The following is a 230,526-nucleotide window of genomic DNA, read 5'->3' as shown; positions in this document are numbered from 1 at the left end:
AAAGATAGATAGGAAGAGACTGCAGGACAGAGACAGGGACAGAGACAGAAAGACACTCGGAAAGACTCAGACACACACGCCGAGGGACACAGAGAGTCACAACACAGAGAAAGGCAGAGTCAGAGATGGAGAGACAAGCAGAATGAGAGGGAGAGAGACAGAGAGAGCTCAGAGCAGCACCTTCGTTCCATCTACTTCCTAGGAGCAGACAGAGGGGCAGGTGCAGGTCAAGGCTTGGGCGGAGAGGACAAAGCTAGAGACGGAAACAGGGGGAATGAGTGTCAACATCACAGAGAACAAACCTCTGCCGCCCTTGCGGTGTGCTTGGCACCCTGCTGGAGCCTGCAGGAACGAGCAGGTGTGAGTGCAGGTCCCATCCTAGCTGGGAGACCCACCCCACACCTGGGAGGCAGGAGCAGCAGGCAGGAGTGCCCTTTCCAAGGCCAAATGGGAGGAGAGGCTTCCAAGAGCTGAGGTCACCAGGGGCAGCTTGCTTGAAAGGCCTCATCCGAGTTGCATCTTGCAGAGCAGGTGGGAGGAAGGGACATGGGTTCTCCAGGGGAAGAGGCATCTGCAAACGTGTGGAGGTGAGAAGACACATCTGGGTACTGTCAGGAGGGCCTTGAATGTCACAATAAGGAGGGTGAGGGGGCCCGGCCACACTTGAGCAGAGGAGTGATGTAGTGGGACCTGTGCTTTAGGGAGACCTGGGCTGGCCAGTGGCCAGACCTGAAGGGCAGCAGAATAAAGTGGAGGAAAGGGTCACAGGCACTCACTGAGCCCTCACTCCGTCTCCCAACACCCCCCATCTGACACTACAGTCAAGCAACCCCAAACTGCCAACCCACACCTGGCTGCTTCTCACCTCCGTGCCCCTGACCAGGCAGTACCCTCCGTCTAGAAGGCCTCCCCTTCCCCAACCCGGGCAAACACTGAAACAGTTTCAATGCTTTTCAAGAGACTTCTCTTGCAGGATGGCTTCAGGCAGAGTAAGGCGCCCCTCCTGGCTCCTCCCAGCACAAAAACCGATGTGAAAGCTCCCTGGGCTCAGCGGAGCTAAGTCATGTTCTTAACCAAGAACCGGAAAATGTAACTGGCTCCATCAGTGCCATGGCCTTAACCACACCCAGAATTTGCCTGTCCCCCACAGGCAGCCCCACCAACTGTCCAGCATCAGTATCCAAACCCTGAAGAAAGGAAGGAATCGGCTGGGGAGGGATGGGGGGACAGGGTGGGGCCCATTTGCCTAGAGGTGCTGTGGGCTGGCTGGTTACAGAGCAGTGACTCATCTCCCAGAGAGGAGGGGAGCAGTGGGGGACAGTTGGGCCGGGCAGGGGAGCCTGTAGAGAGAACCTGCCTCTGCCTCACACCCTTGGCCGGACGCCGTCTCCTCCTGGTCCCCTCAGGCCCTTGGAAGAGAAGGAAGAACCTCTTGCAGCCCCTGGCTTGCCCCCAGTGTGGCATTGACCAGAAAAGCAGCTGAAGCCTCCCTGCCCCCCACCCCGGCCGCGGCCATGGATAAATTCCGCACACTCTTCCAGCACTTCCAGTCCAGCTCCGAGTCGGTGATGAACGGCATTTGCCTGCTGCTGGCCATGGTCACCGTCAAGCTGTACTCCTCGTTCGACTTCAACTGCCCCTGCCTGGCACGCTACAATGCCCTCTACGGACTGGGCCTACTGTTCACACCCCCGATCGCCCTATTCCTCTGCGGCCTCCTGGCCAACCGGCAGTCCGTGGTGATGGTGGAGGAGTGGCGCCGGCCCGCCGGGCACCGGAGGAAGGACCCGGGCATCGTCAGGTGCGGTCCCACCCCCCTCCAGCTCCCCGTGGGCATTGTCAGGGGCTCCCCCAACTGCATAAGCACTGCCAGGGGCTCCTCAAACCCCAGTGACCCCATGGGTATGGTCAGGGCTCCCCCAGGAACCCCCAAAGGCACCCTACTTTCAGATGTGCCCCCTGCTCTCCCCCAGAAAATGATACCAAGGCACCATCAGTTCACAGAGACAGATTTGCCAGTCTCCACTCTGGAAACAGATATTTCTGATCCCGTTGTCTGTCACCTTTCCACGCCCAATGATAAAGACACGTGAATGACACAGGACTCCTAAGAATTATCCAGGTCACGTCTGTCCTGCTGGCCATGGATTATAACTCCCCACATGCATGAAGGACCATCCCATGATGTGCATACCGTATTGCACATATGAGAGGCATGGTTGGCTTGAAGGCTGCATCCCGTCTCCTGCAAGCTCCCCGAGGGCAAAGACCTCATCTGCTATCACTGTGTCCTCAGACCCTGGTCGGTGCCTTGTATCAAGAAAAGCTGATGGGGAATTCCCTGGCCGTCCTGTGGTTAGGGCTTGGCACTTTCACTCTTTCACTGTTGTGGCCTGTGTTCAATCCCTGCTCAGGGAACTCAGATCCTGCAAGTCATGTGACACAGCCAAAAAAAAGAGAGAGAGAGAAAAGAAAAGCTGACAGACTTTAGCAATTCATAATACTCCCTGGCCAACAGTGAGCCAAGCTCTGTGCCAAGTACTGTGTGTGCACAGCCTCTGAATTCTTACCTCGGCCCTGGGTCTCTTCCTGTCTTGGATCCATTTTTAAGGATGGGGGAACCTGAGGCACAGAGAGGTTAAGTCACTTGGCTGAGCTCCCACAGCAAGGAAGAAGCTCAGATTCAAATCAAACCCAGAACCGCTGCCCTGAGTGTTTTAGACAAAATACCTAAGTGCTCTAGATCCACGGGCAGTGGTAGGAGGGACTTGGTGGGTTTTAGTTCACTCGTGATCTTCTCCTCTCCCCTATTGATGTAGACAACCGGGGTGTTCTCAAGGGCATATTATGTAACTTCGTAGCAAGTCTTTGTTTCCACCTTGCCCCCATAGAAAATGCTGGAGCCACCCCTGCCTACAACATATTTATAATTCACCACCAGGTAGGCCATGTACACATACACACACACACACATAGCCGGCGCACACCATCCTATGTTTCGTATACAACCTGCCTGCCAATGCAGGAGACATAAGAGACCCAGGCTCGATTCCTGGGTGGGGAAGATCCCCTGGAGGAGGGCATGGCAACCCACTCCAGGATTCTTGCCTGGAGAATCCCATGGACAGAGGAGACTGGTGGGCTACAGTCCTGGGGTCACAAAGAGTCAGACACAACTGAGCGCCTGAGCGCAAGTTAAAAACACCTGCATTCTGTGCACAAGCAGCCTCTCTTTAATGTTGCCAGGGGCTCCTGGCTCCCTGTGATTCAGCCACGCAGGGAGGCTTTTCCTCTGGGGTCTTGTGGTTTCAGCTCCACTGAGCTCCTGTCCTGTGACCAACACCCAATTCAGGCCACCAGACATAGTAGGTCAAAAGAGGCACCTGGGGACAATCAGAGGCTCCCTGGACACTGCAGGGAGGTGTGCAAGTGCCGTCTCTGGGCAGGTTATTCCACAGGACCCTCTTAGTTTAGGGTCCCCCCAAAAGCAGGCTCTGGAAAGAAGTGATAATAAGGAGGCAACTGGGGCTCAGTCCTTCTAGGGGCCTAAGGGAGTGGGTAGAACCCACCTCAGAGTCATCCCACTGAGGGTCCCGGATGCTGGGGCATTAAACTACCAGGCCCTGCCCTCTGGGATTGAGGTCGATTTGGGAACATGAACCCTCCAGGCCACCCCGCACTGGGAGCAGGGACTCCTCTGAAGCCTCAGAGCCATGCAGGGGGTTGAGGTCAGAGGTCTTCAGGCTCTCCACGTGAATAGAAACTACCCACCAAAGCTCTAGATGCTTCTGGCCTGAGCAGAGCACTAACAGAGTCTGCTACAAAGGCTCAGGCAGGAAGAATACCAGCTCCCCAGTGTTCCAGTCCCAGGGCTCCCAGGACCCCAGCTTTGCTTCTCCTCTACCCTCTGCTGCTCAGGCCTCTGCAGTGGGAGCTGCAATCCTCCCTTTGGGGTAACCACGCACCATCCTGGGAAGTTCATCCTCACATCCCCCCTGTAGCCTTCCTGCTGCAGCTGAATTCCAGCTGCCCTGTGTTCCCACTCCCTTCCTCTGTTCCCAGGTACATGTGCTCCTCTGTACTGCAGAGAGCGCTGGCCGCCCCCCTCATCTGGATCCTGCTGGCCCTCCTCGATGGGAAGTGCTTCGTGTGTGCCTTCAGCAGCTCCGTGGACCCTGAGAAGTTTCTAGACTTTGCCAACATGACCCCCAGTCAGGTGCAGCTCTTTCTGGCCAAGGTGCCCTGCAAGGAGGATGAGCTGGTCAGGAACAGCCCTGCTCGGAAGGCGGTGTCTCGCTACCTGCGGTGCCTGTCACAGGTAATTCGGGGGGTTGGGGGGGTTTCTTCTCCCTGCCCTGGGAAATGCCCTGCACTGGTTCCGAGGGGCACGGGGTGAGGAGGTATACATGGTTTCCTGAGGCCCCCCTCCCAATGCTAGAGACACAACCACGGAGCATGTGGTCCCGGGGGGGGGGGGGGCGGGGTGGTAGTCCGAAACATGACCCGCACGCAGGACAGCGTCAGGCCTTAGGAAGTGGGCACTTTGCCATCAACACTGACTCACCTGAGGGTGGAGACCAGGTGTCCATACCCTTCTGGAGTCAGCTAGGCTCATCTCCAGGTTGGATGGCAGGAAAATGCTGCAGATATACTGCACTACCCTGCCCCCACCCGACACACGCATTCTGCCCACTCCTCAGAAATAACACTAATTACCACTTATGAGGCACTTATGTGTCAGGCACTGTGTTAAGCATGTCACATGCATTACTTCATTTAATTCTCAAAACTGCCCTATGAGATAGATGCAATCACGATTGTCCCACTTTGCAGATGAGGAAACTGAGGCTCTGAGAGTTTAGTTCACAAGGCCAAAGGCACACAGTTTGTAAGAGGCTGGGCAGGAATCTAAAATGCCATTCCTCCAAACCCTCCCCTGCTATGCAGGTCCTCTCCAGACGCTTGGCTCCCCACAGAGCACAGAATCCGTTATCCTAGGGACAAACCCCAGCCCAAGCTCCAGATCCCACCCTCACCACTGCCAGAGCCCTGCTTGGGCTGTGTCTCCCCAAAAGTGTTTACACGGTCCCACCACGTGCAGAGCATCACTGGAGATACACCCTAGCTCTCTGGGGTGTCGGGACAGGCTCATGGTGAATGCAGGCCCGTGGAGTGGCAAAGAGAAGACCATGCTTGGGACACACTTGATTCTGCTTCAGACTGTGACCGCAGCCATGAGCCCCTTCCCCTCTGGGCCTCGGGTTCTCCTGCAAAATAAATGGAGGTTCGGTCTACTCACCTTGATGTCCCTGTGGATGTAAACACTGTAGACTAGTTCACTATCCCTGGAAAGAGTGTAGAATCCTCAGACCAGGGGTTGAGTCCTGACTCAGCTGTAAACGATCAGTCATATTAAATGCTCCTCCAAGTAAAATACTCACCCAAGCATTTTAAACTTAGAGTGGGGGGAAGGGAGGGCCTCGTGAGAGGCCAGGCAGAGAGCTTTGTCAATCACATCTACAAATGATAAGGATTCAAATAAGTCTTGTGGTTTAGAGGATGATTTCTCTGTTCCAGGTCTATAAAGTTGCTCCAGTCCTAGGCGATGTCTCAATACCTCTGGCTGGGCAGAGGGGAGGGAGGGCCAGGAGCAGCCAGACTGGGGCTCCAGCCTCAGAATTACTTCAGCTTCTCTTTGCTCTTGGCCTGGAACACTGTTTCCTGTTCACATCTTGTAAACTATCATCAGCCTTTAGGTCTCAGCCTCAACTTCACTGTTCTCTGAGGCCTCAAATTCAGGTCAGGTGTCCCCTCTCAGAATTTCCATGACCCAAGATACATCCCTCAACATGGCACTTAGCCAGTCACCACCTATGTCACTGTCACTCCCACTAAAGTGTCAGCCTGTGAGAGCAAAGACTGAGTCCTCGGTGTCTCCCCAAAAATACAGGATGGATGGATGCATAGATGGGATGGATGCACATATATAAGCATGGATGAAGAACCAGATAAAAAGATGAAAGGATGATGGGTGGATGCACAGATGAATGGATGGGAGTGCAAGAAGGCGAAACTTTACCTCCACCCACCTTGGGTTTTCAGCTGAGACTCTAACAAAAAGAATGATTAACAGGAGGAAAATAAACAGTTTATCATTGTGTGAAGTGCTCATCAGGCAGGGGGAACCTAAAACAGAGTCACTCTAAGCGGTGGCTTAGAACTGCGGCTTATATAGCATCTTCAGTTGTGAACAATACCTTTGTATAGAAATGTCAGGACAAAGGAAAGCAGCTTTATGCTTCCAAGGGTGGAAACTGTGGGAAGATAAATAAATACATGGGAGGAAACTAAAGGAGTAAGGTGTGTTTGTTCAGGAGGAAGGCAGGGGGGATAAATAACAAGTGGATAGATGATTAGATAGAGATAAATGGAAACAAAGATGAGAGTATGGGAACATGAATGGATGGGAGGATAGATGGTTGGATAGGGGGATATGGACAGATAGGAGCATGGTTGAGAGTGTGGCTTGATAGGAAGACAATAGATATATAGTCAGATAAGAGGATGGATGACGAGATGGGTGAGAGATAGTTGGATAGAAAATGGATGGAAGGAGGAATGAATGAATGGGAGAGAGGATGGATGGAGGTAGTTGGTAAAACGGATGACTGAATTGGAAGGCGGGTAGATCTGAAAATGGATGGAAGGGATAAGTAAATGGGGACACCCTTGCCACACTGTACAATATCTGTGTGTCTGAACGCTTACATTAGCGCTCCCCACCCTCTAGGCCATTGGCTGGAGTCTCACCCTGCTGCTGATCGTCCTGGCCTTCCTGGCCCGCTGCTTGAGGCCCTGCTTCGACCAGACAGTCTTCCTGCAGCGCAGATACTGGAGCAACTACGTGGACCTGGAGCAGAAGCTCTTCGACGAGACGTGCTGTGAGCACGCGCGGGACTTTGCGCACCGCTGCGTGCTACACTTCTTCACCAGCATGCAGAGCGAGATGCGGGCACGGGGGCTGCGCCGGGATTCTGCGGGTAGGGGTCCGGAGACCCCTGAGAGGCCCGAGCCCCCAGACGGCCTGGACAGTGGAAGCGGGAAGGCCCACCTGCGCGCAGTCTCCAGTCAGGAGCAGGTGGACAGCCTCCTGAGCGCCTGGTACTCCAGCAAACCACCACTTGACCTCACAGCATCCTCTGGGCTCTGGGGGTGTGGCCTCACCCATCGCGCCCCCACAGTGGTCCCGGGCACCAGGGAGTCCCCACACACTGATGTGTAAGGACCCAGACCACATCATCACGTAAAATGCCCACACTGACAAGGATGTGGGGGCTTTCCATGCAGTGGGGACCCCATGGCAGGGCAGCTTAACCCTTGTCAGCCTCCCTCCCCAAAACAGCCCAGTGCCTGGCCGAGTTTCTGGGCGTGGCCTCTTGTGTGCTCTAAAGCTGTGCTTCACAAACTTCGTTGTGCTCACCTTTTCACCTGGACTCTTGTCAAATGCAGATTCTGATTCAGTCCATCTAGGACCAGGGCCAAGACTGCATTGCTAACGAGCTCCTGATGCTTCTGGTCAGTGGACCAAACTCCAAGTAGAGTAAGAGTCTAAATAGATCTGTTCTGGGTGCTGGGTCCTAGATGTCCATATTCTAAATCTAAAGTAATAATAATGGCAACAGCACCTGCTTGTATGATGCTTACTGTACCAGGCACTGCTCTAACTTCTTTCTATATATAACTCATTTAATCTTAATTATAATCTGATGAAGTAGGATGATGACTAGCCCCATTTTTTTTAGAGAAGAAAAGTGAGGCATTAAAGGTTAAGGTGGCTGAGGTCACCCATATAAGAGCTGGAATTTGATCTCAGGACATCAGCTCTAGAGTCTGCTCTGAGGCACTACGTTAGTCCTCTAGGCTGTGTGTGTGTGTGTGTGTGTGTGCGCGTGTGTATGCACGCATGCATGTTCTAGACTGTGTGTGTGTGTTTTCAGGGCCGTGGCTGGGTTTCCTGCAGCCTCCAACAAGGTTCTCTGAGTGAACTCAGCAAACTCTGCTTGAGAATTCTTCTCAAAAGTACAAATTAGTGTCTCTTGCTGACTACTGCAGATGAATAGCTTTATATCTTTTCAGGGGGATTTTTCTGTTTCTGAATGTCAAGGGAGAGCTGACCCTTCCAGCTCCCATCTTCTCCAGTTCCACCAGTTCTGTTCTAACCAACCAAGGCCAAGCAGCCTTCAGGTGCAGCTCATTTGTCAGCCCAGCCTTCTGCTCACCTCCAGCCAGCAAGCACTTCCTCCGTCACCTCTCCACTCACCACCCTCCTCACCACCTGCAGCCTGACCCCTGAGCTTGACCTTGCTTTCTAAGGCTGCCTCCTTTGCCAGGCATCCCAGGGGCATCTACCCATTGCCCTCAGCAAGAAGCTGACACCATGGTAAGAATTTCCCTAGGGATACGAGGAATGGACCAGAGCTACAAGTCAGGGTGCAAATCAGGTGTCCAGGCAGCCCTAGACATCTCCATTGAACAAACACTCCAGGTGATTCTGCAAAATCCAGTGTTTAAAAACCTCTGGACCAAGCGTGGGTGTGGGGTCTGACTCAGGGATGAAGACCCTCGAAATACCAGGGTTAAATCTTCCTGGAAGAACTGCCTCTGAGTCTCTGGCAGCCCAAACAGCAAGGGTTGAGGAAGATCTATTCTGTGATCTCCTCTGGGTCTCGGCCCTTCCCTGATGACTCACTCACCCCCACCCCCCCCACACATCCTGTTATTGCCTCTGTCAGCACAACAGTGCTTGGTGACCACAGACATGCAGTAGGTTCACTCTATGCTTTACTGGTAGTGAGGGCATGGGGGCAGTACAGGGGTCCTGGAGCCCAGCTCCCTCCATATTAGGCAATCTCTGCTCTCCTGGGTGGTTGCCAAAGGGCCTAGGAGGACCAGACTATCCATACAGCCCAGTCTTTCCCCTGCTACCTTGCTGTGGTCAAGCCATGCAAATGTCTAAAATGGTACTGGGCAGGCCAAGATTTAGGCAAAGTGTTAGCAGGGATTGGTGGGGGAGGGAGGAGGCAGACCTTGGACATGATCCATTCAGCAGGGCCGAGTGCCCAGCCCAGGGAAAGGGGGCTCAGAGACCCCACCCTGGGCTTTAAAGAAGCCGTATCTGGACCAGTAAATGGCCACTGACTGCAATCAATACCCTTGCCTTCTTGTATTGAGCCTACTGCATAGAAAGCGCTGTGCCAGGGAGGAGGGAAGGAAGAATACACAGAGATGCATATTGCCCCGCCCCCAAGGAACTCACTCTCTACTAGAGGGACCGAGATGGGTACAGAAATCATTACAACCCAAAGCAAAATGTGTAAAGTGATATGATAGCGCCAAGCTGTGTGCCACAGAGATTCAGCATGAAGAGTAGTGGCTCCAAGCTGAGAGAATCAGAAGGATCTCATTACAATGGGCCTTAAAGGATGGGGGCGGGGGGTTGACAAGTAGAGAGGGATGGGGGTGGGGAAGCAGAGCATCTACAAGGAGGAAACAGAACAAAAGCAAAGAATTGGGGTTCTCTGATTCACTCAGCAAACATTGATGGAATGCCTAGAGCACCAAAGAGCAGGAAAGGCATCGTCCTATCTTAGTGGAGATTCCAGTCTGAAGGGGAGATAAGACATGAGCCAGTGAACAAACAACCGAGTGCAGGGTGTGCAGTCCGGCCTGGGCAAAGTGAAGGACCGTGGCTAGAGGACCGAGGAGTCTATTCCAATGAATCCCACCAAGAGATGCTTTCTGAGCCCCACATCCAGTGACCCCTTCTTGGATCCTCAGCCTTTGATAGCCCTCAAATGCCTCCTTACCCTATTCAGTCCCCAGATGACATGGTTTCAAAACCCAAACCTCTTTGCCATCATCCTTTCACACCACCATTTACTCATATCCTGGGAGAGAGGCCGTGTGTAGTGCATGCCACTCCACCTGGGGGTGAGGGACCCAGGTGGCAGGCTGCCACCTGCTCCCCTCCCAGGAGAGCAGCCCTCGTGGGTGCTCATGCTCATTGCCCAAGTCTCCTTCAACTCTGGGAGACAGTCCTTCTGAACACACCCTGTACACAAGGCCTCTCCTCTGGGATACACAGTGACCAGCTGGGCAAGGCAGAAATGTACTGTAAGAGTGACTTTGGCTCTGTTAGTCCCCTGTCTCATATGGTCTGGGCAGCTGCAGTTCTGCACGAGAAGTGGAAGATGGTGGCATCCTTAAGGGCTTTGCTCAGGTCTTTGAGTTTATCCTACAGGCAAGTGCTTCCGGGCAGAGTCAGAAGGCAGAATGATACTCCACCTGGCAGTGATCCCTGAAGCTGAAGGAATGGATACACCAGCGAGAGAGAGAGACTGAGTGAGAAGAGGAAAGACTGAGACCTTTAGAGCTTTAGGGGAGAAAGACGGGGCAGCAAGTGAGAATAAGGAAGCACAGGGGCAGAAGTTCTGTAAGAATGCCAGGGGGCAACCTGGTGCTCTGTGACAACGTAGAAGGGTGGGATGGAGTGGTGGGTGGGAGGGAGGTTCAAGAGTGTTAGGACATCCATATACTTATGGCTGATTCACGTGGTTGCATGGCAGAAACCAACACAACATTGGAAAGCAATTATCCACCAATGAAAAAAAATTTTTAATTACGTTTTGAAAGCCAAAACTGATCAAGTTTTGACTATTTCATTCAATTCATGCCTTGATGAAATAAGATTTTACTAGATGAACTCTAAGACCCTTCCCAGCACTGGTATTCTATGGTTGTAAGAGTCCAATCTTGGTAATATCTAAATAATTATTAGAGTCATAGAGATTTGTACTTTCTGGGGAACAGAATCAATCAATAAACAAGCAGCTTTTTTAAGGAAAAAAAAAAAGAATGCCAAGAAGGAGTGAATTTCAAGATGAGGGAATGAATGAATGAAAGTTGCTCAGTAGTGTCCAACTCTTTGTGACCACATGGACTATACAGTCCATGCAATTCTCCAGGCTAGAATACTGGAGTGGGTAGCCTTTCCCTTCTCCAGGGGATCTTCCCAACCCAGGGATCAAACTCAGGTCTCCTGCATTGCAGGTGGATTTTTAACCAGCTGAACCACAAGGGAAGCCCAAGAATACTGGAGTGGGTAGCCTATTCCTTCTCCAGGGGATCTTCCCAACCCCAGAATCAAACTGGGATCTCCTGCATTGCAGGTGGATTCTTTACCAACTGAGCTGTCAGGGAAGCCCTAAAGATGAGGGAAGGATGAGCAATGGATCCAGAGCTTCAGGGAAACCAACAGTGGAGGCACAGGGGATTCAGCGAAAATCACAGGTTCTTGGTAACCTTCCAGGGCAGGGGAATGCGTCCCCAGGGAGGTGGTCCTGGCAAAGCAGATGGATGGGTTTCTGTAGGAATCACCTAAGTCCCTGGGCACCTGCCCCACCCAGCCTCATAAAGGAAGAGAGGGAGGTCTGGAGCCTGCTCCCATTTAGAATATTGATATGGAGGAGGGCACCAGGACCCAAAGACTATGATGGGAGTCAAGGAATCCATACCTCTCTGCTGAGAGCCCACCTCTGCCCAACTCTTTGAGGTCAAATGAAATGAGTTCTCCTTGAAGCTTGATCAGCTCTCACATCGGGGAGGGCCGGAGGGCTATGGGAAGAGGAGAGTGGTCCTGAGGCTCTAGAGAAGAGCAGTAGGAGATGGCTGGGGTGGCCAATGGTAGCAGAATAGAGGTGACATTGGTCTGCCAGTGGCTATCGCCGTGGTGGTGAGCTTTGAATGTACACCAGCCCTTCCTGCCCACCCAGCTGGCACATAAAGGGGGACCTGCTCTTCAGCCCTTCCTACTCTGCTCACAGAAGCTAACAGAGCCAGAGTGGGGAGGACTGTCATATCCTATTTGTGTCCAGATTCCTACCTCCTCACAAATTCATCTTGGTCCAAGGCTCACTTCTCTCCTTTATTCACTTATTCGAGTATTCATTCCAATATTCAGCACTTGTTAACTGAGCATCTCTTACACGAGGCACACTGTTCTGAGCCCCAGGAACATAGCAGGAAAACAAAACAGATGTGGGCCTTTATGGTCCGATGGGAGCTCTGGATGTTAAGCAAACACACCCTCCAAAACACATTACTAACTGAGATCAGTGCTGTGAAGAGGAAGTACATGGGCCGGGCGGAGGGCATGAAAGCCTTTGTCAGCAGGACTCAACTAAGCTAAGGGTTCAGGATCTTCTCTCAAGAAAGGCAACCTACTGAATAGAAGATATTTACAAATGATATCCCAGTAAGGAGTTAGTATCCAAATGATACAAAGAACTTACACAACCCAACGTCAAAAAAACAAACAACCTGATTTAAAAAATGGGCAGAGGAGCTGAATAGACATTTTTCCAAAGAAAAGATATCTATGGCCAACAGGCACATGAAAAGATGCTCAAAATTATGAATAATCAGGAAAAGGCACATCAAACCCACAATGAGATGTCACCTCACACGTCAGAATGACTATTATCAAAAAGACAACAAATAACAAGTGTTGGTGAGGGTGTAAGTGTTCGTGCAGCCACTAGGGAAATAGTAGGGAGATTTCTCAAAAAGTTAAAAATAGAACTACTATATGATCCAACAATTCCACTCTTGAGTATTTATCTGGGAAAAAAAAAAAAACACTCTCATATTTTAGAGTGACAAGAACCAGAACTCAGTTACATGCATTTCTTATCTTTGAGACTTATTTCCATGAGCCAACATCCCTATGTTCATTGCAACATTATTTACAAGAGTTAAGATATGGAAGCAACCTAAGTTCCCATCAACAGATGAATGGATAAAGAAGATGTGAAATGTGTGTATATAACAGAATATTACTTAGTCATAAAAAAGAATGAAATCTTGCCATTTGCAATGACATGGATGGGCCTAGAGAGTTTTATGCTAAATGAAATGAGTCAGATAGAGGAAAGACAAACACAGTATGATTTCACTTATGTGTAGAATCTGTAAAACAAATGAACACATGTCACAAACAGAAAGAAAGTCATTGATATAGGAAACAGATAGTTCCTAAGGGGAGAGGACTTAGGGGAGGGGAGAAATAGGGAAGGGAGATTAAGAGGTGCAAACTTTTAACTGCAAAATAAATGAATATTCATTCAAATATTCAGCACTTGTTAACTGAGCATCTCTTACACCAGGCACACTGTTCTGAGCCCCAGGAACGTAGCAGGGAAACAAAACAGACGTGGGCCTTTATGGTCTGATGGGGAGCTCTGGATATTAAACCAACACACTCTCCAAAACACATTACTAACTGAGATCAATGTTGTGAAGAAGAAGTACACGGGTATGAAATGTACAGTATGGGAAATATAGTCAATAATTGTGTAATATCTTTGTATGGTGACAGATGGGGACAACTTACCATGGTGATTGTTTTGAAATGTATAGAAACATCAAATCACTATGCTGGGTACCAGGAACTAACCTAGTGTTGCTGGTCAACTATACTTCAAAAACAAACAAACAAAAGAATGGGTGGAGCTCAGAGGCACCTGTTGCACTGATGTCTAGGGTCAGAGAGAGAAAGATGAAAAAGAGCAGAGACAATAGTAAGAGGTGGGGGCTTCTATGCCAGAACTCAATCACATGACCCTAAGCCACATGAAACGGGCAGGAATTGTAAGGAAGCCCATGAAATGTTTGCTGGGCACTGCCATTTTTTGTCACAATGTACAACCTCCAGTACAGTTTGACTGATGCAGAAGAGAATAGCACTCTGTCCTTATCAGTTAAAGCCCTCATACCTCTGATGAAACAGCCTGACAGTCCTTGAGCCACCCTGGCAGCCCCATCTGACTCATGGCTTGGTGCTCCCCCAGTTGCTGGATGAGCGCTGTGCGCTACACACACACTCATGCTGTCCTATGCAAATGAGGCATTTTCCTAAAGTACAGCATCCACTCTCCAGAGGCCCCCTTTGCATGCTGCTTTCCATGACACTTAACTCTTTCAAGGTGGAGGGGACTCATCGGCACTGGGATGGGTGCCCAGACGGCACTTCAGAGGGCAGGAGGAGAAGGGGCTGGTGCACACCCCAGCGGCGGCCGTGGTTGGGTTTGCTGTTAATGCATTGAAACGTTTGAGTGGGGCTATGATATCCTGCTCTCCATGTACACCCAGTCATGCTCAAGGAGTTCAGGGGAGAAGTGGTGAAGACACAAAACATTGCTAAGTCACTACCAAATATCCTGCCACAGTCGGCAGGGTAATGGGCTCCCAAAGTCCACCAAGGCTCCCCTATCTCCAGAATGTGTTACCTGCAATAGGGACTTGGCAGATATGATTCTGCTGAAAAGCTTGAGATGGGGAGATGATCCTAGATTAGCCAGGTGGGAGGTTCCTAACCTTCCTCAAATCCCAGTGCATCATGACATTGGTCACCTTGGTACATGACACTGGGGCAAACCAAGGGAATTTGGAGATATCTTTTGAGAGCCTGTTGGGAAAAAGGCAATTATATTACTATCTTCTTGATCTAATATAATTATGAGAATAATAAGGAAGATGTAAAACAAAGCATTAGGAAAGATATTAAATATTGAATTGATACAAAACATTAAAATGGAATCTCCCAGGCTTCTTAAAATGAGAAATTTGAGCTTTCTTCAGTGAGCACAGCTTTTTAACATTGGACTTTTTGCATGAAATGACCACAGGCAATTCTCATTCAAGGGTCTTTTACAAAAGTTTTTAATTTTATTTTGTAAGGGTCTTTCTTAAAATTAACAGATAACATTATATTAGTTTCAGGTGCAAAACATAATAATTAGTTATTTGTTCATTGTTAAATGTTCCCCACAATAAGTCTAGTTAGCATTCATCACCGTGCATGGTTAAAAAAATTCTTTTTATGATGAGAACTTTTGAGATCTACTCTCATAGCAGCTTTCAAACATACAATACAGTATTATTAACCAAAGTCACCATGGCTCCTGGTCCCGTTACTTCATGGCAAATACATGGGGAAACAGTATAAACAGTGACAGATTTTATTTTGGGGGCTCCAAAATCACTGCTGATGGTGACTACAGACATGAAATTAAAAGATACTTGCTCCTTGGAATAAAAGCTATGACCAACTTAGACAGCATATTAAAAAGGAGAGACATTACTTTGCCCACAAAGATCTGTCTAGTCAAAGCTGTGATTTTTTCATAGTCATGTATGGATGTCAGAATTGGACTATAAAGAAGGTTGAAGGCCAAAGAATTGATGCTTTTGAACTGTGGTGTTGGAGAAGACTCTTTAGAGTCCCTTGAACTGCAAGAAGATCAAGCCAGTCAAACCTAAACGAAATCAGTCCTGAATATTCATTGGAAGGACTGATGCTGAAGCTGAAGCTCCAATACTTTGGCCACCTAATGCGAAGAGCTGACACATTGGAAAAGACCCTGATGCTGGGAAAGATTGAAGGCAAGTGGAGAAGGGGATGACAGAAGATGAGATGGTTGGATGGCATCACCAGCTCAATGGACATGAGTTTGAGCAAGCTCCGGGAGTTGGCGATGGACAGGGAAGCCTGGTGTGCTGCAGTCCTTGAGGTCGCACAGAGTTGGACACGACTGAGTGACTAAACAACAACAAAGGGGATGATAAACTTAAAACCAATTTTTACAGTCATATAAACATCTACAATGGCTTGAATGGTATGTAAAGACTCTAACATTCATTGACTTTCAATAACTGTAATTACAATTCTAGTGATCATAAGAATAATGGATTTAGAATCCAATCAAGCTGTTTTAATCCAAGTATTTTAAAATCACACTGAAGTTAGGATTTGCAGAGAGTGTATATGTGTTTAGAGCGGCACCTGAAGTCAACTTGGGCACCATGAAGAGGGTACATCAGCTACAAATAGAGACCCATGTCCACCACAGATGGAAGGCAGAGATTCCAGGCAGCCTCTTGGAGCCACACTCCTGCTGGGCTCCCAGCCTCCTGGGTCACCTCACCCCACATTCCACACGGGGGGCTGTGTGCCAGGCTCTGCCTGCCGCCCAGACCTTTTGTCAGCTGTCTGCATTGATGCACAGTAGATGCACAAGGGTGGACACCCCCTTTGCTGGGTCTCTCTCACCTGCTGTCCACCAGTGCCCCTCCTCAGCATCCTCTAACAGGGTCCTCCAGTGGCCACCAGCCTGAGTGCTCCAGTTATCCAAGGCCCAGCTTGAGGGCTGATGGGAGCAATATCCTTCCCCACCTGTATCCTACTTGTGACATGCTAGCATTGAGAAGAAAGCCAAAAAAATAAAAAATGCTTCCCTGCCCCCTCCCTCACCTCCCTACTCCCACCTGGCCTGGGTTCAAATCCCCCTTTTCCACCCACAAGTTGTGTAGCCTTTAGCTGGTGTCGGGGAGAAAGAAACCTGTCCTCTACACTTCTGGTTCTTCTGACTGGTTTAAGAATTAAATTGAAACAAGACAAATTAACAGGAGAAAATCAAATTTAATTTCATATGTATGGGAATCTCACATATATGAGAGATTCAGAGACAGAAAGATAAAATGAGGTACTTAACAACCATCCTGAGCTAAGGAATGGGGTAGGAGCCTGGAGGCTTCCTAGGACAGGATAGTCATGCACAGGACAATAAGTGTTACAAAACCAGGTCTGTTTGCCCAACACACAGCAAACCAAACACTGAGATGACAAGATCTGTAGCAGAGGAAGAGTTTTTCCCACAGGGAAGACAATTGAGGTGGGAGAACAAGCCTCAGATCTCTGTCCCCCAAGGCAAGGGGGTTGGGATATTTATGGAATAAGCCGGTGGTCTTGGCATGGGGAAAGGTGATTGGAGGCAAGGGAAACGTGAGGTAACTGGTGTCCTACAGAGGGGTACCTGGTTACATGCTTCTGAATACTCAAAACTGTAGGCACTTAGCAGGACCTGAGGGTAGTTTTCCAGTCTCTGATGGAGAAGGCAATGGCAACCCACTTCAGTACTCTTGCCTGGAAAATCCCATGAAAGGAGGAGCCTGGTAGGCTACAGTCCATGGGGTCATGAAGAGTCGGACACGACTGAGCGACTTCACTTTCACTTTTCACTTTCACGCATTGGAGAAGGAAATGGCAACCCACTCCAGTGTTCTTGCCTGGAGAATCCCAGGGACGGGGGAGCCTGGTGGGCTGCCGTATATGGGGTCGCACAGAGTCGGACATGACTGAAGCGACTTAGCAGCAGCAGCAGCAGATGTCAAAAATCCTTCATTAAACACCTGTGTGCAGGCCCAGTTTTCGGGTTGGTGGTCCCAGCCAGCCTTAGCTGGCTTGCCTTGGAAAGAGCTGACTCCAAGTTTCCATAAGTCAGTTGGGTTACATGACACTAAGATATGCAATTAAAGAGGAAAAAAGGGGGTGCTTCCCTAGTGGCTCAGTGGTGAAGAATCCGCTTGCCGCTGTAGGAGACAAGGGTTCAATCCTTGATCCGGCAAGATCCCACATGCCAAGGATCAGCTAAGCCTGTGATCCAGAGCTGGAGAGCCACACTTACTGAGCCCACGTGCCACAGCTACTGAGGCCCACATCCCTAGAGCCCGTGCTCCACAACAAGAGACGCTATGGCAATGGGAAGCCTGAGCATTGCAACTAGAGAATAGCCCCTGTTAGTGACAACTAGAGAAAGCCTGTGCAGCAACGAAGACCCAGCACAGCCAAAAATAAATAAATAAATAATAGTTTTTTTTAAAGAGGGAAAAAAGTAACTAAGGAAGCTTAATAAGCGAAGGCAGTTTATAAGCAGAGGGGTTTTTACAGGCTCTTCCCCTGTCTGTTGCTCTGAAAGACAAGCTCAAGAATTCCTGTTCACCACCAGAATCCACCTGCAATACTGGAGACCCCAGTTCAATTCCTGGGTCAGGAAGACCCCTGGAGAAGGGACAGGCAACCCACTCTAGTATTCTTGGGCCTCCCTGGTGGCTCAGACAGTAAAGAATCCTCCTGCAATGAGGGAGACCTGGGTGCGATCCCTGGGTTGGGAAGATCCACTGGAGAAGGGCATGGCAGCCCACTCCAGTATTCTAGCCTGGAGAATCCCCTTGGACAGAGGAGCCTGGCAGGCTCCATGGAGTCTCAAAGAGTCAGACTGAGTGACTAATCACAGCATTAGCTTCTGTAAAGTCTGTGGGGTTATGATTTCATAAGAAGATGTGCAGATGTTCGGTGACCAGAGATTTGCCCTGACATATCAGGAAAAAAATTTCTCTGGGAAAAGTTCTCAGTTTAAGTTCTGCAAGTTAGTTAAGGGAGGGGCAGTAGTTTCTCTGGATCCCACAGGGTCTCCACTGCCATTAGTTCAAAATAACCTGTATGCCAAAGTAGTGTAACCAGGAAATGGTTAATTTTGAATTCATGCTGGATCTGCTTCTGTGACTTTAACCCTCATCTTGCCACTTTTGTTGTTCAGTTCAGTTCAGTCGCTTAGTCGTCTCTGACTCTTTGCGACCCCATAGACTGCAGTGCGCCAGGCCTCCCTGTCCAAAACACCAATTCCTGGAGCTTACTCAAACTCACGTCTGTTGAGTCAGTGATGCCATCCAATCATCTCATCCTCTGTCATCCCCTTCTCCTGCCTTCAATCTTTCCCAGCATCAGGGTCTTTTCCAATGAGTCAGTTCTTCACACCAGGTGGCCAAAGTACTGGAATTTCAGCTTCAGCATCAGTCCTTCCAATGAATATTTAGGACTGATTTCCTTTAGGATGGCCTGGTAGGATCTCCTTGCAATCCAAGGGACTCTCAAGGCTTTTGTTATTGGAGGCATACATAGTGGCCTGCTTCGGGGAAATACCCTGAGCCAGCCTACCTGTAAAGGACTGTAAGGAAGTGAAACTAACACATCCTCCTACTTGAGGCATGCTGTTCTAGTGGACAACTGCAAGGATCTAATAGTCTTTTTACTTTGTTTCCTCCCCTCCCCTCCATCTTTGATCCATAAAAGAACCCGGCATCCAGGCTCCGACAAGGTGATTATTTTGAGGTGCTAGCCTGCAGTCTACTCCATCAGCTGGCTATCAGGTAAAGTCCTTCCCTTGTCTTAACACTTAAGCCCTTGTGGCACAGTGGTAAAGAATCTGCCTGCAATGCAGGAGACCTGGGTTAGATCCCTGGGTTGGGAAGATCCCCTGGAGAAGGAAATGGCAACCCAGTCCAGTATTCTTGCCTGGAGGATCCCATGGACAAAGAAGCCTGGAAGGAAATGGTAACCCACCCCAGTATTCTTGCCTGGAGGATCCCATGGACAAAGAAGCCTGGAAGGAAATGGCAACCCAGTCCAGTATTCTTGCCTGGAGAAGCCCATGGACAGAAAAGCCTGGCAGGCTACAGTCCATGGGGTGGCGAAGAGTTGGACACAACTGAGCTACTAACATTTACTCACATGTCTTGACATCTCATCTGGGATTTATTGGCCTATTGTGCAGCAGCGAGCAGAGTGGGCTTGGACTCGGTAACAGTAGCACATCTTGAGGAGGTCTGTCCTGAACCTACAGTCATGACTTGACCTCCCTGAGTCTGAGTGCCGCCCTCTGTGACATGGGGGCGATAGCAGCTCCCCTGGGACGTTGTATGAGGATCCCATGAGGTGACGTGTGTGGAGTGCTGGCATAGGGCCTACCCAGCGGAAGTGCCGGTCAGTGCCAGTCCTCGTGGGTCACATGGAGATACACAGACACAAGAGGAAGAGGCTGGTACCAAGTTTGACTGCTCCCTGCTTGAAGGCCAATACTTGAGGGACAAGGATTGGTGGAAAAGGAAAAGTTGGCCTCCTGCTTTATTCAGGAGGCCAGCAATCTTGGAAGGTGGTGGACTAATATCCTAAGACCATCTCCAAGTTGCGGGTCAGAGGACAAAGTTTTAGGCTGTGTGAGGTCGGGGCTGCCTGGTGTGTGATTAGCTTGGGCACGGTTCTCAGATCAGTTGGCCTCAATGTGAAGTTTCAAGCATCACTAATCTTCTGGTTTCAGCTGGTCTGTGGTCTGAGTGCCTGTGGTCAACAGTTTTTTTCTGGTGGGGGTCTGCTTCCTCTTAAAGCAACTTAGGAATGTGGGTCAGACCTTTATCTACATTTTTCAGGGAACTGGGAGTTCAGTGACTGCTTAGTGGCAGGTCTGTTCTCTAAATTGTTACCAGCTATTCTTTGTTTCTACATCTCCATTTGGTTTTAGAAAAGGCAGAGGAACCAGAGACCAAATTGCCAGCATCTGCTGGATCATGGAAAAAGCAAGAGAGTTCCAGAAAAACATCTATTTCTGCTTTATTGACTATGCCAAAGCCTTTGACTGTGTGGATCACAATAAACTGTGGAATATTCTGAAAGAGATGGGGATACCAGACCACCTGACCTGCCTCTTGAGAAATCTGTATGCAGGTCCGGAAGCAACAGTTAGAACCTGATATAGAACAACAGACTGGTTCCAAATAGGAAAAGGAGTATGTCAAGGCTGTATATTGTCACCCTGCTTATTTAACTTATATGGAGAGTACATCATGAGAAATGCTGGGCTGGATGAAGGACAAGCTGGAATCAAGATTGCCAGGAAAAATATCAATAACCTCAGATATGCAGACGACACCATCCTTATGGCAGAAAGTGAAGAACTAAAGAGCCTCTTGATGAAAGTCAAAGAGGAGAGTGAAAAAGTTGGCTTAAAGCTCAACATTCAGAAAACTAAGATCATGGCATCCAGTCCCATCACTTCATAGGAAATAGATGGGGAAACAGTGGCAGACTTTATTTTGGGGGGCTCCAAAAATCACTACAGATGGTGACTGTAGCCATGAAATTAAAAGATGCTTACTCCTTGGCAGGAAAGTTATGACCAAGCTAGACAGCATATTAAAAAGCAGAGACATTACTTTTGCCAACAAAAGTCTGTCTAGTCAAAGGTATGGTTTTTCCAGTAGTCATGTATGGATGTGAGAGTTGGACTATAAAGAAAGTGCCAAAGAATTGATGCTTTTGAACTGTGGTGTTGGAGAAGACTCTTCAGAGTCCCTTGGACTGCAAGGAGATCCAACCAGTCAATCCTAAAGGAGATCAGTCCTGAGTGTTTATTGGACGGACTGATTTTGAAGCTGAAATTCCAATACTTTGGCTACATGATGTGAAGAGCTGACTCGTTTGAAAAGACCCTGATGCTGGGAAAGATTGAAGGCAGGAGGAGAAGGGGATGACAGAGGATGAAATGGTTGGATGGCATCACTGACTCAACCGACATGAGTTTGGGTAAATTCTGGGAGTTGGTGATGGACAGGGAGGCCTGGTGTGCTGCAGTCCATAGGGTCGCAGAGTCAGACACAACTGAGCAACTGAACTGAACTGAACTCTCCATTTATAATAACAATGAACTCCTGAGTCAGCCATCTGAGACTCAGGGGAGGCCTGGGAGACTAAACCTTTGCTACAAATGAGAGGTAGGTGGACATGGTGGAGTTGGGGTGGGAGGTGGTGCTGTCTCAGAAAGACCCATAGAATTTTGCATGGTCATAGTTACATACACACTGTAGACACACAGACATTGAGGCCCATATCCACAGAAATTTCACACATGGACACATGACACACAGGGACACACAGATCTGAGGGTCCCAGGGAGCTGCCCTGTCCAGTCTCTTGCTTTACTTCAGTCCCAGCCCTCCTCCAGTCCTGCCCCCACAGCCCCCCATCTCGCTCCAGACAGGAGCCATCTAGTTGGAGCTGGATCTAACCCACTCTTCTGGGAGAGCTGGTGGCATCAAAGGGAGCCCTCTAAGCCCCTTCCACTTTGCTGTGCTGATGGTGGAGCCTTGGCTTGGTTCCCATGGACACTCTGGGTTCCTCAGCCCCAGGCATGAAACCCCATCACCCATTCCGTTATCTTTTGACCTGGTGAAGTAGAGGTAGGAGGGAGAGCCAGGAAAGGATTTTTCATCCATAATCCACAAACACACAGACACAACCACCGAGACACAAGGAGACAGGACATAAAAACACCTGCATTATGCTTACCGGCCACAGCTCTTTCTGCCTTGCAGAAAGGGCCCTAGCAACCTCTCAGATCCAAATCCTCTGATTCCAAATTCAGGGCTCCCTATTTTATTCCTTTAGCACTATCTCCACCACCATCACCATCCGTCCCCACCATGACCACTGTCACCACCATGAGCACAATATTACCACCATCACAACCAGCAACAACAGCATAGCCATCAGGACCACCACCATCATGACTGGCATCCCACCACCATCAGCACCATCACCATCATGATGGGCACACCACCACCATCAGCACCATCACCATCATGACTGGCATCCCACCACCATCAGCACCATCACCATCATGACTGGCATCACCTCCACCATCAGCACCATCACGAGCATGACTGGCATCACCTCCACCATCAGCACCATCACCATCATGACTGGCATCACCTCCACCATCAGCACCATCACCATCATAACGGGCATCCCACCACCATCAGCACCATCACCATCATGACTGGCATCACCTCCACCATCAGCACCATCACCATCATGACTGGCATCACCTCCACCATCAGCACCATCACCATCATGACGGGCACACCTCCACCATCAGCACCATCACCATCATGACTGGCATCCCACCACCATCAGCACCATCACCATCATGACGGGCATCACCTCCACCATCAGCACCATCACCATCATGACGGGCATCACCTCCACCATCAGCACCATCACCATCATGACGGGCATCACCTCCACCATCAGCACCATCACCATCATGACTGGCATCCCACCACCATCAGCACCATCACCATCATGACTGGCACACCTCCACCATCAGCACCATCACCATCATGACTGGCACACCTCCACCATCAGCACCATCACCATCATGACTGGCATCCCCTCCACCATCAGCACCATCACCATCATGACGGGCACACCTCCACCATCAGCACCATCACCATCATAACGGGCATCCCACCACCATCAGCACCATCACCATCATGACTGGCATCACCTCCACCATCAGCACCATCACCATCATGACGGGCACACCTCCACCATCAGCACCATCACCATCATGACTGGCATCCCACCACCATCAGCACCATCACCATCATGACGGGCATCACCTCCACCATCAGCACCATCACCATCATGACTGGCATCACCTCCACCATCAGCACCATCACCATCATGACTGGCACACCTCCACCATCAGCACCATCACCATCATGACGGGCACACCACCACCATCAGCACCATCACCATCATGACTGGCATCCCCTCCACCATCAGCACCATCACCATCATGACGGGCACACCTCCACCATCAGCACCATCACCATCATAACGGGCATCCCACCACCATCAGCACCATCACCATCATGACTGGCATCACCTCCACCATCAGCACCATCACCATCATGACTGGCATCACCTCCACCATCAGCACCATCACCATCATGACGGGCACACCTCCACCATCAGCACCATCACCATCATGACTGGCATCCCACCACCATCAGCACCATCACCATCATGACGGGCATCACCTCCACCATCAGCACCATCACCATCATGACGGGCATCACCTCCACCATCAGCACCATCACCATCATGACTGGCACACCTCCACCATCAGCACCATCACCATCATGACTGGCATCACCACCACCATCAGCACCATCACCATCATGACTGGCACACCTCCACCATCAGCACCATCACCATCATGACGGGCACACCTCCACCATTATCACACCTATTACAGGGCCACCACCACTGCCCTCACTACAGCATCATACCATTGTCTGCACTAGTGGACGAGTTGGATCCTGACACAACATGGATGAAAGACCCAATGGGAAGGGCAGAAGGAGGGTGACACGCTTCCTAGGAGCCCAGGGGTCAAGGCCCGGGAGCTCAGGCCTCTGCAGCAGTCCTGGGTTCTCGCAAACTTCAACCCTGCCCAAGGCCCTGTCTTCCCAGCTGAGTTGGAGCCTCCATCCCCACCCTTCTCCAGCAGCCAGAGAACTGGTCCCAGTCAGGTGTGGTCCTCGTGGTTTCCCAGTGGCGGAGCCAGTTGTGGAGAGAGAGAGAAACCCAGGAGGGGTGGAGCAGGGGAGGGCAGACTGCTGCACCCACGGGATTGGTCAAGCTGCACCCTCCCGGCCAGCACCTGACTTAGAAGGTTCAAAGAGACAGCGGCCCCAGCCTCCGCCTGGAGCTCTGCCTGTCTCAGCCCTGAGGTGGGCACCCGCTGGGCAGAGTGGGCCTCAGGGGCCATCCTGAGGCTGCGGTGAGGCGGGAGGAGGCCAGCAGGCCCCGTGGGGGCACCATGGACAAGTTCCGGATGATCTTCCAGTTCCTGCAGTCCAACCAGGAGTCCTTCATGAATGGCATCTGTGGTATCATGGCCCTGGCCAGCGCCCAGATGTACTCCGCCTTCGACTTCAACTGCCCCTGCCTGCCGGGCTACAACGCTGCCTACAGTGCCGGCATCCTGCTGGCGCCGCCCCTGGTGCTCTTCCTGCTCGGCCTGGTCATGAACAACAACGTGTCCATGCTGGCCGAAGAGTGGAAGCGGCCGCCAGGCCGCCGGGCCAAGGACCCCGCCGTGCTGCGCTACATGTTCTGCTCCATGGCCCAGCGCGCCCTCATCGCGCCCGTCGTCTGGGTGGCCGTCACGCTGCTCGACGGCAAATGCTTCCTCTGCGCATTCTGCACGGCGGTGCCCGTGAGCCTGCTGGGCAATGGCAGCCTGGTGCCCGGCCTGCCCCCACCCGAGCTTGCCCGCCTGCTGGCCCGGGTGCCCTGCCCTGAGATCTACGAGGGCGACTGGCTGCTGGCCCGCGAGGTGGCCGTGCGTTACCTGCGCTGCATCTCGCAGGTGAGGGGCCGGATGGCCTTGGGCTGGGGCTCCCCTCACAGGTCGGGTCCTCGGAAAGTATTCCTTCCCCGCTCTTGAAGTGGAGCTTCCCCAGGGCGTGCTTATGTTTCCCCAATAGATGGGGGACCCCCCAGCCAGGGCTGGGTCTGACCACTCAGACGCAGCTCCTTGGTGGCGGGGCATATTTTCCCTAAGTGGGCCAGGGCTTCTAAAGGCAGAGGCAGGTGTCCTTCCTCAGGTCAGTGCCACCCGGGGAAAGAGGCCTGTGCCCTGTCCCGAGTTTCCCCTGAGTGGACCCAACCGCTCAGTCAGCCCCTTGTCTTCCTTCCTGAGCTCCAGTTTGGAAACCTGGGGGAATTTGCATCCTTTTCCTCTTCCAGGCCCGGGCAGTGGTGAGGCCGGTGTGTGGCTGGGCCATTTGGGTACATTTCCCTGGCAAATGGCCCCAGCTGGTACTCCCTGCTCAGGGGAAGGAGGCTTGAGTGAGGGTATGGACTGTTGGGATGTGCCCCAAAGGCAGGGCTGGAGGGCCCACTGACAGGAGATTCTGGAGCCCTGCTTCCACGCTCTCTGCCCCTCTGGCCCGCCACTCATCTGAGCCCCTCAGGACTCCTCACCAGTTGTTGTGCATGGGCAGGAAGACTTGGGCAGAGGCCTGCCAGGGAGGGGACAAGGCTACAGAAGCATGCACACTCTGCTGCGATGAGTCCAGACGCCCCGGCTTCCCCTCCAGCCTGAACTCTCCTCTCTGGGGCTTGCGCTGTCACGGGGTGCCCCTGTGACCCTCACACTCCGAGTGCTTTCCTTCTCGCCTGCGCCTCCTCTCGTTTGAGCACTTGTCCATCATCCACTTTACCCTCCATCTGACCTTTAAACAATTACCTCATAGACTAAAAGGGGCCCAGAGGACAGGCTGCCTGGCCTATAGTATGTCATTTGGACTTCAGGGGCTGAATTCAAAGTTTAATTTTAGAATTAGTTGACATCATCTAAAACCTGAAAACTATCACATAAAAATGAGATTTCTAGGTTTACCTGAAACTTTTGGAGATTCAGCCCAGCAGGGCCCACATTTCCTCATCCAGCACACGCTCTGCAGTTTCCCCGCCCCAGGGTGCTCTGCCATAACCACTGACCCCCGCTACTGACAGTGGTCGCCCTGCCTCGCTCACCCTGATTTGGCTGAATGCTTCTCTGTGCAACTGGGGTTGACCCTGAAGTTGAAACTGGGGGAGCAGCCTTCACCACAGTGAGTTACTGGAAAAATAGAACCAGCACCTGAGTGTCCAGTGCTCTTCAGCACAAGTTTGAGCAACTGTCCAATTTGTCTCTGTGACCCCTGAGGGCTCAGCTCGGAGCCCACATGGGAGGCACTGACTGAGAGCTGCGACTGAAAGGCAGACAGCAGCAGGAGCCAGAGGCGAGGTACAGGACTCAGAGGAGGAAGCCTCACTGTGGGAGGTAAAGGAGGGCTTCCTAAAGGAAGAGGCACAGTTAGTGAGGGCTGGTTGGCCAGTAATAGTGACTAACAGTTACTGAGCACTAACTAGGTACCAGGCATTATGCTGTTTATTGCCACTTTTAGTCCTCAGAACAACCCAGTGGGATGGTTATGATCAACAGCCCCATTTTGTAGGTGGGTAAACTGAGGCACAGAGAAGGCAGTCAACTGTTAAGGACAGGCAGACCATGTTTTATTGCACATCACTCTATCAGGCTTCACAGATACTGCGTGTTTCACAAGTTGAAGGTTCCTGGCCACCCTGCATCGAGAAAGTCTGTTGGTGCCGTTTCTCTAACACCTTTTGCTCACGTCTTGTCTCTGGATCACATTTTGCCAACTCTCATAGTATTTTAAACTTTTTCATTATTATATTTGCTATGGTGATCTGTGATCACTGATCTTTGATTTACTACTACTGCTCACTGAAAGCTCAAATAGTGGCTAGCATTTTGCAGCAATAAAGCATTTTTTAATTAAGTTATATACATTATTTTTTATACGTAATGCTATTGCACATGTTATATTAGTGTAAACACAACTTTTATGTGCACTGGGCTCCCAAAAACATGGTGTGACTCACTTTATTGCCGTGTTTGCTTTAATGTAACAGCCTGGAGCAGATCCCACAAATCTCTGGAATATGCCTGTGGTGCAGATGGGCAAACCCAGGCATTCTAGTTCCAAGGTCTGCCCAGCCAAGTCCTGTGTATTGAGAGCCAGGCCTACATACTGGGCATTTTACTCACGCGGTCTCATTTCCATGAGATGGTATATCTGTGCCCATTGTACAGAAGAGAAGTGGAGGCCATGAGGTGCCGGCATTTGCTCTTTGTAGTCAGTGCTCTTTTCCCTAAAGGCCCTGGCACAGACTGTGGTTTGGGGGCTTGGACAGGCTCGGGAGGCCGGAGGGCAGTGCCCACTGACTCTGTCTTCTCTCGTCTCAGGCCCTGGGCTGGTCCTTCGTGCTGCTGACCACGCTGCTGGCATTTGTCGTGCGCTCTGTGCGGCCCTGCTTCACACAGGCCGCCTTCCTTAAAAGCAAGTACTGGTCCCACTACATCGACATCGAGCGCAAGCTCTTTGATGAGACGTGCACGGAGCACGCCAAGGCCTTCGCCAAGGTCTGTATCCAGCAGTTCTTCGAGGCCATGAACCACGACCTGGAGCTGGGTCACGCCCACGGGGCGCTGGCCGCCGGCCCCACTGGCTCGGCTGCCCCTGCTGCCACAGAAGGGGTGGATGAGGAGAGGGAGAAGCTGCATGGCATCACCGATCAGGGCACCATGAACAGGTTGCTCACGAGCTGGCATGAGTGCAAGCCGCCCCTGCGGCTGGGCCAGGAGGAGCCACTGGTGGGCAATGGCTGGGCTGGGGGTGGGCCCCGGCCTTCACGCAAGGAGGTGGCCACCTACTTCAGCAAAGTGTGAGCCGCGGCCAGGTGAAGAGGTGGAAATGAGATGTGAGCCCACAGCTCCTCAGACCCCCAAACTGGATGAAGAGATGAAGGCTGCAGGTGCTGGTTGTAGGCTGCAGAGCAGACCTGCGTGCCCAGGCACTCACCTGCCCATTTGAGGTGGGAAATTTGGAGTTGGAAGGGGACCTTAGTCCCCCAGCTATGGGACTATCCTGGAAGGTCCTGGAGTTACAGGGCCATGAGCAGTATTAGTCAGAGGGATTCAGAACTGCCTTTGGGGGAGACAAGCTCCCATCTGCCCAGCCCCTCCCAGGCCACGTCACCCCTGGTTCACTATCTCCTCTCAGGCTCTGTGAGCACCTTGCTCCAGCGTTCACTCATCTGTGATTCTTTTTTAAGATCTTAGTTCCCTTATGCTCAAGGCTCAGGGAAGTCCAGCCACCTCATGAAGCAGGAATCCTCTGATTTTGGCTGGTCTCCTGAGTGAGGCTGAACAGACCAAAGTGGGTCATAAGGACCTGACACAGCCCCATCTGATGGAACACGCCTATGGTCACAGGGGATAAGATATCAGAAGCTAGGTCCAGTCGGGAGAAGCCAGGATGTGGCTCCCCACAGAGGTCACTCAACATCATCAAGGCGGACTGCACACTTCCTTAGCACTGGCACGGAAGGCCCCTGTCTTAGTCTGTTTGAATTGTTCTAACAAATACAGCAGACTGGGTAGCTTCTAAATGACAGAGGCCTCTCCCACCATTCTGGAGACTGGAAGTCCAAGATCATGGCACTGCCGTGGTCATGTTCTGATAGAGGCCCTCTTCCTGGTTGGCAGAGCGTGCCAGCTCAGTGTGTCCTGTGGTGGGTGAGACTGGGGGTCTCTGGAGCCTCTTTTTAAATTTTTTATTTATGTATTTATTTGGCTGCACTGGGTCTTAGTTGTGGCATGTGGGATCGAGTCTCCTGACCAGGGATCGAACTCAGGCCCCCTGCATTGGGAACATGAAATCTTAACCACTGCACCACACAGGGAAGTCCCTGGAGCCTCTTTTATAAGGCATGAATCCCATGCCTTGAGCACCTCCCAAAGGTCCCACTCATTAGTCCCATCGCCTTTGGGGGTAAGATTCAACATATGAATTTGAGCAGGGGACATATTCAGACCATAGCACATGCCATGGAGAGGCCTTGGAGATGGCCCTGACACATCCCTCACATCCAGGTCTCAGGTGGAAATCAGACCATCCCCAGAGCATTTAGAAAGGGAAGCTGATGTCTTCCCATGTTCCCAGAGACCACGTCCCCTGGGGAGGGGGTTCTACAATGCTGAAGGTCTCTGTCCTGAGTTGGGGGTGGGGGTGGAGGAGTGGGAGGGGAGCTACCTAGTGTGGAAATGGCCCAGACTCAAGAGTGAGACAGAACTGGGTCAAATGCTGGCTCTACCACTTACAAACTGTGTCCGTTGGGTCAGTTGCTTCACTTTGCCTCAGTTTCCTCATCTGCACAAGGGAGATAAGGCTCCTACCTCATGGGATTGTGTGAGCATTAAATGGGTGAGGTACGTAAAGTGCATGGCACGTGGTAGGCACTCAGTGCTTGGTGGATAATGTGGGTATTGATTTCCAAATCTGAGGGCTTCTCCTCCTCCTGGACTGAAGGCGGGGACGTAAGGAACTAAAGCTTCCTTTGTCCAGGGGGAAGCAGAGGGCCAAGAAGATGAGCTTCTTGCCCCAAGACATCTTGGAGACCTAAGTCCCATTTATCTAAGAATTCATTTTGATCTTGAGCCTTACAATACTGGGTTAATAATTTTCATTCTTCCTCAGGCATCCTTCCCTCTATTCCCACTTCTGAGACCCAGTCTCTCTCCTTTTAATTATTTGGGAAGAGGGAGAAACCTGGAAGCCTAGGTAGGCTGGAGGCCTCCTCCAAGAGGTGGAACTTACTCTAGGGGGTGATTCAGATGAGTGAAGACCAGGGGTGTGTTAACAGCTAGGAGTGGGCGGTGGAGGTGGGAGGGTTGTTGTCCAGAGGAAAAAAGCCAGCCCAGAGTTATTGGGAAGTACAAATGTGAAGGAGGGTGATCCAGAGATCCAGTGGTTAAGAATCTGCCTTGCAATGCAAGGGACACCAGTTGGATCCCTGGTGCAGGAAGATCCCACGTGCCGCAGGGCAATGTGGGCCACAACTGCTTGAGCCTGCGCTCTAGAGCCCATGAACCACAACTACTGAGCCCATGCGCTGCAACTAGGGAAGCCCACATGCCTAGAGCCTGTGCTCTGCATCAAGAGAAGCCACTGCAATGAAGAAGCCTGAGCACCACAACCAAGAGCAGCCTCCACTTGCTGCAACTAGAGAAAGCCTGTGCACAGCAGCAAAGACCCACCACAGCCAAAATATAAATAAAAATAAATTTTAAAGAAATGTGAAGGAAAGAGTAAAATTTTAGGTCAGGCAAACCTGCATTCAAATACTGGGACTGCAGGACCTGTGGCAAGTTCTTTGACCCACAATCCTCTGACCCACAGAGGATTCAATCCCAGTGGGTCAATCCCTCTGACCCACAGTTGTCTATAAAACGGATGTTAAAGAAGACCTGCTTTTCAGGATTATAGTGAGGTTAAAGGATAACTTCTGAGGAAGCATCTGGAACCGTATTTGGGACATGGTAAGATGTGAAAAAATGAACACTGGTCCTTTTCCCTTCATTCCTGCACGTGAACAAGCCCAGCTGAAGGAGGCCAGCAGGTCACTCAGCAGTTCTAAGGTCACAGAACCCCAAGACTGCAGAGTGGACAGGGGTCTGGGGGTCTCTCCCTTGATCCGGGAGGGTGGGTTATTGACACTGTCTTTGGGCCCTCCCCTTCAGCATTCCCAATCCATGACTTTTCAGCCTCAGCTTGTATACTTCCACAGACAGGGATCTCATGACCACTTTCTGGAACAGGCTGGATAGCTCTAATTGTTACAAAGGGCTTCATCTGCCTCCTCATAATTTCCACCCACCAGTCAGAGCTCTCCCCACAGGGCCTCAGAAAATCCCTAGAGTCCAGAATTTTCTCATCAGCGCTCCTGAGATTCGAAGCAGCATCTGGGGAGTGAGTGGAAGGGAGGACAGAAGAGCCAGCAGGGGGAGAGCTTGCTCAGAGAGGACCAGGACTGGGGAGGGAGGCCTTTGGCTTTGCATACCCCACTAGGAGTCAGCATCAGTCTGGTGGCTCCTCTCCCCTAATCCTGCTTGGGGCTCGGTTCTGGCTGCTTTTGCCAATGGGGATCAAGTAGCGGGGGTGCTCCTGAAACCAGACTGGGGGACAGGCCCAGACCAGAAATGCCGGGGGCCCCCTGCCTGGCTCCCAAACTGGTCCCACTGGTGCAGAGCCTCTGAAGGCAGGCGGGCCGCAGCAAAACTGACTCCTCCACTTCCTCTCCTCTCCCCGCGCCGCCCGCCCTCCGCCCGCCCCCACTGCCTGGCGCCCGCCTGCCTGGAGACTGTTTTTCCACTGGCTGGCGCACACCATCCATCCCGCAGGGTTCAGCCTCTTTTCTGGAGTTAAACTTTTTTTCCGGAAGACCCTAACAGCCCCAGGCCCTGCCAGTCTCTCCTGGGCAGAAGAAGCAAAGTGGGAGGAAGAGAGCATGGGCTGGTCCCCACCCAGGGTCTCTGATGTTCTTGCGCCACTTGGAGAGCCCTGCCCCTCGGAGGCCAAAGCTACCGATACCCGCAGCAGATCCCAGGTAAGGAAGGGGAGCACACAGGGCCACTCGGGGTTTACCCAGAGGGACTTCCCCAGGAGCCAGGCCCCTCCCTGAGCCTCCTCCTCCCACTCCCCAGGCACCTGTTTCCTGTCCTGACTGCTGCTGTTGGAGGTCCCATCAGGCCTAGATATGACACTCCCAGGCCTGGGGCCCAAGGGCAGTATTCTCAGGGGCAGTGATCTCTCCTCTGCGCACCACCCACCAGTGTTGTGATTTTTGAACCCAGGGGAGCATATTAGAGGCTGTTAAGTCAAGAGGAGGAGTGGGCTGCCTTTAACCGGCTCATCCCCAGCAATATCGCAAACTTTTGTTTCCCAGGGAGTTAGACTGGAGCTCCAGGACTGCCGGAGACAGTGAGTTAGGGAAGACAGATCTCTTCTTCTCCACCTGGCAACCCACGTGGCACCCAGCTCTGCCCCAGCCCATCAGGCAGTCTTGGCAGTAACCGGGAGGGACAGTAGTATAGAGAGGAGGCACAGAAGGAAATACTGGCAGGACCCCCCACCTCTGTTTGCTGCCGGCCCCCCACCTCCCATTGCTCCACTCCCCAGCTGCCTCTGGCCTGAGGACTTTTGTTTTCCATCCCTGGATAGAAAGAACAGGGGCCACACCCTTGCCTCTGTGGGCGGAACCTGGGAAGGGAGTTGGGGCAGAACAGGGCTGAAGCTGGAGGCCTTGGCTACTTCCTGGCAGGCTGCCAGCCCTGCTGCTACCCAGACCAAGAGCAGGCTCGAGACTTCATCAAGGCCTCCTGTTGCTGGCTGGCTGGGCGGCCCCAGGCCTGGGGACCTGGGTGGAACATGGCTGCTGGACAGAGAAAGGGGAACGGGTGGGGAAGGGGAAGCTTGCCAGGGCTCTTGTGGATGGGCACAGAGCGGGGGCAGAGGAAACCAGAAAAACAGAGGGCTTGCTTAGCTTGACCCACCGTTGTCCACTTTCAAGGCCTCCTCAGGTCACGCTCAAAAGTCCCGTCCAGGCATGTCCATATTTGAATAGCTTAAGCAAAGCGCTTATCCTCTGGAGGCCTTAGTTTCCTGATCTTTGCCCCACGAAGAATTACCACCCCCACCCCTTGCCATCCATCTCACCTCTGGGAGGAGCCTTCAGGACCGGACAGGGTGAGATGGAGGGTGTCATACATGGGACAGTTATCAGGCACGGTTTATTCCCTTTCTTTCCCTCCAGCATTCCTAAGAGGAGGGCAAGGGCCAAATGATTTATCCTCTTTTCACAGATGAGGACACTGAAGTCCAGAGAAAAGTCATGAAGTATGTTGAGAGCCAGGATCTCCTAAACCAGTCCAGAGCCTGCGGTCTCCAAAATGAAAAGGCTCTTATGAACTCCAGGGAGGCTGCCCCAGGCTCACCACTGACTGGAGACCCCTTCCTTTACACCAGCCCATAGCACAGGGTCAAGCCCAAGTCCCTCATCCACCGGACACCCACTCCAGCTTTTATACCCATGGGCTAGACACCCGAGGACACACCCTCCAAACTGTCATAGGTCCCCCAGTGCATTAGCAAGTACCTGGAATCCCAAAGGGAAAGCCAGTCAATATCACACATTCCCCAAAGCCACAGGGCCATTCCTAGTCCCCACCTCAAGGGAAGCTTATGGGGATGACAAGAACCAAAGTGTGTGAGGCAGACAGACCTGAGCTTGAATCTTAGCTCTGCACTCGTGTGAGCCGGGCAGGGTCACCCTGGGGAAACCTCCACCTTCTCAACCGTGCACTGCGCTATCACAGCTCAGTGCAGGACTGTGATGATGGGCAATGAGGGGTGCAAAACGCCTGACATATAGTAGGAGCTCAGTGAACAGTGGCTACTCTCCATCTACCCAGGCCCTGGGGCTCCCCGAGTCTCCTTCGTTTCTCACCAGCCTGACTTCACAAGAGGCCCCTGGTCCCTATTTTCAGAGGCAAATACTGATTTGTCATCTACTGTCCCACAGAAAGCACCCAACTGGCCACTACAGGGGATGAAATGGCAAGACTGTGCCCTGCCCTCTGGTGCCCACTAGCCTGAAAGCTCTCGTAGTCCCACCTGGAGCCATCATCCAGATCTCCTCCTGCCTCCACCCTTGCCGTCGGTCCCCCAGCTAACCCATCACCATGGCAGCCCTGATCGCAGAGAACTTCCGCTTCCTGTCACTCTTCTTCAAGAGCAAGGATGTGATGATTTTCAACGGGCTGGTGGCACTGGGCACGGTGGGCAGCCAGGAGCTGTTCACCGTGGTGGCTTTCCACTGCCCTTGCTCACCAGCCCGGAACTACCTGTATGGGCTGGCAGCCATTGGGGTGCCCGCCCTGGCACTCTTCCTCATTGGCGTCATCCTCAACAACCACACCTGGAACCTGGTTGCTGAGTGCCAGTACCGGAGAACCAAGAACTGCTCAGCTGCCCCCAACTTCCTCCTCCTAAGCTCCATCGTGGGCCGCGCGGCCGTGGCCCCCGTCACCTGGTCTGTCATCTCCCTGCTGCGTGGTGAGGCCTACGTCTGTGCTCTCAGTGAGTTCGTGAACCCCTATTCGCTCATGGTTGAAGAAAGGAGCTTCCCACTAGCCCATGCCACAGAAATCCTGGCCAGGTTCCCATGCGGGGAGGGCCCTGCCAACCTGTCAGTCTTCCGGGAGGAGGTCAGCCGCAGACTCAAGTACGAGTCCCAGGTAAGACCGTACCAAGACAAGCTCCTCTTTTCTCCCCTACCTGATGGCGAGTGGGCAGGTAACGGCTCAGGGTTAACCCTGGAGTTAGTCCTCCAGGGCTGAGCTCTCCAGAAAATCACTGGATTATCAGCCTCAGGCATGAGAGCTGGGTATCCATGGGTTAGCGATTGGTGGGACAAGGGTCAACACCATCCCAAATAAGAGAGTTTTAAACATTAGGAATTTTCTTCTTGCTCAGTCCGAGCCTGATACCTGTCACAGATTAAGCCCTTCGCTCCAGCTGGATTGAGCACAAACCCCTGCCACCTTATGAACTTTTGCTGTTGGCCGTGAGCTGGTAGTGGAGGATGGCTGGCTCAGGGGATGAGCGTGTTCCTATCCCAGGAAAAGCACTGCCCAGCAGAGTCAGCCGCAGGCACTGCCGCCAGAAAAGGAGCCCTTGAGACGGGAGAGGTGTCCAGCCAGGAAGCAGCAGCTGCCACCGCGATCCTAGCCTCAGCCTCAGCTTAGTTCTGAAGGAGTGGGATTGTCAGGGAGAGGAGGCAAGGGCAGAGAGCTGGGCAGGAGCAGAAAAACAGCTTGTGTTAACTTAAAAGGAGCAGGGTGTGAGAGACAGGCAGAAAAGAGCAGTTTTCTTTTTGGGGGGGGTCACACTGCACGGCATGTGGGATTTTAGTTTTCTGACCAGGGATTGAACCCGTGCAATGGAAATGCGGAGTCTTAACCACTGGACCGCCAGGGAAGACCTGAGCACAGATTTTCTAAAGGTACATAAGTAACACAAGTAGAAAAGCAGGGCTAGAGACAGCACCAAAAGAGATGGAAGATGGTAGGCAGAGATAAAATGTATTTGATGCTCAAATGCCCACAGATCTCTGTCCACGCTTAAATGGGGAAACAAAGATGACCTTGACTGTCCTAGTCCTCAATAGGCTCACGGCCACACGAGACAAGCACATGAGTGATTTCAAAGAGGCTAAGTCTAAACACAGAGAAGGTGTGAGCTCCAGGGAGTGAAGGCAAAGTGGAGGAATCAGTCAGAAGGGCCTGCTGCCCTTAGAGGAACAGGATCTGAGGCCAGAGAAGTGACAGAGCCAGCTCTCAGGGGGTTATGTCTGGTTCCACCCAGCCCACACCCTCTGACCAGCTCCCGCCACTTCTTCCCGGGGCAGGTGGGGGTCCAGGCAGCTCCCTGCCTGCCCTCAACCCTGCCCCTTCTCTGGCCAGCTCTTTGGGTGGCTGCTTATCGGCGTGGTGGCCATCCTGGTGTTCCTGACCAAATGCCTCAAGCACTACTGCTCACCACTCAGCTACCGCCAGGAGGCCTACTGGGCGCAGTACCGCGCCAACGAGGACCAGCTGTTCCAGCGCACGGCTGAGGTGCACTCGCGGGTGCTGGCTGCCAACAACGTGCGCCACTTCTTCGGCTTTGTGGCGCTCAACAAGGACGACGAGGAGCTGGTCGCGAAGTTCCCGGTGGAAGGCACACAGCCGCGGCCGCAGTGGAACGCCATCACCGGCGTCTACCTGTACCGTGAGAACCAAGGCCTCCCACTCTACAGCCGCCTGCACAAGTGGGCCCAGGGTGTGGTGGGCAACGGCATGGCCCCGGACCATGTAGAGATGTCCCTGCTTCCCTCCTGAGGGTCCCGTTCCCACACTCTTGGCCAATGACGGTATTTGGTCCCAAACTGAACCCCACTGCCTGCTCACATCAGCATCAGAGGGGACTTCTCTTTTTTGGCTGCGCATGGCTTGTGGGATCTTAGTTCTCTGACCCAGGGCTGAACCCTTGTCCTCTGCAATGAAGGTGCAGGGTCCCAACCACTGAATTCCCCAGAGATTTTTTTTTTTAACCCTAGCTTTTGGGAGAAACAGGCCAGGAGAGAAACGAACACAAAGTAAAACTGGGATATGGATGTGAGAGCTGGTAGACGAGGTGGGCTCTGGCAGGAAGGCCCTCAGACCTGAAGAAGTCCCCTTTCCTGCTGCCACCAGCCACTTGGTCAACAGCTATGGAGGAAAAACCCTTTCCCAGAACTGGTCCTTCATGAACTATGATGTGGAGGATGACCTCTGACTAGAGGGACCCAGTCCCACCTGGGTGGGAAGCCCTGGCCAGCAGTCAGGTGACGATGGAACTCACCAGCAGGCTCTGCGTACAGAAGGCTATGCAGTTCATTTGTGGAACTGCACATGGACATCTGGCTCGGTGTGCACAGCTGGGAAGCAGCCCTCTGGCGTATGCCTCCAGCTTTATTTTATACACACTTTTGATAAAGCTTTTCTTAGTATAAAGGACCAGCTTGGAGTCTGTGTGACTGGATGGGTCGTGCACAGCACGCTGGAGGTCATGATGCTGTGTGCCAAGTTGCTTCAGTCGTGTCCGACTTTTTGCAACACCATGGACTGCAGCCCGCCAGGCTCCTCTGTCCATGGGGATTCTCCAAGCGAGAATACTGGAGTGGGTTAGCCTATCCCTTATCCAGGGGATCTTCTCGACCCAGGAATCAAACTGGGGTCTCCTGCATTGTAGGCGGATTCTTTACCAGCTGAGCTACCGGGGGGACAGGCCTAAATCCCAGACCTGGGGAGGGAAGAGGACAGAGACCCTGGGCAAGACTGAAATGGGTAGAAGGGAGGGCTGGGGGTCAGGGGAGGCAGAGGCAGGTGTTCCCACTTGCGGGAAGGCCCTGGGGCTGATGATCTCTTAACTGGGTTCAGTCATCTGATTTGATCTGGGAAACAGATGGAGCCTGGCCTTTCTCAGAGGGAAGCTCGGCTTAGACATCAGGAGTCAGCAGACCCGGCCCCTTTGCTCAGCTGGGCAGTCCAGCTCTCGTAACCCAGAGCTAACAAACGAGAACCAGGCCAGCGCTGCATGGCCTCCCTCCCACTCCTGCCCTGCCTGCACCTCCGCCACTTCTCAGACCTCTGATGCACTCTCCCTTGTCCCTATCCCGCTCTCTGGCGTGGGACTCGGTCATCTCCCACAGAAAAGCTCCCCAGCTCTCAGGACATTTAAAGCTCTGCCCAAGGAAGCTTTTAATTCCCTTAAGACCAAGCCAAAAATGAACTGGCTTCAACTAGCTGGGTCCGGGCTGGCCTCTTAATTCAGGAAAACAGGATCCTTAGATAGTCTTTCTGGGAAATTTACAGGGAGGTGGGGGTATAGCAGGCCCATCACATCCCTTCTCCCTCAGGTCCCAAGGAACAAGTCAGTCAATGCCCTCTGCCCAGCAAGCTCTCCTCAGGGGAGCAGCAGGGAGAGAGAGAATCTGTAGCCTCCCAAGGTCACACAGCACGTCAATCAAGGTCCTCACTGAGCCCGCACGTGCCAGGCCCTGTGGCAGCACATACCATCCATGCTCTCACTCAGCCCATAAAATCCTTCAAGCAGGACTTTTTAACCCCATTTCATAAACGAGGCACCCAGTTCAGAGAGGCTGGGTAATCTGGCCCCACTGGCCCCAGGAGGAGACATCACCAGGTGGTTTGAGCTGATACCTGTCACCTTTCTCTCAGGCACTCAGGTCCCTGAATTTCCCTTCTGGGCTCTGCCTCTCCTCCTGTCCAAGCCTCACAGCCTCCACCAAGGGGCACAAGGTACCACGGAGCTGAGGCAGAGGCAAGGTCCAGAGATCTCATAATCTAGAAGGGTGCGGCCTGCTCCCAGGACCCTGCTGATCACCCCACCCACACCCCCAGTTGGACCAAGAGCCCGCCAGGGCCACAGTGGGATCCTGAGTCCAGGGTCGTGGGGAGTCGGCCCTCCGTTCTGCTCCAGGGACCTCCCACGAAGGAGACTCTCAGGTTCCCTGGGGACCCAGAAGCCTGCTGCCTGCAAGCACTGAGCAGCCCCAGAAAAGGAAAAAGATGAAACAAATTGGTTCTTAAGACAAGCAAAAAGGAATTATAAGAAATCTCAAATTCCTTTTTATCTTGACGGGATTACCCCAAGGACGCTGCAGAAAAAGCAGCACTTAAATAGAGCCCTCGAGCAACAGTTTCTCAACTGCCCAGGTGCCTGAGGGTCGGCCCGGCTGTTGCAGTGTCCTGGAACCAGCCAGCCCCTAGTCGTCCATCATGGAGCTCTTAGCCTCCACGTATTCCAGGGCCTTTGCCTTGACTGCCTGCACATCCTTCTCCGAGCCGTGTTGCTTCTCATAGTCCAGGTAGCGCTTGAAGAAGAATTTCATTCGCTTGGGGGCCAGGCTCAGGTGAATGACCCGCTCGAAGATGTCCCTGGGAGGGAGAGCAGATGGCGTTTGCCTCTTGGTCCCTGGCCACGTGATTCCTGGCTGACCTTCACTCACTGCTCTCAGGCTCTGGAGCACTCCCACTTCTACCTTTATTTTTATTCCTATTATAAACTGTCACGTCCGTGGACAGAGAGAACACCACCCCTGCTTTCCAGAGGAGCAGACTGAGATGCTACAGGGCCGAGTGCCCTGAAGGCACACGGGGAATCAGGACAGAGCTAATGGGACGGGACAGCCAGTGAGGTGTGGATCTGTGAGGACAGGTCTGCTTAAAACTCACTGAGAGGCGTGGGCGGGCACCAACTCTTTCTGGACCACAGTCCAGCCATCTCTAATCCTGTCTTGGGGAGATGCTGGTGGTGGTAGGTGAGACCATGCCTGTGAACACTCTCTACAATGAGAGCCAGGCTCAGCATTAATTATAAGGAAAACCCAGTCTCCTGACTCCCAGGCCTGGGGCCAGCCTACCTCCCAGCCAAGGTTCCAGCCAGACCGGTGGCTGGCCCCCAAGGTAGAAAAAGAAATTGGAAATGTGAATGCCACAGAACCTGCTGTGTCATGTCAAAGCCGTTTTCCAGACAGAGTTAAGAGAACTGGGGTGCTGGGAACTGGTGCAGGGCTAAAACTCCTGAGTGGTCAATGCCCACTCCCTACCCCGCCACAGAGAATGAGGCCTCAGCCCATCCTCCCCTCTCACCGGGCTTCCTTCTGGCTGCCATGCTTGATGATCATGTCGATGTAAACCGACCAGACATCTGTGCGCTTCGGGTAGATGCTCAGTGTGCTCTCAAAAATGGCTCTGGCGCGTTCCGCATCCCCTAGCTGGAACTCAAGCTGTGCAAACTTGGCGATGACATCCACGTCTGCAGGGAGAGGACGGCTCAGGCACAGCAAGCAGAGAGGCATCCTCATCACAACACGTGACTCTACGGGCACAGAGTCTGACGCCTGATTCCCTGCCGTGGGTCCTGAGACCCAGGTGATGACAAGAGGGATGCAGGGGTGGGTTGAGGGCTAAATACACAGATGGGCACTGCTCTGTGACTCCCAAACAGCAGACATTCTACTCTCTGGGCCCAGAAGGTGGATGGGGGATGGGAGGCAGGTGTGGGGCAGGCAGGCACAGGCAAAGAATTGATGCTAATCCTTTTTTGTTCCTCAACCTCTGGAGTTTAACATTTAAAATGCAACACAAGCACATGTTCAAGAGTATATAATCAACAGAGAGGAAGCTACATACCTTCCAGAAGACTTCCCTAAACCAGCCCTTGGATGAGAAGACCCCCATGCCCCTGCCCAGATTCTACTGTGCTCAGGATCTGTGTGGGTGGAAGGAACGAGCACTCACGCTCTTTCTTAGGCAGGCACTCGAGGGCTCGCTGCATCACACGGTGACTGGCCTCTGCCTTTCCCCTCCGCAGAAGGAAGGCGCCGTATTTGACCCAGACAGCTTTCTCCTGCCTGAAACGCTTCAGCATCCGGTTGTAGAGTTCGCCAGCTTCCTGTGGGAAGAATGATGTAAGCTGAGAGAGCGGATGAGAGCAGAGGGGGCAACGACAGAGACAGATGGCTACACTCGTGGGAAGCTAGCCCTGGGCTCAGGGGCTCCCTCAGTGTCCGGGCCCTGATCCACTATGTGAGGGGAAAGGGCAGGCGCCAGGGATGAGGAGAGCGTGTGCTGGGGAGTCTCCCTCCTAATCCCATGCTGCGAGGAGGTCGAGACTAGAAGAGAGCGCGTGAGCACGATGAGGGCGAGGAGAGACGAAAGGGGCGACTGGGCTACATCGCCTCCTGTCTGTGAGACCTCCATTGGTGGCTCAAGGGTGGGGGAAACGACTTCTCCCACCTGAGGATGAGCAAGCCTGGGGCAGGCCTGGGCCCAGAGGCAGGGGCTCCCCCCTCCCCGAGACGTCCCCGCTGCCTCAGGGACTTCCAGGAGCTTGTCTCTGAGCGGCTGAGGCCCCTCTGGAAGCCGGCTGCCTGGCCCAGACCCCTACCTGGAATTTCTCTGACTTGGTGTAAATGTCAGCCAGATGGAGAAAGACCTTCAGAGGCTCATTGTACTGCACGGCCCGCTCGAAGACCTTGGTCAGCGACTCCTGGGAGCCATACATGTTTTCTAGGTTCAGCAGGGCCACCCACACGTTCAGCTTCTCCTGCTCCTCTCTGGAGGGAGAACAGTCAGCACATGAGTCCATCCTCTCAGCCCCATAAGCCCCCACTCCCAACTGGGGGGCTAGAACTACGTCCCCTCCCCAGGCTCCTCCCAGGTCCTCAGTCCCCAACCCCACAAGCCGGCACTGAGAGCCCCCATCCCCACTGCAGCTCATGTGGAAGCAGGAACCCCGATCCATGGCTGCGGGGTCTGAGGCTCCCCTGGTTTCTGCCTCCACTCCTGGGAAGGAAATCTACCAAATCTCAAACTGGCCTGAGGTCTGGGCTGGACGGGGCAGAACCTGTGGTCTGAATCTCCCCTCAAACTAAGATAATGATGCAAAGGAGCACCATCCCTTTTCACTAGCTTTTGGGGAACCTGCTAGAACCTCGGCCTGGAAGATGGTCACACCAGGATTTTCACCCAGGTATGTGGAGAGGCAAGTTTTTCCTCTTCTACTTTTCTCCAAGTGGGGCACCTGCAATGTAGGGACTCATGGAAATGTGACCCTAGCTCTCTCAGTGAAGAGGACCATGAAATATAAATGAGCAGATCTATGTCACGACCGGCCTCTGAGAGAAAGCCTGTGAAGCCACGGGCCCTGGTGGCAGCTGCCCCAACTGCCGCCGGCCTGTGGAGGAAACACGGCCCTCCCTGAGGAAAGACGGGGCCCAAAGCCGGACGGCGGGGCCGGGACCTGAAGGAGATGGTCTTGAGCGCCCTCTCGGCCACGGCCCGGGCCTTCTCGATCTCCGTGGCCTGCAGGTGGAAAGCCATGTACTGCAGCCACAGGAGGGAGCTGCTGGGCGAGCTCAGCACCAGTCGGTCGAAGTCCTCAGCCGACTCCGGCTGTCGCCCAGGATCCATCAGTGCCTCCTCGATGCGGGACAGCTCCTTCTCCGCCTTCTGCTTCTCCAGATCCCTCTCCTTCTTGCTTTTCTTCTTCTGCTGTGGAAAGCAGAGCAGCAGGTGAGTCGTCTGCTCCTCAGACCCGGAGAGGTCTGCAGTGGAAGCCAGGAGCCGGCAGGGCAGTCCACGGCTCGGCAATCACTCCCCGCCCGGGACGGCCCCACCCGCCGGAAGAGACACCGAGGCTAGGGCAGAGCATGGGAGCCCAAGGGTCCCTGCAAAAGACGTGATGCCCTGGAAGATACGGCACCGTGGCTTGCTCTGGCTTCTCGTCCTCCTCGCTGTCCGAGCTCTCTCCGGGAGGTGGCAAGGCTGGGGTCAGGGTGTCCAGACCCACATCCCAAACGAAGCCGGAAGACAGCTGCAGCCGGGGTGCTTCTGCTGGCCTGGTCAGCTTCTCCTGAGCATCAAAGGCGCGCGTGAGGCCAGCACTGGGCCCAGCGGCCCCTGCTCCCCCACCCCTCCCCACTGGAGGAGGAAGGGCTCCCACCGTGCCCAGAAACCTAGAGGTCTAGACCAGGCTACACCCTGGTCCACTGGGGAAACTTACAGGAGTGATGAAAAGCTTTCTTTGTAAATAAGTAAATTTAAGTAATAATTTTTTAAGAGCTACATATGCATACACATTAATGCTAGGACAGAGGTGTGCAGAACGCGCTGAGGGAGGCAGAGAAGCCCTTCCGCACCAGTCCTCAGCGGTGTCCTCATTTCTCACTAGGAGACAGTCTCAGACAGGCTGAAAGCCTTTCTTTGCCGGCTCTCCCACCTCCTGACTAATTTAATTTAGCTCCACTTAGTAAATGTGGATCAGAATCGACTCTTAAGCCCACTCAACAGTTAAGCAGGCGCCCTGATGACCAACCGAGGAAACTAGCCTCGCCACCTTTTCCTATTTTACAGCAAATGAGGACAAGAAAGGGGTGCTGATGACAGCCCAGTCCTCAGGCGGGAGACCAGGGACCCTCCTCCCGGAGCAGCCCTCGTCCCCAACCCCGCTGCCCCTCACCTTGGGCAACACGCTCATCTCTTCTGCCTCTTCTCCTTCTCGGTAATACACTTCCACACCACTGTCGTCCTCCTCGGACAGGGCAGCTTTCTTCTGCTTCTTGTTGCCGATTTCCTGGGATGACAGGCAGGGACGATGCTGAGCCTCGCTTCTCTCCACGGCCCAGGGGGTGCTTGATCCCTGCCCTCCCAGCAGCACCCAGTGCCCCACCCAAACTCAGCTGCTCTCAGTCCAAGAGGATGCGGCGAGGCAGCTGCTGGTGGCTTCTAGAAGGCTCGCCTTCCACGTGAGGGGAGGCCATCTTCCCGAGGGCCCTACCTGCTCACTGCTGGACTCGGGGTGCGGCCGCTTGCCCAGCTTCTTTGCCTGGGGCTTCTGGGGCTCTTTCTTATCCTTGCTGGGTGGCTGCGCCCCCTCCTGCCCCTTCCCAGTTCTCTTCTCTTTCTGTTTCTGCTTCTTCTTCTCCTTTGCTTTTCCCTCGTGGTTTCTCTCCGCGGCCTCCGTTTCCCTGCCCTCTTGCTTTGGAGGTGGCTGTCCCAGGGGGGCAGAAAGCACGTCCTGCTTTCCAGTGGCGTCGGGGAGGAGTGACAGCTCTACCAGGCTCTCCTGATGGTTCAGGCTACGACAGCACGGCAGGGACAGCGGATGACGAGGACCACACAGTACAGCGGCTGCTGCCCCCACCTGCCCTGGAATCATTCCGTCAGCTTGGGAACGACCCACACATCGTGCAACACTTGGTAGAAAAATACAGAGCGTGGCTGTGCTGCCCCCTCCTCCGGCCCCAGCTACAGGTGCTGTGCAAGGAAAAGTACACACCTGCTTTCAGGAGCTGAGGCAGAAGGCGCCAAACAAAGGGAGTTCATGGACCACATTTACCACTACCTAGGCCATGATGTTTAAAGTTTACCTCTCAATCTCCTCCCAGAGTTCCCAGAGAAAGGGGTAAGAGAGAGAGAAGGCACCCACCGTAGGACCTTGGCTGTGAGCAGCTTCCCCTCAGGGAGGTGTCTGTCGTAAGGAGCGTTCCTGGACTGGTTGTGCCGGGAGACATGCGGGTGTTGGGCCAAACCCGTAACCGAGGGGCCAAGGCTGACAGGAGAGAGACAAGCGTCCTGTGGTCGTAAACATGGCAACGGAGTCCCAGCCAAGCTAGTGCCCACACCCTCCCAGAGACCCAAGTGGGACAAGGATTTACAACAGACACAAGGTTCTTGGCATTCAACTAAATAAAGAGGGCTTTGTAGACTGGAAAAATCATTCAGCATAATGAAGATATAATTGAAAGGTATTTTCACCCCATATCATCACAACACACAACTCAAAAGCTGCTAGAAAGACAGAAGACAATAAGAAAACATAGTAACAGCAGGGGAGGCTGCAGCGTCTGGCGCCAGCAGCTCACCGAACACTTACAAATCGTGACATGCCATATTCTTTGTCCAAAACATCAAACAGAAGAATAATTTAAAACTTTTTTTAGAAGTATGAAAAGACTTGGAATTTAAAACACCGTGGGAACTCAGAGTCTCCTTCCTTCACGTTCCTTCAGAGATGGTGACTGAGGGAGCAGCGGGGGCCAACCAGGACAGGCTCCTGGAGGACACGGGGCTGGTCCACGTCCCCAGGCTCCACCTCACTCACCCTACGAGCACGCCGGAGGGCTGGACGGACTTCACGAAGCCCCTCAAGAGCTGCCCTTCCTCAAGGTCCTCGATGGAGTTAATCTCTGGATCTGTTATTTTGCTTTTCGTCTCTGGGTTTGTCCTAAAGGAATAAAAAGGCTTACACACATACCTCTAACCCCTTTGCCCACCCTCACCCCTAACTCTCCTGTGATAATGTGCTCAGTCACTCAGTCATGTCAGACTCTGCCAGCCCATGGACTGTAGCCCGCCAGGCTCCTCTGTCCATGGAATCTCCCAGACAACAATATTGGAGCCCCTTGCCATTTCCTGCTCCAGGGGATCTTCCCCACCCAGGGATCAGGCCCACATCTGCTGCATCTCCCTCACTGGCGGGAGGATTCTTCACCACCGCACTACCTGGGAAGACCTCCTGTGGTAACAACTCTTTGTAAGAATGTGACTCTGGACCTGTCAGTAGGACATCGCCTGCAGAGCCCAGCCCCACCTTCTCCTGAAGTCCTGTCAGCTCTGGACAGTGCTAATAGTAACAGGGAGAGGATGGTCAAGACAGAGGGAGGTCAAGCCTCATAAATGTCCATTTCAAACCATGACTTCAGGCCAATCCACTTGACGGGACTCGCCCCTGCTATGTAACCCTGGGGGCTACAACACCTTCCTTCACCAGGACCACCAACAGGCAAGCCCAAGCCCCACTCTGGATGTCTGCACCTTTCCCTGGGAAACAAGAGCCTGAGCAGACAGGTTCTTCTACAGTTAGAATGTCCTCAGCTTTTCTGGATAAAAACAGGGCCGGGCATAAAGGAGGTGAGCAGTGAGGCAAGCTGGGAGGCCCAAAGCTCTGTCAGATCCATGCGGCCTCTCCTCAGTCCTCTGGGAGGTTCTTCCCCAATTCTTGTCCCGATGACACAGACACTCACCTGGACGATCTCAGCGACAAAGTCAATACAGGGGTCGCAGCGGACAGGACGTAACACCTAGAACGGGAGCAAAGGAGAAGGCAATGCAGACCCCAGCAGCTTGGGAGACGGGAGAGGGCCTTGGCTTCCTCTCACAAGGCTGAGCAACAGGCGAGAGTGAGGGCTCTGCTCTTCATCCTGCTGACCACCTGCTGAGGGACTCGGGACAAGGCCCTCCTCTGGGCCTCAGTCCATCAGGTAAAAGCAGCGCTACTTGCTCTTCTCACCCAAGAACGGTGCTGGCAGGAGGAGACCAGAGGACATGCAAGCCCTCTGGAAGGCATGCAGAGCCACGTGGGGAACACACAGGAGATGAGACCTGCCCTGTGTCATGAGTTTGGAGGGTTTGATCTCGTGGAGAGACTCACCCAGGGAACCGTGGCAGGGACGGCCCAGGACCACTGCAGATTCACAGTTCAGAGGCGGCCCCCTGAGTGAGACCTAAGCGGGGAAGGCTTCTGGGGGGAAAGTAGGGTTTACTCTTGCTAGGGGGCTTCCACACTCACATCACAGAAAATGGCAAGTAACAGCCCAAAGTCACAGGGTAGAGAATCTTACCAGGAGGAAGGGTCTCAGCAAGAATACAGCCCAAATCCTCCCATGATGGCATCTGTGCTTCCCACCAGGGCATCACGGCCCTTAACGCAGGGAAGGAGCTGAAGGGACTGTTGCCTTTAGGGAGTTAACTTATCATTCACATTTGAGAGTCAAGGAACTACAACTGAACACTACTCATATGCTTAACTAAAAGGTTATTTAAAAAAATACTTTGCTGAAAATAAAAAAATCACATCTGTATTTTGTAAGCCTAAAGAAAAGACATGATTCTGGATTTCTCTGTGACATTCTTCTTCTCCTAGGCCCTGGGCATTTTTGTGCTGTTGAGCTCTGGCAAGTGGCTGAGAATGAAGGCAGGTTCTGGTGGCTGGGACACTCGAGATGGGAAAGAGCAATTACTGCTTTCCAGTCTCAGCCTCCGGAAGGTGCCTGCTCCATTGCTGGATAATTGTGTGTGACTGTCAGAAAAGTACGTATTGTACCAAGCTGAAATATGCCTCTCCAATGCTAGTTTATTCAGGCTATGAAACGGTTTCAAAACTCTGTGCATCCAAAATAGTTAATAAAGCAACCTGACCAAGCAAAGCATAGAACAAATGTAAACAGCCAATAACCATGAAAAATGACCAGAAGAGAAATTCAAATTAAATTAAGAGATCACTCTGGGCCTATTCAGTGGCAAAGATTAAAAATTAAGAATATCAAAAAAAAAAAAAAAGAAAGAAAGAATATCCAGTGTTAGATAAAATTAAGTCCCAGTGTCAAGACTTCCCTGGTGATTCAGTGGTTAAAACTCTGCACTCCCAATGCAGGGAACATGGTTTTGATCCCTAGTTGGGGAAATAAGATCCCACATGCCACACAGAAAAAATACCCAGTGTTGACAGAGGTGTGAAATATGAACAGACACATTAACTGTTAATAGAGATAAAATTTAGCACAGTCCTTTTGGAAGATACTTTGGCAAGATGTTTAACATTATTTAACCCATCAATTTTACTTCTGGAAATTTATTTCACACACACACTTGCACTAGTATCCAAACATATGTGCAAACATACCCACTTCAACATTACTGTCCATCAACAGAATTATTTACATAAACTGAGTTTAAAAAAACACAAAATGCAACTCAAAAAAAAATGATAAAAGTAAGGTAAAATAACAAGGAAGGTTTCAAAATACTAGCATAGGAAAGAAAAAGTGCATGAGTCACTGCTATTAAGAAAAAGCAAGTTGCAGAACAGTATAGAAAATTAAATTCTACTATTACATAAGGGAAAATTATAACTACATATATTAGAGTCTTGAAAGAAGTCAAAGCAAAAGTGATGGAGAAACAGAGGAGCAACAGCAATGTTCAGTTTCCATCTTATATGCTATTTTTTTTCTGGTACAAAACCACACACCTATAATTAAAAAAAATCAAAACCCCAAAAATCCCCACCAATCCCACAGATAGTGGGGAAAAGGAAAAGAATCCAGCCTACCTGACAATCTGCTGTGGGATGAAGTCTTCCAGGTGCGTCTCTGAGTAGGAGTCACTTACATGAAACATACTGACTCTTCCAACCCTCCCGAAGGGGAAGGAGATGGTCAGCCCCTCCTTGGGCGTCACCTTCACCACACGGCCCATGGCCACTTCCCCCTTCTTAAGTTTGTGAGGACCTGGCAGGACAATGAACCAGATTCAGGGAAAAAGAAGTGAGCCAAGAAAGAAGCTGAGACAGTAGCCAACCAGAGGCTGGCGGGAGGTGAAGATGTCTGGGCTCAGGGTGTCTAGGATGAGTGGACCGGAATGATCACACAGACCCAGACCACTGTACCACGTTGTCAAGGATGCCAGGGCCGAGTGTTGGACAACCCTTTCTGAGAGACCTAAGAAAAACAACTGTAGGTAAAGGTGTCTCAGACACAGGCCACAGAGCAAAGCCCCAAGAGAAAAGCTGTTCCAAGGACACAGCTTCTGCACTAGACTTTCTGAGGATGCCAACATCCACGGCATCCTTCAACCTGGGCGATGACAAAGACCTTCTCCCAACCCTTTCCACCCCCTCCCTTCCTTGACCAGGTCCCATTTCATCACCACACCTATGAGTGAAAGACACAAGAAGGCCTTGGAGGAATCTGCTGGGCCAACCACGGTGGCCTTCAGGGCCTGGCCAATCTGGAACTTCTTATCTGGATGTTTCAGAACCTAGAAGGACAAAAAATTTCCTTTGATGTTTGAAGAAAGGCTGTCATTTATCTAAAACCACAGTACAGTAAATATCCCCTATGGGACCGTTCCCTGTCCCCACTGTGAGCACACACCAAGGATTAAGTCAAGCTCAGGGAGCCAGGGTTTCCTCTCCAAGCATCTCAGGCACACTGACCTTGAAGCTAAGAGAAGTGAGCAACAAGGGAATTCTCCCTCGGATGTCTGGAGCAATCTCCACCTCGAGCCATTTCTTAACCATGTTGTACTAGGAGGGAAAAAAAACAAGAGGAGAAATGGAATGGGGCAGATACAAGCATCTCTTCTTTTCCTTTCACTAAAACAGACACTTCTAAAATCACACTGAAAGGGCCCTAATTCTACATTTTCCCAAGTAACAGGAACTCACCCCCACGGCTCAATGCCCCTGCCCACCCTCCACTTCTCACAGGCTCTACTCAGTCTAGCTCAGAGCCTCCACCAGCCCAGCAGAACACACATCCCTCCTGGTGCCTCAGCTGATCAGGAGGCAGAAAAGGCCTCAGAGATAACATCCTCAAGCAGCAGAAGCAATCCCACTGACCTCGTAGCCTCCTCCAAGCTCAGTTGTGCACAGTGAGTTAGCAGCCTTCAGGGGCTAACATCTCATTTCTAAATCAGTTTAGGTTTTTTGACTGACACAGTGCTCTACCCTAAATATACACCCCAATTTTCAAGTCAACCCAGTAAAACATTTATCAAGCAGCCACTACACATAGCATGATAGTGATAACAGCCGGGCCCTGCCTTCAAAGAGATCACAGTCTGCAAAAAGTAACTTGAATGAGTATACAAATAACTAGAGCAGAAAGCAACACACAGGAGTATAATATGCTACAACCTCTATAGGAGAACTAGTAAGAAGGGAAGGTTATCTGTGCTAGACCTTGAATTATAGGCAATGGGAAGAGACAGTACCCCAGTGTAGAAATAAAGAAGGGAAAAAAGGAGGTTTTCAGCATGACCAGTACTCCAGATTCACGAGGTCAGATCATAAAGAGTCCTTTTTTTTGGCCACTTATGGATCTTAGCCCCCAACCAGGAATCAAACCCATACCCCTGGCAGTGGAAGTGAAAAGTCCTAAGCACTGGACCACCAGGGAATTCCCTCTGAAGAACCTTAAATATTACTCTAAGGCATCTTGAGTTTATGAATATCTACAGACAAAAAGTAACTAAAGGTATCAAGCATCATGGACATAATTAGACAGATGCTCATGCAGGAAGACTCTGGCAACACTGAAGAGGAGTTATCCCTCAAGGTCAAGCCCAGACAGACCTTGACCTTCTCTCTGATATATTCTAACCAGTACAGTTCTCACTGATCTCTTCCCTTTACTCAACTACGATTCCACTTAGGGTTTGAACACATAATCTGACAACCAATTTACATATTGTTTTACACTGTTCCTGAGCTTTATGAAAGGCAAAAATCTAAAATCCAATACTTTATTTTAAATAAAATTTTTTATTTCTTGTATGTTCTGATAAAACTTTATTTGTGGACACGGAAATGTGAATTTTACATTATTTAAAATAAAGTACTGGATTAAAATTCTTGCTCTATGATGTATTTTTCTGTCTATTTTGTACAAGAAATCTACAAATACATAGAACTGTGAGTTGCCTGCTGTTTGGAAGCCATAAATTTAGCTCCTTGAACAGACCACATGTTTTCCAGGAGCAGAGGGCTTTACTGTCTCGCACACATCAGCAAGGCAGCAAGCACAGAATCAAAGCCTAGTACAAATGGTCACTGCCAGTTCCTTCCCCCTTTCTTCTATAAGAAAGACAGCACTGCATTGCAGGGCATGCACTTCTCACCTTCTTCAAGAAGCAAGTCACAGTCTGACCAGGCTGATACTGTTTAATCTTCTCCAAGGGGCTTACAGAGTGAGTGTTGAGAGTAGTATGGCCATCCTCCTTCAGCTCACTGTTTGCAGAAAGGCAATGGAAAGAGTAAACCAATCTCTATAAGCTTCTAGCTTGAGACCATCTCCCCTAACTGGCCCTGGATTAATTTTACTGGACTCCCCTAACACATACACACCAACCATGCACACCCCCATTTCCGTCCATAAACGGGAATGAATGTTCACAATACCTGCATGACAGTTAATCCTTTCCAACTCACTCACCTAAGTATGAACAAACTACAAAGTAGGTAGCCAATAATAACCTTCATAAGTGTAGAAAATGAAATGACTTTCCTTATTTCAATGCTTGAGCTACCGCTTTACTGTTTACAGAACTGCTTTCACAGATGAATGTGACGACACTCTCATGTATGACTCAAACAGGAAAGATACTGCTGCTGCTGCTAAGTCGCTTCAGTCGTGTCCGACTCTGTGTGACCCCATAGACGGCGGCCCACCAGGCTCCCCCGTCCCTGGGATTCTCCAGGCAAGAACACTGGAGTGGGTTGCCATTTCCTTCTCCAATGCATGAAAGTGAAAAGTGAAAGTAAAGTCGCTCAGTCATGTCCAACTCTTAGCGACCCCATGGACTGCAGCCCACCAGGCTCCTCTGTCCACGGGATTTTCAGGCAAGAGTACTGGAGTGGGGTGCCATTGCCTTCTCCAAGGAAAGATACTATTAAACTCATTTTATGGTACAGACCCAGGAACTCAAGTCAGAGCTTCTGACTCAAAAATGTCCTGTGCTACTCTGGCATTACCACTTTCTTGATTCTCTTTGTCTATGCAGAAAAGCAACAAGGAGATGTGGTCTGAAAATTATCAGTCTACAAATCACTTCAAAGGAAGCAAAGAACTCCCACCGTTCCAACCTAGCCCAGCTTACCCATCCAAATTTCTAAAACAAAATAGAACTCGTCAATAACATGGTACAAGTAACACCGGTAAAACTGTAGCATATAATAGCCAAGTACTGGTGAATATAAAAACCACAGGAAATTCATATACAAGTAAAGCTGAAATACAGATATCCTATGAACTTTGAGAACATGGTACTAAGTGAAATAAACCAGTCACAGGATTATGCATGACTCCACTTACGTGAGGCATCCAAAGACATCAAACTCAAACTCAAAGAGACAGAAAGTAGAATGATGGTTGCAAGAGGCTGGGAGGTGAGCAGGAAATGAATGGGTATAGAGTTTTAGTTAATGCAAGATGAAAAAGTTTAGAGATCTGTTTACAACACGTGCATATAGCTGACAATATGCTAAGAGGGTAAATTTACGTTGTGTTTTCACCACAATAAAAAAAATTTGAAAAAAGATTAGAACACAGATAAATACAAAGAAAAGCCCATATGAAGACACTGGGAGGAGAGAGCCATCCGCAAGCTGAGACAGGCCTCAGAAGCACAAACCCTACTGATACCTTTGTCTCAGACCAAAAGTCTCCAAAATCATGAGAAAATAGATGTCTGCTGTTTAAGCTAAAAGAAAAAATTTAAAAATAAAACACAAACACACATTACAAGTATATGTTTTCTTTTTCCCAAATTATTTTAATTTACCTTTCTCTCTCAAAAAAAAAAAAAAAGCAGCCATAACTACATTAATGCCAAGAGAAAACTCAGCAACTAGCAGGAATTCCCAAGACACACATAAAGACTCCTGAACCATCTGCTCTCCTAACTGCAGCCCCTCCAAAGGAGTAATTAATTGATCAGGAAACATCTCATCTAGTTTGAGAGACCCTTACCCACCCTGAACTCTGCTCCAAGATATAGGACATTCTCTTTGTGCAGGAGATCTCCATATCTAAGTGGGAATGAAAATATTGCATTTTGAAAATAAGCATTTTGTCAAGTTAGTCAACACCATCGATTAAACAAATGTTTTCCCTCCTGACTTCAAAATACATAATTTAAACAAAAGCATTTGAGAAACACAACAGTTATACCATTATGTTTATACTATGCTTCTCAGAGGCGTTGATTAAATAATTAACAATACAACACAGGTGCACGGAGGAGGTGCAAGATGTGCTGGAGTTTTGCCCGTCCATCTGTCTGTCTGTTATCCATCCCCCATGTCCTCAATGGAATGCACTCATTTCCTGGCTCGACCCACACTGCCACAGCACTATCAGCATCTGGTGCTCAGGGTTCCAGAAGTATCTCCCTATCTCAGACACAAGCCCTCCCAGCACTATTCCACTTCTCTTCTGATCCCTTTGGGATGCTGATCAAGCCTTAACCTCAGAAAGCTGTTTAAGCTGTCCAGTCCCTGCATGACATCCTAGGCACATAAGACTTACAGCCTGGATGGATGGGGGCCTGACTGCAGAGGCACTGGCAGTGCTGTGGGTCTAGCTGCACTCACGGATGGCCTATGCGGTCCCGAGAGGCTGGGGTTTGTTTTTTTTTTTTTTGAATGTGGGAAGCAGAAGCAGACAGGCCCACATATCAACATGCTTAAGATTCTCTAAAAGCATGACCCCAGACAAACTGGATCCACCACTACACGGAACTACCAGTTCTACCAGTCTACTACCAGTCCTACTAGTGCGCTCAGCATCCCTTGTGGAACATCCCTTTGCATAATCCACTAGAGTATGACCTAAAATTTTCAGTCACCAAGCAGTAGTCCACACTCAAAGAACAAGTATTCTTGGCTACACGGTGTATGTTTAGGGAATTAGTGAGTTCTAGAATACAAGGTTCAAAGAGATTCCAGGGATTAGATCTGATAAACAGAGTGCCTGAAGAACTATGGATGGAGGTTCGTGACATTATACAGGAGGCAGTGATCAAGACCATCCCCAAGAAAAAGAAATGCAAAAAGGCAAATAGGTTGTCTGAGGAGGCCTTACAAAAAGCAGTGAAAAAAGAAGTGAAAGGCAAAGGAGAAAAGGAAAGATATAAGCATCTGAATGCAGAGTTCCAAAGAATAGCAAGGAGAGATAAGAAAGCCTTCCTCAGTGATGAATGCAAAGAAATAGAGGAAAGCAATAGAATGGGAAAGAAAAGAGATCTCTTCAAGAAAATTAGAGATATCAAGGGAATATTTCATGCAAAGATGAGTACATTAGTATGGACCTAACAGCAGCAGAAGATATTAAGAAGAGGTGGCAAGAATACACAGAAGCACTATAAAATATCTTCATGACCCAGATAACCATGATGGTATATGATCACTCACCTAGAGCCAGCCAGACATACTGGAATGCAAAGTCAAGTGGGCCTTAGGAAGCATCACTACGAACAAAGCTAGTGGAGGTGATGCAATTCCAGTTGAGCTATTTCAAATCCTAAAAGATGATGCTGTGAAAGTGCTACACTCAATATGCCAGCAAATTTGGAAAACTCAGCAGGGGCCACAGGACTGGAAAAGGTCAGTGTTCATTCCAATCCCAAAGAAAGGCAACACCAAAGAATGCTCAAACTACCACACAATTGTACTCATCTCACACACTAGCAAAGTAATGCTCAAAATTCTCCACGCCAGGCTTCAACAGTATGTGAACCATGAAATTCCAGATGTTCAAGCTGGTTATAGAAAAGGCAGAGGAACCAGAGATCTAATTGCCAACATCTGCTGGATCACTGAAAAAGCAAGAGAGTTCCAGAAAAACATTTATTTCTGCTTTATTGACTATGCCAAAGCCTTTGACTGTGTGGATCATAACAAACTGTGGAAAATTCTTAAAAGAGATGAGAATACCAGACCACTTTATCTGCCTCCTGACAAATCTGTATGAAGGTCAAGAAGCAACAGTTAGAACTGGACATGGAACAACTGACTGGTTCCAAATCAGGAAAGGAATACGTCAAGGCTGTATACTGTCACCCTGCATATTTAACTTATACGTAGAGTACATCATGAGAAATGCTGGACTGGATGAAGCATAAGCTGGAATCAAGATCGCCAGAAGAAATATCAATAATCTCAGATATGCAGATGACACCACCCTTATGGCAGAAAGCGAAGAAGAACTAAAGAGCCTCTTGAAAGTGAGAGTGAAAAAGTTGGCTTAAAACTCAAAATTCTAAAAAAAAACAAAAAACCTCAACATTCAGAAAACTAAGATCATGGCATCAGGTCCCATCATTCCATGGCAAATAGATGAGGAAAGAGTGACAGACTTTTTTTGGGCCCCCAAATCACTGCAGATGGTGATTGCAGCCATGAAATTAAAAGATGCTTGCTCCTTGGAAGAAAAGCTATGACCAACCTAGACAGCATATTAAAAAGCAGAGACATTACTTTGCCAACAAAGGTCCATCTAGTCAAGGCTATGGTTTTTCCAGTAGTCATGTATGGATGTGAGAGTTGGACTATAAAGAAAGCTGAGTGCCGAAGAATTGATGCTTTTGAACTATGGTGTTGGAGAAGATTCTTGAGAGTCCCTTGGACTGCAAGCAGATCAAACCAGTCCATCCTAAAGGAAATCAGTTCTGAATACTCATTGGAAGGACTGATGATAAAGCTGAAATTCCAATACTTTGGCCACCTGATGTGAAGAACTGCCTCATCTGAAAAGACTCTGATGCTGGGAATGATTGAAGGCTGGAGGAGAAGGGGACAACAGAGGATGAGGTGGTTGGATAGCATCACCAACTCAATGGACATGAGTTTTTTAGTAAGCTCCGAGAGTTGGTAATGGACAATGAAGCCTGGCGTTCTGCAGTCCATGGGGTCGCAAAGAGTTGCACATGACTGAATGACTGAACTGAACTGAGAATACTAGGTTGAGAGCAAAAATGTTTCTTTTTGTCAAACGTCAACAGACAGACTTGGAATCAGCCTTTAAATTGATACTTAAACTCTGAATACAGCTTTCACATTGATTTTCATATAATCTCTCTAATTTAGCTATACTGAGAAACCAGACAAATATCTCTCCTGAAGAAAAAAAAGACAACCTGGACAGAGAGAGGCAAAATAAGTCACAACACTGGCTGAATTAAGACTAAGAATTCCGGTTCCTGACTCCAAAGCCCATGCTCTTTCTACGGAACCACTGGAGCTCCCCTCACCTTGGCCGAACACTCAACTCTGGGATGGTTCGAATAAATCTGGGATGACTTATTGGGAGAAACCTGGAAAAGAAATAAAGTCAGATCAGTTCTCTTATTCTCTGTCACACTATAATCTGGAGATCAGAATTTCTAACTTCCCACCCAACCGAGCTTAAAAAAACTACCCATTCCACCAGCACACCGCCCCCTGGTAACATCAGGCTTGAGGGTTTCCATTCTCAATGTCTGAGTCAACGTTCAGAAATTAGCTCATCTGATCTTTTGGGATTATCATATTAAAGCCTGAAATGAATTTTCCTTACAGATAATATACTCCAACTCTTTCATTCTAAAAAGAAGGAAATTGAGGTCTAGAGAGAATAAATGATTTACTGAAGTTCCCACAGGTACTGAAATTAATATGCAAATTATTGGCTAGACTTAGAATTCTTCTTTTGGTTTTCTTATAGCAAGGACTTCTGCAGCAATAACAATTGTGACTCAATTTAAAGTAAATGAATACAATTAAGGTATGTACTGGGGAGTGGATTACAGTAACTGCTGATATATACCGAACAATAACTATGTGTCAGACAACCCAGCAGGCACACTCCGCGCCAGGTGCCCTCTTCCCGTGGTTGCGATGGCCCTACAAGGTAGTCACTACCATCACTCCCACTTTACAAATCAGGAAAATAAAACGGAGAGAGCCAAGGAACTGTTTAACTTGTGGTCATGTAATTTTAAGTGGCAAATCTAGAACTCAACCCAGATCTGACTTTAAATGAATGCTCTTAACCACTACCTTATACACAAGTATAAGAGAGAGACAAAGGGACTCTTTGGTGAATACTTTGGTGAACTAAAAGAAAAGCTGACATATGCACGATTTTTGGAACCTTCCCCAGTTCCCATCCCTTCTCCTACAATTACAACAAGCTCTCCTCAAAGCCAGACCCTCTGCATAAATAAAAACAAAGCTGAACAAAAAAAAAGCCAGCCCTTGGCCCTAAGCTTCCATACTTGAAGGTCTTCATGTCTCTCCCGCCAATCACTCGGGCAGTGACTTTCTTCCCAACTTTCAGCTTGGCAGTAGGAGATGTGCCCACTGGAACATCATCTAGAATGTGGGAGGCATGGATGCAGCCAATGATGCCGTCTTCTAGGGTCACAACCACATGGGTAGGCTTAATGGACTTGACAGTCCCCGTGACCATGTCCCCAATGGACAGGGTGTGCTTCTTTACAGTCCCTATGACCAGGGCCGGATCCACTTCCTCGTCCTCGTCGACTGTCTCTGAGTCCTTCCGGGTCTGTCTCATGGTCCTCTTGGCAGCTGGCCCCTCAATGGCTAAAAGGAGACCGGTCACTCCTGGTTCTGTGGTCTGGAGGGTTAGGGAGACGCCTTGCCCCACTTGCAATTTCTCTGAGTCAAAGCGGAAGGTGTCGTTCAGGTGAGAGGTCAGGGAGAAAGCGGCGAGGTGGCCAGTTTCTACCAAGGAGGCAACGGCAAAGGACTCTTCCAAGTGCTGCACAATGGCCTGGAGGTCACTGCCTTTCTTCAGCTGGAAAACAGAAAACCACCATCCCTGCTTCTTACAGAGCACAAGGACTCATTCCTCACCCACTGGGCAGGGTGTGACTGAGGAAGCCCTCTGAGTCCCGGGGACCCAAGGCTCACGTGAGCTGGAGCAAACTAGCCTCCACTCCCTGGACCCAGTTTCCCCTCCTGTATTCTGAGGCTGTCGACATGATCACACTCAAGGAACTATGTCAGGATCGCCTGGAGTTAGCTTCTGTTTTGAATTCAGATTCCTAGTCCTATCCTACAACTGACGAAAGCACAACTTTACAGGTGACTCTGATGTACAGCCAGGTGACCACTAACGGTGCTCCAGCTTTAACACAACACTGTGGTTCCTGCTCTCCTAGTCCTGCAGCTCTCCATCCAATGTTTTCACTCAGCCAACAAGAGAGTCACTACCGACAGCTTCCTGTGTACGAGGATGTAGCCTATCCTTCCCCATCATCCAACCTGTGCTCACGCCTTTACATGAGAGCCAGCTTCATTCAGATGATAAAATGGAAATGGGGCCTACTAGAAAGCTTGTATGCATGCATACTAAGTTGCTTCAGTCGTGTCCGACTCTCTGCGACCCTATGACAGTAGCCCACCAGGCTCCTCTGTCCATGGAGATGCTCCAGGCAAGAATGCAGAAGAGGGTTGCCGTGCCCTCCTCCAGGGGATCTTCCCGACCCAGGGATCGAACCCGCATCTCTTATGTCTCCTGCATTGGCAGGGAGGGTCTTTACCATTAGTGCCACCTGGGAAGCCCTGCTAGAAAGCTTAGTGAGGGGTTAATACTGTTTGCTACTTCTCTTTGTGTCTCAAAGTCTCAAAATTAGAAGCAACTAGAGGTTAAGGATTATATCTATTATAATCCTCTGTAACATACCCTATGCAATGAGAAGCTTAATAAGTACTTCAGAAACTGATGAAATATATGTGTCATCTGGAGAGAAAATGAGAAAGCTCTCAATTTGAGAGCTTTCTTGAAGCTATTCTTTGCCCACACAAAGTGGACAGAGTGGGTGCAGATGAACAGCCTGGAGTCAGACTACCCACAGACATGCTCTGTTTGGTTCACATGATGTTTAAAAAAGAGTTTCTAACATTTCCCACACATATTTCAAGAAAAAAAAAATTAAATTCTGGCTTCTCTTAAAATTCAATGCCTTAGCAACATTAGCCCAGATGCTCTCACGTGGCACCAAGCAGACAGTGGCCTCCCCTCCTCTGCATGGACTCCTCAGTCTGTCAGTCCTACAGTTGCCACCTCGCCTGCTGCTCTCCTCTAGACACCAGCTTGGCCCTAATCAGGGTGACCGTGTGATTCATCCGCCTGAACTAGAGTGGACGTCACTGCTACTGACGAGCACACCAGGGCAATTCCCGGGCTCTCCCATGGTTGTGACCTGTGATGTCACTGCCAGGGCCTGGGTTCAATCCCCGGTCAGGGAACCAAGATCTGGCAAGCCACACAGCTTAGTCAAAAAAACAAAAACAAAAAAACCAAGCACACCAGACGACAGGTACACCTGGGAATGACCCAAACAAATCCAGGCACATAGTTACCCTGCGTACAAGCATATGCAGAGCATGTGGGATTGAAGGGGTGGGTGTGTAGTGCCTCTGAAATCATGGCAATGAAGTCCACAATCAACAAGCTTACCTTTTTAGCTTTTCTATTCACCAAATCGTGGCAGAGGGAAACATGTACTTCCAACTTCAACATATCAACGTTTAAGATCACAGCCTTCTTTTTCTGCCCAGGTTTCAGCTCCTGCCCTGCAGTGCAGAACCACACACAATGTGATCACCCTCCTGGAACCGGGGAACGGGGAAGAAGACAGCATCTCCCCAACCGCCCTGCAGCCCTTAAGCACAAAACAGAAGAGGACCTATGTCCTGGGTCTATACGGGTTAGGGAAGCCTAGGGTTGAGTTCCCATAATTCAAGTGTGTCAATTTACACAACCTGATAAATAAAAAATCTAGATTCACCCAAATACAACAATAAAAGGATTCATACCTACACCTCCATTAGTATTGCGGCTGTCTTCGTTTGCATTTACACAAGATAAGCATGCCAAAAACTTGCAGTGAATCAGCTCATTTAGCCTATGTATTTGGAAATTCTGTACCCAGAAGAGGAAGCAATGGGCAAAGGGTTCCCCTACCGACCAAGACAGGTGAGAGAAATGCACTCACCTGCCCGATGATACTTGCTGGCTCTCAGGACCAGGCCAGGCACAGGGCCCTCACTGAACAGCACAGAACCATCTTCCAACACCTCCTGCACCTCCAGGTCAAGGGCCATCCCCGGGATCATCTCAGCCAAAGTCTGGATCAACACAGAGTCTGACAAGAAATCCAAAGGGAACAGGGATTAACAAGATGAAACAACACTCACCATTCTTTTCCCTTTGGAAATATGCTGCCATACGGAGGACATTTCCAACACTCTGCATTGGAAACACTGTGAAGGTAAAACCACTCTTGGTAAAAATGTCTGATGTCCATGAACACAACCATCACAGGCAGAGACCTATGCCCCCCTGCGAATCCCTCCTGGCCATAATCCATGGAAATAGCCAATCAATGTCAGGAACACATGCTTTGTCTTGGCTTTGGAATTTTCATCCTTTCTGTTTGGAAGCTACCCTTTCAAGCTTCTTATTCCCAAATCCCATCAGGGTTCCAACAATTCTACACAACTTTCAACACTTAAGAGGATCAGACTAATAACCCCTACGAAGTCCTCCAGCAAGTCCCTGGCTCCATTTTATCACTCACCACACGTGATGAATAAAGGAACAGAAAGTGACGGGGTGAATGGATTCACACAAATGCAAACCTGAGGCCACAGAACTCAGGGGAATCTGGATTCTGGACTGGGAGGGAGCACAGCAACTCCTGGGCTAACAGCGATAATCTTTCATTGGAATCTGGGTGGCAGTTAAACAGGGGCGTTCACTTTACTGAGCAGTACCCTAACAGATTTGTGCACTCTTCAGAGGTCCTACTCCCATTTTTAAAAGTTTAGCCTTGTTTTTTTAAATATCGGGGGAGCCAAACAACTCATTGGAACAGACAGGCCTAATGGAGGCTGCACACGCTCCACCCTGGCCCTCACTGTCTACCCTATTGCCCCCACCTCGGTTGCTCATGAGGCTGCGGACGCCCTGCCGCTCCTCCAGGCACTGGCTCAGGAGGAGGAGGCTGGTTGTGGCCAGGTCCCCCAGGGTGCAGTCCGACAGCCGCAGCGACAGCAGCATCCGCTGCTTCTCCTCGTCCACGTTGGTCACCTTTGCAACCACCGTCTGCCCCTCGACAAAGTGGTCACTTGTGGAGGTCACAAACTTGTCACTCAAGATCTAAAGGGAAGAACCAAGCACAAAATGAAGAAAGGAAAGGAAGCCTCTATTAGAACCACCCCCTTGAAGCACCCAGAAAGAAGCGTGTGAGGCAGTAGGTGTACCCCAGCAAAGTTCTCCAATTCTGAGTACAGCTGTATTCCCCTTCCATAAGTACACAGCAGGCGCCCTGGCTGCTAACCCAGCCTTCTAAGGCCACCAGCTAGGAAGGCCCCGAGCAACTCTCTGCCCCTCACTATGCGTGCTTCTGGGGCCCTCCCCTCTGCTCCCAACTTTAAAATCGTTTTGGCAGGAGAGGCAAATGAGACCTGCCCAGGCAAGACATGAGGGAAACACACGGAGGGAAGGGAGAGAGATTTATGAACTGTCTGTGGCAGCAATGAGCGATGAGCCCTTTGCTCTCCACCATCTTACACAGGCTTTGATAAGACTCCCTCGCCCTCCTGATCTCAGTGTATGCAGTAGCCTAAGTGATCCTGTGGGATCTCTAGGATCCTCTCCAGTTGCAAAAGATGGCCATCCAATGACCTTCCCAATGCCATGGCATGAAGTGCAAAGTTACCCCTTCCTCTAGGACACAGCCCTGAGCCAGGACACAGAAAGGGCAAGAGGAATGCAGATGGAATCTCAGCTCCACTCCTCCTCACCCAGCACCTTTATGGGATGCCCCTGAGAGTGTTTCAAGAGAATATAGAGTATCCTGCTCTTCCCCACCAGCCCTCCGGGTCTGTGACCCAACAGGGTCTCCCCTCAAAGGCCCTTGTGCAGGAATCTGAACTTACAGCTTTGGGGGCCAGTCCACTAAGACCTGAGGGGAACTGGACGAACACACCGTAGTCCTTGATGTTCTTCACAAAACCAATGAGCAGCATTCCGGGATGGATTTCTGAGAAGCTCTTGGGATTCTGGCCACCCTCTACTGCGGAGACCAAGGCTGGCTTCCTGCAAAGGAGCTAGTGGACTTCATCAAGGAATGTTCCAAAAAGGGCTGATGTGCTGTCCACCTCTCCCGTCTCCTTTCTCCACTCTCTCTACCACAGTGATTCTCTGAGTGTGCAGATGAACAGCCACCACATCACCTGGAACCTGAGGCAAACCCTTACACACCACTGAAGACCTGCTGAATCAGACGGGGTGGGGGCGGGCGGGACAGCAGGCTCTGCTGGATCAAAACCCTCCAGGTGACTCTGACACACACTGCAGTCTGGGAATCACTATTTCATTCCTTTTTTTTATCAACTTATCTCTGGATTACCAGAGCGGACCGAAAGGGAATGGCTCATCCCCGGTGGCTTGGCAGCTGGATCAGCCACGACACCACCCTCTTGCCTCCATCTTTTACCAACCAACCCTATTTCACCTCCTCTGTCCATCTTCATTCTGAGGAGATTTCATTTTACATTCTGTGAGAAAGAAAGCAGGGTCTTCCTTCTAAGCTGCCACACTAAGACCAATATTCTGAGACCCGTATCTCAGCAGGGCACAGAGGGAGGGAAGAAAAGACACAGCAGGTCCTTACCAACTGTTCCAACTCGGGGACAAGCACTAAGCACCCTGAGAAGGCTGGATGTGCCACTGAGGGTGTCCCGGCATGCAACGTGGCCCCCTCCCCAACACCCTGGACTCCCACTCTGCATTGACCACTAGTATCTGCAAGCAACACCTCGGTCTTGCTCTAATTACCACCAGGAAAACAGAGGCAAAGTGCAGGCTTGCCCCCTGGTGTGGTTGGATGGATGTGTGTACCTGTGAAGGCAGAACCCACTTCTTTCGCATGATTTTCCAACTAAGAGCAGAACCTGACCCGGAGGTCCCCTGTGCACCTCCCCAGAGGCGCAACACTCCCCCACCTCCACTTCCGTGGCCCCCACAGCCGGTAAAGGATACAACCCGCTCCTCACTCGCGCTCAGACACAGGACCCGGTGCAGGGTGTCACCTGTCTGGAGCCAGTGATACAACAGTGGGCCGTTGGTGACGTGGTCCGACAGATGAGCCGTGGGGAGGAAGCCGGGGATGTTGTGGGGCAGGACAGCCACCTTCAGCCCGTCTTTGGTCTTCTCTAAAACCTTCACATCCACCAACTACCCAGGGAGGAGAAAGACAAAAATACAGTACTTGTCTTGACAAGAGAGCAGCCGGTATGGGGCAGGTGGAGATCAGAGGCATCAAATTCCAGCACCAGGGATGACTGAGAAGTCGAGATCAGAGAAGCAGCTTTCTCCCATTCCTACCCCATACTCCCAAAGACCCGGCAGGCACACACACCACACACACAGCAGGACCCATCTGCTGCTCACGTCGCTCCTCTCCCAAGTCCCTCCAATGGGTCCCAAGGGAAAGACAGCCTTGCACGCTGGCCCTAGAGCCCGCAGAGGAGAAGGGCAGCAGCACACCGAGGACAAGCCACACGGCAGCAGCATTCTCCTTTCCTGACAGCTTCCCTGTGCTCCGACACATGCCCAGCACTGTAGGTAGCTCCTTTGAGCTTCCCCTCCAGGGGTTCCAGGACCCCAGTGTCAGTGGCACCCTGTTCTCTGCTTCTGTAACTAAACCAATTTGTCTGGAGAAGTCAGGTACCTGCCCAGCACTAACGGCTTTCTTTTTCTTCTGACTCTGTCCTTCACACTCTTGCTTCGGATCACTCAACAGCCTGAAGGACAAGAGCATCCTCTCCTTGGACGGCTCACAGTTCAGCACCACGACCTTCACCACCTGGTGAGAAACGACACCTGCTCGGCCCTGGAAAGAGGTACCCCCGCCCCAGTGCCACACAGGCCTTGGGAGAGCCCCCAAGACTCTGGATCAGACCAGAAGGCAGTGAAAACAAACGTACTGAGAGTTACACAGAATCCCCCTGAATCAGCCTTCTGGGTGAAAAACAGACATAGATGAATTTGGGGGTATAACTCCAAGTTTAAAAAACTTTTTGAGTCTGCTGTAGACTCACTAGATTTAGGACAGTGCCCCCTTGTGGTGACAGTGGCCTCAGACCAACTGCTGATGTGAGGGACTCGTGTAGTGTGGTGAAGACTAACACCTCCAGGTTGAGGGCCTACGGTCCATTAGCTTTACCAGCTTCCAGTGAGCCCTCTGTTCCATTCCATCTCCACTTAGCTGGCTCAGGCCCATTACCCACATGCTCTCTTCCAGATCCCTTAAAAGGCAGCTCTCCTACTCCTTCAAATCTGTGTTCCCAGGGTCATCGAGGAGAGGAGCCTGTCCAGGGGAAGGGTTACCTGGCCCGTGTAAAAGACACTCTCTGGGTCAGGGACGTACTCGGCACTGAGCTCGTGCCTGGGCACCAGTCCCTGAACGTCATTGTAGAACTTCACGATGCAGCCGTAGTCCTTGACCCGGAGGATAAAGCCGTGTGTCTGCAGACCAGGCTTGGCATCATCATAGCAGGTAATGGCAGGAAGTTTGGACTCAATCAGGGTTTTCTTCAGGGTCATCATGAGCTTCTTGGCTTTAGGGTCACAAAGCAAAACCTAGGGACAGGATACTGGCTGTCACCAAGTCATCCATTACTGAGGGAGCCACTACAAGAGGGAGTGTCTGCCACCCCCTGAGCCCGAGGGCCATGTGCTGTTCTGTGCTTAGTCGCTCAGTCATGTCTGACTCTTTGCGACCTTATGGACTGTAGCCCACCAGGCTCCTCCGTCCATGGGGATTCTCCAGGCAAGAATACAGGAATGGATTGCCATGCCCTTCTCCAGGGGATCTTCTCAACCCAAGGATGAAACCCAGGTCTCCTGCATTGCAGGAAGATTCTTATTCTTTACCATTTGAGCCACCAGGGAAGCCCAAGAATACTGCCATCTCTAGGGGAACTTCCTGACTCAGGAATTGAACTGGGGTCTCCTGTTTTGCAGGCAGATTGTTTACCAGCCAAGCTATCCAGGAAGCCCTGGCCGGGCCATGGTCAGTCCCTAAAAACCCGCTATCTCTTTCTCTCTGAGAAAAATCTCAACTGTAGATCCTCCCTGCTTCTTGCTGGATGATAACCCAGGGAGCATGCATCTCTATTTCAAATGTATCTCCTCCTGTAAGGGACCCCTGGGCCTAGAGCAACACTCATCATGCCATCACACCTCAAAGGAGGCCTGTGTCGGTTACTCCTACTTGGCCTCCACTCCCTTTCTCTCCTGGACCACTGCATCTTGTCTAACAGAATGAATGACTGAATCTGTTCACCCCCTCAGTCCTCAGTATTGCTGCGTGTTCACCCCCTCAATACAGCTGTGTACTAGCTATAAACTATGATTGAGAGACCCAACCACCTCTCATTCCTCAGACGGTCATCTCCTTGAGGGCAGAGAAATTCCTTTAACTTCCTGACCCCACTACTGTAAAATTTTGTACCAATGGCTAACCAATATCTTTGTCGACCCAATAACGAAATTACATGAAAATAAGAAAACCTAACACTTGAGTTTGCACACACCAGGCCCTGAGCACTGTGTATTATCATATTTACTCTTTACAACTCTGTGCAGCTTCTCTCAGGACCCACGTCTATGTTGTAAAACACTCAAGTTTGGACAGCTTTGTTTGGGCTATTTCTGTACCTGACACACCCCCTGATCTTCCTAAACCTTCCAAATCCTACTGATCCTTTCCAGTTCAAGCCCCACCTCTGCCAGAGATCTAGAGAGAAGACATTACTATCATATAGAGTTCAACTTGAAAAGTGGTTCTGCCATGTATTAGCTGTATGACTCTGGGCAAGACACTTGGCATTCCTAGCCTTTCATCTCGCCACCTGCAAAGAGGAGGAAAACAGCACTTGCTTCTTATGGCCATTTTAAGGATGAAATGAAATGTTATGATGTGCCGAGCTCAGCAACTGGCACAGAATACATGTTACATGGTAGCTGCTATTGATCATCACTGATTCTCAATGATGCTTGCTGCCCAAGCCTACCCTCATCTCCCTGTTCTGAGATGTGACCTCAGCATACAGCCTGCACCAAGCCACGTGGCCTGCACTCTTCAGGAATGGATATTTTAACTCTCAATTATACCATACAATTATCAAAGGCAGGGACCCATTTTTCTTTTCCCAGTGCCAGGCACAACACTGCAGACATTATGTGGTCACTTTGTGGAAAAAGGCAGAAACTTCACCTGAGAAGCACTGCTCTCTTCCTATCTGGCCAACCCCACCAGCAACCCTTCAGGAGGCTCACCCGGCACTTGACCTCATCCCCAACGTGGTATTTCTTCTCCGGATTCTTTATAAGGATGTCGGCCAGGTGCATGGTAGGTACCAGGCCCCTGATCTGCTTGCCCATCTTCACCACCATTCCGTGTGGCTTTATAGTCAGCACTTTGCCCTAAGAATCCAAGGAAAAGATGCCATGATGCCTCAAGAATGTCTTTCCTACACTTCTTAACAACAAAGCATCTCACACCTCTCCTGTTATTCCAGATCTCATAGGGGCCAAGCACATGCCCCACACTGGGCTGGATGCAGTAGAGTTTATTTATGAAACTTTCACACCTTTTTGGGTGAGCATCTTTCTGTCTGTCTTACCAGTTCCATCTCCAATGGAGAGGACTATGTCTGCTAAGGAATGAACTCTACATATAAAGTGGAGCTGCTCCACTGGGGCTAAGTGGCTAGACAAGAAAGGCAACTGGAACTGACTCCTTACTAATATCCCAGGTGGCTAAATTACCAAAGAACTAACTTTTGACCTGGTCTAACAAACACCATCAATTCCCAAGACTGATGATCTACTGCCTCTGTGTAGTGGCATGGTGCTAGCAAGACTTTACCGTGAAATTATTTTCAAGTCACCCAAGAGAAGGAAAAGAAATCCCAGTTAGCAGGCAGAGGGAAGGAGCATGCCTTTAAATGTGTTCATCTAAGGACTAATGAGCTGCCAGTTAACCTGTGAACTAAAGACTGTCTGAAGGTGGGAGAGCGTCTAATTATATGCTTGAGGTCTTACCTTAACCAAAGCCCCAGGTTTGATGTCATGATACCAAAGGAACTGAGCTTCAATAATAGACCTAGAACAAAAGGCAAATACAAGATTAAATACATTAGGGCAGAGGCTGCCTAAAACTCAGGGCTACCAAAATCACACTGGCAGGAAAAGAAACCCTCACCAAGGACAGGAAACGCCATGAGCATGCACCACAGACGCACACCTCTACACCCCACAAGTGAGCGACAGACTTACGTCCGCAGAGAGAGCAAGGCCAGTTCATCCATTTGGCTGTAGTCGATGATTCTACACTTGTGAGTGTTCCCTGGCTTGAAGGCCTCAGGTTTGAAAGTTTTCTTAGAATTGGAGAGATGGTTGCGCTACAGAGTACCAAGTGATTAAGGACAAGTCAGAGGCAACAGATCTGAGACAACCAGACATTAAATCAGATGTGCAAATGACTCAGAACATTTATCACCTACCATAAAAACAGCACTCTAATTACCTGTTAAAATAATCGCTCTAACTAAAAAACTGTTTTTTACTACCACAGAATCTCAATAAAGTTAGAGAAGAGTCTAAACCATGGGTCAATAAATCACAGCTCACAATGAAATGCCTATTTTTGTGAGTAAAAGTTTCCCTGGAACATAGCCATGCCCTTTCATTCACATACTGTTCTTGTTGCTTTCAGGCTACAACAAATATGAGTAGTTAGGACAGAGTCCATGTGGTACATGAGTTTAAAATATTTACTATCTGGCCCTTTAAAACACCTTCGCCAAGCCCTGGTGTAGATCCTAACTCATATTTGTTCCTATCATCAATCTGGTATCAATTAAGGCAAGCCAATTTCAAGGTACTCTAATATAACAAACAGACCTTGTTCAAGACCTTATTAACTGTTTATTAATAAAACAACAAAAACAACAAAAACAACAAAAAAATTAACTGAAATTCAAAAATAGGAAACTAATACTCAGGGATGAAGGAAGCAAAAAGAACCCATGTCCCCGAAGTCCTTCTGGTGATGAGAACCTGATGAAACAAAGAGACTCCTTACCCGAGCATAGGCCAGAGCACCATCCTTCAGCTTAAAGGTGGCCCCGGCACTGCCAAAAAAGCCCTGGACGGGCACGTCATCCAGCACAGCTCCTAGCTGCTGGCACAAGAGCCGGGTGAGTGGGCGCCCGGGCTGCAGGAAGACAGGGCGCAGGCTCAGCCGCACAGCCCTGGTCCGAGGATGCACACAGAGGACACAGGCCCGTACCTAGACAAGGGACACATTGAGGATAAGGCACACTGGAGACAAGACACCCGGAGCCGACTTCCAGGGGTTCAGACGCTCCCTGTGCTGACCAAGTTATAGGTGGAAGTACTAAAATCAGCTTGTACAATCAAACAGCATGTGGAAAATTCACACAGAACACCCCAGAGGAACTACGTCTGACTGAATCAACGCTTATGCAAGGGCAGGAACATGGGTATCATGGGTACCAGGGTCCCCTCAACACCATGAGCCTAATAATGCATACGCAACAGGAGCCATGCACTGGCGTCACTGTATCCAGAAGCTCATCTGAAACAGGAGAAACAGCCTGCTCTGATCACAAGGTCCTAGTATGTAAAATGTCTCAACTCTGTACACAAGCATGACTTAAGGAGAAAAAAAGTCACTAGAAAGAGATTCACCAAAAAATCAGTAATATTATCACCAGGTGCTAGGGAAATCTACTTTAAAAAATAAAACAACAGAAACAAAAAACCAACAAGGTCTCTATAGCTTCCATTAGCATGAGTTACTGGTAAAAAATAAATAAATCATTTTGGAATTTTTAATAAAAAACGGGTAGAATATATTGGAATTTTCTTCCCAAATATCCACAATCATTGAATATTTAGATCAGGGAAGAAAATCTCTTAGACTTAACCACTAACACTTGACTGCATAACCAGATAGCATTTTAACCAGGTGTACCATAGCACTTTCATATTCATATGCATTTCATATAGCACTTTCATATTCAGATGCATTTCATATAGCACTTTCATATTTTGAATACAAATGTATATATTAAACATACATTTTGTTCTCCTATGTTAACACTTTCTTAGAAGACTTTAAATTATAAAGGAAAAAGTTTCACAACCAAGAAAGAAAAAGAATCAGAGTCTATGAAACAAAAATTACAAGGTGCTTTCTTCTTCACAGGCTCCTATTCTAATCTCAATCCCCAGAAATAATCACTGACCATTTCCTACAGTCCTTCTAAGACACCTTTCATCTCCTCGCCACCCCTAACACGCTCACACCCGAGTCCCAGGACCTGCCGTAGCAGCCGTGACGCTGGCTGCTACACAAGTGAAACCAAGAAAAGGTAAGTGCAACATTTCTTACCTGCTGATTTGAGAAATATGTTCCGGCTCTCTTAGGATCCAGGTGCATGAAGTCAACCAGGCCACTGAAGAACGAGAGGAATTTAAGCGTAAGGCCAAGTGGAGTCACCTAGAAATAAACAGAAAATTGTGAAAAAACATCTCTCGGAAAGAATCAGGGATGAGAGAGACTGTTCATACTAAACATTCAAGGCCATATAACTCCCCCCCTCCCCCCACAACCCTCATCATCTTTCTTCCCATAAAATCATGCGGCAGCACAAGCCCCGGCACTGGCTCTTCCTATACTCAGTAAGCTCACCCACCACCACTACATCCCCCAGCCTGAGAGGATTCTCCCCTCTCAGGATTTCCCAAAGGGACGGAAGGCACTTTACACAAAGATCCTTGAGGAACCGCCAGCCTGACAACTTGGACTAGTTGTTGCTAACTTGGTGATGTGCTCAGGTTAACATGGGAAACCCACATGCGTGCGAGAGGGAGATACTGACCACGAGCAACTCGCCCACCAGAGGCTCGCAAACGAAGTAGGGTGACAAGGCCCTCAAAAGAGAGCACTGAGGCAGGGAAACTAAGTCAGACCCCCAGGTCCTATAGGGTTCACCCTTCTCCCATCTCCGTAGAAAGTGGGAGAGTTATTCTCTTGGAAACTGTATCAGATTCAAAACACAGGAATAGTGCACAAACCATGAAAATGTGAACTAAGAAAAATCCTGAATATCGTATAGATACAGATATGAAGACATCCAGCCCCTTTCTGCCATCCAGCTCTTAGGCAGCCAGGCTTATATCCTTAGATCCTTTCTAGAGAAATCCAACATGCCAGAGAAGATTTCTAACAGTGACACCTGGAGGTTTCTTAAAGACGGTCCACTACCTCCTGCCCCTGACAGGGAAGTTGGCCAGTCAGCAAGTCCACCCAGGCTCACAGACTTCCCAGCAGTTTTCTAGTGCCTCTCTCATAAGATGGCAGTCAAAACAAAAACTCAACAGAGGATGGGAGGATTCAGTTGAGAGACTCTCCCTAAAGTAGGATGCAAATGCATGCATGTACCAAAACAGAGAGTAAAAAGTAAGAAAATTAGAACTGATCCATTAAGTCCAACATCATACTAATAGTTCAGAAAAAGAAAACACTTTAAAATATCTGATAAGGGGTGTGTATCTAGAATATACAAGGAATTGTTTTTACCATATCAATAAAAAACAATGAATAAAGGATTTCTGATTCAATATTTCTCCAAAAAATGTATAAATGGCCAATTCGCAACATGAAAAGATGCTCAACATCACTAATCATTACAGAAATGCATATCAAAATAACAAAATACCACTTCACACCCACCCCTTCTAGGAGAGCCATAATAAAAAGAAGAATAAGTGTTAATGAGAATATGAAGAGAAACTAGAACACTTAAATTGCTGGTGAGGATGTAGAACATTGCAGCCACTTTGGCTGTTCCTCAAAAAGTTAAATACAGAGTTACCATATGACCCAGCAAGTCCATTCCTAGAAATGAAAACATGTGTTCCCACAAACACCTGTACACATATTTCACAGCAGCATTATTCCTAAGAGCCAAAAGTGGAAACAACTCAAATGTCCACCAACTTCATATGATGGAGTATTATTCAGTCATAAAAATAAAAACCCTCAATGAGCTTTGCTGGTAGACAGCATTCATGTGCGTGCATGTGTGCTAAGTCGCTTTGGTCGTGTCTGACTCTTTGCGGCCCCATGGACTGTAGCCCACCAAGCTCCTCTGTCCATGGGACTTCCCAGGCAAGCATACTGGAGTGGGTTGCCATGCCCCCACCCCTCTCCAAGAGATCTTCCTGACCCAGGGACCAAACCCACATCTTTTCAATCTCCTGCACTGGCAGGCAGGTTCTTTACCACTAGCACCGCCTGAGAGGCCCTCACAACATTCACATGTGTTGTCATAACCTGTTGCTAGAGGAATTAAATACACCCCTGTGACTCCACTAGAAGAGGATTCTCAGAGGCTTATGGCTGGTTTCTTTCAGACTTCACTCCATGGGCCTTTTCTCTTTGCTATTTTGCTTTGCCTCCTTTCACTATAGTGGATCACAGCCGTGAGGACCACTACATGGTGAGTCCATGAGTCTCCCTGGGGAATCATCAAACCTGGCAGCGGTCTTGAGAATTTCAAGACACATTAAGTCAAGATTAACCTCCAAAGTGCTTTTAGGGGACTTTCCTGGTGGCTCAGATGGTGAAGAATCCACCTGCAATGCAGGAGACCTGGGCTCAATCTCTGGGTCAGGAAGGTCCCCGGGAAAAGAGAATCGCTACCCACTCCAGTATTCTTGCCTGGAGAATTCCATGGACAGAGGAGCCTGGTGGGCTACAGTCCATGAGGTTGCAAAGAGTCGGACACAACTGAGCAACTTAGCATGAATGCTTGTGCTTTTTTGAGGATGTTTCTGGAGAATGTGACACATTAAAACAAGTGAGTAAACCAAAAAAGAGAAATATATGGAATCAAAGAAGGTTCTATCTAATACAGAAGAGTGGGGAAGGATCCAGAACGATAAAGACCGGAAGCCTCTGGACATCAGCTATGGAGCAGCTTTACAAACCAACCAGACTGGAGCCAGATGACAGTAGAAGGACTCCAGATGGGAAGAAAAATAACAAAGATTATTTTAAAGGGTTTGAAAATATAGAAAATAATGAGGGAAAACTAACTACAGGATGTTATGAAGAAACAATGATAGGAAGAGAATTCAGCAAATGAGAGAAACAAAACTGATCATCAACTCCAGGGTTGGGGGAAGAAATGGTTCAAGAAACAAATTATATTACCTAGTTCAGCAAGTAAACAATATTTATGTGGTCATAATAATTTAAATACTGAATAATGATTTAATCAAAAGTTGGGAAAAGGGAGGAATAAGAGAGCTGAAATTTCATCTACCTTGATAAAGGGTTAAAACTCAGTGCCTCAAAGTGATAAACCATGAGACTTAGCAGAAGAGTATTACTTAGAAATACAGAGGTAAACTTCACAAGATAAGCTAAAAGAATTAAAGATGGAGGTTCAATGGGGTGAGAGTTCTTCATTAGAAGCCTTTTAATATTAATACCATTTAGTCTTTAGATCAGCACTGTCCACACCACATATGTAACTGAAGTCACATATGTAATTTTCAGTTTCCTAGCAGTCACACTGTAAAAACTACAAAGAAAGAGGTGAGATTTGTTTTAGTAGTTTATTTAACCCAATACAAAATATTATCATTTCAACATGTGATACTGGCTATATTTCAAGTACTAATGGCCACATGGGACCAGGGGCTACCCCACTGGACAGCACAATTTTAGACTGTGTGCACATTCTACTTTAATACAAATCACTTTTATTTTAGAAAACAGTAGTAACAATGAATGCTTACCTTCTGTACCTGCGCTTTGACCACCAGTCCTGGTAGCAAACTATTGAGGGTCCAACTCTGCTCCTCAGTAGCAATGGCAGCAGAAACTTCTGAGTGACCAATAGACAGAGTGACAACTCCCCCACTGCCCTTCACCTCCTCAATGAGGCAGTTCAGGTACTGACCCACCTTCAGTTCAGCACCTGCAAGTCCAGCCCCCAAAAGGAAAAAACGTCTATTAGGAGAAGAATTTTAACTTGGGCTCAAGTGACACCTTAGAGATCCATGGCCTACTTGTCCAGTTACCATGCAGTACTCCCCTATTCCCAATTTTCAAGAAACCATCTACAAAAATGGGAGTGAAATGACTCTAACTGATCTAGAATCAACTACCACACAAAAAAATACAAAAACCTCAACAAGGCAAGAGAGTGCTGGTTCAGAGGCTCTGTTTCAGTGGAAACTTCTAGGTGGGAAAAAGTGAAACTGGCCCATCAGATTTTAGTGAGCCTGGCACTCCACTCTTACTGAGATGGCGGCATTTAAATATAATCCCCACACATACCACCTCACAACCGTGTACTTGTCCTTCTTCCCCTCACCTTTGTTTTTCTGCCGAATGTACTCCTGGGCTTTCTGCAGTGGCAGAAAAGCTCTGGCCCCACTAACACCAATGTCCACTAGGTAGCCATGGTCTTCCAGGCTGGACACAGTGCCCGTGAGCAGCTGGAGGAAGAGAAAGCATTTTCAAAAGTTCGAAAGTCAAAGGTCATAGGACACATAACCACATTCACTACCAAACACGCCAAACATGACTGTTCCCACCATTGGTCTCAACAAATCATCCCAGAATCCCAAGCATCCTCCCACTTTTAAATATAAACCTCAATTGCTACAACACAGGGAATACAGCCAATATTTGATTATAACTCTAAATGGAGTATAACCTTCAAAAGTTGTGAATCACTAATATACAATTATAACTTGTATAATACTATATATCAACTATACTGAAAAAAATTTTTTTAAGAAAAGGAAAATAACCTCAATCTCATCAAAGGATAGAAGAGGGAAAGACATCAATTAACTTTAATTCTCCTGGGGTTTGAAGATCTTATGGTTTCCAGACAGTGATGAGCTGACTAATGGAATGACAAAGAGGGGTCTTTTTCCGTAGGATTTTCAAAAAGATAGGCAAGCCTTTCATGTCATACACATGAAAGGGGTGCGGTGCTGGCACTCCCAGTGCCAAGACAACTGAGAATCCAGAGCCACCCTTCTAGCTGTCATCATGTCTTTTCTAAGCACCTCCAACACCCCCCTCACTTCACCAAAAAGTCTTGCCAACCTCCTTTATATTTCACTGCAAGCACCGTGGCTTTCAAATCTGGCTCTAATAATCACTAGCTATTTGGTCTTTGGTCACTTAAGTCAGGTAAACCGTTTTCAGTCTATTTTCTGAAACGTACAAGAGTGATACCTACTGGCCTCACAAGGTAGCTATGAAAATGTCTTCAGAGAAAGTGTCTAAAACAGCAACTGTCTAACAGCCGCCTCTCAGTACTTGTCAATTTCCTACAACTTACTTATGGTCTGTTCCCCATTCTACTCAACGTTCAGGGCTTGGCCCAAACTTCACTGCTTCTAACCAAATGTTCCAAGACCATATTGATCTTCCTCTTAAGTGAGTACAGTTTATATAAGTGTGTTTTACACCTACTCAACTTGGAGGTGCTGAGCAGAGATTCACATCTCCTGAACTGCCACTGGACTGGGAGATTCAATAGTGGAGTATCCACTAATATGGCTGACAGACTAATTGCTCTGTCTACCCTGTCTCTTGCTCTCAGACAGCAACCCCCAAGCTTTCCCCACAAATTTCAGTGGCTTTTGAAAATGACGTCATCTGTGAAGAAGTCTCGGTAAAGAAGGCACTTAAAGAACTTTCTCACCCTTGCTAAGGTTCCTTGGAGGCATCTTTTTTTTTCCCTACCAGCAAATGTGGGGCTAGCTTTCCCTTTCTCATCCAGAATGATGTGATTAGGTTCAAGTCTTCGACTTCCATTAAGTACACAAAGCACCCTGGAGATCTTCCCCCAGGAAAATACATACCCCCATGTGTAACAGTTAAGCTGAAAGTGAAGGGTAGTCTAGACACCTCCAGAAGGCAGGACACGGAGAAGGCATGTTGCCTGCTCCTCCTCCCTCGCCCCAGATACGTACCATGCCAGGTTTCAGGGTCTCAGCACTCAGCACTCTGTTGACATGTTTGGGGTTCAGAGATAGCATGACATTCTTTTTGCCCCCCTTTGTGGTATCCAGACTGCTCACCACACATCTCACCAGCATTCCAGGTGAGAAGAGCTCAGGCAAGCTGACCAGGTCCTGCATAATACAAGTGAGAAAAATCTGATACGTACCTTTCCCCTAAACTGAGAATTCACTGCCCGACCCTGATTCTGTGGTTTCTCATCCTGATTCCCAGAGCCCAAAAGGTGGATAACGAGAGTAACTGCTCACCCACAAAGGCATTGGTTTGTGGCCATGTCAGTCTTAGATTACAGGTAAGGTCTCCAAACATCTCCACACAACAAGCAGATGTAAAATGACTTGTCAAAATAATCTTCTACAATTACTGGACTTCCTCATTTACTTCCTCATCTTCCACTTACTCCTCAACTTTCTGCAATCTGCATTCCACGCCCTCACTCCATACTTGATCTCCCAACAAAATCTCCAATGACCTCCACGTGGCTAGATCCAACAGCCCACTTTGCAGTCCTTCTCTCACATGGCCTTAACGAGGCATTTTTACTCTGGTGCTGCTTCCTTCCTGAAACATTTCCTCCTTCTGGCTTCTGACCTTTCCTTCATTGGTTTTTTCCCTCTACCTCTCTGGTCCCACCTTCTTCTAACAGCAACTCTCCTTTTCTTCAGCAACTAAAATACAGTGCTGACTCCTGGTTCAGTCTTTCAGTCTCTTCTCCCTCTGTGTGCTCCCTATAAGCAACTTCTTCCTCCTCCACAGCTTCAACCACCACCTACCTACACAGAGAAATCTCCCTGAGCTCCAGAATCACCTATTTACTGGTCGTCTCAATTGTACCTCAAACTCAACACAACCAAAAATCAAATCATGATCATCTCTCCCAATCCCGGTACCCTTTCAGGGCTTCTTATCTCAAGATGGCCTGGCCAACGGTTAACCATGCTCAACAGAAACCTAGGACTCATTTCTGACATGTCTCTTGGCCTTGCCACCCATATAGAATCCATCACTAGGCACTGACTTTACCTCCTCAGCCCTCAGTAAATCCATCAGTCTCAAAGCCTGGACTATAACAGCAGCCTCTGAACTAGTCCCTAAGCAACTACTCATGCTGCTTTGATTCATTCTGTCTTCTGTCTACATATCACCCACCTCAATAAGAGCATTTCAAGGGCTTCCAATTGATTCCAGAAAAACCAATCCTTAACATGGTCTGGTCTCCACCCAGCCCTCTAGCCCTATCTCACACTACTCTCCCTGCTCTCTGTTCTAGTCACACCAGCCGTCTTCTGCTACAAACCGGGCTCCTTCTGCCTGAACTCCCTTCCTTCCTTCTCCAGCCTACCGTCATCCTTCACATTCAGCTCAGGTATCCCTTCCTCAGGCAAGTCTTCTAGGTTCCCTGGCCTAAGTGAAAGTCCCCTTATTTAAAAAATTAAAGAAACTTAAAAATAAATTCTCTAGATAAACTCTCCTGGTATCTTGTACCTTCCTTCTTAGCACTTAGCAAAGCTGTCATCTTACATCTTACTCCAGTTACAGATTTCATCCAGGTTTCCCTTACCTGCAGGGGTTCTTCTTGCGCCACCTGCTCATTCAGCTTTTCAGTGTAAGCATCACAGATTTCAGTCACTTGCACACACCCTTGGAGGCCGTTGGGGAGACTAATCACCAGTTCCAGTTCATTTACCTCTTTCACACAACCCAAAATCCGCATCCCCTCACACAAGGACTAGAAGAGAAAGAGTGAATTATGTACAACAGGGAAGAGAACAATGAATAGGGAGGTAGGGAGGTGGGGAGGTGGGGTGGGGGTGGGGGAATCTGGCTTCTAGTCCTAACTCTAACATTAAAAAAAGCTACAAGAGAGACATACGTGTATATATTATATACTCGTCATATTTCTGACTGAGCACCATGAAAGGCTGAAATGATACCACTGTGTTTACAGCATGAGGGTGTTGGAGGGCACTCTCACCTTTTCCTTTATTCCAAGCAACCCAAACTCAAATGCCTGGGAGGTAACACAATGCAGAACACAGGCCAGGGGAGACTATGGCAGTCCGGCATGTGTGTGCCAGGTCTAAAGGGCACAAACACTATTCAGCAATGTATGGCTACAAATACGAGGGAGTGCATACTTGTATTATCAGCACTCTCAAGGTTCTCTAAGAAGCCAGAAATCACATTCTTAATGTAAAATATTTAAGTTTTCTAATGTTGGCACGAACTTTTTTTTAAGTAGCACACAGGACGAACAAAATACTTCTGCAGGCTGGAAGTATCCTTCCCTTCACTATCTACATCCGTGTGTATCTTTCCCTTCACTATCATTTGGCTTTTTCTTTTTTATAACTAAAGTATCAGAGTTACCTAAAAATTTAAGGGACATAAAAAGACTGCTTCACCTCTCTGAGATAAGTTTCCACATCTGTGAAATGAAAGGGTAGAATAAGAATGACTGTTAAGGGTATTGCCAATCCTAACCTATGAATTTACTAAAACACAAGTTCCATGAGAGCATCAGCAGGATGAGGGACTTGGCCGCTAAAAAGAAAAACAACACATGATCCATGATCACAGGCACTGACAAAACTGGAACAGAGACATAAGATATATATACATGTATATATACGAAAAGAAAGAAGGGAAAAAGGGAAGAGGAAAGGAAGAACACATCAAGTTTGTTCAAAACCAAACGCTGACAAACCTCCACATTAAGGATTTCAAACTTCTCTCTGACAAATTTGCTGCTTTGTCTGGTTTCAACTTTCAACTTTTTTGTTTTTGCTGGCCCTTTCTGGATCTTTTTCCTTTTGGTAGATTCCTCTTCAGTAGAAATCTAAAGCGGGGGAGGGAGGAGGAGAAGATTCAAAAAAATAAAAAGCAGTTTATCCAGGCCTTTCCCTTCAATATCAGTTCATCTGTCACCCTGTCTTGTCACCCTTCTACTCCACCCCACTCCCAACTGTTCTTTAATTCCTGCCTCGTGGCCAGTCTCCCATTCTGACACCAATTCTCCCTGTGACGAAAATCTGAGCTCTATTCTAAAAGACTCTTCCCTTCTGTGTTCTTCCTCCCTTGACAGGGATGGACACGGGGGTTCCCCATTGGGAGAAGCAATTTGGAACAGTGTGCATGAAAATAAAAAAGGTGGAGTCACAAAGATCTCCACCATAACAAGCTGTGTGGTTTCAGCTAAATTACATAATCTTTCTGGGCTTCAGTTTCCCACCATGGAATGGTGATCTCTGCTTCACAATACAGTTGGAAAGATTACATAAAATAGACCTAATCACACAATTGAATGTTAGTTCTGCTCCCTCCAGCATTTGGAGTACAACCTACATTAGGTGAAGATTTCAAATTCTAATGCAAATCATGATCATTTTACATAGCCTCATTCAAACCTTATTCAAACTGTTTTCTCTCCATCCTTAATCAACATGGTAAGTTCCTGAGAATGAGAAACAGGGAATTCCCTGGCAGTCCAGTGGTTAGGACTCTGCACTTTCACTACCAATGGTGCAGATTCGATTCCTGGTCAGGAAACTAAAATCCCACAGGCCTCCCGGTGTGGCCAAAAACAGAAAGAAGGAACGGCACTGAAAACTTATACAATAAATGCCACTCATGCGTCAAAAGATATAGCCTTGTGGTGGGATGGACTCTCTAACAAGTTAAATGTGTAAAAGTAGACTTCAACAAGAATCCAATCTGGAAAACCACGCATTCTCAGACAAGGCTCATTCTCCATAAGGACACTAGAGAGAAAGTGTTCTGTGAGTCTTCCCAAAAAAGCACCCCACTTACATCAAATAAGTTGTCTTGTTCAACTGATTGCTGGAAAGCTTTCTCTGATTTGTGGGTCTTTCTTGTACCCCCACGGGGGAAGCTTTCTTCCATGGCTGCCATGTTTGAGTGTCCTAAAAACAATGCAAAAAGTTGGTAATATGTACTTCAGTGTCAAGGTTGTGATTGATGGGCAAGAGACAGATCCTTCTAGCACCAGTGTGCTAGACAGCATTCAGGCCTAAGAAATGGATGGTTTGATGCCAGGCAACAGATAATCCGTAATTCATCTTTCCAAAGGTCTTTGCTTCAAAACCACACGTCCACATATTTTTCTCCAGTAAGTTATACTTTCAATGGAGCATCATTAAACAGCTTCAGTTAAGTCACGGATACTCAATTGACTACATAACCCCTTATCCTCAAAGAATGCGCACACTTCTAAGATAAAACAATTCTGCAAATAATCTAAAATACAGATCAGGTTATAAACTATCAACAAGAAGGTAGAAAATAATGAGGCTTCAGCAAAGGAGGAAGGCTTCCTTAAAAAGATGTCTTTGAGCTGCATGTTAAAAGATGAACAGGATTTTGACAGGTGGAACGGGAAAAGCAGAATAAACCTGAGAAAAAGCATGGAGACAGGAAAAGCCAATTATTTTGAGCAGCAATATGTCTGTCAAACTGCTCACAAAGACTTCCCTGGTGGTCTAGTGGTTAAGGATCCTCCTGGCAATGCAGGGGACATCATTTTGATCCCTGGGTCCAGGAAGATTCCACATGCCATGAACAACTAAGCCTATGCATTACAGCTACTGAAGCCACAGCACCCCAGAGCCTGTTCTCCACATCAAGAGGAGCCTTCACAATGAGAAGCCTGTGTACTGCAACCAGAGAAGCCCCTGCTTGCCACAACTAGAGAAAGCCTGCAGAAACAAAGACTCAGTGCAGCCAAATAAATAAATAATACATAATTTTAAAAATATTTAAAACTGCTCACAAGCTACTCATCTTTCTTTGAAGAACTGTTCAACTAGATTACAAGGTGAATAAAGCCTAATAATTGGAATTAAATTTTAAAAGACAGGTTGAGCCCTCTGTGTCAGATCTTTCATTGGGTGTAAGTAAATTAACTTTTACTTGGGCAAGTTAGACCCTTAAGAAAAGGAAAAGACAGAACAGTAACCAAAACAAATATATATTGCAGGCTATAGACTGGACAAGGAGACAGGACTGAAGCTTCGAAGGTAAACCGAGTGCGTGCTAAGCCGCTTTGGTTCTGTCCGACTCTTCACGACCCTACAGACTGTAGCCCGCTATGCTCCTCGGCTCATGGGATTCTCCAGGCAAGAATACTGGAATGGGTTACCATTTCTTCCTTCAGGGGATTCTTCCCAATCCAGGGATCGAACCTGCCTCTCTTATGTTTCCTGCATTGGCAGGCGGGTTCTTTACCGTTAGCGCCACAAGGAGATAGAACTGAAGGAAGGTACACAACGGGTAGGATTCAACTGCAGTACAATAGAGAAATAACGAGAACCAGAACTAGGTTTAAGTGAGAACAGGAGGAGGGGTTGGTTCCGAGAGACACTTGGAAATAGGAATCTAAAAAGGCTTGAGACTGTGGAAGAGGTGAGGACCTAGAGGGAGCCTAGGAAGGAGTTAGAATAAGGAATGAATGTATTTCGTAAAAGAAAAAAAAAAAAAAAAGGACAAAGCAATGCGGTCAAGTTTACTAGGAATTTGATCTTAATCTTACTTCGCAAAAGGGGAAACTGAAACTTCAAAGAGTAAAGCGACCCTGCGATAAAGGGATCTGAGCTACGTCCTAGGAACATAACCTGACATTACAGAGACCACGCCAGCAGAGCCGGCTTCAGAGGTGGAATGCGGTGGCCTAACCACTCACCCGGCACTGCGGGTTCATGGCAGGGATCCAAAGCAGCTAGTCCTGGGACAGACCTGGAAGCCACGAAGTTTCCACCCCTGTCGCTTTTGCCCCCACTCACCAGCCCCAGGACACCAGCACTTCTACTTCAGAGGCCGCGCCACTGTAATCACACACGCGGAGACTGGTACACCCGCAGCCTAACTCTGCTCTTCCGGAAGCGTGGGCGGGCTCAATGCCCTATTTCCGTTACTATACTGGATCCAGTTCAACAGGGAGGGGGAGGAGATGTAGAGACAGGAAACGGAAGGGCGGGGCTTAGATAGGTAGCCAATCGACGCAGAGGGCCGAACCCTTCAGGCCCGTTGAACGCGTGAGGGGGAGGTGGTGTCTTCCGGCGGGATCGAGGGGCAGCAGCGTACGGTGAAGGACACAGGCCGTGGAGTTTGAACCCCTTGAAAGGTGAGTGTGGAGGGGAACATGGATTTAGGTCACGCGCCTCCGCTTTGTGGGGCCGGCCTGGAATCAGACTGTCTCCTGGTCCGGGCACACCGCGAGGCCTTCGCTTTGGTGGGGGCTGGCGGAGAGTGGTGGTGAATAGAAAAGGAGTTAGAGAAAATGAAGGCCGGGCGTGAGGGCTCGGACAGTGACTGGGAAGCCTCGGCGCGAGGCTCCTAAAGGCCCTTAGAATGTATTTTCCAGTAGAGAAAAGGAGGCCCGCAGGGAAGGGAGCCCGCCCCCCCAAGGTCACTCAGTGACGTAATTTTGGATCAGAACTCGGACTTATGACCCCCCCGTCTCGTCGCAGTAACCTCTCTTGCACTGTATGCCCAAAGCAGTTTGTTTCCACCGAGCTATGCTTAGAAAGCTGTCCAGCCAGGTCTCCTTTAGCTGCGCTGCAGCCTTTGTCCGGAGATAGTGAGTGTGGCCTGGCCCCGGGTAAGCGGGTTAGATATCTGTCTGTGTTCGGTCGGCGGGAAGCCCTTTCACTAATAGTAGCTAGAGCAGAGAGCTATAAACTCCTTGTACCAGAGGCAGCTCCTGGCACCTGAGCCGCTGTCTCTTGTGTTTGCCTCTTTTCCCGCGAGATCTCACCATTTCAGGTAGGTGTCCGGTCAGACCGACTAGTAGTACCGAGAAACAGAAAGCAGCGAGGCTGGTGGGAAGTAGTTCGCCGCGCAATTAGAAACAGAAGCGAAGACCCCATGGCTTAGACTTTGCCATAGGCTACAGTTTAACAATTAGTACGGTTTTGTTTAATCTTAGGTATTTTTCATTCATGTCTTTCTAAACCGATGTGTAACTCAAAAGGAAAGCAAGTTTCGGTTTAGTTATTCCACTAAGGACACTTAAGGATTCCTGATCTTTGCCCGAAAGTAACCTGGAGTTTGCTGAGGATACTAAGCGAAGTGCTTACAGGCTTTGCTGCAGTTGTTCAGCGGCAACATCTCCCTTACCCTTCCATCTCAGCGCTTTTCCGATCTGGACTAAATTGCCGATGGTAAACTGTGCCACCCCGTAGTCAGAATTAGGCCTCTGTGGAATATTGCAGACATCAGCCTTCCTTCTGTATTGTATAGAGGGAGATTTAAGGCACCTTAAGATTGTTTCAGTTGAATACCACATTCTTCTGAAAATGTTTGTTAGACACAAGTTAGTGGGAATTAAGCCCTTGTTTTCTGTAGAGTTTTTCCTAGAAACCTGCTTGACACTTAAGAATCCAGAGATCAATTCTCTTTTAATGGAGATTTTCCTACTTGGACTGGACTGGCCAAGGCCTCTAAGGTGACCCAAGGAAGTTTGGAATCCTTCATTGCTGCAAGAACCTTCTTGAAACAGTGTTCACAATTAAGGTCATTTGTCGAAATTTTCATTGCCAATTCTATGCTTGTGAATGCCCCTGAAGGCCTTTGAATGGCAAACTGTAGAGTGCCGGTTTCCATAGCAGCAACTTCCTCACAGGTTTCCCCTGATTCTATTTCATCAAGAGTCGACTGCGTCACTGCCACTGCCTACCAATCTCGACCGGACCTCGACCGGCTCGTCTATATTGCCAATCGACTCGGCGTGGCGTCGGTCGTGGTAGATAGGCGGTCATACAGACGAGTTTTCCAGTGTTGCTCTGGTGACCTTTGATGTCCCTTTATAAAAGAAATACATGCCTTTGTGAAATACATAGGCTCTATAGATGTAATCCCTTTTTCAAGTCTGTTGTATATTCAAGGGTTTTTTTTTTCCCCCTATATAATTACTAATCAGAGTTTGGTTTTCTGTTACTGCAGTGTTTTTCAAACTTTAACATACATCGGAATCACCTAAACGGCACATTAAAACAGATTGCTGGGCCCCTGAGTTTGATTCAAAAGGCCTGAGAATTTGCATTTCCAATGAGTTTCAATGGATGCTGACAGTGTAGGGACCAAACTTTGAGAACCTTTGATGTTCTCTATAATGCCCAGAAATAGGAACTTTTACTATTGCAAGGGGATATCTTTTCATGTCTATATTTAAAGATCTCCATGCATTGTTTCCTCCCATGGGAACCATCATTTATCAGTTGCCTATAAATGCACTTGTAGTTATTTCCATAAACTGTATTTCAGTTGCCATAAATTCCTGAACAAATTGAACCAACTAGATAAAAGGGTCAACTATACTCTGTCATGATTCAGTAGATATTACAGAATTGCATTTTAGGAAGGTTGTATGTACTCCCTCCAGTTTACACTCCCTCCAGGCAGCAGAGAGACTGCTTAATTTCCCACATTCCCATTACTGCTGCTTATTATGATAAATTTATCTTTGCAGTCTGATGGTTAAATATTTGTCTCATTTCATATTTCCTTCACTGATCATGAGGTTGATTATCTGTGTTTCTTCGGCCACCTTTGTATTTTCCCTTCCCTAAGATGATTAAAATGTTTGCCCATGTTTTCTTCAGATATTTTGTTTTCACTTTTTACATTTACATGTTTTCATCTGTTTTTGGTGTAAGGAGTAAGGATTTCGCTTCCCCTCCACCACCAATAGTTAGTATGTATTAATTCCATTTGGTGATAAATAATCCTGTCTCCTCCTTCCCATGGAGGTCCTAAATTATTTATAGGAAAAACTGTAAAAAGTGGTGTTGCAAGGTGAGCCGTTCAGTTAGTTGTTTTGGTTATTACCCCTCTGAATGACTTTGAAAAGTATCACAAGCTCCAGCTTTCAACTAGTCTTAAAACTGATGGAATTCCATGTACAGTGTGCTATGATATATAAATAGAGCCAGGAATGAAAACATCAACCAATTTTGGGTCAGAAGATGGAGTTAGAGACTACTGTGTTCTTTGTGTTATTTGATGTATATTCTGGAATGTTGTGTGATAGCAACCAAAAGTCCTCCTTCCAAATTCTTAGCAATGTTTTTTCCACCATTTTGCTACTGCTTTCTTGGGTGAGACATACATAAAATTTACAATATTTATATGCAATATGTATATGCAATATACCATACTTATGTGACTTTAATTTAAATTTTTTTTTTCAATTTTAAATAGCATCCAAACCAATTTGTTGCCTTCTTTCTTTTTTTAAAAGATTGAAATCATGGCAGGTCCAGAAGCTGACGCCCAGTTCCATTTCACTGGTATCAAAAAATATTTCAACTCTTACACTCTCACAGGGAGAATGAATGTAAGTATTAATGATACCTTTAAGTAGTTATGTTTTAGAATAATATAGATGTGACAACAACTCATTTGCTTTTTCCTTTCTTTTTCAGTGTGTGCTGGCCACATACGGAAGTATTGCTTTGATAGTCTTATACTTCAAGTTAAGGTCTAAAAAAACTCCAGCTGTGAAAGCAACATAAACAGTAAGGAGATAACATTTAAAACTTTATAACTTTGCCATTTTGATTTTAGGGTTCCCCTGCCCCACACTATAAAAGTAATGTCATTGTTCAAAATTTTATTACATTCAGAAAAAGAAAAATATTGCCCATGTCTCCATCACCCTGACAGTTTTTGTTAATATCCCAGTTTAGCTCTTTTATATTCTATTTGTTTGGTTTCCAATGGCTATGATCCATATCTGTAATTTTGCTTTATAACATGTTCTCTATAAATTTGAATGCATGGGTGCTCATGGATATATGATTTATTTTATACAGATCTGTTTCCTACTAGAATTTTTTAAAATATAAATAGTATTACAATGAATGCTTTTGAGCAAGAAGTATTTATTCTCTTAAGTGCCTTCTGAAAGGGCTGTGGGACACCTAGCTTTCTCTCTCCCTCCCCACCCCCCCCATGTTAAATAATGTCAGTTTCTGATGTTTGTTAGTTTGATGAGTAAAAATATTTTTTTTTATGAAGTTGTATATTTTTTCCATTTGAGTACCATTTGTATTTTTAACATTCTCTGTGTATTTATTTAACATTTGGGACTTTCTTTTTGTAAAGATCCTTTCTTTCTTGTATAAGCTCTTTTTGTAATTTTTTTTTGGTAGTAATTATTAACCAGCCTTTTAAATCAGTTGCGAATGCATCTTGCTTTTGAATTTTTATGTAAGCAATTCTGTCATTTCCTTAAATCCCACCTAGACTTCATTTTCTTCTTAGTGCGACCCAACGCCCATTTGCCCTTGCTTGTGTAAGTATTTTGTTGGCAGTAGACGATGTGCAGAAAACCCAAAACCTAGATTTTATCTAATGTAGCTTTCCATGACAGAAAATTTTTTCCTCTGCTCTTAAGACCTTTTCCAGTCCCAAAACTATTGACCGTAGTGGACTGACTGCATAGCCCAAAATGCAGTGATCCATGGTTTTTTCCTGACAGGTAATTTTTTTGCCCAATTTTTCATACTGTGTGCGTGCTTAGTCACTCAGTCGTGTCCGACTCTTTGCAACCCCATAGACCATAGCCCACCAGGCTCCTCTGTTCCTGGGCTTCTCCAGGCAAGGATACTGGAGTGGATTCTTTCCATCTGAGCCACAAGGGAAACCCAGTTTTTCATATTAGGTACCTCCTTACTCTGTTTTTATAATGGGGATACTACCATCCTTCCTCCTTTCTACTATTTAAACTATTACTTTATGGGCGGGGGTGGGGGGGTTGGGCGGGGAATGTTACTGGGTTGGCAAAAAAGTCCATTCAGGTTTTCCCATAAGCCAGAAAACCCTGAACAAACTTTTTGGTCAATTCAGTATCTTATGTACTAGGCTTTTACAACAATGTATATTTTGGATCATACTGAATTATTGACAGCTCTTTTGTTAAAGGTGGGAGTTTTAGATTAAATTGTTGAAAGCTGAGAGACAACTAAATTTGGGGGAGTTAATGACTCCTTTGAGAATCTAATGAATTTGCATTCAATTTCAGGGAGGTTCGTGGATAGTCTTTTACTAATAATTACTAAATGTCTTAAAAGCAGAGTTGAACACATTTGTGTCTAAACTATTTTTGCTTTGTTTATAGGATTCTGAACTGTACATTATCTGTTAAGTTCCCATGCCTGAAGAAGCTAATGTCAACTCATCATGTGATACTCAATTTGTAGAATAAATTATGAACCTGGAAAAGCTGGTTGTCTTTATTTACAAGATATCAAAAATATAAAAACTGTACAAAATGCAACAAAGGCAAAAAACTGGCAGTAACTTGGTCTAAATCTTTTAGTTTTCCAAAGCAAGGCTCAGTACTGGAGGTAAGCAACTGAAATGTCTGACTTCAAGTGTACTAGGTTGTATGCAGCCATTTTAGCTGAAGTAGAACATGGAAGTTAATTTCACCTGGTTTATAGAGTGTTTGGATGCACTCAGTCCAACAGGTATAAATTCAGATGTCAGTGGATGGTTGTACTTCATCTATTTCTCAGAAAGGAATTGTAGTTCATCTTAGCCAGTTAACGTACATTCCACTAATCATGAGCCAAGCAAAAATGTTAGTGGATCATATAACATAGTACTTGAGTGCCATACAGTAACTACATTTTTACAGCAGAAACGTACATGCTCATGGAATTCTTCAGCTAAAATTCAATATGGTATTATATTACTCAATTTGAATCTTGAAGCAGGACGAATTATTGAAATCAATTGATTTTTTTAACATAATAAATTAAAATAGCATTTGAACAGAAAATGCATAGTTTCCACACAATCCAAAGCACCATGAATGTCCCCTCCACAAACATAATACCTCTTATTCAACTAACGGAAATTAGTTAAATGTGGTTGCTATAGAAACATGGAACTGTCCTGTACAGATTTTCTAAGCAGCATACTTCCAGATCCATACAAAACATTCTTTGTAGCTTAAATAGTAATCACTGAGGTATTTGCTTTTAGTCTCCCTTTTTCAAACAGTAGTTTCCAAAGGTCTTTTAATACCAATGGTTTATTGAGGACTGTAAGCTCCTGCAGCTAAAACCAAGTTTCTTCGAGTAAAATGGAGGTGTACAACTGGTGTTGATTTGGTCATATATGTTCCCAACAATAACTCCTGTGAATTCTCGGGTAAATTTATATGCCCCGTGGCTGTAGTAAAGTCATCAGTCTCTACATCTTCAAATGCTTTGACAGCATCCCATAACCGTACTGTATTATCCATTGAACCTAAGCGGAAATCAAAAGGAAACTATTTAGTAGAATCTGCCATATTTAAATTTCTGACATGTCAAGTATGCTTTATGTATTTATATTTCTGGTAAAAGAAATCTGAACTTCACAACTCTATTCCCTCAAGAATTTGGGGGAATAAGTAGCTTAACCTGAGAAGTCAATATACATGTAGGTAACAATCCTGAATCATGCTAAAAGAAGCAAAATCCAAAATCGGACTTAATTTTGCAATTGTCAACATTCACTGCTTCCTTTAAATATACAATTGACTCTTGACCACAAAGCCAGTTCTAGTCATTTACCTGATGCCAAAATTTCACCATCTCTACTAAATCTAAGTGAACAGACTGTATCAGTGTGTCCTTTTAATTCTCCAACCATCAAACCATGTCCAATATCCCAAAGCAGTACTCTGCCATCTGTTGCTCCTGTAGCCAGGAATCTCCCATTGGGAGAAAATGTCAAGGAATGAATTGGTCCCTAAAAAAAAGTACATGGCAAGAATCAAAAGTAAGGTTAAAAATACCTAAGAAAATGAGACAAAAGAACTATAGCAAAGTTGAGGGGTATGGACAGTATCTTTAAAATGTATGTCACTAGTTAATTTTTAAGCTTTTTAATCTCAAAGAACCTTGTGTGCTGGAATAATGAAAGTTAAAATACCTTGTGTCCAGTGAATATCCTTACACAGTTCCCATTCAGGACATCCCAGAGCCGCACAGTTCTGTCTGCAGAGCCCGTAGCAACATAATTAGAATTTGGATGGAATCTGGTACAATTCACATCAGCAAGATGGCCAGCAAATATCCGTAAAGGCTGATAGTGATCTGTAGCCCAGAGCCTTTTTAAAAAATTATTGAGCACACAAGGTAATTAGTAGTTAACTCTGAAATGCCAAGTTCTATCCAAAATACAGAAACCACCATGTGAAATAGCTGTAAGTGGGTCCCCCTCACTAGTTTACCTGAGGGAAAGGAGGATGGAAGGACTTAAGAGACCAAACTTTTTTTTTTTTTTTAAAGCTATGCCATCCAGCTTGCAGGATCTTCATTCCCCAACCAGGGATTTAACTGGTGCCCTAGGCAGTGAAAGCACCAAGTCCTAACCACTGGACTACCAGGAAATTCCCTAAACATTCTTAAAACTAAGTTAACATGGTCCAAAAAATTTTTAATTCTATAATCCTTTAGTTCTCTGAATGTACACTCTCCAACTCCTAATCTAACTCCTAGAGTATTTTTCCCTAGTTTTGGCTACCACGTGGTGGTTTACTTAGCAAGTTGTGTCTGACTCTGCAGCCCCATAGACTGAAGCCACCAGGCTATTCTGCATGGGATTTCCCAAGCAAGAATACTGGAGTGGGTTGCCACTTCCTTCTCCAAGGGATCTTCCCAACCCAGGGATCAAACCTGGGTCTCTGGCATTACAGGCAGATTCTTTACTGATTGAGCCACCAGGGAAGCCCCCAGTGGGGGGGCGACCACAAATAATTTCAAACCCAAGCTACCTCATCCTTAACTTGTAAAGATATGACAGAAAGACAAGAGCTCACAGTGGCTGCAAAAGACAAGGTTTAGCATCCACTTGGGGAAGGGGAGGGCATGGACTCTTGGTGTAGACATGATTGCAGACAGAAATACTTCTGTCCCAAATTAGTTTTCAGATGACCTACAAATGCTGACATTCTCAAAAAGCTGATAATAACAGAAGTGAAAATAAGTTTGGCTGGAGTTTGTAATTCCCAACAAGAAACCATTCTGTTTGTTGAATAGGCCCAGTCCTAAGCTCATAATGTTCTTACCGAGCTACTCTGTCATGGCCCCCTGATACAAAATAATATCCGTATGGAGAAAACTGTGTGTCCCACACTGGATAGTTGTGTCCTTTATATCCCACCAAGCAAGTAAATGTTTGAAGACTCCACAATCTAACAGTTCCATCCTCTGAAGAGGACAGCAGGTAGTTCCTGAGAAAAGAGAAGGTAATATATTTGATTCCTAGAATAACTTAGGTACCTGTCCAGTTTCTCTGTACATTTGTATATGTTAAATATAGGTAACTGACTACTACATCTCAGTTTTAATTTATGCCTGAAATTCAGAGTAGATAACAAGAGTTGAAAGTACTAACGTTAGCCATGACACTACATCTACTGAGCACCTACTGAATAAGCTTAGGTTTTTTAAAACAGTATCTATTAAGAAAAGCACAGTTCTTTGGAAAGCGAAACAAAAAACCAAGAGGTAATGACAAAAAGTATGGTCAAATGAGGTCATGTGAAAAAGGCTTCCAAGAAATATGTCACTTAAAATCAGTAATTTTTTATTTTAAAATGGAGTTGCTATTTTCATACCCTATACAAAGCTGGGTAAAAAGCCTTCAAAAGTAAACTACTCAGAAAGTACTATGGTTTTCAGTGAAATGAGAAGTTTCCCTCAAGTATAAATGTACCATCTGACTAAACCCTATAAAAACCAAAAATCTAAATTCTCAAAGTTTCATAAAGATGAAAATCTTTATGAAAGATTTTGGACTGAAAGCAATAAGATATAGATGGTATTACAAAAAAACAAAAAAATACCCTCCCCACATTGCTGTAGAATGTTAAGAGATCATGAAAATTAGACAAACATTCTTGTGGGTTTCTAATTCCCTTATCAGTATTAGTTCTTTTGATTATACAAAGATAAATCTTCAGTCAATAGGCAATATGCCTTTAATAGCAGGAATCTGTTGTGAATTTGGAGATGACAGAAGACAGCTGCTGCTGCTGCTAAGTCGCTTCAGTCGTGTCCGACTCTGTGCGACCCCATAGACGGCGGCCCACCAGGCTCCCCCGTCCCTGGGATTCTCCAGGCAAGAACACTGGAGTGGGTTGCCATTTCCTTCTCCAATGGATGAAAGTGAAAAGTGAGAGTGAAGTCGCTCAGTCATGTCCGACTCTTAGTGACCCCATGGACTGCAGCCTACCAGGCTTCTCTGTCCATGGGATTTTTCCAGGCAAGAGTAATGGCGTGGGGTGCCATTGCCTTCTCTGCAGAAGACAGCAGTAGCCACCAAACACGTAGCAGGAACCCAAAGAACCAATTCAACCCCTACTGGAGTTACATAAAACTAAAGCTAATTTTTATAACCAGCAAACCCTGAAGTTATGCATCCTAATTTTGTAAATTTAGCTACTATACACCAATACCCCAAGATGAATTAGCAGAGGGCAAAATCCTAAAAGATAATGAATGATAGGCAACCATGGGATTTTTCTAAAAGTATTTTCCCCAACATTTGCATATTATTTCCAGTAGTTAACTTTCACATAACATATATATATATATATATATTTCATATGCCTTTCATTTAATCTCAATGTAATACAGCAGTATTTAATTCTTATAGTTTGCATTTTACCTATCTGGACTGAAGCTGGCTCCATAGACGGGACCACTGTGACCATACAAGATCTTCAACTCACTTGCTGTTTTCTCATCCATTATTCTTTCTAAGACATCATCAGATTCTTTATCTATCAGGCTAAGATCTAAAATGATCCAGAAATATTACTTTTTAAAAATATATTTATTAAAACAATTTAAGGCAATTATTTAATATATCAGAGTTTAGAAGAACTAACATTTGAACTGTTCTTCCTACTTACCAATCACTATGCTAATGCCTTTAAATTAGGTGCCATCATTTCAGGGTATAAGAGAAGAAAGTGAGGTTCAGAACAGTTATTAACATGCCAAAGTGCACACAGCTACTTAGTCTTGGAACTAGGACTGAAACTCAATTTATCCACTATATCACAATGTTTCACAAAATAAAACTATAGAAATATTAAAATAAATTATTGAGAATGTGTTATCTTGTTTAAACAATACAACCAGCAAAAAACTTTAAAATGTAACCCTGATCTTAGTTCATTTTAGCCATTTTTATGGCTAAAACAGAAAAGTACTCTCCCAGTATTTGAAGACTTTTTTTTTAATCTACAATCAACCAATCATAAAATGTTAGATTTTTAACTTCAGGGAGTCTTCTAGCCTAATGCCCTCATTCTACAGATGAGAAAACTGAGGACCAAGGAAATTAAATCAGGCTAGCACCCCAGTCTCCTGTTTGCCACTCCAATACACTTTTCACTACTGGGAATGTTGTTAACAATTTGACTTAAAAGTAAAATCAAGTGAAATTCTGCTAAGATCACAATGTCCTGGTATGTTCCATAGAATAAAGATTGGTGTAAACTAATGATGAGTTTGTATCCTGACAGGTCATCTCAGTTACCTGCTGCTTGTTTGACACTACGAAGCTTTTTGGGTGTCACAGACCACACTCTGACAGTTGAATCTGCAAAACCTCCAGCGATCAAACTAGAATCATCAGTGACATCCACTGCAGTGAGGCCCTGCCAATTAAAAAATACATACTAAACAATACTATTTTAGGGGAAAAAAATTATAATCACATCTGAGAGAACACATAATGACAGCTGCTATTTTTCTTCATATAAAAGATCATTTGAGATTTCATTCTCTTTTGAAATTCACTGTTCAAATACACTTATATTGAGAACATGTCATAATTTACTTTTTGCCCTCCAAATTTGGAATGCATATATAGATCAAGTGCTTTTTTTTATTTTATTTTTTAATTGGAGGAAAATTACAATGTTGTGTTAGTTTCTGCCGTACAATGTAAATCAGCCATAATTATAGTACAAAGTATATGTAATTATTTTTGTACTTTACTAAATATATCCTCAGCAGTCTATTATAAAAAGTCTATAAGGATATACAGAATTCTTAATAAAAAATTTAAGTAAATACTTAAGTTCAGAGAGATGACCCACATAGCTTCCTCCTTTTCCAAAGGTTAGCAGAATTCTGATCAGTGAAACAAAGGATATATACAAACAAGATTCTGGTACCAACAAGTTGCTAAAGGTCTTTTAAACATTTTCTTCTATCTATTCTGAGCAATGCCCAATTCTCCTTTTCTAACTGCTATCTTGAAGCCATATTTATATCAAGAGTGTAAATAAGAAAACTCCATTTTAGTTAAGACATCTAAGCTACTTTTAATGGTTAATCACCATTTTCCACGACTCTCCCAATTTTCCCCCAGAAACTACCCAATTATTTTACCAACCTGGTAAGCATTGAGGAATGTATAGAAACAAATGGAAGGTAAACAATCTGGCCCCAAGCGTACTCGTTTTGTGGTTTCTTTCATATTCATTATCTTATCCAATTTATCTGAATCTTTCAACTCAGGAAGAGGGATTCTGTGAAAGAAAAACAAACTGGAAATTACTCTGAATATTAAAAAACTGGAACCATCTATAACATTGTCTTACACTTCCACACATGTTCCTGAAGTTTTTTCCCTCACCTGTTTTGAGGTGGAGCATTGGGATCTTGTTTTTTACTTTTGGATCCAATACTATCTTTTTTAGGCTTCTTTTTTTTAGGTTTTCCTTCTTCATTTTCTCCTTCTTCATCCTCATCATCCAAAGGCACCTCAATTTCTGGCTCTTTTAATAAGCCAAAAAATACCTACAAGTCAAGAGAGTCAATTTTTTAAAATTACTTTTTTGTTTATTGATACATCTTTTTAATATCTTGATAGGAATCACAATTATAATAGGGTCGCTTATATCCTGAAACCGATTCTGTACTTGTCTACCCAATAGACAGTCTCTCCTTCTCCCTTACTGACAGAACCCTGATTTTGTTGGAGCAGCAGCATGCTCAGTTAAAATCATTTGTTCCCAGGCTCCCTTGCAGCTGAGAATGGCCATATCATATCATTCTTGCCAATAAACCTATACACAAACATACTGGGTGGTGTTTTAGAAATACTGTTTTCCTCATAAGAAGGGAGACTCAGCAGGTATACCCTCCCCCTTCCGCCTTCCTGGAATACAGCTGCAAAGTCGGAGCTGCAATAGCCACCTATGAACACAATGAAGAAAGCCACATTCTGAAGGTGGCACAGCAAAAAGTAAAAGGAGCCAGAGTCCTTGATGGCATTGTGGAGTTCTCACACCAGCCTAGGAGGGCCTTCCTCTTTAATTCATTTTATGTGAAGGAAAAAAGCCTTTCGTGTTTCAGCCAGTGTAATCAGGGTTCTGTTAAATGCAACCATTCTCAAATCCTCACTAATATACATATCATCCTTAGAACATGAAACTTAGTATAAAAAGTAAAATTATCCCCAAACTAGCTGTAAGAAAAAGGTGTAAATTATGTAGATGGAAATGCAACAAGTTTTCATAATCTGCATTACATAGTTCTTATTCCCATACCTTTGATTTGTTTGCCTCTCGTTTAGCCTCTCCTGCCAAACTTCCCACCATCGCATCTATCTGTTGCTTACTACGCGGCATCCCATCAAAGATGTCAATGTAGAGGTGCTCCTGAACTATGTTCCATATCTGATTGTTCTGTTTCTCCTGAAGATGCCTCTTCAAGAGTTGGTACGAGTCTCGGGAAATACGCAGAACAAATTTACTTGTTCGAAAATCCAACATGGTCTCATTCCCTTTCATGTGTTCCTTTTTGGTAAGACTAGATAATACTCGTAGGTCATCCTGGTAATAACATTCCTGATCTCCATGGAACCTGTTTCAGTGATTTTAAAAAGGCATTTTTCAATGTAATCATTAAGGGATCTGCCTCTCCCCCATATATTTATAAACATCCCAGAATACTTTCAACGTAGTAGTTTGAATAATCCTGGATTAAGTTGTAGAATCAGAAGTAACACAATTCAAAATGATTACAATTCAGCTCTGAATTCATGCTAAAAATGACCAAGTTAATTCTCTAGTGAAATGCATCATAAACATTTTAAGGGAATTTGAAATAAACACCATAGATGAATGAAAGATAAGATACCCACCACTGGTAGACAGTCACGTTTGAATGCCACCATCGGCAGAGGTTTGAAGATGTTAGAATCTTATGTTCTCTCAAAACCCACTTTTTAAAACTTTTTATTATGGGAAATTTCAAACACATACTAAAGTAGAAACTAATATAATAAACTCAACATACCTATCACTCAGCCTCTCAACAACAATCAATGCATGACATTCTCACAAAACTCATCATTTTTAGTGATTTCTTATATTCTTAATATCAGATATATATATTAAACATCAGTACTTTAATAACATGACTAAAGAACAAGAATATGTTGATATCAAAGAGTAAGCACTCCCATTTACTCACCATTACCAAAGGCAATTATATAAAGCTTTCAGCTTTGGTGCCAATTGCTAAATTTAAATGTACTTTTGTTTCTACAAATCTTAATTATTCTAATAATATAAAATGTAAAAATCATATAGTAACATTCACAAAGAGCAGCAAACAATGCAAAAACATTTAGAAAACAAATGATTAAAGATATTAGGACTTTAGCTCTGACACATAGCCAATAGATCCCTAATCTGTTACCTGTGTTAGCCTAGCATGACTCAAGATATGAATCAAGAGTTTCTAGGATGTGAATGAGTCGGACACAACTGAGCGACTGAACTGAACTGAAGATGTGAATGAAATTAGAAATCTCAGCCTCTTAATTTTTGTATCAGTCTCTGCCGATAACCTCATCTGAGCATGGGGTCCTGGCACAGGCTGAGATTGTTCATGACAAGGACACACAGAGTCAGTCCCTATGATATCCCAGCTTCCTAGGTGAGGAGACGGCTACACCATGAGACTGGAAGAGGAAGAGGCTTTTTGAGGACAGTTCATGCATGCCTGCCAAGTCGCTTCAGTCATGTCCAACTCTCTGCAACGCTACCCGCCAGGCTCCTCTGTTCACGGGACTCTCCAGGCAAGAATACTGGAGTGGGTTGCCATGCCTTCCTCCAGGGGATCTTCCCTACCCAGGGATTGAACCAGCATCTCATATCTGCTGCACTGGCAAGATGGGTTCTTTAACAGTAGCGCCACCTGGGAAGCCCTTTTGATGACAGCACTGTAAGAAAAATCAGCTTAGAAATTCTGTCATCATCAGCCTTAATATTTTCTTTCAAAAACACGGAGCTACACAATGTCATGTGACAGCCTGGATGGGAGGGGAGTTTGGATACATGTATACATATGACTGAGTCCCTTCACTGCTCACCTGAAACTATCACAACATTGTTTGCTAATTACACCCCAATACAAAATAAAAAGTTAAAAAAACAAAACACTGAGCTATCAAACATTTGCTCTATATACCTTCTATTAGGCAGTGTAGAATAATGAATGGACATACTGGCACAGAAGCCAGGAATCCTGGGTTCTATCATCCCTCTATTACCACTACCTGTGTTACCTGACAAGCCCTAGCAGCAGGGTCTCTACTGCTTGAAATAAAGAGCTCTCATTCAAACTGTTAAGCATACCTCCATCTTAAACACTCCTTTTCTCTGGCTTCCATAACTCAGCTCTCTCCTGGTTTTCTTTCTGCTTCTCTGGCCTCTCATCTCTCCTCTACCTGGTAGTCTCTTCTACTCTTTTTATTAATTTTCTCCTCCAAATGTTGGAGTTCCCTGAGGTGCAGGTCTAGCCCTCCCATTGACTTATTTCTATTTCATACTCCTTCCTAGACAATCTTGGATTCCATGGTGGCACAGACAGTAAAGAATCTACAATGTGGGAGACCCAGGTTTGATCCCTGGGTCAGAAAGATCCCCTGGAAAAGGAAATGGCAACCCACTCCAGTACTCTTGCCTGGGAAATCCCATAGACAGAGGAGCCTGGCAGGCTACAGCCCATGGGGTTGCAAAGAGTTGGACATGACTGTGCAACTAACACTTTCAAATAATCTCATCCCTATCCATCAATATTGCACACGACTCCAATTTATGGCTCTAGCCCCTACCTCTCTTCTAAGCCCAGACACTTATATATCCTCCATCTATCAACCTGACATCCCTTAAATGAGTCAAAGCCATAAACAAATCTGAACTCGATTATTCTACAATCTGACAAACCCTGCCCTCTTCCAGGGTTTTCTAAGTGAAGAGCATCCCTATCCAGCTAAGGGAGACAGATACCCAGGGATTATCAATTACACTTTTATCTCCCTTACACCTGTATCTAATCCTTCACCAAGTGTTTCACAAATATGTCTACTGCCCTTCACCAACACTATCACCCCCAGTCCAGTGTTTCTCAACATGGGTGCTACTAGTATTTGGGGCAGAACAATTCTTTGCTAAGTGTGACTACCTGCACATATTGGAACTTTTGGTATCCCTAAGACACCTGATCTCCAGTCAAGTCGATACAACAACCAAAAATACCTCCAGTTTCAAACAGCCAGGAAGGAGGAATAATATTACACTCAGTTGAGAATCACACAATAACTTCCAAAATGATCAGTCTAATCACTTCATCCTCCCAATCATCTGTTTCCCCCCGCATAAAGGTCCTTTCAAAACATAAAATCTAATAAAGCACGGTCCTTCCACAACTTCTGTAGCAGAGATGTCTGTCCCCAGATATTCATTTTTTTCTTTCTCCCTTCACAATAAAACACCGGAATACTAGCTGAGCACACTGACATCTAGGTAAAGACCATATTTCCTACCTTCCTTGGCCAATGACTAATGACATAAAAAAGGGAGAAATACTTGCAACTTCCAGGAAGGGTGTGTGCCTTCCCTGCTGACTTGAACACTGATCTGATTTCTTAGAGCTGGAGAGTCACCTTGTACCACAGTGGAAACTGCATGACAAGGATGTTAGTGCTACATGATCAAGAGATAATCAAGGACTCCATACCAGTCCTAGAATGCCTTCCATCATGAGAGAGAGAAATAGACTTTTACTATACTCAAGCCTCTACTGTTTGGGGTTCTAGTCACTCTCCATGTAATCTAGTCTTAACACAGCTTCACACTGCTCTTAGTAGTAGCAGCAGTGCGTGCATGCTCAGCCATGTCCAACGCTTTGCACTCCCATGGACTGTAGCACAGCAGGACCTCTGTCCATATGATTTTCCAGGCAAGAATACTGGAGTGGGTTGCCATTTCCTCCTCCAGGAGATCCTCCCGACCCAGGGATTAAACCCATGTCTCCTGTGTCTCCTGCACTGCAGGTAAATTCTTTACTGATCTTAAAATAAAAGCAAAAATAAATTTTTATTTAGGCAGCTATTGTTTTTCAGTGAATCTCAGCCAAATCTAATCCTACCCAATATGACTAACTATTGATCTTAGAGTAAACAAAGACCTTCAACATGGCCTAAGAACCTGCCTGTTCCAGTTACTAACTAACCATCAAGCTTCATGTAGTACCAAACCCTACTCCCCATACTCTGCTCCAGCCACACTAGCCTTCTTTCATCTGGGGGCCTACCATGATCCTTCCTGCCACAGGGCTGTCACACAAGTTTTTCCCTTATCTCTTCCTCTGATTAACTCTTCTCCAATCTTCAGATCCTATCTCAAACATCACCTCTAGGAGCCTTTCCTGACTTCAACAAGATCAAACCCTCTATTTTAAGTTTAGGAGAGGCACCAGGTACCTCTCCTTCATAAAGTATTTTTCGAGTTGCAATCTGACATTTGTGTAGTTACAGATGTGTATATACATTCTGCGTGTGTGTGTGTGTGTGTGTGTGTATATATATAGCTATATATACATATTTTTTATAAATTCACATACTTCTCAAAGAATGATTTTGCTTCATTCTCATGTTGATTGTAGACTAGTTCCAAATACATGTGTACAAATAGGGGATAAAAGAGTTGGGATAGTTCTGCCCGATGGCAGTCCAAGGAACATTCAATGAAGTGTTTCAGTCCGCTATAGTATTCTTCATACATCGTGGGGTCTCCCTGTTGGCTGTAGGCTGACAGCACGGCACTGACATCTGGCTGGTCTTCCACAGATACACTTCCAACTGTTTAAAAAATGAAAAATAACTTCAAGAAAATGACCTGACAAGCACCAAGAGACTAAGACTGTTTTGTTAAGGTCCAGAGGTGAACTGTTTCACAGATGTTTGTCCCTCTCCTCTCAAACACTCTTCCCTGACACAATCACAAAATCTTTTAATGGGATTCAGTTTGGTTCAGTTACCCATCCAACACTGCTTTGGTTTGTCCACATCTTAAAATAAAAATTTTCAAATCAACAGCAAAAAGATTCAGCATTTTTCCTAGAGCTACCCTATTTTAAAACCAAATTTTATAAAATATGGTATGTGCAAATCAAACAATGGTATTACTCTTTTCTCAAGGCTCAATGCAAATGGCACTCACCACCCCCAAGCCATGCCCTGGAGTAACATTCCCAGCTCTCTGAGCTACTTGAGTATTTTATAACTTTTCAGCAACACATCCTATCCCGTGTTAACTTCACGTATGTACATCTATCACTCCCTAAAAATACAACCATGTTACTGGTGGGAAGAACTTGCCTTTTATATTTCCAAAAGATAAATCTATTTTATATGCTTAAAACAACCACCATTTCAAGGCAAAAAGCATGAGTATTTATTTGTAATATTTCAATACCAAACAACGATACATCTGTCAATCAAATGAGGGTTTGTGGGAACATTTTTTAAGTTGTGATTACAGACTGTTATGCTCTTTACTGCACAAATTTTCAGTTTTTTTGGTTACTATGATGGCCACTTTTCCTTTCTACCGGTTTCTGAGTTACAATCTGAAGGTCAAGTTTCTAAAGAGATGAGAGATTATAGCAAAATAATCAACAACATAATTCATCCATCTTATAGTTCATCCCCAAATTCAGATTTTAAAAAGATTCCTCTCAATCACATTTGTACACATTTCTACTTATGGGTTACAGTGCTTCCTATTCATACTTCACTCCTGGCAATGCTGCCAAGATTAGGTCTCATAAACACAGGTTAATTTGGCAAGAGGCTCTACAATGGGTAATTTAATTCAATAAACATTTTTTACTGGCTCAGGATCACCTTTGAAACTTTATGTTGTGTATGGCTTTTACTGCATGGACTTTGTCACAACAGTTGCTGAAGAAATGGGGGAAGGGGGAGCCTCAGGTGTCAGGGATAGGTACTTGGCATAAACTTGTCAGTGCCAGACATTTGACATATGAATCTCACAATAACCCATTTAATAGAAGGAAAAAAACTCTCAAGCTTAGGAAGAGTAAGTCAGCATTACACAAGTAAAAGCAACAGAGACAGCAACTTAAGTCCAATACCTGTTCCTAAATGAATGGTTCTCAAACCTTGCCATAGATCAACATCTCTTGGAAGCATTTTTTTTTAAATCCTTAGAATATTTATTTTTGGCTGCGTTGGATCTTACTAGCGGCTCCGAGGATTTTTCCTTGCCGCACGCGGGCTCAGTAGCTGCAGAGCGCGGGCCTAGTCGCCCTACACTTGAAGGATCTTCGTTTCCTACCACGTTCCCACGTCCCCTGCGTTGGAGGGCAGATTCTTAACTACTGGACCACCAGGGAAGTCCCTGAAGCATTTATTTGAAAATGCAGATTCCCAGACTCCACCTGCACAGGATCTGATTCACTAAGTCTGAAGTGATGCCCAGGAATCTGCATTTCTCTAAAAGATTTAACACCAATGGTATTTAGCCTATATTTTGAGAAAGACTGGCTACACTATGTGCCATCACTCTGTGGCTGTGTGGTCCAAAGCAAATACCTTGGCCTTTCTCGGTCTGGTTTCTCATCTCTAAAATAGAAGTACTGTCTACCTCACAGTGGAACTCTGAAAATTAAGTTAAACAACATAAAATATTTATAGTAAAAGTACGCTAGTACAAATAATGTTGCTGCATCCCTGCCCAAAGCTCAAGAGCCCAAACAAGAAGAACCAAAAGCCTGAAAGTTCCCGCCTCTCCGCGCCCACCGTCCCCATACATCCTTCGGCTCAATAGCTCTCCACAGCCTCTCGCTGGAACTGACAGCTCGGAAGAGGGTTTGACTGCGCAGCCGGCGCACTAGGGAAAGGGGCGGGCATGTGGCCCTAGAGGCGGGCCCAGGAAATTCAAAACAAGCCCGCAGAGGTGCAGGCCTGCCAGCCTCTGCCTTCCCGGCTCATTCCCCGCCGTGCCGGTCCTGCCTACCAGGGACCCAGAGGCTCACCTTTACCCGGAGCCACAGATCCTGTCGCTAAGCCCGAGACGGCGGCGGACCCCGAAGCGCCGCTGACCGGAGGATCCGGGGCCGAAGGGCCGGGCGCCGAGGCGGTGACCCGGCTAAGAAGCGCGCTAGCCGTCTCAGCGCCGGCGCTGTCTGCCTCTCCCGGGGCTCCGGAGCCCGCCACTGCCTCCTCCAGCAGCCGGGCCTCACGGCGCAGCGCTTCTTCGGCCTCGCGGAGGTTGCTCTGACGTAAAAACTGCAGCACGGCGAGCAGAGTCTGTCGGTCGTGGGGAGCGCTGGCCTCCGGAGCAGCGGCGGGGACCGGGGCCGCCCCCGCCGGTGCAACGGCGGAGACAGCCACCGAGGGTTTGGGGGTCCCACCATCCCCGCCGGCCGACGACGCCGCCGCAACGTTCCCGCCGCCGCCGTTGGGGCCGCTGTTGGTTGTGCCGCCGCCACCCTCGCCAGCGCCGTCTCCCGCCTGCGGAGGTAGCAGCGTCGGCGGTCCCTCAGGCTCTAACTTCACCGCCACCTCCGTCTGCTCCTCTGCCAGCGCCGCCATCTTGCGGCTGAGCCACCTCTCGCCGTCAAGCGTGATTGCGTTTTCGCCACATGGAGGGCGGGGAAGAGCATTTTACGACATCTCTGGGGGCAATTTACGGCAGTAGGAGGGGCGATAAAGAAAGAAAAAGGAATCGCAGCAAGAGCAACTTTCAAAAGTGAGTGGCAAAAAGGCAGGAAGTGGGACGTGGGGACAGCCTCTTGCATTTGCATTGGATAATAGTTACGTTTATTGCAGACCAGCTATTTTTCATGACGTTCATGGTGATCTCAACACTGAAATATAAAACTAATGGAATTTGACATAATGTAAGATTATGAAACATGGGTAGGGAGGGGCAAGGGCAGAGAGTGGGGAGGAGATGAGCGAGAACTGGGTAGCATCTGATGCATTTAATCTGTTTCATCTAGTTTAAGTTGTTCAGTTTCTTGCTTTACTAGCAGTTGCACCTCCCTCTGCATCCCATTACTTTTCTCTATGAATTTGTATTTCCCGGAAGGTATCAGCTACCTTGTATACCCAGAGGGAGAAGCTAAAGCCCAGCATTGGTAAAAGGTGAAGGATGCACCCAAAACAAGAAAACCTGTGATGTGTTGGCCCCATTGGCCCCATCAGTCCCTATTTATCAACACACGTGCACACACACACATCCTCAGAGTTTTCAGTTTTTACTGATCTATCAATTTCAGTGCCATCTCGAGGGTTGAGTGTGATGGGAGAGGTAGCCACTAGTGTGAGTTTACAGTCTTGTTCAGTTCCTAAGTTTAAATTCACACGGCTAAGAGGGAATTTAGAGTTTGCCTCCTAAGGTAGGTAATTGCAAAACTGACCTGCACTACTACAGGAGCGACCTGTAGGGTGGCTATTGACTACTGCCACTGAATGTACCTAGTCTGAGCTAAGGTGTTCTCTAAGTGTGAGATATGCGCTGGATTTTAAAGACAAAAAGAATATAAAATGGCTCAATAATTTTTTTATTGGTAACATGTTGAAAGGTATTTTTATATGAGTTAAATATTAAAATTAATTTCCTATTACTTTTTTTTGTGGCTTCTGGAAATTTTTATTTACGTATGTGGCTCAACTTATATTTCTGTTGGACAGTACTGATCTAGACCAGGAGCTTTCAATTTTTTTGGCCATGATTCACAATAAAAATATGTTTAACACCAGAACCCAAGACTCACATATATATGTGGATATTTATAAGTGTGACAACTTTTAACAATGATATGTATAATTATCACATGAAATACACTCTGATATTTGATATTGTGTTCTTTAAATAAAATGTTCAGTATGACTGATTAAATTTATTTTAAAATTTCATTTTTAAAAATAGACTCAGTTCATTTCAGTTCATTCACTCAGTTGTATGCAACTCTTTGTGACCCCATGGACTGCAGCACGCCAGGCTTCCCTGTCCATCACCAACTCCCAGAGCTTACTCAAACTCATGTCCATAGAGTCAATGATGGCATCCAATGATGCCACCCAGAGGATACCATGTCATCCTATCTCGTCCCCTTCTCTTCCTGCCTTCAGTCTTTCCCAGCATCAGGGTCTTTTCCAGTGAGTCAGTTCTTCGCATCAGATGGCCAAAGTATTGGAGTTTCAGCTTCAGCATCAGTCCTTCCAATGACTATTTAGCATTGATTTCCTTTAGGATGGACTGCTTTGATCTCCTTGCAGTCCAAGGGACTCTCAAGAATCTTCTCCAACATCACAGTTCAAAAGCATCAATTCTTCAGTGCTCAGCTTTCTTTATAGTCCAACTCTCACATCCATACATGACTACTGGAAAAACCATAGCTTTGACTAGATGAACCTTTGTCAGCAATGTCTCTGCTTTTTAATATGCTGTCCAGGTTGGTCATAGCTTTTCTTCCAAGGAGCAAGTGTCTTTTAATTTCAGGGTTGCAGTCACCATCTGCAGTGATTTTGGAGCCCAAGAAAATTAAGTCTGTCACTGTTTCCATTGTTTCTCCATCTATTTTCTATGGAGTGATGGGACTGGATGCCATGATCTTAGTTTTTCGAATGTTGAGTATTAAGCCAGCTTTTTCACTCTCCTCTTTCACTTTCATCAAGAGGCTCTTTAGTTCCTCTTCCTTTCTGCCTTAAGGGTGGTGTCATCTGTAACCTGTGTTCTGAGGTTATTGATATTTCTCTCAGCAATCTTGATTCCAGCTTGTGCTTCATCCAGCCTGGCATTTTGCATGGCGTACTCTGCATATAAGTTAAATAAACAGGGTGACAATATGCAGCCTTGACATACTCCTTTCCCAATTTGTAACCAGTCTATTGTTCCCTGTCCGGTTCTAACTATTGCTTCTTCATACAGATTTCTCAGGAGGCAGGTAAAGTGGTCTGGTATTCCCATCTCTTTAAGAATTTTCCACATTTTGTTGTGATCTACACAGTCAAAGGCTTTGGCATAATCAATAAAGCTGAAGTAGATGTTTTTCTGGAATTCTCTTGCTTTTTCCATGATCCAACGGATGTTGGCGATTTGATCTCTGGTTCCTCTGCCTTTTCTAAATCCAGTGTGAACATCTGGAAGTGCATGGTTCACATACTGTTGAAGCCCAGCTTGGAGAATGTTGAGCATTACTTTGCCAGCATGTGAGATGAGTGCAATTGTGCAGTAGTTTGAACGTTCTTTGGCATTGCCCTTCTTTGGGATCGGAATGAAAACTGACATTGTCCAGTCCTGTGGCCTTGGCTGAGTTTTCCAAATTCGCTGGCATATTGAGTGCAGCACTTTCACAACATCATCTTTTAGGATTTGAAATAGTTCAGCTGGAATTCCATCACCTCCACTAGCTTTGTGGTGAGTGATCACACCATAATGGTTATCTGGGTCATGAACATCTTTTTTGTATAGTTCTTCTATGGACTGAAATGTGTGAATTCCATTCAGATGGACTGAAATAGGCGAATTTAATTCAGATGACCATTATATCTACTACTACTACCATATCTACTATTGTGGGCAAGAATCCCTTAGAAGAAATGGAGTAGCCCTCATAGTCAACAAAAGAGTACAAAATGCAGTTCTTGGGTGCAGTCTCAAAAATGACAGCATGATCTCTGTTCGTTTCCAAGGCAAACCATTCAATATCACAGTAATCCAAGTCTATGCCCCAATCAGTAATGCTGAAGAAGCTGAACTTAAACGGTTCTATGAAGACCTATAAGACATAGAACTAACACCCAAAAAAGATGTCCTTTTCATTATAGGGGACTGGAATGCAAAAGTAGGAAGTCAAGAGATACCTGGAGTAACAGGCAAATTTGGCCTTGGAGTACAAAATGAAGCAGGGCAAAGGCTAACAGAGTTTGCCAAGAGAACGCACTGGTCATAGCAAACACCCTCTTCCAGACAGACTGCTGCTTCTGCTGCTGCTAAGTCGCTTCAGTCGTGTCTGACTCTGTGCAACCGCAGAGACGGCAGCTCACCAGGCTCCCCCATCCCTGGGATTCTCCAGGCAAGAACACTGGAGTGGATTGCCATTTCCTTCTCCATACAGACTAGTTATTATTAAAAGTAAAAATATTGGAGGAGATGTGAAAAAATTCATAAAATATAGAGATTTTGTAGACACAGGACTTCATAGTTGGATTTGGGAGATGAGGGCAAAGAAATCCATGGCAGACATCCTGGCATTTAACTTGGGTGTCTAAAAGGATGGAGATATAAAATTCCCTGAGAACTGACCTGATTGGGGAGGAAGATTATGAACTCAATATTTAACTTGCTGAATTTGAGATCACTGGAGGTGTACATGGAAACTAGCCAGTAGACAGAAGCACATATGATTTAGAGGTAAGGAAGAAAAAAAGCCTGGACAAGAGACAGATTTAGAAATCAGCAAATAGGTGGTAATTGAAGTCATATGAGTGAATAAAATTACCTCAAATAGTGTATAGAGCAAGAAATGAAGAAGATCCAGAAAGGAATTCTGAGGAACACCCATGTGTGCTTAGTCGCTCACTTGTGTCTGATTGCGACCCCATGGACTGTAGCCCGCCAGGCTCCTCTGTCCATGGGGATTCTCCAGGCAAGAATACTGGAGTAGGTTGCCATGGCCCCCTCCAGGGGATCTTCCCAACCCAGGGATCGAACCCAGGTCTCCCACATTTCAGGCAGAATCTTTGCAGTCTGAGTCACCAGGGAAGTCCAAGAACACTGGAGTGGGTAGCCTATCTATTCTCCAGGGGATCTTCCCGAGCCAGGAATCAAATGGGGGTCTCCTGCATTGCAGGTGTATTTACCAACTGAGCTACCAGGGAAGCCCCAAGGGAAGAAGAGGGAGGGGGACCTAATTTTCAGGAATTGCACTCCGTTCCCTCTTCAACATCTAACTCCTGACAGGAGGATGAGAGAGGAACACTCATACTTAAAGACAAATCCCGGGACCACTCAGTCACATGTTCTTTTTAATTTTTAATTGGATGATAATTGCTTTAAAATGTTTGTTGGTTTCTGCTGTACAACAGTGTAAATCACATATATGCTGCTGCTGCTGCTAAGTCACTCCAGTCGTGTCCGACTCTGTGCGACCCCAGAGATGGCAGCCCACCAGGCTCCCCCGTCCCTGGGATTCTATAAGTATACATATATCCCCTCCTTCTTGAACCTCCCTCCTACCCACCCCCAACTCACATGTTCTTGAAACTGTTTTCTGTGTTTAGAAACCCAAAGCTTTCTATGTTTTCCTCCTTCTTCTGACCACTCCTTGACTTTTTCCTTGTCATTCACTGCCTCCTCTTCTACTTCACTTTACTTTTTTTTCCAGATTTATTTTTTAAGCTTTTAAAACAAGTAATTTCAGATTTACAGAAAAGTTCAAAAGTAGTACAAAGAATTCCCAATTATCCTCCACCCACATTCCCCAAATATTAACATTTCCTACAAATACTTTGTCTTTCAATAGGTGGGTAGGTAGATAGATAGGTCTCTCTATAAAGAAATAAAGAGTGGTTCAGTTCAATGTACTCTTTTATGATTCTCTCTCTCTATATATATATATAATATATACACAAAAAGAGCTGTAGACATGTTCTTTTGCCCTTTAAATATGTCAACATATATTTCCTCAAAACGAGGCATTCTCTTACATAACCACAGGACAATTTCCAAAATTAATAAATAAACATTCCTACAATACTACTCAATAATTGTCTGTACACCTTATTTCGATTTTTCCCGTTTTCCAAATAACATCCTTTCTAGCAAAAGAAAATCCAAGATTATTTATTGCATGCAGTTGTCTTATCTCTATAGCCTCATTTAATTTGAATCTTTGGTTATATTTCATAACTTTGACATTTATGAAGACTATGGGCCAGTTAATTTGTAGAGTGATTTTCAGTTAAGAGTTTTTCTTATATGTTCTTATGGATACCATGGATATAGCACTATATTCATTGCTAGTGTATAAGAATAATAGTGATTTTGACATGTTGACCTGGTATCCTGTGACCTTACTTAAATCATTTAATTGTTGTAGAAGTTTTGTGTGTATTCGGTAGTGACAATTGTATCCTCTGTGAATAGAGAAAATAAAAGGGAAAGCATACTTTCACTCACCTGTTTCATTCGTCTCTAATCTCAACACTTGTGGCACCAGGTGTGTGGGTTGCTTCCCATGCTGCTACTGCTGCTGCTGAGTCACTTCAGTCGTGTCCAACTCTGTGTGACCCCAGAGATTGCAGCCCACCAGGCTCCCCCATCCCTGGGATTCTCCAGGCAAGAACACTGAAGTGCGTTGCCATTTCCTTCTCCAATGCATGAAAGTGAAAAGTGAAAGTGAAGTCACTCAGTCGTATCCGACTCTTAGCGACCCCATGGACTGCGGCCCACCAGGCTCCTCCATCCATGGGATTTTCCAGGCAAGAGTACTGGAGTGGGGTGCCATCACCTTCTCCGGTTGCTTCCCATACTTCCCAGTTATCTGACACTAGCTTAGGTGTTCTACATAGTTCTGATACTATATCAGATAGTATCAATATCAGATAGTTCTGATACTATCAATCTGTAGTTAGTATATGCCCCCACCCCCACCCCCCATCAAATGCCAGTCATAAGTATGGCCCTTCTGTATTTCTAACCAACCTGCCATAAATTGAGGTCCTTATAACCCTCTCCTCCTGTTTGATAATTTGCTGGAACAGTTCACAGGACTCAAATAGTTTACTTACTAGATCACTAGTTTATTATTAAAGAATTCAACTCAGGAACATTCAGATGGAAAAGGTACACAGGGCGAGGTTTGGGTAAAGGAGAATTGAGCTTCCATGCCCTAACCAGGTGCAACACCATCCCAGCACCTCCATGTGTTCAGCAACCCAGAAGCTCTCTGAACCCTATCATTTAGCACTTTTAGTGGAGGTTTCATTATGTAGGGGGCTTCTCTGGTGGTTCAGATGATAAAGAATCTGCCTGCAATCCTGAATTATGTAGACATGATTTTTTAAACCTTTGGCTGTTAGTGATGACTCAGCTTCCAGCCCATCTACCCTTCCCAGAAGTCAGGAGGGTGGGGCTGAAATTTCCAACCTTCTAATCACATGGTTGGCATTTTTGGCAACTAGACCTCATCCTGAAGCTATCCAGGAGTCCTCAGTCCTTAGTCATCTTATTGGCATACAAAAAGACACTTATTACTTCAGGGATTCCAAAGTGTTTAGGAGTTATATGCCAGGAAATGAGGAGGGGTAAGTAGAAATCAAATATATATTTCTTATTATGTCACAGTTTTTATTATATCCTTTCCAATCTATTTGCCTCTTATTATTTCTTTTTCTTGTTTTATTGCACTGGCTAGAATTTACAATATTGTGTTGAATATGAGTGGTGACTGGAAGTGGACACACTTAGTTGTTTACTATTAAATATGATGTTTACTGTAGGGTTATTGTAAATGCCCTTAATCAAATTAAGGAAATACCTGGATAGTGCTATACCTTGTATATTAGTTCTCAAAACCTGTGAAACATTGATTAGATTCAGATTCATGTGTATGATGCCCAAAACTCTGCCTCTGTGCACCAGTGCCAAATTGAATCTCAGAGACAGTTTAGAGTGAAGTAGAAAAGAATAGCTCTATTGCTTTGCTGGGCAAAGGGGGACATGGGAGGGTCATGCCCTCAAAAACTGTGTGTCCCAACCTAGGGGGCATTTGGTGAGCAGTCTTTCAAGGGCAGGGGTTGCTGATAGGGATCAGGGTGTGTGCAGGGCCTGCATTCCTTTAATCTGGCCTCAGGTGGTCTTCTGATGAGCTCCTGTGATTCCTGAGGGTATCAAACTGTGACCTTCTCTCTGGAATAAAGAATGCTTCATCAGTTGTTAACATCTTCCATTTGCTAAAAAATACTGTTATGTATATCCCTTGAGGTAGAACCAGGACCCTGCCCAAGCCTGCAGTATTGTTTCTTGTCTGCCCCTCCCTTGTTTCTGCATCCCTTCCCTTCCCTGATAACAACTGTTAGAACCTTTCCTGTGAAGCTCAGAGGAAGTCATGGAAGCTGAAGCCTGTTTCCTGCAAACAAGAAACAGGGACACAGAAAGGCTTCAATTCCCAGGAGTGATGCTGAAAGCTCGGCCTCTGGGCACCAGTGCTGAATCGAATTTCAGAGGCGGAATTTTGGTTGAAGTAGAAAAGAATCGCTCTATTTCTTTGCCAGGCAAAGGGGGACACAGAAACTGCTACCCTCAAAAGCTGTGTGTCCCAACCCAGGAGGATATGGTGAGGAGTTTTATAACAATAGTTCAGGAGTGGGGTTGCTTATAAGAATAAGGTCTGTGCAGGGCCTGATGTACGCTCATCTTGTCCTGCGAGAACTCCAAAATTACAACTTGCTGCTGAAAAACCGTTGACAGGAGAATGTTGGATTCCACCAAAAAAAGATAACCCACATCCAAGGGCAAAAGAGAAGCCCCAGAAAGATGGTAGGAGGGGTGAAATCACGTTTAGAATCAAGCCCCATACCCGCCAGAGATGCTCGGAGGGCACAAACAAAACCTTTGTGAGCACCAGGAGACCCCACAGAGATTGAGACAGACCTGCCATTGACTGTTTGAGTGTCTCCTGCAGGGGTATGGGTCAGCAGTGGCCTGCTGCAGGGGCAGGGGCTCTGGGTGCAGCAAACCTGGGTATGGCATAAGCCCTTAGAGAGGAGATTGCCATTAACTCTGCCATAGAATGGCCAGAACTTACAAAGGACTGGGGAAACAGACTCTTGGAGGGCACATACAAAACCTTGTGTGCACCAGGACCCAGGAGAAAGAAGCAGTGACCCCACAAGAGACTGACCCAGACTTCCCTGTGAGTGTCCAGGAGTATTCGATAGAGATGTGGGTCAGCGGTGGCTTGCTGCAAGGTCAGGAGGCACTGAGTTCAGCAGTGCCTGCAGGGGACCTTTTGAAGGAAGTCATTATCTTCATTACCTCCACCATAGTTTGGCGTCAGGTCAAATAACAGAGAGGGGACACAGCCCTACCCATCAATAGAAAATTGGATTAAAGATTTACTGAGCATGACCCCGCCCATCAGAACAAGACCCAGTTTCCCCCTTAGTCAGTCTCTCCCATCAGGAAGCTTCCATATGCCTCTTATCCTTCTCCATAAGAGGGCAGACAGACTGAAAACCACAATCACAGAAAACTAACCAATCTGATCACATGGACCACAGCTTTGTCTAACTCAATGAAACTATGAGCCATATCATGTAGGGCCAGCCAAGATGGACACATCATGGTCGAGAGTTCTGACAAAACATGGTCCACTGGAGAAGGGAATGACAAACCACTTCAGTATTCTTGCCTTGAGAACCCCATGAACAGTATGAAAAGGCAAAAATATAGAATACTGAAAGATGAACTCCTCAGGTCAGTACGTGCCCAATATGCAACTGGAGAACAGTGGAGAAATAACTCCAGAAAAAATGAAGCGACGGAGCCAAAGAAAAAACAGCACTCAGCTGTGGATGTGACTGGTGATGGAAGTCAAGTCTGACGCTGTAAAGAACAATATTGTATAGGAACCTGGAATGTTTGGTACATGAATCAAGGTAAATTGGAAGTGGTCAAACAGGAGATGGCAAGAGTAAACATCAATATTTTGCGAATCAGTGAACTAAAATGGACTGGAATGGGTGAATTTAACTCAGATGACCATTATATCTACTACTGTAGGCAAGAATCCCTTAGAAGAAATGGAGTAGCACTCATAGTCAACAAAAGAGTCCAAAATGCCGTACTTGGATGCAATCTCAAAAATGACAGAATGATCTCTGTTCATTTCCAAGGCAAACCATTCAATTTTACAGTAATCCAAGTCTATGCCCCAACTAGTAACGCTGAAGAAGCTGAAGTTAAACAGTTCTATGAAGACTTACAAGACCTTCCAGAACCAACACCCAAAAAAGATGTCCTTTTCATCATAGGGGACTGGAATGCAAAAGTAGGAAGTCAAGAAACACCTGGAGTAACAGGCAAATTTGGCCTTGGAGTACAAAATGAAGCAGAGCAAAGGCTAACAGAGTTTGCCAAGAGAACGCACTGGTCATAGCAAACACCCTCTTCCAACAACACAAGAGAAGACTCTGCACATGGACATCACTAGATGGTCAATATCAAAATCAGATTGATTATATTCTTTGCAGCCAAAGATGGAGAAGCTCTATACAGTCAGCAAAAACAGGACCAAGAGCTGACTATGGCTCAGATCATGAACTCCTTATTGCCAAATTCAGACTTAAATTGAAGAAAGTAGGGAAAACCACTAGACCATTCAGGTATGACCTAAATTAAATCCCTTATGATTATACAGTGAAAGTGACAAATGGGTTCAAGGGATTTGATCTGATAGACAGAATGCCTGAAGAACTATGAATGATGGTTTGTGACATTGTACAGGAGGCAGTGATCAAGACCATCCCCAAGAAAAAGAAATGCCAAAGGCTAAATGGTTGTCTGAGGAGGCCTTACAAATAACTGAGAAAATAAGAGAAGCTAAAGGCAAAGGAGAAAATGAAAGATATACCCATCTGAATGCAGAGTTCCAAAGAATAGCAAGGAGAGATAAGAAAGCCTTCTTAAGTGTGCAATGTGAAGAAATAGAGGAAAACAATAGAATGGGAAAGACTAGAGATCTCAAGAAAATTAGAGATACCAAGGGAACATTTCATGCAAAGATGGACACAATAAGGGACAGAAATGGTATTTACCTAACAGAAGCAGAAGATATTAAGAAGAGATGGCAAGAATACACAGAAGAACTATACAAAAAATATCTTCATGACCCAGATAACCATGATGGTATGATCACTTATCTAGAGCCAGATATCCTGGAATGTGAAGTCAAGTGGGCCTTAGGAAGCATCACTACGAACAAAGCTAGTGGAGGTGATGGAATTCCAGTTGAGCTATTTCAAATCCTAAAAGATGCTGCTGTCAAAGTGCTGCACTCAATATGCCAGCAATTTGGAAAACTCAGCAATGGACACAGGACCAGAAAAGGTCAGTTTTTGTTCCAATCCCAAAGAAGGCAACACCGAAGAGTGTTCAAACTACCACACAATTTCACTCACCTCACACTTTAGCAAAAAGTGTGCTCAAAATTCTCCAAGCCAGGTTTCAACAGTACGTGAACCGAGAACTTCCAGGTATTCAAGCTGGATTTAGGAAAGGCAGAGGAAGCAGATCAAATTGCTAACATCTGTTGGCTCATCAAAAAAGCAAGAGAGTTCCAGAAGAACATCTACTTCTGCTTAGTTGACTATACCAAAGAATTTGACTGTGTGGATCACAACAAAATGTCGAAAATTCTTAAAGAGATGGGAATACCAAACCACTTTACCTGCCTCCTGAGAAATCTGTATGCAGGTCAAGAAGCAACAGTTAGAACTGGACATGGAACAACAGACTGATTCTAAATTGTGAGGATTATATCAAGGCTGTATATTGTCACCCTGCTTATTTAACTTATATGCAGAGTACATCATGCAAATTGCCAGGCTGGATGAAGCGCAAGCTGGAATCAAGTTTGCTGGAAGAAGTATTGATAGCCTCAGATATGCAGATGACATCACCCTTATGGCAGAAAGTGAAGAAGAACTAAAGAGCCTCTTGATGAAAGTGAAAGAGGAGAGTGAAAAAGCTGGCTTAATACTCAACATTCAAGAAATAAGATGATGGCCTCTGGTCCCACCACTTCATTGCAAATAGATGGGGAAGAAATGGAAACAGTGACAGACTTTTTAGGCTCCAGAATCACTGCAGATGGTGACTGCAGCCATGAAATTAAAAGATGTTTGTTCCTTAGAAGAAAACTATGACCAACCTAGACAATGTATTAAAAAGCAGAGACATTACTTTGCCAACAAAGTAATCTCGTCAAAGCTATTGTTTTTCCAGTAGTCATGTATGGATGTGAAAAGTTGGACCATAAAGAAAGCTGAACACTGAAGAATTGATGCTTTTGAGCTGTGGTGTTGGAGAAGATTCTTGAGAGTCCCTTGGACTGCAAGGGGATTAAACCAGTCCATTCTAAAGGAAATCAGTTCTGAATTTTCAATGGAATGGCTGATGCTGAAGGTGAATCTCCAATACTTTGGCCACTTGATGCATTGAAGTGACTCATTGGAAAAGACCCTGATGCTACAAAACATTGAAGGCAGGAGGAGAAGGGGACGACAGAGGATGAGATGATTGGGTGGCATCTCTGAGTCAATAGGCACCAGTTGGAGCAAACTCGGAGTTGCTGATGGACAGGGAAGCCTGTCATGCTGCAGTCCATGGGGTCACAAAGATTCGGACACTGAGTGACTGGACTGAACTGAACTGAGGCAAAACAGGACCCTGCCTCAAGGCTGCACTGTTTTTCTTAGCTGTTCCTCCCTTGTCTCTGCATCCCACTCCCTCCCTGATTAGCAACTGTTTGAATCTTTTCTTTTGAACTCAGAGAAGTTCACAGGGCCTTGAGTCTGTTTCCTATAAATAAGGAACGGGGACACAGAAAGGCTTCTGTGCCCAGGTGTTGCAGGGAGAAGAAAATTTTGACTTCATATGGGAAACTTTCTTTGGCTTACTTTATATTGCTTTTCTTATTACAATCATACAAAATGGCCTGCCCCCAGAGGACCCTGCCCTCTCTGCCTAACTGTTAAAGAGGCTTTGTTCAGCTCATATAGAGATAATCTGTGAATCAGTTGGTTCAATCACTCAGTTGTGTCTGACTCTGTGACCCCATGGACTGCAGCATGCCAGGCTTACCTATCCATTACCAATTCCTGGAGTTTGCTCAAACTCATGTCCATTGAGTCAGTGATGCCATCCAACCATCTCATCCTCTGTCATCCCCTTCTCCCCCTGCTTTCAATCGTTCCCAGCATCAGGGTCTTTTCCAATGAGTCAGTTCTTCGCATCAGGTGGCCAAAGTATTGGCGTTTCAGCTTCAGCATCTGTCCTTCCAGTGAATATTCAGCACTGATTTCCTTTACGATTGACTGGTTTGATCTGCTTGCTGTCCAAGGAACTCTCAAGAGTCTTCTCCAACACCAGAGGTCAAAAGCATCAATTCTTTGGTGCTCAGCTTTCTTTATAGTCCAGTTCTCACATCCATACATGACTACTAGAAAAACCATAGCTTTGACTAAATGGACCTTTGTCAGCAAAGTAATGTCTCTGCTTTTTAATAAGCTATCTAGGTTTGTCATAGCTTTTCTTCCAAGAAACAAGCATCTTTTAATTTCATGGCTGCAGTCACCATCTGCAGTGATCATGGAGCCCAAACAAATTAATTCTGTCAGTGTTTCCATTGTTTCCACATCTATTTGCCCTTGAGTGATGGGACTGGATGCCATGATCTTAGTCTTTTGAATGTTGAGTATTAAGCCAGCTTTTTCACTCTTCTCTTTCACTTTCATCAAGAAGCTCTTCAGTTCTTCGCTTTCTGCCTTAAAGGTGGTGTCATCTGTGTATCTGAGGTTATTGCTATTTCTCCTGGCAGTCTTGATTCCAGCTTGTGCTTCATCCAGCCTGGCATTTCACATGACGTCCTCTGCATACAAGTTAAATAAGCAGGGTGACAATATACAGCCTTGACTTACTTCTTTCCCAATTTGGAACCAGTCCATTGTTCCATGTCCGGTTCTAACTGTTGCTTCTTGACCTGCATACAGATTTCCCAGGAGGTAGGTAAGGTGGTCTGGTATTCCCATCTCTTAAGAATTTTCGACATTTTGTTGTGATCCACAAAGTCAAAGGCTTTTGCATTGTCAATGAAGCAGAAGTAGATGTTTTTCTGGAACTCTTTTGCTTTTTCTAAGATCCAACAGATGTTGGCAATTTGACCTCTGGTTCCTCTTCCTTTTCTAAAACCAACTTGAACATCTGGAAGTTCTCAGTTCATGTACTGTTGAAGCCTCACTTGGATAATTTTAGAATTACTTTACTAGTGTGTGAGTTGACTGCAATTGTGCGGTAGTTGGAACATTCTTTGGCATTGCCTTTATTTGCAATTGGAATTAATACTGACCTTTTCCACAGAATATGTAAATAGCTACAACAAAAAGAAGAGTTTAACACACCACTTCCAAAGGCTGGCCCTTCAGGAGATGTTTTGCAAGACCAAAGACCCTTTTTACTTTATTTCCTCACTGCATCTCCCTCTCTTTCCTGCCTTTTGACTTTAGTTCCTCATTGATTCTCTCTCTGACTCTACAAAAGAACCTGGCATGCAGACCCTGATAAGATGGTTATTTTGGGACATTAGTCTGCCATCTTCTTGGTCGGCTGGCTTTCTCAATAAAGTCATATTCCTTAATTCTACTCCTTGTCTCTTGGATTCACTGGCCTGTCATGGGGCAAGCAGAGCTAGCTCGGACTCAGTAACAGCCCCACAGGGTCTAGCTCGGTTTTAGGAACCCCACAGTGTCCTGCTTGTTTTCACATATGCAGCTTGAAGGTGAGCCCAGAAGAACATACACAACTCTATGAGAACATTTTATTGACTGCCTTAATCTCCCTGGTCCTTTAGCTTCCTTGCTGTCTGTGCTCTCCTTGCAACTGAAACTGCATTGGGTCCCAGCAAGAGAATAAATAGTGAGAAGAGCACTAGGAGTGCTTCCTTGCTCTTGGGGTCAGAGTTGTCTCAGAGTTTAAGGTGCTGGCTTGGCCTCCTCTGTGAACTGCTCCATTGCCACTATGGATTTGCCTAAGGACTGGTGTGGGACAGAATGGGAAAGCAAAAACAAAGGACATTTTTGATTCCCCTCACTCTCTGTGACCTATGGAGGCCCCTTTTCCTGACACTCAGACTGTACTAGAGAATTTCTCTTAGAGTTCCTGCTGTTTGTTCCTGGTGCACAGTTCTGAGTTTTAGCTTGTGTTTGAGTTCAGGCCAGGAGATAACAGAGGAAAAACAAAATGGAAAATGCAGTGATGGTTCAGTGGTACTTTGAGTTCTTGTTTCCTTCCCTAACCTGTTTGTTGACATTTGAGATAGCTGTTCCATGTATTCTGTCTAGAGGTTTTACCTGTATTTAATGTGGAAATACAATGTAAATAAAGTTCTTATTGTCCTGACCAGAACCCAATAATCTCAGTACCATTTTAATTTATGTTTTCTCTTCTCTCTTTAGAGAATTTGAACATATTTCTATGTTTGGGGAGCTGTTTTTACATTACTTTGGGGAATGAAGTTTTCTTTTTTTCTCTAATTAACAAATAATTTTTTTTAATCTGTTAGGTTTATTAGATCTTTATCCAAGAAGGATTGCAAATATTTTCTCCCAGTTTGTCCATTGTCTTCTGATACTATTTATATTTTGGGGGCCATGCATAAGTTTTGTTTTTAATAAAGTCATAATTACAATATTTTATTGCATCTGGATTTTAAATCAAGATAGAAATCCTTTTCTTTCATCTAAGTTAAAGAAGAACTCACCTATGTTTTTCTCTAGAGCCTGTATAGTTTCCAAGTAGTTCTCTAATCAGTTTGAAACTGAATCTTATATATGGTGTGAGATATAGAGCTAACTTTATCATTTTCAAAAGTGTTTCATGGGACTTTCCTAATGGCCCAGTGGCTAAGACTCCATGCTCCCAATTCCTGGTCAGGGAACTAGATCCTACATGCCACAACTAGAGATCCCACATGCCACAAGGAAAATCAAGGGTGCCACAACTAAGACCCATCACAGCTGAATAAAATAATTTTAATAGTGTTTCAGAAGTCCTGCAACCTCCTCAAGTTTGGCAACTCATAAATCATAGTCACAAGATTCATTTGCAATTTCTAGTTAAGGCTAAGGTTTATGACAGTAAAGTATGCAGGGCAAACGCAAGCAGGAAAAAGATGTACGTTGGCAGAGGCCAAAGGACAAATGCTGGCTTCTGCATCTATTCCTTCCACAGCTACACAGGACATGCTCTTTCTCACACCCACATACATCAAACTACAGACATATGTGGTATATCTCTGCCCAGGGAATCTTGTTTGAGTTTTAGTCTGAGTCTTTTGTGGAGGGGAGCTGGTCATATAGTAGGCATATCCTGCTACACAACCAGCCATGGCAACAGGCTGGACCCCAGCAATGAAATCAGGTGCATGTAAATCATCAATCTTGATGTTTATGCAAAGCAATCTGACAAGCTGGGACAGCATGGTCCATTGCTCCAGGTGTACACAGCAAGACCATCAATTACTGACACAAACACTTTGAAGGCCATATTCCAAGAGGTTAATCAAAGGTCAATTGTGGTTCTAGGTTCCCTTGAAGACAGGTAGGCATAGGCAACCAGATCTGCTATTTTTTAACTCTTTCCTTGCAAAATGGCTAACCCTAGTGTTTTGAGATGCCACTTTTATCATATAATGAAGTTCTATATGTACTGACATCTATTTCTGGATTTTCTATTCTGTTTCTGTCTTGTCTGTTTACTCACACAACAGTACACATAATGTGTTATTCATTTGTTTGGTTTTGGCCCCACCTCATAGGTTGCAGTCCATGGGGTCTCGAAGAGTCAGACACGACTGAGTGACTTCACTTTCACTTTTCACTTTCATGCACTGGAGAAGGAAATGGCAACCCACTCCAGTGTTCTTGCCTGGAGAATCCCAGGGACGGGGGAGCCTGGTGGGCTGCCGTCTATGGGGTCACACAGAGTCGGACACAACTGAAGTGACTTAGCAGCAGCAAGGTGGATGAGGTAAGTGCAACAAGAGAAGACTGTGAAGATGGAGCCTGGGGAAAGTTTATCGATACTGTGTACCTTCTATTGTAAGCAGCTTTGCCAACTCTGAGGGAACCCCTAGTCTGTTGGTGTCTTTCCTGGTACTTCTGACCACTTCTCCTGAGCAGGGCGTTCTTCTAGGAGTTGAAATTTCTGAAGGGGAAAAGTCATGGCTATTCCAATGGAGGCTGAAACTCAAAAATGACAAACCAGTTTAAAACAATCAGTAATAAAACTCAAACACTTTTGTCTGTAAGGTAACTTGCACTGCTGCTGCTAAGTCGCTTTAGTCGTGTCCGACTCTGTGCAACCCCATAGACGGCAGGCAGCCCACTAGGCTCCCCGTCCCCAGGATTCTCCAGGCAAGAACACTGGAGTGGGTTGCCATTTCCTTCTCCAATGCATGAAAGTGAAAAGTGAACGTGAAGTAGTTCAGTAGTGTCCGACTCGGGATTTTAGTTCCCAGATCAGGAATTGAACTCACGTCCTAGGCAATGAAAGTGCAGAGTCCTAACCACTGGACCACCATGGGATTCCCCACAGTGTTTTCATTGCTACTGCTACTGCTAAGTCACTTCAGTCGTGTCCAACTCTGTGTGACCCCGTAGATGGCAGCCCACCAGGCTCCCCCGTCCCTGGGATTCTCCAGGCAAGAACACTGGAGTGGGTTGCCATTTCCTTCTCCAATGCATGAAAGTGAAAAGTGAAAAGTGAAAGTGAAGTCACTCAGTTGTGTCCAACTCTTAGCGACCCCGTGGACTGCAGCCTACCAGGCTCCTCCATCCATGGGATTTTGCAGGCAAGAGAACTGGAGTGGGGTGCTGTTGCCTTCTCCAATGTTTTCATTAGAAAGGCTTTATAGCGTGTTTAATGTTTATAGAAATTGTCCATTCCTAGTGTTTTCCTGGTTGTTCTTGTGTGTTTGTTTTTCCATATGAAGTATAGCATCAGCATATCTATTTCCATGAAGAAACTTGTTTCTACCTGGCTTCTTTTCTTTTGTTCATTTTTATCTATTTTCCAATCTTTATTTTATTTTTTAAAATTTTATATTTATTTATTGGTTGTGCCAGGTTTTAGTTGTGGCATGCAAACTCTTACTTGCAGCATGTGGGATCTCATTCCCTGACCAGGAATCAAACCCATGTCCCCCTGCATTTGGAGCTGGAGTCTTAGCCACTGGACTACCAGGGAAGTCCCTATTTTCCAATCTTTAAACAAATATTTTTTCTGCAAAAATAAGCCACATTACAGCAAAAATGACAAAGGAAAACCACATTAATCCCAAACATAACATTGATATCACTTTGTTATTATTTCTTTTTACACAATTTTAATCATGTTGTTAGAATCTTATAACCATCATTTTTAATGACTGTAGTATTTAAACAAGGAGATAGTCATAATTTTTTTCATAACCTATCTGATTATTCGCTTATTAAAAAGTATTCATTCTGCCCAAATTTTGGCTATTATAAACAATGCTAAATATTATATATCCATTTATTTATTTCTTTGAGGTATAGACTCCTAGAGTGGAATTGCTGTAAGGTAAAAGGTGTGTGCATCTTTAAGTTTCCTGACAAATGTTAATAAATTGCCTTCTTTATGGTTGTACTAATTAAACTACTACTACCTACTTTCACTGCATTCTTACCTTTCATTGTAAACCCTGCCTTAAAATATAATAAAAACGTATCCATTTCAATGTTTGGCCAAAACGCAATGGTTTAGACCTTGTGACCCACCAATTCCACCTCTAGAATTATGGAAATAGCCATCTGATATGCAGGTGCAAGGATGTCAGTGTGATACCAGGTATCTTACAAACACAAGTGTGTTAAAGTCCATGTAGAGGGTGATCATGGGGAAAGACTTCCGTATTTTGCTTTATAAACTTTCATGTTGTTTTAATTCTTCACAATGAGAATGTATTACTTTTAAAAAATTTGCAATAATATACCTAACATGAAATCTCCCATTTTAACTATTTTTAAGTGCACAGTACAGTGGCATTTAGTTCATTCACACTGTTGTGCAACCATCGCCATGACTTTTTTCATCTTCCCAAAATGAAGCTCTGTACCAATTAAATGGTAGTTGCCCATTATTCCCTCCTCCTCAGTCCCTTGAAACACCCTTCTACTTTCTGTATCTAGCAATGTGCCCACTCTAGATACCTCACATTAGTAGAATCCTTTAATATTTGTCCTTTTGTGTCTAGCTATTTCCACTTAGTATAATGTTCTCAGGGTTCATTTTGTTGTGGCATGGAGCACATTGAAGAAATGTTTAAAAAATATTCTTTACTTTTTGAGGCTAAATAATGCTCCATTGTATGTATATACTACATTTTCTTCATCCATCATCTATCAAAGGACACTTGGGTTGCTTCCATCTTTTGGATTTGTGAATAATGCTGCTAAGAATAGGGACCTACAAATGTCACTTCAAGATCCTACTTTCAATTGCACTGTTTTCATTAGTCACGTTTTTACAAATAGGTAGACTCATTCATCAGAGAAGGCGATGGCACCCTAGTCCAGTACTCTTGCCTGGAAAATCCCACGGACGGAGGAGGCTGGTAGGCTACAGTCCATGGGGTTGTGAAGAGTCGGACACGACTGAGCGACTTCCTTTTTTTTTTTTTTTTTAACCCACACGTGGAATTGCTGGGTTTATCTGGCTCTTACACTTTGATGTTCTTCAGGGCTAGATTTGAGATGCTCTCCTCTCTCTGTGTTTTCCCCTTACATTATCTCACTGATTTGCATGAAATATAAATACCCAGGACTATCTAGTTTTTATCTCTAGCCCATACCTCTCTCCTGTATCTCTAATACTTTGTTCTATATATCTTCTTGATGACTATCCAGCATTTTAAACACAATATATTCAAAACTGAGCTGCACACCTGCTCCCTCCCTATGTCAGTAATTGGCATGGCCATCATCCAGGTTTCTCAGGCTTGTACTCATTAACCCATATCAATCTTCTCCAAGTCCTAGTTTGAAATAGATCTCTATTCTGACAATGTATTTCCATCTTCACTGTCATCATCCTAGATAAGATCAGATCAGATCAGTCACTCAGTCGTGTCCGACTCTTTGCGACCCCATGAATCGCAGCATGCCAGGCCTCCCTGTCCATCACCAACTCCCGGAGTTCACTGAGACTCACGTCCATCGAGTCAGTGATGCCATCCAGCCATCTCATCCTCTGTCGTCCCCTTCTCCTCTTGCCCCCAATCCCTCCCAGCATCAGAGTCTTTTCCAATGAGTCAACTCTTCGCATGAGGCGGCCAAAGTACTGGAGTTTCAGCTTTAGCATCATTCCTTCCAAAGAAATCCCAGGGCTGATCTCCTTCAGAATGGACTGGTTGGATCTCCTTGCAGTCCAAGGGACTCTCAAGAGTCTTCTCCAACACCACAGTTCAAAAGCATCAATTCTTCGGCGCTCAGCCTTCTTCACAGTCCAACTCTCACATCCATACATGACCACAGGAAAAACCATAGCCTTGACTAGATGAACCTTTGTTGGCAAAGTAATGTCTCTGCTTTTGAATATGCTAGACCAGGCCATTAATTGGCAGCTGTCATGTGGATTACTCCAGGAGGCTCCTAAAGGATCTCTTTACTTTTCTTACCCTCTGTAATAGTTTTCCATAACAAATTATCACAGGGGAATTCCCTGGCAGTCCAGTGGTTAGGACTCAGAGCTATCACTGCTGGGGTCCCAGGTTGATCCCTTGTCAGGAAGCTAAGATCCCACAAGCCACACAGAATGATGAGAGAAACCCAAATTATCACAAACTTGGTAGTTTTAAACAACAGAAATTTATTCTCTCATGGCTCTGGATGCCAGAAGTCTGAAATCAAGGTGTGGTCAGGGCCCCGTTCCCTTTAGAGGCTCTGTGGAATGTATTCAATCCCGAATTCTTCTAACTCCTGGTGTTTACCGGCTTTCCTTGATGTTCCTTGAGTTGTGACCATGCTATTCCAACGTCTATCTCTGTTTTCACATCACTTTCTCTCTGTCCGTCTCTTTTCACCTTCTGTTTCTCAAATCTCTTTCTACCTTTCCCTTATAAGAACACGTCATCAGATTTAGTGCCCACCTGGATAATCCAGGGTTAGATCCTCATCTCAAGATTTTAATTGCATCTGCAAAGATCCTTTTTGCAAATAAGATAACAGTCACAGGTTAACGGGATTCAATGTGGATATCTTCTTGTGGGCCTTTTTTCAGCTTACCACATCCCTCTTTTTCACCTAGTAACTAGAGTGATTTTTTGAAATGTAATTTTATTTAAAATTTTACATGTCTATAACCCTTCAATGTCTTCCCACCCCAGTTCTAATAATATACAAATTCTTTCCCCTGATCCCCAGGCTCCTTCCTGTCTGATCTAAAGCCTATCTCTCCAAACTCATCTTCCATTCATCTGCTCCCCATGTCACCTAGGCAGCTCTCCCCTTCACTATGCCCATTTTCATACAGTTAAATTTTATTATATCTTCTCTATCCACAGGTTAGCCTATCAACTGGTGTGGGAGTCCACACCTAATTCTAGGATATTAGTTGTTCTACAGTGCTTAATGCGCTCAGTCATATCCGACTCTTTGTGACCCCTTGAACTGTAGCCCACCAGGCTCCTCTGTCTGTGGGATTTTTCAGGCAAGAATACTAGAGTGGGTTGACATTTCCTCCTCTAGGGGATATTCCCAACACGGATTGAACCCATATCTCCTACACTGGCAGGTGGATTCTTTACCACTGAGTCTCCTGTTACAGAGACTATCTGGTACAGTAGGGGTCAGAAAATATACCTCTTTCTTTTTTTTCTTAGCTGTACCACATAGCTTGCAGGACCTTAGGTCCCTGATCAGGGCTTGAACCTGTGCTGTTGTGGTGGGGTGAGGGGGTGTGGAAAGGTGTGGAGTCCTAGCTTAACCACTGGACAGCCTGGGAATTCTCAAACCTGTCTTTCTTTTTAAATAAAGTTTTATAGGCATATGTAATTCTTTGTTTACATATTATTTATGGCTGCTTCTGAGCTACAGCAGCAGAGTTGAGTGGCTGCCACAGGGACTATGTGGCCCACAAAGCCAAACATATTTATCATATGGACCTTTAGAGAAAAAATTTTCCCAGTCTCTGTTCTAGGATATTGGTTTCCTATTTAGTGCTCTCAGGTCCATTATTTGGTTTCCTCTTTTCTCCAAATATTTAACTACCTTCTAGGTGCTTTTTCTGCCTCCTCTAGTAAATTCTCTGAATTTTTCAATAACTTGTTTTATTGTAGATTGTGTTGCTTGGTCTATTAACAGGACATGGTGTGACTTGTTGAACAGGCAGGTGACATCAGGCAACCACTGATCTTTGTCCATGCCAACTGAGCCCTTGCTAGTGAAGAGAAGGAGTGATCTTGCCCAATTTAAATTTAATTTAAAAATTAAAATTTAAATTACTAGCACACTTTTATTTTATAAAGGAGTGGCCATTTCCGCACTTCTCCAGCTCCTGTGCCTGGGTATGTAACAGGCTCTGGCTTACAAATGGGAATGTGCTTATTCACTATGCCTAGCAGGTGCATGGGCTTCCCCCGTAGCTCAGTGGTGAAGAATCCGCCTGCAATGCAGCAGACCCAGGTTTGCTCCCTGGGTTGGGAAGATTGCCTGGGAAATTCCATGGACATATAGAAGCCTGGTGGGCTACAGTCCATAGGGTCACAGAGAGTCAGACATTACTGAAGCGACTGAGCATGCATGCATGCAGCAGGTGCCTATGTCTTATTACATCAAACTATTTCTATCTCTGTTCAAATACACTGTTCTTCATGGAGCAAGATGAGCATGACCCAGTTCTCCTATAACACTGGAGTCCTGACCTGGCTCTACTGTGGGAGTCCATTCTTACTGGAGTGTGTGACTGACTGATGCTTTGTCCACTCCTGCCTGAATATCCTGCAGGGCATGAACCACTATCCTCCAAATTGCAAGCTCTTCTGTCACTTACAAACATTCATAGGATTTGGCTAAAGTCCTGTCTGAAAGGAGGCTATCAGCTTTTCCAGTCTTTTCTGACTACTGCCAAGTGGAGGTTTTGCCTTAGAATTCCAATATTTCTAGTGGAAGAGCATCATATCTACTTACAAGGGGAAAATAAAGAAAAAACAAACTCCCAAACCCAAGAAATTGCTGCTGGATGATTTATACAGCATATGCAAAAGTATTCACTTTCAATTGCTTAGTTAAAGCATTCTCTACCTATCTGGACCTAAAGTGATCTGAAGGAGACTGTTGCTTTGTTTAAATATCTTCCAGTGGTTTGCCACAGACTGATTCCTTTTCTTTCCTCAATGGGCCCTTCTGATTGTAGTCTCAACCAAGAAGCCATGTGAGAAGTGAAAATGAAAGTTGCTCAGTTGTATCCGACTCTTTGCAACCCCATCGACTATACAGTCCATGGGTTTCTCCAGGCCCGAACACTGGAGTGGGTAGCTGTTCCCTTCTCCAGGGGATCTTCCCAACCCAGGGATTGAACTCAGGTTTCCCACATTGCAGGTGGCTTCTTGACCATCTGAGCCACCAGGGAAGCCCAAGAATACTAGAGTGGGTAGCTTATCCCTTCTCCAGTGGATCTTCCCAATCCAGGAATCAAACCTGGGTCTCCTGCATTGCAGGCGGATTCTTTACCAGCTGAGCTACCAGGGAAGCCCAAAAAGCCATGGGTTGCCTTATCTTGCAGAATATCCGGTCTGAATTAAGCTAAACCTACATCGAGTATTTACCAATGTAGCCATACCCCCACCCCAAATGACAAAACTCTGCCTTATACACTTTAAAATATTTTGATCTCAAAACTATCAGTTGGAGACATTTCATTAGCTTGCTCTGACGTGCACACACACACACACACACAAACCCCTTGTAAACTATTTATTTTTTAAGGACAGGAAGGAGCTATCTAACATTCCTTAACACATGATGATGTGTACCTGACATATATCTGTGGGTTCATGAAAGCATGTTAGAAAAACTGTTTAATCTTATTTAGTCTGCTTCTTTGGTCCAGTTTCATCTTATTTTTGATGGACAATTTTTGGGGGGGGGGCAAAATTTTTGATGAACACAAGTTTGAGGACTTTTTTTTAAAATTCAAGAATTATTTCTGTTACACGATTTTTATGACCTCTTTTTTGTCTTCAAAGTCTTTGAACATAATTTTGAAGAGAAAGTTTAATGTAATCATAATATACCATTTTAATATTTGCCATTTTACTTTTAGCTATCTTTATTGAGAATCATTCACATATCATACAATTCACCCATTTATAGTGTACAGTCTAGTGGGTTTTTGCAATCATCACCACATTAAATTTTCATGCCTTTCATCACTCCCAGAAGAAACTCTGTACCTGTTAAACGTACATACCCCATTCACCCCAGACTCGTCAGTCAAACTATTCTATTTCCTGTCTCTATGGATTTGCTTCTTCTGAACATTTCATATAAATAAAGCCATACCATATGTGATCCTTTATGATTGGCTTCTTTCACTTAGAAAAATGTTTTCAAAGTTCACTCATGTTGTAGCATGTTTCAGTACTTCATTTCACTTTGTGGTTAAATAATATCCCACGGAATAGACAGGCAACACTTTGTTTATCCATTATCTTGATGACTATTGGAATTCTTTCTTGCTACTATGAATTATGCTGCTATGAACATTCGTGTAAGAGCTGTTGAGTGGACATCTATTTTCATTTCTCTTGAATTTATACCTAGGAGTGGAATTGCTGGGTTATATAGTAACTTTATTTTTTGGCCATGCAGGCATGAGGGATTTTAGTTGCCTGACCAGAGATCGAACCTATGCTCCCTGAAATGGAAGTGTGGAGTCCTAACTACTGGACTGCCAGGGAATTCCCTGTATGGTAACTCTTAGTTTAGCCTTTTGAGAACAGTCAGGCTGATTAAAGTCTTTGGTGAATTATTTATTTACAAACAAAAGAAATCACTCCAAGTTCCAAGGAGCATTTATGGATTTCTTGACCCCCGCAAGCAGTCCTACCATGTTGGTCATGGATCTGCTTTAAAATTTTGGTGCTCAGAAGGAGTGGACCTGAAGGCATCTGGCAGCAAGAGCAGCAGCTCCAAAAGAGTGTTCCAAAAGCTGTACCAGAAAGATTAGAATGGACATTTCCCAGATGGGCCTTAGCCCATGGAGATATTTCCCAATCCATCCTTCTTATCCCAATAAAAACAAATTCACAAGAAAAAAAATTGGTTCCCAGAGACCCACTATTCTTTACAGTCCACCAGATTCTGCTATCTCATAAAGGACATAGTGAATTAGCGCATGAACTAATACTGATTTTTATTTTTTGGCCATGCCAAGTGGTTTGCAGGATCTTAGTTTCTCATCCAGGGATTGAATCCTGGCCTTCAGCAGTAAAAGCCGGGAATCCTAACCCCTGGGCCACTAGGGAATTCCCAATGATTTTTAGATATGTCTTTGCTTTTATTTATTTGTTTTTGGCTGTGCCGGGTCTCTGTTGCTGCGCGGGCTTTTCTCTAGTTGTGGAGAGCAAGGGCTCCTTTCTAGTTGTGATGTGAGGGCCTCTCCTTGCAGTGGCTTCTCTTACTGTGGAGCACAGGCTCTGGAGTGCCCGGGCTTCAGTAGTTGCGGCATATGGACTCAGTAACTGTGGCTCCCAGGCTCTAGGGTACAGGCTCAACAGTTGTGATGCATGGGTTTAGTTGCTCTATGGCATGTGGGATCTTCCCGAATTAGGGACTGAACCCATGTCTCCTGCATTGGCAGGTGGATTCTTAACCACTGAGCCACCGGGGAAGCCCCTAGATATGTCTGTTTGAAATATCAAAGCAAACCTCTCTCCCCTGACAAAACAAACAAACAAAAAACCTTCTAATATTGATATTTTACATTTTCTACAACTAGTCATGATATATGGACTAGAATTACCAGTTGTGCTAGATCCATTTTTGCTGTTTACATTTATACCATTCTAACAAGATAGCATCCAGGGTGCGAGTGAAGTTCTGGTTCAGTCTAGGGCATGACTCAGTTGTGGTGCTTTATCAAAATGTAAAGATCCCAGATAAGTGCTCCAGATATAACTTGGGTGTGGTAACACACATGATCACAATGGAGTACAAGAAATTCTCATTTGACACAAGAGATACATTGTGGAAGGCCTGCATATTACAAATATCACATAATTAAGCCATTTGCCATATGTATAAGTCAGGGTTCTACCAAAGAGACATAATCAGTAGGGGATAAATATGTGTATATATATATATATATATAAGATTTATTATTACAAGGAATTCCCTTATGTGATTGTGAGTGCTTGCTAAGCAGGGTCTGAAATTTGTGGGGCAGGCCAACAGAATGGAAACTCCTGTGCATGGGCTGATGATGCAGTCTATAGAAAGAATTTCTTCCTCAGAGAAATCTTGGTTTTGATTCTAAGGTTTTTTAACTTATTGGATACGGTCCATTCAAATTATAAAGGATAGTATCTTTTACTTAGTTACTGATTGTAATGTTAATCACATGTACAAAATACTTTCACAGTAACACCTACATAAGCTTTTGAATAAGTATATTATAGCCTAGCCAAGTTGACACATAAAACGAGCCATCATGGGACTTCCATGATGGTCCAGTGGTTAAGACTCTGCCACTCCACTGCAAGGGACACTGCTTCAACCCCTGGTTCGGGAATAAGATCCCACATGCCACATGGTGTGGCCAACAAATAAATAAGTGATTTAAATTAAAAAAACTAGCTATCATACCAAAGGACTGACAAAGGCTGCAGATATTTTAGTTTACCAACTATACTGACATGCCCCTGTGGCAGTAATGCAAGCTCATAATTTACTCAGCTTATCAGCTTTGAAAATATTGCAATTCTTGATTGTATTTTAAAAAATTTTAGGGTTTTAAATATTTCATATTCTTTACACAAAGTAAAACTTTATTAACATTGTTATTAATATTTTATATAATACTAATTTAAAATTATATTATTGAAATGCACAGTACAAGTAATTCTTTTGTCAGATAGCTTTTACAATGTCAATCAGGGTTAAAAACTATGGCTTTTAACATAATTATGTGGAGGCTTTTGCAGTTTTAGGCCTTTTAAGGAGAGCACCTTGGGTATCTGGGCCTGTCTCTTTCAGTTTCTTCAACCATCCTCTTTCAGTGTTATAGTCCAGTTTCCATCCTCCTCCCTCGAGACTCTACACTCCTTATAGGAGGAGACATTTTCTTCCTTCCTTCCATGTATTCTTGGATCTTGCAAACCTCCATATCTCAGGCTTGATCAGACTTTGGGGACTTCAAAGGGGACCATGGATGCGGACTGAAACAGGATGGAAGGGGGCAAGGCACAACCTCTAAAGAAATGACACAGCCCTTGAAGATATAACCAGAAGTGGTTAGAACCAACTAGGTCCAAGAGAGTAGAAGATTAGACTTCCAGTAGGCCTTGGGCCCCATCACACACTCATTGCAATACATTAGCATGCTAAATGACACACCCACATACACCATGTCTGTTTCCAGGTTGACTGTAACTGGGTGGTGGCCCAATTCCTGGAAATCTCTACCCCTTCTCCAAAATATTGATAGTTGGAATAATCCTCCTATTTATTAGCCTATGAAATTATTCAGTCCATAAAAACAACCACCCCATATTTTGCTGTCTGAGATGGCCCACAGTCTGGTTATAGAGTGTGTTTCTCTCTAAATAAACTCAGCTCTTACCTATCACTTTGTCTTTCACTTAATTCTTTCTGCATTGAGACATAAAGAACCTGAGCTTCAGGGCTTCCTTTGTGGCTCAGTGGTAAAGAATTCACCTGCCAATGCAGGAGACACAGGTTCAATCCCTGGTCCAGGAAGATCCCACACACCATGGAGCAACCAAGCCTGTGCACCACAATTACTGAGCCCATGTGCCACAACTATTGAAACCCTCACCCTATAGCCCATGCTCTGCAACAAGAACAGCTACTGCAATGAGAAGCCTGCACCCCCTAACTAAAGAGTAGACCTGCTCGCCACACCTAGAGAAAAGTCAGTGTATCAACAAAAACCCAGCACAGCCAAAAATAAATAAATACATTTTTTTAAAAAAGAAGAAACTGAGCTTCACTAAGTCCTGAGACCAGATGTGTGATCTCAGTTAAAACACCATGGATTCAAGTCTCAGTCTGACTTTTGGCAGCATTTAAAGTTCTAACCTAGGGGTTTGAGTCCCAATGTAAGTTTTTTGGTTTCAGCACCAAATCCAGCTCAGTTTTACCCAAATGAGCATAGGAATTTGATATCTTCACCAGTTGCCTGAGAAGTATGTACACCACTCCCAAGTCAGCATTAATTTTACTCAGTGACAACACATTCTGTCACAGATGTCATTTCCCACAGCATTATTTCGTTAAGGGACATTTGAGTCCTCTCTGAATATGGCTTCTAAACTTCACGACATTAGTCGCCAATATCTTTCCAAGAATAAAGTATACCAGCTCCAAATCTCTCTTCTAATAAGATTGGGGGATTGGGACGCATTGGTAGGTCTCAGTTCCTTCTTCAGCAGGCCCTCAATAAATATTTGCTGAATTAAATAGAATGAACTTCCCTTTATGTGATGGGGAATCACAAATGGCCTTTGAATTATGATTAAATTTCCACCGTGTGGCAATACAAGCATTAATTCCTCCAAATAAACTTACATATTTCAAAGTAGAAACTTCATACTTCCTAATGGAAATATTCTTGCACAGAACAACATCACTGGTACTCAAGTTGAAATCATTATTATTCATAATGCAACATCGTTATACCAACTATTTCAGGGCTCCGCGCATCTGATGCAAACAGAATATTGTTGTCTGCTGCTGCTGCTGCTAGTCGCTTCAGTCGTGTCTGACTCTGTGCGACCGCATAGACGGCAGCCCACCAGTCTCCCCCGTCCCTGGGATTCCCCAGCCAAGAACACTGGAGTAGGTTGCCATTTCCTTCTCCAATGCATGAAAGTGAAAAGTGAAACTGAGTCGCTCAGTCGTGTCCGACTCTGTGCGACCCCATGGACTGCAGCCCACCAGGCTCCTCCATCCATGGGATTTTCCAGGCAAGAGTACTGGAGTGGGGTGCCTTTGCCTTCTCCAAGGAACCAATTCCGTCGTTTTTAGAAGCAGTGTAGAGCGCATCAGTCTTTCGAAGTAGAAAATGGGTGAGATTATTCTAAGTTGTGGCCTGCAAGCCCCGCCCCATATACCTGAGTGGCTCCGCCTACTGCCCGGCTTAGGTGAGGGGCGGTGAACCACATTTCCCAGCGGGCCCTGCAGGCCTTTAGCGCCTGCGCGTTGGCAGCTCAGGCAGGCGGACGGAACTCCCGCGCTATCCAGCCACCTGGTCTCGCCTCATCTGTTCTCTACCTACGGCATGGAGGGGGTCCCGGCTGTAACCGCAGGCAACGCGGGCGCTGCCAAGGCCGAGGGAGCCGCAACCATGCCGCCGCCGCCTCCCGTCTCCCCGCCTGCCCTCACTCCGGCACCCGCAGCGGGTGAGGAGGGCCCGCCGCCCCTACCCGAGGCGGGGGATCCCGGCTGCTCGGGCTCCCGGCCCCCTGAGCTGGAGCCGGAGCGCAGCCTGGGCCGCTTGAGGGGCCGCTTCGAGGACGAGGACGAGGAGTTGGAAGAAGATGAGGACCTGGAGGAAGAAGAAGAGGAGGAAGAGGAGGAAGAGATGAGCCACTTCTCGCTGAGGCTGGAGGGGGGCCGGCCGGACTCCGAGGACGAAGAGGAGGTATTGATAGCCCCTGTTTGACCACGCCGGCCCTCCGCCGTTAGGGCCGGGCCGGATGTCCCCGCTCGCCGCGGCATCCTTTGGCATTGGAGTCCACCCTCACCTCTCCTTGCGCTGCCTGCTTGTGGCGCGGACTGGCCTTCTGTCCCTGCCAGCTCATTTTGTAAGATTCCGGCAGTCACTTAAGTTCTCTGGGTCCGACTCACTCATTATTGAAGCTACTGCGTGCCGGGGAGGTAGGCGCCAAGGGTACTGTTCTCCTGCCTTCTAGAAGCTTACAGTGGCTGGGAGTACAGTCCAGTTCTACAGGATGTTGAGAGTGTGGGGGAAACCCTTCCCCACCTTGTCAATCTCTAATTGGGAAGATTTTTTTTTTTAATTGGGGCAGCGCGTACTTCATTAATTCAGACAGTATACCCAGCCAGTCAGAATTTGTGTATTAAACACCAGTATCTGGAAAGTTTGTCCATTTTGTGATAATTCATAAAGTAAGATGCCCTTCATCTGGCAATATATAGTAGCTCCAAAAAGAATGAGATCTTTTTGAAACATTGGTTCATATTGTATTGTAACTTCGAGAGTATTTGAAGGGTCTGAGGTATTAGAACATGTTTCCATGTTGCAAAGTAAACTACACATTTTTGACAAAAAAAATTTAGGACGTATGACTTGGCAAGGATTTGTAACCTATTTCCATTGCATTTGCAGCGCCTGATCAATCTCTCTGAGCTGACTCCGTACATCTTGTGTTCCATTTGCAAAGGTTATTTAATAGATGCAACTACCATTACAGAATGTCTTCATACATGTAAGCGTATAGTTCATTACATTTCCAAATAATATATTAAGTTTTTGAAATGTCTTGAAAACATTCTAATTCCAATATTTTTTTCCCAACAGTTTGTAAAAGCTGCATTGTCAGACACTTTTACTATAGCAACAGATGTCCAAAATGCAACATTGTAGTACATCAGACACAACCTCTTTACAACATAAGGTAAGAAAAATAAGTAACATTTATATAATAGGTATACTTTTTCTGAAAGATTGAAATTGTGTAGTTGGTAGTAAATTCTTGACCTATCTCAAAATGACGAGAAAGGGAAATGCATATTCTTTAAAGAAATACATATAGAGCACTTACTGTATACCAGGCACTGTGACATCTGCTGTAAACCTTAAAAGAAAAAAAAAAAGGTACAGACCTCTTTTCTTGAGGATTTAAATTCCATCACTGAAGTTGATGCTAGTTTAGACTTGTCATTTTCTGTGTATCTAGAATTTTGTTTTTAAAATAACTGAAATAACTGGCCACTTTAGAAAAACCTGTCATAAGTCATTGTGGCTTATTAATCAAATTTTCAGTTCATGCTCAGTTTGCTAAGGAAAGAAAAACACTAAAAGTGGACTGCTTTCATTTGTTTAGCAAATACTATTATGTTTTTATTACTTCATAGAAGAGTATTTTGCAGATGATACACAGAATTTTTAAGTACTGTCTCTGCCCTCAAACTCGCATTCTTATTTAGGAAATAAGACCAGTTCACATGGAACAATTTAGCAAACTGTTCAAGAGTCTATAATTACTTGTAATTATGACGATGTGTAATTACTTGAGTTTCTCTTAGAAGAGAACCATTAGTGCCACCTAAAAGTAACTCACCTCTGAGAAAGGAGATATTCACTCCTAACAGAAAACAGTTCCTTACAAAGAGCATCATTCACTTTACCAAATGCATTTTTCTGAATTCTGAGGTATTCTCCATCCTTTCCTTTTATTAGGTTGGACCGACAGTTACAAGACATAGTGTACAAATTAGTGATCAATCTAGAGGAAAGTAAGTTTATTTTATTACGTAGTTGTAAATCCCCGAATCTCTTCTGACTCTACTAGTTATATTTTAAGTGTAATTTAGTCTGTGTTTTATCATTTTTTAGGAGAAAAAAAGCAAATGCATGATTTCTATAAAGAAAGAGGTCTAGAAGTACCTAAACCTGGTAAGTTTGGGTGTATATCATAATGTATTTATAGATTAAAAAATACTAACTTAATAAAATTCACTCCCTTTGAGGTTCTTTTGTGGTGATAGCTGGTTATTTTTTGATCAAAGAGAGAGAAGGATTTTGAAGGCAATGACTTACTGTAACCCAATTTGTAAGGCTTAACGAGTAGAGGCTCTGGAGCTGGATTGTGATTCTGGCTCTGCCACCTTATTAGGTGTATAACTTGGGCAGATGACTTCAGTGTTTCAGTTTCTTCTTCTATAAAGCAGGGATAATTGTAGCACTTTATAAAGTTGTTGTAAGGACTCACTGACTAATGCAAAGCACTTAAAACAGTGCCTGGAACATAGTAACTGCTCAAATACTAGTTTTTATGGTGATGGTAATGTCACAGTATGGAAGTTAGATTTGAATTTAAATCCTCATTCTTCCACTTACTATGTGGGTGACTTTAGGCAAATTGCCTAATCTCATTAAGTTGAATCTCATTTTCTTTACAGTTAAAGTACGTAAAGTACTTCAATTAAAAAAAAAAAGCAGTAGTACCTATGCCATGGAATCATAATCAGGGTTAAATACAGTAGTGCATATAAAAAGTGCTGAGCATGAGCCCTGGCACATAGTAGTGCTTATTAAGGATTACCCACAGCTATTGTTGCTTTTATGCTGAGCTTTCTTTGTGGCCCTGATAAACCAGCCACATATGTCTGCCTTCCACTGTGGAGCGCTCCCCAGGCTTGTCACGAATTTCACTGGCTTTGACAGATTAGCTAATGTTATTTGAAAAAGGGAGAGTGAGTGCTTTATGATCTTTTAAATAGTCAACATAGTTAAATCTGTGTAATTATTTTTCAGAAATCTCAATTTATGAAGTTTTTATTCTAACTCAACTTTTTTGTTTGGCTATCAAATAGCTGTTCCACAGCCAGTCCCTTCAAGCAAAGGAAGAACTAAGAAAGTCTTAGAATCAGTGTTTCGTATTCCACCTGAACTTGACATGTCTTTATTACTAGAGTTTATTGGGTGAGTACCCTAAACCTCTACCTCTAAACTTTAAAATAAAGAAATTTTAAAGTCCCAACAGTTACAAAATTATCCTGAGCTAAGGTACTAGAGAGTAGCACAATAACTATTTATCTCTCTATCATCTGGCTTTCAAAATCAAGCTTGCTATTATGGCAGAAGGCACTTGGCTACCTCTCCCTATTCATTCCCTGCTTCCCTTAGAGGTTAATAACTACTCTCCTAAAAGTAATGATTATCATTCCCATGCATTTTTTTATGTGTTTACCACATGTGTATGTATTCCTAAACAATATGTAGAATTGTTTTTGTCCATTTAAAAACCTTAAATGGTGTCATACTGTTTTCCAACTTTTTTCACTTAGCACTGTGATTCATCCATATTAAAATGTATAACTAGTTCACTCATTTTCACTGGGTGTTCCCTTAAAATATACCATAATTTATCTTTGCTTGTACTTAGGAGCACTTAGGTTGTTTCTAATTTTTTTTTGCTATTGTACACAGTGTTGCTTTAAACATTTTTTACAGATCTCCTTGTGTCTTTGTGAGATAGTTCTCTAAGAGTGTAGATTTGTTGAGTCTTAGGATATGTTCCGGAGAAGGCAATGGCACCCCACTCCAGTACTTTGCCTGGAAAATCCCATGGATGGAGGAGCCTGGTAGGCTGCAGTCCATGGGGTCGCTAAGAGTCGGACACGACTGAGTGACTTCACTTTCACTTTTCACTTTCATGCATTGGAGAAGGAAATGGCAACCCACTCCAGTGTTCTTTCCTGGAGAATCCCAGGGACAGGGGAGCCTTGGTGGCTGCCGTCTGTGGGGTCACACAGAGTCGGATATGACTGAAGTGACTTAGCAGCAGCAGCAGGATACGTTCAACTTCAACTTTACTTGGTTTTGCCAAATTATTTTCCAAAAATTGAATATCTCCCTAATTCATATAAATTGCTTCTTTCCAACACTGTAACATATAGTGTACTCCATTATATTGCAGCAGTGTTAGACCAACTGTCATCATAGAGTTGGCCTGTATCAAACTGCAGTTTTTGAAATAATTACATGGTTTGCAGGATAAACTAAAATGCCTTTCTTGGAAAATCTGCATCTTCTATTTTATGTCCCTGATGACTATTTTGACTTCTCAGTCACTTCCTCCTTATAACTCTAGGTTGCCTGTATTATTTATTTAGTGTCTAGCTTGTACCATGTTGTATTTATCTCTTTATGTACTCATTCTGTGTTCTCAAATATTATGGATCCCTGAGAGGTGAGAAACCTTTCTTATGCCTCCACTGAGCCCACATAGTAGTGTTTTATGATAAATGAAATAAAGATCTCTTTAGAAGAATAAGAAATCATATAATACCAAACTTTAAAACAGCACTTTCTGTAAAGAATGTGTTCCAGCCTAAATGTCCAAAAAGGAACTAGTAAATTAATGGTATGTGGAACATGAACATGTGCTAGTAACATATGTGCTAGTATGGAACAATTGCCAAAATTCACTTTCTTATGTGAAAAAAATAAGATGTAGATGAGAATATATAGCATGTGCTCATTTATGTCTTTTAAGAAAGGGGGTGGTGGACATATGCGTGTGTATATGTATATATTTCCCCCCACAACAAGGATAGACCATTTCTGAAAGGACATTTAAGAAAATGTTGATAGCAGTTACTTCTATAAAAGGGCACTGGAGTTTATGAATCTAGGATCAGAAAAAGTCTTACTTTTCATTGTGTTTGACTTTTTACCATGTAACTTGATTTTTAATAAGTCTAGTTAATTAAAATTGAAAATTGAAAGGAATTTGTATTTCTGAAACATTATTTTGAAGAAATGTAACCTTTTCCACTAATGCACAATAGGAACTATTTTTAAACCTTTTTTCAAAAGTGGCAGTAATGTAAAGATGGCAAATATGTGCCAAGTGTGCTACATTATCTCTGCCTCTGCCAGCAGCACAAATCAGTACTTAATCATGACATGCTTGACCACAGTATTCAAAGTAGTCATTACCATTTACCAGGGCTGTTCCATTTTTAACACATTCCCTGCTGTAGAAAAAAAGAAGCCCTCACTTGGAATAAGATCTCTATTTAAGTCCTAACTCCTTTGTTATATAGCTTTGTAAAATTGAACTAACCACTTTCTGTTAATGCATTAGCTGCTTATTAAGGTGCTGCTGTGTACCAGCACAGCAATCTGCTAACTGTTGGGAATGTAATTTGAATAAGTCAGCCATGGCCCTTGCCCTCCTGTAACTTGTAGTTTTTAGCTTCTTCAGCTTCCCTGTCTGTAAAATGAGAGAACTGACCCTTGTATGTCGTTGATTATGATGGGTAATCTGTCTGCATCAGAAAATTGTCTTTTATCTGTTTTCAAATGGTTATGGGGAAGAAAGCTTCCAATGTGGCAAGAAGTCCTTTTGAAGTCATCAGTCCTCAGAGTCAAACCCCCACATGTTTATTACATTGAAAAGCGTGGTGTTACCCCTGAAGTCAGGCTACTGAGGGTAACCCATAGGAAGGTCTTTCATGGTAGGACAAATTGCAGGTGAGATTTTTAACCTGATGCAAGTATAAGGGTAAATTTGATCCAGCTAATGACCCTGCTTGAATTGGAGGAGCAAAAATACTGAGCTGGGTTCAGCCTGTGGACAGTGGTTTTTCAACCGCTGGAATGAGCATGAAGTGAGATTCCCCACTCCACCTCCAAATTTGGTGTGCATCTTTTGTGGTCTTAGGATAGTCTTGTACAGTACTTCTTTTTGTTTTCCAGTTTCTATGTGTAAGGTAGGAAATTATAAAAAGAAATAATCTTAGGCAGTATAGTGTATACAGAAAAAGCATAACTCAAGGTATGTAACCCTTAGGATGTAGCTTAACTCCTCTGGTCATCGGTTTCCATATTTCTAAGTTAGATATTATAATACCAACTCACAGGATTGTCATAAGAATCTACATGTGGTATTCCTCACATGTCTAAACTACTATAATATATGCATATTGAAATAATGCAGGCTTATTCAGAAATAAAGGTTAGTCTGGTGCTATAATATGTACAGCATCTGCCTGGTAAAGAAAATGGACTCACATGAGAGTGTATGATAGAAGATACGGCAAAAATTTAATGTAATCTTAAGCTCAGTGGTGTTTAGTAAACCAGAGAGTTACTATTCCACTGTATGCTATGCTAGCGAACTGGGGTCTTATGTTCAGCTCCGGGCACTACCTTTTAAGAGAGTGCTTGGTAAATGGAGGTGTAATCAGAATAGTAAAAGGTGTGAAAACCATGTCATGTGTGGTGGCAGAAAAACTGAATCTAATTGGCAAGAACACCAAAAGGCGAAACTAGGGCCAGTAGGTATGTTACGGGGAGAAACTTTTGATTCAGTGCAAGCAAGTGGTTTCTAAAGTTGCCCACAAATGGAATGAACTGACTTGTCACTAAGAAGCTGTCTCTTTAGACATTTAACGAGAAGCCAGATGCCCATGCATCATGGATTCTATAGAGATAATTCTTATGATGAAGAAGAGGCTGTTTTACTTTATTTGATGTTATTTTTTGGCTGTACGGCTTGCTGGATCTTAGTTCTTCGACCAGGGATTGAACCCACAGCCTTGGCAGTGAAAGCACAGAGTCCTAACCACTGGACCACCAGGGAATTCCTGAGAATATTTTATAACTCTTAAGATTATGTTATAATCTTAGGTTTAAAGTCCATATATAATATGTATACATAAATGATGTTTTATATTTATGTCAATATAACATACTTTATAAATAGTTAAAACTTGTATATTTTAATGTCTTTATATTTGTATTATAAGAATACTCCAGATGATGCTATTGTGACCTTGCCTATTCTTCACATGATGGGAAAGGAAGAATGTGGGCTTTAAGAATTCCCTGGTGGTCCAGTGGTTAGGACTCTGCAACTCTCACTGTCACGGCCCATGGCCCAGGTTTAATCTCTGTTCAGGGAGCTGTGATCCTGAGCAGAGCGGCAAAAAAAAAAGGAATGTGGGCCTTGATACGTACACCTGTGTTTGAAACCCAGCTTTATTACTTCCTGGCTCTGTAACCCTAAGTAAGTTATTCATCATCTCTGAGCTTAATTTTCCTTATCTATATCTTGGAGATTCTAGTTCCTGATTTACAGGGCTACTGTGAGGACTGAATGAAAAACATTCATAATATATGAAGACCTAATATAACTTCTGGTGTGTAGTACATGCTCAAAAAAGTTTGTTCCTTGTCTCTTCATGATATGAGTAATTGATTTAATCAAAAGTCTTTGTCCTTGTAGGGGAAAGACAAATTGAGTAAATCATGCCCAGGTGATTATGCTACAAGTAAAACAAGAGGAAAAGTAGCAGCTTTCTTGTAAGGACTCTATCTTGTAAATGTTACTGTCGAGAAAAAAGCGCATTAATTATGATAAAGAAAAAGACGTTTTACTTTAAACTGGAAAATGTTAGAATGCTACATGTGGGGGAAATCTAAATATTAAGACTATGCTTTTGATTCCTGGAAGAAAATATATAAAGCAAAATAAACTAGGGTATAAAACTGCCTTTACCTTACCACTAGGTGGCAGATATGACAATTAACTGTATCTGTTCATTTCATAAAGGGTTAGGTGACTGTGTTTTAAGATTAAATTGATGTTTCTCAAATATTTATGTTATTTTTCTGTGTTATATGATTAAATATGTAGTTTAAAATTGATTAATTCTGCTTTCATTTTTCAGTGCTAATGAAGGCACAGGACATTTTAAGGTATTTTACTTTTATTTTTCATTTGCTTTACAAGAGGGCCCTATAAGACACAAATTTAAGATTAACAATCATGTGGAGACTGTCTTTGGTAACAATAAAAAGTATTTTAGAAATAAAACTTGTTGAAATTTGGAGTATATTCAGTAATGCTCTCTTATAATAGATTTTTGAGAAAAGAGTTATTAAGTAGGGATTTATTACTATTTCACAACAATGGTCTAAGGAAAAATAAGTGAGCAATTTTTAAAAGTGAAGCCAAATGCTGTGCTGATTTGGTGATTAAAAAATTTTTCAAAGCATTTTTTGCATAGTTGGCATTTAGAGTTAAATATGAACTTATAATTTCATTTTCATGTAACATCTTTGGTTCAGATTAACTTGCCTCAACTTTTCGCTTCAATCATTTAGTGAAGCTTTAGCAGTAAGAATGAATTCTTAAGTTCAGAGTTGTCTTAAAGGCTTCGGTTTCACAGGTGCCATTGCACACTGTGCAGCTCCTGTAGTATGAGTCACTCAGGAAAAGGAGACTTTTTTAAAGGGGGTAAATCAGGCCTTATAGTTACTTGGGATTATAAAAATATAAAGAAATAACTGACTTTGATCTGCTTAGATTTTCAGTGACTTTATCAAAGTCTACACGGAAATATGGGTGAATTATACCTGGTTGGGCATAGTGTTTTGTTTTGTGACTCTAGTGGCTTAAGGGACGTGAGTTGACGCATAGGAATAGATGAGTACTTTTTTGGACAAAGTATACTATAGGTTTTTCCCAGAGATCATTGTGATGGAGGGGATGCAGTGTTAGGTTTGGTAACTTTTAACCTCTTCTAAGTTGTAAAATACCAAACTTAACGGCGATAAACTTTAGGAAGTCCTTTCATAGTGTGGTGGGTGGGAAAGTAGCATAAAAGTTTCTATATGGGACAAGTACAGTCATAGGCTCCTAGAGTTCACTGAAGACATCTGTGTAGTGACCTGTAATAGCCAGGTGAGCCAAGAGAGGATAAAAATCTCATGAAGAAAGAACTAAAAATTAAGTTGGAATATTAGCGTATTACTTCCACAAAAGCACATGGGCACTGAGAATATGTATGTAATTCGGAGCCTCACACATCAAAGAAATATGACATTGCCTGCCACCTATGAAGTGTTCTTGCCAAAACAAATGTGAAGCTGATCATACCCCTGGATTACTAATTTACAGGAAATCCAGGGGACACAGGAACTTATTTAATTACTCTGTAGGAATATAATAAGCCAAATCTAGATACTGGAAAACTGCAGGACAAGGACAAACAGTTCTGTTTCTTCCAGCAAATAAAAGGGAAAGACATAAAGAGGGAACATGTAGATAGAATATATTGATTAGAAGAGACTCAAGGGACATCAGTGTATGGTGTTTATTTGGATAGGATTTGAAAACTAAAAACTTTATGAGACACTAGCCCCCAGTTGTAAGTAACATAAATATCCATCAACTGATGAATGGATAAACCAAGTATGATATATCCATGTAATGAAACAGTATTTGGCTATACAAAGGAATGAAGTATCCATACATGCTAGAGCATGGATGAACCTTGAAGACATTTAAGTGAAAGAAGCCAGGCCCAAAAGACCATGTGTTATTTGATTCCACTTACATGAAATGTACAGTATAGGCAGAAGCATAGAGATACGGAGTAGATTAGTGGTTGCCAGACACTTGGGGGTGAGAGGAAGTTGGGAGTGACTGCTAATTGGCATGCGTTTCTTTTTGGGTGATGAAAATGTTCTAAAGTTAGGTAATGGTGATAGATGCACAACTATATAAATACACTAAAAACCATTGAATTGTATACTTTAAAATGTGGTGAATTTAATGAAAAGTGAATTATATCTCAGTAAAGCTGTTAAAAAACAAGCCAAGGCCAAGAAAACTTCAAATAGAAGCATTGTTTGTAATAAATTTAGTGCATGCATTTTGAGAAAACAAAAATATATCTGATAAAAATAATATATACATAAATTAAAATTTTTATTCTCTTTGTAATGACAACCCTAAAAATAAAATCATTTTCTACTAGGTAAAAAAATTTAGACAGTTGGTGAAATTTGTACACTTACTGTCTATTTTCTGATATTAACAAATTTTAAAGTATGGTGGCAATATTATTTTTTTAAAAGAGTTCTTATTTTTTAGAGATGCATGCTGAAGTATTTACAAAGGAAATGATCATATAAGGGATTTGTTTCAAAACAGGCCTGGGGAATGGGGGCCAGGAAGCAGTTGGGATAGGAAAAGGGTGGGATTTATTTAAAACAAGATTGACTTTGAGTTGATAAAGCTAAGTTTATAGGAGTTTATTTATACTATTGTTAAAGTTTTGAAGCATTACGTTTTCAGTATTAACTAAACATTCCCATGTTAATTTGCAGGCTTATGTCTGTATGAGGTAATGAATATATTGTTTTAGAAACAAATGATACTATTTTTGCATTTTTTGACTATTTTTACTTCGCTAAAACAGTGTTTTTAAAAAATACTTTCTTAGCTAACACTTTGGCAATCATCATTTTTCTTTTAATTCTGCATTTATAGCGGAGTTCTAGTTACAGTTTTTTATATTATAGCTCAGTATAATCTACTGCTTAAAAAGCTGCTTTTATTTTTTATCTTGGAGTTCAAATAAATATGTCTGGCTAGGATCAGATCAGTCACTCAGTCGTGTCCGACTCTTTGCGACCCCATGAATCGCAGCACACCAGGCCTCCCTGTCCATCACCAACTCCTGGAGTTCACTGAGACTCACGTCCATTGAGTCAGTGATGCCATCCAGCCATCTCATCCTCTGTCGTCCCCTTCTCCTCTTGCCCCCAGTCCCTCCCAGCATCAGTCTTTTCCAGTGAGTCAACTCTTTGCATGAGGTGGCCAAAGTACTGGAGTTTCAGCTTTAGCATCATTCCCTCCAAAGAAATCCCAGGGCTGATCTCCTTCAGAATGAACTGGTTGGATCTCCTTGCAGTCCAAAGGACTCTCAAGAGTCTTCTCCAACACCACAGTTCAAAAGCATCAATTCTTCGGCGCTCAGCCTTCTTCACAGTCCAACTCTCACATCCATACATGACCACAGGAAAAATGACCACCATAGCCTTGACTAGATGGACCTTTGTTGGCAAAGTAATGTCTCTGCTTTTGAATATGCTATCTAGGTTGGTCATAACTTTCCTTCCTAGGAGTAAGCATCTTTTAATTTCATGGCTGCAGTCACCATCTGCAGTGATTTTGGAGCCCAGAAAAATAAAGTCTGACACTGTTTCCACTGTTTCCACATCTATTTGCCATGAAGTGATGGGACCAGATGCCATGCTCTTCGTTTTCTGCATGTTGAGCTTTAAGCCAACTTTTTCACTCTCCACTTTCACTTTCATCAAGAGGCTTTTGAGTTCCTCTTCACTTTCTGCCATAAGGGTGGTGTCATCTGCATATCTAAGGTTATTGATATTTCTCCCGGCAATCTTGATTCCAGCTTGTGTTTCTTCCAGTCCAGCGTTTCTCATGATGTACTCTGCATAGAAGTTAAATAAGCAGGGTGACAATATAGAGCCTTGACGTACTCCTTTTCCTATTTGAATAGTGCCTAGTTAAACTTTTCACCACGTAACTTATGGCATGACAATCATAAAGTCTGTTTGCTGCATTCAATTTAAAAATATTTCACCTAGCAGTAATACATGTCAGAAAAATTTTCCTAGGAATCTTATTTTCTTTAACTTTTATTTATGAAAATGTTTGAACATACTGAAAAGTAGACAGAATAGAACCTCCATGCAGCCATCACACAGTTTTACCAGTTAACTAATGACAATTGAATTTCTTTTATAATTCCATCCACTTCCCTTCTTTTTGGGGGGACTTTGCCACAGGGCTTGTGGGATCTCAGTTTCCCAAGCAGAGATTGAACCCGTGCCATGGCAATGAAAGCTCTGAATCCTAACCACTAGGCCACCAGGGACTCCCACACTTCCCTTCTTTCTAATGTTTTTCTGAAACAAATCCCTGGCATTTTGCCACTTCCTCTGTAAAGTATTTCAGTAATCTTAAAAGATGAGTTCCTTTTTTTAGTGAACATGTATCATACCAAAAAAACAAGTTACAAAAATTTCAGTGCAGTGAAAGATAAAAATAAAGTGACAGACCTATTTTAGATTAAAGGAAATTAGAGAAGCATGACAACAAAATGCAGTGTGCATTCTTTCATTAGATTCTGGATTGAAATAAGAACAACATACAAAGGACATTATTAGGACATTGGAAAAATTTGAATTTGGACCCATTTAGATAATTGCATTGTATTGTTATAAATTTCCTGAATGTGTGTTATAAATTTCCTGAATATTTCCTCATAATTATATTGTAGTTATGAGGGAGAGTCCCTTTATTCTGAGAAGATAACTACAGGTATATTTAGGGGTAAAATATCTCAATGTCTGCAAGTAACTTAAGAAATGGGCTTCCCTAGTGGCTCAGACAGGAAAAGAATCCATCTGCGATGCAGGAGGCCTGGGTTCTATCCCTGGGTTGGGAAGATCCCCTCGAGGAGGGCATGGCAATCCACTCCAGTATTCTTGCCTGGAGAATCCCCATGGACAGAGGAGCCTGGTGGGCTATAGTCCATGTGGTTGCAAAGATTCAGACAGACTGAGTGACTAAGCAGCAGCAACTTAAGAAATAATAAGTGTCTATGTATGCACACACATACACATATACGTTGGAAGAGATAAAGCAAATATAGCAATATGTTAATATTCTAGTTCATAAAGTAGATGAAGTCTATCTGGATCTTAATTTTACTAGTCTTATAACCTCTTTGTAAGTTTGTGATTTTTCAGAAGATTGGAAGTGGGGAACAAAAAAAGATGTTTCTTACCAGGTATCTAGTCAGTGTACAAATTTTTATCTTAGTCCCAGTGAGTGTTTTATTTTAAATCACGGTCCAAATAATGTTCATACATTGTGATTGGTTGATAGATCTTTAAATCTGTAAGTTTTCTGTTTCTTTTTTCTTGCAGTTCATTTCTGTTTATTTTTTCTTGCAGTTCATTGTTGACAAAATTGAGTCATTTGTGCTATATGGTTTCCTACAGATTGGGTTTTGATGTTGCATCTCTGTGATTTAACAAGTTCTGTCTTGCTCATAAACTGGTAGTTACGTCTGAGTATTGGTCATACAGGTTTGACTTGAGGGAACTAAGAATACTTTATAGGTAGTGGTGGTTTTGTCCATCTGGAGGCACATAATGTCTGGTTGTTTGTGTCTTTTTGTTTTTGTGTGTGTGTGTTTTTGTCTCTGTTTTTGTGTGTGTCTTTGTAATGCTAACAAGTATTGGTACTCAATGTCACGTCCATTAACTTAATAGGGTTTGGAAAATGATGTTGTTATTCCTCCTCTGTTTATTGAAATACTTCTGTAAGAGAAACTTCTGTTTGGTTAGCCAGCAATACCATTCATATAGGAAAGAAAGGATAAATGCTGATTCCTTCTCTTTACTTACCAGGTTCAAAATAATGAGTTGATTCTTTAGCATGCTCCAGTCATAATCAGTGTTTTTGTTTTACTTTGCATTTAAATATATTTGTGGTTTAAATCCACTTTAATGATCTATTTTAATGTTCAAATTGTCATATCTTAAGATAATCATGGCTGTAATAACAAGATATTTCATACTCCAACTCTTAAATCTCTTGCCCCAGACACAGAATCGGTCATTTCTCCAAGGTATCCTTGGGTGGTATTTCAGAATTAAAATCTGGTTGCTAGGGATTTACCTTGCTACTGGATTGGTAACTATTTTCAGTTGACAGAGGCAGGAATTTTTTCAAGGTAAAATGAGTTGATCTTTTTAAAAGATATTTTTAGTAGTATGTATTTTCTATAGCCAGAAAATAGCTGAATGTCTCTTAAATCTCCCTATAGATTCTATCGTATTATTCCAGCTTTCTTATCAAATTGACCTTCTGTGTTAACAGGTGGTAGGGAAGATTTTTGTGCTTCTCAAGGCACTTGATAGGATTCAGGCTGTTGAGGCAGTGGTGCCTGCAGCGCAGTGCCTTCATCAGGACTGCACTTGGAGCACTGCTGCTTTGCTCCTTAGTGAGAAAGACTGCCATAGATTTTCCAGATGATTTTTATACCAGTGTTAAAAAAACACGAACCTTTGCCATTTTTGTCTGCATTATATCAGTATCCATGATGACAACTAGGTCCTCTAATTACATTCCTTCACATAAAGGAGCACAATAAATCAATGCACTAGTAATAACTAAGTACGTACTGTGTGCCAGGAATTATTTATAGTTATTACATATATTAGGGCTTCTCTGGTGGCTGAGATGGTAAAGAATCCACCTGCAATGCAGGAGACCTAGGTTCAATCCCTGGATCAGGAAGATCCTCTGGAGGAGGAATTGGCAACCCACTTCAGTATCCTTGCCTAGGGAATTGCATGCACTGGGGAGCCTGGCGGGCTGCAGTCCACGGGCTCACAAAGAGTCGGACACAACTAAGCAACTAACACACGCACACATACACATATTTTTTAACACCCTTTCCTTGTGATAATTCTGAGGTAGGTGCTGCTAGTATCTCTGCTTTACAAATGGGGAAATGGAAACACAGAAAGCTTTGGCAAGTTGTCCAAAGACTTGCAGCTAGAAAATTACAAAACCAGGGTTTAAACCCAGGCAGTCTGTCTCTGGCGGAGAAGGCAATGGCACCCCACTCCAGTACTCTTGCCTGGAAAATCCCATGGATGGAGGAGCCTGGTAGGCTGTAGTCCATGGGGTCGCTAACAGTTGGACACGACTGAGCGACTTCCCTTTCACTTTTCACTTTCATGCATTGGAGAAGGAAATGGCAACCCACTCCAGTGTTCTTGCCTGGAGAATCCCAGGGACGGGGGAGCCTGGTGGGCTTCCGTCTGTGGGGTTGCTCAGAGTCGGACACAACTGAAGCGACTTAGCAGCAGCAGCAGTCTGTCTCTGGAATATTTGCACTTAATATGCTATCTGTTGCACTATGGTATTTAGGGATAAGGCTATTGTTAGGAAAGTTCTTAAGAAACCAAATTACAAAGAAGAGAGCTGAGTGCTGTTACATGGGACAAATACATGCTTAACCTGCCTGCGTCATTTTGGTAACAATTCTAGGATTCCTTTCTGCTAGTTCTAGAAAAATACTTAATGTTTTCCTAAAAGGTACTTTTTAATTCTTATTACCCTAGCTTTTCATTTTTGTTAATAGTAATAGCCTTTTAATTGCCTCAGAGATAGAATAGCAGGGAAAGCATTTAGTTTGAGTCTACTTTAAAACCCTATGGTCTCTCTACCCATCACCTTAGACCATTGGATCAGATTCCAGGCATTTATGTTTATATGTTAATCTTTTTATTTTCCACTATTGCAAGAAATTTCAAACTCATACAAAAGTAGACAATAGTAAAATGAATGCCTATGTACATGTATTACTTAATGTCAATAATTATAAAATCATGGCCAATCTCAGTTCATCTTTACCTTTATCACTTCTCCTATATAATCTTCAAGCAAATCCAAGACTATAGTTTTATCAGTAAATAATTCAGTTTGCTCTGAAAGATGAGGACTTTTTATAAAAATATAATAATGATGCTATAGTTTTAAAAATTAACAGTAATTCCTTAGTCAAATATCCACATGCTATTTCAGTTTCCTATGAAAGTTGTTTTATAGATTTTTTAAAATCAGGATCCAAATAAGATCCATATATTGTAATTGATTGATATCTCTTATTTGTAGGCCTTATATCTTTTTTAGTCTATGGATTCCTCCTACTCTTTGATTGGTTGTGTGTTTTTTTTTTTTTTTCCTTGCAGTTTTTTTGTTGAGGAAGCTAGGTTCTTTTAGACATTGAATCTTGGGTATTTACTGTCAATAAATTTTGCTCTAAGTTTTAAAGCCTTTCTATTAAAAAAAAATTGTTGACATTTTTTAGAGAGGAGAAGCTAAGCAAAAATTCTTTTTTTGTATGGGATAGATAAATTAACTCAAATTTCATGATATTTTTTCTTTTGTAAATCTTTTGAATCATCTTTGCTATAAAATGTGTTTTAAGGTTTATGCATTTTATATATTTTTTACCTGAAATTGGTTTGTTTGTTTACTCTTATAGCCATTGGAAAAGAAGTTTGTCCGAGTTTCAGGAGAAGCAACTATTGGACATGTAGAAAAATTCCTCAGAAGAAAAATGGGTCTTGATCCAGCTTGTCAGGTAGAGTATATGTATGTAAAAAGTCAGGGGAAGGGACGGACTTCCCTGGTAGTCCAGTGGCTGGGACTTCACACCCCCAATGCAGAAGGCCTGGGTTCAGTCCTTGGTCTGGGAACTAGATCCCACATGCTGCAACTAAGACCTGGCACAGCCAAATAAAAATAAATATTAAAAAATGGGAAGTTGTGAGATTACCTTTAGCATACTGAAGAACTATCTCTAGGATTTCATGCAGTGCCTTTTGTTTTATGACATTGTAGATATTATAAATAGTTACTGAATATTGGTACACAGTGATCCCTACCCCCAAATTTTAATCATATTTGACTTACTGGCTGTTTCTTGGTGCCGTTGATTACCATCTCTGGGTGTCAGAGAAAAGCTGAGGATATGAGAATGATTAAAGAGCTTCTAGAGCCTCAGCTCCAGCTCTTTTCTTTTTGATAGTAGAGCAAAAGTATACTTTTCTATCCATTCAGTCTCTTCAGAGGCCATCCTTGTATCAGTATCTAGCTCAGGACACCTAGAAAAGTGAAATATCTATCTAGTATAGACTCTGTTATTTTTCTAAGGATTGAAAAAGGTCTTCCATTCTAGTTGTATAATACTTGTGTAAGATGAAAATCTCAAACGCCATGTATTATTAAATATAAAATGTAAATATACTCATAGTTTAGTAATGTGGGCCAATGAAAATGCACATTTATATAGTTTTGCTGTTTCATTACTCAAATTTAAAAGGGATTTTTTGTTATTTTTCATCATGTGTAAAATTTTACAGAATAATTTTTTTCTAAAATATCTATTTACTATAGATTAAGTTAGTAAATATTTTAAAACTAAATGAAATTTTGCTATGCTTTTAGTATCAATATCTGTTGGTACTAAATATATATTGTTCAGTCATGTCCAACTCTTTGCAACCCCATGGACTGTAGCGTGCCAGGCTCCTCAGTCCATAGGAATTCTCCAGGCAAAAATACTGGAGTGGGTTGCTGTGCCCTCCTCCAAATATATATATTAAATGCAGTTAGATGTGACTTCCCTTACTGACTTTGACATCATACTAGCTATATCTCATGGCAACTGAAAACTGGAAATGACTTATTTATTACCTTTATTCTGTCTTTTGGTGAGAAATAGATAGCTGTTTACAGATTCCTGAACAAAGAATTGTGAGTGACCCCATAATAGTCTATTATTTCTAAGAGCAGAAATCAGAAGAGTTGCACCTGATAATATAGAATAAGAAGTGGCACCCAAGAGGCTTTCTTTAGGGTATAGATTACTTTCTCTGTGGCTAGACATTGATCAGAGCCATTGATAAATTTCACATTTGGTGTTTTAAGAAATTTGGTTACCAAAACTCTAAATTGACTCTATTGTATAAAAATGTGGGTTTATTTTTTTCCTCATTTCATAGAATTCATTTCATTTTGAAATTTGTTTCAGTCTTTAATTTTCTTTCTCAGCTCTTGGTTCTCTAGGTAAATACTTTTTTCTAATTCAGGTACTTTATAGCTGGTAACATTCATAAATTACTATTTCACCAAAATGTTAAAATAATAGAACAGTAATTATCACTTATGCAGACCCATTTGTGACTAAATTGTTGAAGCTTTCTAAATCCAAGGGAAAATAAGCAAGAGTTACTTCTAATATGAATGAAACATTGAGCTAGTTAACCAGTTCAGTTCAGTCATTCAGTCATGTCTGATTCTTTGCAACCCCATGGCCTGAGCACGCCAATGGTTAATAGTTAACCATTAAACAAAATAGTTAGCCATTAAACAATTCTTGATCAACCCAGTCACTTGAGTCTTCTGTGCTGACCTTCTTTAAAACCATTTAGTTCCAAACGGAAAATGTATGCTTTGTTTACAGATATGTGACCTTCATGAATGGTTATTTAGTAGCAGGAATGCATGATACTAGTTCAGTTTCAGTTCAGTTCAGTCGCTCAGTGGTGTCTGACTCTTTGCGACCCCATGAATTGCAGCACACCAGGCCTCCCTGTCCATCACCAACTCCCGGAGTTCACTCAGACTCATGTCCATCGAGTCAGTGATGCCATCCAGCCACTCATCCTGTCGTCCCCTTCTCCTCCTGCCCCCAATCCCTCCCAGCATCAGAGTCTTTTCCAATGAGTCAACTCTTCGCATGAGGTGGCCAAAGTACTGGAGTTTCAGCTTTAGCATCATTCCTTCCAAAGAACACCCAGGGCTGATCTCCTTGCAGTCCAAGGGACTCTCGAGAGTCTTCTCCAACACCACAGTTCAAAAGCATCAATTCTTCGGCACTCAGCCTTCTTCACAGTCCAACTCTCACATCCATACACGACCACAGGAAAAACCATAGCCTTGATTAGACGAACCTTTGTTGGCAAAGTAATGTCTCTGCTTTTGAATATGCTATCTAGGTTGGTCATAACTTTTGCTTCCAAGGAGTAAGCGTCTTTTAATTTCATGGCTGCAGTCACTATCTGCAGTGATTTTGGAGCCCAGAAAAATAAAGTCTGACACTGTTTCCACTGTTTCCGCATCTATTTGCCATGAAGTGATGGGACCGGATGCCATGATCTTCGTTTTCTGAATGTTGAGCTTTAAACCAACTTTTTCACTCTCCACTTTCACTTTCATCAAGAGGCTTTTTAGTTCCTCTTCACTTTCTGCCATCAGGGTGGTGTCATCTGCATATCTGAGGTTATTGATATTTCTCCCGGCAATCTTGATTCCAGCTTGTGTTTCTTCCAGTCCAGCGTTTCTCATGATGTACTCTGTATAGAAGTTAAATAAGCAGGGTGACAATATACAGCCTTGACGTACTCCTTTTCCTATTTGGAGCCAGTCTGTTGTTCCATGTCCAGTTCTAACTGTTGCTTCCTGGCCTGCATACAGATTTCTCAAGAGGCAGATCAGGTGGTCTGGTATTCCCATCTCTTTCAGAATTTTCCACAGTTTATTGTGATCCACACAGTCAAAGGCTTTGGCATAGTCAATAAAGCAGAAATAGATGTTTTTCTGGAACTCTTCTGCTTTTTCATGATCCAGTGGATGTTGGCAATTTGATCTCTGGTTACTCTGCCTTTTCTAAAACCAGCTTGAACATCAGGAAGTTCACCAATCACATATTGCCGAAGCCTGGCTTGGAGAATTTTGAGCATTACTTTACTAGCGTGTGAGATGAGTGCAATTGTGTGATAGTTTGAGCATTCTTTGGCATTGTCTTTCTTTGGGATTGGAATGAAAACTGACCTTTTCCAGTCCTGTGGCCACTGCTGAGTTTTCCAAATTTGCTGGCATATTGAGTGCAGCACTTGCACAGCATCATCTTTCAGGATTTGGAATAGCTCAACTGGAATTCTATCACCTCCACTAGCTTTGTTCATAGTGATGCTTTCTAAGGCCCACTTGATTTCACATTCCAGGATGTCTGGCTCTAGGTCAGTGATCACACCATTGTGATTATCTGGGTTGTGAAGATGTTTTTTGTAAAGGTCTTCTGTGTATTCTTGCCATCTCTTCTTAATATCTTCTGCTTCTTTTAGGTCCATACCATTTCTGTCCTTTATCAAGCCCATCTTTGCATGAAATGTTCCTTTGGTATCTCTGATTTTCTTGAAGAGATCTCGAGTCTTTCCCATTCTGTTGTTTTCCTCTATTTCTTTGCATTGATCGCTGAGGAAGGCTTTCTTATCTCTTCTTGCTATTGTTTGGAACTCTACATTCAGATGCTTATATCTTTCCTTTTCTCCTTTGCTTTTCACTTCTCTTCTTTTCACAGCTATTTGTAAGGCCTCCCCAGACAGCCATTTTTCTTTTTTGCATTTCTTTTCCATGGGGATGGTCTTGATCCCTGTCTCCTGTACAATGTCACCAACCTCATTCCATAGCTCATCAGGCACTCTATCTATCAGATCTAGTCCCTTAAATCTATTTCTCACTTCCACTGTATAATCATAAGGGATTTGATTTAGGTCATACCTGAATGGTCTAGTGGTTTTCCCTACTTTCTTCAATTTCAGTCTGAATTTGGCAATAAGGAGTTCATGGTCTGAGCCACAGTCAGCTCCTGGTCTTGTTTTTGCTGACTGTATAGAGCTTCTCCATCTTTGACTGCAAAGAATATAATCAATCTGATTTCGGTGTTGACCATCTGGTGATGTCCATGTATAGAGTCTTCTCTTGTGTTGTTGGAAGAGGGTGTTTATTATGACCAGTGCATTTTCTTGGCAAAACTCTATCAGTCTTTGCCCTGCTTCATTCCGTATTCCAAGGCCAAATTTGCCTGTTACTCCAGGTGTTTCTTAACTTCCTACTTTTGCAATTCCAGTCCCCTGTAATGAGAAGGACATCTTTTTTGGGTGTTAGTTCTAAAAGGTCTTGTAGGTCTTCATAGAACCGTTCAACTTCAGCTTCTTCAGCGTTACTGGTTGGGGTATAGACTTGGATTACTGTGATATTGAATGGTTTGCCTTGGAAACGAACAGAGATCATTCTGTCGTTTTTGAGATTGCATCCAAGTACTGCATTTCGGACTGTTTTGTTGACCATGATGGCTACTCCATTTCTTCTGAGGGATTCCTGCCCGCAGTAGTAGATATAATGGTCATCTGAGTTAAATTCACCCATTCCAGTCCATTTCAGTTTGCTTATTCCTAGAATGTCAACATTCACTCTTGCCATCTCTTGTTTGACTACTTCCAATTTGCCTTGATTCATGGACCTGACATTCCAGGTTCCTATGCAATATTGCTCTTTACAGCATCGGACCTTGCTTCTATCACCAGTCACATGCACAGCTGGGTATTCTTTTTTCTTTGGCTCCATTCCTTCATTCTTTCTGGAGTTATTTCTCCACTGATGTCCAGTAGCATATTGGGCACCTACTGACCTGGGGAGTTTCTCTTTCACTGGAGAAGGGAATGGCAAACCACTTCAGTATTCTTGCCTTGAGAACTCCATGAACAGTATGAAAAGGCAAAATGATAGGATACTGAAAGAGAAACTCCCCAGGTCAGTAGGTGCCCAATATGCTACTGCATATCTGAGGTTATTGATATTTCTCCCGGCAATCTTGATTCCAGCTTGTGCTTCTTCCAGCCCAGCGTTTCTCATGATGTACTCTGCATATAAGTTAAATAAGCATATGATTATACAGTGGAAGTGAGAAATAGATTTAAGGGACTAGATCTGATAGATAGAGTGCCTGATAAACTATGGAATGAGGTTCATGACATTGTACAGGAGACAGGGATCAAGACCATCCCCATGGAAAAGAAATGCAAAAAAGAAAAATGGCTGTCTGGGGAGGCCTTACAAATAGCTGTGAAAAGAAGAGAAGTGAAAAGCAAAGGAGAAAAGGAAAGATATAAGCATCTGAATGTAGAGTTCCAAACAATAGCAAGAAGAGATAAGAAAGCCTTCCTCAGCGATCAATGCAAAGAAATAGAGGAAAACAACAGAATGGGAAAGACTCGAGATCTCTTCAAGAAAATCAGAGATACCAAAGGAACATTTCATGCAAAGATGGGCTTGATAAAGGACAGAAATGGTATGGACCTAACAGAAGCAGAAGATGTTAAGAAGAGGTGGCAAGAATACACAGAAGAACTGTACAAAAAACATCTTCACAACCCAGATAATTACGATGATGTGATCACTGACCTAGAGCCAGACATCCTGGAATGTGAAATCAAGTGGGCCTTAGAAAGCATCACTACGAACAAAGCTAGTGGAGGTGATAGAATTCCAGTTGAGCTATTCCAAATCCTGAAAGATGATGCTGTGCAAGTGCTGCACTCAATATGCCAGCAAATTTGGAAAACTCAGCAGTGGCCACAGGACTGGAAAAGGTCAGTTTTCATTCCAATCCCAAAGAAAGACAATGCCAAAGAATGCTCAAACTATCACACAATTGCACTCATCTCACATGCTAGTAAAGTAATGCTCAAAATTCTCCAAGCCAGGCTTCGGCAATATGTGATTGGTGAACTTCCTGATGTTCAAGCTGGTTTTAGAAAAGGCAGAGGAACCAGAGATCAAATTGCCAACATCTGCTGGATCATGGAAAAAGCAGAAGAGTTCCAGAAAAACATCTATTTCTGCTTTATTGACTATGCCAAAGCCTTTGACTGTGTGGATCACAATAAACTGTGGAAAATTCTGAAAGAGATGGGAATACCAGACCACCTGATCTGCCTCTTGAGAAATCTGTATGCAGGCCAGGAAGCAACAGTTAGAACTGGACATGGCACAACAGACTGGTTGAGGATGTAACAAACATGACCCCCATATTTGATAATTAGCTAGAAGGACTCAGCATATTCACAGCTATGATTTACTACAGCAACACAGCAAGTTGGAAACAACTGGTTTCCAAATAGGAAAAGGAGTACGTCAGGGCTGTATATTGTCACCCTGCTTATTTAACTTCTATACAGAGTACATCATGAGAAACGCTGGGCTGAAAGAAGCATGATTACTAAGGGATTGTTAAATGATAAAATACCTTTAAGATGTTATTTATTTGTAGCCGATAAAAATAAAAAAAGATAGTTTTGAAGGATAAAAAATATATAGATCACGTGTTCTTAAGAGATTTAAGTCAATTCAAATCAGAAATCAATTATCTGAGTGGATTTTTTTCATATAGAGATCCCAGTGTCTTTGAATTATCATGGTTGATTTAGTGGTGTTTTGAATTTATTGATGTCTTACTGTATCTTCTTTTTTTTTTTTTGTTAACCAACTTTTGTAGTATTTTCCTTTGTACATCATTTAATCTTATTTTTGGTTTTATAAAATGCTTATCACATTTATCACCAAATATCTTCTATATAAAAGATGTAGTAATAAATTTTGAGTTCCATCTTATAAGACAGGTTTTTTTCCTTAAGATTTATTTATTTATTTTACTTTTTGTCTGTGCTAGGTCTTTGTTGCTGTGCACAAACTTTCTCTAGCTGCCCTGAGCAGGGGCTACTCTTCCTTGAGGTGCTCGGGCTTCTCATTGTGGTGGCTTCTCTTGTTGCAGAGCATGGGCTCTAGGCACATGGACTCAGTAATTGTGACAGACGGGCTCAGTAATTGAGGCTGTACACAGGCTTAGTTGCCTCAGGTATGTGGGATCTTCCTGGACCAGGGATAGAACCTGTGTCCCCGGCATTGGCAGGAGGATTCTTAGTCACTGGACCAGTAGGGAAGTCCCGATAAGTTCCTTTTTATTATTATATATTTAATATATTACCTTAGCCCTTAACCATACCACTGAATTGTTTCCAAATCATTTACGGAGATTCTAATGTGTCATATGGTATATCCCTAGCATTCATTTACTATTTATTAATATTAAATTGAGCAATCTGTGTGCTTGGCATCCACTACAAACATGAGACAGAAAATTCATGCTGTCAGGCAACTCAGAACTGTGTGGGAAAGATATAAAATGACAGTAGGCTATGATGAGTGCAACAGGAGCACAGAGTGAATGATTTAGCTCTGAATTTGTCAAAGGATTTCCAGAATGGATTTTTTTTTTTTTTGGCCAGATAAGGAAGAAAATAACTTTCTGTCAAAGAAAAGAGTATGTATGAACAAAGAGGGATGAGTGTGGCACTGTCTCATTCAGTGAAAAATTCTGTCTTGGAAGCTTTAGTGTGATCTTGCTTTTAAAAAGTTAAGGGGTTTTCTTGCTTTAAGACTATCTTCATATTCTGATTTCTGCTCTGAGATTCAGATATATTGTAGTTATCCTTCCTGTCTAAGACTTAATACTCAGGAGGTTAGAAAGATTATGCAGAAAAGAGTTAACAAAGCAGACCCGAGGCTGCTATCTTTAGAAGGACTGGCTTACAAGGTTGGCCCTTGCCTAGCATCTAGGGAGCTGGCTTGTAAAAAGTTCCCTGCACTAATATGAAGACTGCACTATTGTATGTATGTTTCCCTGTGCATGGACTGAAAAACTGAATACGTGCTTTGCTTCTGGGAGTCTGGAATTTGCTAGCTACTAGGCAGAGAATGCCGACAGGACCAGGCTTCAGTACAAACCCTAAACTCTGAGCCTCAAGTAGGCTTCCCTGGCAGAGACTGCACAAATTGGCTGCATTTCTCCTGCTAGAGAAAAGAGTATTGTGGGAGTATTGCTTCCTGGACTGGGAGGGAGAAGCAAAGGAAGCCTGTGAATGGATTTCTCCAGACTCTCCCTACATCTTTTTACCTTACTGATGATCTGACTGTATCCTTGCTGTGTTGCTGTAGTAAATCATAGCTGTGAATATGCTGAGTCCTTCTAGCTAATTATCAAATATGGGGGTCATGTTTGTTACATCTCTGTTCGAATGAACTAAGTTAATCAGCAGGTAAAGTGAGAAGCAGTTAAATGTTTCTGAGGAAAATGGATATATAATTTATGATATATTTCATAAAATGGAACACTATGCAGCTATTAAGACAGAGTTAACTATGCATTCCAAAAGATGTCCGTGTGTATTAAGGTTTTGGTGTTTGTGTGTGTGTATATGTTTTAAGAATATGTAGAACAAAATATGTGACAGGATCCCATTTCTATAAAAATAAAATCCCTACATGCACACACAGCAACTAGGACCATATGCATCAAACTATTAGTAACTGGCTAACCTCTTGGGATTAAGTTGAAAATTTGTAGTAACCAAGTCATAAATGTATACCACATGGTCCAGCCCACTAACAGTGGTGGTCTCTGACTTGCTGGATACTTAATAAAAACATAGTGTTAGTTTCCAAGGTCTATAATTTTTCTTGGATCTAAGTTCTGTGCGCAAGATCAGCTGTTAGTGCCTTCAAGTCCTTTTGCAAACAGATATTGCTCTACCAACTTTAAAACTGGTAAGCATTAAACAAGAGTTGTTACTGCTGCTGCTGCTAAGTCACTTCAGTTGTGTCCGACTCTGTGTGACCCCATAGACGGCAGCCTACCAGGCCCCACCGGTCCCTGGGATTCTCCAGGCAAGAACACTGGAATGGGTTGCCATTTCCTTCTCCAATGCATGAAAGTGAAAAGTGAAATTGGAGGTTATTCATTGTGAGAGAGCACAGGGCTTGACAAACTGACCCACAGGCCAAATCTAGCCTGCCATCTTTTCATAAATTGTGTTTTATTTTAACAGCCGTCCTGTGGCTGCTTTTATACTACAGTGACAGAATTGAGCACATGTAACAGTGATCTTGTGGCCTACAAGCCTAAAATATTTATTATCTAGCCCTTTATAGAAAGTTTGCCAATCCGTGACATGCACTGATTTTTTGGAGAAAGATAGACCTGGAAATAGACCTGGCTTCAGATCTGAACTTTGCTGCTTACCGGCTTTGTGATTTTAGGAAAATTTAATGTCTTTACTTCTTAGCATCCCTATCTTCAAAGTGGGAATTATAATACCTAACTCACAGGAATGTGAAAATGATATGAGATAACATATGTAAAACATATAAGTGTAACGTATGCTGTGCATAGTGGCTGCTCAGTTAAATGCAGGTACTTTTTATTCTTACCCAAGCATGCTAAAGGTTTTAGGGGGATTAACATGTTGGCATTGTGTAGGATTTTTAGAGTAAATAAAATTTGAAGTTAGGAATCTGGTTAGAAGATGATTTCAGTGGTTTAAACCTGAAGGCAGCACTTGAAAGAATGATATGAACTTAAAAGGTATTATGAAGAAAGAAGCAACAGGTGTAGCTGATTGCATGTGAGAAGAAAGGAAAAGGAGAAACAGGAGTTAAGAGGTGATACTCTGGTTTGGAGCAAGGAAGAATTTCATGCCATAAGCTAATTAGGAGTCTTAGGAGATGGAGTCTATGAAGTGATATGTGTTAATAAGATGTTGAGGACCTGTTCCCATTTTAAAGCAGTGGAAAAGGAGTACTCAGTGAAAGAGTATGTAAGGACTTCATTTCTGTTTCTAGCAAGTGAATATACTGGAATCATATACAATATAGTATATAACTATACAACCATATTGTTCTGTCTAGTGCATTCGGTATAGAAGTAGATTTATATTAGAGCTTTGACATTACTAAAAGGGCTGAAAAGACCTTGTTAAGATTGTTCTACCTGTAAAACACAATGCCTTATTATGTACTTTATATCAGTGTTAGACTTTTCATTGTTGGAAAATGAGATATTCTTTAATAAGAAAATCAAACAACCAAAGATTGCCTTTTGAAGCATTATAAGCCCTTAATCATTGTGTCATGAACTGTTTAAAAATATAATTTTCTGTGCCATCTTATGCTGAACATATCAAGTGTGATTTAACTTGTTCTGAGAGATTCAAGGAAACCATTTGGAATATCTGCTGTAGTGTTCTGTGTTGTGCCGTGTCCTCTAGTGCTCATTCCATTTTATTTGTAAATAGTTTCTAAACTGTTTCATAAGAATGTTTAATCAGTCTAAAATAGTTCAGTCAGAACCTCCCTGGCTGTCCAGTGGTTAAAACTCTGCGCTTCCAATGCGAGGGATATGGGTTCAATCCCTGGTTGGTGAACTAAGATCCCACATGCCATGGCCAAAATAAATAAATAAAAAACAAAATAGCAAAGTCTAGTCTAAAAATAATTATGTTGATCTTCCTCTTTTTTAATGTGGTTTTTTGAAGCAGGACAGCAGACTTATACTCTTATTTGCCTGTAGGTGGACATCATCTGTGGTGATCACTTGTTAGAACGGTATCAAACTCTAAGGGAAATTCGACGTGCAATAGGCGATGCAGCAATGCAGGTAGGTCTACCATATTTATGTCTAATGGGTAAGTTAATTAATGAAAGAAGAGTGTTCTGTGTTATTAGGGTTTTAATAAACATTCTATAATTAAAATTATCTGGACTATAAATAATAAAGCTAATGTTTACTGGATGCTTACTGTGTGTCAGGTACTTTTCTAAATGATTTGTAATGATGAGCTCTCTTACTCATCATAGTTTTATGAGGTAGGTATTCTTTTATCTCCAGTTTTAAAGATAAGGAAAGGTACAGGTAAGGTGGATTTCCCTGGAGCTCAGATGGTGAAGAATCTGCCTGCAATGCAGGAGACCTGGGTTTGATCCCTGGGTGGGGAAGATCCCCTGGAGGAGGGCATGGCAACCCACTCTAGTATTCTTGCCTGGAGAATCCCATGGACAGAGGAGCCTGGTGGGCTGCAGTCCATAGGGTAGCACAGAGTCGGACGTGACTGAAGTAACTGAGCACGCACGCACAGGTAAGGTACAGAAAGGACATGTAACTTAACCACAGTTAATAAGTGTGTGTGGAGAAGGAAATGGCACCCCACTCCAGTACTCTTGCCTGGAAAATCCCATGGACGGAGGAGCCTGGTAGGCTACGGTCCATGGGGTCGCAAAGACTAGGACACGAATGAGCGACTTCACTTTCACTTTTCACTTTCATGCATTGGAGAAGGAAATGGCAACCCACTCCATTGTTCTTGCCTGGAGAATCCCAGGGATGGGGGAGCCTGGTGGGCTGCCATTTATGGGGTCACACAGAGTTGGACACGACTGATGTGACTTAGCAGCAGCAGCAGTAAGTGTGTGAGCCAGGGCTCAAACTCCAGGCAGTTTGATTCTAGAGGCCTTTTTTCTTCTCTGTCTCATACTGCAGTAGAGCTTTGAAGACTGCTGGGCAAATGTATCTGCAAGAACGTGTCTTTAAGAAAAATTTGCGGATACTCATTAGTCTGTAGAGATTTCACATACCACTCCTAGCTCAGTTGGTAAGAAGCCATGGTAACTGTTAGACGATATTTTAAGTAGCCTATAATGTGAGTGGGAAGTATAGTGTGAAATCTAATAAGGATAAATGAAAGCAAGATAAGACCTACAATTTTAATGAAGAGAAAAATCCAATTTCTTTTGGAATTTTGCCCTCTAATTCTGAAATCCATTGGGGAATCTGATAGATGACAAAACTGGTGTATGAAGATTAAGTACCTTGCCCAAGATCAGTTGGTTAGTTAGCGGTGGAATCAAGATTCAACTGTTGAAAAAGTTGAACTTAAAGCTTAGGATCTTAGCGAAAGGATAGCTGAATACTTTTTTGGGTAATTATTTGATTATTCTTACATGTTTTTAGAAATATACTGTACTAATTGTTTATATTTTAGAAACAAATAATTCAAAAGATCTTCATAAAATACAAAAGTAAAATTGTTTCTTAGCTAAGTAAAGCATACTTAGAGGTATAAACAAGACATTTCCTAAGATTTTTATAAAATCAGACTTCAGAAATCTTAGAAAATATTGTCTTTTTTAAAGTTAAGCTTGATTAGAAATGTAAAAAGCTAGGCGTAAAATCCCAAAGTCAATGGAGTAGGTAGAAAGTATGATTTCAATTTAAAGAATATTTATAATTAAAGTCCTCATTGATAACTATGTAAGTGTCATGTAATCTCAGGACCTGTTAGCTAAATGAATAATACATCTCTGCAGTGGGAAAGCTAGGATGTAGCAAGTGAGGGAGAGAGTGGGAGGAGCTCAGATCTGACGGAATAAAACCATGCAGGACTTTATAGGCTGTAGTATGAACTTTGGATTTTAACTGAGTGAGGTGGGAAACTATTGATTGGAGAGATTTGAGCCAAGGACAGAAGAGACATAATCTGACTTGTCTTTTAGAGGATTTACTCTGGTTAGATTGTTTAAGAAGACCATGAATGGAAACATCTAAATATAAAATATAAATAATATTTATATATTCCTTTATATTTATCAGAATATAAACAAAATAAACATAGATATAAATTTGAAATGTAAAGATTATCTCATTTCATAAAGTGTAATTTTATACATGTATTGAAGTTGTTTTGAGATTTTAAACAGCTTGTAATTCTGAAACATAACTATATGCAAAAAATTGACATTCTGTAAAATGTAATTTGTATTCATGTAAATATGTTAATAGGATCCTTCTGTGTGTTAGAATACAAATTCATTTACTTTGATTAGACTAATTAGTCTAGAAGAGATCTGATGATCTGTAGGCCAAACATGGTGTGGGATTGATTGTGCTTTATTTGGCTTATTCTGTGTTTTAAATATTTTTTGAGTTTAAATTCCTTTAGCTAAGCATCTGCTATATGGTTTATCACTGGTCTCAACATACCCTATTTGACTACTTAACTGACTCACATATTCATTTATGGTACTTCTCTGGCTTTTATGGGTATTTGAATTTGTGAACCCCTTTCTAGAATTCTGATGAGTTTTCACTGGAGTTGCCAGTAACAGAAGCCAGATTGCAGTGAGTTGAATAGTGAATGAGCAATGAGGAAGTGGAGCCATGAAAAAGCTTAATAAAGAAGAAAGAAAGGGTGATAGCTAGACCAGAGTTGGAAATGCAAGGCGTGTATGCCACCACTCCCTCTAAATGTTGCTTAAAGTAGGCCCATTGCCCATGGCATACTTTCTCAATGAGTCTTCTTTTTAAGCTAGTTTCTCAGTTCATAGTAAATTACAAATAGCATCTTAAAAAGGTAGGTTGCTTGCTGGGTGCAGCCTTGGTGAGAGCACAAAGAATTAAGACCTCATACCAAGAAAGGAGACATAAAGAGACTCATAAACATGATATCTGGAGTCATTTAGTGTTAAGTTTCCTGACAGCCCCAGAGGACATCACTGTGTTATACAGCACAGTACAGTTACAGTTCATAGTGATGACTCTGGGTAGCAAAGAAAGGGTGAATTGTACTGAACAGTCTTCAAGGAGGAAGTAAAATGTATCATGTATTAAATGGGTAAGAGTTCTGAAGTTTTCTCACTTATTTTAGTTGTAAGCTGCATTTGTATGCGAAATAAATGTTTTATTTCCTAGCAGATCCATGATACTCGATGATAATTGAGTCTTTCTTAGAGAAGCCCAGAGTTGGGTGATATATTAAATAATCTGCAAAATGAGAAGTTTTAGTTCTTTTTGGAGAACTGTTTAGCCATAAACAACCTTGACAAACTGTGGATACTGGTAGTTTCAGGATTTTCTTCTAAGAGTCATTAAAAAGGCACACTAACAGGGAGTGTCTGGTTATGAGGTGAGTAGATGAGCAGGTTTCTTTATCTTGGACTTCCATTCTCTTTAAATCAAGGAATTTCACATTAGTGTTGGGTTATGAAAAATAAACTATCTTTGACTTGATCATATATGTAAGTCGTTTTCAAGTAACTGTAAAACACTTTTATTTTTTTCAGGATGGTCTGCTGGTCCTTCATTATGGACTTGTGGTATCTCCTTTGAAAATTACTTGAAGATTGTAAGACTGTTATGAGTTGAGTGAACAAAATAAGGCGGCTTCTGCAGGATTGCATTCTCACCAAAGATTTCCATGAAACATGTAATTGCTATCATTTTGTGCTGTTTGAGACACAACTTATCTATTTTCAGCACGAAGAATCATAGGAGTCTTATAAATCATAGGATTTTTAAGTATAACTTGTAATGATAGAATGCATCTGTTTAGTCAAAGATCTGTTTAGTAAAAAGTCTCTCTAGTAAGTGACTATATAAAAAGCGTCCATAGCTCAGGGGGAAAATTTTTAAAAGCATTTACTTTTTATGATTTCAGATACTTTGATATAGATTTTGTTTCCTAATCTTTGAGGTAAATCAGTCACTCTTTTTGTCTTCGTTGAGCCATACCCCTTTCAAGTTGGTGATTGGGATTCTGCTCTTTGGAATGGCATCAGTTGGGCAGTCATCCAGTTGGAAAAGAAGTATGCTTTTGAACTGAAAATTTAAAACCAGACTTTGTTAAATTACAGAATGTACTTCTCAGACAAAGACCAAAACTATGGGCCACTTTTGTATGTTGCCGCATTATTTTGAACTTATGTCTTTTTTTTTTAAACCAGCAACACTACTAAAGAGATATTATCCACTTCTAAAAGGGATGAATTATATTTTTGTGTGTGAGAGGATACTGTCCCCTGTAGGGTTTAGGTCTTCAGTATATTAAAGGCACCTTTAACATATCTTACAACAAGGGGTGCCTCTTTGCAACATTTTTTTGAATATTAGTTGGATTAACATTAATTTTGAGTACACAGTGTGATTGTCAGTACCTTGTAATGATATTGCTTTTGAAAGTAATTTAAAAATTTGAATTTAAGGTTTACAGAATACTTGTTCATTGTTTCCTCAGTAAGTCAGTTTAATGTTCATTTTCCCATTTTGTTGCAGGGATAAAGAATACGGGTGTTTGAGGGCTCACTCACTTGCATGCAAAAATTTCCATTTTAAAGATTATTTTGCTTAAAATTAGCATTGTAATACTTTAAAAGAAATATTTTGTAAACCTTATTTCACTGCAAAATTTCCAAGTCTGCATAAAAACAATTATAATTGGAGAAAGATTGGTAATTGTTTTATAAAGAATTTATGAATTCTGTATAAATTTCTTCTAACATTTAATACAATTTTTTAATAAAAATTTATTTTAACCTATTTTGAAATGCTTGTGTTTATTGAGGATTTTTAAAAATAACTAAAACTCTTTAAGGAACAGGACATCCAAAGCAAAGTTAAACTGTGCCATCAAATAAATATTTTATAAACATCTTTACCTTCCCTGGTTATACCAGATGCCTTTATTTGACAGCGGACAAAGTAACAGCTATGGAGTTCACTGCCTCGTAAATGTCTCTTGCACAAATTACTTACTATTTTTGTTCTTGTCCCATGTTAACATCTGTGTTGGGGATCTCCAAGACCTCTCTCAAGTTTAATAGTTCACAAGAAGGACTCATGGGACCCAAAAAGTTATTATGCTCTTGGTTATAGTTTATTACTATGAAAGGATACAGATTAAAATGAGCAACAGGAAAAGATGTATAGGGTAGAGTCCAGGAGAAACTAGGCACAAGCTTCCATTTGTCCTCTTCCATTGGCAATGCAAGGAGAGTGTTTAATTTTCCCAACATGATATGTGAAGTGTTGCCAACCAGGGAAGCTCACCTGAGCCCTAGAGTCCAGAGTTTTTACTGGAATTCAGTCACATAGGCATGCAGCCTTGATACCCCAGCACCTTCCCAGTAGACAACCTGATATAGCATGTCCCAGGTATATAAAAATAGGCATTCACCATAAATCACATTGTCAGCATAAACTATCTGGTGTGACCAAGTTCTCAGGCATACTAAGGTTATTCCAAGGGCTCAGAAATTACGATTTATAGTAACATGGGAAGACACTTATTTTTTTAAAGCAGAGTATTATATGTAATTAATTAAAGTCCGTCTTGTCAAAGCTATGTTTTTTCCAGTAGTCACGTATGAATGTGAGAGTTGGACCGTAAAGAAGTCTAAACGCCGAAGAATTGATACTTTCGAACTGTGGTGTTGGAGAAGATTCCCGAGAGTCTCTTGGACTACAAGGAGATCAAACCAGTCAATCCTAAAGGAGATCAACCCTGAATATTCATTGGAAGGACTGATGCTGAAGCTGAAGCCCCAATTCTTTGGCCACCTGTTGCAAAGAGCCAACTCATTGGAAAAGACTTTGATGCTGGAAAAAACTGAAGGCAGAAGGAGAAGGGGACAACAGAGGACAAAATGGTTGGATGGCATCACCAACTCCATGAACGTGAGTTTGAGCAAGCTCCGGGAGGTGAAGGACAGAAGCCTGACGTGCTACAGTTCATGGGGTTGCACTGAGTCGGACACGACAGAGCGACTGAACAACAACATTAAATGTAATTATTTGATAAATATTTCTGCAGTAAGTCAAAAGAATATCACTTGTGTGGACAACAAAATTAAAGTTAGAGGAAAGTGGTCTGCCTTTAAGGAACTTGCAGCCTATGGATTACTCACATCTCAATCTTAACAAAGGCAGATACTAGTAAATACTATGAGAGTCACAAAGAGTTCCACCCTTTCTTTTTTCCCTCCCTCTTGAACTTGACCTCCAGGCATCCCAAAGAATGAATTTTATCTGGTTATTTTTATTTGACTTGTTGTTACTACCAGACAGTAAACTAAGTAAGAACACTGATTTAAAAATCAGTTAAAAAAAAACTGGTTTAAAAATTAGTACTTCCAAAGGCAATGTGACTTTGGGCTATATCAGTAGAAACAGTTTTAGATCAAGGGAGTTAATACTTCTAATCTCCAATGTGTCTTTTATCCAGTTCTGTGTAGCATACCTTAGAAATGTTGACAGATGGGAAGGCAGTGGGATAGGAAACACTCAGAAGGAGAGACTCAGAAAACAAGAGCAAGCATTGACCAATTGCTTCTATCTTGGAGAAGCCAAAAACTTAGCGGTGAGAGGCCATATATGGGAGCTGTCTTCAAATAAGGTCAAGGGGGGTCAAAGACAGATGAGGAAAAAGCTCGAGCAAAAACAAGACAAATGCCCTATCTTGTTGCCTTGGGTTAGCCTTACTGTTTCAAGAGGGATATTTGCTAGGAACAAAAGCAGAAACAAAACTAAATCCTCAAATCTGCACAAATGAGATTATATGAAGTACAGATTCCAGAGTCTAGATTCAATGGCTAGAGAAAGATTTGTTTGGCAAAGCTGTTAGGTTCTCTGTTTTCGCTGAAGCCCTTTCTAAGCAAAGATATCCAGGGGGCTAATTTGTGATAATAGTAGTCTGACAGAATGTGAGCTTGGCAGGTTTCTCAGTTCCTCCCTAAATGCCATCCCAGTCTTTTCTCTCTGGTATCATCATTTCCTCTGACCTTGGGCTTCACTGAGCTTCCCTCTGCTTCCAGTGCATTGCCCTTCCTTCTTGTTTGAGTCAGATACATTCTTATCTAGTTCCTGACAGTCTCTCTGGATTCAAACTTCTTGCACACACTCACACAGTGACTCTTCTACAGCAACTGTGGCTTTGAATTGTTGAAAGTGATGCCACTGACCAGTTTGCTTTTCCTGTTCAGCCTACACAAAGTATAATCTCAGTGATTCAATCCTAGACGAATATTCTTCTAAGATGACCAGATCATAATTTCTTATTAGATGTATATATGACTAATTAAAAAAATTTTATTTTTTCCTTTTCAAGTTCTAATAGTTGGCAGCCTCTCTGGTGTATTATGTTATCTTGGAGGGCTCAGTTAAAAGACAAGGATCAAGCTGACTCTGAATGTTCATTTTTGCTGTCTTCAGTATATCATGGTCAAAGGGTAGGTCCTCACTTTTAACCTTTTTCAATAATGTTGTGTACGTGAGTTTGATTATTGGCCTCTCTTCAAAACTGGACAGATGATATCTAAATTTTTATTATCTATTGAGATTAATAGTCCATGCATAAATGAAATACCATATTGATCTTCTGAAAGCTTGACAAGTATTTATTTACATAGAATGGATATTATGGTTTGATCTTTAATGCATATTTGTTTCATTTTGATGGTATCCGTGGTTTTACAGGGCTTCCCTGGTGGCTCAGATGGTAAAAGAATCCACAGGCAATGTGGGAGACCTGGGTTTGATCCCTAGGTTGGTAAGCTCTCATGAAGGAGGGCGTAGCAACCCACTCTAGTATTCTTGCATGGAGTATCCCCATGGACAGACGAGCCTGGCAGGCTATAGTCCATGGGGTTGCAAAGAGTCAGACACGACTGAGTGGTTTTACACAGGTTATTATAGTGATACTATTTTTTCTTTTAAGTGAGAAAAGTTTTTTTCTTCTAATGTTTCTAAGAAAATGCTTTTCCAAAAGAAAAGCTGGTTGAACAACATTTTAAATCAGAAGATGAAGAGGTTTGCCAGGAATAGATTTTTTCCCCCCCAGTAGGCCTAGAGGCAGTATTTCACATTGGTTTAAGGACATCAATTTTGAAGCCCAGACTCACAGATTTGACCTCCAGCTTTGGTATTTGCAAGCTGTGATCTTGAACTTCTATATAATTTCTCTGAGCTTTAGTTTTCCATATCAGTAAATTGGGACAGTGTTGCCTAATGCAAAGACTTGTTACAATAATTAATCAATGTGTTAAGCACTCAGAATAGTGGTTGGCATATAGTCTGTTTTCAAATTCAGTTATGGTCCCTTGGTAGTCACTTCTTAGATTACTTTGCTGGATTAGTTTCCAATGAATAAGTAGGCATGTTAATATTAAAAGATCAAAGTTAAACCATATTCCCCCTCCCCATTTTCTGTCCTGTATATTTTCTATATTCACTTCCTTCTATTAATAACTGGACCAAGTGTGGGGATACAGGCCCTGGAGTTGGACCTGAATTCTGCTTTCACCTTAGTTCTAATCTTAAGTCTGTTGTTTCTACTTTACAGACTAGGTTAGGCCATGGACAGACAGTTTCAGTTGCCAGAGACGGGTTCCTTTTGCTGAGCTTATGTCTGATTTAAGACAAAGATAAAAAATTGTTTAGTCCTAAAGGACATCAGGAATTCTATATGTCATGTATAAATCCTTATGCCTGGAAATCATGAGGGATGGAATTTACCCCTCTCATTTATTCACAGATACGGCATAGCAGACAAACCTGAGTTAAGTTTGTTTTAATAAGCACTTCTAAGGAAAGAGCTGCTTTTTTGCCCTGTGTAATAATCAGCAATTAACCAGACTGCTACTGATTATATTCTAAAATTCCAGCCCTTATACTAATGATTTTGGTTACAGTCTGCTGAGCATTCTCTAACCCCTAGAAGAATGTGATAAAACTGGAATGAAAAGTCTCAGAACAGAGACCACTTGTCTCATCAGGGAACAGGGTAGCCATGTGGCGATCTACAGTAATTAATCAATGAGGAAGCAAGCCTGGAGACCCTTCCAGGATCAGTCTTCATTTTCTTTGTAGCCTGAGCTCTCTCTATTTTGTTTTATTCAGAATCACTAAAGCACTATAGAAACATAATTCTTTAAATATCTGTGGTATGACTCACTCTGTTTTATTACAATCTTGGGTGGGTGGGGGTGTGTGTGTGTGTGTGTGTGTGTGTGTGTTTCAAGGGATTTTAAGAAAGAATTGATAAATTTTAGCTAGTTCCCACCCCCATTTAGTAAGCTTGTGAAATAGCATAAAACATGAAGGCAATCCAATCAACTTTTAAGAGATCGATAGAGGAGGAGAGCAGCATTTTGATCCACATAGTAACCATTCTTTTCTCCCTTTAAGTGTATGCAGCAAGGGTTGGTAATGTAATAAAAACAGCCCTTTGTTTGACTGGATTCAGGAGCACTCTCCCCATTTGCAAATGGTATAGCCATGTGAGACACTTGAAAATAGCAAAAGGCATGATGACAGCAACTAACCTGTACATTTAAATCTGAACATGCAGCAAAGCCAGAAATGTACTGTCTAGAAAAAAAATAAAATTTCACATAGAACTATGTTTACAAAGCTCCCCTCAGTTATTTCCATTTTAAATTAGCACTGTGCTTTCAGGTATATAAATTTATTTGGTTCTAAAAAACAAAATGTGTTCTTACAATTTGGATATATTTAAGGAACTTACAGATTTCTGATGATATAATAATAAAAATAAAATTAGCTGGAAATCAGTGATAACTACTCATAAGCAAGCAATGTTTCTAGCTATTCTTTCTTTCATTTACATCCAGGGAGATTTCTGGCTTTTTCTCCAGGCTCTGTTTTGAAATCAATACTACTCTTATTAGATCTGGCTTAATGTTGTCCAAATGGAATTCCTTCTACTGGGTTGACCCAGGTGGCTGTACATAATGGTCTCAGTTGGAGCAGAAGGTATGGTAGACGTCATAATTATTTTTCTGATAGTCTCATAAATTCTCTATCAGTGGGTTCGTAAAATTGAGGTGAATTTAGATGACATAAAATGAATCATTTTAAAGTGATTAGTTCAGTGGCATTTAGTACATTTGCAGTGTTGTGCAATCACCATCCGTATCTGGTTCCAAAACGTTTCCATCATTCCACAATAAAGCCCCACTTCTATACCCCTCTTTTCCAGACCTAGCAACTGCCAGTGTGCTTTCTGTTCTAATGGATTTTAAATACATTTAAAAAACTATCTCATGTTTGCCTTTAGATCCATGAGTGGTGATCTGGTCTCCCTGCTTATGTTCACAGGTAAGTTCTTAAAGGTTATCCCCACGACTGCATAACTTGCATTATTTCCGGAGATAAAATTTGGACTCTAGTTTCCAGACTATTGTTCAAATTTGTCCCCCTCTTTAGCCAGTCCAGTAAAATGAATTACAAATATCTTGGATTTATTACCTCTTGAGGAAAGGGCCCCTCTGTAACATTCCTTTAATTCCAGCTCTTTGATACTGAACTATAGAATTCCTTTACAAAAATATTTTTAAAGCTCCTTTTTAAAAAATAGGTTAGTAGCATCCACTCCTCTATAATGTTTAGCAGGAGCATGCAGAGGCTCATGGTTGGATGGGCCCAGGCCCAGGTTTGGGCTGCCACCACCTCACTGCAGTGCAGGAAGGCAGTAGGCTCAGGAAATCTGCAATGTGTACCAGTTTCCCTTTGGGACTCAATGTTGCCAAGGGTTTCTGGAGCAGAGAAACCTTAAGTTAAACCCTGGGAGGAAGGAGTGAAAAGAAAGATGCTTATTCCCTCAAGTGGTGGGGCGGGGGGTGGGGGGGTGCTTTCTTTTACGTAGAAAGGCAACATAGAAAGAAAAGCAGGCACCGAAGAGTCAGCAGACCAGCTCTGTTACTCACAATGGGGTATCAGACAGGGTTTAACTTTGTCATTCCGAGACTCTGTTCCTTCATTTGTCGAATGGGTATACAAATACTATGCCTAGCGAGGGTTGTGAGGCGTAACTGCGATCATTCTATGTCTACTGCCTAGTACAGTGACTGGCATATAGGAAGCACTACTGAATAAACAAGAGCTGTTACTAGTGCACTTCAGGATGTGGAGGATCTCATTGCCTAGTGACTGAAGGTCTATCACTACTACGCTTCATGGACAGGCTTCCCCACAGTCTCACAGACTCACTCTGTGGTCCTAACCGTCGATACTGCTGCTCCTGGAGATGCAGAATGCCGTTTCCCCGTTACTATAATTGTTCTGGTTTAATAATTTGTCAACTTCATAATATGCTTTTAGTGTGTTTGTTTTATAAACGAGCTCATGGCAACTAGTGGTGACTCACTGAAAATAGGAGATACAGACTAGTAAGAGCCAGCAAGTCTATAAATTAAGGAAAGCACTCTGCCCCTTGCACAGAGAAGGATCTAGTAACCACATACTACTGTCCTTAGAAGTGGCAACAAATGTGTACATTGCAAGCCCATGTTCTGATGAGTCTACTGTTCTTTATTGGGCCCTAAAAGATGTGTGTGTGTGTGTTTTACTTTCTGGTTGTGCCACTCAGTATGTGGGATTATAGTTCCCTGACCAGGGATTGGACCTGCATCCTTTGCATTGGAAGTGAGGAGACTTAACCACTGGACCACCATGGAAGTTCCTAAAAGATGTCTTATTACAAAACTCTCATTGTTAGTGTGCAACTAACATCTTTCACCAGCAATACCACTAATGTATCTTCAAGTGGCCTGGAAGTGCCTTTAGACAGATGGACTGAGAATGACAATATTGTTCAGGATTCAGCAAGCTCCAGCTTCAACCATCAGCTGTGAGTTGCATCCAAATATCCCCTCATTGGCAGTCTCCATCCTGGAACCTGGCCTGGCATTAGGAGATCTCAACTTGGCATTCATGGCCTTCTGTACACCAGGAGTAGGTAGTTCTTTTTAGTGTGTGTGTGTGTGTAATAAAGTTTTATTAAAGTGTAAAGGAGATAGAGAAAGCTTCTGACATAGGCATCAGAAGGGGGCAAAAAGAGTACCCCAGGAGTAGGTAGTTCTAAGGAGTCACAGGTCCCTCGACCTGTATAGTTTTGTGCATGTATTTTCTTGCGGGAAAGGACCCATAGCTTTCTCCAAGGGGGAGAAGCCTTTTTAATCCCAAAAAAGGTTAAGAATCACTACACTAGAGGAAGATGCTATTACTGCTGCCCATGTTCTACCTAGGCATGTGGGTTCTGCAGAAGCAGAACCTCATTTTCAAAGAAGGAAAAGATTCTTACTGTTTTGAAGAACTTTTTAATCATGTGCCTTCTGCCTGTTCATTCTCAGAAATCTTCAGCAAGCTAAGCTAGTTAAATCATTATCCAGGCATGGAATACATTGTCTTTCATCATTTGATTGATCTGATTTCCCCATTTCCTGCCATGAACTGCCCACTTAGTGCATTATGTTTCAGACCAGACAGTCTGCAGACTATAACCCTGAGGCTTCGACAGGGGAAAAAAAAAAAATGAAACACTAAACAAGGATGCACAGAACAGAGAACATGATTTCTGAATTATCAGGGGGTGCAACTGTTCACTGAACCAAAACAGCGCTTCTCTCAGTTAAAGCAGCAGAAACCACAAAACACAAGTTATGTCGATGGGATTCGTGTGACTTTTAATTCTTATTTTACTAATGTTTTACAGTAAGTGTAAGGAGTAAAGACAGGAATGGAGTGAGGGAAAGGAAGAAGAGAAAAGTATTCTTTCAAGTTCCTTGAACGGCTGAAGCACGTGCTAGGATCAGAAAGTTGAGTAAAAGCATCATGTCCTTTTCACCATGGAAATGGAGATGTGTGACACAGATATGGCAACTCTTCAGATCCGTGGAAGTGACTCCGACAGAGAATTAATTCTGCATCAAACTTGGCACATGTGGAAGACTGGGCAATGCAGGTGCTACACAGCTGGGCAAATGAAAACTGGACTTCCCAGAACCTATTTCCTAGCGTGCGAGCAGGACATCTGTGCCCCTTCTCTGGTCTGAGTGTCTCTTCCTCTCCAGCAGGGAAGCAAGACCCCACCAACTATGCAGCAACGGGAAATCTGTTAGGCAAGACTGTTAGAAGATCAAGATTTCTTTTTTATATTTATTTGCTGGTGTTGTTGATTGACCAGAAGGGACTCTTTACTTTTGGGCAGGAGCATTGTGTCCTGGTGATAAGATAATCTGCATTTAGCATTCTTAAAAGGCATAGGTGTGAAGACAAGGCCTTTTTAGGACCTAGACTAGTGGGGAGGGAAATACAAGGATTTTAAGGTTAAAGGCATGAACAGCTAATTCTCTATCACCACAAATGAACTGCCACGGATAAATGAGACCTTGTCTTTTCCCCTTCATACAAATACCCACCTCTTCTAGCTTACATTTCTAAATCTAAGGTCAGCTTAATCACAGTTTGGGATTAACTATGACTGTTCTTCTAAAGTTAAGGTGAAAAGCTACATTCTTAATAAACTATTCCTTTTTCCTAATTAAATGGATTTGAATAAGCTAAGGGGTAACCCACAAAACTTATCACTGCCATTTTTTTTAAAGTATATAATTAAAAGGACATGAAATGGACAGGGAGAAGTCATTACACGAATCATAGAAATGGTCAACATGCATCTAATTCTACTTACTGAGCAGAGAGAGCTAAAGGGGTTAAGTTCTTTTGAGAAGAACCTAAATGTGTTTTAAAAGGACAAATACTACACTATCCTTTTTTTTTTTTTCCTGAATGGAAGAAAGGATATATGGAATTGCAGGGGGGTGAGAGGGAAGATACCCATTAAACAAACACCTATCATTTGTGAAACAATTCTATCGAGTGGTGTCGGGTGTGGACTGTGGGTTTATCTCTGGCAGTGATCTTATGTTTTAGATATCTAGATTGAGATTACATAGCTGTGTAACGGCTGGGTATGGTGAGTGAATATAGGTTTTAATTTCAGTTCACAGCAAGATGGTGATGATCACAGATTTAGCACCTTCGTTTGTACTTCCTCTGTACCTGAATCATCTATAGCTGTGAAGCCTGAGCTTTAGGTGAGAAAGCTGCATTCTTAGATAACTCCTCTGTGATTGCTCTAGGACTGCGGTTTGCTCCAATCTAAGGTGTGGATTTCTTATTAGAGAAAGTAAGTATTCGATGCTAAATATGAGACTGAAGCCTTGAAGACAATGTAGAGTGGCGACAGGTGTTTTGGATCAGGAATAGGCTGTTTAACAAGTCAAGTGTATATTATCCCCTCCTAAGCATTAACTTTTTTTAAGCAAGAGAATTATATTTTTTGGCTTGAAATGGTGGTTTCTTCTATATTTGATTTCTCGGTTTTCTTAGTAGATATCACTGTCTCCTCCAATATTTCTTCAAAACTTTCCCCTATCTGGGAGGTTTTCTTTGAAGCTACCTTAGAAGCCTCCTCTTCCTCCTCCTCTTTCTTAAGAGACAGCCCAGTGGCTGACACTTTGGAGGTGGTAGAACTGAGGATTCTAGGTGGGAGCAGATAGCTTGGGTTGGGAAGTGGATTCAGCCCTGAAATGCTTAATCCACTGGTGCTGAAACGTGTCTCTTCGCCTTCCAGCAGCTTCCTGTAAATCCAACAGAAAAACTCTTAGGAAGTCAACTTGCAACTTTTGAAAGAATTTAACCCTCCATCCCCTATTCATTTCAGAAAGACTTCAGATTCCAGATTTCACAGTTTCTTCATGACATTGAGACCAATAAATATTGAATTTCAAGGCCAAAGACTTGGACTTTATCCAGCACACACACACACCTTTTCATCCAGCACGTGCACACACACACACACACACACACTCGCCTTTAGCACCAGCTATGTTTAAAGCACTGTCAAGGGGAAACCTATCTTATTTGCAAATACATTAAAAAAAAAACCCTTCAACTCCCCTTGGTTTCATCACACCCAGTTTTGGCACTTAGAGTCTACAAAGATCTAAGGAGAAGTAATTTACTAATTAATACCTTAAGTGCAACAGGGATAAGAAGGTAAGAAGTCCACAAAGAAACTGCCTAATTCAGCTTGAACTTGAGATCTGTATTTTTTCAGCATGTCAGGGTACAAAGGAAATGGAATCAGCAATAACAGAAACCAAGGAAGTAACCTATTTCAGATACCAAGCTTTTTCCCAGCCTGGCCTAAACAGCATCATAATAGAATGGCCCCAGTATCTTTCTTTTCCTCTCATAATTCTGGTAACTTTTATCATTAAAAAAAAAAAAAACAAAACAGAAACTCAAAACACTACCAAATCCTCTGGGAGCTTTAAAGTAGTATACAAAGTGTCAGAATAAAAGAAAAAATTCTCAGACAGATCTGAGGTTGAATCTGAACTCTTTCATTTACCAACACTGTGACTTTCAGCAAGTTACACAGTCAGTCTACCGTTCAAGTTTCCTCATCTGCAAAATGATAATATAACCTGATACCTAGATAATTTATATGCAGAATCTAATATAGTGCCTGGCTCACAGCAGTCATCCAAAAAGTAGTAGCTGCTGTCATTTTTTTTTTTTAAGGTAAATGTTTACTTACACAGGTATCCAGGGGCCTACTTCATCTGTGAGAACTTTCTATGTGATATGAACCCTGTTTTTAAAGTGAGAGTCTGGTGGGTTTTACTTCAACCTCTGTGCACTCACATTATTGCCTTAAATCTCTGCAGAGGCAGGTAGACTGCTCCAGGCCTCCAGGCACTAGTGGGGTGGAGCTGGGACCTAACCAAGTTGAGGGACGTAAGGGTCAGCTTACCTGAAAGGAGGCCGTGATGCCTTTCCTCATCCCCTGCTTCACCCATAAGAAACTGGAGCCTAAAACCACTCATCTGGGTAGCGATGCCCCAGGTGATAGGATCTGCCTAGGTGAGCATGCCCTGTGACGTACCTGTAAGCTGCTATCTCAATGTCAAGAGCCATTTTGACATTGAGCAAGTCCTGGTATTCCCGAAGGTGGCGAGCCATCTCACTCTTGGTGTTCCTCAGATCATTCTCCAGCTGCCCAATGTTATCCTGAAAAGCAGCAACACAAATCCATTATGTAGGCCAAACTGGCTGACATTCATCGAGATTGAGAAAGCAAGGATTCTCAACTCTGCCTACACATTAAAAATCCATACCTGTCCCTCAGCCCAGATTCTGATTCAACTATTCCAGGATAGGGTCCCAGCATCTTAATTTTCCCATAAAGGTCCCAGGAGATCTGGATACATTTCTATCAGGGGGCACACAGGGTTCTCAACTAAACACTGGGAAGATATTTATGTTTTACTCACTTACTGTCCCTCCCTTGCTATTGTATTACTGCTGAATCACTCAGTTGTTGAATGTCCTTTTCGAAACCAAAGGCTCAGGTCAGAAGCTTAGATTCAGAAAATGCCAACTGTGGAGAGCACAGAGAGGATGGCAAGTCTCTGCCTCCGTTCGTTGCGATGGTTTCATGAAGTCTGCTACTCAATCACTTCACTGACCGAACTTTACATGACAGATAGGAAGCATAGAGACTTCAAGGAATTTTTTTTTAATCCAAATGGCAGATTGAAACTACAATTTTTTAAAAAAAGAAACTTAAGTTCATATAATACTTGTGCTTTAAGTTCCTGCAGGTACAAAACCAGGCACAGAAGAAAAAAGGTTTAAATCTGTGATTCTTGAGAAACGAGAGCATCTTTTAAAAACACAGCAGATCCTATTCCTCATCTACTTAACACCCTCCAACAGCTTTGGAAGTAAGTGCAAACTTCTCAGCACAACCTATACTTTTCACCTTGCTCAGTATGTTTTAGTTACCGTGGCCTTCTCTTTTGCTCCTTAAACTTACCAAGTTCACTGCTATCGCAGGCCCATTAGACTAGCTCTTTCCTCTGTTTGGAATGTTCTGTGGTGGGTCTTCACATGGCTGACTTCATGTCATACAAGATTCAGTTCAAATGCCCTTTACTCAGGTCTTCAGCATCCAATTTAAGAACCCTCTCCACACTGATCTAGCATGTACTTTTACCTTAAGCCGGGGCAACTGCTAGCCCATGAAGGAAATTCGTGAAAACTTAAAAAAAAGTATCTTCAGAAAAAAGCCCCCACCTGAAAGTGGCCACTCTGCTTTTTAGCTCTTATATGGATAATTCTTTGCTGAGGGGGGCTGTTGCGGTGAATATAGGATTTTTAGCAGCATTCCTGACCTCTATCGACTAGATGCCAGCAGCACCTTCTCTCCCAGCTGTGATAACCAGCAATGTCTCCAGACATTGCTAAATGGCCCTGGGAGGGTAAATCCACTGTTAGAAAACTATTGTACTGGGATGTAATTTACATGGAAGCCTCTGTCTAGTTCACCCCTGGAAGCCCATAGCCTAGCACAATGAACACTGGAGATGCTCAATGAATGACTGTTGAATGAATTTCTTTTCTTATTCTGAGCAAATAACTCATATAATTCAGTTGCAATTCTCAACATGGTGAGTACAGTGGCTGAGAGTTATTTTTATGAAACAGTCATGCAGATAAATATATCAGAAACCTCAAGAAAGTGCTGAGGAACCCTTTGAACTTCCCTTGAAGGGATGATAGATAGATCAGGGGGTGCAAACTTCCAAATCAAAAGAATCTGCAGAAAGAATTAAAATTCATACCACCTACCTGTTCTATAAATATTGACAGGAATACTGCAAAGAAAAAACCCAATTAACTGATGGGTTCAGAGCAAGGAATGATGCGTTCAGAGCAAGGAATGATAAGCAGTGAGGAAAATATATAATACACTGAACAATGGTGGAAATATTCCAAAGTGTGTTAAGAGATCATAAGAGTTTAAAGGGATTTTTGTCAAGAAATTTTACTTGATGGTTGCTACATTCGAGGTTAAATAGTGTTAGTTGCTCAGTTGTGTCTCTTTGCAACCCCATGGACCGTAGCCCACCAGTCTCCTCCGTTCATGGGATTTTCCAGACAAGAATATTGGAGTGGGTTGCCATTTCCTTCTCCAGGGGATCTTCCTGACCCAGGGATCGAACCCGGTTGTCCCGCATTGCAGGCAGACTCTACCATCTGAGCTACAAGCAAATCTAGTGACGCCCTAGGAGTAAGAGAATCAATATACTGTGGTAAGGGGAAAAGAGTCTAAGCTGAAGGAAAAAGGAGAAAGGAGAGCAAGTATTCTCATTATGCAGAGGGGCAGGAGAAATGTTACAGGAGGAAAAAAAGAGGATTGCATCAAGATCTTTGGATTGCATTTCTTGCCCTGACACCAACATCTAACATACCTCAGTTTTCTATACTTAACTTTCTTTGAAACTTCCATTTCTGCATATGGGAAATTATAATGTTTATTCTTTTCTGAGGTACTCTGAGATCCTCAAGTGAGGATTTCAATTTAATGCACCTCACATTATTATGTGATGAGTCCATTATCTGTTCAATTAGATAATAGTCATTAGAACAACGTTTGGTACCTAGGAACTGCTTAATAAATGTTAGTAATTTTTATTATTGTTAATATCATACCATGTGACTCTACCCTTTTATTGATATGGACAAATTGATCACGAGCCCTCCCTACAACCCCTTAGATCAGCGGTCCCAACCCTTTGTGGCACTGGGGACCAGTTTCGTGGAAAACAATTTTTCCACGGATTGAGGGGAGGAGATGGTTTTGGAAAGATTCAATCACACTGCATTTGTTGTGCACTTTATTTCTATTATTACATCGGCTCCACCTTGGATCATCAGGGATTAGATCCCAGAAATAGGCAACCCCTGGCTTAGATAACTAAAGAAAGCAACGTGTAATAAAACTTTAACATTGGAGAGTTGGAGGCAAATCCCATAAAGTGCTGGATTATTTTTTGTTTTTCACGAAGATGTACATCTCCATAACAGTTGGATTTTTTTTTTTCATTTAAAGGATATTATTTTCTTTCTCCAGATAGGAAGGTACAAAGTTAAAACCTTAAATTCCAGAATTTAATATAATACTTCATTCTTCAAAACAGCCACAGGCTTTCCAGCTCTGGACACCCAGGTTTCCATAACAGTTTTTAATAACAAATCTAAATAAAAACTTTTCTAAAGTGCTTTGTACTACTCTTTCCTAGGATACTAAACAAAATGCAACCTTTCTCAGCAACTAAGGATTAAGATAATGATCAATTATTTCTCTAGAATTCTGTGATGTGTTTTATCTTTTAGGTCAACTAAGGTATATATAAGGCTGTATATTTTCCCTAAATGGCCCCTAAAGGCAGTATTTGAACTAGTGTTTGCTACTAGTGGTTTTCTTTGTCCTGAAAGTTGAACTAATCTGCTGCTACTCACTCCTGAGAATGCCTGACTCCGGTGGTTCCTCTTCTCTATCTTGCCGCAGGCTTGAAATCCAAATAGCAAAGTGCTTTAGAATCACAAAGTAAAGTAACAAATAAGCTGGGGGGCAACAGAGGGGCCAACTTCCTAACAGGTGATTTAGAGATAGATGTGTCACATCAGCAGGTTAATTAGTTCCTTTTAAAAAAATTATTTTTGTTTCACAGCTGTTTTCTGAATAAGAGGTTGCTGGGGACCTGAGTTCTAGATAGATGAGATTTCCTTGAACTTTTCTGCCACACATTTCACAGGTCTATTTTATGGATCAGTGTAGACATAAAGCATGACTTTGCTCTTTTTAGAAGGAACTATGCTGACTGCTGACCCCTGCTCTTCAACATCTAGGCTCTTTGTCTGTGCTTTCTTCCCCACCCTAGGCTGTCTTGCATTGCCCTTCAAAAGCCCTGCCAAAGATGGCCTCCAGCTGGAAATCTGAGCAAAGCGCTGCAGTCTGCCCCCTCCCCCAACCACGCAGCAGCTGCTGGCTTAGACTGAGGGAACAGGAAAGAGGCACTCCCATTCCAGGGGTCTCTCCTGGAATGGCTAACCGGAGTGCTGAGCATCCTCCTCAGGGCTCGAAGGATGTGGACTGGGAGTAAGAGAGAGAACAGGCCACCAGAGCATCTGCAGTGGCGCACAGGTCAACAGACAGAGCCGTGGGTTCATCACTTTTAGGGGCCCTCACCCAGGGGAACAGCAGTGAGTGCGGCACCATCTGATTGAAGAAGGCTGTTCAGAATTACTGCTCTGCCTGATAACGAAGGTGGGGAGAGAGGATTTCTATATGTGGTACACTCACAGGTCACTCTGCTGCCTTTTCTCACTCCTATCTTTGTTTCATCCCATGATTTTTTCTACAATACTTTAAAAGTGTTGCACTACCAGTATTTCTATAGGCTGGTTTACACTGGGAAAGGTGGTTTAAGTCAGTGCACCCCCAAATCAGTCTAAGGAATTGATAGGCTGCAGTGCTTTTATTGAAACTGCATATTCTTGGGCCCCACCTGCAAACTACTGAATCCATATCTTTGGGAGTAAGCCTGAGACTCTTTCTGTTAAGCCCCCAAGTAACCTTGGCAGGTCAATGGGTTTAGGAACCACTAGTTTTTCTGTAAAGGCTCTATCAGGGTGGGCCAGGTGGCAATAATACAGTGAGGTGGTATGTTTGGTGTTTAGTTGCTAAGTCATGTCTCTTTGTGATCCCATGGACTTTAGCCCACCAGGCTCCTTTGTCCATGGGATTTCCCAGGCAAGAATACTAGAGAGGGTTACCATTTCCTCCTCCAGGGGAATCTTCCTGATCCCCAGGGATCAAACCTGCATCTCCTGCATTGGCAGGCAGATTCTTTACCACTGAGCCACCAGGGAAGCCCTAATATACTGAGGTAGAGGGGACAAAAACAGAACAAAAGAAAGCAAAAAACATATGGAAGAGTTGAAAAAAAAGAGAAGGGGACCAAATGAAGACCTTTTTCTTGAATTCTAATTTCAGAATTGGATCTATCAGGTTATAGATTTATATGCAGCCACTGCCACCCCCAATCTCCAAGGGGCCAGCCCCTTCCTGCTGTTTAATTAGGCTACATTTCAATCTCATACTGGAGAGAAGAGGGCAGACTTGGCTCATCTCCCTGGAGAGCATTAACTGATGGTGTGATCCTGATTGTTCCGCAAGGTCTTTCAAGGAAAGCTTCAGCTTTCCAAGATTGACCATCGTACAGGGCCAGGGCCCCCAGTACCGTCCAAAAATGTCCTTAGGCATCTTTGGCAGTACAGGGACTCTAATGGTGGTGAAGCAGGAACCAGAATCACCCTGTGTCAGAAATGGAAAGCCTTTAGTTAAAGAGGATGGCTCTGTTTGGCTTCTGAGGACAATAGTCCTAGCACCTCTTAATTTTTCGTGTCGCCTGATTCAACCCTTGCATACACCATGGTATACTCACTATTAATATGTCACCTTGAATCATTCTTCACCCTTTCAAAAGTGTGATAAGCTTTCTTTCCTCAAATAGGCTGTCAGCTCTCTGGGGTAGGGAAAACGTGACTTTAATGGGGCCTTCCTCTGCCTCTAAGACGGTGGCAAACCTGCAAAGGAAAATGGGCCTACCACTAATCTCTGAAGCAGAAGAAAGAGAACAGCCTCCCATCACTGCAGTGAAAGGGGAGGGGGAGGGGTTAGAGGGCAAGAAAACAATGGCTGAATCTCACTGTGGAGAAGGAGGCTTTTCATCTCCATCAGCGCTGCTAAGATTGTCAGAATAGCCTGATGACACCCTTGTGGCTTCAGGACCCGCAGGTGAAGATGCGCACCCCTCCTCAGCTTGTATATATATATATATCTGTTGTCTGATCTCCTCTTGCATTCACAGCAGGTCCACTGAGGCTATGGCTGATGGGGGCAGCACTGCAGAGCTGCAGATGCCGCAGTTTCTGTTGTTTTTTGTTTTCTGCAGGCTAGTCTGGATGACCCTACTATTGTCTAACATTGAAAGCCTTTTAAAGCAAACAAAACAAACCAGACAATACTGTCACTATTTCTTAGAATGTAGGGGCTACACCAAGCAACCAGAGGACACGGCAAAACCCAATTCAGATGGTGATTATGGGTAAGTTATCCTTTTTAGAGAAATACTGGGCTAGCCCAGCAGAAGACCACGTAGCCCATCCTTTGAAGCTTCTAGAAGAAAATACGAAGTCTCAATTAACTAAATGTAATTAGTTCAGGCTATTGAGAGCTAGACCACATAGTGAAAAGTTCAAGTTAAACATTTTGAAGTGGAATAAAAGTATTTACTTAAATATTACTGCAATTATAAATACCAAAATAAATAGCCCAAGCAAGCTTTCTTCCTTTATCAAAGGGAGCTATTTATAATGAACAGCAAATACTGCACATCCATAATAATTCTCTGGCTCCAGACAAAAATAGCACTTTGAGGATTCACTGCTTTCTTGATTGTATTTTCTTAATGTTCCTAAACATAATTAATTTTATCAAATGGAAATTTTGAGCTTGGTAGAATGAATTATTGCAAGTTTCTGAACTATTAGCATTCTATCCAATGGAACTTTTTATTGCACCTTGAAACTATTTAGATTCTTTTCCACACTTTCCACCTGCCTCTGTGTCCTTTGTGGTCATAAGCCCAGAATGTTCCATGTAGTAAAACTGAAGATGCAGTGGCCTTTGTTTGGACAGAAAAGGAGGAAAGAGCCAATCGATACCTTCACAGGAGCTTAGAGGACAGGCAAAGACGGGAAAAAAATAAGTGACCTATAACAAAGATGCACTCATCTCTGTGATTTATCACATGCACTTAGGATGGAAAAATGTTAAGGAAATGGGAATTTTCGAGTGGGACTTCACTGCTGCGGGGCAGACTAAGTGGTTTTTGTTAAATGCTAAGCCATCCATGAACGTGAAAATTGATGCTGTCCACGAGGTGACCCTTGATTGCAGGTAGCCGAGACTGATGTGTTTGTGTTGAGAAGTAAAAAAAAAATCGAAGCAGTTAATTGTCTAGAGAGTCATAACTGGGACATGAGACAGGAGGGAAATTCTGAGATGGGAAGAACTCTAGATCAGCACCGAGGACAGCGCCCGACCATCCTTTCCTAACGTCTGTAATGCTTTCTTTAGGAAGAAATACCGTCAGTCAGTGGCCGAGGGAACTGAATGTATGCTGGGGGAGAACAGAGCAGGGCGGTTATTACTAGCCCAATCACTCATCTCCTTGACTGCCAGTCTCTACTCCTTTGAGGGCAAAAGTCAAGACAATGGGATAGAACTCTTGCCAGTATAGTCTCGCATTCTTCCCCCACCCAAGTGCAGAAATATTCCCAGGATGCACAGAAAGCATTTCAAAGTCAATCAAACAAGCCAGACAGCGGAAACAGCACCGCCAACCACGGAGAGGCTGCGACCCACCCCTATTGCGCTCACTCCCTCTTTGGGACGGGTTGTTCTTCAGGTCGCCAGCATGTTTATGCCCACCTGCTGAAGCTTGACGGCTTCTTTGTTAGAAGGGCTCAGACAGGGACGCAAGTGAGGGGCAGGGAAAGAGGGCGTCCAGGCCCCTAAAATTAGCGAGAGAGGCTCCAGGGCTTTTTGTTTGCCAGTGCCTCTGGGCGGGGCACTTTCCGTCCCCTCCTTTATCCTCCCCTTGATTTCGAGGGCCCCAACCGTGCGAGAAATACGCGCTGGAGAGCAGAGGGCTCCCTTCTCTACGCAGCGCTCCAACCTTTACCTGGTAGCTGGCCACCTCGGCACTGTGTCGCTCCTCCAGCTCCAGGATCTGCCTCTCCAGGGACTCATTGGCCCCGCGCAGGCCCTCGATCTCGATGGTGCGTGCCTGCAGCTGGCGCCGGTACTCGTGAATTTCCTCGCGGCTGGCCCGGATGGCCTCGGTGCTGCGCGCCGCCTGCTCGTTCAGGTTGGCAAACTTGGACTTGTACCACTCCTCGGCCGACTGCAAGTTCTTGGCGGCCAGCGACTCATACTGGGCGCGGATCTCCCTCAGCGCCGAACTCAGATCTGGTTTAGCCACAGCCACGTCCACTTCGGCCGCGGCCTGCGAAGACGCCTGCAGCGTGGCCAGCAGCTCGGCCACCTCCTCGTCGTGCACCTGGCGCACGAAGGCCAGCTCGTCCAGCAGTGACTCTACCTTCTTCTCCAGATCCAGGCGGGCAAGCGTGGCGCCGTCCACGTCGCGCTGCTGCGCCTTCAGGGCGCGCTCGGCCCCTTCGCGCCCCCGGCTCTCCTCCTCGCAGCGCGCCCGCAGCCGCTGCACCTCCTCGGCCAGCCCGTCGCGCTCCAGCAGGGCCTGCGCGCGCGCCGAACTCGCCTCCTCCAGCTGCGCGCGCAGATCGCGCAGCTCGCGCTGGAAGAGCTCGCCGACGCGCGACGGCTCGGCGTGGCGCTGCCGCAGCGCGGCCAGCTCGGCCTCGAGCGCTCGGTTCTGCGTCTCCAGCTGGTGCACCTTCTCGATGAACACGGCGAAGCGGTCGTTGAGACCCTGCAGCTGCTCCTTTTCGTTAGTGCGGATGATCTTGTACTCATTGGTGCGCGCCGCCGCCTGACTCAGGTCCAGCCCGTCGGACGCCGGGGACCGGCGGTAGGCCAGGCCCAGGCCGAGCGACGAGGCCGAGGAGCAGGCGGCCGAGGAGGCCACATTGCTGCGGGACAGCGACTGCGAGCGGAAGCTCCCCGAGCCGCCAGCCCCGGAGAGGCGCGAGGACAGGCGCGAGCCGTCCCCGAACACCTTGCGGTAAGAGGAGGAGGCGCACAGGTAGTGCTCCGAGCCGAAGCTCATGGTGCCGAGACCAGGGCCGGGAGAGCGGCTGCGGCTGGCGCTGGCGAGGAGAGGAGAGGTGCGCCGGGCGGGGCGCGGTGGGGCGGCGTGCACCGGGTTTTAAGGCGTGGGGGGTGGGGGGACGACTGGGGCGGTGCGTTGGGGGCGGAGCTCCTGCTCGGGCCGGGCGGAGAGGGGAGAGGGGAGAGGGGGGCCTCCAGGAGCGGGGGCGGGGAAGCGCAGTGACTCCTGCAGCTGCGCGCGCCCCGGACCGAGGGCGAGGGGACAGAGCCATTTGTGTAGGAGCCACCGCCTGTCTGATGAGCCCCTCGCCGAGAATCGTCTGGTTTGGAAGTGACTTGTGTGGAGGGGTTCCTGAGCGATGGGGGTTTCCCATCTGCAAACTGCGCTGTTCTATCGCGTTCCTTGACCCTGCCCTCGCCCGCTTTAATCCACTGGGAGGTTAGTGTTTTCTGCGAGGTGTGCTGTACTCTCACACCTACCCCGGAGCTCCCGGGCGTGAGGCCCTGTTTTTCCAGTTAGAGTGTAGACCCTCAGGGCGCGGCTTTGTCCCGTCCTTCAGCCCGCTCGGGATTCCCAGGGGAAAAGTGGGTCTCCGTCAGAGAGCACCGCATCAGCTGCTCCTCTGCGGCTCTCGGGGGCGCCCGGCTTGGGTGGCTGCACCGAAAGCCTGCAACGCCCCGGGGAACAGAGGGGAGGGAGGTGCGGCTCGAGAGCCTGAGTTGCAGGGAGTGGAGAGAAGCCAAGGGAAAAGCTAGGATAGCCATGATGGGCGGAGCTGAGGTGCCCCTGCCACTTATGTGTTAAGTGTGCGTTCCTGTACACCACAGTCCCCCACCACTCTCCACTGATTAATGTCCGCCTTCTTAATTCATCTACTTTACCTGTCTGGCCCTGTAGGCGTTTGACATTTCAGTCTGTAAATATTTTTATCTGGTTTAGAAGATCTGTCTTTGGACAAAAGAGGTCCCTGCGAACATTAAGTTCCGAAAATGCAGAAGAGTGCTGTTGACTGAGCTGGCCTCCCTATCTGCACAGGGGTGGATTTCCAAGAATGGGATCTGTAAAGATGAAGGCTGGGAGGAAGCAGCGTGGGGTCTTCAAACTTGTAATGTCTCAGGATGTGGCTATGACTTTGAAGAGGGAAGGGGAGGAACTTTTTAGTAGATTCCAGAATTCCAAACTGAAGGCCTTTTTTGATCTTGGAATCTCAAGGATGTAATTCTGTGATAAATTTACTTTCATGGAAGAAATATTACCTTTTTAGAGGCCCTAAAAAGGGGGCGGGGAATAGAGTCCTGTGGGACTTTGGAGCATATTCTTGTCTTTGTGCTTTATGTCATGTAAGATAACTGGGCCCTACCACAGCCTGGTCCTTGGTTCCTCGTCAGAAACCAAGACCTGAGCGGCAGGGACTCAATTCTGAATTCAGTGGACTCAGAAATACCTGGTAATGTGAAGGATGGAAGAGTGCTGACATCACTGAATGAATATTCTCTGCCAGCCATGGTGGCAAGAATCTTGCATAGGTTTACTTCCTTCTGGCTACTCCTCAAGGTGACCTTTATCCCCATCTTACTGATAAGAAGCAGGCTTAGCTGCAGCACCCTGCATAATATTACTAGCAAGCAAACATACTTTCTTTCCTCACTGCATAATTCTACTTAGAGCAATGAGACTCTCAAAGTCTTATTAATTTCCATGTAGCCAGAATAAAGCTAAGTGGGCTTCAGAAAGGTTTTGGCCAATAACAAAATAGCAGGCTGGTTTGTAATTCAAAGAATCAGAGGTGATGGGTTTGAATTGTATCTCCTGCCAATTACTAAGCATGAGGAGATAGCAACACTTAAACCAAGGTCATAAAAGACTGAGTTGGTGCATGTGAAGGTGCTTTGTACAGATGTAAGGGGTTAATGTCATCATTGGCCTCTTTCAAATAGGAATTGCTTTGCATCTACGATCAACAGCAAATGAGTCAGGTTTTGTGATGAGACTGCCCACAGTATCCTTGCACAGGCCTCTAGGCTGCCCCTTGGGAGTGAGAGTATAGCCCTCTTGACTGTTTGTGCTACCAGGGGTTAACATGAGTGTGGCTAAGTGGAAACAAGCACATATAATTAGAAGCTTTTCTGGGCTTTGGCTCCAATCTCACTTTAACTGTACTACCAAAAGCAAAATCACCTTTCTTTTTAAAATTTTTATTTATTTATTTTTGGCTTTGCTGGGTTTTCATTGTAGTGCATGAGCTTCTCATTGCAGTGGCTTCTTTTGTTACAAAGCATAGACTCCAGAGAATGTGGGCTTCATTCCTCCATGGTATGTGGAAGATCCCAGGAGCAGGGATCAAACCCATATCCCCTGCATTGGCAGGCAATTTTAACCTGATTTTTAACCACTGGACCACCAGGGAGGTCCTTGCCTTTCTTTTGCAGTCTCCAATAGAAGCAGTAATCCAAAGGCAAACACACATAGAACAGAAGCTGCTAAGTCACTTCAGTCGTGTCTGACTTTGTGCGACCCCATAGACGGCAGCCCACCAGGCTCCCCCGTCCCTGGGATTCTCCAGGCAAGAACACTGGAGTGGGTTGCCATTTCCATCTCCAACGCAGGAAAGTGAAAAGCGAAAGTGAAGTCACTCAGTCGTGTCTGACTCTTCAAGACCCCATGGACTGCATGCAGCCCACCAGGCTCCTCTGTCCATGGGATTTTCCAGGCAGAAGTACTGGAGTGGGGTGCCACTGCCTTCTCCAATCGAGCAGAAGAGGGTGAGGCAAAAACCTGAATCACCCATCAAAGGGGTAGTGGCCCTGGAAAATCTAAAGTGAGCTGCATTTTGCAATTGCTGACTAGCTTAGCATTTCAGAGATTCCATACTTAAATGCCCTCATGAGACTTGTGCCTCCCTGCCTCCTCTTTTTTGGCATACCACTCCATAGGCCCAAATATTTGGCTTTAATTATTTTAGCACAGAGTTGTACTACCAAAGAGTAATCTTGGCTGAGTCACAAGCTACATCTCCTTCCAGCTGGCCAGGTCTCCTAAGTGAGTGCGTTGCCCTATGCAAGGGGGTGTGTATTCATTTTACTATAATGGCAGACTCAAGCACTGTGGACACATCGTTCAATTATCCCCAGATTCTCCCTCCTGCCACATCCTCCGTGGCCTCTCTGTGGCATTTGGCAGTGCTCACTACTCTCTCGGATTTCAAGGACTCAGTCTTTGGCCTTCTGCTGTTCCCTCATAAACTCATTTTTAGGTATGATGTCTCCCAGAGGCAGGGAGGCTTGTGGTAAAGAGCTCTAGTTTTGCATCAGGGTTCTTCCTAGTCATGGGACTTTGAACAAGTCACTGTGGTGCTGGAGGGGACTCTTGAGAGTCCCTTAGACTGCAAGGAGATCAAACCAGTCAATCCTAAAGGAAATCACTCCTGAATATTCATTGGAAGGACTGGTGCTGAAGCGCCAATACTTTGGCCACCTGATGAGAAGAGCGTACTCATTGGAAAAGACCCTGATGCCGGGAATGATTGAGAGCAAGAGAAGGGGGTGACAGAGGATAAGATGATTGGATGTCATCACTGACTCAATGGACATGAGTTTGAGCAAACTCTGGAAGATAGGGAAGGACAGGGAAGCCTGGCGTGCTGCAGTTCATGGGGTCACAGAGAGTGAGACACAACAGCAAAATTTTGTTGAACAACAAAATTTGCTAAACCTTAGTCTCTTCATTTATAAAATTTCAACAAAACCATCGGCCTGAGGAGTCTCCAGACCTGACTACTCTTTAGAAGTACCTGGGAACTTAAATTCAGATTCCTAGGCATTGCCTCCAATCCATTGAATTTAGGTTTGAGAATCCTTGACCTCCTTTTCATGAGATTACTGTGAGGCTTTAATGAGGTTGTGTGTACTAAGTGTGTATCACATTGCCTCCATGTGCATGCTCAATAAATGATGGCTAGTAGAAGCAGCATCTTCTTTCGTTCCTTCATTCAGCAATATTTACTGAGTACAAGGCACTGGACTAGGTGCTGGGACTCTGCTTCCATAGGACTGGAATTTTAGCAAGAGACATAGAGATTAAGCAACTAATTACACAGTTAATTGTTAATTATAACTGTGACTGGTACTCTAAACTGTGACTGGTGATCTAGAGAAGAATATAAGATGCTGTGGGGCGTGTATTAATAAAAGACCTGACCTATGTTGTTGATTCTCAAATCCCTATTTCCAGTTTCCAACTCCAAACTCACATATCCCAACTGCCTTTTGGGCATCTCTTCATGAATGCTTGTTACCCTTTAAGTGCTGTTATTTGCAAGAACACTGGAGTGGGTTGCCATTTCCTTCTCCAATTTAAAAGTCAACTTTTTCTTTCCCTCTAGCCTCTCCCCCGCAGACCACTTCTTGATCTTAACTTTTCTGTCCCATCTATTCCTCTGCTTGTGCAATTCTTGCCCTGACTTCCACTGTTGAAATCCTTAAGATTAAGTGCTGTTATTTAGAAGTGAACTTTTTCTTTCCCTCTAGCTTCTTCCCCTCAGATGACTTTTTGATCTTAATTTTTCTGTCCCATCTGTTCCACTGCTTGTGCAGTTCTTGCCCTGACTTCAACTGTTGAAATCCTTAGGGCTCAAATACTGCCTCCTCCATGAAGCCTTTCCTGATATTTCCAATGTAAAATGATCCTTCCTTCTCATGAACTCTCCTCCAGCTACTCAGTCTGCAATACTCACATGATTCACAGTCACCTCCCATCTTCTGCTGTAATTATTTGTGTTTGTCTAAACTAAACTAGAAGCTTCTTGAGCACAACTCTTCTATATCTATGTATCTCTCAGCATCTCTCACAGTATTAAACACATGTGAGGAGGAAACAATTGTTGATTTTTTTTTTCTCCTGTACAACCACTTGGGAAAACTCTGGCATAATACCAAGGGTGCAATTCATAAAAGAAATAAACTTGGCTTCATAAAAATAAAAAAAAAATCATTTGTTCTGCAAAAGACCCATTTAAGAAGATAAAAAGACAGACCACAAATTGGAAGAAAGTATTTGCAAATCATATATCCAATAAAGAATTTGTATCCATAGTATATAAGGAACTCTAAATATAGCAGTAAGAAAATGAACATTCCATTTGGAAAATGGACAAAAGACTTGAGCAGACGTTTTACCAAAGGAAGTATTCAGATGGCAAATAAGCACATGAAAAATGAGTTCAGCATCACTAGCCTTTGGGGAAATGCAAATTGAAACCACAATGATACATACTTACTAAAGTGGCTGAGACCAAATACTGACAATATCAAGGGCCTGCAAAGATCAGAGCATCTGGCTCTCTTCTTCACTGCTGATGGGGCTGTTAAATGGTACAGCCATTCTGGAAAACACTTTGGCACTTTCTTATGAAGTTAAAAATACATTGACTGTATGACTCAGCAATCTCACTCCTGAGTATTTAGCCTAGAAAAATGAAAACCTGTTTTCACAGAAAAATTTGTATATGAATGTTCACAGCAGGTCTCTTTATAATATACAAAACCAGAACACAACCCAAATGTCCTTCAACAGGTGAATAGATAAACTATGATACATCTATCCAGTGGAATGCTATTCAGTATTAAAAAGAATCAACTCTTGATAAATAATTCTCAGCAACTTGGATGAATCACAGGAGCATTATGCTGAGTAAAAAAGTGCTGTGTATTACCTGACTCATTTCTATAACATTCTTGAAATGACAAACTTGTAATGGTGGAGAACAAATCAATGGTTGATGGATTAGGGTTGTGGGGAGGATGCGGCTGTTAAAGGGGTAACATGAAGGTTGTTTTGTGGTGGGGGAACAGTTTTGTCACTCAAGATTATATGCATGATAAAAATTCATAGAATGAAAGAGGAGAGAGAGAGAAACCCTGTGAAATCCAAATAAAGTCTGTGGTTGAAATAATTTGTTGCGTCAGTTTCACTTTCCTGGATTTTAATAATGTACTAAGGTTATGTAAGATGTTATCTTGAAGAGTCTTGAAGAGTGAGCTGGCTGGATGCATGGTACCTGGGAACTTTCCGAACTGTCTTTGCAACTTCTTGTGGGTCTTAAGCTACTTCAAAATAAGAAATAGTTCTTTGAAGATAATTAATATATAAAAAATAGGCAAATGTTCTTTGGAGATATATGATGAAGTATTTAGGTTTGCATTGTCATGATTTATATAACTTACTCTTTTTTTTTTTTTTTTTTATAACTTACTCTTAGATGGTTTGGCAAAAATAGTACACACATACACAGATGCAGGGGAAGTAAAGCAAATATGGCAAGAAGTTAGCAATTGGTGAAAGCAGATGTTTATCGTATTAGTTGTGCAATTTTTCTGTAGGTTTGGAAATTTTCAAAATAAAAAGTTGTGAATATTTATTAATATATAGATATGTAGAAAGATAAAGTAAGCAAAAAAGAATGTATTATCCAAATCTGAGATTGAACTAATGACCTTCACTCTAATGCTCTACCAACTTCATTTAATTACTGAGTGCTCTTCCCTGCCCCCTGCCCTCCTGCTCAACAATAGGAAAATCCTGCTTATTCTGAAGTAACAACAATGACACAAAAAAATGTCAGAATTTACATTCTGTTGGGAGTATTTTAAGTGTTATACTGAATCCTTGGTGTTACCATGTGTGTGCTTAGTCACTAAGTCCTGTTCGACTCTTTTGTGACACCATGGACTGTAGCCCTCCAGGCTCCTCTGTCCATGAAATTTCCAGGCAGGAATACAGGAGTAGGTTGCCATGTCCTTCTCCAGGGGATCTTCCGGACCAGGGATCAAACCTGGGTCTCTCTCATTGCAGGCAGATTCTTTACCATCTGAGCCACCAGGGAAGCCTGGTGTTACCATAGACAATTAAATATTTACTGAACCCTGGCTGTGTGCCAGCTGCTGGAATTAGAGCAAAGAATATAACTACAAGTGATAAAAAAGTATCCTTTTCTCAGATTAATTTTTAAAGTAAATATAGAATCGTATGCATTTTATATATATCTTTAATTTTTTATTTCATAAATTGTAGCCATTTACCCACATCGATTATATAGATCTGTTTACTTCTTTTTACAATTCAGTGTGGCGTTCGGTTATATAGATGTGCCATAAGTTGTTTCATCAGTCTCTTGTTGGACTTTTACATTGTTTTTAGTTTTTACCAGGTTAAAAATACACTATTTTTTTTACACTAATTTTTTAAAAAAGAAAATACATTACCTGAAAGAGAAAAAAATATATTACCTGAGTGAAATCCAGTCTCCACCTCTACTTTCCTTAAACAGTCAGCCATCCAATATTTATTGAACACTTGTTGTGTGTCCAGCTACATGTTTGTGCTGTTTGTGTAGGAGAAGACATGAGATGTGGTCATTACCTCTAAGGAGCTTGCAATTAGTTGAGGAGTTATGGCTAATTCGAGGGCATAACGTACAGACATAAATACATAAGGCAGTATGTACTTGACTGCAGGCTCAGACCGTCTCCTTTCTGTATCTGACTTTATACAGTCATATTTGTTCAGCTGAGTTTCTTTAGCCTCCGTGAAAAGATGATTGCATGAGCATATCACTAAGACAGGTAGGGAGGATTATGCCTCAAACTTTCTGGAGAGGCGTGATTATTATTTTTTTTTTTTAATAACAAAGACATGTGAAAGAACATGACATCAAGCTAAGTCATATGCCTATTTGTCCTCTATCTATAAAAATTAAACTGTTTCTATCTACAGGAAAAGATAAAAAACAGCTGTGAGTCCTTTGGTATGGCTCAGTGGACGCTGACACATCAATCTGTGTGGATGCAGTTTTGCTCACAAATTGGTATTCACACAGATTTGCATTGCATTGTTTGATGCACAGTTTTTTTGTCCCCTTGCATTTCTTCTATATTTTTGATAAGGGGTTTCTTGGTGACCTTTCTTATTTAAAAAATAAAACCAAAGTTTCTATGTTTTGGCCTTAGCCGTCTCCTGGTGGCTAAGCTGATTCAGAAGACTGTGTGTTTGTGTGCTTTTCTCTCTCATCCTTTCCCCCTTCCCAGAATTAGCTCTTCGTTTACCTCTTCTAAATCCAAGTATAGGCTGAACCAGAGTTGCCAGGGCCCCAAGGATAGGAGAAGGGCTTCCCAGGTGGTGCTAGTGGTAAGGAACCCACCTGCCATGCAGGAGATGTAAGAGACACAGGTTTGATCTCTGGGTCGTCAAGATTCCCCTGCAGGAGGAAATGACAACCCACTCCAGTATTCTTGCCTAAAAAATCCAATGGACAGAAGATCCTGGCAGGCTACTGACTATAGGGTGGCAAAGAATCGGACACAACTGAAGAGACTTTAGCATGCAAGTATGCAAGGAAAGGAGAAACAGGGAGGCTTGCTTGCTCAGTTACACTTCAGGACCCGGGACAGCTCCTCGGCGATCTTGGTGTGCACGCCTACTTTCTAGACCTCATAGAATGTCAGAATGGAATCAAATTTGAAAAGCCATTTGGTTCACCTCCTGCCTTTTGATGATGCCTAGATAAAGAATCCCACTTAGCAAGTATTTCAGAATTATTAACCACCTGGCTGTGGGAGATGCAAAGGGCTTGGAGAGCTTCCCCTCCCACAGCATTTCTTGTATCTACATGTCTGCTGATGCCAAAAGAGAAGCCTTCAGTTCAACTCAGCAAGTTTATATGGATCAAATTTTTTCCTCCCTGGAAAGAGATATGACCTAAATACAGGTATGCTGTGTGAAGGAGAATAAAGGGACTCCAATTTGAATGAGGAAAATAATTCCTCCCGAGGGCTTGTCTTGAAGAGGACTAGAGGAAGAGAGCATGATGCATTGAGAAAGCAGGAAATGGCAAAAGAAGTAAAGGGGCATTCAGAGAAGTCTGGGTCTCTGAAGGCAAATGTGATGAGCTTCACACTGTTGACACCAGTGTACCCGGAACACACAGTCAAGAAGTCTTCCGCTTTTTTGGAAAGAATAGAGGTCTGTTGTCTCCTCTTCTCAATACATATAGCAAGAGTCACTAGATTCATTTTCAAAAGATGTATATGTAATGATTTAATGTCTTTTGTCTTCATTGTTCCTCACAATAAACTTGGAAAGGTCAGGTTTGGGGGGGATTTATTTTCTTTTTTGTCCACGTTGCCTGACATGCAAGATCCTAATTTCCCAACTAGGGATGAAACCTGTGCCCCCTGCAGTGGAAGCAGTCTTAACCACTGGACCACCAGAGAAATCCCAGAAAGAGTTTTATTATTTTCATTTTTCAAATGAATAAACTGAGACACTGAGAGGTTGCCCAAAGTGACACAGCTGGAAAATGACAGAGCTGGGTCTTGAACTCAGTTTCTGTGACTCTAAGCTGATGTTCTTTCTATCACGGAACCCCTAATAGAGTCTTGTGAGCGTGTGGTAAAATACATATATCATGAATTTTACTGCTTTCACCATTTTAAAGTGTACAATTCAGAGGCATTAATTATGTTCTAAAACTTTTTAATCACTTGAAATAGAAATTCTATAACCATTAAATAGTAACTCCTCCCATCCCCCCAGACTCTGACCTCTGGTAACTTCTATTCTATGTTCTGTCTCTTTGATTTTGCCTCTTCTAGGTACTTGATATGATTGGAATGGTAGAATATTTGTTCTTTTGTGCCTGGCTTATTTTATTTAGTGTAATGTTTTTGAAGACCATCAGTGTTGTAGCAGGCACCAGAGCTCCATTTCTTCTTAGAGCCTAATAGGGTCTTATGGGTGCAAAGGACAGATTCACCAGCAGTAATGAGGGGTTACTGTAAGCAACCTTATAGAATTAAGGAAGACAGAAATCTCAGCTACAAGGCTAGAAGTTCAGGAATAGCCATATGGTTGGGCTTACTGGGGACTTAAATACAGTTTAGAATCTGATCAGCACAGCTCTAGGGACCAAAATATTTCATTGCCCCTGTAGTGGCAGGAATTTGCTGTTTTCTGATACTTGGCCATTTTGCCTTGTTAGTAATCTGCTTCCTTATCTCCTGTATGGTCTGGCACTACTTCTTAGTTCATACTCTCTGAAAACCACCTACTTCTTACTCTCTGAAAAGCAATGCTCAGGCTTTTGCTGATTCCAGATTTCTACCATTTCGGTGATATGCTGTCTTTTATCCCTCCATGTGCTTCATCTCCTGTGCCCACTGTCAACTGACAAGTCTTCCTCCAAAAATCTGATTCTCTTTTCTTTTTTCCCCCACTAGAACAGAAATTCTGGAGAAGGCAATGGCACTCCACTCCAGTACTTTTGCCTGGAGAATCCCATGGACGGAGGAGCCTGGTAGGCTGCAGTCCATGGGGTCGCTAGAGTCGGACACGACTGAGCGACTTCACTTTCACTTTTCATTTTCATGCACTGGAGGAGGAAATGGCAACCCACTCCAGTATTCTTGCCTGGAGAATCCCAGGGACGGGGGAGCCTGGTGGGCTGCCGTCTGTGGGGTCGCACAGAGTCGGACACGACTGAAGCGACTTAGCAGCAGCAGCAGCAGAACAGAAATAAAATTTAATTCATTGAAAAGTGTGGCAGTGAACAGGGTCCTTCGAAGGGCACTTTCTGAGTTAGATGACACAGAGCCAGGGCAGAACGTCCAGGAACAGATGATGCAAACACAGGAATTCCACAAATTCAGTTTCTGATTGGCCTAGTTAGTCTCCAGTCATCTCATACCATACCACCTCACAGAAATTAGCTGCCCTTGAGTCAAGCATCTTCCCCTGCTCTGATCATTTGTGGCCAGGGTAATAAGTTACATGCTATTAAATATGGCTCTTGATGGTAAAGGCCTGCTTCTCTCAAGAGGAGGTTGAGAGCATGGCAGGCAGGCACCTAGAGGGTCATTGACTTCATTCTTCTACATCAGCTTTAAGTCTCTGCCATGGCACTATCTATATAGTATTTTAACCCTTTCACCTGTATCTACTTCTGTGACTCCTCAAGTCATGGAGCAGAGTTGTAAATGTCTGGGTTAATGTGTCCTATGCAGCTGTTTCTACACATATTTTAGACTATTAGGTGTATCTTGGAGATATTGGGGTTTTGGTTCCAGGACACTGCAATAAAGTGATTATCTAAGACTAACATCACAATAAAGCAAGTCCCACAAAGTTTTTGGTTTCCCTGTGCACAGAGAGCCCCCACTTGCTGCAACTAGAGAAAAGCCTGTGCAGCACTGAAGACCCAGCACACCCAAAAATAAATAAATAAAATAAAAAATCTATACTGTGAGAAGCTTGGCAAGACAAATGACTGAGCACCCACAAACAAAAACATGCACAGATATATTATGTTATATAGCCCATGCACTGCAGCAAAGAATAGCCCTCTCTTGCCACAACTAGAGAAAGTGTGCACGCTGCAGAGAAAACCCAAAGCAACCTAAATAAATAAGAAAGAATGTATTTTTAAAAATACTTTAAAAAATGTACATACCTTAATTTACAATATTGCTCAAAATGCTAATCATCATCTGAGCCTTCAGCCAACCACAATATTTTTGCTGATGAGAGATTTTAAATATTATGAGAATTACCAAATTGTGACAGAGATGCGAAGTGAGCAAATGCTGTTGGAAAAAATGGCCCAAATAGGCTTCCTTGATGCAGGGGTGCCACAATTTGTAAAAGATAAATAAATGGATTAAAAAACCACAAACAAAAAAACAGTATCTACAAAGCACAATAAAATGAGGTCTGCCTGCACAAATAATTGCTATATGGTAATATGTAGTTTGGAGTTGCTTGTAATATCCCCACTGTGTGTCCCAGCTACCTACTTACAGTTTCTGAATGGATTGCTTTAAGACTGAAAATCTGTTTTCAGTTCTCTTGCCAAGTTGTGGTAACAGGAAGATATTCAGAACAGGGTACACTGAGGTGTTAGCAAATCCCTAAGGTGGATTCCACTGCATGCATAATGCAGGAAAAAAGCCTGGACTTTGGGAACCAAGCCATTCCTTGTTAGGTGGCTGTGACAGAGAATGCAGTGCTCACATAAATATCACATCAATACCCCTCCCGTACCCTCGCAGTTAGGCTGGGGCATGTGACTAATTCTGGCCAAGGGACCGTGAGAGGAGGTGATGCATGTTCTCCACACTTTCTCTTCCTAGAAGGTACAAGTTGAGGTGGCAGAACCCACAATAGCAAGACTGGATCCCTGAGTTATCATCTGGAACGGTGTTTCCCTGGGGAGGTCTCCTAGCCTGCAGAGGACCTTTTGTGAGTAAGAAATAAACCTCTATGGGTTAGGCCCTGGAGACTGGAGTATGATTGTTACTGCAACATAGTCTAGGGTCTTCCTTACTGGTACAGTCACTGACCAACAATGTGAGCTTGTAACAGGATCTTCAGTCCTCATCTTCCTCTTCGGAAACATGAGACTTGCCCCATGTAGTCTCAAAGGTCACCTTCTAAGATTCTCTGATTGTTAGCTGGCCATGTCACGTTGACTTTTCCTGCATGAGGTTTCTGTCCATTTCTTTCCATTCTTACCGCCATTGAGGTATTTTATTTCTCTCACTCGATTCATTCCAAAAGCTTTCTAATTGCTCTCCGTGTCACCAGGCTCATGAATTTCAGCCTTCCCAGTTTCTCAGTGTAGATTATGTCCTCTTCTTCCTCAAAAGTCTTAACAAGCTGCCCATTGCCTACTGAACAAAATCCGTGTGATGTCTGACATTTGAAGTCCTTGATAATCTGTGGTTGGTTATTTGTGCAGAGCTCTTTCGTCCCAAGTGTACTGTGGGCTCCTTGACTTTCAGAACCATGCATGTCTGACTCAGTGTATAGCCTCCCACACAGTTAATGACTGTTGACATGGAACATCAAATATCTTCAAACTAGGAATGAAACTTTAAGAAAGTGATAGAAACCCCCCGATGAATTTCAGTGATGGTGTTTGGCCATGGCATGACTGTGTTGTGCACAGCGGAAACGTGCTGAATAGGGGTGTGATAAAATCTGCATCCAAGGTCGATTAAAGACTGTCTGAAAGGCTTTATGCAGTAAGGGAGGTGAGGAAGTAACAAAAGATGTAAGGCAAGGTCCCTGCTCTCCAGAGGATGAGTGGTGTGGGGGACATGTGTACAGGAAGACGTCTGCTTAGAAGAGAAAAGGAGTCCTTGAAGTGGCTTCCTGGGGACTCAGCAAAGGAATACTGGTTATTAGGGCTGGCCCTGGTACAGCCCTCCCTCAAAGAAATGCTGCGACTCAGACCCCGCTGGCTTCACCCCCAGTGCCACAGGGGACCCCTAGTGGGCGCAACACACAGGGAGAGGGGGAGAAAGGAGGAATTGGAAAGGGGGAAGGAAAGAGGGGGAGAAGGAACGTGACGAAGAAAATGAGCGTAGAGGAAGTACATTACCACAGAATCTTAACATTTATATCCTACCTCCTAGTTCAAACAGCATTTTCACGAGAATCCTGTGAAGTGGCTATCAAATTTTTATTCTGCTGATGATAAAAAAGGAGAGATCAAGTGACTCAGTCACAAATTTAGGCTTCTAATGTCGAACCAACGAGAGAAAGTACCTCGGCTCCTGTGCCGTGAGGTAAATTATGACTATCTGGGATTATGACCCGGAGACTAAAATTAATATCTGTGAGCCCATACCGATGTAATTAAAAGGTTGAATAAATAAACAGTGGGGAAGAAGGAAGAAAGAAGAAATCTCCCTTATAGAAGAATTCTAATTAATACATGTGAAAGGAATGAGAGAACCAGCAAATCACGTTTAGAGCACCACAGGAATAATTGCTAAGCTAAGATCTACTAATGAAGGTTATATTAGTGAGCAAAAGTTTAAGGAGAAACCTGATATATGCATGGCCTTAAAGTATCGACTCCCAAATATTTAATTAGCTTTATTTTTAACATATATCCACAAATGCTTGGAGACTCCTCCATCCACAGGTAAAAGCTTAATTTCTCTCCCCTTATATGTGGGCTAGAATTAGTGATATGCTTCTAACAGAGCAAGAAGAGCCAGCCAGGAACCAAGTAGGAACTCTATTAGTCTCTGTGAGCCAAAGTCTCTTTCACAGCAACTCACCTCTGCTGTTGTAGCATGAAAGCAGCCACAGATAATATGTAAAATAATGAGTGTGACTTTGTACCAATAAAACTTTATTTACAAGAAACAAGCAGTGGGCTGGATTTGGCCTTCCTGGATTTGCTGAATAGCATGGATGCATACATGATCAGACTGTTTGTGACCCCACAGACTATAGCCTGCCACACTCCTCTGACCATGGGATTTTCCCAGCAAGAATACTGGAGTGGGTTGCTATTCCCTCCTTCATGGGGAGCTTCCCAATCCAAGGGCTGAACCTGCGTCTCCTGCATTGCTGGTTGGATTCTTTACCACTGAACCACTGGGGAGACTCCCTGGAATAGCACATAGAAAGGAAAAAATAGTACCTTTGCAATGGAGAAACCCAGCAGATACCGCCTTAACCAACTGATTAAGGTTAACATTGCTCGTAATGTCATATTGAAGTGATGTCAGTGGAGCAACAAAGGAAGGAACACCAAAAGTTGATCCCTTCATTATAGTAACAAAAAATGCAACAAAAACTGTCAGGGTCAACTTTTTTTTTTTTTTAATTTATATTTTATTTTATTTTTTTTTAATTTTATTTTTTAACTTTACAATATTGTATTGGTTTTGCCATATATCAAAATGAATCCGCCACAGGTATACATGTGTTCCCCATCCTGAACCCTCCTCCCACCTCCCTCCCCATGCCATCCCTCTGGGTCGTCCCAGTGCACCAGCCCCAAGCATCCAGTATCATGCATCGAACCTGGACTGGTGACTCGTTTCATATAAATGCTATTATACATGTTTCAATGCCATTCTCCCAAATTATCCCACCCTCTCCCTCTCCCACAGAGTCCAAAAGACTGTTCTATACATCAGTGTCTCTTTTGCTGTCTTGTATACAGGGCTATTGTTACCATCTTTCTAAATTCCATATATATGCGTTAGTATACCGTATTGGTGTTTTTCTTTCTGGCTTACTTCACTCTGTATAATAGGCTAAAAATATGGAACGCTTCACGAATTTGCGTGTCATCCTTGCGCAGGGGCCATGCTAATCTTCTCTGTATCATTCCAATTTTAGTGTATGTGCTGCCGAAGCAAGCACTAGGGTCAACTTTTTCAGAACACTGGCCACTAACTAAAAGCCTCCAACAACCAGGGGAATGCTTTCAAGGAACACCAACTGTATTTCAGTGAGAATAGCAAGGCTTTGTGATGTTTTAACTTATCCTGGTCCCATCCAGGGTTGGAAGTAGCCTTGAAGAAAATAGCTGCATTCCCCGTATGGGTGCTGGGGACAAAGGGAACAGAGTGGATTTTATTTACAAGAAATAGTGATTGTTTTGAGCTATTAGATGGCTCCCTGAAGGACTGGCTTAAAGGATATGTCTTAATTTGAAACCACATGAAAAAATAAAGAATACCATTTAAGGTAACTCCATAGGTAGATACAAAAGACAGTATAAATGCACTTATTGCAACTCTTTGTTTTCTCCTCTTATTTAAAAGATAACTATATAAAGCAATAATAATAAATTTGCATTGATGGGCACACAATGTATTAAAATGTATGATAATAACATAATAGTACAAAGAAGGGGAGAGGGAACAGAGGTATATGGGGCAAATTTTTTGTATAATAGTGAAACTACTTGGCATTAATCAGAACCAAATTGTTATAGTTAAGAAATTAATTGTAATTTCAGTTATAACTGTCCAACTGTATGTTGTTCATAGTCCAAGGACAAAAAGAAATTAACTAAAAAAAAATAGTAAACAAGAGAATTAAAATGGTACCCTAGAGCATAGCTAATCAACACAGAAGACAGTAGTGGAAAAATAAGAGGAACAGAAAAGATATACAACATATAAAAAACAGATAAAATTCCTATTTTATGATCAATTACATTAAATGTAACTGGATTGAACATTCCAATTAAAAGGCAGAGAATGCTATAGTGGATTTCTGAAAAATATTATTCAACTATATGCTATCTAAAAGAGACTCACTTTAGATTCAAAGACAGGACTAGGTAGAAAGTAAAAGAATGGGAAAGATATTCCATGCTAATAGTAATTAAAAGGGAGCTGGAATGGCTATCCTAACATCATACAAAATAGCCTTTAAGACAAAAATTGTTATAAGAGACAAAGAAGGACATTATATAATGATACAGAGATACTACACATATAAGGTACTGGGGGTTAGGACTTTTAACACATGCATTGAGAGGGGAGGCGGATACACACTTCAGTATGTGAGAGTGACCTTGGGAGCCTAGCACAGAGCACCACAGAGATGCAGAGCAGTGAGCTCCCTGCAGCAGCAAGAGGCAGGCATGTGTCGGGCTGTGCATGAAGGGTTTTCATCAACCACACATGTAACAGTGATAGAGGCAGCTGCTCCCCTAATCAGGTTGTCTGGTGAGTGGAAATATTTCTTCCATTCTCTGTCCTTAAATCACTTAGAACAACACTGCCCCCTTTGGTTTGTATAAAACCAGGGATACACGATAACTCAAGGGGAGAAAGGGCTATTGGGCTTTCTGTTCATCTGGCATGTGGGTGATCAAGCTCGGTTTCTTTTGAAAAGTAGAAGAGATGTGACTTTATGTGTCTTCTAGGCTGGTGATTCTGGTCTTGCTGGTTACATAAATTCAAGCTGGGCTTCTGAGACAAGATTGCTTTATGTCTTTTGTCACTATTTCTGTCTGTCTTTCTTTCTTTCTTTGTTTCTTTGGAGAGCAGGGTTAGGATAATGGAAAACCAGAATTTTAAGGTAACTAGAAGGTCCCTTAGCCTTCAAAGAGGACTGCTCCTGTGTATCTTAGTATCTTGTAAAATGTGACCATGCCCCCTCCCCACTCCCCACAGATGTGTGATTTTCTCATCATTTGAGACAGTTTGCTTCTCAACCTTTTCATCCTCATTACTTCCTCTCATTCCCCTAGGTGGACACATGCTGATGTCATGGTTTAGTCGCTAAGTCATGTCTAGCTCTTTTACAACTCCATGGACTGTAGCCCGCCAGGCTCCTCTGCCCATGGGATTCTCTAGGTGAGAATACTGGAATTGGTAGCCATTTCCTTCTCCAGGGGATCTTCCTGACCCAGGGATGGAACCCGCTTCTCCTGCACTGGCAGGCGAATTCTTTACTAACTGAGCACCAGGGACACATGCTGAGTGGTCTGTAATGAATGTTTAATGGTCCATCATTTCTATTGCTCAAATACATTCATTTTTAAAAAATTATTATAATTAGGATGGATTATTCTTGCTCTAGGATCTCATGATTAATGATTTGGTGCATTTAAAGTCCCAGATATGCAGGCACTGTCAGGCCCCAATTCAAAGGCTTTTTCCCTCCTTTGTTTCCTCATTTAGAATGATGTATTCCCTCTCTCATAAAAACAGCTTTAAAGTCATAGATATATTGTAGATAGATTGTAACTACTCCTTCAAAGATTCTCTAAGAATTGGGGCTTTTTTTTTTTTGGCTGTGATGCATGGTTTGTGGGATCTGTTTCTTGACCAAGGATTGAACCCAGGCCACAGCAGTGAAAGCCCAGAATCCTAACTGCTAGGCCACCAGGGAACTCCCAGGGCTCTTAGAGAAATGTCTCAAACTGAACTTCTACCCAGCCTTGTGAAAAGAAAAAAGGCTTATTTTTTCTTCCCACTTCTTTGTGCTAATTCTTTTGCTTTTTAAAAGATTTAACTTATACTTCCTATTTCTCATGTTGCTATACAGCCTTCAAATATTTTAAGAATTATTATTCATAATTTTAAATTTTAATAGCCACCTTATAGCCCATCAAGTTGGTGTAGTTTACTTAGTCATTCCTCAATAGCTGGACATTTAGGTTTTTTCCCTTCAGTTTTTACCACTGGAGAAAACATCGCAGTGATTACTTTTTTCCGTTATATTCTTCTTCCATTGTTTACTTAAGGCAAGCTGCCAGAAACAGAATCACTGTTTTAAAGTCCACAGGCATGCATTGCAAAGTTGTTTTCTGAAATGGTTGTATCTCTTTTGGAATTTATTAGTGTGTTTATTTTACTATACTCTCACCAACATGAAGCATGAGAGTTTTAAAACTTTGCTAACTAGAATATATATCTTCTTCCTGACTTCTTATTTTGAAATATTTCAAATCTTCAGAAAAGCTATGGGTGACACAATGAACGCTGCGTTCCCTTTCCTTAGACTGAATTACCGTTTTGCCATATTCACTCTAACTCTGTATACAGATGCATATACACACATACAGCTTTCCCTAAACCACTGAGTTAGTTGTAGGCGTCATGACACTTCACTCCAAAATACTTTAGCAAGTGTCTCCCAAGAAAATGGATCTTCTCCTACGTAGCTGCAACATAATCATCACCCTTGGGAAATTTAACATTGATACAAGGCTGCATTTGGTTTATATATCTCTTCTATTTTCTTTAATCTAGAACAGGGTTTTTGTTGTTGTTTTAAACACTGATCTTGTTGAAGCACCAGGCCGGTTGCTTTGTCTTGGTCAGATTCTTACCTTGTGTTTAGATTCAGGTTAGACGCTTTTGGCAGGAGTACTACATAGACAATGTTGTGTCCTTCCTGGCACATCACATTTGAGGGCTACTGATATCAGATGGTTTTATCATGTTAAAGCTTTTATTTTGTGATAGTATTGACATACAATTATTATTTCCTAGGAAAGAGAGTGAGGGACAGGGAGGCCTGACATGCTGCAGACTCACCAAGAGTCGGACACGATGACTTAGCGACCGAACAACAGGAAGGATAATACCCTCCAAACTACTACCTGAGAGGAATCGGGCTCTCTGTTTCTAATAGGAAGAGAGAGGGAGGTAACACCGGATGAACACTTACTTTGTTCCAGACGCCATACCTAGGGTGTTTGCAAAATTAATACCATTAAACCCTTATAACAACCCAGGGATTATTATACACATTCACATATATGAAATCTAAGGCTTAAAGAAAGGGCCAAGCAACATTTCAAAGTTCCAAAAATTGATGGAGGTTAGTTTTAATACAGGTCAATCTTCCTTTAAAGCTCATGCTTATTCAACATATTCTGCCTTCTGGAAACCATGTTCACAACAATGTGGAGTATCCTCACATGGGCCCATCCTGCACGGGATGATGGAAGGATGGCAAGTGCGAGGCGCATGCATCTCCATTCACCTTCCTCACTCACCGCAGACATTGCTAATCAAACCCATCACGCAACCCTCCAAGCGCAGGTGTTTTGAATTCTTTTCCAAGTCACTATTACAGGCAGGTGCTAACAACTGAGAGCAGTGGGCAGGGGAGAGAAAGTGTACTCTGGATTTGTAAGCAGGCACACACAGGTTCAAACCACTTACTAGCTATGACTTTGGGAAAGTCACAACGTTTCTGAGGCTCAGTTTTGTTATCTATAAGTTGAAATAATATGTAATTTGCACTAGAGTTCCATTAGAATTATTAAGAGGATTGGCATGTTTTAAAAGTACCCAAAACGCTGCACTTGGCTCATATTTTGAATTCAAAAATGTGTCATTTTTGATGCTCAACATTGCTAATCCTCAGAGAAATGCAGATCAAAACCGCAAAGAGCTATCACCTCACACCTGCCAGGAAGGCTATCATCAAAAAGACAATAAATAAGAAATGTTGGTGAGTATGTGGAGAAAAGGGAACCCTCATGCACACTTGGTGGGAGTGTAAATTGGTGCAGCCACTATGGAGAACAGTATAAAGGTTTCTCAAAAGACTAAAAATAGAACTACTAGTGATCCAGCAATACCACTCCTGGGTGTGAATATATATATATATATATATATATATATATATGAAGAGTGTGTGCTCAGTCGTGTCTGACTCTGTGACCCCATGGACTGTAACCCATCAGATTTCCCAGGCAAAAATATTAGGGTAGGGGGTAGGTTGCCGTTACCTCCTCCAGGGGATCTTCCCACCCAGGGATTGAACCCATGTCTCCTGTGTCTCCTGCATTGGCAACTGGATTCTTCACCACTTGAACCACCTGGGAAGCCCTAGATATACATATATAGGCCTTCATTCTTTTTTATGGCTAAGTAGTATCCCTTTGTGTGTGACATCTTATATATATATATCTCCCCAAACTGAAAAACACTCATCTGAAAAATACATGCCCCCCAATATTCATAGCAGCATCATTTACAATAGCCAAGATACTGAGGCAACCTCAGTGTCCACCAACAGATGAATGGATAAACATGTCTCTGTCTCTCTCTCTCTCTCACACACACACACACACACACACACACACAGGAATACTACTCAGCCATAAAAAAGAATGAAATTTGCCATTCACAAGAGCATAGATGGACCCGGAGAGTGTTATAAGACAAGGCAGACAGAGAAAAACAAATACTGTATGTTTTAACTTCTATGTGAAATCTAAAGAATAAAACAAATGAACGAATATAACAAAACAGAAACAGACTCACAAATATAGGGAAAAACTAGTGGTTATCTGTGGGGAGGTGAGGGCAAGATAGGGGTAAGGGCTTAAGAGGTACAAAGTACTATGTATAAAATGAATAACATACAAGGATATATATAGCCAATATTTTATAACCTTACATGGAGTATAATCTATAAAAATTTTGAATTACATTGGGGGGCAGGAGGAGAAGGGGACGACAGAGGATGAGATGGCTGGATGGCATCACTGACTCGATGGGCGTGAGTCTCGGTGAACTCTGGGAGTTGGTGATGGACAGGGAGGCCTGGCGTGCTGCGATTCATGGGGTCGCAAAGAGTCGGACACGACTGAGTGACTGATCTGATCTGATACCTGAAACTAGTACTGTAAATCAACTATACTTCAAAAACAAAAAGTATGACTTTTAAGGAGCCCTGTCTGTCACTTCAGTTCTTGCTCTGTAGACCCTGGGAAACTGTAAGAAAACAAGGAAATTATATCAAGGAAGCAAACCTGGGAGAGAAATATACACAGCACATAGTTAAGTACGGGCTGTGAGTTCTGTAGAGGTTAAAAAAGGAGTGAAGGAGACCCTGGCTGGAATGCTCCAGGGCAGCCTTCTGAATCAGGTGGATGGGAGCAGGTCTGATGGAGATTCAGAGTGTTCTGAATCTTTGATGGAGTCCCCAGAGTGTTGTTGGGGGTGTGTTCCAACAGGAGTAAAAGTGGTAAGAGAAAGTCAAGAGTACAGAAAGGAGACTGGCCCATTTGGAACATAGGGTTGAGCTTGGAGAACGTCCTGGGTCAATGAGAGAATCAGGTGAGAAGGAAAAGCAGTGACCTTTGGTTTCCCTCTTGTTCCCAGCTGGCCCGTGGTCTTATCCATTTGTGTGTGCTAAGTGGCTTCAGTCGTGTTCAACTCTGTGCGGCCCTATGGGCTGTAGCCCGCCAAGTTCCTCTGTCCATGGGATTCTACAGGCAAGAATACTGGAGTGGGTAGCCATGCCCTCCTCCAGGAGCCATTCCCCAGTTAGCCCCTAAGTGTACCTGGGAGGCCAGCCATGGTGCACAGTTTTGGGCTACCACCAGGGGTCAGTATGGCCCAACAGCTTCGAGCTTCTCCGGTTGGTGTAGATTTCTGAGTTCCTTTTTTGTGCCAGGTGCTGAGCTGGGGGCTTAAAAGAATCCATCCACCAATCAAACGGGTGGAGCTCTTTGTATGGCTGTTGCGATGTGCTTTTTCCTCAGTGATCTCATTCAGTACTAATCACAACCTTGTGTGGTCTCCGTGTATTAGTCTCATCCTCATGGAGAAAGAGATGTTGAGAATTTTAAAGTTCAAATAGACTTTGAAGGAATCTGAATTTGAACCCAGGGCTATGATCTCCAACCCCGTGCCCTGCTCTGCAGCCTATAGCATTTTGTCAAGGGGATGCTGCTGCTGCTGCTGCTAAGTTGCTTCAGTCATGTCCGACTCTGTGCGACCCCATAGACGGCACTCACCAGGCTCCCCCATCCCTGGGATTCTCCGAGGCAAGAACACTGGAGTGGGTTGCCATTTCCTTCTCCAATGCTTGAAAGTGAAAAGTGAAAGCGAAGTCGCTCAGTCGTGTCCGACTCCTAGCGACCCCATGGACTGTAGCCTACCAGGCTCCTCCGTCCACGGGATTTTCCAGGCAAGAGTACTGGAGTGGGGTGCCATTGCCTTCTCCGGTCAAGGGGATAGGAGCATGCAAATATTTAGCATCATAATGAGTTGCATTAATAATTATTTAAAGACCAATGGCAGAATTTCAGTTAGAGAAGATGAAAAAGTTCCGGAGATAGAGTGGTGACGGTTGCACAACAATGTTTGTGTTTAATGCCACCGAACTGTTCACTTACAAATGATTAAAACGGTAAATTTTATGGTACATATACATTGCCACATTTTAAAATGGCAATTTACTATATATCTATATATATAAGACATTCATTAATAACAATAGTTAATGGTATATATTAGTAGCTGTCTTTTTAAAGCACTTATAAATGTATTAATCATTTAATTCTCACAACCACCAGTTGAGGTAGGTACTGTTCTTATTCTCATTTAGTAAGTAATGTCAGGAATTCCCTGGTGGTCCACTGGTTAGGACTCCATGCTTTAATTGCCAACGGCATGGGTTTGATCTCTGGTTGGGTAACTAGGATCCCATAAGCCTTGAGGTGCTGCCAGAAAATAAAATAAAATAATTTCAATAATCACTTGATCTGTCCTTCCTCTTTCTCTCCCCTGCATCCACTTCAGTATAGGCCAAGATCTGCATCTAACTAATCCTTAGGGCTTCCCAGGTGGCTCAGTGGTAAAGAATCCACCTGCCAATGCAGGAGCCACGGATTTGATCCCTGGGTCGAGAATATTCCCCTGGGAAAGGAAATGGCAACCCACTCCAATATTCTTACCTGGGAAATCCCATGGACAGAGGAACCTGGTGTGCTACAGTCCATGGGGTCATAAGAGTCCACAACTTAGCAACTAAACAACAGCAACAACAACAAATTAATCCTTGGTGACCAGCATTGTAAAGTGTGATGGAATGGAAAGACCCTGGTCTTTGAAGCTCACCAACCTGGAGCTGATGTGCGTTCTGCTGTTTTACCAGCTGAATGTTCTTAGACAAGATACTTAGTCTCTCTGAGCCTCAATTTTTTTCATTTATGAAATATAATAATAGTTCCCACTTTGTTGGGTTGTTGTGATGGGCAAATAAGTGTAAAATGCTTAGCATAATGCTGGTACATAGAAAGCACTTGAAAACAACGGCTGTTCTTATATTTGCACATAGCAGTTCAGTTCAGTTCAGTCACTCAGTCATGTCTGACTCTTTGAGACCCCATGGACTGCAGCACGTTGGACTTCACTGTCCAACACTAACTCCTGGAGCTTGCTCAAACTCATGTCCATTGAGTTGGTGATGCCATCCAACTATCTCATCCTCTCTAGTGTTCTCCTCCTGCCTTCAGTCTTTCCCTGCATCAGGGTCTTTTCCAGTGAGTCAGTTCTTTGCACCAAGTGGCCAAAACATTGGAGTTTCAGCTTCAGCATCAGTCCTTCCAATGAATATTCAGGACTGATTTCCTTTAGGATTGACTGGTTATTTGCACATAGCAGAGTGTTCAGAAAATAATAAATAAATGGATCTTTGTGTCTTGAGAGTACCTGAAATAGCTCCTGGCCCTCCTGGGCACCTTGAATGAAATGTTAGTTGCTCAGTCGTGTCCGACTCTGCAACCCAATGAACTGGGGCTAGCCAGGCTTTTCTGTCCATGGGATTCTCCAGGCAAGCATACTGTAGTGGGTTGCCATTTCCTTATTCAGGGCATCTTCCTGACCCAGGGTTTGAACCTGGGTCTCCTGCATTGCAGGCAGACTCCTCACCATCTGAGCCACCAGTGAAGCTCCTGGGCACGTTCGAAGGAGGATATTCGGCCCCAATCACTTTAGCCCAGGCAGTCCAGGAATGGCAGGACTGGATAAGTTTCTTTGAGTCCAGCTCTATCATTTTACAGAGGAAGCCAAAGCCCAGGAAAGGGTGTAGTTTTGTGCGAGGTCACCCTTGTGTCAGTCGACCAGGAAGTTACCAGGCAGTCTGGTGTGGTGAGTGCCCCTCCCCTGGAGCCAGAACTGGGTGGTGATGCGGGCTTCAGGTTAGCCAGCCTGGCCCCCTCCATGAGGCCCCCTCCCAGGTTAACATCAAGTCCCTTCCAGCCTTGGATTGGTTCTGAGAGGTGCTTACCTCTGCCCTTATTCTGCAGGAGCGGCCAAGAGGACTGTGAAACTGGGAAATCAGTTGTTTATCCCTTCTAGGGTGAGGAGTGAAGAGAGAAGGGGAAGGGGTTGGGGCTGGGCACCTTTGGTTAGAGTTTATTCTTTCTCCTTCCTTGGCCTGGAAACCAAGGGGAATCCAAGCAGCAGCATGTGACGCAAGATCCCAGGGTCTCTGAGACGCTTGTTCCGGTGAGAGATGACTCAGCACAGGCCTCAGAACCGCAGGGAGCGGCCCCCCGGCCTGGATTCTGTGTACTGTGTGCACTGTGTGGGCCAGCGTGGCTGTCACTATTTGTTCCCTCAGAGGAGATTTTGTCTCCCAGGAGCCCAAGGGTGTCCTGGCTGCCCCCCCCAGCTAGTGAGTAGGTGGTAGGATCAGGTCCTCGTTGTAGTTTGATCTCTAAATAACACACTTTCCCTTGAAGAAACCCTTCATGTCTTGCTTGAATGCAGCAACCCTCCTTTTCTGCAGGCTCTTGCCAGTACCACCTCCAGACTAGGATTTCTAGGGCAGAGGTCATCAGGGCACTCCCCAAAGGTGCCTCACTGCTTATAGACTGAGCCCCCATCCTGAGCACTGTGGTCCTGACCAAAATTTCTGCCTTATCCTAACCTTCACTCCTTCCCACCAGCTACCCTATGTTCTCCCCCAGGGTTTTGCTGTGTGAACTGTCCTCAGAAGCATAGAGGACATGTGTTTTAAAAATGCAGGTTCTAGGACTTCCCTGGTGGTCCAGTTTGATTTAAGAATCCACCTGCCAGTGCAGGGGACACGGTTTGATCCCTGCTTTGGGAAGATCCCACATGCCACGGGGCAACTAAGCCTGGGAGCCACAGCTGTGGAGGCCATGTGCCACAGCTACTGAAGCTCACGCACCTTAGAGCCTGTGCTCCACAGCAGGAAGCCGCTGCAGCGAGAAGCCTGCTCACTGCAGCTAGAGAGTAGCCCCTGCTCGCTGCAACTAGAGAATGCCCACGCAGCAATGAAGACCCAAGGCAGTCAAAAATAAATAAATACTAAATAAAAAATTTTTAAATAAGAGACTATTTTTTTTTTAAATAAAAGAATAAGGATTGTCATGCTGCTGCTGCTGCTGCTGCTGCTAAGTCGCTTTAGTCGTGTCTGACTCTGTGTGACCCCATAGACAGCAGCCCACCAGGCTCTGCCGTCCCTGGGATTCTCCAGGCAAGAACACTGGAGTGGGTTGCCATTTCCTTCTCCATTTCGTGAAAGTGAAAAGTGAAAGTGAAGTTGCTCAGTAGCGACCGACTCATGGTGACCCCATGGACTGTAGCCCACCAGGCTCCTCCATCCATGGGATTTTCTAGGCAAGAGTACTGGAGTGGCTTGCCATTGCCTTCTCCAGGGATTGTCATGGGGAGCTGAAATGTATAAAAAATAATAAAAAATAATAAAAATGCAGATTCCTAGCCCTACCAAATCCATTGCTCTCAGGGGCTGGAATACTTGAGGCCAATTCTCATGCAGACTACCATTTAAGAACTGCAGTTCTACCAAGCCAGATTGTTATATTTCATGACTATGCTGGCCTTGGTGCCCTTTTGCATGTTGTTCCTCTTCCAAGAATGCCCTTCTTGCAATTCCCAGACTGGTGCTCTCTGCTCCTTCTGTAAGATTCATCTCATGTTAAGTCTTCTGTGCTCCTTCCTCCTTCTAGGTTCCTATCTTTGTGTTCACACAGCCACACTGCGCTTTCTAACCTACCTCTGTCCTAGAATTTTCACATTGTCGGGATTGGTTCCTCTGCTTGTTTGTGAGCTCCATAAACATCATTTGTTGTTGAATCTCTGGGACCTGGCAGAAAGAAGGCATGTTTGCTGAATAATGGAGAGCAGGCCCCAGTCTAACTCAGAAAGGTAGATTTAACCCATTTGGTAACTGACAGAGCCAGGGTTAATCATGCAGGTTTCCTGCTCCATGGTTTCGGTCTGTTACGGGATCTAAATATTTGGTCTACTCTTGAGGAAGCTATAGATTTACATTTTGGCAAGAGGTGTTTAGACTAGCCGTGAGTTAGGACTTAGAATTATTTTTCAAAATCTCAAAATGTGATTCTGTCTTAAACCAGGGAGCTGCTTTCCCCTAATCTCTCTGAGGATGGAACACACCAGACTTTCTTCTGCCCCTCATATCTCTTCCTCAGGACCATCCATGCCCTAATTCTTGACCTTTTAACTCTGGTGCCACAACTGCAAGCTCAGCCGGGCACGCCCTGGACCTTGTCATGACTGCTCCAGCTCAGAAATGCCAACATGCCGGTCTCTGGCCGGAACCCCTCCTTGCCTTCGTCTTACTCACTGCCCCCACTTCCAGTTCACCTGCTCTCTGATGTCATGACTCTCTCATTCCTTTTCTAAGCCCAGCCCAACTGCCTTCAGATGCCAATTGAAATCCCAGGTGTGATCTGTGCTTCTGACCAATTGGCTATAAGTCAGAGGTTCCCACACCCCCTCTGTCCTTGTTCTTGTTCAGTCTCTCAGTTGTGTCCAACTCTTTGAGATTCCATGAACGCAGCACACCAGGCTTCCCTGTCCTTCACTATCTCCCAGAGTTTGCTCAAACGCATGTCCACTGAGTTGGTGATGCCACCCAACCATGATGAGATGGCTCTGTCACCCCCTTCTCCTCCTGCTCTCAGTCTTTCCCACATTCAGGGTCTTTTCCAGTGAGTCGGTTCTTCTCATCAGGTGGCCAAAGTATTGGAGTTTCAGCTTCAGCATCAGTCCTTCCAATGAATATTTAGGGTTGATTTCCATTAGGATTGACTGGTTTGATCTCCCTGCTGTCCAAGAGACTCTCAAGAGTCTTCTCCAGCACCACAATTCAAAAGTATCAATTCATAAAGTGCTCAGCCTTCTTTATGGTCCAACTCTCACATCCATACATGACTCCTGGAAAAACCATAGCTTTAACTATGTGGACCTTTGTCAGCAGAGTGATATCTCTGCTTTTTAATATGCTGTCTGTGTTTGTCATAGCTTTTCTTCCAAGGAGCATGCGTCTTTTAATTTTATGGCTGCATGGACTGTCCAAAGTGATTTTGGAGCCCAAGGAAATAAAATCTGCCACTGTTTCTACTTTTCCCCTTATATTTGCCATGAAGTGATGGGACCAGATGCCATGATCTTAGTTTTCTGAATGTTGAGTTTTAAGCCAACTTTTTTGCTCTCCTCTTTCCCTCCTTCCTTGGGTTTGATTAATTGGCTAGAGTGGCTTACAGAACTCAGAGACACATTTACTTATTAAATCACTGGTTTAGTTTTGTGTTCTTTGAGATCTTTATCTATTTATTTAAAAAATTTTTTGGCTGTGCTAGCATGAGGGATCTTAGTTCCTGACCAGGGATTGAACCTGCACCCCCTGCAGTAGAAGCACTGTCTTAACTCTGGACCACTAGGGAGGTTCTTTTTTTAAACTGTTTTATTTTAAAAAGATATAACTCAGAGATAGCCGCATGGAAAGAGATGTTCACCAACTTGAAAGTGCTATAAACCCCATCCTTTTGGGGTTTTATGGAGGCTTCTTATATAAGCATGAATGATTAAATCATTGGCCATTGGTAACTGATTTGATCTCTGGCCCCCTCTCCCATCCCTAGAGGTCAGAAGTGTGGAAGAGTTCCACCCCTCTAAAAACATGGTTGATTCTCCTGGCAGCCAACCCCATCCTTCAAGAGTGGTCCAAGAGTTACCTCATTAACAAAAGACATCTTTATCACTTTCATCACTTAGGAAATACCAAGGGTTTTAGAAGCTCTGCTAGAAATGCATGAAGACCAAATATGTATTTCTTATTATAAATCACAATATCACACCAATTTTTCAAGTTCCCTTCACAGCATATCTTATCAAAAGAGTAGGCCTGATTTGCTACCCACTTGCTGCCAACCTGGTTTCTAGCCTCACCACTATGGCAGTTCTGCCCAAGGCTTGAGGTACTCCCAGCCTCCTAACTGTAAAAAAACAGTGAGCAGTTTTAGTTGCTGTCTTGCCTGCACTTTGTGTGGTATTTGACAGTAAGAGCCACTCCTTTCTTTGTGAATCTCTGTTCCTTCTTGGTTTGCAAAGTACTCTACCCACCACCTTCTTTATAAGTGGTAGGTATAGGTTCTCTTCCTGTTCTCAAGTGTCAGTAGTCCGTACTTTTCCTTGTTTAGCCCTTTTAGCTTCCTGTTGTATTTGCTCCCTCTGATTATATCTCATATAATCTAAAGTTTGCTACTTGTTATGCAAGACACCTGACCTCTCTGAACTTTAGTAAAATGAGAGTTCTCCTGAAAAGTACATGTCAAGGGCCCAGCAAGGTGCCTGCCACAGAGACCCCCCAAGTGGTAGTCCTTTGTATTATTATTGTTGATAATAAAATAATGTCCTTATTTCCGCCCTACAGTTTTACATCTCTCTTTATTGTTGTTTTCTAAACTTTGTATTATGGTGATTTTTGATCAGTTCCCAGAATAGATAGAATTGCTTAATGAATCTCTGTGTTCCATAACTCAGCCCTGAGAACCATCACCCCCATGGCCAGCCCTGCCCCACTCACCCCTATTTTCTACAAAAGATTCAAACTTTAAAAAATAACCATAATACTATTATTATACATAAAATATCAAACCTTCTGAGATCAATTTGTAGTATATCAGATTTCTTTAAGACAGTGCCACTGGATATTCTCCAGGTGGGCATTCCTAGTGGCTCAGATGGTAAAGAATCTGCCTGCAATTTGGGAGGTCTGGGTTTGATCCCAGGGTTGGGAAGATCCCCTGGAGGAGGGCGTGGCAACCCACGCCAGTATTCTTGCCTGGAGAATCCCCATGGACAGAGGAGCCTTGCAGGCTACAGTCCATGGGGTTGCAAAGAGTCGGACACGACTGAGCAACTAAGCACAGCACACATTCTTTAGGTACTTCAAATTCAGCTTGTCCAAAGCTGAACTCAGCATCTTCCCAGAAGCCTGTTCCTCTCCCATCAACTTTGTGGGCCCTGTCTTGGTGATGGATACCACTGTTCATCATTCCTTCATATCAGGACTTTGGGAGTAGCCTTTAAGCTCCTCATTCTTCCTGACACCCCATCCAGCCATTCACCCCCTAGAGATCTCTAGTGTATGTCCCCTGCATCTCCATTGCCACTGTCTTACATTAGCAGGCTCTTAACTGGATTCTTTGCCCATGGGCATTAGCTTTTTAAGTGATCTCCTCTTTGCATTTCCATATTAATGCTATTGTCCTAACTTTTTTGTGGTAAAATCCACATAACATAAAATTCACCATTTTAATCTGTATGGTTAAGTGGCATCAAGTATATTCATGTTGTGAAATCACTACCACCATCCATCTCAAAAACAAAACCGGGAGCTGACCGTGGCCCAGATCATGAACTCCTTATTGCCAAATTCAGACTTAAATTGGAGAAAGTAGGGAACACCACTAGACCATTAAGGTATGACCTAAATCAAATTCCTTACGATTATACAGTGGAAGTGACAAATAGATTCAAGGGTTTAAATCTGATAGACAGAGTGCCTGAAGAACTATGTATGGAGATTCATAACATTGTACAGGAGGTGGTGATCAAAACCATCCCCAAGAAAAAGAAATTCATAAAGGCAAAATGGTTGTCTGAGAAGGCCTTACAAATAGCTGAGAAAAGAGAAGTGAAAGGCAAAGGAGAAAAGGAAAGATATACCCATCTGAATGCAGAGTTCCAAAGAACAGCAAGGAGAGATAAGAAAGCCTTCCTCAGTGATCAGTGCAAAGAAATAGAGGCAAACAATAGAGTGGGAAAGACTAGAGATATCAAGAAAATTAGAGATACCAAGGGAACGTTTCATGCAAAAATGGGCACAATAAAAGATAGAAACAGTATGGACCTAACAGAAGCAGAAGATATTAAGAAGAGGTGGCAAGAATACACAGAAGAACTATACAAAAGAGATTTTAATGACCCCGATAACCACGATGGTGTGATCATTTGCCTAGAGCCAGACTTCCTGGAGTGCTTAGTCAAGTGGACCTTAGGAAGTCTCACTAGGAACAAAGCTAGTAGAGGTGATGGAATTCCCCTAAACTATTTCAAATCCTAAAAGATGATGCTGTGAAAGTGCTGCACTCAATATGCCAACAAATTTGAAAAACTCAGCAGTGGCCACAAGACTGCAAAAGGTCAGTTTTCATTCCAGTCCGAAAGAAAGGTAATGCCAAAGAATGTTCAAACTACCACACAATTGCACTCATTTCACACGCTAGCAAAGTAATGCTCAAAATTATCCAAGTGAGGCTTCAACAGTATGTGAACTGAGCACTTCCAGATGTTCAAGCTGGTTTTAGAAAAGGCAGAGGAACCAGAGATCAAATTGCCAACATCCACTGGATCATAGGAAAAGCAAGATAATTCTAGAAAAGCATCTACTTCTGCTTCATTGACTACTCTAAAGCCTTTGACTATGTGGATCATAGCAAACTGTAGAAAATTCTTAAAGAGATGGGAATACCAGACCATCTTACCTACCTCCTGAGAAACCTGTATGCAGGTCAAGAAGCAACAGTTAGAACTAGAAACGGAACAACAGACTGGTTCCTAATTGGGAAAGGAGTACATTAAGACTGTATGTTGTCACCCTGCTTATTTAACTTATTTGCAGAGTACATCATGCGAAATGCCAGGCTGGATGAAGCACAAGCTGGGATCAAGATTGCCGGGAGAAATATCAATAGTCTCAGATATGCAGATGACAACAGTCTTATGGCAGAAATCGAAGAGGAACTAAAGAGCCTCTTGATGAAAGTGAAAAAGAAGAGTGAAAAAACTGGCTTAAAACTTGACGTTCTAAAAACAAAGATCATGGCATCCGGTTCCATCACTTCATGACAAGTAGATGGGGAAACAATGGAAACAGTGACAGATTTTATTATTTTGGGGCTCCAAAATCACTGCAGATCATGACTGCAGCCATGAAATTAAAAGATACTTGCTCTTTGGAAGAAAAGCTATGACCAACCTAGACAGCATATTAAAAAGCAGAGACATTACTTTGCCAACAAAGTCCATCTAGTCAAAGCTTTTTTGACTAGTCAAAAGTTTTTCCAGTAGTCATGTACAGATGTGAGAGGTGGACCAAAAAGAAAGCTGAGTGCCGAAGAATTGATGCTTTTGAACTGTGATATTGGAAAAGACTTTTGAGAGTCCTTTGGGCAGTAAAGAAATCAAACCAGTCAATCCTAAAGGAAATCGGTCTTGAATATTCACTGGAAGGACTGATGCTGAAGCTGAAGCTCCAATACTTTGGCCACTTAATGTGAAGAGCTGACTCATTGGAAAAGACCCTGATGCTGGGAAAGACTGAAGGCAGGAGGTGAAGGGGATGACAGAGGATGAGATAGTTGGATGGCATCACTGACTCGATGGACATCACCTGGAGTTTGAGCAAGCTCCAGGAGTTGATGATGGACAGGGAAGCCTGGCGTGCTGCAGTCCATGGGGTTGCAAAGATTTGGACATGACTGAGGGACTGAACTGAACTGACCCATTCCCCTGGCTCCTGGTAGCCATCACTCTATCTTCTGTCTCTATAAATATGACTACTCTAGGTACTTCATACAGTATTTGTCCTTTCGTGGACAGAGGAGCCTGGCAACTGTGCACACAGCACAGCTATTTCACTTAACACAGTGAGGTTCAAGGTTCATCCATAATGTAACATGTACCAGGATTTTTTTCCTTTTTATTGATGAATAATGGTCTCTTGTACATATGTATACCACGTTTTATTTATTCACTCATCACTTGGGTTGCTTTTCAGTTCAGTTCAGTTCAGTCACTTAGTCGTGTCCGACTCTGTGATCCTGTGGACTGCAGCACGCCAGGCCTCCCTGTCCATCACCAATTCCCGGAGCTTACTCAAACTCATGTCTATTGAGTCGGTGATGTCATCCAACCATCTCATCCTCTGTCATTCCCTTCTCTTCCCACCTTCAATTTTTCCCAGCATCAGGGTCCTTTCTAATCAGTCAGTTCTTTGCATCAGGTAGCCAAAGTATTGGAGCTTCAGCTTCAGTATCAGTCCTTCCAATGAATATTCAGGACTGATTTCCTTTAGGATGGACTGGTTGGATCTCCTTGCTGTCCAAGGGACTCTGAAAAGTCTTCTCCAACACCACCGTTCAAAAGCATCAGTTCTTTGGCACTCGGCTTCCTTTATAGTCCAACTCTCACATCCATACATATCCACTGGAAAAACCATAGCTTTGACTAGATGGACCTTGGGTTGCTTTTACCTTTCAGCTATTATGAGTAATGTTGCTATGAACATGAGTGGACAGACAGCTCTTGAGATCCTGCTTTCAATTCTTTTGGGTACATACCCAGAAGTGGAATTGCTGGACCATATGGTAATTCTATTTTTAATTTTTTGAGGAACCGCCCTACTGTTTTCCACAGCAGCTGCACCATTTTACACTCCCACCAGAAATATAGAAGTGTTCCAATTTTTCCACTTTCTCACCAACACTTGTCATTTTCTATTTTTTTTTTTTTTAATTATAGCCATCCTACTGACTGTGAGGTGATATCTCATTTTGGTTTTGGTTTGAATTACCCTAATGATTAGCATTATTGAACATCTTTTCATATGCTTATTAGGCATTTACGTATCTTTTTGAAAAAAAATCAGTTCAAGTCCTTTGCCTATTTTTGAATTGAATTTTTTTGTTGTTGTTGTCTCATTGCATGAGTTGTCCTTTTTCTCTGTTAAGAGTATACTTTGATGCACAAAAGTTTTTAATTTTGATATAATCTACTTTATCTGTTTTTTCTTTTGTTGCCTGTGCTCTTGATATCATATCCTGCAATTACCTTTTACACACATGCATTTATATCCTTCCACTATCTGTTTATAATCCTGCTAGGGTTCCCTCTTTCAGACTCCTTAATGATCTAGTCTCTGTACTTCCTCAGTCTCACCTCTTGGTGATAGCTCCACCCAAATGTACTTATCAAGTCATTATGAATTACTGCATAGCTCTGAACATTCATCATTCTTTACACTGGCCAGTCCCACTTTCTGTCCCTCTTTGCTTTTCACTAAACTTTTGTTCACCTTTAAGACTTCTTCAATACTTCCTCCTCTAAGAAGACTTCTTTGACCTTTCCCAGAGTTAGGTGATTTCCTTGTGCTTCATTGTTGACTTTTACTAGAACAGTTAACAAAGCATGTTGTAAGTGTTGCCTCGCCTGTGTCCTGTCCCTCCAGGTAGACGGTAAATTTCTTAAGGGCAGGACCCTATCCCTGTCTTGTCATCTGTAGACAGCTCAAACTTAGTTGAACTATTGAACTGGAATCTCTGCCATTGTTCAGTTGTTTTGACCTTAAGAGAACTAGTTAAAACTCCCTGGGCCTCAACTTTCTCATAAAATTATTATGGTTTATTGAGATTATGTTTGTAAAGTGATTGGTGCTTACTTTGGCCCCGAATAAATGCTCAATAATGAAGTGTAATTATCATCAACTTGTTGGATTGATATCACAAAGTCTAATCAGTTGTGCTGAAACTGTGTACCTCAGTTTGGGACTTGAACCCACAGTCTTTTAATTAGAATCACTCATCTGATGTCTGGATTTACTGAGGCTCATGTTCTTTGTGTCTCAGTGCAGAAGGAATTCAGCAAGAGGCAGAGTGATAGGCAAGAAGTAGATTTGTTAATACAAGATGCTTGTGAGAGAGAGACAAGCGGGCAGGCGACGGGGCTCTGCCCCGAGGATTAAGTGGGCTACAATTTTATAATCAAAGGCAAGTGGGGGAGGGGTGAAAGACCGCCTTCTTCAAGTAGATGTCAAACTTACTTCACTAGCTCCTCCTTTATATTGGGCAGGAGATTGTCTGACTCAATAAGATCAAACTAGGACTGTCATAGTCCTTTTTAAATCAGTAGAAGGGTGATGACATTTTTCTTTCACCTAATAACCTGGGGCATATCTAGTGCTTTTCTTTATGGCTTTATGGGTGAGCCTGCTTCATTCTACCATGTGCCAATAGCATTCTTGAGCGATCATGAACCTACAGTGGTCTCCTGTCATTTCCTACGTTTCCCTCTCTATAGTCCCATACTGGGACTTCTGCAACTACCTGTATAACGACCCTATTCTATCCCTATCTTAAATAGGGACAAAAATCTTAAACTCCCACAGCCGCAGTTTTTCCTTCTGTAAAGCGAGGTGTTTGACCTGGTTCCTCTATAGTAGTGGTTCTCAAACTAGGTTGCACCTTGCAGTCATCTGGGGAGCTTTAAAAATACGGATGTCTAGGTCCCTCTCCCAAAGATTCTGATTTCATTAGTGTGAGGAACAGCCAGACACGGGTATTTTTTAAAAGCTCCCCTGGTGATTCTAATGTTCAGCCAGAAGTAAGAACCACGGATCTAAAGTTTCTTCCAGATATAACTCATGGATATAACAAGTTGAGCTGCCGGGACTGTCTGGAACCAGAGGGATGGAATGTCTCCTAGCATTCTTCTGCTATCACTGTTAGTTTAGCAGGAAGCATTATTGAACAGGCTCACTAAGCTGGAATTCCGAGAGTGATTGTGGATTCCTGAATGTTTAATACTTAGCAGCTTCCTCCTTCCCAGGAAGGACCCGGGGGACCAGGACTCTGAGTAAGAAAAAATTGGTTTCTCCTTACCCCACTGCTCTAACCCAAGGCCTTGGAGGCAACCCTAGGGTGTTGTACTGTGGAGTCCTACTTGGTCTGGAGGAGAGGGTGGAGGGAAGGATCCTTGGTATAGACTTGGTGGGGAAGCTTGGGGCCCTGACTAGAAGGGGGTGGGGACTGAGAGTCACAAGCATGCATTCCTTTCTGGTGCTTCAGCACCATATTCACAGCCTTTACTTATATGAGTCCCAAAACAATCTTGAGAAATACAAAGCAGGCATTACTGCTCCCATTTTGTAGAAGAGAAAAACAAGCCTCTGGATGGTTGAGAACCGCACTGAAAATTACACAGTTGGGTCAGCAGCAGGGCCAGCATGACAGCCCCTGAGTCCTGACTCCCCATCCTGGTCTCTCTCACTGTGTCTGTGCACCCAGAGTGAGGTAATAGAAGACATATATTGGTCCTTTTCCCTGGTTCCTGGCATGGAGCTCCCCAAACTCTTGTAGTTTCCTTGGAGATGGGAGTGTTTTTTGTTCTAATGATGAGACTCTTGGTGGGGCCTGGATGGCTCCTGGATGACCTAACTGGAGAGACCAAGCCAGGATTAGAAGCTTGGAATTTTCATCCCTGCCTCCAATTTTCTTAAAGAAGGGAGAAGGGCTGGAAATGGAGTTAACGATCAGTCGTGCCTACATGATGAAGCCTTCATCAAAATCTCAAAGGTTTGGAGCTGAAGGAGCGTCCAGGTTGGTGAGCACATCCACATGCTAGGTGGCTGATACACTCCGAATTCACCGGGACAAAAACTTCTGAACTCAGACTCTCCCAGACCTCGCTTTAAGCGTCTTTTCATTTGGCTGGTCATCTGTGTCCTTTATCGTTGTTGTTCAGTTGCTAAGTCCTATCCAGCTCTTTGTGATCCCATGAACTGCAGCATACCAGGCTTTTCTGTCCTTCACTGTCTCCCAGAGTTTGCTCAAACTCATGTCTCTTGAGTAGTCGGTGATGCCATCCAACCACCTCGTCCTCTGTCACCCCCTTCTCCTCCTGCCCTCAATCTTTCCCAGCCAATGAATTGGCTCTTCACATCAGGCGACAAAAGTACTGGGGCTTCAGCTTCAGCATCAGTCCTTCCAATGAACACCCAGGACTGATCTCCTTTAGGATGGACTGGTTTGATCTCCTTGCTGTCCAAGGGACTCTGAAGAGTCTTCTCCAGCACCACAATTCAAAAGCATTAATTCTTTAGTGCTCAGCCTTGATTTTGGTCCACCTCTCACATCCATACATGACTCCTGGAAAAACCATAGCTTTGACTATACTGACATTTGTTGGCAAAGTGATAGTTCTGCTTTTTAATAAGCTGTCTAGGTTTGTCATAGCTTTTCTTTCAGGGAGCAAGCGTCTTTAAATTTTGTGGCTACAACTACTGTCCACAGTTATTTTGGAGCCCCAGAAAATTAGATCTGTCACTGTTTCTACTTTTTTCCCATCTATTTGCTATTAAGTGATGAGGCTTAACGCCACGATCTTAGTTTTTTGAATGTTGAGTGTTAAGCCAGCTTTTTCACTCTCTTCTTTCACCTTCATCAAGAGGCTTTTTAGTTCCATTTTCACTTTCTGCCATTAGAGTGGTATCCTTTAATAAATTGGTAAATTTAAGTAAATGTGTCTCTGAGCAAATAATCAAATCCAAGGAGGAAGAGGTCATGGGAACCTCCAGTTTGTAGTGAAGTTTGACAGATGCGATGGCGGAGGATGAAGTGATTAGATAGCATCACCAACTCAATGGACATGAATTTGAGCAAACTCTGGTTTGCTCAAACCAGTGAGGACAGAGGAGCCTGGTGTGCTGCAGTCCATGGGGTTACAAAGAGTCAAATATGACTTAGCAACTGAACAGCAAATAGGCAGACATTGTGGATAATCTAGGGGCCTACTACTCGTGATTGGCATCTGAAACTTGGTTGGTGGGAAGGGGAGGCAGGCTCATGGGACTGAGTCTTTAACCTGTGGGATCTGATGCCGTCTTTAGTAGATAGTGTCGAAATTGAGTTTAATTGTAGAACACCTCGCTGTGTCACAGAGAATCGCTTGGTGTGGGGGAAAACCCCACAGATCTGGTGTCAGAAGTGTTGTAAGTGTGGTGGTGGTGTGAGAGTAAAGGAAAAACACAGGTGGAAAGATTGAGGTTTTTCCTAGAACACCCAGGTAGCTCATTCTTTCTTGGCTCCTTGGAATCGAGCCATGGTTCTAAAAGGCACCTCAAATGCTATCGTGAACAACTAAACTCTACCCAGTTCCCCTGTGATCCGTTGCCTCTGAGCATAGCAGTGCTACCTGGGATCATTAGCCAATGCCTTCTGGTTTTGCATAGTTTGGGGTGTTCACTGCTAGCTTTGAGACTTGGACATTCAGGGACGTGTTTAAGTTATAATGGCCTATGTGTCCTGGGACACACAAGAGCACTGTTAGCCAAATGCTGGGTCACAGACAGGGGTTGGCCCTTGGCCACTGGGTCAAGATGAAATGGAAAAACCAGAACAGGGGCGTGATTTTTTTTTTTTAACTAAGGTCAGTTTAATCTAAAGCCCTGTTTTTTATTCTGAGATTATGTATTTCCTACTTTCTTTGGTGTTGAAATCGCCTTTTGTGAAATAGTAGTGATGGTAGACAGTAGTTTATTTTCATGTCCTGAATGACATAGTTAAAATGGTTACCCTGAGTGAATTCCCCAAATGGCTTTTGAAATGTTATTAATCCAAGGAATCCTGAGTCTGGTAACCCTCACCATTTTGGAGGGCCCTGTGATCCTAACTCATAAGGGGTATGGATGGCCATAGAGAGAGCCTCACTCAAGGGCAGTGGTAAAACATTGAACAGTAAAATAATTAAAATGCATGAAGTTAGGCTTTACCACCCATGAGTTCATAGGACCACTTTGGTTTTATTGAACAAACCTTATATGGTGCTTTCTAGATGCCCAGCCCGGTAGCAGTTGCTGCGCAAACATGATCTCATTTCATCCTCATCAAACCTATGAGGTACATGCTATTATTATCTTTGCCTCTATGTTAAAGATGAGGAAACTAAGATGTGAGGGTATTGAAAACCTTGCCCAAGGTCACAGCTAGTTAGTGACAGAGCCAGAAGCTGAAGCCAGGGAGTCTGGCTCTGGAGTCCATGCTCTTAATCCTTAAACCATGGTGCCTGGTTGGAAGCAATTTCAGACTTTTATGGCATGTAATGATCTATTTTCAACCTCTGACTCCATGGACAGAAGCTGCCTATGGACTAATCTGCTTGATCTGTGTTGAACAGCTGTCAATGATCTTTTTTGAGCCCTTTCCACACCACCACTAAGAGAATCAGTGGATGGCCCTTGGACAGAACCTGGCAAGTCAGTAATGGCAAAAGCGATGAACTCTGGATAAGGTCAGCAAGTCCTTGTAGCTTGGAACTGAAGTCTGTGCAGAGGCCTTCTGGGAGGTCCGCCACATGAAAACATGTGGTTTTTCATACACAGGTTTTAAAGCAGCCAAACCCTTTTTTTTTCAATCATAGACACATGGGCAGTTAATACATACATACACCCTATATATGTGAAATCCCTTCTTAAAACAGATACAAGTGGAGGGTGTGTTTAAGCAGAAACAGGGATCTAATTGACCTAACTCTTATCCATTAAGCAGTATTGAGTCCGGAGAAGGCAATGGCACCCCACTCCAGTACTCTTGCTTGGAAAATCCCATGGACGGAGGAGCCTGGTGGGCTGCAGTCCATGGGGTTGCTAAGAGCCGGACACGACTGAGCGACTTCACTTTCACTTTTCACTTTCATGCATTGGAGAAGGAAATGGCAACCCACTCCAGTGTTCTTGCCTGGAAAATCCCAGGGATGGGGGAGCCTGATGGGCTGCCGTCTATGGGGTCGCACAGAGTCGGACACTACTGAAGCGACTTAGCAGCAGCAGCAGCAGTATTGAGTCACTATCTGGGACCCCAGAGCTTTGAAGAGCACAGTTTGAAAACCATTGCTCAGACCAGGGTTTCCTGGAGCATGTCCTACAAAATATTAGCCTTGTAAGATGCTTTGTAGGAAAAAAAAAGTTTTATGGTCAAATATGTTTGAGAAACTGGGTGTTTTATCCTTGCTTTGGGATTTACAGTTACTCTTGCCTGGAAAATCCCATGGATGGAGGAGCCTGGTAGGCTGTAGTCCATGGGGTCGCTAAGAGTCAGACACGACTGAGCGACTTCCGTTTCACTTTTCACTTTCATTCATTGGAGAAGGAAATGGCAACCCACTCCAGTGTTCTTGCCTGACAATCAAAGGGACGGGGGGAGCCTGGTGGGCTGCCATCTCTGGGGTCGCACAGAGTCGGACACGACTGAAGCGACTTAGCAGCAGCAGCATTAGCAGATAAAGAATCTGAAAAGCCCTGGAAGGGCGTGAAACCACTTTTAATGCACAATTTTTCTTTTTAAAAAATGGTTGAGTTACTTTATATTTACACAGTGAAATACTATAGAGCAATAAAAATAAACAGTTGCTACATACAGATGCATCTTATTAACTATAATGTGAAATGGAAGTAGCTAGACACAGAGGCATGCATATGTAAGAGTCCATTTATGTAAGGTTCAAAAACAGGCAAAAATTCATCTATAGATTGAAAGTCAGAGTAGTGATTATCAGTGGGAGGTGAAGTAGTGCCTGGGAGGGAGCATGAGATGAGTTTTGAAGCTTCTGGTTATGTATCTTGATTTGGGTGGTGGTTACACAGATGTGTTTACTTTGTGAAGGTGAGTTTTGTGCATTTCTCTGTATACATGTACATTTGTGTTATACTACAGGAAAAAAAAAAAGGGAGAAGCAAACAAAATACCAACACTGAAGGGATCAAAAAAGAAATGTGCATGAATTTAACTCATAAAAAATATAATTGCTCTCTTTTTTTTTTAATACTGCAGAATTTTCCTCCTGGAAAACTCAGAATGAAGAGTTTCCCCTGGACCACTATTAGAGATAAGATAGTAAGCTCTGAGCAAGGAGACCCACATTTGTTTAATTCTCTAGTCTGTATCTGTTTCTGATCTCCATTCCTGCTGCTGCTAAGTCGCTTCAGTCGTGTCCGACTCTGTGCGACCCATAGACGGCAGCCCACCAGGCTCCCCCGTCCCTTTGATTGTCAGGCAAGAAACTGGAGTGGGTTGCCATTTCCTTCTCCAATGCATGAAAATGAAAAGTGAAAGTGAAGTCGCTCAGTCGTGTCCGACTCTTCAAGACCCCATGCACTGCAGCCTACCAGGTTCCCCCGTCCATGGGGTTTTCCAGGCAAGAGTCCTGGAATGGGGTGCCATTGCCTTCTCCGATCTCCGTTCCTAATTCCCTGTTTATTAGTTTCCCATTGCTGGTGTAACTAGTTATCACAAATTCATGGCTTAAGGCAACACCAAAGCATTATCTTAGTTCTGGAGGCCAGAAGTCTGAAGTGGGTTTCAGTGGATTAAAGTCAGGGTCTTTTTTCTTTGGCTGTGCTGGGTCTGGGTTGCTGTGCCCAGGCTTTCTCTAGTTGTGGTGCATGGGCTTCTTATGAGGTGGTTTCTCTTGTGGAGCACAGGCTTTAGGATGCCTGGACTTCAGTAGCTGCAGCTTGAGGGCTCCAGCGTGCAGGCTCAGTAGCTGTGGCACACAGGGCTTAGTTGCTCCCTGGTTATGGAATCTTCTGGAACCAGGGATTGAACCCATATTTCTCACATTGCAAGGCAGATTCTTAACCACTGGATCACCAGGGAAGCCTAAAGTCAAAGTCTTATTTGGCCATGTTCCTATGTTCCTTCCAGAGGCTTCAGGGAACAATCAGTCCCCTTGCCTTCAGCTTTTAGAAGCTGCAGGTATTCCTCAGCTTGTGGCCCACTTCCATCTTCATAGCCAGCAACAGCCAGCCAACTCTTTCTCACATCACATCACTGACGCTGACTCTTGTCTTTCCCTCTTTTACGTTGAAGATCCTGTGATTCCATTGATTCCACCTGGAAAATTCAGACTACACTCCCTTTTTAAGGTCAGCTGATTAGCAAACTTAATTTCATCGGCTACCTTAATTCTCCTTTGCTCTGTAATTGCAACAGTGTCACAGGTTCTGGGGTTTAGGCCATTATTCTCTTCTATCTAAGGGTTTAGATACAATCCTGGTACTTAACCTATTCTCTTTTCAATTAGCATGGATTTTCTTTCAGACAGTTAGCATTGGACCCCAAAAATAGTTCAAAATAATTGTTTGGATGTAAGGAAGAAGCAATGAACTCAACTCTCCATTGCTCAAATGAGAGATTTATTTATTTTTAACTAATAGGACCCTCGTTACAACAGTGCTATAGATACTGAGAAGGGAGGACCCCAGCTCGTGGCAGGCTTGGAAAACAATGTGTGTCTCAGGGACTACACCCTCTTCCAGTGAAATGCAAGCATCCAGGGATAGTATCTGACATCTGTAGAGAAGCCAAGAAAGCAGATCAAAAGACGGGTGCTCTGAAGTTGTCGGAGAAAGCAATGGTACCCCACTCCAGTACTCTTGCCTGGAAAATCCCATGGATGGAGGAGCCTGGAAGGCTGCAGTCCATGGGGTCGCTGAGGGTCAGACAGGACTGAGCGCCTTCACTTTCAGTTTTCACTTTCATGCATTGGAGAAGGAAATGGCAACCCACTCCAGTGTTCTTGCCTGGAGAATCCCAGGGACGGGGGAGCCTGGTGGGCTGCTGTCTCTGGGGTCGCACAGAGTCAGACACGACTGAAGTGACTTAGCAACAGCAGCTCTGAAGTTGTGGTGACATAATTTATAATCCGAGATCTTACAGTTATGAGTCAGTTCCTTTTGTGTGGCTCAACTGAATAGTTTCCACAGTATTGAAAGACTGCTGTTCACAGTGGCTCCTTGGACTCGTAAAGAAGGAAGAGACCCAAAAAGTCAGTTGTTGCCCAGGCAGCAGGCAGCAGGAGGTGGCACAGATTGGCTATTGCCATGGCAACATCGATTCCTGTCCCCCTGGGCAGGCCTACGGTAGATAGCAATTTCAGAGAACACGTGGACCACCTGCATCAGAATTACCTGGGGAGCTAGTTGAAATATTAATTCCCAGGCCACACAGCCATAGACTGGGATGGGGTCTGGAACTGGCTTTTTTGAAAAGCAACCCTTATTCTTGGTTGTTTGAGAATCATTGACTGAAGAAAATAAAGCATCCCTGTTAAAAATCCCTGTACAAACCCTTGTTGTATATCCTTAGATGAGGCCTCACCTCTTCGCTGTGAAAACTAGAGCCATTTTCTTGCTTACGAAGGCCCAGTCTTCAAAAGACAAAGTAGATGTGCTGTCCCAGGCATTTATAATAAGTGCTCAAGAAAGTGCTGAGAGTTTAAATAGGCATTTCATGATTTCTGTAAGAATGGAACTTTTTTTTTCCCAAGGAATATCTAATAACATCTCACAGAACTAGTCATGTCAAAATATACTTTGGAACTCCCCAAATAAATTTCCCAAATGGGGAATTTAAGGAAAGAGCAAATTAGCCAAGATGGAGTGGTCAGTCTCTCTCAGCCCACAGCCTCTTGCTCTTGCCCCACGTTTTGTAAATAATGATTATGTAGCAGCTGAGAGCACTTACAACACTGGGCATGCCCGTCAGGAGGTATGTATTTGGCCATAGGCTACTTTTATTCCGTAAGCATATATAAGCTCCACCTGGGGAGACCCTTTTTTGCTGTTGCCAGGAGAGAGGTTCGGAGGAGGCGATGGCACCCCACTCCAGTACTCTTGCCTGGAAAATCCCATGGACGGAGGAGCCCGGTGGGCTGCAGTCCATGGGGTCACGAAGAGTCGGACACGACTGAGCGACTTCCCTTTCACTTTTCACTTGCATGCATTGGAGAAGGAAATGGCAACCCACTCCAGTGTTCTTGCCTGGAGAATCCCAGGGACGGGGGAGCCTGGTGGGCTGCCGTCTATGGGGTCGCACAGAGTCGGACACGACTGAAGTGACTTAGCAGCAGTAGCAGCAGCAGCAGGAGAGAGGCTACGTTATGCTGTGTGGTTATGTTATGTTACGTTGTTATGTTATGTTAGTCTGCTGCTACGGCTGCTGTGCCAGACAGGAGAGAATAAGTAAGTCTGCGATTCTTGTGACTTCTCACATTTTCTTCCTGTCTCTCAGCTCGTGTCTTGCCTACCATGGGTTCAGCGAACAGTGTGCACAGTGAGATACAGCAAGACAATTGGTCTCACGAACAGGATCAGCAAGACAGGGGAAAACTGTTCAATATCACTGGGAAGGAGTAGGGTGGGACTCAAGCAGGGTTCGATATGAACCCAGGACTGGAGAGAATGGCTAAGATGCAGCCCTGAGTCTCTGATGTGACCAAGAGGCACCATTCTTTCCCTAGGAAGGTGGGACTATAGCACATACATAAAGAAAACTACAAAGGCTTCCTGATTTTTCTAAGAATCATTGCTGTTAATGAGTCACTGTTGCTGATGAGAGTGTGTTCTTAATATAGATGCTGCTTAACCTGAACTTGTGAAATGCTAGGGGGCTAGCAGTTCTGGTCCCACAGTGAAGAGTGTTCCATCTTAATTAAGCCCAACAAATTGTCATTTAGGAACCAAAATCTGAATGGTTGGTGATGGAACAGATCTACGTGGAAATAAATTGTACTAGTATCTCATTCAGGTTCCCGCTCTAAGAGACTGCTGATGACTTCACAAGGAAGAACACGGGGATGTAAGAATGAGAGCCCTAATATGCTTTCTTTGTTTTTTAAATAATTTAATCACACTCAATGCATTGTGAAAGACATTAACATAAAATCCACTCACAATCCTACAACACATTTAGTTACTAATTTATTTATGTAAAAATATATATGGAATCCACAATGTACCAGACCCTGGGCTAGGTGCTGAACTCACTCTCGGGGGATGAGATAAAACACAGTGGACAAGACTGTCCTTGCTTCTCTGGAGCTTACAGCCTAATGAGAAGGCAGATATTAAAGACACAAACACACAAATATTTAACTGCCATTGTGGGAAGTGGAGGGAAAGCATGAAAGAAAATGCTGGGGTAGTGAGATTGGGAAGGCCTTTCTGAGTTACATTTAAGCTAAGGCCCTGAATAGAGTTCACAACGTAAATAGTGCTTTATGAAGGGTTGTGGGGACCAGCAACTGAAAAGTGACAGTTTGAAATGAGCTCAGTGAACATAGAGGAAATGGTCCTACTTATGTATTTGATTTCTTTTTAAAAAATTTCTTTTCCATTTTATTTTTTAATATTTTTATCTGTGTAATAAACATGTGTTTTTTCTTTTCCATTATGGTTTATTTCAGGATATTTAATATAGCTCCCTGTGCTATACAGTAGGATCTTGTTGTTTATCTACTCTGTGTGTAATAGTTTGCGTCTGCTAATCCCAAACTCCCAATCCATCCCTTCTTTGAATACTTTTTACTATGGTAAAATATATATAACATGAAAGCTGTCATTTTAACCATATTTAAGTGTACAATTCAGTGGCATAAGTACATTCACAGTGTTATGCAACCATTACCACTGCCTGTTTTCAACACTTTTTCATCATCACTAACAGATGTTCCGGACCCGTTAAGCAATAGCTTCCCATTCCTCCCCACTGCCCCAGTCGCTGCTAACCTCTAATCTACTGTCTGTCTTTATGAATTTGCCTATTTTAAATATTTCACAGAAGTGGTATATAATATTTTCCTTTTGTGCCTGGCTTATTTTACTTGGTATAATATTGTCTTGGCATAATGTTTTTAAGGTTATCTGTAATGTAGCATGTACCAGAACTTCATTTATTTGTATGGCTGGTCTGTTGTATGGATGTACCATGTTTTGTTTATCCATTCATGTGTTGATGGACATTTGGGTTCATTCCACCTTTTAGCTACTGTGAACATTGGTGACTGTATGTGTGTATCCATTAGAATCCCTGTTTTCAGTTCTTTTGGGTATATACCCAAAAGTAGAATTATGGTAATTCTAGGGGCTTCCCTGGTGGCTCAGTGGTAAAGAATATGCCTGCAATGGCAACCCACTCCAGTATTCTTGCCTGGAGAATTCCATGGACAGAGGAGCCTGGTGGCCCACAGTCCATGAGGTACAGAGTCGGACACGACTGAGCAACTAATAATTTTCACACACTTGGTTTAGGATTATGAAAGTATATTACTATTTCAAACTTGGTTCATTTAGAAAATCACCTTGATTTTTATTTTTTTCAAGCATCTGTTTTGTTTTTTTAAAATCCTCTTGGGCTCAAAGATCCAAAAGAAACACTTTTTAATGTTTTACCAGCTTCATCAACTTTAGATTCTGAGCCATTTAATTAAGTCCAGCAATAAGTTTGTTATTTCGGTTACTATTTCAGAACTAGTTGATACCATGGGCAATATCTAGTCTCCATCTTTTCTGAGAAATTGTCAGGAGGGAGAGAACAAATATTAAGCATATATTATTAGGAGCTATGAAATGTACTTTACATACAGCGTACCTCTTAATTCTCACATCAGCCCTCTGAGATAGGACTCACTAGGTAAAGAATCTGTCTGCCAGTGTGGGAGCTGCGGGTTCAGTCCCTGAGTCTGGAAGATCCCCTGGAGAAGGGCATGGCAACCCACTCCAGTATTCTTGCCTGGAGAATCCCATGGACTGAAGAGCCTGGCTGGCTACAGTCCATAAGGTCACGAAGAGCTGAACATGACTGAAGTGACTGAGCACGCAAGCATACACATGTTTAGCTTTAGGAGGAACCACCAACCAAGGCTGCACCATATTACTTTCCTACCAGCAACGTGGGCGGGTTCCAGTTTCTCTACATCCTTACCAACGCTTACTTCCTTTTTCTTTTCTTCCTTAAAGTAGGTATGAAGTAGTATCTCTATGTATTTGGTTCTTACTCTTCTGTCTCCTCAGGAATCCGTCTATCACGAAACTCTAAAGTTCTTCGGGGCCACTAATGTAGCGTGGGTCTTCTAATGACCTGATTTCATGTTTTACCTAAGTGTCTAATTTCTTAAATAGATGTTCAGCAACTCTGGGGTTAAGTATGGAGGATATTCGATAAATAGGATTGTAATAAATGTTGCAGATCTTGTCTCTCTCATGTTGTATACACCCAACAGAAGTTTCCAACAGGCATCTAGGAGTTCTTTGCTTGATTCAAATGAGTTAATTTTCATGAGTGTATGAGGCAATTGATCGGTTGGTTACATCCCATTCATTGAAACTGCAGACATGACCTCTGTCACTCCTCTGCTTTATGCTATCTGGTACTTATGATAAGGCTGCAGATCATTTATCTGATCTACAGTGCCCTGCGAAGTCTGGTTCCACCTCCTTCTGGATCATTTTTTGGCCACTTTCTCCCTTTTTCTTAGGCTGCTGTATATTCTGCAGATATACAAGGTCCAGCCCTACTTCAGGACCTTTGTGCCCACAGGTCCCTCTTTAATGATTTCTCTACTCCTCCAAGTAAGCCCCTCTCCTACTTTTTTTTACTTTAGAAAGTTCTATTCAACCCCTGGGTTGGGAAGATCCCCCGGAGAAGGGAAAGGCTACCCACTGCAGTATTCTGGCCTGGAGAATTCCATGGACTACATGCAGAGTCGGACACGACTGAGCAACTTTCACTTTGATTCATCTATTCGAGTTCCAGCTAAGATGTGATTTCCTCAGAGAAATGCTTCCTGACCCTCTCCCTGCCCCAAAGCTGACCCCCTATTTTGTTCTCCCTCAAAGCATCTTTTACTTTTCCTGCATAGCAGTTACCAGAATTGTAGTAAAATTATTTGCTTATTTAAAGTCCATCTTTCTAGGCAGTCAGAAATGTGCATGAGGGCAGAAACTCATGTCTCTATTGGTCAGTATGAGGCACATGGTAGGAGCTCAGTGCATATTTTTGAACTCATGTAGGTGCTCCTAAGTCCTACATGGATGTCCTGTCTCTCAAGTTGAACTAGATGTTTCTAGTTGGACTAAATGTTTTCTAATTAATTGTCTCCTCACATAATACCTGTACTGGCATTATTATAGTTAAGTGCTGACACTGTGCTATTAGAGAAAGAGAGATGAAAAAGAAAGGAGACTTGCAAGGTGGCTGTTTGGATCTCTGACTGAACACCCTGGGAGAAAGCTTTGGGGGCAGGCTCTTTCTAGGCCGTAGGCCAGGATGTTGGGCAATGCTTTCATTTCTCTGAGGGATTCTGCCAAGAAGCAGAAAACTGATGAATGACCTATGAATGCAACTCACATTCTGGGTGATCCAGAGTTTATGGTATTCTAGGGGAAAATTGTGTTAATCAGAAGGGTAGGGCAGCCATGTAGGTTCTTAGGCAGGAAGTTTGGTGAGAGGCCATCCAAGGCCACAGTGGGATGGTCTTTCTTGCCAAGTACTGCCTGAGCCCTTCAGCCAGTGTCAAGATAGAGACACCAAGCAAGCCACTTAAGGCTCTTTGCTTCTATAGGCTCTCCAGCCTTCTGTTAGAAGGTTGTTTCATAGTTGGCGTGGCTTGTCTTGCTCCTGAAAGTTGTGAGACCAAGAATCTTGTACTTTTGCTTTTTTTTTAGCTTAATATTTGATTTAAAAAGCAATGCATGAGTGCTTTTATCTTCTAAAACATTACAACTAAAGCTAATACCCCCTTTGAACATTACCCAGAATCTTGGTCTTTTACCCTTATCTTTAAAGATAACCTCTGATTAGAAGTCTGGCCTATAGCCTTACAGTCTGTTTTGAAAGTCTTAGTTTGGGCTGATGTAATGGGATACCTGAGACTGGGTGGTCTCTAAATGATAGAAATTTATTTCTTACTGTTCTAGGGTCTGGGAAGCCCAAGATCAAGGTATTAGCAGGTTCAGTGTTTGGTGAAGGCCCACTTCCTGGTTCAGAGACAGCGGTCTTCTCTTCTTGCTGTGTCTCACAGGGCAGAGAGGAATAGGCAGCTCTCAGGGATCTCTTTTATAAGGGCACTAATTCTGTTTACTGCCCTCACAATCTAATTACTTCCCAAAGGCCCACCTTCAAATGCCATCACATTGGGGCTGAGGTTTCAGCATATGAATTTGATGGGTACACATATATTGTCTATAGCAGGATGATAAATTATGGTATGTATGTTTGTGTTTTATATTAACTTTTGACTTTGAAATGTTTAGATTGACAGAAGAGTTACAAAGATAGTACAGAAAGTTTCAGTGTGCCCTTCACTCAGCCTGTCCTAATGTTAATGGCTTACATAACTCTGGTTCAGTGACCAAAACTAAGAGGTTAATATTGGTACAATACTATAAACTATAGACTTTATTAGAGTTTCAACAGTTTTCCTCCTAATGTCCCTTTTCTGTTCCAGGATCCAATCTAGGATCCCAAATTGTATTTAATTGTCTTGACTCCTGAGTCTCCTTCAATCTGTGATAATTCTCAAGTCTTTTCCTGGCTTTCATAACCTTAACAATTTCAAGGAATCCAGGTCAGGTATTTTGTAGAATATCCCTCAATTTGGGCTTATTTGATGATCTTTCATGATTAGACTGAAATTATGCATTTTGAGGAGAGTGTCTATATGAAATCAATCAATCTCATGCTGCAACTTGCTGTTTTCATTAAAAACTATGATTTTGAGATAGATCTAAATTAGCATATAGATCAAGGTCACTTATTTAAAGTTCTGTACAGAATTCCTTTACTGTAAGAATTTTCTATATTTTATTTAGCTATTGCCCGATCAATGGGCATTGGCTGATACCAAATTTTCTTTATTTGCAGTATCATAGCAATTATCCTCGTTCATATCTCCATAACATCGGATTATAGTAGATAACTAGAAGCGGCATTGCTGAGGCATGGATTTAATAGATGTTGTCTGATTGCCCTTTAAAGTGGCTGTGCCAATTTACATTCTGATATTATGAAGCTTGAAAATTGTTGCCAGTTTGAGTTTTAATTCCATTTCTCTGGTTACTACTGAGGTTGGGCATCTCTTTGTATTATTACTGGCAATTTATAACTTTCTTTCTGTGAACTGCCTATTTACATTTGCCCATTTTTCTAGTGAATTTTTTTCTTTTTGATTTATTGCATCCTTGATATGTTGCAGATACAAATCCTGTTTTATATATTACAAATGTTTTCTCCTAGTATGTTATCCCTTTGTTTCCCATTTTTTTTCTTTATTTCATCTAATTTAAAATTTTTTTCTGATTTTTTTCTTTTGGAAACAAAGTTCTTGATTACGAAAGTAATATAAACAGTGTAGAAAATCTGGGAAGTTTACGAAAAAATATAAAGAAGAAACCGCCCTATGTCTTTTTACTGAGAGAAAACCCCTATGAAAACCATACTCAATTACATATTTCCTTCTAGTCTTCGTGTGTGTGTGTTTGTGTGCATGCACTTCATTTTATCACATTGCATATATATATTTATTTGCTTAGTGTCATGATCTTTAGACACAAACTCTGGCCTTTTTCCATGTGCACTTGGTTTAAAAGTAGTGTCAGACTACCTTTAAACTCCTATTTCTTTTCCCCACATATCCTGAAAAATCCAACAGGTAAGAGGTCAGGGCCTGTCCTCAGCCGACCTGTACTGAAGTTGGCTCAAAAACACAAGAGAGGGTAGAAATATTCCAGCAGAGCACTTATTAAAAAGTCTTGGAAGTTTTAGTTGACTGCAAGCTCAATGAGTCAATAATGCAGGTGCCAAGGATTTTATTTCTTGACTGCAAGGCAATAAGCCCTACGAGGCCTGCTTTGCTCTGATGGTATCACAAACATTTGATTCACTCTTGGGCAACATACTCTGAAGGAGCCACAGTCAAACTGACCACATGTGTGAGAAGAATGAAGACAGAGACCCTCAAAATCAG

The 230,526-nt window shown here is 43.9% G+C and overlaps 8 protein-coding genes, 1 long non-coding RNA gene and 1 other non-coding gene across 15 annotated transcripts; 6 read left to right on the top strand and 4 right to left on the bottom strand.

Moving 5' to 3' along the window:
* Positions 1-1,271: 1,271 nt before the first annotated feature.
* CALHM3 (calcium homeostasis modulator 3) lies at positions 1,272-7,775 on the top strand. The gene is made up of 3 exons (XM_006067748.4): positions 1,272-1,801; positions 4,063-4,318; positions 6,791-7,775. Exons 1-3 carry the CDS (start codon positions 1,515-1,517, stop codon positions 7,280-7,282), a joined length of 1,035 nt encoding a protein of 344 aa, XP_006067810.2. The 5' UTR covers positions 1,272-1,514; the 3' UTR covers positions 7,283-7,775.
* A 16,491-nt stretch (positions 7,776-24,266) lies between these two features.
* Positions 24,267-28,966, top strand: CALHM1 (calcium homeostasis modulator 1). Its single transcript, XM_006067749.4, has 2 exons — positions 24,267-24,950; positions 27,399-28,966. The coding sequence occupies exons 1-2, from the start codon at positions 24,399-24,401 to the stop codon at positions 27,879-27,881; spliced, it is 1,035 nt and encodes a 344-aa protein (XP_006067811.2). The 5' UTR covers positions 24,267-24,398; the 3' UTR covers positions 27,882-28,966.
* Positions 28,967-31,059: 2,093 nt separating this feature from the next.
* CALHM2 (calcium homeostasis modulator family member 2) lies at positions 31,060-36,590 on the top strand. 2 transcript variants are annotated; one of them, XM_006067751.4, is made up of 4 exons: positions 31,060-31,600; positions 32,856-32,889; positions 33,575-34,289; positions 35,517-36,590. In XM_006067751.4, the coding sequence occupies exons 3-4, from the start codon at positions 33,735-33,737 to the stop codon at positions 35,931-35,933; spliced, it is 972 nt and encodes a 323-aa protein (XP_006067813.3). In that variant the 5' UTR covers positions 31,060-31,600; positions 32,856-32,889; positions 33,575-33,734; the 3' UTR covers positions 35,934-36,590. The 2 variants fall into 2 exon arrangements, with proteins under 2 accessions (XP_006067813.3, XP_006067812.3); XM_006067750.4 differs by lacking the exon at positions 32,856-32,889.
* A 1,612-nt stretch (positions 36,591-38,202) lies between these two features.
* PDCD11 (programmed cell death 11) lies at positions 38,203-79,844 on the bottom strand. Of its 3 annotated transcripts, none has more exons than XM_025274153.3 (36): positions 79,697-79,844; positions 77,709-77,821; positions 76,606-76,737; positions 75,460-75,627; positions 73,850-74,011; positions 72,229-72,352; positions 71,648-71,829; positions 68,229-68,336; positions 66,894-67,100; positions 66,086-66,210; positions 65,852-65,912; positions 65,084-65,230; positions 63,131-63,382; positions 62,472-62,606; positions 61,781-61,975; positions 60,676-60,846; positions 59,674-59,893; positions 58,728-58,877; positions 58,190-58,305; positions 55,980-56,521; positions 54,975-55,037; positions 49,845-49,953; positions 48,160-48,249; positions 47,876-47,981; positions 47,275-47,452; positions 45,188-45,244; positions 44,266-44,388; positions 43,591-43,713; positions 42,940-43,240; positions 42,622-42,735; positions 41,866-42,015; positions 41,404-41,654; positions 40,549-40,717; positions 39,900-40,053; positions 39,249-39,414; positions 38,203-38,534 (listed from the first exon to the last, which is right to left on the bottom strand). In XM_025274153.3, the coding sequence occupies exons 2-36, from the start codon at positions 77,808-77,810 to the stop codon at positions 38,363-38,365; spliced, it is 5,625 nt and encodes a 1,874-aa protein (XP_025129938.3). In that variant the 5' UTR covers positions 77,811-77,821; positions 79,697-79,844; the 3' UTR covers positions 38,203-38,362. The 3 variants fall into 3 exon arrangements, with proteins under 3 accessions (XP_025129938.3, XP_025129939.3, XP_044791188.2); XM_025274154.3 differs by having other exon boundaries at positions 41,404-41,651; XM_044935253.2 differs by having other exon boundaries at positions 79,597-79,747.
* Positions 79,845-79,885: 41 nt separating this feature from the next.
* ATP5MK (ATP synthase membrane subunit k) lies at positions 79,886-85,139 on the top strand. Of its 3 annotated transcripts, none has more exons than XM_045164124.1 (4): positions 79,886-80,037; positions 83,155-83,250; positions 83,339-83,431; positions 84,180-85,139. In XM_045164124.1, the coding sequence occupies exons 2-3, from the start codon at positions 83,164-83,166 to the stop codon at positions 83,426-83,428; spliced, it is 177 nt and encodes a 58-aa protein (XP_045020059.1). In that variant the 5' UTR covers positions 79,886-80,037; positions 83,155-83,163; the 3' UTR covers positions 83,429-83,431; positions 84,180-85,139. The 3 variants fall into 3 exon arrangements, with proteins under 3 accessions (XP_045020059.1, XP_006067817.1, XP_025129940.1); XM_006067755.4 differs by having other exon boundaries at positions 79,889-80,037; positions 85,036-85,139; XM_025274155.2 differs by lacking the exon at positions 79,886-80,037 and adding an exon at positions 81,261-81,428 and having other exon boundaries at positions 85,036-85,139.
* TAF5 (TATA-box binding protein associated factor 5) lies at positions 85,124-99,854 on the bottom strand. Its single transcript, XM_006067754.4, has 11 exons — positions 99,293-99,854; positions 96,854-97,091; positions 92,488-92,803; positions 91,572-91,735; positions 91,329-91,464; positions 90,465-90,585; positions 89,586-89,715; positions 87,982-88,146; positions 86,844-87,021; positions 86,483-86,660; positions 85,124-86,174 (listed from the first exon to the last, which is right to left on the bottom strand). Exons 1-11 carry the CDS (start codon positions 99,849-99,851, stop codon positions 85,957-85,959), a joined length of 2,403 nt encoding a protein of 800 aa, XP_006067816.1. The 5' UTR covers positions 99,852-99,854; the 3' UTR covers positions 85,124-85,956.
* Positions 99,855-128,290: 28,436 nt separating this feature from the next.
* Positions 128,291-160,520, top strand: PCGF6 (polycomb group ring finger 6). The gene is made up of 10 exons (XM_006067756.4): positions 128,291-128,952; positions 129,661-129,760; positions 129,853-129,949; positions 130,735-130,790; positions 130,891-130,950; positions 131,871-131,979; positions 136,740-136,767; positions 144,957-145,055; positions 155,724-155,810; positions 159,269-160,520. The coding sequence occupies exons 1-10, from the start codon at positions 128,590-128,592 to the stop codon at positions 159,323-159,325; spliced, it is 1,056 nt and encodes a 351-aa protein (XP_006067818.1). The 5' UTR covers positions 128,291-128,589; the 3' UTR covers positions 159,326-160,520.
* A 7,922-nt stretch (positions 160,521-168,442) lies between these two features.
* On the bottom strand, positions 168,443-180,572 carry INA (internexin neuronal intermediate filament protein alpha). The gene is made up of 3 exons (XM_006067758.4): positions 179,450-180,572; positions 171,736-171,860; positions 168,443-170,422 (listed from the first exon to the last, which is right to left on the bottom strand). Exons 1-3 carry the CDS (start codon positions 180,512-180,514, stop codon positions 170,113-170,115), a joined length of 1,500 nt encoding a protein of 499 aa, XP_006067820.2. The 5' UTR covers positions 180,515-180,572; the 3' UTR covers positions 168,443-170,112.
* A 15,057-nt stretch (positions 180,573-195,629) lies between these two features.
* On the bottom strand, positions 195,630-195,736 carry LOC112581659. Its single transcript, XR_003106279.3, has one exon. It is a non-coding gene; the product is annotated as a U6 spliceosomal RNA (small nuclear RNA).
* Positions 195,737-223,545: 27,809 nt separating this feature from the next.
* Positions 223,546-227,679, top strand: LOC123331319. The gene is made up of 2 exons (XR_006547878.2): positions 223,546-223,744; positions 227,164-227,679. It is a non-coding gene; the product is annotated as an uncharacterized LOC123331319 (long non-coding RNA).
* Positions 227,680-230,526: the final 2,847 nt, after the last annotated feature.

Source organism: Bubalus bubalis, chromosome 23 (genome assembly GCF_019923935.1).
Source record: "Bubalus bubalis isolate 160015118507 breed Murrah chromosome 23, NDDB_SH_1, whole genome shotgun sequence".
Lineage (NCBI taxonomy): Eukaryota > Metazoa > Chordata > Mammalia > Artiodactyla > Bovidae > Bubalus > Bubalus bubalis.
Note: the sequence above shows the minus strand (reverse complement) of the source record. Positions and strands in the feature narration are given on the sequence as shown.

Bases quoted from the DNA above. Each gene is read 5' to 3' on its own strand.
- CALHM3 (XM_006067748.4), top strand. From the start codon at position 1,515: ATGGATAAATTCCGCACACTCTTCCAGCACTTCCAGTCCAGCTCCGAG. The intron at 1,802-4,062 runs GTGCGGTCCCAC...CTCTGTTCCCAG, and splicing joins AAGGACCCGGGCATCGTCAG to GTACATGTGCTCCTCTGTAC. The intron at 4,319-6,790 runs GTAATTCGGGGG...CCCACCCTCTAG, and splicing joins ACCTGCGGTGCCTGTCACAG to GCCATTGGCTGGAGTCTCAC.
- CALHM1 (XM_006067749.4), top strand. From the start codon at position 24,399: ATGGACAAGTTCCGGATGATCTTCCAGTTCCTGCAGTCCAACCAGGAG. The intron at 24,951-27,398 runs GTGAGGGGCCGG...CTCTCGTCTCAG, and splicing joins ACCTGCGCTGCATCTCGCAG to GCCCTGGGCTGGTCCTTCGT.
- PDCD11 (XM_025274153.3), bottom strand. From the start codon at position 77,810: ATGGCAGCCATGGAAGAAAGCTTCCCCCGTGGGGGTACAAGAAAGACC. The intron at 48,250-49,844 runs GTGAGAAGTGCA...TTTCCCTCCTAG, and splicing joins TGACTTGCTTCTTGAAGAAG to TACAACATGGTTAAGAAATG. The intron at 44,389-45,187 runs GTGAGTGTCTGT...TTATTCCTTTAG, and splicing joins TTGTCGCTGAGATCGTCCAG to GACAAACCCAGAGACGAAAA.
- CALHM2 (XM_006067750.4), top strand. From the start codon at position 33,735: ATGGCAGCCCTGATCGCAGAGAACTTCCGCTTCCTGTCACTCTTCTTC. The intron at 34,290-35,516 runs GTAAGACCGTAC...TTCTCTGGCCAG, and splicing joins GACTCAAGTACGAGTCCCAG to CTCTTTGGGTGGCTGCTTAT.
- TAF5 (XM_006067754.4), bottom strand. From the start codon at position 99,851: ATGGCGGCGCTGGCAGAGGAGCAGACGGAGGTGGCGGTGAAGTTAGAG. The intron at 97,092-99,292 runs GTGAGCCTCTGG...TTTTTTAAACAG, and splicing joins ATCTGTGGCTCCGGGTAAAG to TTGGAAGTGTATCTGTGGAA. The intron at 86,175-86,482 runs GTAAATGACTAG...ATTTCCGCTTAG, and splicing joins TGGTGAAATTTTGGCATCAG to GTTCAATGGATAATACAGTA.
- INA (XM_006067758.4), bottom strand. From the start codon at position 180,514: ATGAGCTTCGGCTCGGAGCACTACCTGTGCGCCTCCTCCTCTTACCGC. The intron at 171,861-179,449 runs GTAAAGGTTGGA...GCTGCTTTTCAG, and splicing joins CCGAGGTGGCCAGCTACCAG to GATAACATTGGGCAGCTGGA. The intron at 170,423-171,735 runs GTACGTCACAGG...TTGGATTTACAG, and splicing joins ATTGAGATAGCAGCTTACAG to GAAGCTGCTGGAAGGCGAAG.
- ATP5MK (XM_045164124.1), top strand. From the start codon at position 83,164: ATGGCAGGTCCAGAAGCTGACGCCCAGTTCCATTTCACTGGTATCAAA. The intron at 83,251-83,338 runs GTAAGTATTAAT...TTTCTTTTTCAG, and splicing joins CTCTCACAGGGAGAATGAAT to TGTGTGCTGGCCACATACGG.
- PCGF6 (XM_006067756.4), top strand. From the start codon at position 128,590: ATGGAGGGGGTCCCGGCTGTAACCGCAGGCAACGCGGGCGCTGCCAAG. The intron at 129,761-129,852 runs GTAAGCGTATAG...TTTTCCCAACAG, and splicing joins TACAGAATGTCTTCATACAT to TTTGTAAAAGCTGCATTGTC. The intron at 145,056-155,723 runs GTAGAGTATATG...ATTTGCCTGTAG, and splicing joins GTCTTGATCCAGCTTGTCAG to GTGGACATCATCTGTGGTGA.